Genomic DNA, 277000 nt, shown 5'->3' with positions numbered 1-277000 from the left:
ATTCGACCTACATGCTCACATACGGTTATATACAGAAGCCATCAGGGAACTCCATATATGTGCATACAATGGACACAGACAGACAGACAGTAGGACAGACAGACAATCGCATACCTCCATATATGGGCATAAAAGAGTCAACCGACAGACAAAAAAGAAATATTGATAAAACCACAAATCCCTGTATATGGAGCACCCTGATAGTACTCGCATCATTGGCATGCCTGATGCAGATACTCCATATATGGGCATAAAGGGATACAGACATTTTCAGATAAAGAAAAACCCATATATTTGCATAAAAGGGACACATACAGGCAAAGAAATATCCATAAATGGGTATACAAGGAACAAAGACGAGTACAACGGGTTTGCATATCGGGGTGGGGAGTGCATTTCCAACTTCGATTGTTCCTGAGTAGGCCGGTGTGGGCACTGGTCTATAATTTATATATAATAATATAAATGGCCAGTGATGTATATTGGACCAGTTACCCATATATGAAGAATCCATGTACTGTATAGGGTACATACATTTTATGCCCACACATGGAGATCCCTGTCTGAACCAGCCACACTGTCCTGTTAGATATGGGTTTAATATTGATGACATCAGGGATATCCATATTTGGGCATAAAAGGGATTCTGTTAGAGTGGTTCCCATGACATCACAACATACAATTCCTTTTTTGCCCATTCATAGAGATCCCTATCTGAACCAGCCACACAGATATGGGCTATGGCCATCTGGATGATCTGGCCAGTGATGTATATCGATGACATCAGGAATCTTCATATATGGGCAAAACAGGTATTCTGGGGAATACCCATATATGGAAGTGATGTCACCTGTGATGTCACAGTGATGTGTCAGGGGAACCACAGTGTCAGGCGTGACCTTCAGAGATACACAGGTACATGGACAAGATGTGCCGGTTTTCTAGTAAACTTGCGACCTATGGTCGCAAATCGCAAAAAGAGTCCCTGATTGGGCTACGCTACGGGCTTAAACAAAGAAGGACGCCGACATACATACCCAGCCGATCGCAATACTTGCGTGCTCTGCTGGCGCAAGTAATTAGCCTCTCCCTAACATACAACTTTAAAGACTGCAGATTCAAGAGGAGAATATGTGGAAAACTCCAAGCTCCAAAAGGGAAACACAGACCATCTGAAAGAATATTTAAATATTTGCGATTCCTTCTAGAATTAGACATAAGGCTGTCAGAGGTAATTAACACACTGATTAATAAGTCAAACAACTTCTACTCGGTCTAATTACTACAGTAGATTTCCCAGAAGAGAACAAAACCAGGCTGCTTTATGACCACTGCAGGCTATGCAGTTCTGTGTTTGTGCTGCCACCTGGTGTTACTACCTAAGTTGTGAACAGCATAAACATCTGTTCACATCTAGATGAATAATAGATTGCTCATCAAAATCTGTAAAAATCAGCTTTGTGCACACCTAAAACCCTTTTTAATAGTAACAAATAATCATAAAATATCCGCAAAGACTTATTGGCAGTGATGTTATAATCTGTTACATTTACTGGTGTTCTTTTAAGGAAGGAAGGTATGAATGATGAAGTGACAGAGATGAGAGCACAGCACAGTGGCCGCTTGAGGAAGCAGAAGGCTCCCGGTTCAATCCCTGTCACAATCATTTTAACCACCTTATACATATTTCATACGTAGGCTATTAATAAAATAGTAATAAATGTACATTTCACATAATGACGAGCTGCAAGCTTGTAGGCTACACCTGCTATTTTTGAACATTTTGTAAGTATTGGGAAATTTGAACACTAATCTCCTCTGGGGTCCCTACAAAACATCTTCAGATGGGTGTCCACGACCACGATGAATTTGGGGGTCCTTGACATGAAAAGGTTGGAAAACCTCTGCTGTATTCAAAAGGGTACAATCTAAACTCTAGATTCTAGAGTCTAGATTGTACCCTTTTGAATACTGCAGCAAAATGGTGCTCTTGATTTCTAGGATCTAGATTCAATCTAGATCCTAGAAATAGATAAATACCCATAGAGACATTTGGGAGTTGTGCTAGCGCGAGTATTGGCCAAGCTTCACATGACAGTTAGCTTGCTGCAGAATATAGTCACGTCGGCAACCCCACTTCCAATTGTATCTTACTAGTTTATATTTTGTCTCATTAAATGGTGTTGTGAAAGAATTGCAGAAATAGCAGATGTACAAGTTCAAAGCATCAGCTTGTTTTTGGTATTAAAAAAAATGATTATAATAGGCCTTAGACCAACCCTGGCTCTTAACACTACTCATTGCCTTTAAGCATTTACACCTTATTATGTCTGGAGACCACCAGGGCTCTATGCTAGGCCTTCTCCTGTTTTTGCTCCATATTAATATCTTCAGAGAAAAAAGCAGTTCTACAAGCAGCCATTTGGATCTTCAGAGAAAAAAGCAGTTCTACAAGCAGCCATTTGGAAAAGTCTCAACGTGCCATGTACTCTATCTAGATTAAGGATAGGTGGAGATAATCATACTATACATCAATCACCCAGTTGAATGGGGGGGGGGGGGGGGGGGATGAGGACACTTAAATAATTTGGTTTTGCCTTTTAAGTGCATTTAAAAGGCCAGTTTATCCACAGGGCATGCAAAAAGCAAGTGCAAAACAGCATTGGAATCTTTCAAATCCTGTTAGGGTTAGTCAGTGTACCTGCCTAGGGGGAGGGGGTCTCATTATCCACCTACAGTATGATATCATACTTCAGCTACATCTAATAATAACTATTAATGCACGAAACCTGTGTATGTGTGTCCCGGGCATATCCTTCAGGTGGGGACTCAAATATGGTACAACAGCAGTGGGGAAAAACACAGACATTTGTGGGGAGGCATAATTACTACATGGGGGGAAAGGGAGGAACTAAAAAAAAACATAACATAAAGCAGAATGCAACAACAAAAAAGGAAAAAGAAAATGCTGAAAGTATAATGACTCCGCCGGCCAAAAATTGATATGCTAGCTCAAAGCAGGCATTGATTTGAGTCAGGCTTGCCACCTCAGCGGAGATGAGGGGGCATACAGGTGTTAGCCAGAGTGTCTATCAGGTACAGTATACACGATGCCTGGTGTCTGATCTATCAGGTAGCTATGGCTACGGCAGCCAAACATGAAGACAACACGTTTGGGCAAGGCCTCTGTCCAAAGATGCACCGATAAAACACACACACACACACACACACACACACCACACACACACACACACACACACACACACACACACACACACACACACACGCGCGCGCGCGCGCACACACACACACACACACACACACACACACACACACACACACACACACACACACAAAAGCTAGTGTTTTCAATTAGACTTATAAGACCTAATTGTATACACACGTACTGTACATGCAAGCAAAAAAGAGATAAATGGGAAGAAGGCTAAAGTTGGCAAAACTACTAAACATGATAGTACTCGTACAGGCACAGAGAAATATATGTTTTGATTGCTGTATAAAAGCTCTCACTCCTCTTCCTGCTCATTGTGCTTCTTTGGCAATTTTGGGATTCCTCAGTTTGTTGCACTTTACAGACAAATGCATGTACATTATGCATATATTTGTATATGCATATCAGTCAAGAGGATAAAACACAAGGCCAGAGGGCTTATTTCCATTGTGGTCATCTCTGTGATGCATGAATGCATTTTTCCTTTGTAGGGGTGGTCCCTTAGATCTTGTAGTGCTGGACTTGGAGGAGTCACTAGAAGATGGCTGAGCCCCTGCTACCTCCCTAGCAGGCTGGGATCTGTTTATCAATCCTATTTCATGATTTGATGCCTCCCCTTGAGTCTGCCGTTGCAGAATTTGCACCAGTGGTTTATCCGTTACCTGCTCCTTGTTTTGCTTCTTAGGTAACTTTACTCCTGGATCACACAAGTTTTGTTGCGCTTCCTTACCTTCTTGTCTATGTAGTTCCTTATATCTTGCAGTGTTGGACTTTGATGATGAGTCACTAAATGGTGGTTGAGCTTCTACTGTCTTCTTACTAGGCTGGGGTCTGTTGTTTTGGGCAATATCACGGTTTAATATCTTCCCTTGAGTTGAAAATCCATTGAAGTCCCTGTGCTCTTTTATATTTCGTGCTAGTGGTTCCTCCCTGTTCAATGGAAAGAGCTCATCAAATGAGACTCTAAAGGGTGTCTGAGCCCTTACTATCTCCCTATCGGGGTGGGGTCTGTTTTTCAGTCCAACATTACGGTTTGATGTGTTCACATGAGTTGACAGTCCGCTGTCTCCCAGCCATTTCTTTTTATTGTGTGCCAGGGGTTTCTCCTTGTCCGATCCAAAGATGTTGGCAAATGAGCTTGAATAATGCATCGGTCGCTTCTGTAAATCCTGAGGCTGGCAAAATGTTTCTTTTACTGGGGTCAAAGGTTTTTGAATGGTTGCTTTTAGACTTTTGTTATCTTCTGGGCTATCATCATCAGCGCGAGGTCGGAGGTCGCATATATCCTGATGGTCGAGGATGACAGACTCCTCTAAAGAAAGACCACAGAACTCACAGGGAAGGACGACTTCTCCTTCCAGTGGACTGGCTGAAGGACTGTTGGAAGCTGGAGTGGCTGACCAAGTGTACGTAGGGACGGTGGAGGTAAGGTTGTCAGGTAAGCTGTGCATCAGCTCCTCTGCACCACTTATCGTCCTGTCCTTGCTGAATCCTGTTGTCCTCTGTAAATCTGGAGAAGCCTGCCAAAATGTCTCTTTTGCCAAAGTCAAAGGTTTGTTGAATCTTTCTTTTATTCTATTAACTACTGGGTAATCAGTGCGGGGTCGGAGGGCACACATATCCTGATGGTGTTGGATGTCCGACTCATTAAAAGTCAAATCACAGAACTCACAGGGAATGACCACATCTCCTTCCAGTAGACTGGCTGGAGCACTACCAGGTTGGATTCTGTTTTTCAATACACCATCACAATGTGATATCTTCTCTTGAGATGACAGTCTGCTGTCTTGAAGTGTGTCTGTCTTATGTCGCTTTATCCTCCCATGAAAATCCGGAGATGTCTGGCGAAGAGTTTCTTTTCCTGGAGTCAAAGGTTCTTCAAAGACTTCTTTTATTATATTATCAGCTGGGTTGTAAGTGCGTGGTCGGAGGTCACACATATACTGATGGTGGATGATGACAGACTTCGCTAAAGACAAACCACAGAACTCACAGGGAATGACCACATCTTCCAGCAGTCTGGCCGGAGGACTGTAGGACGTCGGAGAGACGGACCAAGGGTACGTGGGGAAGTTGGAGGAAAGGCTATCAGATAAGCTGTGCGTCAGCTCCCCCACATTTCTTGTCATGCTGTCCTCACTGGCTCCCATTTTCCTCTGTAACTTTGGAGAAGTCTGGAAAATGGTTTCTTTTGGAAACAAAGGTTTTTGAAAGGTTCTATTATCTACTGGGTGAGGAGTGCCGGGTTGGAGGTCACACGTATCCTGATGGTGGACGATGACAGACTTGTCAAAAGCCGAACCACAGAACTCGCAGGGAATGATCACATCTTCCATTGGACTGGCCGGGGTACCACAGTATGGTGGGGAGACTGGCCGAGAGAACGTATGGAAGTTGGAGGTAAGATTGTCAGGTAAGTTGTGCATCAGTCCCTGTGCACCCCTTGTCAATCTATCTTCACTGAAGGGAGCTGGAGTCTGCTTGCTAAAAGAGGAAAAGGCTGAGGCTGGACTACAACGGTTCTGATGTAAAATGAGGTCCTCTTCGAGAAATAGCTCTTCACACAACTCACAAGGCAGCATGACATCTCCCTGATCATGGTCCTGGACTTCACTGATACTTGTGCCAGCTGCAGGAGGTTGGTAGACATTGTTAAGGGAAGAGAGTGGCGAGGAGTAGGTGTTGGAGATCTTTCCTAATATATGGTCGTCCTGACTGATGGGGGCTGTTTCAAATGGCGACTGTGGTTCAGTTGGGTTCCAGATTGTGTAATTGTTGTTCCTTTCTTCAGGTGGAAAGGCCCCTGCGCGCCATGGTTCGCCATACCGAACTGTGAAGCTGTTGTTCTTTTCTTGAAGTGGAGCAAGGCTGCCACATGAGGCTGAGTGGACAGCTTGTTCCCTCAACATAACATAACATTTGCATTGCTGGCAGGGCTCTGTACGTGAGCCACAATAATCCTCATGTTTTCTGGACTGACTGAATGCCAGCTCCAGGTCACAGTACTGACACTTGACCAACCGGTAAGTGCATTGAGAGCTCTGGTGCATATCAACATAATTCTTCTCAAGCATCAAGCCACACTTACATTTAATCTGCTTATGCTCTTGCTCCTTGTGTTTCTGCAGATTGGCTCGGGGCACCGTTTCCTCGCAAATGTCACACAGGGCAATGTGCCTTCGACAATGACTCTCGTGAGTGGTAAAATTTGCTTCTGGGACATCGTGTTTGCAATTAGCACAGAACTGAGTGCCTTCGACTGCCATGGTGCTCCAAAAGCCTTCGTTTTCCAGGTGATTTGCCAGCAGCGGTGGGTAGCAGATTGGCTATGAAGGATTATCCAAGCAGTTGGATGTGGACAGTCATTACACCACAAACCCTAACCATGTGGATTTCCGGTACTGGATGTAAACAGTGGTTGTTACAAGTTGTCAATGTTGAACACTCATTAAGTTAAAGTTCGTACTACTCTATATCTCTCATATCTGTCAAAAAAGGCATTTCCACCTTACAGCACCATATAAAGGTTAAATGAGCTCTGGGCTGACGTCATATAGAACACAAACCATATCCTGCATTTGGCATTGGATAACCATGGCTTCCTAGCCGGCACTGTGAAAGGAAAGAGTATTATGTAATCTTCTCTCCTGTGAGTCTGTGATTTAAGCTGCCATTTGAAAAAGTGCTATATGAATAAAGTTTATTGCGACCGTAGGTCACAGTTACTTGCACTCCTATACTATCCAAACCTCCACCGGCTGTCAGTCCGTGCGTCCTTCCGTCCCTCAGTCTGTCACACGTGTCACACGTCACACTTTTGCCCTGCTCATATCTCCGCAACCGTTGCCCCAATCCATGCCAAATTTTGCACACACACTCCTTACCTGCCAAACTACAACCTCCAAGCAAGGACCCCCGGAGCTCCAGGGACCCCCAGGTCCCTGGGGGACCCCCAGTGTAAAAAATGACCAAATGTGCAAAAATGACCAAATGACCACCCCAACGGGGCTGCTCACGGGGAATTCCCGGGGACCACCGACTCCTGGTGCTCCAGAACGGATGCAAAAGTGGTGACGCCCCCAGTGGAGGACCCCCTCCACTGCAGCTCACATAAATGCCGTAACTCGGGCTAGGAGCGTCCGGGAGAGCCGGGGCCGGTACCTATTCGTCCGCCAAGGCGGCGCGGAGACCCCATTTCTCACATGGCCCTCTTCTAGCGCCACCATGAGGCCGATTCTTGCAAAACACATTTTTGGACACTGCTCCTACAATTTTTGCCCTAAAATCACGCAAATCGGTACACAGTATGTCTACACTCATTTCATCAACTTGGATCTGTCCCATATTGCGCCACCTTCAGGCCGATTTTTAAAACACATTTTTGGCCACTGCTCCTACAATTCTTGCCCTAAAATCAAGCAAATCGCTACACAGTATGTCTACACTCATCTCATCAACATGAATCTGTCCCATATAGCGCCACCTTCAGGCCGATTTTTAAAAACACATTTTTGGACACTGCTCCTACAGATTTTGCCCTAAAATCACGAAAATCACTACACAGTATGTCTATACTCATGTCATCAACATGGATCTGTCCCATATAGAGCCACCATCAGGCCGATTTTTTCAAACACATTTTTGGACACTGCTCCTACAATTTTTGCCCTAAAATCACACAAATCGGTACACAGTATGTCTACACTCATTTCATCAACTTGGATCTGTCCCATATTGTGCCACCTTCAGGCCGATTTTTCAAACACATTTTTGGCCACTGCTCCTACAGATTTTGCCCTAAAATCACGCAAATCGGTACACAGTATGTCTACACTCATCTCATCAACATGGATCTGTCCCATTTAACGCCACCTGCAGGCCTATTTTTTTAAACACATTTTTGGACACTGCTCCAACAGATTTTGCCCTAAAATCACGCAAATCGCACAGTATCTCTACAGTCATGTAATCAAAACGCATCTGTCCCATCTAACGCCACCATCAGGAAGATTTTGGAAAAACACATTTTTGCCCTATTTGTGGAGATAAGCGACCAACGGTCGCTTATCTCCCGATTAGGGAGTCTTACTGGTTACTTAAAACTTGTATGTTCTTATCTGCTTGAAACGTTGCTTTCTGTGCGATTGTGATACTTTCTCTGGTGAGTCGAACCCGGATAGTGCCCCAGAAGTATTACCACAGTTGTGGGTAATGTAATCCCAAAAAGGACAATAAAAGTGTACTGCAACAACAGATCTAACATCACAAAGAAAGTGAAGGACTGTACCGTTGTGTGACGCTGCTGGACAGAACAGTGTTGTGTGTATCTGTAGGTTACACTCCAGAAGTACTCCAGTAAAGTAAAAGTAAAAGAAATACCTAAATTTGACTTACCATAAGTACAGTACTTAACTACCTCAAAATTTGACTTAAGTACAGTACTTGAGTAAATGTACTTACACCACTGGTTGTGTGTCTCCACAGGTGGGGGTCTGCCCATAATTCCGTCATCCGACATCCCATTCTTTTGGGGTCCAGATTCTCCAGAATAAACCTCTGCAAGGCCAAAGAAAGTGTCATCACAAGGAAAGATGAAATAGAGGACAACATCTCAACAAAAATGGCAACAAACGTAATCGGAAAAGTCAACCAAAGAACAGGTTTTCTATTCAGGATCGTCGGTAGGAACACACTGAGGACACTAGCTGGAGCACTATAATCTAATGTAAATTCAACTATGCATGCACCATGTGGTACTTTAGCACCTAAAATGCATTAGAACCAACACTGCAGAACCTCTCAAAACAAACTGGTCAGGTTATTACTAGGCCTTACACCCAGAACTCACCTAACCCCTGCTCTTTATGCTATACTAGTATACAGTATCCCTATAGCAGATCAGGCCTTCATTACACCTCTTGTCCTCTAGAGAGCAGCAGCTCCTCATCATAACCTTGACACAGAACTCAGCCCTAACTCTGGGCTTATGGTATAAGAAAAAGGAATCTACACTACAGTACCAATCTTTTTATTGATTTGCAGTTGTCTTGACTATGCAAGCTTCAGTAATGAACACACATACTCAGTTTCACATTAATCAGACTTACAGTGATTGGCATTTTGACTAATCAATTTAAATGTAGTTAAATATATGTTAATATTATCTTAACAACCCAACCCATTATAGTAAACAAGGAATAAGGGCTTGTTCCCGTTTTAAAGGGACCATGGTCCATTTGCTTCTTTGGTCCGGTTCAGGTGTGAAGGGCATTTAAGTAACAGTCCCCAAAAAATAGGCCATCTACAAGTTGCAATGCGACAAGTTGTGATACAGTAGATCACCTATTTTTACTATTTAGTAAATAAAGATGTCCTGTGTGATGTGGTTGACAAAAGCTTAGGGTTAACAATCAGTTTCTTTGACATTTTCATAAAGTGCAGGCAGATATAAATGCCAAAATATAATGAAAGATGATACATAACAATTTTTCAGGCTATTAGACATCTAATATATGTCTAAACGCTAGTCTAAAATCGGTCTAATCAACGTCTTGCAATTAAAGTTTTTTTAGACGTCTAAGCTTAGACTAGACGTCTATAGCCGTTGAAATAATCAACATCTAGTCTAAGCTTAGACGTCTATAAAACGTTAATTTCATGATTAGACCAATTTTAGACGACTATTTCTCACTGGGTTATTATGTCTAGTTTGGAGCAGAGTGGAGATATAACACAACTGACCTGTGTTTCTCTGTCTCAGGGCAATTTCAGACTGGATCCGATTGATTGGAACGTTCCCGAATACGATTGCCCGGTCCCCGCTGGCCAGCGTTCACATTGGTTGGGATTATCTTTCTCGTTGTGCTGCTGTGTTGAGGCACATAAAGTCAGAAACATTTGATTTATCTAACTGCATCCTTTCACTTTCAATATGTCAAAGTAGTAAACAATTATAGTTTCTTTATAGTGATTGATTGTGTACTAGCCTGTAATAAAAGAAGAGTGTATGCCAGGGGTCTTCAACAGGGGGTCCAGGACCCCTAGGGGGTCCTCAGAGTTACTACAAGGGGTCCTCCAAATCTTTGTGTGATAGAAAATTGTTTTTTTCCCCCTTTTTTATATTAACCACTTGAACCCTAGCGTCCATATTCTAAGAACTTTAGCCAAAAATACCAGATCTACAAGCTCACAACGCCTCTGCGATTCTTTTGGCAAAGAGCTTTGGAGGGGGATTGGGGAAAAGAGCAGACAGTGAAAGGTCAAGTTTATTAAGTATTGACGGTTCAAGTGGTTAAATATCTGAAAACACAAATTGACATGAATCCAAAATACACTGATGATTGTGCTGTCAAACAATGAAACTATATGGAATCTATGAAAAGGTTGTGGGGGTCCCACATCTTTATCTCTCTCTCAACTAAGGGGTCCTTGGCCTGGGAACGTTGAAGACCCCTGCATGGTATAGGCTATATGTGAACAAATCATCACATGGAGGATGGTAGTTTTCCAGTCTGCCTTTTCCTACATGATTGAAAATGTAATGAGATCACAATCACATGACCATGAGATAGTTCAATGGCCAGCTCTTCGTAGTTTTTAGACTGAGCTGGGCGAAGTGAAGAATCATTTATTTGTATTGTTCAGTTTGTCTTTCTAAACTCTAAAGGGTAAACCAAGTAAAACATTTTACCACTCTATAAAGTGATAGTTATGAAGAGAAAACTCTGCTTTAATAGGCCTGCTTTCCATTCCAAGACCAAGCTTTTAGGCCCAGAGGACAGACAGAATTGTTAGAGTTCATAACATACTGCAACTCCTACTAATCTTTAGGATCATTTTACACTGGTTGACTATACCCTTTCTTCTCTGCAACACAGTCAGTTAAATCTGCAGTGCTAAAAAAAAGCCATAGGTGACTGCCCACTGAAGAGTCGCCGGAAAGAAACTCGCCCGGGCTGATGGTTTATGCCTTTTGATTGATTGATTGAGGTATGTATTAGAAGTTTTGGCTAGGAAAAGGCCAGTACAGTACAGTGGACAGTACAGTTCACTGGTACAATGTCAACTAAAAGTAAACTCGGGTATGGCAAGGCTTATTTGTTATTTTCCATTGAGATCTTTAATATCCTTATATACCTCTGTAAACAGTTAAATCTAACCATAATTATTACCAACCTTAACCTCAGTAAAACAGTGCCAAAACCTAACCCTATTTCTAATCTTAAACTCAGAAAGATATGCGTAATCTTAAAAGTTATTTCTAACCTTATTCTCAGTAAAACAAATAAAAAAAGTTTCTTTCCGGCAACTTTACCGGTTACCCCCACTCCTCACCTGGTCATTAGTACTGTAGGCTATAGCTTCTGCTGGTGGGTGAAGGTCAGCTAAGTGCAATGTTTCTTTAGGTCTCCTCCAGTTGGTCTCCTCTAGCCTATGGTGTGAACTGACAAACAGGAAATGTATTAATTTTAGTTTATAATGAAAGCCCATCCCACCACACCTCTGGTTTAATTGTTTTAACCGTTTTATCTACTTCTTTTTGGACTGTAAGGTGGTGCAGAAACTGAAGTGGTTCTCGAAGTGTGATTCCGGGGACTCCGCAGGGATCCTTGAAAGGGTTCTGGCTACATTAGTTAATATTACCATCACAAACAGTTGAGATCACTTAACCCTAAAAACATTGGCTATTTAAAATAAACAATCTACAAACTCACACAGCGTGTATTGCAACACGTTGTGAGCTTATAGATCTGCTGTTTTTTAAGAAAAGGTGAACATTTTTTAGACATAAAACCCCTTGGAACGACATCATTTCAGATGGGGCTTTGCAGTCAAATTTGGGGGTCTTTGAAATAATAATAAAAATCAAACCTCGGTTCAAAGTGAAGCGGTGAACTTTTATTCTATGTGTTCTAGAGTTATGAACTCTGTGATCTATACATTCTTTATATTCTGAATGAATTAATGATTTTATCTGGAGGGCCGAATTGTCATGTAAAGCTTGACCAATCCTCAAAGTATCCAATCATCAGACCGGGACGGACACTACACACATACGTACGGACGGACGTACGTACGGACGGACGGACGTACGGACGGACGGACGGACGGACGGACGGACGGGACAGGACAGGACAGGACAGGACAGGACAGGACAGGACAGATAAAACCTATTCATTCTGAACTGAAATGGCCATATATGGACATGGGACACACCTTTTGCTTTTTGAAAAAGCCTATTCATTCTGGACTGATATTCTGGACGTACGAGACAGAAAAAACCTGTTCATTCTGGACTGGAGTGACCATATATGGACATGAGGTGACATACATTTTGTTTTTGAAAAAGCCTGTTCATTCTGGACTGAGATGACCATATATGGACATGAAACACACATTTTGTTTTTGAAAAAAACTGTTCATTCTGGACTGAAATGACCATATATGGGCGTGGGACACACAAAGCCACTCAACCGCTTCAAAAAACATAAAAGTAAAAATATGTGTTGTTATGCTAAGCTTATGATGAATTATACAAGCACTTATAATCCTTCATAAACCTTGTTATAAGTTGCTATGCATAATAGTAAACATTTATGAAGCGGTTATGAAGCCTTTTAAGTGAATGCATTTTAGACCTTTAAGTAGGCTATAAAGTGTTACCTCAGTTTCCTTCACAGCAGAGCTCTGACCTGCACACCATCAACAATACTAAGGAATATTGGCATGAGTCATAACAGTTTATATAATAGTCCTTACATACACTCCATCTCAGTAATTATGGTTTCTTTTGGGTCCAGGAGAATCCATTTCATGCCCAATCCGTCCTAGGAGGAGATACTACCTTGCACAGTAGTTGTGGCTGCCAATGGAGCAAAACACCATCTTGAGGTAAAGAAACAAGTGATGTAGGCCTACCACCTTGCACGAGTTGCGCTGGCATGTTGTGATGCATTGTGATCTTGTAGATCAGCTATGTTCGCCCTCTCAAACAAGCACACACACACACACACACACACACACGCACGCACGCACGCACGCACGCACACACACACACACACACACACACACACACACACACACACACACACACACACACAGGGGCGGGGTTGGATCGGCTCCTTAAAAGCAGATCTACAAGCAGATTGCATCACAAGGCGACGCGTTGTTAGCTTGTAAATCAGTTATTTTTGTGAGTCTCGAAGTGTTGCGTTTGTGTTTGCAGCAGCATGAGATTTACGACCATGATAGGGGGTCCATGAGGGGACCATGAGGGGGGAGCCAGGGCACCCCGGGGAGAGGCCAGGCCAGGGACAGTCCATTATTAAACTTAGGGGGTTTCTTTTGTGTGTGTGCATGATAATTAATTATTTCTGTGCTTTATTATTAGAGAAGTTGATAAATGTAATGTATATAGAGTACACATACAACACAGCTATATAAAAAGTAAGCATAAGCAGTTTGTGTTACGTACGTAAAGCGACGCTTTACGTAGTATGGTCTGTATGGTCGACTCATTTGGCCAAAGTTGACCCGTCCCCAAGTTCCCAACATGCGCTGATCATCATTCCACAATTTCCACCAAAGAAATAGCAAGTGAAGTGGAGGAGCAGCCAAATTCCACATTATTTGGAAACATATTGGGCTTTTAAGCTAGCTCCATAGAGTAGGCTAGCTCTGGTCCATAGCGTTATGGATGGGCCTGGATCTAAAAGTAAGAGCGAGGATTTATGTAACCTTTGACAACTGGATGAAGCCCTGAAGGAAGTCTTAATTGATGAACCACTCGATGGCTCGGACAGAGACCTCCATTTGTGGTTCCATTGGTTTTCTCGCGTCGCTTTCGGAGCCCGGAGGAAGGACCCGTGCAGTGTAATTGTAGTCTCTGGTAAGTCTAGTTGGGGTTGGCTTTCTGTAGAAATGTAGCGTCCTGGTTGTTGCGACCGTAGATCGCAGTTTACTGTCAGAACCGGCACAGTTTGTCCGTGCTGTATGGTATGGGTAACGCCTGACACTATGGTTCCCTGCACATCACTGTGATAGGTGACATCACAGTGATGTGAGTATACTCAGAGCATGGATAACGCCTGATACTGTGGTTCCCCTGACACATCACTGTGACATCACAGGTGACAAAGAAATAGCAAGTGATGTCAGATACTCAAGAGCAGGGATCTCCATGTATGGGTAGCTCCTTTCGGAACCCCTCACTCCACTGCTACGCAGCTCCGAGATGGGGTTCCTACTGGTCGGCTGCCGAAATCCTGTTGTTGGATCCACGATCCGCCGTTAGCGATCACTTCTTACCTTTGTTGAACACTCTATCCAAAAAGTAACCGGCCTATGTCAAAGTATAATCGTTTTACTTTTTAAGCGTGGAACAACCTCGAAGCACTGGGGTGAAATGAAGACTTTATATCGCTCGAAAGACCAGCCGGCTCTGTGTTTACCCGTGTTTTCCCCCGTTGTAGTCTCGCGTGGCCAGACTGTTGCCTCCGCGATTTGGTCAAATGCTCACAGCCACGCGAGACTACAACGGGGGAAAACACGGGTAAAATTGTTTACTACAGTAGCCAGTAGGTTGTATTTATCAGGTTGCTCAACAGCAGTGTTAAGATCACGACTCCCCCAGCTAGTGCACTGCAGTTGCAGTTGTGTGTATTTGGAGCTGGTCGTTTATAGGTTTATTATATGAGGTGCTTTAACAGTGAGCAATCAGCCTCTCACTCTAGTCTACATTGACCCAGACAGGGCTGAGGGCTCTGCGCGGCGGGCGCTCTGTGGCGTCCGTCCGGCGCTAGTGTAGTTTTACTCTTTTAAAGGAACAATTGGGGGCCCTTAAAAGGGCCGTTTAGTGGATCACTGCAGTGACAGACTGAGCAGAAGCTTGGTTATGTCATGCATCTGAGTTCTCTGACGGTTGGATCTCTCCCGGCTGCCTCTCCCTCTACGCCTCCTCTTCTTCCTCTGGCTCTGGGAGCTGCAGGAGTCAGGGGAGTTGGAGATGGTGATGGACAGAGAGTTGCAGGTAGGAACGACCTCCCTGCAACCTCCCAATTTCTTCCTCCTCCTCCACCTCCTCTTCCTCCTGTTGGAGGAGCTAGAAGGAGCCTCCTTGCCGTCAGCAGAGCGTTCAGGAATCTTAGCCATCTTTGAAAGGATAACTCGGTCTATATTCAGTTAAGAATGAAGTTGTAGTACGGTCAACGGCGATTATTAGTACCTCCCAGTATGTAAATTTAGTGTGCTGCCCCCAGCAGATGATTGGTCGAGAGACCGGGCGCGTTGTAACGTCACGGCTCCGCTGATTGGCTTGAGCGTTGTGTCGTAGGGCGGAGCCGTAGGACGAGGAAAAAAACAAAAACAATAAAAGCTCACAGCCTCACGCGTGTATGTGTCTCCCGTAGGAAGTGAGGCCGATCGCCCCCCGCTACCCCCGCCTCCCCGTTCTTTGCTCCCAGACCACGCCCCCGACCGTCGCGATTGGCCGGCTGTACTCTGCTGTACTTCCTGGCCATGTCCTGTTACTGTTGTTGTCGCGTCGCACTAGTGCTGTCACGCGTAGAAGGATGTTTGAGAGAGATGAGATTCAATTTATTGTCAGTGTACAGTACAAGTACAGTACAGTACAGCGAAAAGTATTTTCACATCTCATACGTGGAGACGTTTGAATACGCGGAGACGTTTGGACTTTTGGAAAAATGAAAATGCGCGTGATTTACAACGCTGCCGACCGACCGATGACAATATTGTTGTTGGACCGTCGCTAAATACCATCTAATGATGTAAAGTTCGATTACTGTACCACATGAATAGCGTGGCATTACTGCCCACAGAAAAGCAGTGTGACTGCAGGTTTGGGAAGAGAGGGAGAGGGGGAAAAACGTCTGGAGACTGATGCTTTAGTCTAAAGTAGCCAGCGTGGAATCAGACTATTTTGAGTTCATTTTATTATTGTTATTGTTATTATTATTATGTTTGGGAAGAGAGGGGGGGGGGGGGGAGTAGCCAGCGTGGAATCAGGCTATTTTGAGTTATTTTGTTATTAAAATAATAATAATTGCACACCATAGCCTACCACAAGACAAAGCATTTACATTTTTTATTTGACAAGCTTGGGAGAGAAGACTTGTAATTGAACGTATCGCGACGGTCGGGGGCGTGGTCTGGGAGCAAAGAACGGGGAGGCGGGGGTAGCGGGGGGCGATCGGCCTCACTTCCTACGGGAGACACATACACGCCAGCCTCACACTACAGCCTGTAGATTGGCTATTTTCAAAATGGCCGAAATGCATATAGGCTGAAGTGCTTGTATGTTTTGTAACTAATTGAAAAGTATTGGAAGTTGGAAATACTCAAGTAAAGTACAAAAAAAAGCACAGAACTTAAGCAAATGCAGTTAGTTACACCATTGAGGTAGAGTTGGTTTAAACAATGCTATTACTGTATTCTATGTTTGTTTGTTTGATTGATTGATTGAAGACTTTATTAGAAGTTTGCATAGGAAAAGGTACAGTTTCATGACGGTACAGTTCACTGGTACAAGGTCTACTAAAAGGAGATCCATGAAAAGACTAAGCTTATTTCCACTGGAAACCATTGAAGTATCTCATATAACATTGAATGACAGACAAATAGAACACAGTACTATGCAGTAGATATGTAAAGAAAAACAAAAAAGAAAACAGTAAGTCTAAACAAACAGTATATACAAAGAAGGGGCAGGGGAGGGTAGGGTTGGGCCTAGGTTAGTTTTTTACCAGTTGCGAACGGCTGCTGCCTGTAAGTGATTTTTCAGGGCAATTTTAAAGGATGCTAGTGATCCACACTCCTTTATGACCTTCGGTAAGGCTTTCCACATTTTGGTGGTATAGCAGAAAAAAAGAGTTTGACCCTTTGTTGGTTTTGACTCTGGGTTGAAAGTGATCTGTGGCGCTGCCTCTGGTGTTGTAATTATGGACATCCTTAATGTTTATAAAGTATTTTGACAGGTACTTGGGTATCATAGTGGTGTAGTGTATCTTGTACACCAGGCCCATTGCCCATACCAGGAGTCTGAAGTTACTAGAGGGACTACTTGTCTTTGTTGATTTCTTAACAATACTGCAAGCAATAAGCATATATACACATATTTTGTTTGGCAAATTTGAATATAAGATAACTGCCCTACAAAGGCAGAGTTTAGTAACTACGTTTTGGGACACACCGACTTATTTGTGTCGCCCAAATTAGCCTTCATGATATTGGGGGATGAACAATTACCTCAAGAACAGATGTACAATCAGTGTAATATCACTTTTATATCTTTATCTCATTTGGCTGATAAGCTGTAACACTTTTAAACCCATTTTTTGGTGAAATTCGAAAATGTAGTTACTGCACTCTGCCTTTGTTGATTGTGTCTTGGAAACTTTGGACTGTACCCTCAAAATGAAGCAAATTGCTGCTACAGTAGCAATAACTCATGATGTACCTCTCCAGGCAAGATGTGCATATCATTGGCCCAGTGATATGCACATCTGGAGGATTCTACTCAAGAACATCTGTACGATGACAGTGCCATCTTGCAGGTATTCTCAGTCTCACTGGCTAAATGTTGTAATGACTAGAAGAGACATTAAATATTGGAGCTACTGCTATCTTAACCACATGAAACCAATCATCCCTATTCTGGGCATGATATACTGTGTACATCATGGACATTCAGCTGATTGAAAAGAAAACAGAAATTCGACCTTTTTTAAGGGAATTTGAGGCTCATATTTAAACATAAAAATACCCACAATAAGGTAAGGTGCCTCTGCAGTGTGTCACACATATCATGTTTTCCATATTTCAAATTCAGATGACTAAGCTGGGTATCCGTGTGGTAGCTGACATCAGTAAGACCTTCCTGGCCCAGCGGGAGCGTGTGAAGACGTTCCCCTAGTCCAAGATGAAGAGCTTTCAGCAGAATATGGGGGGACAGGTGCATGATTATTGTTTTCATTTAATCATTGTATAAAATATGGCTTAATAGTGATTAATTAGCTTTTGAGTTGGAGATGTCATGGTGTCAGAGGTAATCTTTTATTAAAACAAACATAAAGATAATCAATGCAAGAACACACAGCAATGTAGTCAAAAGAATAGCTTGCAGTCTATGGTAGACCCCAATATTATTTAGTGCAAGTAAGTATAATTAACCAGTAAGACTCCCTAATGGAGATAAGCGACCGTCAGGTCGGCAACCTCATGGTGGCGCTAGATGAGGGGCATGTGAGAAATGAGGGGTGGAGGTTGTGGTTTGCCAGCCAAGGAGTGGGTGTGCAAAGTTTGGCATGGATAGGGGCAACGCTGCCGGAGATAAGAGTAGGGCAAAAGTGTGACGTGATGGACAGACTGACGGACGGATGGACGGAGGGAGGGACAGCCGGTGGAGGTTTTGATAGTAACTGCGGCCTGACGGTCGCACTGAATAATGAATGATGTCATGATTTTGAGTATGTTTTTAAACCTTTTCATTTTATTCACATATTTTAGTTTTGTATACTGCTATGTCAGTATGAATAAACAAACCATAACTTTAATGTAAGCTACTAACCCAGTGAATGAATTTCAGTTAATTTCTTAGAATCCTGTTTTCCAATTTTTGCTCTCACCTCTCATAATTTCTTTTGGGTTCTTTACTCTTCTCACCATCTACAGTTGCACTCCCTTAGTTTATACTCTGGGTTAGGGCTGGGTGATATGACTTCAAATCAATATCACGACGAATGAATGATTGTATGAAAAAGTCAAAATAGTAGATGTATAAGTTGCAATGAGTTGCGATGCTATGTTATGAGCTTGTTGTATGATCAGCTATTTTCACTTCACTTCATTTGTGTACGTGATGCCACCATTGTACAATGAAGCATAATATAGGGTTAAGTGGTTAATCGGTTTAGTTTATAAAAAATGTATGTGTTGATTTGTTCGTACATCATGAGAATGGGACAATGCTTCTCCGTTATTCTATTAACCTACATGAGCTAGATGATTATTGGTTCTAAATATTTGTTTTGATATTTTTTGCTTAATTGCCCAGTCCTACTCTGGGTCTGGGCCTGGGGTGTGAAAACGCCAGTCCTGGAAAACTGACTTGTTTTTGTTTTGTGCTGACTTCCCTCTCTGTAGGAGGTGTGTGGATCCTTGAAGGCCCTGAAGGTCACGCTGGCTGATGTACAGCGGCAGAATGCCTAGGCTCAGAGTACCCTGGACCTGAAGACAAAGTCCCTCAAGGATGAGACTAAGAAAAAGAATGAGCTTGTCAAGAGTATGGAGGAGGTGAGGGAAGCAAACTGTCTATTAAAAAAATAAAAATACTGGTAGATGTGTTCCCTTTGTGACTTGTTGTCTAAAAAGATACAGTATAAGGCCGTCCGATCACTTTGTAAGATGAAAACTTTAAATGCCACAAGGACCGTATTTACATGGTACTTTGTCCATTTTCAGAACACGAAGATGCAAGTGGTAAAGGAGAAGGGGGTTTCTAAGCACACAGTGAAGCTCCAGACTGGAGGAGGAGGGCTAGCAGGACAGTGAAGACTTGGAAGCAGCAGAGCATCACTACAGGGCTGTGTCAGCAGGTCTCAGTCTCCACCAATGAGGACGGAGAAGAGGCCACACTGGCAGGACAAATGATGACCTGCAAGAACAACATGAGCAAGGCTACTAAAGGCAAGCATGTCCATGAGGAATAGACCTACATGACCACTCATGGATAATTATTCTTTATTTATGTATCTTTTCCCCTCAGATCTGGGTTCTAGGCAGAATGTATCACTCTAGCAATGCTGATTTTTAGAAGGGTGAATATGCAGTTCAACATGACAGCTCTTTTGTACAAGAAGTCATTGGATCATAGTTGGACTGTACTATTTTTCTTCCATATTAGTCATGTTTTAGTACAGTGCAGCAACCGACTGGCACAATTTGCTGTACTTATCATTTGCAATGTCATTATTGCACATGTACTGTACATGATGCAGTGGACCTATTGCTTCTAAAATGCTTCTTGTTGCAAAACACTGTAGTGTTCTTTATCCCTCTCTCTCTCTGCTTCTCCTCTCTTCCTGTTTTCTTTCTCTCTTCTCTGTGCAGGCCCAGATGACACTACAGCATGCTGAACTCAAGACCAAACAGGCAGAGGTTAAGAAGATGGACAGGCTGTGAAGAGCAGCAGAGAGAAACTACAAGCCGAACTAGCTAAACTCAACTAGGGATGTGTGAGTGTCTGTTTGTATACAGTGCAATACAGTTGTAATCCTAAAAGTAATAGAAAAAAGAATGGTTTGTGCTCCATATACATCTGACATATCATGTCTATGTCTATGCACACAGATGGCAAGGAAAATAATTTGCTATAGAAGAGGAGACAGCTATCCAGAACGGTGTCTAAACTTAGAAAGACATATGAGACAGACCTGTATTAAGCGCCCCTGTGTTTTTGAAAGGTGCTATATAAATTCAAGTTATTATTGTTGAGAGCCTTGCTTGTTTCCCTAACGTGCACTTTGAGTTCAAGTAAGGAATATGTTTAATACAAATGATTTTATTTTAATAACTACATTACTTGCATTTGTGCACTCCAGATTCTACAGATTGGATAATTAAAAAGAACAATTGACCCTTCAAAAAGGTTGAATGAACTTGATTACCACAACTGTAAATATCGCTGCCCATACGATACCAATTCAATGCTCTCTTTTTAGCCCTGTTTGTGGCAAAGGATTTGATTGTCAGCAGATTTATATTTGATTCCAACCTTTTCTCCCCCCCAACTATCCAATCCACAAGTTATTTTTGGGCCCAGTATTGGACCGATATTGAGTATTGTGTCGGCACATCCCTTAAACGATCTCAACTAATCACTCGAACCAAATCATATTCTCACCTAATACATATTTTTAAGAGTTATTCCAGTACAGCAGCAGTCTCACAACTTTGTTTTGATGGATAAGGTACTTATAATTATAACCCTAACCCTATGTTCAATGTTGTGAACCTGATCATCTCTTCCACACATGCTTCACATTGACTCCCAACTTGCAGTGGTGCAGATTGATTCTATTATACCAGTAATAGAATCACCTACTAGGTTATAACACTTAGTCTGTACTGCTTCCAATACTGTTGGAATGGATTCCCACTGTTTGAAAGAGACTGCTCAAATAGGATTGAGATCCACAATCCACACAAATTCAATCATACATACAGTGCCATCATTGTTGTGGTCGAGGGACCCTCAGGTTTATTTACAGACTCATACGGGTCTGTAACACATAGAATCAAATGGACACTTACTGGTCCATTTGGTTCCATTTGTACACTCTCAGAGAACCAGCAATGGAACCGATTCCGGTGCATCTGGCTCTGGATCCCAACCCAAGGCTGAAACAACACACACACTTTTCAATGTTTGACCTTAACTTCCTTTCATCCTTTGTTTTTTGTCCTTACTTTACTTCTCCTCCCACGGTTCCTTCTCTGCCTCCTCCCTTCCTCTGTCCCTCTGCTCTCCCCTTCCTGCAGGTACCATCAACTGAAGCAGTGACCTGAAGGTGGAGGAGGAACAGATCCGACAGGCTAAACTGCAGCAGAGCTCCTTCCACCAACAGCAGGAGGAGAGGCCGTTGGAGAGGACTCACATACACACGCGCACATTACATGCATGGACGTACACATGTAAAGTTAACTGTTTGCACATTAAAAGCTGACCTCAGATTTCAGTACTACTTACCTCCAGTACCAATGCAGTCACATCTAACTACGGTACTTGTTGTCTTAAACGCTCTATTATAACCAAAACGGGCCGGGATGTCTTATGGGTACTGTATTTGATATGAGTTCTGTTTAAAAGCTTAATTACTGACCACATATTGTCCATCTTTATCTGTTGCTTGTGTTCCATGTGTAGCAATAGGAAGGTAACAAAGTAGATTTAAGTACTGTACTGTGTATTGGCATGAAAATAACCACAAACATCACCATGTTGGTGGGAGGGATATTAACCAATTAAACCCTATAGTTGAGTGGGTCAACCACATCTACAAGTTGTAATCTTGTAGATCGGCCATTTTCTGCAAATAGATCAACGAAGTATATAGGAATAAATTGTTTAATAATGGTTCTATAGGTAATATGGAAATTACTCTAAAGCTTATCTTGGACATTGTCACAATTCTTTCAGATTTGACAACAGATGGTATATGCCTACACTCTTATTTTACTGTATTTATTTCCTGCAAAGGTTTACAGGACATAAGGTATATTATATTCCTTCATAAGATGCAGTCAGTCATAGGCTTCCTCACTGGCCATATTTAAAACGCTTCTAAAGACTCGATTATATAGAATGATTTTTAACACTATTGTATGGCCTATATTTAGCTGTTTTTACCTTTTCACTCTTGGTATTGAAATTCAAGTGTGTTTTGTTTCCCCCACACTGTTTCTTGTGGTTTGTGTTGTGAAGTACTTTGTAAACTTGTTTTTTGAAAGGTGCTATACAAGTAAATGTAACTGTTATTGTTGTTTAGAACAGCAGGTTTCATTTATGAAGTAGGCTTCTAGTAGGTTCTAGTTTCCACACAACGTTTAGAGAGTTGATCTAAATATGAAGTGTTCAAAACATGGCCACTAAGCCCCTTTTCCACAGGCCCGACACCACACCACTCAACACCACACCGCCCACTTGTGACAGGTTTTCCACTACAAGGAACTGGGTAGAGTGGTGTGAAGGTGGTACTAAACGTGGTACTAAAAAGTATCCACTCTAGAGTAGGTCTGAGCTAGGCCAAACGGGGCCAAACACTTCATAATGACTGATCACTCACTGACTTTTCATATAGACCACCAGGATATAGTTGTAATACATGATAATAGGTTCTATTGAGTTGTGATCACTATTATAATCTATTATAGTGAATTATAATTATCATAGTAATACATTAATACTTTAAAGTGTATTATAATCACAGTTATAATCCATTAAAGTGTATTATAATTTAGGATAGCTGTAATACACATTTATATTGTATTATAATCACAGTTAAAAGGGTCAATTTGTTTCTTACCGATAGGGGTACTTTTGTGTAATGGAAAATGTAGATATTTTTATGTGGTGCAGTGTGGTGTGGTGTAGTGTGGTGTGGTGTGGTGCTAAAGCTGCAGTCGAAAAGGGGAACCCTGGTCTATGTGGTTAAACTGAGATGATGATGGATTCCAAATATCATCAAATTATTCTGCTGCACCCCTGGACTTGCATCACAGCACCCACTTTGGGAAACTCATGGTCATGCTCCAACAACACTGCCTGTATTTTAGTTGCTTTGGTTTGTATTTCTTTTGCACCTATATTTGTGATTTCAAGAAGAGCAGTGTGTCTGTAGGCCATAGGCCGTAGTGGCACTGGCATTACTGGAATATTGATTAAAGATTGATGGAATTCTTGCATTTAATCAGAGCTACATACACTCAAAGACCAAATGGTTTACATTTTTAAAATATTGACTTGGGTAATTGCATAACGTTTTACAACTCAAATTGGAGGAGTTCTTTGTGTTGTCTAGAACTGGAGGATAGATTTTTGGGGTTTGTGTTGCAAAGTACACCGGTGTGATGTCATACATTTTAACCACTTTAAGCCCTAAATTACTACGAACGGAGAAACATATATATCATTTACAAGATCATAACAAATTGCATCGCAAGCTTGTAGAGCAGTTATTTCACTAGGCCTATTTGTGAAAATCCTCATACAAAACATTCCTCTACTCCACTGTAGATTAAAAAAACCTGTATTTCTATTTTTTGATTGATTTGTGTAAAAATGTGAATGTGAATGAATTATGATCATAAATAGTGCTGTAAGGATTGCCCATTCATTTCATAAAACTGTGTTTTCTTTGTTTTGTTTTTTTATATAGTTTTGTGTTTTTTGTAATTCTTAACTGAATCATCATGTATTCATTACCAGTAGAAATGAATAATTGAACCTTTAACACCATTCTTGATATGAGGCATTCTTTGATCCCTTTATAGGGATATAGCCATTTAAACCCTAGCTCAAATCTCTTCGCTGAAAATAATGAATCTACAAGCTCAAAACGTGTGGCAATGCTTTGTGCACTTGTAGATCTGTTATTTTCTCTGAACACTCACCTGTCACATGCCCAGAATAGTGACACTAGCTAGGTTTGAGATACTGCCGACCTGTGGTTGAAAAGTGAAAATGCAGATAATTTGTTCTCTTTAGGGTTATTTTATTGACCAGAACCAAAGAACATAGGTAATAATAAACAACATTACAAAATAATATAAATGTATTTACAATATATATATTTACAATATGCATCTGAAGTCTATAAATCATTGCATTGAATTAAATTGAATCGTAAATCATTGCTGAGGAGAAATGCCATATATGTGGCAGATAACCTCCAAGTATTTCACCCTCTCGCGCAGCGGCTTGTTTTCCGCCTCCAGCGCCTTGACACGGCTCTCCAGAGAGGCCAAATGCTCCTTGTGCTTCTCTCGGTTTCTCTTGGCACAATCCTTGTTTTTCTGCAAACGCAGCTCTCTCGGCTCTCGACGGCTCTGCACGGCGGCCTTCTTCCGAAGACCTGCGCTGCTGCTGCGGGGAAGGCTTTGCACGGCGTCCGTTGCCATCGTCACTGTCCCCTGAGGAAGACGTGTGCTGCTGTCGTACACGGTGACCTTCTGAGGAAGCCTGGCGCTAGTGTAGGTCACTACCTGAGGAAGCTGGGCGCTAGTGTACGTCGCCATCGTCGCCTGCTGAAGAAGTCCTGAGCTGCTAGGGCTGCAGCTGGGCATGGTGACCATCACCGTTCCCTGTGGGAGAGTGAAGTTGGTCGGGCTGGTGGTGGCGGTGGTGGCCATTATGGTCCCCTGAGGAAAGCCTGAGGAGCCAGGGCTTTGCGTGGTGGTGGTGATGGTGGCCATCTGACGGTGTGCAGTAGTGGTGGTGTCCAGGTCCATCATCGTCGTGTCCTGAGAAGGACAAAGCAATGCATTCAGTGCAGCCATTCCTTCATCGTCTCCTCCTGTGGCAGCTGATGGCAGCGTTGTGGTGTCACAGCTACTGGCAGTGGTGGTCACCTGGGGACCGGCTGGGCCAGGGCTGTGAGGAGTCCATGTGAAGAGTTCATCGTCCATCGTCCATGAGTCCATCGTTGTTCCCTGAGTTGAGTCAGGCTGAAGCAGCATGTTGTAAATGGCAGATAAAGACAGGTCTAAATCCTCTCCAGTGCCAGCCTGCAGGGCCATGTCACTGCTGGATTGCAGGTCTTTATACTGGCAGGGTGCAACCTCCCGCAGCTGCATCTCATCCAGGGTGGAATAAGTAGGAGAAGCAGGTGCAAAGATGGATGGTCCTGTAAGTACATTATATGTCTGATGTGGTTGAGAAACAAGCATCTTCACTGATGTTTCAAAGCTCCTCTGACTAAAGATGTCGCTGTTCCTTTCTCTGTGTGTCTCCCTTTGAACTGTCCTGGGCGAAGTCAAAGCGCAACTGACTGTTGAACTTGACGCCCGCCGCTTTATATCTGCTGCGCCGGCCAATCACAGCACAGGGTTCCACGTCAACAAACCGTTTAAAGTTTTTGTTGAAAATGTCTCGCGCAGCCAACGCGCTGACTGCTGGTTGGCGTTGCCATAGTAACGAACTGCGGGGGGGCGGGAGCGACGCACGGAGCGACGACGCGTTGCAAGTATGAGTAACTGACATTCTAAACAAAAACAAATAAGTCGTCGTGTGATTGGCCGAAAGAAAAAGAACTCGGTTCGTCTGATTGGTTGAGACGGTGCAATGGAGCGCTCACGACTCACGCATGCGCAGTGCCGCTTGCCGGCAAGAGCAATGCGACGGATCTGAAACCCATATAAAATGTAAACAAACTGTGCTAAAATGATCAACTAGCTAGCTATAGTAGCTTAGCTTTGTGTTGATCGGCAAGTTAAGGTGTCAACAACTGTAGAGCAGCAATGGTGGAAAAAGTACTCGCATGTTTACTGTAAAAATATCAACAGTTGATAAAGTTGAAATACTCTGTTACGTAAGTAAACAATCAGGAATTCCAATTGTATTTGAGTAAAAGTACTCAAAAGTAACACGTGGTAGCGTTATGGCGCTTAAGGGTTATGATGGGTCAGGGTGTGATTTGGCCGGGACCCCCTGGAACCCTCTCAAGGACCGCTGGCGGTCCCCGCGCCCCACTTTGGTGACAGTTTGTTTATGATAGACGTCATCCGACATCCGTAAGCGCCAGTAGTAGTAAATCTTTACGTCATCCGAAGGTGACTGTCTGGTAGTAAACATTGGAGATCAATGCTTATTAGCAGCTGAAAAGTATGAATCGTTTGGAGCATTTGAGCAAAAGAATAGTGCTACTACAATGGCGTTCACGATTGCCGAGGAGATAACGTTCTCTTTTCAAATTGAAGAGTTTTGAAAATCGCCAGACATGTTTACCAACTGTTGAATGCTGTAGCAATGTTGTACGTTTGTTATGGTGATGATGAGGTAAACTGTGAACAAAAAGATTCAAAAGGATGAAAAAGAGATTCATGCAGACATCATAATTCCTGGCACACCACATAACCCCTGGAAAAACTGGACAGATGTAAGTGATTTCAACATGTAGGCCAGATGATTAGCTTCATGTGCAACATTGTTTTTCTCATTCAATATAATCAATCAGTAAACAAACCAACATACAGTATAAGTGTATACAGTGTATTTGCTAATTTCTAAAGTTACAATTCAATGACATTTTTCATACCAAATTGGCCATATTGTCAAATATTACGTAAGAAGAGGCAAACATTGAGAAAATAGCCAATCTACAAGCTCACAACGTCTGGCAATGTGAGGTGTTGTGAATTTGTACAGTAGTTCGTCTATTTTCAATATATGTATCTGTGTGACACTGGAACAGAGTCAAACTAACTACAATTCCAAGTGCTTGTCAGGGTGGGAGGTCCCAAATTATTTTGGTGGGTCACAGCCTGAAATGTTTGGGAAATGGGAACCCTTGATTCTTATATATTGCAGTATATTTTATTCATGTGGTCATAATTGTTTATTGGTACAGTAAAGTTACAACCTTACAGAATGACGTTGGATCTACTGTGGATGACTGCCTAATGTCCACCCCACCTCTGAGAGGCATGGATGGAGAGACCAAGTCCTCATTTTCACAACTTGGATGACAATCAGGTGAAAGCTGTTTATGGTGCTCTCAGAATATTAGTCTAATAGAATTGTGTTCTATCCCACATTGGTGTGAGCTATATAACAATGTTATATTGTAATTAATTAGACTACATAGCTACAATGTGTTATGGTTGTATTATGGGGGTATGTGCGTCATCATCGTTCATGCGCGAACGCCTACTGACTGAGTGGCAAAAACGAATTTCAGACAGCCCATACATCCAAACATAAAAGTCTGACTTGCGTTAAACTCATTTTGCCCCTCACTTTGCCACTCAATATGCCATTCATTGTATGCATGTGCATACCCTCTATACGTATGGAGGCTTGCTTATAACTATTACAGTGTTATAAGCAGAATATAATGTTTAATAACAAGTATGTTTATAATACATTATAATCATGGGATGCATGGCACGTTTAACCATATAGGTATATGTACTGTAAATAGCCAGAGCACAATGAATGTTAACGCTGAGGAAGATCTTTTGGGTCGAAACGCCTCCGTTGGTTCTGTCTGTGAGCAATCTGGCTAGCCATCGTCAAAGAAAAGGGAACGCCCACTCGGGTTGTCCCTCTTCCTTTGAGCTGTAGCTCCAGCTACAGACTAGAGAATGGTCCCTGAGAGGTAAATAAACCATGTGAAAAGGACATTCATTGTCTGCTGCTGGCTATTTCTTAATTTTCATATCATTATCGAGTCATGCACCTTAAAGACTTATATTTAATCTGGAATGTTGCAAGCTTTCTGCCTTATTGCAGTCATTTCCCTCGCATATAGGTATGTGACAGTCTTATTGGATGTGTTTGGCATGCGTTCGTTTAGAGTCTGCTGTGCGATATGGAGTGTGCCACCATCCAAAAGCAACGCAGGGAGCTGCAGCTCCTCATGGCCACCAAGGAGCTACACTGGTGTGTTGTCTCCCCCTGCTGGTTCATTTATGTGTGGAGGTGAGCGTTAATAACATTGGTCTCAAAATGGGGTCCGGGGACCCCCAGGGGTCCTTGAGGGAGTTCCTGGGGGTCCCCAGCTAAATGATAGTTAGGAACCAAATTGACCCTTATGGATATGTAACTCAGAGGGTGTACATTTACCCTGTCTGAGTTAAATTAACATTGAGTTTACAATATAAATTGGGGTCTCAGGGTCTGTAACCTAAAGCAGTGGTTCCCAAACTTTTTACAAGACCCAAAAGATAAATTATACGTTTGCCCCAAACTATAGTGAAAACAGCAGATCTACAAGCTTGTGAGCTTTTAGATCGGCTATTTTCACTACTTATGTAAAATGTTGTCAATTTATGGAATTTCGTAGATTTTAAAATGTGGCTGCGACCTACAAATGGGTCCCGACCCAGTGCTTGGTAACCAGTAGTAAAGCATGTCAAACTGGGTGTCCTTAATTAAAATGGTTGAGAATCACAGAAATATCTTATGTGGGTCCCTGGCATATATTTTTGAATGTGGGTCCACGGGCTAATAAGTGTCAATTTGGGTCTACTTGACTTGAAAAAGTTTGAAAACCACTGGGTGTTTTAACGTTTCTCCCAGCCTGGGACTGCTTGGGTTCACTCCAGAGCGGCGGCCGCTTCCCAGTGCCCACCGCCGGCCACCGGCGCCGGTGACGCGCCGGTCTCTCCAGCGGCAACGACGGTTGGTGGTTCCCCGGCTGCGGTGGGCACTAACGCAGCGGCTGACCTGACCGCCGACGGTCACTCCCCGGCCCCGCAGATACCGGCGGCCAACCACCGCCCAGTGCGGTAGTGCCCACCACCGCAGCCGGAGAACCGTTAACGGTTCCCCGGCTGGGAACCATGGGCACTACCGCACTGGGCGGTGACCGCCGACGGTCACTCTACCCTGTGGGTCTCTGCAGATTCATACAGCACTGTAGGATACAAACTCTTTAAAGGAATAAGGAGTTGGCCCTTAAAAGGGCCGTTTTGGTGGGAGTATAAACTCCATGAGGTTGAAGATGGATGGATGGGACGGGACTTCAAGTTTACAGTGACAGACTAACCCCTCTTCCTCCTCTCCTCCTTCACCTGCGTTTCCGCCTGTAAAGTGGAGAGGGCTTGTTGGATTTGGAGTAACTGTCGCTGTATGCTTTCAGCCCGTTTCAAAAAAGCCTGACGGCGCTCCATCTTCTCCATCCTCTCCATCCTCTCCCCTCATCTTTCTCCTCCTCCGGCAACGAAGCCAAAGTTGGAGAAGTTGGTAGTGCTCTTCATCCATGTCAGAGACAGACATGACGGCAGCTGATTCCATCACTGATGCAAAGAAAGTCTTCTTTCAACACCAGGGGAGTGAAATCAGAATGACGCTCTCCGCGTCTGCTGAGCGTTTTTATACCGATAATATGCAAATTAGGTGTCAAACTCCCCATAACGATAATATGCAAATTAGGTGTCAAACTCCCCTAATATGATTGGCTGTCAGGCAATGCGCAAATCCAACGGGAAAAATACATCTTCATTAGAGTAAAGCCCTTTGCACACAGGCGCGTTTAACCGCACGGATAAAACGGACAATATAATTTTTTGAAAAGAAAACAATGATTCTCTATGACCTCATGCACACCGGCTCCGAATTAGCTGTGCGACGAGTGGCTGCCGCCGTGCGTTTTTTTCTCGATCGAAACCAGTTCGATTCGTGCGTCTTGTCGCATGCGGTGAAAAACTCATCACTCCTTTTATGACTCCTTTTGGGATCCGCAGCGACGATTCCGCACAGCATTGCACACCAAATCCAATGCGTTTTATTCATACAGCAAACGGAAGAAACGCAACTGTCCTGTGTGCAAAGGGCTTTAGAGCTAACCAAGTTTTTTTGTTTTGTTTTAATATTAAAACGTTTGAGTTTTTTTTTATACAAATGAATTCCCAGATTGTAGCATTCATCTGCTAATGCTAATAACATTCAAATGGATTCCGTTTTTTAAATGAAGCTAACCTAGGCCTTTTATTTTATTTATTTATTTCATTGGTACTTGCATCCCTGTGTTAAAGGTTCATAATTATCCTCCTGCGGCGTTACGTGAAATGCGTGACCTGTCGAAATATGTGACATGGACTCCATATAACAAGTCGCCCATTAGCTTGTCACATAATCTTGGTTGGTCACACATTTCACCATAACACTACCACGCTGGTCACTGGAAGGCGGAAGAGTTGTGGTGTTGCTCAGAACAGGATGTTTACATTATGTTGCTACTGTCAATTTAGTGGCCGTGTGAATCTCGTGGAAAAGTCTTTAGATATTTGACTAAATACAGTTTTAATGCCACAACTTTCAAATGGATATGAAACTATAGATGGCAATCTGACTCCAAGTCTCAGCAATTCATTATTGGGTGAGTTTGATAACTTCACCATGGCATTATTGATATTGGGGTATGGAAAGCTTAAAGGAGTAGTTCACCCCCAAAATGACTTTTTTTCTATTGATTACTCAGGCCATGGAGAGTAGAGTTCAATAATATTTTTTGTTTTTTGTCACATTCCTAAGACAAAATTGTGATAACAATACATTTACCCCCATTGATTCCGGATGGTGACCCGTTTCGAAACGGGTCACCATCCGGAATCAATGGGGGTAAATTTACTCGAATCAAAATTTTGTCTTAGGAATGTGACAAAAACCCAAAAATATTATTGAACTCTACTCTCCATGGCCTGAGTAGTCAATAGGAAAAAAAGTCATTTTGGGGGTGAACTACTCCTTTAACCTCTTTGTAGCACTACTGTAACACATGAAGCTAGATAGCATTTTAGGATTTTTAGAAACTTTTTTACTGATTAGTTTCGTGGTGTAGGCCTACCTATGTTATTGTTCTTCTAGATTGATATGCCTATGCATTTGTTATATTGTTGTTGATGTACTGACATATTATCTTGCTTATTATATTGATGTATTACCTGCTTATTAATAAGCAGGTAATACATCAATATAATAAGCAAGATAATCCAAAGCTACATACATGTCGTTTTGGATTAAAAGCGTTTTCTGTGTCAAGTCTTTATTTTATCATTTTTTATCAGTGTTATGAGTTATAAAAGCTCATAAGTCACAATACATTGTGACATGACGAGTTTTGAGCTTGGACGTCTAGCTGTGGTCCAGAAATCGGCTATTTCCGTAATTTTTTAACGTTTCTGAAAATGTCTGTTTGTTTTTTGGGATAGTCCATGAACATTTAGCCTCCAGTGAAGGAAACTATAAGTGAGTGTGTGTGTGTGTGTGTGTGTGTGTGTGTGTGTGTGTGTGTGTGTGTGTGTGTGTGTGTGTGTGTGTGTGTGTGTGTGTGTGTGTGTGTGTGTGTGTGTGTGTGTGTGTGTGTGTGTGTCTGTGAGTGCTTTAAGGCTGCAATCACACTGGAACGCACTAAGTTGTGTGAGAGTTGTGTGGGGGAGGCGGGGGGGCAGAGACAGCACAATGCATTCCGGATGTAAGTCTAGTGGTTTGAAGTTTAGTGCGTGTTGTGTGCTTGTTGGATGGTGCTCTGTGCAACCACAGGACTCTCACTAGACTTCAAACCACTAGACTTCCATCCGGAATGCATTGCGCTGTCTCTGCCCCCCGCCTCCCCCACACAACTCTCACACAACTTAGTGCCTGACTGTCTGTGGGAAGCCTTATATGATGCTCTTCAGCTCTAGTCTGTCTGTGTTTTGTGTTGTGTTGTTTGCGTTGGAGACTAGTGTACTAGTGTAGTTTTGTTTTATGATGTGTATTGTGTAGATACGTTATGCTGTGTTCTATTTATACTTAATATTAATCCTAATCAAATGTAATGTTTAAGCATGGAGGACGCTCAATAAGCCAAAAGTAAAGACTTATCATCCAAGGAGAAGGGCTTGGATGAGAGATTATTATGAGTAGTAGCTATCTTACTATCAGTTTATGCTTTTAACTTTAAGACTTCTATATTAAGAATTCTATATAAATGTTGCTGTTGCCTTCTCGTGTATGTTTTAGCTGACTGCTTTATTTGTATGCCTGTATAACTTATACAGACAGACATAATTATATACCTACTTTACACAGTATAATATATATATATATAATATTATTATTATAAGATGGCTGGCTGGCTGGCTGCTTTTGCATGACAAGAAAATGAGTTGACAATATCATATTCTATGAACTATCATCCTTTGTCTACTACTGATCCTAAGTTAGGCTATTTGAGAAGAAGAAGAAAAAAACACAGATCAAAAATAAAGATAATCATAAGCAGTATCATTATGCAGACAATTGCTGATGGGCTACTTTTAAAAGTTTGATACATTCTACAGAGAGGGATGTTGTAAAGATTATAATCATCACATGTTGAATGACCGTCTACTTTGTTAATGTGGCAGCGGCACGCTACATGCTGTAGCTGACATGGCCTTCCTGGCCAAGTGGAAGCGTATGGAGACGATCCCCTTGTCCACGATGAAGAGCAGTCACTCAGCAGAGATGTAGCAGCGATGGACGACACAGCAGAGTTACAGGTACATAAATATTGTTTCCCTGAGCTTGAGTGATTGGTGAATTGCAAGATTGTGCTTGCAAGACCAGTTACCAGACTGTACTGTTTTTCTACCAGATGAGTCATGTTTTATTACAGTGCAGCAACTGACTGGCCCAATTTGGCTTACTTATCGTTTGCAATGTCATTATTGCATACTATGTACTGTACATTACATGATTGTGCAGGGCCTAACAGACCTATTGCTTCTTCTAAAATGTGTTTTTTCTGCCTTTCTCTCTGCTTCTCCCCTCTTCCTGTTTTCTTTCTCTCTTCTCTGTGCAGGCCCAGATGACATTACAGCATGCTGAACTCAAGACCAAACAGGCAGAGGTTAAGAAGATGGACAGTGGCTATAAGAGAAGGACCAGGACAACTTCCAGAAACCACAGGCTGAACTGTTACCTATGCACTTTGTGCCTTGTGGCACATAAGTCCTAGCCTGGCGGGGCCCGACGTCATCTGCGTTCACTCACTCATTCCTTCCACAGTATAACGTCTGGACTTCCGTTGATTGGCAGCGAGTATACCGATTATTCTCTGATCGGGGCCAATCAGTGACTGCTTCCGCACTATGCTTCCGCACAACAAACGTAGTCTTCCTGACAACAAGTGAAAAGATTTCCCTGATTGGTCCATGTGTAGACGGTGACGTAGATGCATGCTGCAGGCTGCAGCATTTTCAAAACAACAATGGCTGCCCTCGCGATGCAAAAAGTGTAACAGTTAACGCTCTAACCATAAAACAACCAATAAGTGCAGTTATTTCAGAGTTGGAATCAATTACAACAATTAAAAAGCAACACGGAGGATGCGCTAGTGGAGTTTATCGGCCGAAAAGACGTGTTTGTTTGCCGTTCTTCCGACTGGCTGAGAGATGGTGATTGGTTAGAGGAGTCTGTCTGTCAAGGCAAGTACTCCCGCCCACTTTTCAAGCTGCCAATAGGCCAAAGGCCAGACGTTATACTGTGGAAGGAATGAACACAGATAACGTCGGGCCCCGCCAGGCTACATAAGTCCTTCATAGAGCGCTTCCACTTTTCATGGTCAGCTGCTGCAGTCCTCACCTCCATGATTCCTGCTTATTTTCTTCTTATTTTTCTGCATATTTTCTTTCTTAACGCTATACCAAGGTGGTCTTTGGTCTTCCTTATATTCTTTTCCTTTCTGGTGCCTGTGTCATTGCTGTGTTGTAGTCGTTGTTGTGGTCCTACCATAGTGTTTGTCCAAATCATCTTCCATCGTAGCAGCTTCACTTGCTCATTCAACGGCTTTATCTCAGCTCTTTCTAGCAGGTCTTCAGTACTGACGTGATCTTGCCAATGTACAGGTAAACAGACTGATGGGGAGCACACACTGAACGCGGCGGCTGCGCAGCGTTGTGTTGCGGTATTTGTCTTAGGAATGCGACAAAAAACTAAAAATATTATTGAACTCTAGTCTCCATGGCGTGACTAATCAATAGAAAAAAAGTTTTTTTGGGGGTGAACTACTCCTTTAAGGCTTTTGAGCATGAATCTTTTAATGGAGAGATGAGCTTGGAGGAGGTGGATTTTGAGGCTTTATCGATAAAACTAAATGCGCAAAAGGGAAATGGAAACACTAAGCGAATAGGTTTTTAATTAAAATGCATTAAACTCGATTTGAGAGCTCCTAACTTGTTGGTGCCGTGTTCCCAACTACTGTACCTTGCATCGGATGTTTATTTTAATGCACTGTTCTGTGCAAGCCTCGTCCGTCACATCACCCAAGTAAATCCTGGCTAACACTTCGTCGTCACACTGTGTTGCGTGCCAGAAGTGGACGATCTACAAGCTCCCAGCCCCTCGCTTCTGCGACGCGTTGTGAGCTTGCAGATCAGCCACCTTCCAGACGCAGAAACTTGCAGGATGAGACGTCGATTCAGGGTGGACAAAAAGCTGGGTTCAGTCCAAAAAAATCAGCCCGATCCCAGCTCTGTGCACTGTGTGCAGGCCCGCAGGAAGCCATTTACAGCAGGTCTCCCAAGAATCGCATTTCATTAGTGGATGGAAACAGGCTAAATTCGCTTTTTCTTTTTTCGAATTTCTGCAATTCGCTTCCTATTTTCGAATAAGCTTTATGGAAACGCAACTAGTGTCTACTACAAAGAATTGTATCTTTATATTGTTTTGTTGGAGTTTTTGGTCATAGAACTAACTAACTATAATTTGTAAATGATTTGTGTTCTTGATTGCACTCCAGATTCTACTGCTTTCTACAGATTAAAAAATAATGATCAATTGACCCTTCAAAAAAGTTTAAAGGACAACTATGCCCTAAATAACATATAGGCTCATTTTCTACTTATATTGATCCCAAATGACTGTCCATTGGGTCTATTGGGTCAGGCAGAAATGCCTCTGTTGTTGAGTTTCCCCAGCAGAACCCAGCAGCTCTCATAGCTTAGAGTGGAGCTTTTACACTAGTTGTACACATGCATCCATGTCATCATTGTCCCACACGAGCCTCCACACTCTGCTAATCAGATGTTATGCTGTTATAGTTTTGCCATGTCCCAGTGATTCATTGGCCAGTAGAGTCACTTTGATTGGCAGTTGTGCCGAATGCTCACCCCAAAACATGATTTATGAGACTGTGGTGGCTTGTGTGGGACAACCAAGGCATGGATGTGTTTGTGAGGAAAACTAGTAACACATTCATGAAGAAAGATAATCACTTTTGACCGCAACAAATAGTGTAAAAGCGATAAGCTTATGTGCTCCACTCTATGCTATGAGGGCTGCTGGGGAAACTAGACAATGGGCACCACTTAATATACTTAATTACTACTTAATTTTTTTTTTTCTTAAGCTATTCCAAAAAGCTGATCTGCAAGTTCACAATATGTCATGCCATGCCACAGTTAGTATATTTTATGGAACACCACATATTAGACAGTTTGTAAATTGCAAAGTAGTCATTGAGATACTATAGCATTCACATCCCTCCATGTTTTTCACCTCTGTTCTTGCCTCTGTTTTTCTTATTCCATTCTCTCTCCCTCTTCACCTACTGTAGGTTGGAGAGCAAAATGTCTACAAAGCTCTGTCCATGGTGGGCTATGAAGATGGAATAAGGCCATGGAATAAGTGTTTGGCTCCACACGAACAACAAACCAAAAGGCCATTGGTGAGAACACACGTACACACACACACACACACACACACACACACACACATACACACACACACACACACACTTGTGTGCGCGCACGCACGCATGCACGCACGCACGCACACACACACACACACACACACACACACACACACACACACACACACACACACACACACACACAATACTGAACACGGACAAACCATGAACTCAAATGAATATTCAATAAAGACACAGCACTTACTATTCTCTTTTACATACAGTACAGTACAGTAAACCAGACACGCTCTGCACGTCTAATTATCCACTGCTCAATGTGGGGAAACTTTAGCTCTGGTTCATAGTGTTAGTGGAGTTCTACCTAACTCTATGTTCCTCTACCTCCGTATTCCTTGGCAAAACCGGAAAACCCTGCCGTCTTGTCCGAAAATAACAAAAACTGTTTCGCCCCTCACCAAACCAAAGGTATCAGTGGACAGTTGAGAGCTTACTCTACTTTAGTGGACGCAGTTTGGACCCCCCACCACACGCTAGCTCAAATAATACATACCGGTAGACCTACTGTTGGATCATGACACGGTAGGATGGTAATTACCTAATTGTGGGTTTGCAGCAAGTGTGTACTAAATTCCCATTTCTTAATTTTTTCTGCACTGCTGAGTTCAATTCATTTAATAATTTGCACAGATTATTTATTTTGTAGGTAGGGCTTAGCAGCAGTATTTTATTTAAGGTTGAGACTAGACTATTCTTTTACTTCAGCAGAAGTGTGCGACTGTGTGCCTGTTTAAGTAGTTCTGTTTGCGTTTTTCCTATTTATGTAATCAGTATGTATTTTATTGTTGTTTTTCTCTTCCTTTTAGGGAAACCACATCTTAGGTCTGCCAGACCATTCCCACCTCCCTCTTGTGATCACACTTTGATGAACTTAAAATGTACAAAGCCCTTATTACATATTCATGTTTGAGTACAATCCTGGAACAGCTCTATGGAAAGGAGTTGCTGCTATGAAGAGGACTCCGCCGCGTACTGATTCAGCTTGCTTGGACGGCCAATGGAAAGATCTACGTTATAGGTATCATAACTGTGATCAGAACACCTTCATGAACACAGCTGAGTCCTACGACCCTAAGAGCAGTGGAGCGTGTGTTACAACATGAATTGAATACGCCACCTAGCTCGCCTGCCATGGCTGTGGTTCATGGATGGATCTACCTACGTACTAGGAGGGGAGTTAGTCAGGTACATGTAAGAGTCTGATGCATAGACATAGAAAGGTAGACGCCTCCTCAGCTCTGGGGCGTTGGTAAAAGAGGACTGGCAAGAAGTGGGATACTGTGGAACTGTGGAAGGCAGTGCAAGGCACTCTTCCCATAGAGCAGGGGTTCCCAAACTTTTTTGTCTCAGGGCACCCCATGAATATTTTTTTTGATCCGAGGCACCTCTACATTATAATTTTCACTCACAGCACCTTATATTTATAGCATATCGTCGTTGTCTGTGAAAACAGCAGATCTACAAGCACATTGCGAGGCGTTGTGTGCTTGTAGATCGGCTGTTTTCACTAGTTTTGTGTGACAGTCTTGTATGATGAAGCAGGGCTTTAATTTACCAAAAGACGTACACATCTGAAACTTGGAGATACAAGGTTTCTGCCCGACAGTGACGATATTTTAGTGATTATGTTGCGAGGAAAACGATGAGATAATTGCCATTTTGGTTAGAACTGACTGAAAATAACTTTGTACTTCAAGTTTAAAATGACACTAAATTTTTTTTCAAGTGTCCAAATGAATTCCAAATCAAATTATCTCGCGGCACCCCTGGACTGCCGTCGCGGCACCCCAGGGTGCCCCGTCACCCACTTTGAAAACCCCTGCCATAGAGTATATGACTCTCCCCCCTGCCTACCGACCATCCGTCCTTCAGAATTCCTCGGTCATCTCCGTCCTGCTGTACGGCTCTGAAACCTGGCCACTGAACAACACCCTGGCGGCCAGGCTGGACGGATTCGACACCAGGCCCTTAGGAGAATCGAAGGCATCAGCTGGAGCCAGCATGTCACAAACCAGACTTTAAGGGACCAAACCAAACAGCCCCCAGCATCTCGTCTCGCAGCAATGCGGCGAGTGCGCTGGTACGGCCACATCATCCGCTCGCCCCTGATGCCGCTAGATGGAAAAGACCCAGAGGTGCCCCCCGCACCCGCTGGCTGGATGTAGTCGCCCAGGACCTTAGGGCCTGTAATGTGACCCTGGCACAAGCCCAACACCTTGCCCACGATAGATCCAAATGGAGAAACCTGGTTGCCAAAGTTGGCTCTACGCGCCTTGAAGTGCAAGAGAACTAAGTGACTAACTACAGTAAATACCTTTGTGCATCTGAAAACCTCAGTGTGGACATTCCCTTTTTTTTGTACTATCAGTGTGAAGGGACATTCATTCTCTTCTACACATTCATTTTAAACACACCTGATTGGAATACCAAATTGTTGGGACTGTTTATCAAACACAAACAAGTTTCCTGTTGTTTCTTTACCTGTAATGTGCCAACATGACTTAAAAACCAGATTCAGTATAGTAGGAAAGAAATCAGCACCCCAGATGCACCATGTTTGGGTTTTATATGCACTAAATATTTGCAGTCGTTAATAATAATGTTAACATGTTTGCTTAAACTGCCACAAAAAGCCTAGCTGCTTCATGAAATTAAAGTAATTCAGTATTCAGAAACACAAAGTACTTCTTTCACCTTTTCAATGCTTTGCTGTATGTTAAAATGTTGTACAACACATTGTAAGGTTCTTATTTTTCAAAAATAATGAAAATAGCTGATCTACAATTCACTTAAATCTGAAAATTGTCCCTATATTTGAGGGCTTAAGTGGTTATATAATTCATAATGTACTTTTTACCTTCCTAAGTGTTGAAGTACAATATTTGTCTTTGAAATGTAGTGAAGTTAAGAAGTTAACAGTAGAATTATGTAAGCATCAAAACTAATAGTGAACTTAACTAAGCGTCCACTTCTATGCCCAGGATGAGTGCTCATGATGGTAGTTGGACTAGCGAGGAGGACTACTGCTGAAGACAAAAAAGCACACACGCAAATGAACAAAGGAGAGATCATTAGTTTATTTATGGTTAGAATTCTACATATCTTTGAGCAATCAATGTGTAATAGCCTGGAAATTGTTAGTTGTTGCTGCATGTGTTGCTTCCTTCCTTCCTTGACCAGAAATATTAAATATTTGGCTTGCTGTTCTGATTGTGATCATGGTTGTAATTGTCTTTGTGTGGTGTTTCCCCAACGACAGTAGATGGCGATAGAGACCAGTTGATTGTAGTTGTCGGCGTTTGGGCAGGAATTTTACACACAACTACATCTACACTCAACCTGGAGCTGGTAGAAGAATAGAAGGCTATTCATATTCTTCGCGTAATAGTGATAGAAGAATATTGGTTCTCAAGATTAAGCAGATTTTCAAATTCTGAATTGGCACTGTTAACATTTGGACTATTTATAAATGGTTACTTCTCACAGTAAAAGTAGGTTACAAAGAAAGACTACCCAGTAAAAATCTGTGTTAATCTGTCCACTTGTTATAACTCAAATGTAGGTTACAAGATCCGTAAGGGTCTTCTTCTTTTTTTGCCACAATAAATTGACTATAATAAACAGAGGCTCGAACAGAGTACCTGAAATGACACTGGTCACTGGATTTGGATCTGTGAATCAAAGTATCAGTCCACAGTTGTCCTGCCGCGCGCGCGTGCGTGCGTGCGTGCGTGTGCGTGTGCGTGTGTGTGTGTGTGTGTGTGTGTGTGTGTGCGCGCGCGCGCTGTGAAGGGAGGGAGGAGTAGTGAGGAACACATCGAGGAGAGAGGAGGACTAGTCAGGAGGAGAAGGTCCCAAACTAGAACACGGAGATCAAACACACACGACACACACACAAGTAGATCAACGCGCCCCGACCAGGGTGCTTGTTGGTGCTACTTTCCCACCGTGCATGGATCTGGAAAGATATTAAGGAAGACGCTACCAACTCGCTGTGGATTTATATTCTCCTGCTGGTATATTAATGCTCTGATTGCAGCCAACAACAGTTCAGTGGATCCGGGCGGGATCCGGAGGATCCGTTCCGTATCGGCCCTGTTGTATCCAGAGACCCAATCCCCGGTCCTGTGGTGGAAGGAGAAGGAGAACAATGAAGGACTAAAACCCCCTTTTCTGATCCAACAGCACCGTATTTAGCTGCATCCCATTCCCACACCACGGCTTGCTTTTCCTGAAAGTTAATTCATAGCGTTTTAGTTTGTCGCCGTCCAAAAGAAGAGTCCCGTTGCCCTGCTTGTGTGATGCGTCGCATATTGTTATTAGCGTTATTATTATAGGCGTGAGTATTCGGGACATAATTCCGTTTGTTGACAAATAGTTTGAGGAGAAGTTCTGCAGCGAATCGGCTTGGAGAGGGGGAGACATGATGTCGTCGCCACGGTTCAAAAAGGATAAGGAGATCGTTGCGGACTACGAGAGTCAAGTGAAAGGTAATGGTGGACTACATGTTTATAAAGTAACGCGTGGAAACGTTGTCACCGTCCAGTCGCCCCCCTAGCAACAGTCTGTCTGTCTGTCTGTCTGTCTGTCTGTCTGTCTGTCTGTCTGTCTGGGATCAGGCTAATTCATGATGCACTATAAAGCTGCTTGCACAGACACCACCAATCACACGCATAACGGAGCAACATGAGGCTTGATTGGTAATATTAGCCTGTTTGGAAAACATCCAGTGACGAAAGAAATACTCACATGCTTTACTCAAGTAAAAGTAGCAATACTGCAATGTAGATACTAGGCCTAATAGGCTACTCTGTTCGAAGTAGAAGTCCTGTAGGCCTATTCAAAATGTACTCGAGTAAAAGTAAAAAAAGAAAAAGTATTGGTATCAAAATGTACTTAAAGTACAAAAGTAAAAGTACTGATTTTGCAGAATGTCGCATTTCACAAGTTTTCAATGTATAATTTGTATACAAATCTGACTCATTGTGAGCTTCTTGTAGACCTGCTATTTTCAAATGGCCAAAATACTGTATATATAGGGCGAAATCTGCAAAGTAACTAAAGCTGTCAAATAATTGTAGTGAGTAAAGTAGAATAGTTGTCACTGTAGTAGAAGTAAAAGTAGCCCATTGAAACTTGGAAATACTCCAGTGAAGTAAAATTCCTCAAACTTGTACTTGAACACACTACTTTTACTTTAGTAAATCTTAGTTACTTTATACCACTGGAAACAGCAGTGTCTCGTGTGTTGTTAATACTTGCCTACCTACATAACTACACCCAGTAAAATCCAAAGTTAATGCAACTTTGACTACATTGTGTACTAGGCTACACGTGTATGGAATGCTCAGGTAAGGATAAGGGTCCATCATGTGTACATCTTAATAGGGCTACCATATCTTCCATTGTGTTTAAGTTCGTCCCTGTTGCTCCTCCTGCTTTGCTGTTATTTATATTGGTAGTACTAGTAGCCTAGTATGTATAGGCCTATTGGTAGTAGTATTTACAGGTGTACATTTGTACATTTATATGTGTACATTTACAAATTGAGTGTAAACAGTGTAATGTGTATTGTAGTTACCACTGTTAGCAGTTAACATTATCCTGCTATTAATTCACAAATATGGGGTGTTAGGAAGTTTTATAATGATTGACCAGGTCAGGTTTTTGTGTTACAAACTTGCACTGTAAAATCCTCACTCCACGCTCCATGTACATTTTACCTCTCAGAGTCACAGATTGATAAATTAACAATGGGTATTTTTTTTTACGTGATCTTGATCCCTCTCCCTGGATACAGACAAACTTAGTCTAGCACAGGAAAGAAGCAGTGACTGGCTAGTGGCTACCCTGCTGTAACCATGGGGATTTGGATCCCAGCCAAAGAGCTGCTGCGTTCTCCCATGTGCCATTAGTGGGCTGAAATACCACCTATTCACTTCCCCATAGCATAGCACCTAGTCTTAAATCCAGAGAGAGAGAGAGAGGGGGGGGGGGAACGAGGAGGGGTCTGGGGAGGGGAGGGATGGGGGGGCTGTGAGAATGCATAATGTGGAGAGCAGAAGCTCTCATTTGCTTGGAATGTTCTTCCCTGGATGGGGATGACTCAGGGGTTCAGCCTATAATAGAAGGTGATGCACAGTCACAGGGGGAGGCTTGCTGGATGAGAGACCAAGCCTCCCATTTGTCAAGCCAAGCCAAATAGGACAACAATAACAACCTGATGTAACTGATAATAGCTGTTGCTAGAATTCCTTCATGGACTGTTGAGGTAAAACGCAGTTGAGTTTGGTCGGAGAGGCTTATTGTCAGTATTGGCTGAGAACGAGGGTCTCTCCCCTTTTCAATGTGTTGCCTACAACCCTGGTAGGTGGATTGCTGAGGTGGAGCGCAACACCTACCACCAGCACCCACTCCCAGTCCCAGTACTTATTGCAGACTTGTATTTGTTGAGTTGACAGTGCCCGGGATCTAACCCAGAACCTTGTGATCCAAAGACGTGCGCTACTGACTAAGCGTCACAAAATAATAAATGCAGGAACTGCCATTCTAGCTGACATATTACATTTGTGTTATTTTGTATAAGATTCACTGCAGATTATAATTTGATGTCAGCCCATATCAAATTAGCTTCAGAGAGAACTAACATTGTACATACAGGTATTTACATGAGGTTTTATGGAGGCTTGCTGTGACATGTAATGACTATTTGCAATTTTGTTCTTTTATTGAAAATAATATTTGGGCATTGAGTTGTTTTATTGCTCAAATGTTTGGTGTTGGTATGTTGCAGACAGTCACTGACATGCAATGCCAGCCATTACATTTGAAATGGGTTGTTAAGGAACAACAGTTGTGAGTAAACTTCTTTTTTTATTCCCTTTGATCCTGACTCTTGAAAGAAATATTGATGGATGTTCAACTTCTCAGACTTAAATATCCCTTGAGAAGTTCTTGTGTCTGTATTTGTATTCCTAGCCTTTAATCTCAGTCATAAGTGTTGTTGTCACTATTTTGGAATCAGCCTGCAGCCTATTTATGTCTTTATTAGATGTTGCTGGAAGAAAGTCCTTTGTGAAACAACATTTTGGCTCAAATCTTTTTTTTTTGTCTTCTCTTTTTTTTCTTTCCATAAATGAATGCCCTATTTTGTGACTGTCATGCAAACATAGCAGAACTAACTGCTCACAAGGTTTCCTCCTGACAATGTGAAGTCAATATAAAGTTTGGAAAACATAAAGTATTACATTTGATTCAGGAGCATACAATAATTACATTACAGTCTTTGCTATCTCTACTAGCAGAACAGAAGGCTTATCTTTCTGAAAGCTAGTGAGAGACATTGGAGTGGTGGAGAGAAATTGATTACTCAACAAGTAGAACAATAAGCAATCCAGAGGACGGCCAGGGGAGATGTTTGATCTTCTGGTTCACAAACTTCTCTGTCTCACAGTTGGAGACGTGGGAGTGTGGCTTTCACTTTATTTGGACAGATATCTGAAGGCCAGTTACAGTTCAGCGTATGTAGCCTACATTTGCATGTTGGTCTTTTAAGCTTGATTGTGATGAAGAACAGGTGTACCATTGTCTGTGTTCCGCATGCTGACTCTATAATGGAATGACTACCTGGCAGTTTTTTTTTAGCAACTCCTATTTTACCCAGAAATTAGGTATTTTTGTTAGTCTTTACAGTATTCGTACAACTTAGATGAGAGCAATGCTGATTGTTATTCAAGTCAGTTATTTAAATGATTCTGTGGTTCTATTCTATATGACTCCTATAGTGTCTGGCAGCCTCCTAGCATGACTGACATCACCGTTTGCTGTCAAAGTTGTATCTGTCATCCAGCTCACATTCTTTTCTTAAAGGGAAACGTCATGATTTAAAAAATTCGACTGTTTGTTTTAGGGCTAATTGTCAATTTGCAGCCAAAACGCAGAGCAGTCTTCAGATCAATAGTGTTTAAGCATCCTCCAACTGTATTGTTCTTCTTTTGGAGTAAAGTCTGTTCTAGTATGCTTAGATTGTTAACTCCTAATTATTGTTATCAACGTTCCACTGCTACGGGAATAAGCTGAAGATTGAGCAACCAGGCGGAGGAACTCCTCTGAGGATACTGTAGTAAAGTATTAGAAGTGGCTTAAATTAGATGAGGTGAAGATATGTTTTAATTGGAGTAGTAGACTGATGGTGCAATAGATCTATTAAATACGTAGATCTGTTAATAACAGATCAGATCTATTATTACCCTAGCATCTCTCCTATGGGGCGTACATTGTCCTCAATCTACAAGCTCTCGATTCATTGTGAGCGCGTAGCTTGTTTTGGTGACCTTGTATAGACCCCTGGGGGACTCTGTCAAGGTTTAAATGGCTAAATCAGGTGAGGTGAAGGTTGTGTGTCTGTGTGTTTCTTTGGACTGGTGGTGCAACAGAGGACAGCAACTTCATGGCCTTGTCTCTTTTTGGCAGAAGGTTGATTTGTCTGGCTGAGGGTTGTGGCTTGCTGTTTGTGTCCTGACTGTCCTGGGGGTGTTGACTCACAGATAGCAGGCCTGAATGAGCTTCTGACAGTGACAAGAGGTCCTCTGCCCAAGACATCATAAAGTGTGCGCTCCCCCCGCCCTGGCCCCTGACCTGCCCTCAATGCCATTCCTGCCCCTGAGCGTTTTCGCTTGGGCTGGGCGATGCATCTTCAAATCGATTTCAAACTTTTGTCTGGATTATGATTAAGAACGATTATAATAAAAATAAGTAGTGCGAATAGTGAATCTACAAGCTCACAAAGCATTGCATCACAACATTTATGTTTACACATGTTTTATTTCAATAAAGATGTCAAAGTTAGAGTCAAATCTTTTTACATTGTAGATATATAATAACAAAGTGGAATGCAATTGGGTTACTTTGGTTATATTCTCGTGTCGATTAGCCGATATGTTAGGGGATAAAACCAGCTTCAGAATTATTTGATTAACCTACATGAGCAAAACCTTTCAGTGAAAATGTTCAGGGCCATGTTTGTTTGCAGGGAGATGAGGACACAAACAGTGAGTGAGTCATGTCATGGGTGTGATTATCTTTCTAATTGTTTTAGTTTCTGTTGTGGTTAACTGTTGAGGATTGTTTACTTTAGTAACTATGTGAAAATGAGCTGTCTGACTATCTGGCAGAAGATGAGTATATTTGGTAATGACTAGTTTATGACAACAGGAAAATAATAAATATAGCCTATATGACGCCTGGATCAATCTGTATTTTTGTTGATCTGTCTTTTATGTGCAGAGATCGTTCCTGATTCTCTCAAAAGTATCTGCAAGTTACAATATGTGGTGCAATATGTGGTACAGTCAGTACGTGTATGGATGGAGTACTAAAGTTGTTTGTTTTTTGTTGAGACAGCAGTCTCCAGGTGTTATCCGTGGTCCATCTTGGTGTTCAACAGGGACAGGAACTGGGGAAGGATAGGATCAGAGGAGATATGTGGTTGGTAGGGCTGTCATGATTATGACATTTTACATGACGATTCATTGTCACTCAGATAATTGCGATTAACAATTGAATCGTGTTTTTGTCGTTGACAATTACATTTCTTTTTGGCTTTTAGGCTTTGATTTGCACATGGCAGATATGACACATAACCTAAATATACAAAGAAATGACTAACATTTGACAACTTTACCTAAATACAAAGAAATGACTGACATTTGAAAACTTTATACTTAAAAAAGGACATTGATAGTGGAAATAGACGATCTACAAGACTATTTCCAGTATTTTTGAAAATGTTTGAAAGTATATGAACAGTTTTCAACATGGAAACAATTATGACGATTATGACCAAATAGTTGTGATTAGACGACTATGTAATAATTGTGACGGGCCTAGTGGTTGGTTTTTCTACGCCTCCCTGGGCTAACGGTGGATGTTGGCAGCCACAGGGACTGCAGCACTCAGGGGGAATTGGCAAGAATGATATAATAAAAAAAGAAAAACGTTTGAAAAAGAAAAACGATTCAACACAAGTAGGCTTGTGTGTCCCCGTGGTTGTGCACTAGTTTATATAGAAATGACCTTGAGCATGTAATACTAGCTACTTTTATAGGTAATGTAGTTGGCCTGCGCCTCATGAGTCATGGTGACGCCAGGGAGAGTTTTATGTGGAGACATCTGTTCCAAAGGGACTTATCAGGGAACAAAAAAAGAAAAAAGGTGTCATAATGTGCAGGGTGATATCTATGCATTGGAATGCAGTCTTGTGTGAGATTGTGTTCGGGGTTCAGATGCCACTACGGTAAGGTGAGCTGAGGTGACGATACAGTTACTGTGGTAGATTTTCCATCTGGGTGATGCTAGAGTTTCGTCACTTTGGATGGACCGTGCATGCGTGCTTGCGTTTGTGCATGTTGCAATGGTGGGTGTTTATTGACAGCACCATCTGTGGGCCACTCGCCCATTTTGGTGTTTTAATAAACTCGGCTGAGCACAACCAAAGCTTCACCCCACCCCCCACGGTTCATTCTACTCCGTCCATGAGTCCACAAAGGCCATCGGGCCTTTTATGCAACCCCTGACCCCCCCCCCCCCCCCACACACACACACACACACACACACACACACGCTATCCTAATCTCCTCTTTATCTCCAAACAATAAAGACTGTAATTCAAGTGCCATTGTTGCACTGGAGGGGAGGAGGGGGCAGTGGGGTTATAAAGGGACCCCTCCCCCTCAGTCTGTTATCTTAAGTTGTAACTGACACCGGCTAATTCCATTTCACTGCAGACACAGACAGAGACTCAAATCAGTTCCTGCACCACACTGACGCTGTTCTACCTGTGAGTGCAGTCATCATAAATCCTCAGTAGTCAACGTAACCATATGGCCGTCCTCTTTAGGGGTGTAACAATTAATCAAACGTAATTGATTTAATCAATTTAAATAAAGAATCTATAATAATGGAGAGAAAAAGAGAAAATGCTCATAATATATAAAAACAGCTATTTTCACTCTTTCAACTCTCTGTTGTAAATGTTGCTCATGAAGTAAAAAACACAAGTGGTTAATAGATTAGTTGATACATCAAAAAGTTAATGTCAAGTCCTGTATTGTATTTAGATATAGATGGATGTATATTTAAAAAAGAATAATGGACAGTCACAGCCCTAGTTCTCTTGGCTTAGCTTGGTGAGCTGTTCTGGAACCGGGTTCTCTCTCTCTCTCTGTGTCAGTGCTCTTGGACATGCAGGTCCTCGGGTCCGACCGGAGAGGCCGGTAATGAACTGGATGAGTTTCAGTACTTTAACAGTGTGCATTGACAAGGTGTTAATGAAATGGGACCCCACACAGAGAGAGCAAAAAAGCACAAAGTAATGGAAAGCAAAAAAAAAAGAAAAAAACAAGAGAGGGAGAAAAAGAACCATGATTGTGTTTGGGTGGGGTGGGGTGGGGGGGTTGGTTGGAAGGCTTTCATTCCTTTGAATCACTATTGAGGCCCAACAGATGGACAGACAGAAAAGCCCCCTTTACACAGCCTGCTCAAGTCGGGAATGCTGCGTGTGCCATCATTCCACCTCACTGTCCTATAAAGGTACAGGACATGGAATAGGGTGGCATTACTGTTCCGCCGTTGAGCGTGAAGCAGAGGTCGTCGCAGAATATAGTCTACGTGACTACGTCTGAACGGTATAGCCAGCTCAAAGGTCTATGGCAGTGATTCCCAAACCTTTCAGGTGGAGATCCAAAAGAGAGATTTAGACGGGTCCATATTGACATGGACCTTGCAAGGGTGCCTTGCATGGTTTCCTCTGCCATCCGTGTATGAATGTGTGTGTGAATGGGTGACTGTAACGCGCAATGTAAAGCACCTTGTAAAGCACCTTGGATAAATATATAAATGCACCATTTACCATTTAGGGGTCTGTGGCCCAATATATATCAAAGTCCCTGTAATTCAACAGGTTAAGAACACTGGTCTATGGAAAGAAACCTTTTTGCCTCGACCCGCACCCTCACTGCTTTTCTTCTACTTCTTCTCCAACATATTTTTGATCACACAAACACATTGCTTGCACAACTCCGCCATTGTAACCCCTCATGCATCAACATGTTGTCCCTGTCTCTCTCACACATACACACACATGCACTAGTGATGCGTCCCTTTTTTGTGTGTGAGAAAATGCTTATGTGGGGGGATGTAGACATCCTATTTTAACTGAATGTTTGACCTGCCGAATAGTAGGGATGTCACCGAATAATCGATTTTCGAATATTCGTTAGATTAATCAATATTCGATTTTAATATTTCATAATCGAATTTTTTTTTTTTTTTTTCCGTTTTTTTTTTTTTTTTTTTTTTATACTATTTTTTGGCTTAGTTAGTTAGTTTCAACCAAAATATAGAATATAGGCTAACAATAGTATTAATGATAATAGTAAATGGCCATTGATTTATTATTCACACCAGCACCAACTGTAAACTGTGTAGAGTGAAGGAGCACAGCAGAGTGGCTGCCTGCTACACACTCCCCTCCCCCCCCTGTCTCAGACACAGGTGTGATTGATTCAGGCTTGATTGTTTGGTACTTGGTGGCCATCATCAAAGAAAAGGGAAAACAGCGTCCTCTGTATTGTAAAGCATCACAGAATCTGTTCTTGAGAGATTAGGTGAACAGTACACTGGCACACTAAAAAGAAAGATGAAGAGTAGTAGTTAGGCTACCAATTACCTGAAGAGCCATGTTGTACATATGTAAATGTGCATTGAAATCCAGTAAAAAATAAAAAAAAACGAAAAACAGAAGATTTTTTTTTTTTTTTAATAAAAAAATAATAATAATTAATTATCGATTTTCGAATAATATTCGAATATTGCTATAGAATAATCGATTTTGATAAAGGTCCATTTTTGACATCCCTACCGAATAGGGACACTAGGATTCTTGTGCTTAAACAAAACGATATCTGAAATCTGCATTATTTGTATCTCTAATCTATCTATTTTTAAAGCCAGACTGACCGTGTCTTGTCTCCAAGCTACATTGCTAGTCAGTTCAGGTACGCCAGGCCCAGGCCTGTCTTTTATTAACCCTGTGGGAACAAAGGTTTGGACCACGTGTAATCCTCCATCCCCGGCATGTCTACTTCCTCTGGCAAAGCCTTTCCAGTGTGCAGGATGTTGGCCCAAATCTGCATCTCCTCCCGGTGTCATATATTTAATTTACTGCACATTCTTAGTTGGGTGAAGGATAGTTATTTCCTGAGGCGACTTCTCTCAACATTAAACTCAAACAGATCAATTATTGATGCTCTCAGATAGGAGATTCTTTAAGCGGGTGCGGGTGTCACTGTGACGTCGGCATAGGATGTTGTTTCTTGACCACTGGTTTCCTTAAAGGCCAGACCACACCAATGCAACTCCCTGCAACTGCCATTGGTGATAATGGTTGCAAGTATATGGAAATAGTTGCATGTTGTAAGGAGATGCAACTAGTTGCCAACTCTGTTGCCAACTTACTACTACTATATAATCATTCTAGAGACATCATGGACCATTATTGTTATATTTTGTCAAATATGTGCATTTTTAATTTTTGAGGGCAAAGTAAGGGGAAAAAATATATATATCGCACCCATCGTGAGTTTTATTTTCAGATATTACTGCTTGTTTTCAAAGCACTGAATGGTCAGGCCTATATCTGTAATCTTTCAACTCCATACAGGGTTTCCTGCAGGAAAAAGTCTTGACCAGGGGGGGATCTCATGGGGAAGAAAACAAACACAAAACCGAAATTTTTTGATAATTAATTAATTAATTTGAGTAATTAATTCACTTAATTTTTTATATTAATTCTTATTTTTGCCCTATAAAAAACACATGAATGTGCCCATGATGACGGAAAACACAACTACATGCTATCATCCACATTTATTCAACATTGAATAACTTATATTGCCGGTTCGCCACCAAAGGGTTAAAAAAATAGTGTGCACGCTGGTGTACGAATTCGTGCACAGATGATGCACTATGCATGTACACACTTTTCACAGCTTTCAAACAAAAAAATTCGCTTGGAAATCCGTTCAGGCATTCAGGAGATACCAGCCCTTATGTTTTCTTCAAATGTAAACAAACATGGCTGCCATGTTTGAAAGATAGGGTTGGTATGGGGATTAAACATGCAATTTCGCGATCGCGATCATGCCTAGTACATTGTTGGAGGTCTTTTTTTTTTTTTTTATACCCTTGGGGGGGCGGGGGGGTTTTCTGGCCAGGCGGGGCGCCTGGCCTGTAAAGTGCTGCAGGAAACCCTGCCATATGAGCCTGGCCGCTGCCTGAGATCCTCCAGCACAGTGCTCCCAAACTCTGGGCTTGTCTCTAAGGTTACAGGGCTTTTGCGGTGTGGAAACAGCTGTGTGGAGCTCCCTGTCTGAGGATCTAAGGCAGGCAAGCTCGGTGCCCTCTTCTTAAAACTCACCTTTATCATACAGCTTTATCTTAATTGGTGGTATTGTAAACTATGATCCGAGACCGTTACTTTCCTCGACCTAGTCCACCCGGAAAAAGTGCTTTTACCTAATGTGAGAGTCAGTGTCGTCGTACTCTACTGGTTCTCAACGTGGGGTTGGGATTCCAGGGGGTCCCAAGCTAAATGATTGATATTTAGGAGCCAAATGGACCCCTACAGGTCTGTAACTCTGAGGGTGTATAAATGATTTTTCACTCGAAAGAGTTAAATAAACAGTGATTATTTTATAATGTAGATTGGTGTGCCAGAGTTGCACATTTTATCAAATTGGGTTCCGTGGGCTTAATGCATTTCAAACTGTCTATCTATCACTGTCTTTTTTCTAAAGACAGTCAAAGTGCAGCACTGACTGAGTTCAACCAACGTATCAAACGGTGTCTTCACCTACAGTGATGGTTTTGTATCCTAACAGTCTTTACTGTCCAGCTCTTTCCTGTACAGCCTTCACCTGGCAGCCATCCCAGCTTCCTTTGCTCTGAGGCCCAGACGCAAATGAATGCAATTGAAAACAATCAAATGTTTGGCAGCAATGACTGCCGAGCGACTTTTATTGAGCTGACAAGTCGAGCCTTGTCTTCATTCATCAAACGACTGGTGAGACTTCCTGTAAGCGGTCAAAGACGCGCCAATCTTCTACAACAACAGACATCGAGTTGTCAACTAGTGGCATACCTGGTACCTCTGCACATTTCATTCTATTTCCATTCTATTTGTATTTACTTATTAGTGTGGTTGCTATAGGCAACACACAATTTGTTATCTGGTTTGAAAATAATTTCTATTTTCAAGCATGACCAATCAGACAGTTTCATGCTTCACTTGAGTTGACGTCACAATATTAAATGGTAAGACGGAACTGTTTGGCTTTGTTCCCATTGGATTCCTCGCGACTCGCGTCAGTGCAATCACACAAGCAATTTCTCAAAATTGCACCTTTTTAGTTCTATTTATTCTAATCTGTTTTCCATTCTATTTCCATTAACAGGAAACTTGTATTTTTAACCTAAACATACTCATTTATTTTTTCTCTATCATTTCCCCGATGGTGTCCTGAACCATCCTGCTGATGGAATAGAAGTTTAATTTACTGTTCCTCTGTCACCGCCCCTCCTCTCCTTTCTCATGCCTTGACCCCTTGACCCAAGGGGAGCAGGCTTTGAGCTGGCTGTCATCCTAATCAATAGCCAAAGGCCACCCCGCAAGGCGTCATAGCTGCCGTCTGACGCCCGCCTTGGACTGGTGGGGAGACGAGGTGAGGGGAGGAGGGGCCCTGCTCTTTAAAAAGCAGCGGTCAATGAGAACGTCAGCCAAAGGCTTCATCCCCAGTGTGCCACTAAATCCTGATTGATTATAGCTTGAAGCCAAGGAGCCGACTCACTTTTATGTATATGTAAAAATATAATGCAGCCTCACTGCTGCGGCCGCCTTCTGATGTCTGCCTCGTTTAGTGTGGTCACTTCTTCCCCATCGCTGTCTCCCTGCTTGTATCCAGTCTGTTTTTACTGTATGTCTCCCTGCTTGTATCCAGTCTGTTTTTACTGTATGTCTCCCTGGTTGTATGCAGTCTGATTTTACAGTATGTCTCCCTGCTTGTATCCCGTCTGTTTTTACTGTATGTCTCCCTGTTTGTATCCAGTCTGTTTTTACAGTATGTCTCCCTGGTTGTATGCAGTCTGTTTTTACTGTTAGCTGGCTAGGTATTGCCATGAACATTCTCAGCAGGTCTTGGTTTATTTGTGTCACTAAGATGTTCCAGTTGCAGGGGCCTTGGCCTAGTGTACATGCCATTATTCTAAGAAACTAAAATGACCACTCACCTGTACGATATCCTATTTTCACACGACACGTCGTATGATAAAGCTTATCGGGCTTAAAGTGGCTAAGTCATGTACTACACGGTACAACAAACTTGAACTTGTAGAATAGTGTGTGTGCGTGTGCGTGTGTGCGTGCGTGTGAAGGTTTTACTGTACCCTGTGGAGTGTGGAAATGCTCCCAGTTGTTTTAGCAGCTTCCGTAAATATCACGATTTAGTTCATTGTCATGAGCGGCGCTTACATCATCGGCTTATTATGCAGTGCCTGAATAATAACCCTGGTCTATATTCGGATGAAAGAGATCTATAAGATCTGACACACATAGACATATTATGAAACACAGTAGGCCTATATGCCGCAGCTCCTCACTGACTCTCACTGATCACCACCCAGGGACAGCCATAGCAGAGTGGGCAGAGAGGCCATCGGAAATTCACCGGTTCGCTCCCCACCCAATATGCGAGTCGGAGTGTCCCCGAACCGCTTTCCCCTGAGCGCTCATTAGGGATGGGACGATAAGCGATGTTATCGTTTATTGTGATAAAAAACACTCACGATAATCGTGTCGTGGAGATTTAATTTATCGTCCTCCATCATACACTGGGATCAATTCACCTTTTATTTGCCGGTACTTATAATATAGCCGATCTACAAGCTCACAACGCATCGCGTTGTAGATCTACTATTTTTTGGCAAATGTTACGCCCCAGGATAATGGATTTTGATTATCGCGATAATATATCGTAAATAGCTAGTTATTTTGTCATAATAATCGTGATATGAAATGTTCATATCGTCCCATCCCTAGTGCTCATCATGACCAACTGAGCAGCCATCAGCTGGGTGAAGCTGCTGCTTCCCCTGTGGGCTTAACAAAGGTCTGCCTTCTTCTCAAGAGGCCTCCTCTGGACTCTGACCTCTCCCTTCTATGCCATGCCATGCCACCCTCTGCACTCCTCTGTACCGTGTCACTTCCTGTTCCGTGGGTGGTGTTTGCAATGCGCAAAAGTGCATAATTTAACATTTTTGCAGTGCTGTTATTTTCTTGGACACCAGATTACATCCTACTATGACTCAGTCCAATAACTTGTTTCCTTTGCCATAGTCCTTTTTAAAGCCGAGTGCAGGCTGCTCTTTGGGGTAGGGCATTCACCAAATATTAGAATATTCGAATATAAAGGTCACTATTCGACGTTGTTCACCGAAGTCGAATATTCGCTTATTTAAATCTTTTATGGTTTTCTATTAAAAAATATATATAGTTTATAAAGCTTGGCTAGATAGGAAGTCATAAAAATGAGTTGTCAATGCCCCTGGTGGATGAATTTGTTGATGCTCTATACCAGGGGTTCTCAAACCTTTTTAGGCTGTGACCCCCAAAATAAACATATTTGAACTGGGGACCCCCACCCTGACAAGCACTTGGAAAAGCATGTAGATCGGCTATTTTCACAATGTTCGCCTCTTGCTTGCCTGTCGAATATTCGACTATTCGAATACTTTGAGGTCGAATAATTCGAATACTAAAAATCACTATTCGTGAATGCCCTACTTTGGGGTTAGTAAAATCAGTAGTATGTCCTGCTATCACACTTTCCCAAGACTCAAGACGTATTACCTCTGCATTGATTTAGTAACCACTTAAACCCTCTGTACTTAGTAAATGGGACATGAGTTATTGTAGCAGTATTTAGTCCCCTCTTTTTTACTTCTACACCTAATTTCGTGTTATTAAGTGTTCATAAGTGTGTGATTATACAATAATGCATAAAAGATCCTAAGGGCTTGTTTCCATTGTGGTCCTGTGTGTTCTGTTCATGGAGATTTATCAAATGGTCCCTTCTGCTGTGCACCACAGAAGAGAGAGACAAGTGTCATTTGTATAATGATGGCGATCTACAGTGGGTCAGGGTTCCCCCAACTATTCCATGCCAAGTCTTACTCTTGCTGCGGCCCCCAGCCCCTATTGTGAAATTGCAACAAAACAATGCTAAAATGTTGAATGAAAATGTTAGAAAAACATAATAAAGTTACTGCTTTATATCAATCTTGTCATGATACAAGTTGTTGATTCCTAGTTTTTATTTAATTTTTTAGGTTAGTATGAAATGGAGCATGTTGCTCTACACAGCAACACCCCGTAGGGGCTTGTCAGCCCATTTTTATGATGGGTTTTTAATAGGAATGGCATGCGCTCCGGTGCAAAGTTAGTTTTTCTTAGCTCGGACTGGTCTGAAAATAGAATGTTGTGCGTGACACTATCCCAGTCTGTTCCTTTACTTGAACCCAAAGTAGAACAAAGCTGGCCTGGCAGACACCCTGAAAAGACACACACGCACGCACGCACGCACACACACACACACACACACACACACACACACACACACACACACACACACACAAAACGTGTCCCATCGCAACGAGTTGTGAACTTGTAGATGGGTGGTTAAACCGAGCATTCCAAAGGGCTTTACAGATCCGCTTCACACACATAAAAAGGAACCAGACGCTGTAAGAAATTATTTGTAATGTATTTGTCATAAAGAATCTCATCACTACCAGGGAATAATGTTGTTTATGTCAACGAATCACAATCCCATTATAAGTGTGTTTGTGTTTTCAGAAAAGCACGTTTTGGGAATCTGCTCACGTGTGCGCGTGTTGTGGGTGTGGCTGTGTGTGCGCAGGGAGATATACTATGTGGACAGCTGAACACACAAGCATGCTGGATGTAGGCTATGCTGGATGGGTGCTTCATATATCTGTCAGTGGTTCCTAAACTGTTTGGGGCTCAGGGCACCCCTGTACATACGTTTTTCATTCATGGCACCCCTGAATTTCATTGTTACTTTACCGTACCTTACATTTATGTCAAATATGTAAATATTTCCCCTTAAGATACAGTATGACATGAAGAAAACTCGAGAGAATATATTCTTCCATTAGGACAGATCGAAAACTACTTTTATACTTGCCGTTTAACCACTTAAACACCAGCATCCCTAGGGGGAACATTCACCAAAAATCTACAAGAAACTTGGTGGACTGTAGGCTGAAAAGGATCGCACCAAGTACAGTACAACTTGTGTCCGTTTTACTAAGTATATGTGGTTAAACTGAAGTGATATTGATAAATTCCAAGTATTATCAAAAGTATTCTGAGGCACCCCTAGACTTGCGTCACGCCAGCCTTTGATAAACCTGACGCTTGTGATTTGTCCTGGTTGTCCTGGTTAAATGGTGTGTGTTCAGGGGGTTGATACATGGCAACCTGGCTGGCTCTGTGGAACATGGATTAGTGGATATCTGTGATCACACTCTCTCACACACACATACATGCACGCACGCGCGCGCCGTCACAGAGACAAAAGGCTGAGCTCTGTCACTGACTAATGGCTCTGCGGGGAGGCGGGCGGATGGAGAAAGCGGGGACTTGCTAGCGTGTGACGAGAAAACAAAAGAAGAGTGAAATGTGATCTTCCTTTCTCCTCCCTCTCCTTTATGTCAACTCACTCTGGCCAGCTGCTGCTCCCAGGTCTGCGTGGCAGCCTCTCAGCCGGCCCAGCTTGGCACCGCACGACACGGCTCAGATCTGTCATGTTGTGGTTGAATCTGTGGTTTGCTAACTTTTGTGTGGTGTGCACAAGATACTACACCCAATGGGCAAGTCAAAATATCAAGACAGACCAGTGTTCTCTTTGGAGAAGAATACATGACTTGAAGCTTGCAACCCGGCGCAAGGTTGTTGATTTGCTATTTTCACTATTTTGGGAAATGTGTGGGGGAAAAGTATATAAAATTAAAAATGTTGACCTATATTGTCAAGCCCAAAATAGGTGTGCCGGATGAAAGGTAGCCCAGTGTGAATCAGCATGCCGTTTAAATCCATAAGTATCGTGTTGGATCTGGGTTATGTCACTGTGCAAATTTTGCTCCACCGCCTCCTGTCCCATCTTGATACGAGTTTTCAGTGCCTGTGAACGAAGGTGTTTTGGAAGACATTGAGGGTCGTCTTCTCACCTCAGAGCCTGATTGAGACAAGCTGAGTCCCAATGAGTTAGCACAGACTCGTGGGAAATGCGGAGAGAGAGAGAGGATTGGCAGCTTAAGTCTCCCTGAGGGCCAATCATGGGAGATAACAGGACGGAGTGCCATGACTTCCTCCATATTGACTTCCACTGTAATTATCTGACAGTGAGGACCTTATGAAGACACTTCATCTCTTCATAGATTTTCTTCGTTAGAGCCCGAACACCATATCGCTCTGGACGATATATCAGGAATTATATTTGACTTATTTTGACGACACCGGTTTTGGCAGCTGTGCCTAATTTGTTTGTATTTGTATTGATTTGGTTGCTCATGAGTTATTAAAATGTTCTCAAATACAAAACCTTAATCAGAGCAAATTGACGTCAAGATTTTGCAGTTGACAAAATATCGGTCCGGCTCTATTCTTCGTACAGTGAGAGTGACAAGAGAAAAAGATAAGTTTACCTGTGTTGTGCGGTTATATACGTGCATGCCATCAGCGTGTTTTATGACTTTCAGCGTCTGTTGGTGGGGCAGGGGGGCGGGGTCCGATAGCGTTAGCCTCTCGCGGCCTCCCGTAGCCTGTGGGGGGGGGGGGGGGGGGGGGGCTCGTCTTTACACACTTCCTCATTCCCCCCCCTGCTGCTCAGATTTCACCACACAGATGCGTTGTAGTGAGAAATCCCTTCGTCACAGCAGGCCGTATAACTGGGACTCTCCTTTGACAGCGGTGCTTGGGGCTGTGGTGTGGGGTGTGGTTGACCTGATGAAACCGGAGTGAATGGAGGAGAGCAGGGTGTCATATGGTCTACTACGGCCACAGCTCCAACAAAAGAAGAGTATTAGTATCCCGTGAAAGACTTTAACTTCTATTTTCACATTCTTAGGAGTTACTTAGCTCCTAAACAATACCCCAAAAATACTTATTTTCAATCAATTACTCACCCCATGAAGCCTTGAATACATGGAGATTAGTTTTTGTCACATTCCTGAGCCAATTATTATTTGAAGTTAATAGGAGACCAATCTTAACAAGAGCATACTGTATTTTAAACATTCTCGTTGAACCTGGATCACCAGTAGGCCTCTCAGGCTTACATTGTGAAAGTTGTTTTGGCTTTATTCTTTATTTCATAATCATTTATATTATTCTTTTATCTACTATTGGCCCAGGAATTTGACTAAAACATCGCTGGATAAACGTTTGTGCTAGCCATCCGTCATCCATAGCACTTTGAATCATATATATGCAGTATTAAAAATATATATTTTTATTTCCTTCCATGTTATGATCTATTGAACTGTTGAACTGGTTTCTGCATTGACATTTCGCAAATTGTTAATTGAGTTCCCCATATGTCCCCACTCCCCCCCCCCCCCCTTTCATCATTCTTTCTGCTTTTTAATGTGTGCAGACTGTGCACTGCCACTGACACAGCTGATTTGATTGCCCTTGAGATAAACACAACAAATGTTCACATCGTCGTCCATCAATCTGATGGCTTTTGTTGGAAATAGTGTTAAATCGATTAGACCTGCAGGCGTTGTTGGGAGATTGATCCTGAACTGTTTCTCCATGTTGTCATCATGATGATACATCAACTGAGGCAGCTCCCAGTTCCTTTGTCCTTTAGCAACCAGCACTAGGACCACTGCTCCTGTTCAGACTACCAGCTGTCATGCTCCACACACAATCTCTTCTAGAGCCCACCGATGTTTGGGTCTGACCATCCTGCTTTTGGAGACCTAGACCACCGATTAGTGGTGTTTTGAATTTGTAAAGTACAAAAAAAATCTGATTAAAGATTTGATTAAAATGTATTTTTAAGAAAATGCTAATTAAGTAGGCCTATATTACACTTCAATATATGAAAATAAATGTTAACTTTAATTATTCAATGAACTAGCAATACACACATGTAAAGCATCTTTTCAAAAAATTCTTAAAAATCAGGACACATCAGATGCATAATTGCAGATGATTCCAATGTCATGAAGTCAAATAATGGCCGATATATATCGGTGGGTCTCTACAGCCAACCTTAGCCCCTGTCTAGACTAGACCAGCTGTTGGCTCCACACTCACTGAACTCACAATCCCATCTTTGCCTCACTGGATCATGCCCCTCATTTTTCCAACCCCCAACTCACCCCTTGCAGCTCCAATCTCTCTGCCCTCAATCCTTAGCTCTTGACCAGCCAGCCACACTGCGACAGAGGAGACTTAACCCTCACTTAACCGGTCTGTGCCCCTCATTTGTCCAATCCCCTCTTCCCCACCCCAGTCCCAGTCTGTCATCCCACATCCCTGCACCCCCATACATAGTTCAGCTGTTATTAAAGCGATGTGGGTTTGTTAAAGAGAGTGTTAAATAGCTCTATATTACGATAGTAATCATTGATATATAGAGTGCTTGATCAATAACAGGGGACGCCCTGTCACTCCAGCTCTTTAAGTAAACAGAAAATATGTTTTCAGGTTGAAACGAGATTAAGAATCAAGAAGGGTTTTATTTATCACTTATTATACAAGTACAATCAGTGAAATCCTAGCGGAGCAAGTCCCCACAGCGACTGGCAACCACTGTGTTCTGAGGTTGGCCTACCAATTTAATCCAACCACTGATGCAAGTGACTTCACTACACTTCCTCGGGTCCTCTGCGATACAGCACACGTGCGGAATCTGAAGACAATTGGTCAGGCACACATACAGATTCCGTACGTCATTATATACAGTAGATAGCCTATACTAGGTCAATGCCCGTTGGGAATGCATGTCTCTCCTGTTATGCAATGCCTGTTGTATCCCTTTGTCAGACTACCCGTTGCACCCATTGTCAAAGTACTGCATTCCACATTATCATAATGTCACTCATAATACATCTATGACTAAACTATGTAACTCTGAGTAATGGTCCATGGAACACATGTTGAGAACCGGTGCTCAGCTCTATCCCTTCCTGTCGGAGGTTTGACGCCACAGTCTCCTCAGCAAGTATGTTTACACCAGGCTCAAGCTGACTCCACGAGTGGATTGTTTCAGCTGTCACCTCTCTTGAGCGCCAGACGGGAAAAAGATGAGCTGTTTTTCCTCTGAATAGGTTTGGGGGGACCGGGGGAGGTGACTGTTTTCTTTTTTTTCTTCTTGTCTGCTTGTAGCTCAAGACGAGAGGGGTGGAAAAGAGGAGCTGAAATCAAATGTTGATGTTTATATCAGAGCACTCAGCACTGATAGCTTGATGTTGCACTGCCTTATAGTTGTGTTTTAGTTGTGTTTGATCAGTTGGTAAGCTAGCTACAATTTTTATTATTAGGAATGTCAGGGCTCTGAGTCTTCAGTGTCTCTGTGAAAATCTTTCAACGTGTGTCCATAGAGGCCATTATGGCAGAATTTCTTGTTCGTGTTTCCTTGATCTTGCAAACCTGAAGAAAAACTGGAGTAAAGTTATCCTGTATAGTCTATTATTGAAGCCCTACCTCATGCAGTACAATCAATTGCTCCATTTCTTGACGTAGCCTATATTTCTACTAGATATGTTACCGATCAATCGGCAATGGATCGGATCGGGCCGATCAAAGCGTGATCGGCGATAATCGGTGGTTTAGATCAAAAGGTAAATTCACCGATCCGATCCGATCGGTGCATCCGATCAACCAGCCGTTCAGTATGCCCACTTGAGGCCATTTTGGGGTATTGATTTCCACAGTGCTGAAGGAATAATTAGTTACTGCTATGATAATAAATACATAGTAATGCTGGTAAATAACTATAAGGCAAATATATAAATGAATTCATGAGTGAATTAATTAATTAAAGTTAAAACATTAACATTTAGAAAATATAAATAATATATAAATAATAACTTGATTGGATCTGTGATTGATCGGTATCGGGTGATCAAACTTTTGTGATCGGTGCTCGGTGATCGGTTCCAAAAAACCTGATCAGACCATCCCTAATTTCTACATATTTAGGCTTCCTAACATTTTATGTTGTTAAACAGATGGTGGTCTTCATTTAGTGAATGCATGCTAAGCATAGCGTGCTCGTGTGCATTCCAACCACCCTCACAACAGTAGAACGTCTCATGGGTTAAAAATAATTGAAATCATGTTTATGACCACCCCCCCCCACACACACACACACACACACACACACACACACACACACACGACAGACAAAATGCAGAGAACACGCCCCTAAACAAACACTAATACATCCTACTTACAGTCAGTTGAGCAGCACACAGGCAGTGTTCAGCTTAGTGTGTCTAATTTAAAAGCATTACTCCAGTCATCAATACTGCTTGTTTCCACATACACACACAGATGTTTGTAAAAGTATTGTAGAGAGCGTTATATTGTGTGTGCGCGCAATATAATGCGCTGTAATGTGTTACTATATAGTGTAGTATAATAGAATTTAAGAAATGGACAATGTGAGGATATCACGAGATAATGTTTGTTTTATGTTTTGAAATCTATATTTTTTTTTCTTAGAGAAAAGATATAGGTTAGGGTTAGGGACTTAACGCCTGATTTATATGTACATACACATTAGTATAAGTCACGCTTTAGAGCTAACGTAAAAAAAAGGTATAACTTGCATTTAGTATAAATCTGACCTGCAAAAATGTGTGTGTGCGCGTGTGTGTGCGTGTGCGTGCGTGCACGTGCGTGCACGTGAGTTGAAACTTCCAGCTGTGTCTTGCATCACAGTGCACCAGCCATCTGCTCCTTTGCAGATAAGACCTTAGTTTTTCTCCATCTTCTTGACTTGCTCAATGGAAGCAGCCTTGTCCTTTTAAAACTCCTATCAAGGACACCTGAATGGGACACCGGTACACGCACGGGCGCCAGCATTCTCCGTTGTCACAGTCTGCGGTTGTTTTCTTTAGTTTTTTATCTATGGATAGAGGAGAGACTAGCCATTCGTTCGCGGGCTGAGAACGCTTTGGTTTGAAGATGGAGATAAGCAAGATGGAGAAACGGGAAAGGGTGAATTTTGTTTTTAGAACTTAGGCAGCCAATCTACAAGCTCAGAATGCGCCACATTGTGACCTGTTGCGAGCATGTACATTTGGCTATTTTATTTTTGGTCTCCTGTCCATTCATTGACCATATTTCCTCTTGGTGTGACTGACAGGCACAAACTAATTTAATGAGTTATATTATCCTGGGTGTAGTATAATGTTTTCTGGCTATGAGACCACTTTTCTTGAGGTGTGTAAACCACGACATTATCAAATTATGGATATCCGTTATAGCCCCAGGTTTAGAGGAGAGTCTGCAATGACAAGTCTGCTCCCCGAGTTCTCCATGCCACATTGTTCCTGACTAGAAAAATGAATAATTTAACGTCATCCATAATATTCATTTTAGTAGTGGTTTTATTTTTTGACACCTCTAGCAGCTTCGTTGTCATTACAGCGTTTGTCTAAACGGGAGGTTGCATGAAGGAATGCTGCATGGTTCTAGCGCCCTCATTTTGGAATGCAGCAAGAGGTTGTTGGAAACTGTGAGAGGGCCACTGTATTTCCACACTCACTCCAGGGGGGCCACATTGCACACTGTTGCTGTGGACATTAACCTCTTGTCTCCATATTTCAAGTCATTTCTTAAATTAATGTCCCACTCCATCATTCTACTGTCACGCATAAGTAGCAAAAAATAACCAGTCTACAAGCGCAAAACGTGTCGAAATGCATGTGCAACAACGCGTAGGATTTATTATTCAGATTGGTTTATCTTAGAGCAGGGGTTTTCAAAGTGGGTGACGGGGCACACTGGGGTGCCGTGACGGCAGCCCTGGGGTGCTGGGAGATAATTTGATAATATTTTGAATTTATTTGGACACTTGAAAAAATATTTAGTATCATTTTAAACTTGAAGTACAAAGTTATTTTCAGTCAGTTCTAACCAAAATGGCTATTATCTCAACATTTTCCTCGCAACATAATCACTAAAATATCGTCACTGTCGGGCAGAAACCTCGTATCTCCAAGTTTCAAATGTTTAAGTCTTTTGGTAAAGCAAAGCCCTGCTTCATCATACAAGGCTAAAAACAGCCGATCTACAAGCACATCGCGAGGCGTTGTGTGCTTGTAGATCAGCTGTTTTCACTAGTTTAGTTCATTTTTTAAATGATATATATAAAACGAACGGTTTTGGACATACAAGGTTTCCACCCGACAACGACGATATGCTATAAATATAAGGTGCTGGGAGTGAAAATTATAATGTAGGGGTACCTCACATTAAAACAATATTTATGGGCTGCCCTGAGACAAAAACATTTGGGAACCCCTGTTTTAGAGTATATACAGTATATATAGAGTTCCAGCTCCATACCAACCGTCTCACGTCTCCTTTGATGGGACTCCAGCCACCATGCTTGGTTGTCCTTGCTTGGTTGTCTTGAATAGCAGGGTTGTTCCTCGCCGCTCAGTCAGCCCAGTTGGCTTAACCCTACCAAAGGCCCAGAAACCGCACTTCCTGTAAAGTTGTTTTTTTTTCTTTGCGGTGGGGCAAAAAGGGGGAGGGGCCCAGATAGAGCGTGTTGGGGGACGGGGGAGCGGTGGCACTAGAAGGAAAACACATGAGTCAAATGCCTTTTTAGCGGATACGGTACAAATCATGAAGGAATGGTTAATTTCTCCCATGTGGCTTTTCCCCCTTTAGAATTCCGGGTATGCGTGTGTGTTCGTCTGAAGTTCTCCCTTAATGTACTCCACCATGCAGCTTGAGGTCGACTGTCCGTCTTGCTCTGGCGCACATGTGCCGTCCGGCTGTGGGGTGGGCTCTTCTAGACATGTCGCCCATGAACCAGCCAATATTCATCTTTTATTTGACATGAATTAACTTTTACCCCACTTTACACTAAGCGATTTCTCTGGTTTTATTTCTCTGCTACCAAAGGGCTTCTATGACACCTGCATTACATTATCTGTCTATCTCTGTCTGTCTGTCTTTCCGTCCGTCTCTCTCTCTCTGTCTGTACTGGTACTGTATCTCAGTCGTTATCTCGTTAACCACTTGAACCCTAGCGTCCCTATACTGTGGTGAACAACATCCAGTGAAAATGGCAGATCTACAAGCTCACAAGACGTCACAGTGCGATACATTCTGAGCTTGTAGATTGGCTATTTTCGGCTATCTGGGGGGGTGGGGGGAGCCTAGTATAGACCCTGGGTGACCCTGGGGTCTATACATTTGGTACACAAACATAAGTGGTTAATTTGAGTACCACCTCACTTCATGCCACTGGCCTGTATGGTCCTCCTAGGTTCCATTCTGCCATCAGGGACTGTGGTATTCAGTACCATGCATGAGCTGGTCATCTGACTCGTGAAACCGGAAGACTTGTGGAATTTTAGACGCAGCCTTGGGGTCGTTTGGAAATAATATTTCTATTCAGAAGGCGACCTGGAGTTGACGTCAGTCCCTCAAAGTGAGAATGCAGGCCGTTGTCTGGTGGACAAGTTGTGATTAAAAGATCGAATCGAACCGCCCTGGACAGCTACGGGGGTAGCTGTTTTTTGTTTAGTGCTGCGAGGTTCTCAAAGCTACCATTTTGAACCTCCTTCCTACAACATTTTTGAAGATCACAGGCTCCTTTCATCTGCCAATCATTTGTTGGAGTCATAAAGAAACGGATTAAGGTGATTGCAGGGCCAGCTTTGTTACTGATGGTCTGTCCTTCATGTGAAATGAAAGACCAGACAACCAAACGAAAAGGAAATGAAATGAAAATAGCCGTCAGGTGCGTCCCTCCCACTCCCACTCCACCCTCCTTTGCCCCCTTTAATCTTTAAACATCATTAGGAGAGTCATCTGCTGAAATTACATCAAGTATCTCAAACGCACCGAGTCAGACTGATTTTTGGGGTCTGCACAGGCATTGCAGACTGGTTCTTGGGGTGGGGTCCAGGGGACCCCATGGTGTCCTTGAGGGGGGTTCCAGCGAGTCCCCAGCAAAATGATGAAACAATTTAAGCACTTTAACACAAAAAGATATACTTTGGCTATTCAGAAATGGCTGATCTACAAGTTCACAATGCATGAACTGCGTTAATGTGAACTTTAGGACTGTTAGTTATGTTTGAAAACATTTTGGACTATTTTGAAAAAATGGAACTCAGGGTTGTCTCCTCTTTTTTTTTTTTTTGTCCACTTCCTCTCAGGTGCTTCTGTCTTTATTCCTACTAACAACTAGGGCTGTCACGATTATGAAATTTTACATGACGATAGATTTTCTCTCAATTAATTGCGATTAACGATTTAATTGTGTTTTTGGCGTTGACAATTACATTTCTGTTGGCTTTTAGGCTTAGAAGTTGCACATGGCAGATAAGACACATGACCTAAATATACATAGACATTACTGACATATTTGACAACTATAGACTTAAAAAAGAACATTGATATTGGAAATAGCCGATCTACAAGCTCACAATTGCGACGCGTTGTGAGCTTGTAGATCTGCTATTTCCACTATTTTTTTACTTTAAAAAATATATATGAACATTTTTCAACATGGAAACGATTATGACGATTATGAAAAATAATCGTGATTATGTTAAATAATCGCAATTAGACGATTATGTAATAATTGTGACTAGGGATGCGGTATCGGTACTCGTGGTATCGGTACTCGACCCGATACAACCCTATTTTGCTGTACTCGTACTCGCCAGATACTTCTCACGGCAGCGCCCGATACTCTGCTGGGGCGTCACAAGGGGGAGAAAAGTGGGACTGAGTTACTAGGGCTCAAGGTGAAAGCCAGGGCCTTAATTATTTTATACTTTTGCTATTGAAAAATAGCAGATATGCAAGCTCACAGTGCCGCACTGCGAACGAGGCACCAGTGCTCCAACGATACAGCTGCGACCACTTAAAGGCATCAGCATCACGGCATGCCTTGTTGCGCTAAACTTACCTCTAAAGTTGAATCTCTTTCATATATCCTTCACCACCTCACGCAAATTGCAAAGTATAGGCTACTGTAGGTAAGTTAAACTTCCCACTAGAAAGCTGTGTGTGTGTGTGTTTGTTTGTTTGTCTCTGTCGCTCTTGTCTTGCAAGCTCGCTCTCTCGGTGAAGTGTGTGTCTGTCTGCAGGGACGTGCAGAGAAATCTTAGAGAGGCAGGGGCTGATATTTCTAGAAGGCCTTTTGGTGGACAATTCTCTTGAATGCAGCCTTCAGTTATGGTATGGAAAGGGCCCGGGGACATTTGCATTTTTTACCATAGTAAACAAATGCATTCATGGACACTTTTTACAGACTGATCTGGCAGGGGCTCAAGCCCCCGTTGATGTCAAATTGTCAATGTGTGTACGTGCCTGCCTGCCAGTGTAGCACAGCTGAAAAAAGATGATTGATTGAAGAGAATAGAGATTCTGTGGGCTTCGCCACCTAGTGGTGGAAGAAATTACCTCTGGGAACTCAGATTGCTGTGGGCTAAATCAATGAATGCATTTCTGAGAATACCAGAAAAAAATAATAATTTGACATTATGTTATAGTTGCGGAAATTGGATAATATATTTTTTTAGAGGAAAAAAAAAAAGCGTAATTTAAATACATTTTGTATTATTAATTGTACTCGTATCGGTACTCGGTATCGGCGAGTACTCAACATGAAGTACTTGTACTCGTACTCGGTCAGCAAAAAAGTGGTATCGGGACATCCCTAATTGTGACAGCCCTACTAACAACAACTTTACATGTTTAAGGCAGAGTAGTGTTGGCAAACTGTGCTGTTAGCAGAATCTGTCTTGAGACCGTAGAGAACCACTGGTTTATGAGATGGAGAGACTTTGACACTGACCTCTACCTGTCCTGTACGTCTCTTGTGCTCCTGAGCCAGAGCATTTTAACCTGTTAATCTCAGCAGTAAAAAGCACTCTGCACCGTCACTGACTGAACCCCTTCAGGAAAAGGCTTTACCTTTCTGTAATATTATCTGTCCACTGCACCGGCCTGGGATTATTCGAGTGGCTGGCTCAACTGTGATGAGTAGGACGTGGGTTTTGGTGGGGGAAAGGGTCAAAACAAAACAACTTTCTTGACCACTTAAGCTCTATTTCATTCTTGGTTGTACGATGGTGTCGCACAGAGCAAATAGACGATCTACAAGCTATCAATGAGTTGCAATGCTATTGCGTAAATAACTATATTCCTTTTTCTGATTTATACAGCATTTTTTAATTTTGAAAATAATAGATTTTTTTACCTATAATGACATGCCAATAATTGGAATACCAAGTTCAAAGTTGTTAATACGCAGGCATACACATGTATGCACGCACGCACGCACGCACGCACGCACACACACACACACACACACACACACACACACACAAGCAGCAATAAGGGTCACTTTTGGCACTAGTGGTAGTTTGGATTTACAAGGATTAAGGCCGGTCTGTATTGACACAGTGTGATGTCATGATGGATAGTTTAATTAGATCAAGCTAAGAGCTTGAACATGTTTTAACCTTTTGGTCATGTAATACAGACCTCTGTACAACCCTACTGATGGAGCACTGTTCCCTGCCCTTCAAACTCAAGACTCACCCCACCAGTAGTGGTGTGGACAAAGTACTCAAACTCAGTACTTGAATCAAAGTAGTACAATATTTATCTTAGAAATGTAGTGTATTGAAGTAGCCTACAGATAAAAACTTCAATACAGTATTCAAGTAAATATACCTAGTTACTGACTGTCCACCACCGCCCCTGCCCTTCGATAACAGAAGATTGGCCCCGGCAGACTTCATTGTGTGCTGCTCCTAACATTGACTGTGGAGAGCCAGCATGTAGGTGACACCTCATCTCTAAATATGTACAGGCATCTGCCCGCTTCCTCCCTGCTCTCTCTCCCTGACCCCGTGGTGCCACCGTGTCCCGACGGTGTGGGAACGACTTGTCAGCCCCAGGCTGGCAGTGACGTTCAGGTTGGCCCTACGCCAGCCACTGGGCTGGCCACTCCCTGCCCCTGGCTGCTGCCCAGTGCTGGTGCTACTCCCAAGTCGGTGGGTGGGCAGGCAGGCAAGGACAGAAGGGACGCAGCGTGCTAGCAGAGAGAGAACACAGAGAGACAGGCGTACGCGCAGTGTAAACGGAGATGGGGTTGGAGAGAGAGAGGAGGCGAGGGCAGACTGCACGGCTGCAGAATGCATTGGCAGATAGACAAACTGATAGTGGTTCTCATAGTGCGGTCTGGGGCGGGGACACCGGCGGTGCGTGAGGGGGTTCCAGGTGGTGCCCTGATAATTTATAGATGGAATCAAATGGACACTCTTAGAGTGTAAAAATTAAACCATTTCTACCCTCAGTTTGATACGACGAACTTGAGCACTGGCACACCAAAATAGATAGATAGATACCTTTATTATCCGAAGGGGGAAATTCAGTTGTCCAGTTGTAGCACAGCAGTATACAGTTATTTACAAAGTTACAGAGAAGTAGGAAAGGATAGATAAGAGTAAAAAACAAGAACAGTACAGTACCAAAAAAGAGAAGGTGCATCAATAGAGGGGGCGAATTAAATATAAGTATATATACATAAAGTGTCTTACAAAAAAGAGACCAAAGCAGTCAATGCTAGTTAGTGCAACAAGTATCTCACTGTCATTGTTAAACAAGACAAATACTCAGAAACTACCAACACAACCTAATAGTGCAATGTCGAAAAACAGTGCGAAAAAAACAACAGAAACAGCTCAGAGCAGAAGAAACTAGGCAGCGTGTCACCGCAAGACGCACATGAGCACTCTCCCTGGAAGGTCCTTAGAGGTCAAAGTCAATACAGCAATATGTGCAGTGAGTCCCACACAGAGTGGACCAGCACTGTTTTAGGGCAGACAGATGAGGAAGAGGGCACACGGCTCCCGCATCTCTGCCAAGAGGCTGCTGACGACACCCGACCTGAGACCAAGCTGTCCACTGTTCAGTGGAGGAAGACGGCTGGGACACAGAAGGGAGGGGGGTTAGAAGATGCATGGCCGAGGCGTCTGGGACGAGAGCGAGACAGAGCTGTCCATTTGATTCATGTAACCTCAGCGGTATCATGTCAGCAGTCTGGTCCACATATCTGCAATGTAGCGCGCAGTGTAGTGCCTCCATCTTTGTGTTGTGTGCATACAGATGCACAACGGTTGGTCTGAAGCCTCAATGTGTGGCTTTTTCTGAAGTGCGTTTCTCTCTCTCTGTCTCTGTGTCTCTGTCTCTGGGCCGTACAAGGAGCTTATAGGTTCACTTCATACATATATCCCTCTGCTCAGAAATAATCACTTCTTCAAACAATTATCGCCCCAGGCCAGCTCAACTGCTGTGGTATTCGTTGGGTTCATCTTTCAGAGTTTGTATTATGAAACTCCCATGACAACATGCCGGTTTAAGTCTCTCAAATGTTTACCATGCAGACAATGTAAACATTCCTATAGATGAAAGCTCATGGGCTGTTAGTCGCAGATGTTCCTTTGGTGGAGAACCATTTTAATGGCTCTTGAGTTGCGCAGCCACAGGATTTTCATAGCATGTTGTTGCCCCCAAACAAACGGTCCCAACTGTAAGAGCTATAGGCTTGCCCAGACAGGCCTATGGCCTGAGGTTAGCTTTCTAGAGAAGGTCTGACTTGACATACGAGCTATACGAGCCTACAAGCTTTATCCCATCGTTGAGATCCCCAAACAAAAGCACAAAGCCCGTCCAGATGCTAGGCAGTGTCATTTTTCACTAAAGGGGGAAAGAAAAGTTACTGTTTGAGGTGCAGAGATGTACTGTACAGTAATTTTCCAAACTGGAGTGAGCCGGCCAGCCGTTCAAAATGAACTGCCTGGGAAAATGCTGATCTCTGGGAATATGTGGGTCACCATCTATCTGTCAGGCATGACTCATGAACCAATTTTTGATTATATTGAATATCATGATTTTTCTGCTATATTGCAATATTATATCATATTATTATATCACCCTCCCATCTTTTTGTTTCCCACTCACCATTGACATTCTCTCTCTCCGTCTCTGTCTCTCTCTCTCTCTCTCTCTCTCGACCCACCCCTTCTTTTCAGGAAGGTAGACAGAGCAGCTGCCCGGGGTCTAGAGATGAATGAGATAAGGGGGTCAAGTTGGTTAGGCTGGCTAAAAGGAGCGATGCATGTCTAATGGTTTCTCTGTTCTTCACCTCTGCACCCTGGTCTGAGGAGGCTCATGAATATTAGTTACCCATCTTTGGTTTCAACATGTCTGCATGTTGAAACCAGAGATCTTTGGTCATCCAGCCTCGCGAAACTGATTTGTAGGGCTTTTGTAGTGCGGACCCACACACACATACTACATGCACGACACGTCTGCAAACGAGAGACACACAAAAACACATGCACGAACACACCGACATCGACCCGTGCATGCACATTAACACCAACATAGACGTGGAACCGTGCATGCACATAGACAACGATGCGATCCCTCAGACGGCCCGAGGGGCCACAACACTAGATGGGTGGGTGTCCAGAGCAAACAGAATGACTGCAGATATTAACACAGCAGCTGAGTAAACAGCTTTGCCTCTAAAGTCTGCTTGTTTCTCCCACCATTCAGGTCAGCTCTCTTATTTGTCTTGGATCAAAACTGTGATCCTTCAAGGCCACCGTAGCGAGAGCGTTGATTGATGCTCGACCGCCCCGCTGTAGAGCGCTCGGATGTCGGGCCGCCCGTCGCCAAGCAACTACGGCTTTTTTGGCCGATGAGCCACTAGGCCAGGGGTTCCCAAACTTTTGTCTCAGGGCACCCCATAAATATTGTTTTAATCCCAGGCACCCCTACATTATAATTTTCACTTCCAGCACCTTATATTTATAGCATATCGTCGTTGTCGGGTGGAAACCTTGTATGACAAAAAACGTTCGTTTTGTATTTATCATCTATAAAATGTACTATCTACAAGCTCACATCTACAGTGCTATCTACAATGTGTGCTTGTAGATCGGCTGTTTTCACTAGTTTTGTGCGACAGTCTTGTATGATGAATTATGATGAATTATGATGATTATGTTGCGAGGAAAATGTTGAGAGATAATAGCCATTTTGGTTAGAACTGACTGAAAATAACGTTGTACTTTTATATTTTTTCAAGTGTCCAAATAAATTCCAAATATTATCAAATGATCTCGCGGCACCCCTGGACTGCCATCATGGCACCCCAGGGTGTATTACAAATCTTTAGCGAACACTCCTCGGAAACCATCACGTCTCACTTACAGGGATTACACATTTAAAATATGACCTGGTTTGAATTGAAATGAGTGGTTTATTATTTGTATCAGATCGTACTGTAAATCCTCCCTTATTTGCTCCATTTGAATCAGTGGCTTACGGCATGGCCCTTTTTTTAGAATGTCTCTGGTGTTTGACAACAGATGTATGAGTGTGTTTGTACATTGAGGTCAGTTAGTCATCATGGCTGAGCTGTCTCTGAATCAGAGCAGGAAGGAAGCAGAGATCTATGGGTCAGCCGCCACAATACTTTCTGGGCTCAAGAGAACACATAAGAACTCAAAACCCAGCCACTGGACTAGTTGTGTGCGTGCGCAGTCTGCGCACACTTGAGTGACTGTTTTCATTGTTCTTCTCAAAGTGTGATTTAGTCAGGTTGTCAGACTTTGTGTGTGTGTGTGTGTGTGTGTGTGTGTGTGTGTGTGTGTGTGTGTGTGTGTGTGTGTGCGTGTGCGTGTGCGTGCGCGTGCACAGGCTTCAGTATGACTTTGTGACAAGGAACAGTAAGGGTAATAGCAGTTCAGCTCAGGGAGTTGTAACAAAAACAAACAATGCTGCCGCTTCAGCTGATAACAGACCAGACATAAAAACAACATACTTTAAAGATTAATTTTTATTCGTGCATGCATTTTCAGCTGGAAGTTAATTACGGTAGATACAATGCCGTGACTATGCCAGGCTTTAGTCAATGACTGAAACGTTTGTCGCTAGCGCTTGGTTGTTATTTACTCAACTTTCATTCGTTGTCCATGCTGTTTATTGTAAGAATGATCAGTTTGACTGAGGAGCATTGTAAGAATGATCATTTTGACTGAGGAGCATTGTAAGAATGATCAGTTTGACTGAGGAGCATTGTAAGAATGATCATTTTGACTGAGGAGCATTGTAAGAATGATCATTTTGACTGAGGAGCATTGTAAGAATGATCATTTTGACTGAGGATCACTTCACTAAAAACCACATTAGTTCCTAGTGTGTCAAGGAGACAGAGTACGGTAGTGTGGGCCGGGTGTTGTGTTTGAATGAGACAGAGTCGTGTGGGCCGGGGGCCGTTCTCACTCTGTTTTTCACATCACACGCGCCCTTCTTCCACTGGAATTCTGTCTGTGGTTTCCTAAGCTTCTATCATGACAGTCACATGTTATAATTGGACCCACATTGCCAAAGGTTTCCATTTTTCTGTTAATAAAACACAGCGTTGGCTCTCTGGCGGTAGCATCTGATGCAGTGGGTCACAACAGTTTCCCCTTGTAGCCGCCCTCTCCTTCGTACATTGTCTGCAAGCTCACATCTCCACGCGTTGATCTTGTAGATCTTCACTTATTTTTTCTTACAATAGTAATTATGCCTAGGCTGTAACAAGGATGCCAGGTTGAAAGTGGATGAAAGCAAGTTATGTTTTTAGTTTTTGCAACGAGTTAAAAGATTTTGGACTACCTACCAGTACCTCCAAAACAGACATGGCCTCTGAACACTCACTCCTTTTTGGTGCGAGTATGCTATTCCTACCGGAGCTTAGGAGAGGAGGGGGAGGAGCTTGTGCAAGGACGCACTGTGATTGGTCAGTCGCCTTAAACAATATTTATTATTCTGGCCCCCTGGTTTACAACTTCTAAAAGTGCCGAGTCGGCTCATGCGACCCTCGCAGCGCTCGACACGTCAACTCACTCGCTTGGCGGTGTCTCACGCGGCTCAAGGTCGCCTGAGACCGCGTGCCTCCGTCATGGTTTTGTCAATAACAATACTTGGCCAAAACGGCGAGAGAAGCACTTCCTCGTTGGGCGTGGCCTCTGCTCAGCTCTGGTAGGAAAAACATCCATGTTGGGAAACATTGCCTTGAGCCATCTGGGTCCCTCACGGTGGTACCCTTACAAGTCTGTATTTCTGAGAGTCCCTGAAATTAAAAACGTTTGAGAACCACTGACCTAGCGGGATCACACAGAAAGTGTGCAGCCATTGGTCATTTTAACGCCAGTCCAGAGTCCACCAGGTCACAGATGTGGCGTGCCGGCTTTTACAAACAACCACTAAATCAACCGCATGCATGTCTTTTCATCATGGCAGGTACATTATTACAGACACACATCATTATGAACCAGCAGGACGTTTGGAGGGCAGCTTGGCTCTGCCATGTTTAATATCATTTCAGATGGTGACCACATTGCAATCAGTGACACATTCCTTGCGTGTGTGTGTGTGTGTGTCTACACGTGATTGCGTGTGTGTGTGTGTGTGTGTGTGTGTGTGTGTGTGTGTGTGTGTGTGTGTGTGTGTGTGTGTGTGTGTGTGTGTGTGTGTGTGTGTGTGTGTGTGTGTGTGTGTGTGTGTGTGTGTGTGTGTGTGTGTGTGTGTGTGTGTGTGTGTGTGTCAGTGAGTGAGAGAGAAAATGAAACGGATCAATGGTGTCTGACATTCCACAAGTGATGTGCCACTGCCAATGTACCAAATGTGTCTTGAATGTCACAACACATCATTCAGTATATGTCACTTTGCAGTGTTTGTGTTATTGTTTGATGATGCACTGACATTCAAGACCCTAGGGGTGGTGTTGATAGTTTTTGCTGGAACATTTAACCAAAACAATATCCAACGAATGTGCCCATGCAAGCCTAGTCCAACATTTTCCAAGCTTGTGCTGGAAACCTAATCTATGTGGGCACCGCTGTAACTTGGTTAGCTGAGTGCTATGCTACAGTATTTGTGACTTTAAATCCTTCCACCACACAGCAGTGCAGAAACGTCTCCTAACCTTTTTTTGCATGTGGTTTAGGTTTGACTGCTATTTTGTAGCGGTTCTCCAAGTTAAGCGTCCATTATAACTACAATGGTAATAGAGACTTGCTCACTTATTCTAATGACCTTTTGAAATGGCAGAACAGAAGAAGCCCAGCTCTGTGTGACACGTGAGCCCCACCGTCATTGTAATCTAGAACTTGTGATCTTCTGAAAGAAAGTACAGGCTGTTCTGTAATTACGTCCCGATGCTATTATTCATCCCATCTTGTGTCCATGCCGCTGTATAGAAGCGCGCTAAAACTGTCCCAGGCCTGAGAGCGCCCAGATCTGGAACAGATGGCGGGGCAGCGGTGGGCACCCTCTTGTGTCCTGCCTCCTCCGGCCCTCGGCTGCTATTTCGGGCACAGATGATGAGGCTCATCCCTGCGTGGGGGATATCCAGGCCTGGGTCATTTCAGACGCTGTACACCGTGTCCCAGATAGCGCTTTACAGAGACACTGATCCAAGAGGAAAACGTCTAGAACATGGGTCTTCAACAGGGGTTCCAGGACCCCTAGGGGGTCCTCAGAGTTACTACAGGGGGTACTCCAAATCTCTGAGTGATAGAAAGTTTTTTTCTCCTTTTTTATATGAACCACTTGAATCCTATTGGCCTTATTCTGAGAACTTTAGCAGATTTTTTTAAAGATTTATTTTGGGCTTTTATGCCTTTATTGATAGGACAGTAGACTGACAGGAAATGAGTGAGATGGGGAGTGACACACTGCAAAGGTCGTACGGATCGGGAATCGAACCGGCGACGCCGCCAGGCATCCATGCCTATGTGGCAATGCCTAAGTGGTATGCGCCTGGACCAGTAGGCCAGCGGGCGCCCCTGACCCTCTTATTTTCTGTCATTATGGGCCAAAATCGTTGCGATGTGACATGTTGTGAGCTCCTAGATTGGCTATTTTCTTTCGCCTATATCGACATGCCCAAAATAAGGCCACCAGGGTTTAAGTGGTTAATTGGAAGGGGGATAAAACTGTGTGCCACGGTGCTCTGTCAGGTCCTCTGACAGTGTTTTTTTTTTTACTGTAGCTGGGCTTCTCTCGGGAGTTCAACCCCTCGCCCCCGTCTGCTTACCAGGCACTTTTTTTTCCTCTCTCACAACAGAATGGGGGCCCCGCCCGGCCGCTAGCCAATCACAATGATTGTGAGTTGCAACTCTGGACATATTTGTTGGGGAATGGACGGGTGGGGGGTAATGGGAAGTATGCGTTGTGTGGCCTTCAAAGACTGAGTTGGATGTCATCCAGTCCAGAACAAAAGGTCTTTGGTTCCAACTTATCGCCAACAAAGACCCGACTGCATTCTGTTATTGTCCCCACATCCACACCAGGGGCTGTGTGCAATGCCTTCTGGGATACGGCTTTCATTCCTCAAGCCAGTGTCCACTGAACAGGTGCAATGTATTGGTTGGTTTTGTTTAATACATGATACTGATTGGTTAATCAACACACACACACACACACACACACACACACACACACACACACACACACACACACACACACACACACACACACACACACACACACACACAATATACAAATATTGTCACAAACTCACAATATAGCTCTTGAGGTATTTGGTCAATAATATTCTATTTAGTCCATACAACCCTTCAAGTGTCTCTCTCTCCCCTTGAAAACCTCCATCTCTCTCTCTCTCTCTCTCTCTCTCTCTCTCTCTCTCTCTCACAATTAAGATCTAGATTTCTCTTGTCAGAGTTGAATTCAGTTCAAATAGAAAGGGCATTTACAGAACAAGTTACGGTTTTTGGAAGTGATTCGATTGATAATTTTCTCTGACATGACTCCCCTGTGCTACAGCGTAGGTACGATGGCGTCAATGGACAATGTTTGACTTGGAATATGAATATTTAACGAGTTCCAATGTGCAGTCGGGAATGTAATTGTGTTAAATGATCCGGTTAGTTCCTTTGTGTAAACGCCATGCCAGCTTTGTTTTAATCCCCACATCCTCATTGACTAGTTGGAGATGGAAGTAATTGCAGTGCAGGGTTTTATTCAGCCACCTGAACGGGTTAGTGGAGTTTCCTACAATAGGTTTTATTTTTTTCTTCTTTTAAATATTTTCCCTCAAAGAGCTTATAATATATTTTGATTATTATGCTCATTGACAGTAATTCCTTTGCATATTTAGGTAATTTTTCAATAATTTACAGTGGACCTTTTGTTTACAAAGCCTCAAAGCCAAACATAAATACTGTAATTCTTTATGTTCCAATGTTCAATGGAAAAACACTATTAAATTCTCAGAGAAGCGCCATTACCTAGCGCAGTCCAGCCAGTGACATTTGGACACTATATTGTAGAATGTTTATAGTTTCCTTCCACAAGTAAATTACATTGACTAGCGGCAGTTGTGTTTTAATAACACGTCCTCTTAGAGTGCACTGGTGTTCCGCCAGTTGTGTCAATGAGGTTGAGCAGCTTGAGCTACATGTATATTGTTCTTGGTGACATTCACTGCTTTATCTAACTTCAGATTAACAGACCGCAGACAGAATTATGTTAGTACTGGGTTCAATGTAGTGTGTACAGTTCTAACTGCTGTGATAAAATCAACCAATCAGATGTAGTGAAACATCCTCTCCCCTCTTTGTGGGTCTCCCCAGAGTGGTATAAGGCGGAGTGGCGAGGGAAGTCCAAATGATTTGATCATTACTTCACTCATGTAGACATCAGTTCCCAGGAAGTCCTTTGGTGGGCCATTTGAATGCATTATACAAAGACATGACTGCCTTTTGGGGTTTTGGTCATTAGCTGTTAATGCATAAATTTTTATATCTACAGCGCTGTGGTAGTATTGGTTCTACACAATCAGGGAAAAAAACCTCAAAACAACTGGTCCATTGGGAGTGAATGGAGTTGTCGCCACTCTCTCTTTACACCACTCTGGGTCTCGCTCTCCCTGCCTGTCTTGTCTTGAGTGGTTTATTTCCATTGGGCCCTCAGGAATGTAAGGGCATACGGTAATCAACTATTTCTATAGATCCCGCCTAAATCAATTCATCAATGTTGGTAGAGTGCTTAATGCTGATGAATGGAGTATAACCCCTTGGTAATTCTACTTGCATAAACGACTTACGGTAAAAAGAAAGAAAGTTTCAGATGCAGTCCCTCAGCTCTCTTTGGCTGGAAACACTGGTAATTGAGTCAGCAGTTGAATGGCCATGAAGAGGCTTGCTGTGCCAAGCTATTATAGACCGCCTCCCAACAACCTGATCTCTGTCTGGGACAGTGGTTCTCAAGCGTTTTTGATTTCAATGACACACAGTTTTGTGTGCATTAGGCCACGGAGTGCACGGACCCCAATAACTCTGGGAGTGTGCAAATGGAGTTACAGAACTGTAAAGGTCTTGGTTCTTAACTCTCAATAATTTAGCTGGGGACCCCCTTGAACCCCCTCAAGGACCCCCGTTGGTCCCTGGACCCCACTTTGAGAACCACTGGTCTGGGACCTTTTGGCAGAAAGGCAGCTGTTGCAGCCAGTCTCATCCTCTCAACGAACGAGGATCTCCTGCGTTGTGGAATGTGCTTGCTTAATTTAGAAAAGTGGTCATTAGACAGCAATTCTGCCTGATTGAAATTCAAAGAGCTGACCAAGTGCAGTTTTAAGGTAGCTGCATAGTCCATCAGAACAGTCCACTCCCCCAACTAAATGTTTTGGACTTTCAAGTGCTGCATGGCCTCTGTCAGAGACCACTTGGAAGCCCATTGTACACTGCATGTACTCTTCTGTACATGTTTTCTACCAGTGAGTTTCCAGGGACCGAAAATTACATTTGAAAATACAGAGGGGTACTTAAAATCAGGCGATGAGATCAAGGATATACAGTAGATTACATGGCATGTTATTTAGATCACTGTTTCCCAAGCAGATGCTAGATCGATGCTAGTTTCATTGTTTACCTGGCATCCTATAATTTTGTTGTGCATGCATATATATATATATATTTTTTAATAGTATCTTGTTTAGAGTAGACTGATGCTGTTCTTGATTTACCTGTGCTCTTATGCTCCTAGTTTACTGAGGTAATACGAGCGTCTGCTAAATGCCTAAATTGTAATTGTACACTGTAAAATCTTGTGCGTTCATTTGAGTGTTCAAAATTCAAAAATGTAACTGAGACACAAGTTGGGTTTGTTAGATTTGAACATGCAGTTACAAATGAATAAATTAACACATATTATTTGCAACACATTATGCAATGTGCATTACATTCACTCATTCACGCACACATTCTCTCACCGATGGCGGAGTAAACCATGCAAGGCACCAACCTGCTCATCAGGAGCAATTAGGGGTTCAGTGTCTTGCTCAAGGGCACTTTGACACTAACCTAGGAGGGAAACCGGCAGGAAACTTGGAACTTTCCATTTCCACTTCCTGAGACGATTGCTTCCTGAGCATGTTGCTTACTGAAATATTCACTTATCTTTTTCAGTCAGAACAAGTTTTTCTCTTTGTAGGTGATGAATGAATTTAGTCCCATGATTCTTAAACCAGATGACATTCGGTCATTTAGAGTTAGCAGGATTGTTCATCCATTCAATTTAACCTATCATATCGTTGCTGTCGGGCAGAAACCTTGTATTTATTTGCAGATTACATTTTTTTGTTTTTTCGTAAATTAAAGTCCTACTTCGTCATACTATAGACGGGTTTCTGGTCCACGTTACACTGATAAGAACTAGATGCGTGCGCAGGGTCGGTACCAAAATTAGCCAATGAAACCAGCGCTCCCCAAAACAACAGGTTTGGGGATTGGACGGAATTGATTACATGATACAGTCAGCTGTGCATTTATTCTCAATGTTTGTAAACAAGAAACCCGTCTATAGTGTCACACAAAAGTATATATTATTGAACTAATGAAAAGTATTAACAGCTTGTGAGTAAATTATTTTGCCATATCCTGAAAAGTAACGTTTTGGACACCCGGTTAATTTGCACCTGACAGCTACAATGTGTGTTGGTGAAAGTATGAATTTATGCTGCCTTTTTCTAGGTAGCTGATAATCTGTCATTATAACTTGGCTAATATTTTAATCTGTTTGTAAACCAAGTAGACCTCCCAGGGATGGGGACTGATAAAAGGAATATGGCTGAATCAATTTCAAAGTTATTGAGAATCAAGGTTTTGGCTTATCAATTCTCTTCGATATTCTAGTGGAACGTGACGTTTCATAAGACGAGAGTCATTATATAGAATCACTGGCATAAAGACAGTATATGTTTGTTGTTCTAGTAACGCTTTTGACTCACCAGTCCTGTGATTGTACAAGGGAATTGAGAAGGTATACTGTGGACTTTGTGTTTTTTTTTGAGAGGCTCTAAATCACCTCATTAATCTGTGTGTGTGTGTGTGTGTGTGTGTGTGTGTGTGTGTGTGTGCGTGTGCGTGTGCGTGCGTGCGCGACTGCGCGTGCATGTGGAAGAAACGTGAATTGTCCGACCGGTATGAAATGTAAATTTGAATTAGAGTAACTTTGACAGGCCTGATTCATCAGAGAGTAATTCCTATGTCTGTGCGGGTGGGTGTGTGCATGCAGGCGTGCGTACCTCTGTTCCTTGTGCTTTCCCTCAGTGTGTGATTAGATTGAGAGGCCATTCATTCTGATTTTGTAGCCAGTCTTTAATGAAACACCTGAGACCAGTGTTGCCAACTTCTATTACCGAAGCAGCAGTTGAAAACACCATTACACCATGACGGACTACTAGTCATATAGTTGTAGCTATGGTCTAATGAGCTAATTTTGCTCAGTATATAATATATTGTATTGCATTGTACACTTAACTGATGTTGTCACTATTTGTCTTGGTTGTTCTTATTTGCTTTTATCCGTAGATGCATATTAGCTGTCTGATATATTGGCTCCTTTGAGCTGGTTTTGAAGTCTGAAAAACAAACAAAGCAAGGGGAAGGATATCACAATATTCCATAGATATTGTGATATTGCATGTAAATCAGTGGTTCTCAAAGTGGGGTCCCTCAGGGTTCCTTGAGGGGGTCCAAAATGTACCCTGACAGGTCTGTAACTGTTGAGAGGGTTCACAATTCACATCAGTTTCCACTCTCAAGAGTTATGAGGGTCCTTGGAATGGAATTAAAAAGTTTGTAAACTTTGTAAATGACTGACTATTGATACAAGCATACATGTTTTTTTTATCATTTTTACAATTCATTTAGGTTTGAAAACGAGTTTAGCTCTGAAGATTTCATTTTAACCACCTAAATCCAACCCAGCTCAGTGGCCTTGCAGTTAGAGTGCCCGCCCTGAGACTGGGAGGTCGGGGTTCAAACCCCGGCCGGGTCATACCATAGACGCAGAAAAATGGGACCCAGTGCCTCCTGCTTGGCACTCAGCATCAAGGGTTGGATTGGGGGTAAGTTCCTGTGACATACTAGCGTCATGTCCAGGGGGTGTACTTGAAGTAATAATAATATTAATAATTATAGCTTGCATTTATATAGCGCCTTTCATGAACCCAATGACGATTTACAAAACCATAGACAAACAACCAAACAAAAAAAAACGATATGCCATAAGCCTGAGCGAATAGGTGTCTTTTCAAGGCAGCCTTAAAAGAGTCAAGAGTTGGAGCATACGTAAAGCTGCCTCACGCTACAGGAATTGACATGCTGGGGTTCAAGTGGTTAATGTGTGTATTGTTTATTCTGTCTCTTTTCAGAGATCCGGGCGCAGCTGGTGGAGCAGCAAAAATGTCTGGACCAGCAGACGGAGATGAGAGTCCAGCTGCTGCAGGATCTTCAAGACTTCTTCAGGAAGAAGTCCGAGATCGAGATGGAGTATTCCCGGAACCTGGAGAAACTGGCCGAGCGCTTCATGGCAAAAACGCGCAGCACCAAGGATCACCAGCAGTATAAGTAAGGCTCTTGTGTTGGTGTCCGTTTTATGTGTGTGTTTTTGTGCACTGAGCGGCCTGTAGGAAGCTCAACCTTACCGTAAACAAGAACAGAAATGGCGTGAGATTAACAAATAGGGGGCCTTACAGCGTTCCTTTGTTACAGTTTCATCTTCCTGTCTGTTCCATTCTCCTGGGCTTACTAAACTAAAATATATCAAAACCAATAACCAGTAACCGACTGCTTGACTCCAAGACTTCTTTGTGGATGTTGACACACAAATACACACAGTCGTGTGTGGTGCTCCTCAGGGTCTTGTTCCGCTGTAGGACTCTGCTCATATTGACAAGCGTACACATTAGCATATTGTTTGAACCTGTGGTTGCAACACAAATAATACAAATATAAAATAAGTATGTTTGTCCTCGCTGTCTGCAAATAGATCACGCTCTCCACCTGACACACAAGTGGCAGCAGAGCTGTGTGTGTGTGTGTGTGTGTGTGTGTGTGTGTGTGTGTGTGTGTGTGTGTGTGTGTGTGTGTGTGTGTGTGTGTGTGTGTGTGTGTGTGTGTGTGTGTGTGTGTGTGTGTGTGTGTGTGTGTGTGTGTGTGTGTGTGTGTGTGTGTGTGTGTGTTTGTGGTTTTCATGGTGTTTTGCACATTCTCCTCATTTTGTTCACATAGGTAAACATTTGGCGAGCATCTGGGAGCACATTTCTTCAATAAATGCAGTTTGAATAACGGCTCTCTGCAGTAGTTTCTATTTAAATTTTACATAAATAACACAAACACAGTACGGCATCTGTGTTCGCCACGTTCTCTCTCGGTTGTTTTAATTGGGCCGACTTGACTTGAGGTATGAAAAAAATATGTTTTTTTTTTTCATTCTGTCGTTAGCGTTTTAGATTTGTGTGTGTGTGTGTGTGTGTGTGTGTGTGTGTGTGTGTGTGTGTGTGTGTGTGTGTGTGTGTGTGTGTGTGTGTGTGTGTGTGTGTGTGTGTGTGTGTGTGTGTGATGGGGTTGGCATGGCTGAGCAGCAATAAGCTGAATTAGCATTAAGCAGCTAAATCGCTGGGTAATTAACTGGCATTTCTGCCCAGATAAACAGTGTGGTAAACGTACTGCATTCGCTGAATGCCTCTGCCGTTGATAGTCGCACTCCAAATCTGAGTACTGTTTACAGATTTCACAGACAATTTGGTTATCTTTCGCACATTATTCTGAGAATCATCAGGTTACACAAACTAGCGCATGTGTGTGGGAGAATGTTAGGGATAGTAAACATCTTTTAAAAGATGATTTTAAGAAGCCCACAATGCTGCCAATGACCTTTCTTCGCATATAGCAGCCATTCTGTTCTTCTCTATCAGGTTCTCCTTCAGGATTGAGATAAAGTGAGTGTTTGTCAGGAAGCTAGCTCCTCAGGGAGGATCGCTCCTGCCCCGCCTTGGGGAGGAATCAATCTTGCTTCAGTGGAAGAAACACCTTGCGTGGTGGTCATCTTGTAGTCTTGGAGATGGATGGAAGACTGAGAGCGGGTGGATCACAACCCACAGAGATATTTTATCTTAATCTAATCTAAATCCAGCGATTCCTATCCTGTGGGCTGGCTGGGTCCCCTCAGATTGACCTCATGCCCCTCAAAAATGTCCTGAGGCCACAAGTGGCCTTGGGCCATTTGTTATCTGAAATAAATTACAACACCAAGTTGCCTTCACTTTAAAATTCCAGGCCTGGTGAGGATAGAACATTAATTGTAAAACCTTGAAAATGGAGTCAAATCGATTGAATGATCATTGACATAAACATGCTCTGAAAATGCTGTCGGCTGCCGTGTTAAGTGGTCAGATGGATGGGTGTTAAGAGTGTTAAGAGTTATTCATTTTGGATTGAGTTTCCTTGTACTGTATAGTATATCCGCATTGTATTCTGTCTTGCTGTGCAATGCACAAGGCACGTTGCTTATATTTCTATTTCTATGTTAGATCTTCTCATTTTATTTGTGTGCAGAGAGTGGCCTGTGGCCCAATATAGTACATATCAAACAGGATCCTTAGAATTAAAACTTTTGAGAAGATCAGCTCACAAAACCGTAGCTCAGTGGAAATGTTTAAAAAAAGAAATCTGACTGGCAAATGCGTCACCGCCAAAGCATGATCTCAATTGTAATTTATTGATGGAAGAGAGATTGATTGATGACATCTATCTATTGTGGTGTGCACTATCAAAAGTATCAATATAATGGATGGAATATGTGAGCAGGACGGAGCAGCTATGCTGTAGTTACACAAAGATCTCGTTCTTAAAAAGTACTTATCCAAAATATTATATTATTAATATTTAGAAAAATATAATATATATGTTTCAAATGATTGGATAGTGCCACTGCCACACTATTTAAGCTAATTTAGGTCTAATAGCATATGCTTACGATGGAGATCAGTCCCCTGGGACGCTGGATCAGGACGGTGCACACCACCGGCTTTCTCTTCCTCCCTCCCAGAATGCACCGGGAGAAAACAACAGGCCCACAGCACACAGTTCCTGGGAGTGCCATTCAATTCAGTCTGCATGGTCCACTTGTGTACTGTGTGACTGTTTACACAGCACACATAAAGACACAAATGGACAAATATCGACCCACACGTACACTCACTCTTTCTCTCGCTACTCTCTCTCACTCACACACACACAGCCAGAAATTCTAGAATGTTTGCTCAGGGAGGGATAAGAGGATGGCAAGCAAAGGAATAATTGAATTATTTATATTATACCAAAGCCACCCCTGGGAACATCTTGAATAGACCACATTTCATCCAGAATGAGGCTTCTGGTTAAAGAACTTCCTTTGCTTTTGCTGCAGGCTTCGGGTGACATGTCTCCACATATTGAGGCTCTTTTGCTCGAAGCGACAGTAATATTTCCGACTGTAATCATTTGTCATGCACTGATTAGAAGAGGGATTGATAAGAGTCTGAATCCAGGTGCGGTTGACTGAGAATCTTTCTTTTTTACTGTCTGTCACAGTAATTAATCATCTTGCAAAAACTGTTATTGTTCATTTGGAACAAATGATCCCAATGTTAAATCTGTTGTTGTTACAGTCGTAGTTTAGTGAGATTACCACTTAAGATTAATACCGGCAGTTGTCAAATTCCTTTAGTAGCTACTGTAACGCTACACCACACAGAGCTGCCACTCGTTGTGATGTGGCTATAAAGGCTGGTACAGTAGCTAAATGAAAGATGTTATCACCAAGGCACTAAAGGGACTTTGCAGTATCACCCTTTGTCACCGATAGGAGCTCCTGTTTCAATACGCAGCGTGATTATGCTCTGCTGGCAGTGGACTGCCGCCCGTGTGAAGGTGATTAGATTGACTTTGACCTGCCGATTCCTGGATTTAGAGAGAGCACGCACGCACGCACACACACACGCACAGTCGCACACGCACACACAAACAGAGCATATTATTGCTCTTGGGCAAAAACCTTGTCTCCATATTTCAACTTTTCTTTTATTTTCTCGTAAATTAATGCCCTGCTTAGTCATACTACAGTGACACACAAAACTAGCGACTCGTTTTGACCTTGTAGAGGATTTCACCACTTTTCAACCTGTCTTCATATAATAGGTCCACAGACTCCTCACTAATGTTCATGATAAAATAGCACACATTTTTCCTACTCAGTCTGGGTCTAATAGGAGAGCTGTGGGCGGGTCAAATCCATCCACCAGTGACATCAACAATGGGGAATCCAAGCTAATATAAACTGCAGGCTTTTTATTCCTGAAAAGTTGCAATGTTAAAGTGGAAGCCATTGTTTAAAAAAAACAATCTGTCAAACGATGATGTCATTGGTGGATGGATTTGACCCGCCCACAACTCTCCTATGAGACGCAGACTGAGTAGAAAAAAATTGTGCTATTTTATCATGAAGGACGTACCTATTATGAAGACACAAGACAGGTTAAAGTCCTCCTTTAAGTGAAAGTGAAAAGTAAACAGTTTTGGACATACAAGGTTTCCACCTGACGGCGACGACATCACAAGTTGATAATGAGTTCTCTCTCTCTGTCTAATCAAGTTGCCTTGACTGTACCTGCGTTTCGGCCCCTCGGTGGTCTGTCTGTCTGACCCAATTCCTGCCCCCGGCGGAAGGGGAAATGATGACATTGTAGCCGTAGTTTCCTGCCATTATGTGGGGGTAGGCAGAGTCCCAGAGGTCGTTCAACTGCCATGGTCTGCGTCACAAGCCCCTGTTAACCCCCCACACACACCCTCCCCCCCCCGCTCCCCTGCCCTAGCCCTCTAGTTAGATGCAGCAGGTCATTCCATTAACCATGCCATTGCCCACTAAATCAACCTATTGATTAATTGGAGGGCACACTTGTGTGTGTTCAATGACTCTGTAGTCTCACATGGTCAGCCCCGCTTATCCAGTGGTTCTCAAAATGGAGTCCGGGGACCCCCAGGGGGCCTTGAGGGGGTTCTGGGGGGGGGGGTCCTCAAAAGAATGAATTAATATATAGCCTCAAAATCTGTTTACCACTTATTTTACGCTCACCATATGACTCGTTGTGAGCTTTTAGATTGTCTATTTTAGAAAAATGTTGACTAATATTGAAACAACTGTTAATGGAAAAAACTGTTAAATGTGAATTAATTTCAGAATATACTTATTTATAGGGATTAAGTGGTTAACTCTATTGACACTGGTGTCATTCTCTGGGACATTCTGGTGTTTGGTGTAGTGGGGTGTGAAAGAAGTGCCTCCGTCAAGTGAACTTGTCCGCAGTGGATCGTACGTGTTCTAGGGCGACGTCATTCACTGTCCCAAGCCAAGTTGGCTAGTGACTTTATGTGTGGTGGTCCAATTTAAAACCCAAGAGTTAAAAAGGATGGGTCCAAAAAAATAAAAGGCCCACTGCAGTGCAGCGGGGCATGACGACATGGCCTGAAAGAAAGCAAAGGCGTTTGTTGTGGAAATCTAGGAAGCTGAGAAGAGAATACGTTTAAAGCGGCCACCTGGACATTATGCGGGTGCTTGTGCATAAGCGAGCATGAATGCATAAATGACACGGGCAGACCCACACTCTTCTTGGCGCATGCCGACGTTGCGGTGACACAGAATGAAAGAGCTACACAGTCTCCAATGATGCATAATGCAGAAAGGGTTTTCACAGTAATCGTGGTTTGACGGAGCGTGAGACCGATTCTGTCCAGTGATCCCGCAGCTAAAACACTTCTTCTAACCCCATTATACTCCGACATGAACGTGTCCTGTCAACTGATCACGTGAAGTCTGCTCTTGGCTCTTTGCTTTTATATATCGTCACTGTCGGGCAGAAACCTCATATCTCCAAGTTTCAAATGTGTACATTTAAAGCACTGCTTCATCATACAAGGCCATCGCACAAAAGTAGTGAAAACAGCCGATCCGCGAGGCGTTGTGTGCTTGTAGATCGGCTGTTTTCACTAGTTTAAATCATTTAAAAAATTATAAATACAAAACAAACGGTTTTGGACATACAAGGTTTCCACCTGACAACGACGATATGTGTATATTATATATATAATATATATATATATATATATATATATATATATATATATATATATATATATATATATATATTTATGACATTGTGAGAGTGCCAGTTCCTTTTTCCATTTTCGTGCTAGATCTTTTCTTTTCTTTTTCTTTTTTTTCATAGTTTATCTGACTTCGTCTTTTGTCATGTGCAGATTATTTCTTCCTGTTTTTGAAACGTCCCCCAGCTTGGTTGAGGGAGGGGAGGTTTGGGGGGGAGAGTATTTTTCAGATGGGTGGGATGTCAGTGGGGTCCATTATGACTCAATAGAAAAGAGTGTATTATTGAATTTTCACTCCCACCACAGCAGTGTATCAGTGACCGTGAGCTGGTGGTTCATGGCTGGCTCGCTGGCCCCCGGGTGCAGAGTTTCACCTGTTGCGTTGACAAGTGTGCTGCCTGCCTTTGTGTGCTAACCTTGGGGCGAGGGGAGATGGGGTCTGATGAGGGGAGATGGGGTCTGGGGGCCGAGCAGAGGCCAGTCTCCATATGGTTCCTGCAAGACTTGACCCTAGACCCCCATAAAGAGAGAGAGAGACAGACACGCACGCGCGCGCGCACACATGCACACAATTCTTGAACACAAACAATGGTAGATGCACAAACTTGGGAAAGTATATATATATTTCATGATAGAGATGATCGGTACAGGACACATCGCCTCCTCCATATATGCCAATTAACACAGACACTGAACAGAGTTTTGCCAATGCCTTAGCCTTTGACTGGGGCATTCATCCAATCTGCAGTCCTCTCACAACTGATTTATGGAGATTACCAAGGCTTCCAAATATGAACACTAGCAGTTTACATTTGTAACGTACCAAGCTGTTTAATAGCATCCTTAAGACGTTGTAACTTAAACATCTTTGCCCCTTCCAGACTGTGGTGGAATGTACACGATGCCACTCAAAATGACCCGCGAACAGAACGAAGGTGAAGTGAATCTGAACAGAACTTAAGGGTTAAGCAGTGCTTAACAAAAAAAATAAGGCATAAAGGCAGAATAAATATACATATATATATATATATATATATATATATTAAAAAAAATCACACCCGTGTGTGTGTGTGTGTGTGTGTGTGTGTGTGTGTGTGTGTGTGTGTGTGTGTGTGTGTGTGTGTGTGTGTGTGTGTGTGTGTGTGTGTGTGTGTGTGTGTGTGTGTGTGTGTGTGTGTGTGTGTGGATCATGTGTACCGATTTTTGTGACATTTGAAGAAAATATGTAGGAAAAGGAGCAAAAAGTGTGTTTTGGAGAAAATTCAAGATGGCGGAAAATGTATCCTGGCGCAAATGGGCGTGGCCTATATGGGGAGATGCGTCTTGACCCAAGGAATCCAGGGAAAAAAGAATTTTAATTTTCCGATCCACGGTTCAAGAGTTACGGGGCAAAACGTAAAGTGGGCCGTTATAGCGCCACCATGAGGCCGAGTGATGTAATTATTTTTCGATTCATTCTTAAAATCATTATGAATCTCCTCTCCGAGGTTTGAAACTGTAGCTCCTATGGTTTACGAGAGAAAAATACTTGAAAGTGATTTCTTGCATTGTCCCATTATAAGTCAATGGGGACAATTAAGCGTTGTTTTTTGCCGATTACGTCGGCATGGTAAGGCGGATCGGAACGAAAGGTAATAGAACACCATTCCCGGCCGAGCCGCACATTTTGATGTATATATTGCGCGAGTGGCGTAAATGGTGCGGCACTAGTTACGCGCCGAAGTCAGGCTACATACACACACACACACACACAGACACACACACAGACACACACACAGACCCACACAGCCACGTATAGGGAGCCTGTGTTCCACACAGCTCCAATAAGGCATAAAGGCAGAATAAAGACCCACAAATAAATATATGTATATATATATATATATATATATATATATATATATATATATATATATATATATATATATATATATATATATATATATATATATGTGTGTGGGTCTTTATTCTGCCTTTATGCCTTATTTTTGGAGCTGTGTGAAGCACAGGCTCCCTATACGTGGCTGTGTGGGTCTGTGTGTCTGTGTGTGTGTCTGTGTGTGTGTATGTAGCCTGAACTTCCTAAACTTCGGCACGCCACTAGTCCCACAGTTTTGCCACCACACACTCGCGCCATATGTCAAATCGACCGGCTTACTCGGGAATCGTGGGCTATTACTTTTCTAAGAGAAAGGTTCTATAGTTTAATTGATATTAATTTATTAGTGAATTAATTTTCCCCATTGACTTATAATGGGAATCGCAAAAACTCACATTCAATTATTTGTCTCTCGCAAACCATAGGGGCTAGAGTTTCAAGACTTGGAGAGGAGGTTCATAATGATTTCAAGGATTAAATAAAAAATAATTGTGTCATTTGGCCGCATGGTGGCGCCATAACACCCCACTTTACGTTTTGGCCTGTAACTCTTGAACCGTAGGTCGGAAAATTAAAAATATTTTTTCCCTGGATTCCTTGGGCCATGACGCATCTCCCCATATAGGCCACGCCCATTTGCGCCATGATAGATTTTCCGCCATCTTGAATTTTCTCCAAAACACACTTTTTGCTCCTTTTCCTACATATTTTCTTCAAATGTCACAAAAATCGGTACACATGATCCACACACACACACACACACACACACACACACACACACACACACACACACACACACACACACACACAGCTCCACTTCACACGGGTGTGATTTTTTTTTGGTTAAGCACTACTGCTTAACCCTGTTCTGTTCAGATTCACTTCACCTTCGTTCTGTTCGCGGGTCATTTTGACCCGGGGGATATTTGGTTTAAAAAACAACACTAATATAAATTGTAACTTAACAAATCATCATCATACATTGACTTTGTCTTAATTCCAAACAATTCATATGATATATATGGTAAATGTTTGCATTTATGCTTTGCTATATCACATTAAACACTGAAAGAGCAATGCGTTTTTACTGATAACTTCTTGCACCTCCTGCAAGCAGTCTGTCTTCCTGTCTGCTGTTGTAGGACACACTGAACAGCGCTTTCTCTTGCCAGATGCTTCAACTCTAAGTTCATGGTTTATTTTACCATTTCTATCATTTGGATTGTTTGGAATTGAGACAACGTCAGTGTATGATGATGATTTGTTAAGTTAACATTTATATTAGTATTGTTTTTTTTAAACCAAATATCCCCCGGGTCAAAATGACCCGCGAACAGCATTAGAGGGTAAAACATTTTTTAGGGGGGTGTAGCATGGGTGAAGTGCAAACATGTTAATCACTGAAGAATCTTTAAGGCCAGTGAGTTTCAGGTGGAAAAAATACAAACTTCTACCTTAAGGGTTAAGTGCCTACTAGGGGCCTGAACCGCTGGACTGCTAGCCCCGGCTTCGAATTCTACATTTGATGGACATTTGGCCCTCACAAGTATAGTAAAACATGTACGCACAGCGCACACACACACGCGCGCGTACACACGTGCATGAACACGGTCACATTATGTGCTGCTCTTTAGCTGCAGGCAGGAGGAATGTTTCAGATTAAGCCAGAGGAAGTGAGCCTGCAGGTTGGTGCTTACCCAGGGACCAGGCTCTCTCTGGCCTGGACAATGTCCCACAGTTAGCCTGAACCTGACAGCAGACACAAGGCACACAGCTCTCAGCCTCACGCCACTACGTCTCTTTTGCATTCTTGAGCTCTTTAACATGCACAAGGAAATGGCAGATCTACACGAGCTCCCGTTGTGAGCTTGTAGATCTGCAATTTACGGCAGGCTAGTGTAAAATCTTGAGCATCAGTCCCTCTCTCCTTCTGACTCTTTTTCTTTTCTTTTTTCTTTTTTTACTAATACTTTATTTATACCGATAGAATCCAGTTGGGACTAGTTAGGGAAGCAGATGCATTATCAGTCTCTAAACGTTTAAAAGACCTAAACGAGGCAGATCTGCAGGTGATTCCAAGCTGGGGGGAATCATTCGGAAAGGGCGAACCTTAGGTCTCTCTCACGCTCTCGCTCTCTCGCTCTCTCTCATCCACTCTCTATTTTCAACTAAATGCATGTCCTTAACTTTAAAGTGTACTGAAAGCTTGCGGCGATACTCTCACCCCGTTGCCGGGCTTGGGAAAACACCTCAAGCTGTGCCCCAGAAACGTCATAGCTGCCTAACTTAAGCCCCTGTTTTGACGTGAGCCGCAATCCCGACAGTACTGTATATAGGGCATCGCAGTGGTGTGCCATTCATTTTTGCCATAGAGATTTACACAAATATTGATATCAATGTTTTTAAGCCTAGAATCAAGATGATAAAGGCAGAGACAGAGAGATGAGACAGAGACGGCCACACTCACTCACACAAACATTTTAGTGACATTGTGAAGAGTGACAACTCCTCTGTTTCTCACAAGCTTGCATTTGTTTCATTTTGCACGTCTACGTTACAGTTATCTGATATGTGTCTGGATTTTTTATATATCGTCGTTGTCGGGTGGAAACCTTGTATGTCCAAGACCGTTCGTTTTGTATTTATCATTTTAAAAATGAACTAAACTAGTGAAAATAGCAGATCTACAAGCACATAACGCCTCGCACCGCGAGGCGTTGTGTGCTTGTAGATCGGCTGTTTTCACTACTTTTGTGCGACAGCCTTGTATGATGAAGCACTGCTTTACTTGGCGAAAAAACATACAAACTTGAAACTTGGAGATACGAGGTGTCTGCCCGACAGTGACGATATATATATATAAAACATCTGTTGTGTGTGATGTCAGACCCAGACCAGTGCTCGATTAGTGAGGGGTGGGAGGAAGATGGGGAGAACAGAGGGGGAGAGGGGTCAGGGTGGCAGTGAGGCAGGGAGCCTATTTCACCCGACCAAAACCAGAACATGCTGATCGATGAGTGCAATAACCGTGGAAACGCCGGGCGGCGCTTGGCTCTGCTTATAATATGAAAACGTCCGGTGAGATTCACCAGCTTCCCTCTGCTCATTGGTTAAGTCTTATTTTTGTCTCTTCCCCTTCAGGAAAGACCAGAACCTGCTGTCTCCAGTCAACTGCTGGTACCTGCTGCTGAACCAGGTGAGGAGGGAGAGCAAGGACCACGCCACGCTGAGCGACATCTACCTCAACAACGTCATCATGAGGTTCATGCAGATCAGCGAGGACTCCACCCGGCTTCTCAAGAAGGTAACTCTCTTCTGACCCCTCCCACATCTCATAAGCTCACAGCGTGTCGCGTGTTCGATGTGTCGCAAGCTTTTCTGGCGCTTGACGCCGCAGCACGAGAGAGCATAGTTCGGGACGGATCTGTCCATGCTGCTTTCTGTATCAGATTACACACACACACACACACACACACACACACACACACACACACACACACACACACACACACAGTACTTCTCACGTTGACCCCTCCTTCCTGATTGTCCATTTCATTCCGTCATCCAAACTGTTCCTCGATTTGACCACAAATACAGTCCAGATTTTTACTGGCGGTTCAAATTGGGCACCCGTGCCACCAGGCATTTAGTGTTTGTAGAAAAACAATCTTTCACTTTCAGCTTAAGTAAAACAAAGTATATATTTAGTAACGATATATGATATGCATTCAAGCCCTTCGCTTGATCTGTACGACGCTCTGTTGCAGAGCTTGTGGTTGAACTCTGGTGAGCTGCAGTTACAGTGCAGAGGAACCTCGGCCACCACAGCCTGGCTACAGTATGTCCTTAAAGGCTTAATTTATGCTCCTCCGCGCGATGGTGCCGCGCCACAGAAAATAGCCGACCTATAAGCTCACGACGCGCGGTGTCTGCGGCGCGTCGTGAGCTTGTATGTCGGCTATTTTCGACGGGCGACTGAACACTGTGAACAGTCGTGCGTATGAATCGGGCTTTTACCCTACAAAACATCAAGTCTGTGGACTCGTGACCAAAACCCCGGGCCTGTGCTCCCCTCCCACCACAAAGACGACAACTCCCAGGCAGATTAGGAGGTCCTGTGCAGCAGGAGTCACATGAACCCACCGCAGCAGCAAATTACAAAGCGGCCTCGCTGCTTTGGAGCCCAGCTCTGTGTCAAGTTGAACTACTGAGACTTTTCTTTCTTTTTCCCCCCTCCCTCTCTTTCTCTCTTTCTCTCTCTCTCTCTCTATCTCTCTCTATTCCCCCCTTCCTTCCTTTAAATTCCCTTCCCTCCTTTGCCACATAGTCTGAATTCCACACTAAGGGCAGTAAAAGCCAGCGGATTTCATTCATGTTCATATTGATTAGCATCTCTGATGGTTTCCGGTTTCATACGGTCGTATGGAGGAGTGATCTTCAGCACTCACTCGCCTCCCCTCGCACGCACGCTCACACACACACACACACACACACACACACACACACACACACACACACACACACACACACACACACACACACACACAAACAGGAAGTTGCAGCAGTCATTTCCTTTTGGTTGTGGTTAGAGGGGTCCTGGTTGTACTAATGAGGCCAGATGTGGAACAGGGAGGGCCACCCCTCACAACATGCTGCTTGAGTTTGATCTGATTTGTAGTTGGCTGTGCGCCGGTGTCGCACACTGAAAATGGCCGATCTACAAGCTCACAGCGCATCACGATGCGATGCGCTGTGAGCGTGTAGATCGGCTTTTTTCTCAGGCTTTACTCTCTCCTGACCCCTCCCACATTGCTGGATATAATGACAGACTTCGTTACCCTCTCTCAAACTTATAATTCAAAGTTCAGAGGCCTTTGTAGGTTAACTTATGGCTCACAATCTCATCTCCCACATTCCAGAAAACCCCACTGAAAAAAATCTATGCATATATTGTTTTTCCAAATCAGTGTTTGATGGCATATGGAAATAATGTAGCACAGTTTTATTGCTGCAGTTTTTTTTTTAACATGTTGGCTGTCCAATGTAATGTTGTGACAGTCTACTACTGTATATACCGTATCGGGAAGTTCTTCTAGCACACTCATGAGCCAAGGAACGCGAGGAATAGTTAAAAAGCCTTTATTATGCTTTTAATTACAACCAATAAAAAGCCATTAACGCCAAATATATATACTATATATATCTATCTATCTATCTCCTCTCCAGATAGGATTGACTGTTTTTGAAAGACAAATGACAACTCGGTGGGAGGGCCAGGTTCATAGGGGACTTGAGACTCTGTGTGCCCTGTAATTACAGCGTCCCCCCTTGGCTTTGATCTCCGCACAACTTGGGTAATGAGTCACAAACAACACAGAAGTCCCCTCTGTTCCGTGGGGTGCCCTCACAACTCGGAGGAGACAGCTGCGCTGTTGTCACCCGTCCAGCAACATCAAAGACCTGTGTTTTTATTTCCTTGTATGTTCTGGCCTGAGGATGTGACCTGAAAACAGTACCGGGCAGACAGACTGGGCCAGGATCCACTCCTGTACCTGGATGGAACCCAGTCCAGTGGTCCAGGGCACATTTGTTTTGGGGTTTTTGAGGAAAAAGTTTGAAAATCGGGTGCATAATTGCATGCATAATTGCAGTTTGCAATCAAAAAAGTCAAATCATGGCTGATAATTTAGTTGGGCTCCATTTATTTAATTGCTTTCTCGATTGTTTGACTGTAAATATTATCTGCAAGACGTATGCATATTTTGCATAAAAGTATTGTTGAACCCATTCAGAACTGGTACACTATATTGTGTTTCTATGTCAGCAATCTGGCCAGCTATCGTCAAAGAAAAGGTCCTTTTCACTTAAATGGAGCTCAGTTAGTCAGTTCTTGAGAGACTACTGTGTCAGTGGTTCTCAAACGTTTTCATGTGAAGGACCCCCAAAATGATATTTATTTGGCCACGGACCCCCATCTCAAAATATTTAGTTCCAGGGACCACCCAGAAGCAAAACTTGAGTTACAAACATTCGCTTTGAAAATGCATATATTCAAAGATTTGCACACATTTTCACGACTTTTTCAAAAATAGCAGATCTACAAGCTCGCAGCGCGGCACTCGGTGCCGCACTGTGAGCTTGTATATCTGCTATTTTTCACTGTTTAAAGCATTCAATAATTCTAGGCCTAAATGGGGAAAGGAAGAACTTGGTAATCTTTTCGTACTGAGGGGCAACGGGGTGTGGCCAAACCTGCCCTTTGTCACACAGACACAACGTCCAACATTCACTGTGCACATTCCTGCACCCATGAGGAGAACACCTGTTGATTTGGGTGACCCCGTGACCTTTTCTCAGGCGCCATCATTAGGCCATACCTTTGATTATGCAAAGTGGGATGATATAGGCCACACCCAAGGCAGAGGTCTGCACTCTACTGAGGTGAAGACCTTTTTAGTTTGTATTTTTTTGTTTTGTTTTTAGAACCAATTGACTTTCCTGTTTAGAATATTAATGTTATATATAGTGGAAGTAATAGTGGAATGCTGTCTTTCTTGCTTGCACAGATCTTTTAATTCATTACTTTTTATTTATACATGCATACTGGCTTCTTCTACACAATCCTATTGGATTCAAGTGTGTGTTTGCTAGGGATCCTTTCACTTTGCTGTTGCACTGAATTTACGATGAGTCGTACATCAGGAACATAGGAAACCAGCTTTATTGCTTGGATTGATGGAGTTCTTTACAGCCTCTGCGTAAGACCCTCTATACCACCTCTGACTGTGTGTGTGTGTGTGTGTGTGTGTGTGTGTGTGTGTGTGTGTGTGTGTGTGTGTGTGTGTGTGTGTGTGTGTGTGTGTGTGTGTGTGTGTGTGTGTGTGTGTGTGTGTGTGTGTGTGTGTGTGTGTGTGTGTGTGTGTGTGTGTGTAGCTCTATATTTCTGCAGCTGTGTGTATAATCAAATGAAGATGCACGTGGTAACATGTGTTGTGTCACTCACTCTCACACACACACACACACACACACACACAGTGGCCCTGGGGCATCCTTCTTTAAAGAATGATTAATGTCACTGGCAATATGAAACCCATCACCCCCCCAAAGCCTGAGATGGTTCCTCCCTCTGCTCTGGGTGCATTCATCTCTTTAATGTGGTTAGCATACAGATGGTACGAGCCTAAAAGGGGAAACCCATTTGTAGGACCCTTTTTAATGAATTGGGACATGATTGGAAACCCCCAATTGGCATCGGCGTAAAATGAAAGGAGGCACGTCCTGATAATTATATTGCGACATTGGTTCTACCTCACCGCATGCCCGCAAAATCTGCAGCAGTTATTCCCTGCAAAATGAAAAGACCTACCCCTGTGTGTGTGTGTGTGTGTGTGTGTGTGTGTGTGTGTGTGTGTGTGTGTGTGTGTGTGTGTGTGTGTGTGTGTGTGTGTGTGTGTGTGTGTGTGTGTGTGTGTGTGTGTGTGTGTGTGTGTGTGTGTGTGTGTGTGTGTGTGTGTGTGTGTGTGTGTGTGTGTGTGTGTGTGTGTGTGTGTGTGTGTGTGTGTGTGTGTGTGTGCGCGCGTGTGTGACAGGTCAAAATACAGCTCACAGAAGACATTTTAGTTGTGGGTTTTTCCACTCCTATATTCGTTTTTTTGTCTGAAAATAGAGATGCCAGGTTGAAAGTTATTTCCACATTGTTGTCCATGCTCTTTTAACCACATTCAACATAGAGTCCCTGTTTTGGGAGTTTAGGACAAAACATTTCAAAAGTATCGAAAAAATGATTATACATTAAAAAAGTCAATCTGCAAGCTCACAACACGTCGCCATGTGTTGCGATGTCGTCGGTCATCGGTGAAAGCCCTTGTCCATTCTCAGCGTATGTGTGTGTGTGTGAGAGATAGAGAGAGAGAGGCGAGTGCACCTTGCCCGGCTCAGGTGACTCTAAAGCTCTGGTTATCCAGGCTTACAGCATGAGCTGTTTGACCCGTGTGGACAGGTAAATACTGCCATGCAGACCAGAGGGGGGGGGGGGGGGGGGGGTCAGGACTCAGGAGGGGTTGGCGTGAAGCAGCCCGGGCTGCCCGGCATGGCGCTCTAATTTCAGACATCAGTCTGACTGCCGACACACACTATAATCCTCTTTGCTCTCTCTCTCTCTCTCTCTCTCTCTCTCTCTCTCTCTCTCTCTCTCTCTCTCTCTCTCTCTCTCTCTCTCTCTCTCTCCCTCCCCACAAGCCTCAACACTGCACTGAGAAACACAGAGGACCAGATTGACTTACAGGGAAAGATACAGGGCAAATTGAGATTGCAGTCAGCGAGAAATTAAAGGAGTAGTTCACCCCAAAATGATGTTTTTTTCCCTATCGATTACTCACCCCATGAGTTCAATAATATATTTTTTAGTTTTTGTTGCTTTCCTAGGCCAATAATTTGATTATAATAAATGTACCCCCATTGATTCCGGATGGAGCGACAAATGCATTTGTGTCTGGACCTAGCCTGGTTCAGACCCTGAATCGCTAGCCACACCCCTTTACATTTTTGTTTTGGCGATTCAGGGAGTCTGGTGTTGCTCTCACTGAAGAGGTTTTCCTCGTTTGGAAATCCGTACGGCGAATCAGCGTTGTGAATCAGCGACTTGTGGACAGCGATTCCCAAACATAAACATTCCCAAACATAAACATTGTGTCGCCCGTCGCGGTAATTTGTGATCGTATCGATCTCGCTATGAAACATCAGTAGCAGACATGTTATGTTGTGTTTGATTACTAATTCGTAGCGCTCCTATTCTGCCTGTTTCTTTGGTTAGCAAGTAGCACTAGCAAGCAACAGACTAGCCACTAGCCAGCCACATAACAACACGACGTCATCTGCTTTGCTACTGTTGTGTTGGTCTGACGGTGAACCAATCGCAGAAGACTGCCTCTTTGGCAACGCCCATCCCATAAACTGCTGCAGAGGGAAGTGATTTCAGACTGAATAATGGAGTGAAACGAAATGCAATTCAGGCTGAGTGTCAGGCTAGTCTGGACCGCCTTCTAGCTGCATTTTTCGCTTTAAGCGCGTTTGTTAACTATGTTGTAGGCAGTGGTGCAATGGTGATTCAATGTTTGGGGGGTCGCGAACGTCGCTCAACACCTACTATACAGGTCCATTGATATGAATATATGCTCGTTTCTTTGTTAAAACAGTTGTCGAGGTGTGAACTTGGGGGGGTGCGAGACCCCGGCCCAGAAAAGATATGGGTCGTCGGGGGCGCGCAACCCAAGTTAAGGGTCCACTCTGATTTAAATGTACACTTTTTGGCGGTGTGATTTTGCAGTGTGTGTGAGCCAGGCAGTAGCAGTGCTTCATTCAGGAGAGAAACATCCACCTGGTGTTTCCAGCAGGGTAGAGATTCCTTCCACCCTGGTACCGCTGTTCCAGTGGAGTGTTTACACTTTAGACGAAGGCTTGTCAGCGTGGTAACGGAGTGTAGGGCGGTTTGTGTACCTCTACGGACATAAATTGGATCCACCTGGCTCTGTGAGGTCCTTGACCTCAGTAGATACTCTCGCTCACAGCGCGCACCCACACACACACACACACACACACACACACACACACACACACACACACACACACACACACAGAAGTGTAAAGCAGTGGTTCTCAAACGTTTTCATGTCAAGGACCCCCAACTTGATTTTGTCCGTCTGCAAATAGGTTGTGCCAGGGATCCCCGTAAGAGAAGTTTTGTGTTCAAAAGTTATTCCAAAAATATCACAATCTTACAGGACTTTTTGAAAATGAAAGATTTACAAGGTCTAGATTTACTCTACATCAGGGGTCTTCAACGTTTTCTGGCCAGGGACCCCTTAGCTGAGAGAGAGATGAAGCAGGGACCTCCACTACATATTGTATAGAATTGTGTTGCAATTTTCATAGATTTCTTACAGTTTAGACTTGTTTGACAGCACTGTCATTATGTTCGATTAATGTGTATTTTCAAATTTTTCAGACGTTTAACCACTTGAACCGTCAAATACTTTTGTCTGCTCTTCTTTTACCCTCTACAAACCTCTTTTTGTTATGTTGTGTACCGTATATTATATTGCTGTTGTTAGTCTTGCAGGCCATGTCATGCCAAACATGTCGCTGCTTGTACCTGGATGAGTGAGTGACAAATAAACCCTTTTGATTCTTGATTCTTCGAATCTTCAACAAGGCAATTGTTGTCTAGTTTGAAAAATCCATCCAAGTAATTTGCTATCATGGACGGGAACTGTGACTTGGTCAATCCCTGCACACCTTCCCAAAGGCCAAACACAGGTGTTTATCAATTTGTGACAAAGCAGATCTAACTTTCTGAGAGTATACATTTGTACGCTCTCAGAGTCAAATTAAAGAGTGATTGGTGGTGAGTTAAAGCACTGCAGTGGCCTAGCCAGGGTTCTAGGGCTACTTTCTCAGAACCTCGTTGCAGCTTATTGCTGGGAAAGAGCTTCCAGAATGAGATTAGGGGATGAATAATTGGGTTTAGAGAGAGACAGACTTGGGGGGCTCGGGCCAGGGCTTGAAACATCATACCAGGTAACAGCCTCAGTATCAACCGCTGACTTAAGAGGAGATCAAACATTCACATGTCATGTCTTATAACCTCATGAACGCGTGAGCTGTGAATCTGTAAAGGAGAAATGTGAGACGCGTAGTCAAATGAATAATAGAAGCGCCTATAGAGATCCATCATGACGTAACTGCTAGAGCGTGTCCCATGTGAGCAGATGCATTGTGGGTACGTGTCTGACGGTCTTGTTGCAGCATCATGGTTGATTGGTTGAACATGTTTAGAGAGGTATTCACGCATCACACAATGTAGTTTGCACTGGTGGGAAGTAGCTCAAGTACTGGACTGTTTTGATGTACTTTTACTTTATTTATTTATTAAAACAAATGGCCAATATTGTACTTTAAAAAAAAATCACTACAGCTTTGACAGCACGATTGTGAGTACTTTTATGTTTTGCCACTGTTTAGTTTAGTTTAGTTTAGTTTAGTTTATTTGATCACTCACATTTTTACAAGTCATACATCCACTTAGTCATTGTTACATGTGGTCAAAAGGAATAGGCTGAAGCTGAAAGCTTGTAGAAGCCTATCCTACTTATTCAATGAGTAAAATACAGTGATTAGTTATAGGAATGTTTGAAATTCAAGGATACATCGGCCTCATAGCAGATATGAGAATGGAAAATAAAAAATTAAAAAATAAATGGAAAATTAAGAAAAGGGAAAAAACATGTTGGAAGAATTTCCATATACATCAACACTAGCAATTCAGGAATCAGAATATGTTATAAGAGTATACGATTTTACCTTCTGGTGATAATTAAATAAATGAATAGATGAATAATCTACTTTTTTTCTCAAAAAAATGTAATTACATAAATGGAGATAAAGGAAACATGATAAAAGGATAAGGGTAATAATAATAATAATAATAATAACTGAAAAGGAAACATGATAGAATGAATGTACTTTTTTTTTTTTTTTTTTTTACTTACATAATAATTTAAAGTGTTTAGGATTTAAGCATACATCAGCCTAATAGCAGGTAAGAGTAAATTAAGAAAAGAAAAGAGAAACAAACAGACTAATAATATGGGTAATAATAGTAATCATAATAATAATAATAAGTGTAATAATAAATGGAGGTAGAGAAACATGATAGAGTGAATGTAGTTTTTTTTTTCTAGGTTTGTGTCCATGATTACGCATTGTCCATGATATTTTCCAGGTTAATTCAGTTGTGGCCTCCCTTTTGTTACGCTTCAGTTCAAATATGGTTACAGTACGTGCACATCCACTTTGGCTAGGCAAAGCCTGTGTTTTGCATTCTTTATCTGAGTCAGTTTGACATTTTTCTGTAGTAGAGTCCTGTAAATCTATTTTGATGCCTATAGGGTATTTTTGCAGAATGTTTGCCACAGAATCGGGACTGTGGGTTCATGTGTTTAATGGTTTGGGCTTCTGGGCACTTAAACTAGCTCCATGCTATCATAATTATTTGTTATTTTTTGCGACCGTCAGTCTGTCCGTCACGTCACATCACACTTTTGCCCTACTCTTATCTCCGGCACCGTTGCCCCTATCCATGCCAAACTTTGCACACACACCCCTTGGCTGCCACTGGACACCTACAAATTTTGCCCTAAAATCACGCAAAGCGGTACACAGTATCAACATGGATCTGTCCCATTTCCCATGTTCCCTCCTGATTGGCTATGATTGCCTTCTAAAGTTTGTTTATGCGACATGGCGGTCGCTTATCTCCCGATTAGGGAGTCTTACTGGTCAATCATTATGTATTTTTGCTATGCAATATTAAATGTTTTGGTATGTGTTTTAATTTAGTTTCTCTTCCCTTTCCGTTTCATTTTCAGAGCAAGGAAATAACCTTTCAACTCCAAGAAGACTTGATGAAGGTCCTTAATGAACTGTACACAGTAAGTACTGCTTTTTTGAGTGTTTTTGGTGACACCTCTGGTAGCTATGTGTCATTACAGCATCTGTTCATAGCTTGTTTTGCTTATTCTGACATCATGCTCTGATGTCACTGTGATGTCAAGGGGAACCACTCTACCAGAATGGGTTTGCCGCTCTGACATCACGCTCTCACTTCACTGTGATGTCACACTAACAGAATCCCTTTTATGCCCATATATGGAGTTCCCTGATGTCATCAATATTAATGATGCCCTGTTAGAGAGATCCCTGTGATGCCAGGGGAACAAATCCCTTTTATGCCCATATATGGAGATATGGAGATCCCTGTGATGCCAGGGGAACAAATCCCTTTTATGCCCGTATATGGAGATCCCTGATGTCCACAGCCCTGATGTCCACATCATATTTGCTTGTCGCCCTGAGGTGTCTTACTAGTTTATTTATTCCGCTGAATGTTCACCAGCAGAATAGCAATAGGGGAACTAGATTTAATGTGATTAATATAGTTTAAATAGTTTTAACTATAGAATATTAATACAAAACCAAATAAACAGTTAAACTTACATTACATTTTACATCTGCGGAAGCCCAGCATGTTGGAGCCTGTAGTTGTGTGACCTTAGAGGAGCAGGGCATTTAAATCACTAATCAATAATTAATTTCACTGGGTTGAGTTGTGCAGCCGGTTCTATTCGGCCACCAGCTGAGATTCATGCTCAATCTGGATGAGCTGGATGAGATCAATGCATGTATAGATTACCTTAATGATTTTTCAGCATGTCGTATAGACCCCTGCGTGGCTTGTACAGCAGCGCTTCCTGTGGCGTTCGTTGTCGTCAGTCTTTGGTGATCAAACAGTTTGATTGGGTATTCTATAAAGCTGCATAGGGACGGACAGTAGTTAAGAAAACAATCGATGTGTTTGTGACATGGCCTATTGAATCCTCCTCCCGTCCAATGTCCACACCAGGACACTTCAGACCCTTAAACCATGTTGGTTGTGTGTGTGCGCGTGTGTGCGCGTGTGTGTGCGTGTGTGTGCGTGTGTGTGCGCGTGTGTGCGTGCGTGCGTGCGTGCGTGCGTGCGTGCGTGTGTGTGTGTGCGTGCGCTGCGCACACGTGCTCATGAATTTCATTTGAATTGCCTTTAAAATTGGCCAATTTTCTACTATATTTATTCTATTATGGTTATTATCACATTAACTGCTGCAGTATTCATTAATTAATTCAATATAGAGTTCTCAAATTCTGCCCGAACCCGATCATACCCGAACCCGACCGACATTTAGGGTAGGGTAGGGCCAAAAATGTATGCTAATGAGTCGGAACGGGTAGGGCTCATTGAAAAAATTATTAATAATTAATTATTTTATTACTAAATTCTTTCCAAACCCGACCATACCCGACCCGTACGTTTTCGGGCTGGGTAGGGCTTAAAATGTATGCTAACTAGTCGAGCCGGGTAGGGCCTCTGGCCGGCCCAGTTAGGGCCCAGTTAGTGCCGGGCCTTAATTTTCAGGCCCGTTGAGAATTCTAATTCAGTAGCTTCTGCCACAGATTTTTGTGTGTGTGTGTGTGGACGACGAGCCATTGTGGCCCTCACAAGACTCCATGTCTCTTTCTCATTGGCCGGTGTGGAGTGGTTGGCTGGCGTGTTAAACACTAAATTCACACACATTTAATCAATTTAGATGTTGAGGTGAACCCGCGACCCACCAGTCATGATGTGTGATCATAGCTTCAGTTGTTATGGTAACGGCTTGGGACTATATTTGGAAAAGAAAAAGGAGCCGGGGGGTCACAAGGAGTTCAACACCTCGGGTCAATGAATGTGATTGTGACATAGGGCCAGCAGATGTGCACAAAATCAAATAGCATGATACTATGTCTTTCACCAAATACCTCTATAGATATTGTGACGAATAGGTTAATATAATGTTTTGTGTTTTTCACCAAATGCATAATAGATATTGTGACGATAATATAATTTTTTGCTTTCTTTCATTCCTTCTACAAGCTTGCAGCGCTTGTAGAGCTTGCAGATCATTTTTAGAAAAGTTTGGACAATTCTTTTATTTTAATTTTTTTTATCAATTTGTTTATTATATTTAATAAATAATTATAATCGATTGAATCGATTAATTGTTGCACCCCTACTACAATTCGTGACACTCCAGAGTTGAGCTGGTGGGACGCACACACACACGTTGCGTGCTGTAGGCTATGTACTGTATGTATGTACGTCTCCTCCTCCAGGCAGCTCCCTTGCTGAACCACACACACACACACACACACACACACACACACACACACACACACACACACACACACACACACACACACACACACACACACACACAGACAGCACAAACACAGCACAAACACTTGTAACTGCACAAAAGGTTGCATTTGTAGATATTGTACACTCTCACAGGGCTAAACCAGCACTGAGGAGTTTGCAGCGTGGGTGACTGTTGCATCAGAAAAAGCCACAGGGCCTGTGCGGGCCACCGCCAGTGAAATAACAGGTCTCGCCTGTCTTCTAAATCCATCCAACTAAAAGGAGCTGCAGCGTAAACACAGCAGCCCCAGTAAGAGGAGTGTTCTGCCCACGCTCACTCACCCTGCTCTCCGCTGGGGCCCGTTAAACACCACTGGTTCTCCACCTTTTTGAGCTTTGGACTCACTAGCACAGGGGTCTTCAACATTTTCAGGCCAAGGACCCCTTAGTTGAGACAGAGATGAAGCAGGGACCCCCACAACCTGTTCATGGATTCCATATAGTTTAGTCGTTTGACAGCACAATCATTGTGTATTTTGGATTCATGTCAATTTGTGTTTTCAGATATTTAACCACTTGAACCGTCAGTACTTAATAAACCTTTCACTCTGTACTCAGTCTGCTCTTTTTCCCCTCTACACCAAACCTTTTTGCCGAAAATAGCCGATCTACAAGCTCACAACTGCGAGGCGTTGTGAGCCCCCGTTTCGCCCCCGTTTTTATTTTATATTGATCGATGTTTGCCTATTATTTCTCCTATCCCACATCAATACAGCATGGAATTGTGGACAAAATCTTTATCCAACGATAACAAAACATTCTAAAGTTTTGGGTCTGAGAGACTAAATCTCATCAAATGGTAATCCGCGACTCTAATGGTGAATAAATAATGGGCCTTCATATGAAAACGGTTGAAAACCACTGCTGTATATTATTCTGCATACAGTGAAGCGTGTGTCTGCATTTAACCCATCTTAAGTATTGGAACTGGAAGCAGTGGGAAAGCTGCGGGAACAGTTTGGGGTTGAGTGTCTTGCTCAGGGACACATACAGTGGCTAGGGCGTGAACTGGGGACCTTCTGTTTCCCAGGCAGTCTCTCTACCATTAAGCTATGGCCGTCCCCACATTTCGATCAGTCCTCAAGGGCCACCACACCTCCCTACCCCACCTTTATTCATATATTACATCACTGCATTCATACTTAGTTGCGGTGTCGTGTGCCAAAAATAGCTATTTCCGGCTAAGATATTTAGTGTAGAGAGAGACACGAAGGCAGCCGAGTATAGAGCCCTTTTGAACTCCGATCAACTTAACTACGCACAAAAAAGTAAGGAAACGCAACTTCGGTCCATTATATCTCCCCTTTAATACCAGGGTTGCTATTGTGTTTTATATCATTGTTATCGTTGATTAGTCACCTTTACAACGAGTTACAGCTTGTAAGCATCGGGCATTTGTGGAATGAGCAGCACAGCTAAACATGTGGGTAGCGCCCTCCCAAAAAATTGCCAAAATGGACTGCAATATGTTCTGCTGGCATTCACTCTCATTTTGGGCTTCCCTGACACCGAAACAGGTGTCAGGAAACAAAGTGTAAAAAATGGCCAGTATGTGTTGTTTTCCTTATTTCTGTGGGAGATTGCAATCTTTCAATGCACCAAGCAACAAAGGTGAATACCAACAGTACAGTAGAGTATTGCAGGCAATTTTGACACATTCTTGGGGGGCGCCAAGTTTCCTAACTTTTTGTGCATAGTTTATATTTTGAGCTTTATTTCTTAAATTAGATGGATTTATGATATATTATTTGAACATATTTTAGATTTGAACAAAGGTAGAATATATATTTTTCAAACATAAAGAAATGTTCCCATGGACCACCTACAATTATACCTAGGACCGCTAGTGGTCCGTGGACCACCGGTTGAGAAACGGTGAGCTACACAATCCGTCCCCCAGTCCCCACCAAAGGGCAATAATCTCAAAACAAATAGGATTTATTTTGCTCCGTTGGTTCCACTGGCACAGAAATAACCCGTTTCTGGGGGAACCATGTTTAGATTGTAGAGCAGGGTGAGTCTGTATTTTGACTGAATGTGAGGTTTTAATGTGGACAAGCGTAATGCATCCACAGGCAAGCCAGCTGTAATTTACTGGAGCCGTTTGGTTCTGGCTTAAACCACAGGGTAGCCATATTGCTGCCGTCCTCGGGGAAAATGGCTGCACTGCATGGCCTTGTTCTAGGTTCACTATGTGGAAAGGTTTGTTGACTCCACTCCTCTCTCCTCTCCCTAGCTTTACAGAATCACACTACTATCCCACCTGTCAATAGTGCCCTCACTAATGACAATGTTCGTGTTATTGTCTGTGTATCATAGTCAGTAAGTTCTCTAAACTATGACTTGTGTGTGTGCGTGCATCATGGCCATGCCTCAGTGGTTCTTCTCCCAACTCCCACGGTGGGTGATTCATCAGCACAGTTCTTAGAGCGCTCATAATCCCAGTCCGTTGTGTCTCATAACACACTCTGTCCCGGCGTTTTATTTAGTAAGAGTTCTACGATCTCCCGTGTCGCGACCTCTAAAGAATTCAGTGCAGGCAGTTCGGTGCCACCTGCCATAGAGAGCATGAGTCACTTTCTAATGGATCGGCGGACTCGTTGGAGTGTGTGTAATTCCTTTCCTCCGATAACAGTGAGTCAAACCTCAGGAAGTATGCTTTAATCAGCAAGTCCCTGATGAAGTTGATGCGTTTCCCTGCATGGGGACATTATTTTGGTCTAATGGCCTCAGCGTGATGACAGGACAGCCAGCAGGCTTCAGTGCTCGTTAAGTCCACACACAATGTAAATGATATCTAGTACTAATAGTGGTATGTCATTGTAGGGTAAACTGTCTGCGTGCCATCATGTAGAATTTAATAAGACCTAAAATAAATTAGGCCAACTCCCTCAGATCATGGTTAATGATGCCGTACGTTATGATAATTGTGCCCTGATCACCACTATAAACTATGAACCATGCAGTACCTGATGCCATGCTTATACTGGATTAATGGATTAATGGAGGGTATTTTCTGGTCCCCTTGTGCGTGTGTGTGTGTTCTTTCACAGCTTCTCCCTACAGAGGGCTGCTCAAATAGCTGTACTTGCCCAGGGGGGTGATAGGGTTAGTGGTTGAGAATCTTGCTCTCACATGGGCCCATAGACGTGGGGGAGTCAAGTGTTAAGACTGGCGACCGTCCGTGTCCCATGCGATGAAAAAAGTAATCAATAGGATATTCTCTATAATAAAATAATTCACGGTTGTAGCCCGCTCAGCTACGGCTGCCCATAATGTTGGCTGGGAACATGGTGTCACATGGTCACATTGGTCAAATCCAGTAGAGCCCAGAGGTTTAAAAACCTGTTAATTAGTCTGTTCTAGTGGCGTCCGAGAGGTACTAAAATATTCTGCAGTATAAACGCCTAACAATTTCCAGATAGCCTTCACATCACCTACATTCAAAATCACCTTTCTGCAAAGCGTTTATGCTTTGCAGACAGTCAATGTGTTAGATCTGTTTTCATTCTGTGCCACTACTGTGACAACGTTGTCACTTCATTCCTGGCTAGCTGAACAACTAGCTCCCTGTTATATATCATAACGTCTCTCTGGACAAACTGTACATGAGACGATGCCTAGTCTACTTGGAAATGCTTGAACATTACACCAACAAACAGGCATGAAGCGCGCGCGCACACACACACACACACACACACACACACACACACACACACACACACACACACACACACACACACACACACACACACAGCTCAATGTGACGCTTTGTTACACATGGATGCATGGATGCATCCCCCAGGGAAATTATTATTATTAATTTAATTATGCTGTGTGTTGACTGTTGAGTAGTTCCAAAAGTAGACGGTTTTGATGAACTCATCAAACGGCATATTTTCTGCGTGAATTATTTGTACTGTTGTTTAGACAAAAATCAAGCAGCAAATAAACTGCAAATAACATAAAGTCACTGCTTATATATATATATATATATATATATATATATATATATATATATATATATATATATATATATATATATACACACATACTTACTGCCTACTCGTATACCACGTAAGTCGGACTTGCTAACGTTGCAAGTTGGGAATAACCCACTTGGTTATGCAATAACCCTTGTACCCGTATTTTTTACTCACATTTGTCCATAGTTACTGGGTTCCAGTGTGACAGTTGTGTTGGAAATACAATTTTGAATGGGCTCCAGTGAGTGCAGAAAAGATGTCACATTAATACAGTTGGCTACCTGACCGTTATACTAATTTATTAATTACACGCACGCACACACCCTCATAGACGGCTGGCCTCTTGCACGCTGAGCCTCACCGTAAAAAAAGAATACACGACAGACTGACAGACCCATGCCTTTATGATACAAAGTCATCTGGTTTACCATATCTTTATCTTCTGTCATAGCTGCCTTTACAGCACAAAGCCATAGGAGCGTCACATAATTGTGAAAAGAAATCACCTCGTCCGACGGTCAAGTAACTTTTTAATCCACTTTAATTCTCTTTACTCTAGAATGACTTGCCCCGACAAGCCTTAATGTCAAGCCCTGCTGTATAGAGTACTGTTTGAAACTATAGGCCTATAACTATAGTGTTTGGGTGACTGACCCAATGGCAAGCTTTACGTACTTAAGCATTCTTCTTGTTCTTGATGTCATCTCTGAGAAAACTGAAAAGAATTCCAAATTAACTGTAAATTGGTTTTGGCAATAAATTATTGCATATGAAATTTATATGGATATTCTTTGTTCACAATGTAAGTATATGGGAGAGTCATAAGAGTCAATAGCTCTGGTATATAGGCACTAATATGTGTCATGACCTGATGTCATCACTGCCCATACAGCTATTAGAAGGGATTGTTCAGTATTTGGGGACCTCCTTGATTCCATTTCCCAGAATCCTCAGCTGGAGTGCTTGTCCTCGCTCTAACCCTCATTTCAAACCAGACTGTGTCTAAATTCACTCAGAGCGATGAAAGCAGCTTGTCACTTTTTATTTTTATTTTTTTTAACTGCAATGATTTGTGGATCCTGTGGTCCGACAGTATAAAAACAGAATCTGTCTTTGGTTTGTGTGTTTGTTTTTTGGATTTTCTTTTTTTTTTCTTTTAGCAAGGGGGGCTGCCCATTGTGAAACTAATTGGTGATGACTGATTTTAGTTGGCAGTTTCAAAGTGTTAAAATTCAGACTCCAAAAATAGTTACCAAAATGACAAAAATGTATGTTAAACATTAAGTGACTTCATTTTTGCCCCCCGTTTTGTCCAGGTGATGAAGACCTACCACATGTACCATGCAGAGAGCATCAGTGCTGAGAGCAAGCTGAAAGAGGCTGAGAAGCAGGAGGAGAAGCAGATGGGAGGAGGCCCCGTGTTCAGCATCCGCCTGGAGGACAGACACCAGAGACGGAGCTCCGTCAAGAAGATCGAGAAGATGAAGGAGAAGGTAGACTGCGTCCCACGAGTAGTGTTGATTTTCACAGCAAATGTTGATTTAGTTTTAGTCATAGTCTTTTGGATAAGATTTCATTTAGTTTCAGTCATATTTTAGTCATCTGAAATGTTTCAGTTTTAGTCTAGTTTTAGTCTACTAAATATCTTAAGATTTTAGTCGGCTACATCTACAGTTGATTTTGTCGACAAAAAATTATTTTGGTGAACTTTTACTCTTGGTTGCATGCTGAAAATAGCCAATCTACAAGCTCACAACGCGTCGTGCTGCGTCACCTTGTTAGCTTGTAGATCTTCTATTCTTAGAGCACAACACCCGAGCGCAAACAAACATAAAATGACTTGTCTCCTAGTTCTACTGGAACTCTTCTCCACTAATCCCTCCCTAACATTGTAGTGTCGTTTTTTTTCTCATCAGTGACGAACATTTTAGGCCATAGCTTTAGTCGACGCCATGTCCTGAGACACTCTGACCAATCCATGATCTGTTTATCCCAAGTTGATGATGAGATTCTGGCAGACTCTTTGAGTGCTTATGATGGTATGATTGTGACTCGTTGGATTTCTACGCTGTGTTTCTGTAGGAGGTGTACTGTCTGCAAATGGCTCTGTCTGTCGTTCCGTCTGTGTATCTTTCTGTGTGCCCTACTGAGGATGTACGTCGTCTAGGCATTTTCTTTTTACAGCGTGGCTCAGCGTGCAAAAGGCCAGCAGTCTCTGAGAGTATGTGCGTGTAAGCGTGCGTGTATGCGTGCATGTTACATTGGAACCACACCGTTTCTACTGTGGATCCCGAGATCCACTTTTAGTGATTGGTGATTTTATAATCATTGGGTCTGAAACCTTGACAAATCGATATGTCATAGAAAAGAAACGTTGGGCCTAATTACTTGCGCCAGCAGAGCGTGCAAGTACTGCGATCGGCTGGGTATGTGTCGGTGTCCTTTTTGGAGCGGTGAAAGCGCTCCCAATGAACAGGTATATCCGTGGGTATGTGGCTGGCTGGCTGGCTGGCTGGCTGGCTGGCCCTGTCCGTAGCCTGGGCAATACCTTGAGTGGCCACACACAACACACTAGTTAAAGGAGGGGCGCTGTTTTGTGCAGGCCAGGCACACTCACCACTCACTCACAGGCACAGTTTACACTCACTCACTCACTCACTCACATAGGGTACAGCTGCTCAAATTCACCGCTCCACTTCGAACCGAGGTTTGATTTTTTGTTTAAGCCTGTAGCCCAATCAAGGACCAGCATTTCTGGCAACGTCATCATTAACAGCCAATGAGGGTAGTGGTGATGTCATTGGCATCGCCAATGGTGATGGTAAAGTAGGCCATACATGTCCTACTTGTGCACAAGGAGCAAGTTGGCACCTCAACAGAGTGCAGATCTAGTATATGCTGCGCCGCCCGACGGCGTTGCATGCCGAAAGCAGACCTACAATCTCACACGTTGTAATCTTGGTAGGTCTGCTGTTTGCCATTGCGTCAAAGTAAGAATCGGCTCTACAGGTCTGTTACGGGTCCATTTGTTTTCATTTTGTACACAATGCAGGAACTCAAAATAAAAAAAAAGGTTTGAGAACCGCTGTCATCGATGACTGATGTCACAGTCACAGACTGGCCGCAATGAAGTCAGAGACCCACATGAAGCCCGGCCGGCGGCCGCTATTGGAAGCTGTCTTCTTCAATATGGTTCTACGTCTCTGTCGTGATTGTGACATGACAGACGGGGACTGAACGTCCACAGGCTGCATGGGACTGACTGCAGCGTGGCCTCGCTCCAAGAGCCTCACGGGCCTCAAGAGGTCCTTGAAAAGCACACGATGGCACGCTGTCACAGTCATATTAGCACGGCCTTGTGTTCTCAGAAGCCGTCTGTTTTCTGTTAAAGCTCCGTGACAAATGATTTAATGACCGCAGGGAATAACTTCTTTCTTTCTTTTCTTTTTTTTTTACACAGCTCTGCCGAGAATGCGTTTGCAAAGCGTTGTGTGTGTGTGTGTGTGTGTGTGTGTGTGTGTGTGTGTGTGTGTGTGTGTGTGTGTGTGTGTGTGTGTGTGTGTGTGTGTGTGTGTGTGTGTGTGTGTGTGTGTGTGTGTGTGTGTGTGTGTGTGTGTGTGTGTGTGTGTGTGTGTGTGTGTGTGTGAGTCAGTGTCCATTGGTCAGAGGACAGTGACTAAGAGAGGAAGTAATAGAGTAAGGATCGAGGGCTCAGCCAGAGATATTTAGCTTTTCATCTCTCATTCGTCTTCCCTGTTTGTTTTATTTGTATTTTTTCTTACAAACATGTTTCCACTCACTGTGTCACTGAACTGTGTCATCTCTGCTGTGCTCTGCGATGATGCCACGTTGCACACAGGAGACTTGAGCCATCGCTTGTCGATGAAAGGAATCCTCTGCTCATTAAAGCTGCACTCTGTAATGTTCATGTCAGGGGATTCGAACCCGGCTTTTTACCACTGAGCTAATGGAGCATGCCTGTTCAGTGAGGGGAGACATGTTATTTTGACCACAGATATAAAGAGCTAGATGCCTCGTTCGCCTCTGCAGTTAATTGGAGCGATGTGCAAAAGTTCTAATCCGGACTTCCTGGAAAAACTAAGGGAACGCTGTCAGTCAAAGTGACTACTGGCCAATCACAGCGTGTCTTTTCTGAGACTTATCCAAGGACTACAATTCAATTCAACAGAGCTAGTTCCGATGTTGCGCTGCTCAGCTGTTCTTACAGGCTGCATACGTAAAGACCAGCCCCCACCTACCTCTGATTGGCTTACCGACTTCCGTATTCGTGACGCACGCGGAAGCAATGGACACGGAAGCGATGAGGATTCCCTTAGTTGCTCAATGCATACGCCCCCTAGCCGAAGGAGGCGTCTACCTTTCTATGTCTATGATTTTGACCTTCAGACAGACAGACAGTACCTCTGGTCAACCATTAGTAGTCCTACCAGGCTACAGTACAGGATCAAACTTTCTAAATAGAAGAGCAGGGAGACCAAATGCAACGACTAGAGTTGTTAATTATGTACATATTATACATATGTACATATACATATACTGTACGTTGGTCATTTTTTTTTTTATTCATAAACAAAAGTAAAATTCCTATCCACTGTCTTGTTTTTAATTCTTTCCCCCTCCTCTCTTTCTCTTCCTCTCTTTGTCTCTCTCTCTAGCGCCAGGCCAAGTACTCGGAGAACAAACTTAAGTCCATCAAAGCGCGGAATGAGTATCTCCTGACGCTCGAAGCAACAAACTCCTCCGTTTTCAAATACTACATCCACGACTTATCCGACTTAATTGATGTAAGTATGAAACCGTACATCCTGCATCTCATTGATTCTTTCTGAGAAACGTTTAACCTAAATGTATATTATTTGTTAGAACGTGCACTAGTAGGGAATGATTTCTGCTGTCAAAGATATGATATAATAATCTGTTATCGACATACTGGAACAGCCCCGTATGAGATGAGAAGGGCCTTTCTGTGTAGAGTTTGCATGTTCTCCCTGTTTCACCTAGGGTAGATACCCTCACAAAAAAACATGCATATATATGTTACAGTTAGATTGGGTAACTCAGTTAGACCATGGTAAGAGCACTCGTTTTGTCTTTCACCACACACCAATCACCACCAGATGGCGACAACAGCCATTCACTAGTGTAGGCGCTGACGTCACTCGTTTGCGACTCTCTTTCCTTGTTTACTAGCCTAGCTCGGCTGTGTTTAGCCATTAGCTTACTATGCCTAACTCTAACCCTAACCTTAACCTCAGTAAAACTATGCCTAACCCTAACCCTAACCCTAACCTCCGTGGGGTGAGGCGCTAATATTCCTGCCGACGCTACGTTGTTGTGGCTCAAAGCGACCGCTTTTTCCGCCCCGCGCCGCACGACGAGCGCTCCGTTTCTTGATCTAACCGTTTCTCTATCTAACCGTGACATATATATATAGCCAAATAATCAAAGATCAGACAGAGCCTTATGACATCTAAATTGAGTGATTGAGTTAAAACTGTGTGGAAACTATTTGGAGAGACACAGAACCAACGCAAAGACTTGATTGTGGTCCTTTTGAGACGGTATAATAATATTGTTTTTTTTAGGATAGGTTTGTTACCGCTGGTTTTATCCCTTCTCAATTCAGTGAACTTAGATTTTCCCAGACGTATCAGATCTCCGATCGTCTGGCTATGCAAGACTATACGTCCTCAACATAAACATGACCAGGCACACGCGGTGATCAGACAATGTGGAGACTGAATCACATCACAGCGGCGTTCCTTTTCCCTTGCAAAATCACCCTCTCGTAAAAACTGTGTCATGTTTCTTCACACTCCCTCGTATCATGGAGCTGCTGCTATTCACACACAGGACGTTCACACAGGCCTTTGGAGGTTTAATAGTGGTAGGAAGAGAGTGATGAGTTTAGCAGCGCAGCCTTCATATAGGGGAGATGTCAGGACACATCTCCCTCTATCGGGGTTAAAATGCCTGCCCACACAGCTACAGCCACCAGTGGGGGGGAAATTACTTTACTCAAGTACTGTACAATTGTGAGGGACATTACACTTGAGTATTTCCATTTGTTTCCCACTTTATACTTCTACTACTCCACTGTATTGCAAATGCACTTTTTATTCTATGGCAGTAATTTGACAGCTTTAGTTACTTTGCAGATTTAGAATATTAATACAAAACATAAAATATTAACCACTCAAGCACAATTTTATACATTCGCTATTTGAAAATGCCTTCAATCTCACAAGTGAGCACATTGGATCAGCTATTTTCGAAAAAGTAGAAAATTCACACTCACACGCTGCTGCTGCTGCCTTCAGTGCCTTATGTTAGCAATGGCAGTCGGCAGATAGTCTACTAGATGTGCTAGGCTACTGTGTCTGTGTCCCCACTCACCCGCTGATCGGGGAGAAATACACGCTCTGTATGCGAGTTGTCTACGTCGATCCCTCCACCTGGCTGTGTAACCATTTTCTCAGAGGGCTTTGTTACAGGGAAAGGGGAAAAGACGGTTGAAATTATTAGCAAAACCAAAAACAGTGACGATGTCATGCTACACTTGTGTGTGTGTGTGTGTGTGTGTGTGTGTGTGTGTGTGTGTGTGTGTGTGTGTGTGTGTGTGTGTGTGTGTGTGTGTGTGTGTGTGTGTGTGTTTCAGCAAGGGAGCTGCCTGGAGTAGGAGACGTACATACATACAGTACATACTGTAGCCTACAGCACGCAACGTCGTGCACCGCTTCAAACTGTTTTCAGAGAGACCACGTGACTTACTGTATCATACATGATCATTTTGGGCCGTGTCATAGGAGCTTTAAGTACATTCGATGCCAATACTTTTGTACTTTTAACCAAGCAGAGTATTTCTAGGCCTATATTGTGGTACTGCTACTTTTACATGAGTAAAAAAAGAAGAAAAAAAAGAATCTCCATACCTCTTCCACTGGACATCATAGCATTTCATTAGCACAAATAGGTGGAAAAACAACATTTTGGTCATTGTTTTTCAGTATGTCTCTTCAGACTGAATGGAGCGAGAGCGGGCACGCATCCCTGTAACCCACTTTATTTTTGTGTGAATTCCAGCTGGTTGTAGGTCAGCAGCTCCCATTGCTCAGCAGCGCTCGCAGCTCTTTACCTTGCCTCGCCAGCAGAATGCTTCGTGTGACCTCCCACAATCGATGAACATGACTTATTTATAATTTGGCCTACTTATTATTTTTTGGGGGGGATATGCGCCATCTTTTTAGCTTGTCGTTGACCGAGGAGGAGAGAAGGGCTTTTTTTTTTCTTTCCAGACAGGCCGGAAGGACAGGGGAAATGCGAACTCCCCTCTGTGTCATCATCACGCTGTGTGGAGAAATTAGACCTCTTTCTCCGCTTGGCTCTCATACTTTCACTATGCTGTGTGCGTGCGTGCGTGCGTGCGTGCGTGCGTGCGTGCGTGCGTGCATCTGTTCTGAGAAGAAACCTTGGCCTCTATGCTCACTTTTTTGAGCATGTCAATGTGTAACAATTCCAAATTTGTTCTTTGTTTTTTCACTTCCAATTTCACTATCCTACATCATGTACTGTAAGAGTTCTCTCTCCTCATTGGATCAAATTGCTATCCCAGTCTGAACTATTTCCCCTTTACTAAATTGCCGGAGAGACAGGAAGACCCCTGTGACTGAACAAGAACTCTGAAGCAATGGTTACAGAATCATTACAATGAATCAGAATATCAGTGTATAACAATATCACTTATTTTAACAAGCAATATCACTTACACTGCTTTAATGGCCAGTAATGTTTCAATAGTGGGTCAATTATTGAGCCCAATTTGACATCTTTATAATGGTGACATAAAATCACTGGAAAATAGTTCAGCATACCCTACTCATGTCAGTGGAATGTACTGAGCGCTGTAGACTCACTATCCAATTAACTCCCTAAACTTCTCCAATTCTACTTTTAATGGAGGTTGTATAAAATGTGGACATGCCCCATTCCTCCTCAGAGCCTAGGAGCCTAACCCTCCTTCCCCCCCAAAAAGACTCTGTACGATAGTGTATCTTGCCGGCATGCGGTCCGTTGCGTGATGGAATTAGTCAGAATATATAATAAAATTATTCAACAGTCATTTTAATATTAATGATTCAAAAATCATGTCCTATCGTCTATGTCCAAATGTCCAGGATCCAAATTCAAAAGTAGCAGATCTACAAGATCAAAACGTGTCGCTTCGTCACACTTTCGATCTGCTACTTTTGATGCTTTTGTGTGACTGTTGTATGATCAAGTAGGCCCTACTTAGTAGGGTATTCATTTGCAAAAGAAAAGGGTTTAGAAGTTTAAATATGGAGATACAGTAGGTGGTTTCAGCCTGACCGCAACACTGTGCTCTCCTTCCTGTGACAGTGCTGTGACTTGGGTTACCACGCTAGCCTGAATCGAGCCTTGCGGACCTACCTCTCGGCGGAGTACAACCTGGAGACGTCGCGCCACGAGGGCCTGGACATCATCGAGAACGCCGTGGACAGCCTGGACCCCCGCAGTGACCGGCAGAGGTTCATGGAGATGTACCCCACCGCCTTCTGCCCGCCCACCAAGTTTGACTTCCAGTCGCACTTGGGAGATGAGGTACGGTACAGTCATCCTCGAGACCCCCAGTTTGATATGCACTATCAAGGAGGTCCCCATATGATAGTAAAGTGACAATTTAGGGACTTTAAAGACCTTTTTAATACCTAAAAGAAAGAACCGAGTAAATATGATGCCTCAACTCCTACAATTCCAAGTGTTTGTCAGGGTGGGGGGTCCCCAGCTCAAATATGATTATTTTTTTGGGGGTAACGGTTTGAAAAGGTTGAGAACCACTGCACTAGGCCAGTGGTTCTCAACCTGTGGGCCGTGAGGATATTGCAAGTGGCCCCCCACATGATTGGCAAAACATAGCAAACATAACAATATAAAATGTAATTGAATGGTATGGTATGGTTCTTCTTTAAAACCTTGACAATTTGGTTTTCATTGTGATTCCAATAAAAGTATACCATGTTCGTTCCATTGGTCCAAGCCAGAACAGGATCTATTGATTGATCGTTTAAACATACATGCTCTGGGCGCCCGCTGACCTAGTCGTCAAGGCGCATACCACATACTAGGCTATGATGCCTGCTGGTGTCGCCGGTTCGATTCCCGATCTGGACGACCTTTTCCACATGTCATTCCCCATCTCTCTCCCCATTTCCTATTTCTACTATCCTATCAAATAAAGGCATAAAAAGCCAAAAAAAAAATATATAAAAAAAAAAAAAACCCTGATCCAGAAACGATTGAGATCCACTGCACTAGGCCATGCCACGGACCACCCATTTGATATACATTTATTTATTGTCCTAGTGTCCTTATTCTGGGGACATTCACAATGCGTTGCAATGTGACACGTCCTGAGCTTGTAGTTGTGGATGAACTAACGTGTCTTAGAATAATACAGTGAGTCATCATTACGATAGGAATATAACGGTTCCATGAATATCTTTCACTACAGCTCCACTAAATTTAACCCCACATGTTAGTTTTCTGCTAAGTTCTGCAAGGTTTCTTTTTTCAAAAGAAGAGTGCACACGGCCAACCCATTACATTGCATGGAAGCAGTGCTGTGAATTTGACGTTCTATGAAAAAGTCTTAAACTTAATGAGGTCTGATTTTTAGTTGTTGCTTAATTGCAGCATTTTACTGCTGTCTGTGCTGCCAGATTAGGTTTTTATAGGGGGCTGCGAATAACAAATGATGTCTCACAACCTCCTACCCTGCAGCCTAGCAGCTGCATGTGTGTGCAGAGGTTTTTACTGCTTGGCTGCCACTGGCTACCTTGTATTATTGTAACTACTTGGCTATTGATTTTAAAGGGGTCCATATTGGGATTATACCAGCAAAGAAATAACGTTTTATTTGATTTATCCTTCAACAGTGGTTCAGATTAGCCAGTAGCCTAATCACTTAGATTTTCACTCTAAAACGATTTTAACTTTAAAACACTCATTATCTACCAAGTTTATTGAGAGAGAAAAAGGCAATGCTCGTGGACTGTACAGTGCATTGGAGGTCTTCATGATGCTGCCTTCTCCTGTTCAATGACTTCTTTGATGGGCAAGACGCTTTTCTCTTGCGTCTCCGTCTTCTTCAACTGGGCCTTGTCAAATCCAGAGATCTCAGTCATATCTGGTTTGTCAGACATATTTGCATTATCTATCAAGTAAAGGTAGCTATGCTGTAGCACAAAGTAGAAATGGTGTCATATTGTCCTTGATGCATTGGTGCACTTCTGCGTTTGTTGCAGGTGAGTCAGATCTCGGTGCAGCCGCCGGTGAACGGGGAGCTCATACTGCGCTTCCAGCAGCTTCAGTCTCGCCTGGCCACTCTGAAGATCGAGAACGAAGAGGTAACGCTACAGTTTTAAAATCTGTTTGCATCTGTTTGCATCGCACACTATCTCTTTGTCATCGTCACATACATCGCTCATCGCTGTCCGTCTTTTATTTGTTAGCTCAAGCTACCAGGAAGTACACAACGTTTGGGCTCTATGCTGTGTGTTATTTGGTGTGTTATATTGAGTCTGACCGGACCCAGCTGGTATCCTCACTGTTAGTGTTCACACGATCTGTACTGTTGGGAAAAATGATTTAAACATGCATCTGTGTGAGTGCGTGCATGAGTGCGTGCATGCGCAAAGTCATGCCGCGGGGGCTTCGTGCCCCTGTCTGCCAGCCTCTCTGAAAGGATCATCCTGGTGGGTCAGCTGTGGTGGGTGCCGTTGCCTTGTGTTAGGATCACCAGATGGCCTTTCTTCCTTGGCGCACGGTGCCAGCTACATCCTGCCCGCTCCAAGGGTGGCGAGGGCACCGGGACAGCGCTACAGGAGAGCGAAAAACAAGCCAACTTTAAGTCAGTCCAGGAAAGGCTTCAGGGCAGCGCTTCGTAGAAGCACAGCTGTTTCCTTAAACCACTGTGACACCATGAAATAGAGGAGGAAATGGGAGGTGAATTATTTATTTTGTGTGGCGACTGGTGAGTGGGAGCGTCACAATCTCACAGTTTGTGGGAGGACCCATGGATTAAAGTTCTCAGTTGCCATGACTGATTTCAGTCATTTGGATTCCATAGAGTCCATAAACAGAGAGCGATGCCAGCAGCACTCACACTCCTCAAGTCCTGCAGGTACTTCTTTTTTGGTTTAGTTTTGCGACGGCAACAGGCTTCATCAACGATGAAGGCATACAGTAGATGCACTTAGGGTAACTACTTAAATCCTAAACTTGGTTGACCGGAGTCCCTCACGGCTCTATACTAGTGAATTTCTGTTTTAGCTATACATTAATTATATTGGTTGAAAAGGGCAGATCTGCTATTTATTTTCCTGCAAACATTTCCCCCAATACGGTGCTGGATTGTAAGTGGTTACACACACACACACACACACACACACACACACACTTGTTTTGTCATCTCCGCATCGTGTCACAAGATAAACTCAACGTAATGGATCCCTCTCGAGGCCTTACATGCTAAAACCCTGACAATCTACTACCTTCCGCTTTGCGGGGAGTGTATTTGTTTTTCCCTCAGATAAATCACAGGGTAGCAACATCAAAGCGTGTGTGTGTGTGTGTGTGTGTGTGTGTGTGTGTGTGTTGTACAGTATGTGTGTGTTGTGGGCCAATGAGCAGATTACAGATCTCACCACATGAGTCTGTTGAAAGCTATAGACGTCACAGCACTTTTAGACTTTTTGTTTTTTTAGATGAGATATGTGTTGGTCTCATGCTGACATGAGCCTCACTGATGTCTGCCATGCAGAAGTACTGGACTGTGTCCCAAATCATTCACTCACTCACTACTCCCTGTTCCCTGTCTGGGCCTTTCTGTTTACATCAGTGCTTCTCTGTGGTGGAAAGTAACTAGTTACATTTACTCGAGTTCTGTACTTCTGTACAATTTTGAGGTATTTCTTTTTACTTTACTTCTATTCCACTACATCTCAGAGGCAAATATTTTACTTTTACTCCACTACATTAATTTGAAAACTTTAGTTACTAGTTACTTTGTAGATTTTGATTATAATTATGAAACATACATTAATCACTTCAGCCCTATATATAGTTTGGCTATTTGAAAATGTTATGCATTTGAAAACGTACATTTCGTACTTTAAATATATTTTGATGCCAATACTTTTATACCTTTACTTCAAATTATTGTTCTTCTTTTAAAATACTTTCGCTTGTATTATAGTATTTATTTTCTATATTGCAGTATTGATACTTTTACTTAAGTAAAACATTTGTGTACTTCCTCCGCCACTGGTCCTTGTTGGGATACTGACTGAGCTGGACCCTCTCGGTGTTCTCAAAGCCATGTTGTAATTGAGCAAATCTGTGGTCCTCTGGTAACTTGGTGATGTGCTGAATAATGGATGGATCTCAGCAGCTTTCTAGCTGGGGGCTCTTCTCTCTCGCATGCCTGGCTCCTCTCCTCTCCTCTCCTCTCCTCTCCTCTCCTCTCCGACCGCGCAGCAACAGCTGGACATGCTGACCTCCAAACTAGGGATGGGACGATATGAAAATTTCATATCACGACAATGTGACAAAAGATATCGCGATTTACGATATTATCGCGATAATCAAAATCCATTATCCTGGGTCCGGAACATTTGCCAAAAAATAGCAGATCTACAAGCTCACAACGTGTCGCAAAAAAGACGTACGTATATAAGTACCTTTTACCAATAATTATAGAGGGTTTAAGTGGTACCGGATATGCAGCTGGGCAAATAAAAGGTGAATTGATCCCAGTGCATGACGGAGCGGAGGACAATTTCACGATAAATTAAATCTCCACGATACGCTTATCGTGAGAGTTTTTTATCACGATAAACGATAATATTGCTTATCGTCCCATCCCTACTCCAAACGCCCCGCCCCCAGAAGCTGCCAGGGAGGGACCAGCTTCATATTAGTGGTCTCCAAATAACATGCTGGGCTTTCTTCTTCCCCTGTCACCAAGGGCAAGCTGCCAGTCATGGAAAAAGTACTCACTTTTATTTTATTTTATTTTTTATTTTTTCTTTTTTTTTTTGTAAAACTATCAATACCTCACTATACGCTGTTACAAGTAAGTGTGGAATTCAGAATGTACTTGTGTAAAAGTATGAAAGTGTGGCATCAAAATGTACCGGTACTTAAAGTACCAAAAGTAAAAGTACAAAATGTTTGAAAATAGACGATCTACAAGCTCACAGCCAAGGTATAAAACAGGGCTAAAGTGGTTAATGTATATTTTATAATATTATAGTTTATATTATATCTGCAAAGTAACTAGTAACTCAAGTTGTCATATACATGTAGTGGAGTAAAAGTACAATATTTGGCGTTAGGCTTATTATAATTACATTTATAATGCACTTACAAGGCTTCCTAACACTTGTTAAAAATGTTTACAATCATGTATAACGGCTTATAAAAAGCCAGGTTTATGCAGCAATATGAGTGCTGGTCATAATGCATTATAAGCCCAGCGGAACGGCACAATATGACTACCATAATTTAGTAACTTATATAGTGTCTTTGTTAGATGTTTTATGCATGCATTATAAACATTTATACAAGTGTTACGAAGCCTTATTAAAGTGCATTAAAATGCATTATAAATGCGACTATAATGAATTAATAGACCCGACCTTTAAATACAGTGTTACCATTTTTAGGTAACGTCAAGCAAAAATAATCTTCTTTTCTGTTGAACCATTCGAAAACACCAGTCAGCTCAGACTACCATGTTTAGAAAGGTGGAAGTTTATTCATGTGAGAGTTCCCTGCTCCGCTTCCTTCCTGTGCCGTCCCAGGCTGTCATTAGCTCTGTCCCAACCTGCCGCGTGTTTTGGCTTTTCCCAGCGAGACGGATGACACTGTTACTGCATCCACATTGTGTGTGGAGGCAGGCACGTCAGCCATGTAATCCATCACTGTAAACACATGAAAGAGAGCCCCCTCCTCCCCTCCTCCCCCCTTCGCTTGAATTCCACCTTGTTATTCAGGTGGTTTCAAACGCCAAATGAGTCATGGGTCAAACAGTTGGGACACACGCACACACACACACACACACACACACACACACACACACACACACACACACACACACACACACACACACACACACACACATAAAAATCCCAAGCTATAATCCATTCTCATCGTTCTCTGTGTATTACAGGTCCATGAGGAATCAACGGTGTTCTTTCTTTAGCGAGAAGTGTCAGACTGTATTCGCACGTTAAGCCTGGCCTAAGTTATTATCTAAATTCTTTAAAATAGCATAGAATGCTATAATTACAGTATGCTTAAGCATTACTGTTTATTTGACCTGGGTCCCTCACGGCTCTGTCTGCCAGTATTTCCCTCTACACCAAATCTTTCCAGTGTCACAACATGCCGTGTTGCGAGGGTTCAAGTGGTTAATTTATCCATGTCATACAGCGGCGTTGCCCTGTGAAAATAACAGCTCTACAAGCTCATGAATGAGACGTGAGGCCGACCACTGCTCTTGGATTTGGTGGCTTTTGACATGTTGGACGCTCTACTGGAATGCAGAGAGCTTGGTAGAACCACTTAAACCCCAGCATCCGTATTCTGGGGAAAACACAAAAGTCACCAGTACAGTATAGAGCCCTGAGGGACTCCGCTCCACAACGTACAGCAGGGTTCCCCAATTAGTTTTCCCCAAGGTCCGAATTATGTCTAGGGTACCAAGCCGAGGGCCACAACATTGCAGGGGGCGACGGTGGCGTTTCCGCTACTCCAGCAACAGTTCAGATATCGTCAATGTCGGGCAGAAACCTTGTATCTCCAAGTTTCAAATGTGTACGTTTTTTGGTAAAGCAAAGCCCTGCTTCATCTTACAAGATCGTCGCACAAAACTAGTGAAAACAGCAGATCGTGCTTCTAGATGGCTGTTTTCACTAGTTTAGTACATTGTTTAGATGATAAATACAAAACGAACTGTTTTGGACATACAAGGTTTCCACCCAACAATGACGATATACTAGTGTTGTTGCTGTTCTTATACTACCATTATTACTGGGGTTGGTGGGGGCCGCCTATTGGGGAACCCTGACGTATGGTGTTTTCAAGAGCGTTTCTGCACCATGAGGCCTCGCTGCGGCTTTTCTACATCACTGACTCACAGTCAACAGTCCCACCCACCCTGCTCGCCCTGTTTGCCCCCTTGTCATTTATCTCTCTCTCTCTCTCTCTCTCTCTCTCTCTCTCTCTCTCTCTCTCTCTCTCTCTCTCTCTCTCTCTCAGCAGGTGAACACATGCTCTATGTATTTGTGTGTCTGAGCATGCTATCATTGCCCTCTCTTCTGTCTCTCTCCCTCCCTCCCTCTCCACTTTCTTTCTCCATCCTTTTCCCTCCCCCCCTCTCTCTCTCCCCCGACTGATCAACACAATTTAGGCATTTAAAGTGGTTATGACACGCAAAAAAGGTAAATCAGGCTATCTGATTAGCTAATATTATTGATGAAGTCAAGTTTGACATATTCCCAACTTAACATCATCAATAATGTTGTCCAGTCAAATTAATTTATTGCAGTTACTGTACAGAAAACCTGACGCTTTCTGTACAGTAACTGCAATACATTAATTTGATTGGCTAATATGGGGAGGCGAGTTGAGCGTGCATCATTATTCTGAATCTACTGAACAGACAGCTGGCCGCAGTGAAACTAGCAGTTGTAGGCGTAAAAATTATAAAGATTCCGCAACTTCATGGCATGTTTACTGCTATATAACAAGTATAATAACAAGTCTTCTACAAACAAGCTGTCAGAGATTAGTATCGAGGGTCCAAAGTTCTCCTCCCGTGCTCTGGAACACTTTTAGCAGCCATGTCCTGCCGTCTCTTCCACTGGAAGCATGGAGTGATCCTGCAGTAGATGTTGACTGTTCAGCCCCGGCGTGTGTGTGTGTGTGTGTGTGTGTGTGTGTGTGTGTGTGTGTGTGTGTGTGTGTGTGTGTGTGTGTGTGTGTGTGTGTGTGTGTGTGTGTGTGTGTGTGTGTGTGTGTGTGTGTGTGTGTGTGTGTGTGTGTGTGTGTGTGTGTGTGTGTGTGTGTGTGTGTGTGTGTGTGTGTGTGTCAACGTGTCGGCTAAATAATAATAGGGAAACTTGGATACCAGGTAAACAATGAATCTAGTTTCTTTCTAAACACGCTACACATCTAAATCACAAACCTGTGGAATAGAAACATCTAATCTAAGAATTAAGAAACCAAACAGTAACCAATATCTGAAGAGGAGAGTGATGTGCCAGGGGGTATTCTTCCTTCCTTCTTCCAAATCAACATGAAGTTGATATTTGTTTTCTGTTTTATTAAAAACACTCTTCATACTGGGGTTTATGATGATATATCTGGTCAGCTTTGTTTGCATTCCTGTGTACAAAAAGAGTGATTTTGAGAGCTGTTTCATCATACAATGGAAGTCAAAGAGAGGCTATTTTTGAATTATTTATTTCTAATCATCTGTGCAATGGAGCGATATATCTCGCCACATGAACTAGTTACATCATGACAAGATAAGTACACACAACCCAAACCCATACCAAAGTGTGCTATTGCTTTCAGTAAGCATGAGCGGGTGCGACTGAGGCCTGGATAAGGAATCTAGGCAGACTCCTGGGTGAGGATGTCAAAGTGTAAAGCGCTGTGTGTGCCTTGAAGGATAGTCCTACTGTCCAGGGCAACATCCGGGCTCTTTGCAGTTGGAAAGCAGCAAGGGAGTTGTCAATGGAGGTGAGATCCTGCATTGGGCAGGACTTACCTGGGATGAAGTCTAGATCTGCAATTCTGCATTGAGCATGAGGTATAAACTCAAGCTCGACACCACACTGCTCTGCCAATAGACCCTATTCACGCCCTGCCCACTCAGCAACTCCCTGGTGCTGACGTCACGCTTTGAAGGGGAAACCCTGCTAAAAGCCCATAGAGTTAACACAGAAATCGCAAATTTAATGCAATTTCCGAATAGTAAAGTATAAAATACGGCTAGCATGATCAAGAACACAAGATGGTAAAAGGCAAAAAGCTTTATAATTTACTTTACCGTTCGAAATAATGATTTGTTGGCTTTAAGTCCAGCGATTTCTGTGTTAACTCTATGGGCTTTTAGCAGGGTTTCCCCTTCGAAGCGTAACTTCAGCACGAGGAAGTTGCTGAGAAATTGCTGAGTGGGCAGTGCGTGAATAGGGCTTATAGAACGTTACTGCTTCTATTGTCTATTATTGGTTAGAAAGATTACATAGGACGAGAACTAGCCTTTACCACCCGCCTTTCTTTTGTGCACCGGTTTGTGTTGCTTGGAAAACTCCATCTCATTTTGTTCATCGTGAAACTTTTGCCATCTTTGTCATCATAAGTAGGGGAACAGACACGGTCTTTACGGACCTCGCTTGCCAGCCAAAAATCCTCTTCTCCCGTAAGTGATGGGGCGGCGGGCCTGGCCAAGTCCTGACATTTATAATCTCCCGGAGAAGCACTCTGTTTGACAGGGAGCTAAGGGGCGGTTATGGAAATGAAGCTTAAAAGCACACGACTCCACCTCCTCTACCCGGTTTGAGTGCATGTAGATTGATCGCTGTGGCTGCGAGTCATGATTGAGATGTGCTGCATTATTTTCAGAACGTGATGAAGTATCGTGAAGCACTGCTTCTCAATGTGGGGTCCGGGGACCCACAGGGGTTCTTGAGGTGGTTACAGTGGCTCCCCACTTCCCAGCAAACACTTATGCCCTATTACATATTTTTCTGCTATTGGAAAACAGCCAATCTATGAGCTCACAACATGCCGCCATGCGACACGTTTTGAATCTGCTTTGGACAAATCTTGACAATGGACAAATCTTGACAAATCTTTTCTTATGCGGATCCGTCCTCTAAAATATTGTCTGTAACCAAATAAATATGAATATGGGGGTCGTTGACATACACTGCTCTATACCAGTGTTTCCTTCTTTTTTACCAAAACTGAAGAAAATGTCAAATGTCATTTTTCAAAAGTACATTAACACTTATGTTGCAATGATTTTTTCTCTTCAATGTCTCGCGTTGCCATGGTTACCATAGACTTCCATGTAATTGTGCAAGTGTGTAAAAAGTGCACGCCCATGCCTAGATGATGCACCACGTGTGTAGATGCTGTTCACAGCTTTCAAACAAAAAAATCCGCTTGGAAATCCGTTCAGGCATTCATGATTTATCAGCCATTATGTTTTCTTCAGATGTAAACAAACATGGCTGCCATGTTTGAAAGAATGGGTTGGTATGGGGGTTAAACATGCAATTTCGCGATCGCGATCATGCCTGCCTAATACATTTCTGGAGGTCCAAAAAAAAAATTGAAAAAAAAGAATTTGAATTATTATTATTATTATTTTTTTTTCAAAAACGGCCCAAACTCGGGAAACTCGGGGTTGGCACAGCACTAGTACCAATACAAACTCGGGAAACTCGGGGTTGGCACCATATGTGTTAACAAATCAAAGAAATTCCCTAACATAAAATAAAACTTTCACCAAGTAATGAAAATAGCAGATCTGTATAAGCTCACAAAGTGTTGCATCGCGCCATGTTGTGTGCATCCCTGGACATGACGCTAGTATGTTGCAGGGACATACTGGACCCCCCATCCAACCCTTGTTGCTGAGTGCCAAGCAAGAAGACATGGCGTCACATATTTACAGTCTTTTGTATGACCCGGCCTGAGGGAAGTTAGGGAACCACTGCTCTAAACCAGTGGTTCTTAAACTTTTTCATGTCAAGGACCTCCAAATTGTCACTCATTGTCACTCATGCCCGCAGACCCCCATTTGAAAAGAAATGCCAGTGACCCTCATATAAGAGAAGATTTATACAGTGATTTTCAACCATTTTAATTTCAGGGAACCCCAGTTTGACATGCATTAGGCTACAGATCTCCATTTATGGTATCTGTCTATCTCTGAGACCCCAATTTATATTGTAAAATCAAATGGGTCCATTTGGTTCCATTTGTACACTCTCTGAGTTACATACCCAATAACTGTCCATTTGTTTGCTAACTATCATTTAGTTGGGGACCCCCTGGAACTCCCTCAAGGACCCCTGGGGGTCCCCGGACCCAACTTTGAGAACCACTGCTCTAAACCACCTGGTCTCTTCTTGCCCCCCCGCAGATCAAGAAGACATCAGAAGCCACTCTGACCACCATCCAGGACATGGTGACCATCGAGGACTACGACGTGTCCGAGTGCTTCCACCACAGCCGCTCCACCGAGTCGGTGAAGTCCACGGTGTCAGAGACCTACCTCAGTAAACCCAGCATCGCCAAGAGGAGGGCCAACCAGCAGGAGACCGAGCAGTTCTACTTCATGGTACTAAATATTTTCGATATATTTTCAGTTAACTGCCCAGCCCTACTTCTTGGTAACCATGATTTCAACATTTCCAATATTTCAGTGTCCAAGTTTCCATATTTCTAATTCAATTTTATGTACAGTATATTGTCACTGTCGGATGGAAACCTTGTACCGGTATGCCCATAAGCCGTTACTTTTCAGGAAATGGGGGGAAAAAGAACTTGTGTTCCAATGTAGTTTTTATTTAGTCAGCAGCTCTTAATAATACTTTTCATTCGTTAAACTTTATTTTGAACCCTAGCGTCCCTATTCTGGGGGGCAACCATTCTGCGAAAATAGCCGATCTGCATGCTCACATTCCCATTGGAACGTAACGTGTTGTGAGATTGTAGATCAGCTATTTTCAGCGAAGAGATTAGTTGTAGAAGGAGAAAAGGAGGGGACTAAGTTTAGAACCCTGGGGTCAAGGAATATATAGGGTTTACATAGAAGACTATTTTGTCAATGGAATGGCTTCTCTGCATTATTGTTGTAATGTACTTCTGTTTTTGTGGGGGGGGGGTGGGGGGGAATATTTAAAACATTTTGTTTGACTTTAAATTACTTGTTTTACGCATGAAGCAGCTCCTTTGAAAGTAGCTCACAGCCGCAAAGCACAGTCAAGATGTCTCTCCTCTCTAGTTCGTTACAGCCTCCTCACTGTTTTATCCCAGACTAGAGATGGACATGGTCTGATAAAGACTTAAAAAAGAAAAAGAAAAAAACAGATTGGTGTCTTACGGGGTGAGCGCTCTGCCTGGGCACATGGGGGCAGCTGGGGGGTTGTGGGCTCAATGTAATTACTGTGAATTCTCCACAGAAATTCCGGGAGTTTCTGGAGGGCAGTAATCTCATCTCCAAACTGCAGGCCAAACACGACTTGCTGAAGAGGACACTGGGCGAAGGTACAGTCATAGTTTTTACCTCCACCTTATGTTCTTTCTATACATTTTCTTTTTCTTTTAGAGAATTTACACTTTTGGAGGACGGGGGTTCAATTGGAAAGGACAGAAAAATGCAGATAAATAAATAAATTAAATAGATAAATACTATATACAAGTATACTTAAAGATGTCCGACGTGCAAACCTTTCTTCGGAGAGGGAGGTGATAGGCTATTTAACTACTACTACTTGACATCATTTCGAGCTTCAGAAAGACGGTCCCAGAACTTTTCCTCTGAACCGTGAACCAGAACCTCCATTCCTGTCTCTCCAAACTATATTTTGTAAACCCTTATTTTGGATTGGCCTTAAGCCAGCCATACTGGGGGAGAAATTAGCTTAGTTAGGTAGCTGCAATAACTGCCTTGGTTTGACTACCCTGTGGTTAATGCTCGCTCATATGGCCGATATTATCCGCCTTAATGTCTGACTAAACCTTGGAACACAAATTACATAAGAAGCACACTGCTCTGCTAAGATGATTTGGCTATATCTGTGATACGATTAGAATAATTGACATTCTACTCTCTCTCCACCAGACCAAAGTTCCTAGATGGTAATCTGGGCTTTTAAACCAGGAAAGTCACGAGCTGGGGTTGTGGAGTCGTATTAGGCCCTCTTAGTGATTGATTTGCGGCTCACTTAATGGCCTTGGGAGCATTAGCAGGCTGTGTGACATACTGTATTGTGGCGGCCTCTCCTTGTTCTACAGCGGTGGGATCTCCTCAAGGCAAACTAGCTAATCTACTGTAAACATGGAGAGTATCTATCAAAGTCATTGTTCTCCAGCCATAAGCTTACAGGCTTGGTGGTCTCTGCTTTAATAGGCAACTGACCTTTACGCTAAAGCAGTGGGGTCTCAACGTGTGTGTGTGCGCGTGTAGGTGTGCGTGTAGGTGTGTGCGTGTGTGCGTGCGTGCGTGCGTGCAAAACCGACCTACAAGCTCACAATGTGTCACCACAATGTGACACCACATGCAATAATGTAATTTATATCAAGCCCTTGACAGTCTGTAAAGTTCTTGTCTTAACTGACTGTCAAGCCAGATAAATTCTCTGAAAATCACAGATTGAATGAGACAGACAGACAGGCAGGCAGACAGACAGGCCAGGTCATGTCCAGTGCGATGACAGAGGGCCATAAAGCCTACTTCCGTCATTTAATGCTGTAATTACTTTGTAATTACCTTGTGTTCTTGTCCTAACTTGTAACTCTCTTGTATGTGTTCCTGCACTGAAGGGTTTATCTGTGTGAAAAGTATTACTGTGTACATTAGGTATTTGATACATCACATACATTAGGTATTGATACCCCTCACATCAAAGTGATGAACCACACTAACAGAATCTCTTTTATGCCTATATATGGAGATCCCTTATGTCATCAATATTAAGCCCATATGTAACAGGACTTCATAATGGGAATGCCCATATACTGTATGGAGGAAGACAGCCCGTATCTGTGTGGCTGGTTCTACAGAGAGGGATCTCCATATATGGGCATACAAGGGATTGTATGTATGATGTCAGATGTCATAGACGTCATAGGACTTTCACATAACGAATAACTGAGTAAGCATGTTTGTGGTCTCACAGCATATCTCCATATACAGTACATGGATGGATCTCCATATATGGGTACCAGGGGTCTCCATATATGGATAACCGGTCCGATATACAGTACATCACTGGCCAGATGGCCAAGACATGTCACCGTTAGGCATCTTACTAGTTATATACTGTATCTACCTATAATAATATCTTCTGTATATAGCTGGTATGTACAGTTTACCCTTCAGTATGTGTAAGCTGAACACTTTGTGTGTGTGTGTGTGTGTGTGTGTGTGTGTGTGTGTGTGTGTGTGTGTGTGTGTGTGTGCGTGTGCGTGTGCATTTCTCTCATCCAGGTCACAGAGCAGACTACATGACTACAAGGTAAAAAACTCCACACATACATGTTATTGTACATAATATGCATTCAGTACATGCAAACTATACATACACACACACAGAGAGAGAGAGAGACTCACATGTAACAATTCTCGGAAGGAATGTTAAATTGTCATCCAAAGTCGTTAGGATTTCAGATGAATTACGCATTGAAAATGAGAGGAATCCGTTGCCTGATTCTAGAGCAGACTTTACCACTTAAAGCCTGTATACTTCATTGGCCGGAGTCCCCCAGGGCACTAGCCTAACACTACATCCATTTTAACCACTTTAACTTTAAATTATTTTATACTTTTATTCATTTACTTTTATTTTATACAAGCTCAAGCTATCTTCCCAGTGCAGCGCAACGCGTTTTGAGATTTTAGATTGACTATTTTTTTAATCTAATTCTTAAAAGTAGCGGTTTTGGATGTGCTGTAATGTGAGGTTTCCACCGACAGCAGCGATACGCCCCCCTCACTGTCCCCCTCACTGTCCCCCTCACTGTCCCAGGAGTGGCTCAGTTCACTGTCCCCTCACTGTCCCAGGAGTGGCTCAGTTCACTGTCCCCTCACTGTCCCAGGAGTGGCCCAGTTCACTGTCCCCTCACTGTCCCAGGAGTGGCTCAGTTCACTGTCCCCCTCACTGTCCCAGGAGTGGCTCAGTTCACTGTCCCCTCACTGTCCCAGGAGTGGCTCAGTTCACTGTCCCCTCACTGTCCCAGGAGTGGTCCAGTTCACTGTCCCCTCACTGTCCCAGGAGTGGCTCAGTTCACTGTCCCCTCACTGTCCCAGGAGTGGCTCAGTTCACTGTCCCCTCACTGTCCCAGGAGTGGCTCAGTTCACTGTCCCCTCACTGTCCCAGGAGTGGCCCAGTTCACTGTCCCCTCACTGTCCCAGGAGTGGCTCAGTTCACTGTCCCCTCACTGTCCCAGGAGTGGCCCAGTTCACTGTCCCCTCACTGTCCCAGGAGTGGCTCAGTTCACTGTCCCCTCACTGTCCCAGGAGTGGCCCAGTTCACTGTCCCCTCACTGTCCCAGGAGTGGCTCAGTTCACTGTCCCCTCACTGTCCCAGGAGTGGCTCAGTTCACTGTCCCCTCACTGTCCCAGGAGTGGCTCAGTTCACTGTCCCCTCACTGTCCCAGGAGTGGTCCAGTTCACTGTCCCCTCACTGTCCCAGGAGTGGCTCAGTTCACTGTCCCCTCACTGTCCCAGGAGTGGCTCAGTTCACTGTCCCCTCACTGTCCCAGGAGTGTTCCAGTTCACTGTCCCCTCACTGTCCCAGGAGTGGCTCAGTTCACTGTCCCCTCACTGTCCCAGGAGTGGCCGGCCGTCAGGTCCTAGAACAGAGAGAGGACGAGGGAGAGAGCTAGAGTTTCACCTTAAAAACTTGGCAGAGGACTGGAGAGAAGCCGCGATGCTTTGCATGCAAATCACATCCTGTGTCATTTTCAGGTTTAGAGGGCGGCTTCAGCGAAAAAATGCTTATTGTAGCAAACAGGAGCAAATTAGAGCAGATGGCTTGTTGACTCCTATGCTTGCCCTATTTTAACTTTTTGTGGCGTTCTGCTTTTTAATCTAACAAGGAATGCTGTAGGTTGCAGGTGGAGTTGCGTAAAACAATTTTTAGTAGAGCCTGACCCATGCACTGTATCGGTTTGGCTGATAATTATATTTCTGCCATTATTTGAGGTTTTTGACAACATCAGTATCTGCAAGTGGTTAGATAAAATACAGCTCAGTGTATGAGTATTTATTCATGCTTAGTTGTTTTCCTGTTCATTGTATAGTTAAATAAATGCTCTTTTCATATAGTTATCAAATGTTTTAATGTTCTCAAATACTTGTCAAACTGATTTCAAGATTTTGCCTTTTTTGTCACAAAAAAAAAACACAAGTACATTGTTTGAAACTGAAGTGGTTGTCTAATCTATGTTCTAATCCAGACCACCTCCCTGGCAGCTCAAATCCCACTCCGGCACCCGGCGGGCTAGGCCCCGCTCTGTGTTTAACGTTAGGTTATTTAATGGCAACCTGGAGGCTTTCGTCCAGGTACTGATATGACAGCCAGGCTGGCCTCTACTGGTGTCGCCGGCCGTGCCATGGTTACATCCTTTGTCTTGTGCTGGCTTTCCAGGCATTTTGGTGGGTTCCCTCAAGGCATCTTAGCACGATACCGGTTACATTATATTACAGTATATACTGCACGGTACTAGGAGTGCAACGGTTAATCAAACTAATCGACTTAATCAATAACAAAGAATAATTGACATGGGTGCCTGCCGGCCTAGTGGTCCAGGCGCATATACCACATATAGGCTCTGCGCAGCTTGACAGCGTGTCACAGGTTCAAATCCCACTCCTGACGACCTTTTGCTGCGTGTCACTCCCCATCTCTCTCTCCCTGTTTCATGTTTATTGCCACCATCCCCTGTCAATAAAGGCATAAAAGCCAAAGAATAAATAAATAAAAATCTTCAAAAAAAGAATAATCTACACAAACAAATGCCCTTCTCAATTATTCAATTAATCCAAAAATTAGTGGATAGAATGGTTGCTTAGAAGCAAATCAGTTATCAGTTCTAATAAATCACTCTATTATATACACCACATTAAGGGGGCTGGGCGGACAGGGAGGGGAGGAGAGAACCTTTGTGCTAAGATGGTTTTGGGGAACTGGAGCCCATGAGACGGGGGGTTGCTGTGACAATACTCTGACCCTGCTGGCTTTTGGATCCCTCCAGGTTGAGGACACGTGTGGTGACAGAACTCCATGGTGGAGAGGTGTCTTTTAAGACGCTGCTTCTCAACCTTTTTTCCTTGATCAGGGCCCCATGAAAACCTCCAAAGCGTCTGCGGCCCACTCATCCATCTGACCACTGCCATGGCAAGATGACAGGCAGGCTGTGCAGCCCTCATCAGACACTGATGAAGGCTGGATAGCCAAAACGTCTGTCATCTCGTCATCCCCAGGCTTATGGAACAATGAAAGGAAATGAGGGCTTTTCTTTCTGAGTGCGAGCCTCCATGTTACGACATACTGTATTGATCAGTCTATTTGGATAAGAGTGGTAATGGAATTGGTTTAAATGTTATTAAAAGTGTTAAAGCTCTATTCATTGCTCTGGAGTGTTTGTTACTGTTACTGAACAAACAGTCTATAGCAATGATTATCAGAATATAGAGCTGTTTAACACTTATTTTAACAAAATAAAGAAATCACCTACAAGCTCTGTGACGTGTTGTGAGCAGGCGGGGGTGGGCCCTTTGAAGATCATTCCAAATATTGTTGCTGTCGTGCAGAAACCTCTTATCTCCATATTGTATGTATAACTTTTTATGATTTTTAAAGTAATTCCCTACCACGTCATGCTACTGTCACACACAGTAAGTTAGTTTTGAACACATGAGGTTTCCGTCCGACAGCGACGAAATGCTAGCGATAAAAGGTTGAGAAGCAAAGTCCTAAGTGACAGAACAGAGGACAGAGAGAGAGGTGGAGGGAGGGATGGATGGATGTTTGTCTCCTTCAGCTGACAAGACATCAATGAGCCGCTTGGCTCTGGCATGGTTAATCTCTGCCTCTCTCCTTGCCTCCGTCTCTCTCCCTCTCCGCTCTTTTCCTTTATCTCTCTCGTCTCTCTTCGCTGTCTTCCTCTCCTTTTCCTCTCCCCTCCATCCGTCTCTTCACCCGTTCTTCCGTCCGATGTGTTCAGTGTTACAGCAGCGGGGATCAATGACATTCAGCGATTGGCCGTCAGCCTACCTCCCTCTTCCAGGCAGCCTCCTTACTGCCTCCTACTGGTGATCCTGTCTTGTCCCCTTTGGTCCCCAACTGTCTCCGTTTTTAATGCCAGCTCAGAGCGGGTGAAGGGTGCATCTTTAGTAAGCTGTTGCCGTCCTAATCTGGTTCTTGCTTCTCTCTCTGTCTGTCTCTCTCTCCCTCTCTCTCTGTCTGTCTGTCTGTCTCTCTCTCTGTCTGTCTCTCTCTCTCGATCTCTCTCTGGCTCCTGCGACACTTTTCTGTAGCCGGGGACGACGGAACTCACATGCGCGACATCAGGTATAGACTCTGGGGTTTTCTTATAGGAGGGGTTGACACTCCCAAGCTGCTTGCCTCTGCTTATCCTTCTGAACCTGCTTCCTAAACAACCAGACAAACATCCTGTTTGTAATGACACACATGCAACCATATTTATCTCCGTTACTCAACCAACTCGACCCAGACAGACTGAACGGCTCTTAACGCCAAGCTGCTTTAAAGCCTATATACTGTACTTAGTCAGGCCCCCCAAATGTTTTTGCTTTACACCAAATAGCTTTGCCGAAAATAGTCAGAACTAGATCTACAAGCAGAAGTGTATAAAATTTGGGCTTGTAGATCTTCTATTTCTGACAAATCTTCACCCCCCAGAATAACCAAGCTAAGCTTCATGGCTTTAAAGAAAAACGTTAAATTCTGAAAGGTCAGTCGCTGAGATGTACGTGATTATTGAGACCTTTCAGTGTGTATCATGTTGGAAGAATTCCTCAAATTCCTACCGCTCAGGTTGAAACGCTTCCAGCATGCTCAATCGCTATTGAATTTGACTGATCGCTCACTGTCTCGTCCCGGTCTCGCTTATCCCCAACACGATGGTGTTACATAACACGACGGCCAGGCCTGCACACTAAGCCATCATGGCTACGGCCTATTGGAACACTGTCAGACTTGACATGGACTGCTGTCTTTAGCCATTAGTGTTCCCCCTGAGGGCTGTAAACGTATCCATCGTATCATTAAAAGCACCTTAAGCATCTAGAAGTAACAGCACAAGCTAAACATGATGGTTGGATTGCGTTTTTTTTTTGTGGGAGGGAGAGGAATCAATGTGTTTTCTGTTAAATCAACAACATGGTCTCATCTCCTCCACGTCCTCTTCTCCATATGGAGTGCGCGCATCTTTTACTCAAGATCTAGTCGCTTATCGAGGCTCAAAGGTTGGGCTTTCATGTTAACACAACGCGATGGCGACATCAACATTTTTAGTAGTGCCTCAGCACTGACATATTATCGGATATCAGGCTTGAGGTGAGATAGTTATTGCAGCTGGCGAGTATTGCTGTAGATTTGGTGACAAGCCACTGAAGCATTGTGGGAGATCAAGCAGCTGGTAAAGTCAATTCAGTCTGTCTGTGGAAAAGCTCAATATCGTTGCTGTCGATCAGAAACCTTGTATGAGAAAGTGGTGAAGTGTGTCTGTTGGTTTTATAAATACTGAACCAATGAAAAGTATTAACAACAGCTTGTTACTAAACAATAACTACATTGAATTAATTGGAACTTCTTTTTTCAATTGGAAGTAATATTTTTATATATTTTATTTGTATTATTCATGAAAAAAGAATAGCATACAAGGTTTCCACCCAACAGCGATGAACTGTGGTGCAATGGTTTCCAAATGGTGTGTCCAGTACACTACGGACACATTGTCGTGCCGTGAGACAAGTCCAGGTGTGTCTTGGTATTTTGTTACCACACATTATTATTGCAATATATTTAAATTAAAAAGGAATTAATACCTTTGTGTATAGTTCTATATATCAGTACTTTGTGCAAACCCATTTCCCAATACACAGGCAAATTAAATAACCAAAGAAATTCTAACTACCTTCAACCTGAGATCTCTATTTTGGGCATTCTAATGCATTCATGAATTCATTTATTAAAGAAAAAAAGAAAAAAAAATATTTAAAAATAGCGATTTACAAATTCACCTTATAGATTGGCTATTTTTGCTATGAATACAGGCATATAGAGATTTGGACTTGGCCATTGGTGTACCTCGGGCACAACGTTTGGAAGCCACTGCTGTACTAACCCCATCTTTTTACCCTCACTTTTCCCAGTGTACAGTACATGTAAATGTACTAGTCACATCACATAGAAATAGACTCAAAATGTATGTAATTAAAAAAGAGATAACAACCCATGATTTAACACTTTGATATCTTTATTTATCTATTTCCACCTAAATAAGGACTCTGGACAAGCAATCCCCCGTGTGGTTGAGAGTTGTATTCGTTTCATCAACTTGTATGGTGAGTGTTTTGATGTTCCACTGTTATTTCATCGTGCCTTATTATATTTCTGTACTTTCTGTTCCGCAGCTGCAGTTCTGTGGCTTGTCTTTCGGTTGTTCCTGCTGACAGATTGAGTTTTAACAGCACGTTTCGATGCTCTGAACTCTCAGAAGTTTTCGCGGAGCAATTACAAGCCGGCTCAATTTCCGGTCCCGTTCCTCGCCTGGGCCGAGTGTGACATTCCAAGCAATGATTTCTAAGTGTTAATTGTCTGGGCGTTTACATGTTTGTGTGTTGCTGCATTTCATGTTCATGGGAAAATGCTACGTGAGATTCCATGGTGTTGCGTTGGTAGTCTAGGGTTTTCATCCCAGTATCTTAGAATCACAAACAAACAAACAAGGCAGACAGCTTAGTCTGTCGCATAATAGTATGTCTTTTCGTACATAAAACTGCAGAGTCACTCCCAATCCTCTGCCTTACTCGGAAGACTCACCTCTTCAGGCTCTCAGCACTTTTTGATCTAGATATGATGACATACCTTTGTCATTTGTTCAAAAGTAGACGGGGAGGCTATAGGTTCTTGGTTTACCTGTGATCCTAGTTTACTGAGGTACTACACTGTCTCTCTGCACTTGATGTGTTTACCTTATTGTACTGCCAAATGCCTAAATTGTAGATTATAATGTAATGCAGCCCAAAGTACATAAAAATAGCCAATAAAATAATGTTAAAAGAAAACACAGTTACCAAATAGAAACATAACTACAACACCTTACAGTTTAAGTGTAATCTGAAAGAGCAAGACAAAGAAAGAGCACAGTAAAGAATAAAATAAATGAATGCAATAAAAATAGAATAAATGAGATGTGGTTTAATTAAATTCCATGTTGAAAATATAGGACGTAAAACACCAAGAGAACTTGGCCATTCTGACTTCAAGTGGTAGGGTATTCCACAACCAAGGGCCATAGACACATATGATCCCATGTAGAGTTAGAATATGAGCGTGAATTCCATTAATAACGACTTCCCACACACAACATGTCAACTCAAACGGTGGCAGACTAATTATGCTTGTCCCTAGCCTTTGACCTCTCCCCTTATTAAATGCTAATCCCAGTTGGAGAACATTTTTTTTTTACCTTTTTGTAAAACCTTGATGGCAGGGGCCCTCAGTCATTAATTATCCTTAATTAGAAAAGTGAAGGGTCTTAGCGGACAGCATGATGTGCTCTTTAGTTTTGAATGGAGTGAGCTTTATATGCGGAGTGGTCGCTCAAGTATAAGCCTGTCGGAGTGCACAAAATCAAATATCAAAATAGTTTTGAAATATATTATGATCATAATAATAACACATTTTCCTTGTTATGTTTCAAAAGAGTAAAAAATAACATAAATAGCTTATCTGCAAGCACGTTTGTGATGCATTGTGTGCTTGTAGATCAGCTATTTCTTTGCACCTTTTAGATATATAGATAGATAGATATTTTAAGTAGTAATAGATATGTAAGTGAGTGATTTAAACCAGGATAAAACGACACAATTACGATATGACCATATTATGATTAACGATAATCCAAAATTCCAGATCATATCTATCACATTATCCATTATAATGTTGATGTATTGGTTCTTCTTCTTCTCATCTCCATTTCTCTCTGTTTCTCTCTTCTGCTTCTCTCCATCTCTCCCGCCAGGTCTCCAACATCAAGGAATATTCAGAGTGTCGGGCTCGCATCTGGAAGTCAATGACATCAAAAACTCTTTTGAGAGAGGTAATTTATTGCTCTGTAAGAGGTTCACTCTGACACCCAAATCAACGCACCGATTTGTATTTATTCATTCATTGCCGATTGATTTTATCATCTAGTAATTTTACTTTGATAAAGTAAAAAAAAAAAAAAAGATTCATGTGGTAACGTCCTGTGTTTTTTAAACTGACAGAATGTTTTTGGAGACCTAACTGACAGCTTAACTCACCCGTATCCTAGGTAACGACCCTCTGACAGACGATGAGAACAACCATGACATCAACTCGGTGGCCGGCGTCCTCAAGCTCTACTTCCGGGGTCTGGAGAACCCCCTCTTCCCCAAAGAGCGCTTCAACGACCTGCTCTCCTGCATCAGTAAGACGAGAACAAGACCAAACATGCACATCCCACACCCACTATCCTGGGCGCTGGATCACAAGTTCAACATGTAGTGAAATCCACACACCAGTAGTTTTTTTTACATTTATTTAACCAGATAAAACCTTGTTCAGATATGATCCTCTTGGCCTGGCCGAGAGGGTCTGCACAATAACCAACAAAAGGTTCAAGACATAATTCATTTAACTTTGTGTCTTTCTGGAAAGTGTTCCACGCAATGGGGGCAGCATATTTGAATGCTTCTTTTGCCCAGCTCAGTTTAAAGTAATACTCCCATTTTCAGAATTTCTTTGTAAAGGTTTGAGCCACCAGGCTCTTCCTCACACCTTAAGTCGGTGTGTCATGATCCCCACACCATTCAGCCCAGTCCCAACAACCTGCTATCCGTCCCGAGTGCTATGTTAATACAGTTCCAATACATTTCACATGGACTGTATGTCGGGGAAATCTTGCTCTTTCGAACGACCATCATTTCGACAAAGGAGCGTCGGGAGGGTTAGCGACTCACCCCACGGAGGTTAGGGTAAGGGTTAGGTTTGGGTGTCGAAAAGATGACACATATAGAAACAGCGAAACGCTCCCCTGTATGTCCATAACAAATCTTATTGCCCAACTTTTACAGACGTTAAACATACACAAAGGTACTCAGGCTATACACCGTAGGTGTCATAATGCTACCTAAAGCAGTGCCTCTTGTCTACTCTAAGGAATGCAAAAAACAGGGACGGAAATAAGCATCAATAAGCACTTATACCATCCAATGCAGAAAATAAGCTCTAGAACAGTGGGTCTCAAACATTTTCATGTCAAGGACCCCCAAATTGATATGCATTTCGCCGTGGACCCTCATATGAAAAGATTTTGTGCCAGGAACCCCCATAAGAGAAGATTTTTTCTTTCTTTAAGATAACTATAATAAATACTGTATACTGAATTAGACTATTCTGTATGTTCTTCTTATTAGTTGAAATGAGTAAACAAAAGGATCAAGTTACTGATTCATGGAAAGCGTACAGTATTTCTGGATGTTGATGCATGTGATTGTAACTTGAGACATTGTCTCAGTCCAGGAAACGCTTCTCTGACTGAATCTAAACTGGGAGCATGTTCATCGTGACTCACATTTCAGAATGCGGTCACTCTATGAGCCGCGTGGCATTGATGTCCTACGGATGAAGTATAGTGTCCTTACCCGGCATTCACATACTCTCGACTTTCCAGGAACTGGAAAAAAAGAACTTCTGTTCCAATGGATCCAATATAGGTGTTATTAACATGTTTTTGTTAATACTTTTCATTGGTTTAGTATATGATTTATTTGTATTTATTTTTGGCCACTTGTGTGACACTGTGGTATGATGAAATAGGGCATTCATTTATGAAAATACATCAAACTTTGAAATATGGAGATACCAGGCTTCTGCCCAACAGTGACGATTATGTTCTTTCAACAACAAAAAACACAGACCTTCCAGTTATCCAGCTGTGTTGTTTAATGCACCAACACTGTGTGTCTTGTGTTTACGCCTGCCTCTCGCCGTCTGTGGGTGAATGTAACGTTGTGTAGTATTGGGTTCAGTGGCCGAGCCGGGTTATTATCCATTGTAAGCGACACAAAGCTGACCATGCATACGGCAGTGGCGTTCAGCGACAGAATGCTTTGGGTGACTCATCAACACTGCCGGGACTCTTACAGTCCCATCTCGCCATACATCTGCGTTTTTTTTTTTTTTTTTTTTTTTTAACGCCACTTGCATAGACGGAGACATTGTCCTCTCTTACTGTAAGGCGGCTCGGCCTCGGCACGCTTCAGTCCGTTCTTTGTTCCCTCTCTGTGGGAGCGCCTTTTGTCTGATCTTATGAGATGTCATGTTGGTGGGGGGGGCTTTGATGGGGGGTTGCAGGCTCTGGTAAGGATTAACAGGAGGGCAAGTGACTCACATGGGTTGAGTGTGGTGAAATGCCTCTGCTGACTTTGGCATGCGTGCGTGCATGTCTGAGTGTCAGGCCACCTTTTGTTTAAATGCTCAAACCAGCCGATTGGGGACACAACGACTTTTATGATTGACCCCCAAATGTATTGATGGAAGGATGTGTGTTTGACCATGGACCCACATTGGTAAATATATTGTGCGCAGTTGGAGGCACACAATCTTGGAGCTTAAGTTTAGTTGAGTCTAGTTGTTAAACTGTTTCTCGTTTTTGCTGGGGACCCCCTGGAACCTCCTTAAGGACCTCTGGGGGGATCCCCAGACCCCACTTTGAGAACTCTTATGTGATGGATATGGAATGAGTGTCAATGCAAGCTTGCGTGCATGCATGCTTGCATGCTTGCTTGCTTGCTTGCTTGCACTCTCTTGTAGGCTTACAAATGAAGTGTATCCTGCCCTGGCCCTGGCAGTGCACACCCATTTGCGTAGTGTGAGTGATGGGGATTCCCTGTTTACATTCCACCGGCCCAACATACCAGTGGTTGAAGCATGGGCTGAACGCCCAGCATATTAAAAGACTTCAACAACACTGTGCTTATTTCATATTGCACAAGTTGGGTCAAGTATCTGTTCCACCTTTAAACGAGCCCAGCAGAATTAGACTGGTATCAGTTGACTGTGTTTTTGCCAGAGCTGCTTTTTGGCTCACGGCCAACGTTACAGTTGCAGATTCCTGCTTTCCTGTTGGTGTGTGTGTGTGTGTGTGTGTGTGTGTGTGTGTGTGTGTGTGTGTGTGTGTGTGTGTGTGTGTGTGTGTGTGTGTGTGTGTGTGTGTGTGTGTGTGTGTGTGTGTGTGTGTGTGTGTGTGTGTGTGTGCGCGTGATGTATGTGCTTGCATTGGGGTTGGTCTTTAAATAGCAGCTCAGGAGCTGTGCAGAAACCTAGTTAGGTTCTTCACATAAGCTCAAATACATCACAAAGTATTCCCAAAAGCCCAAATGGCAGTCAGAACGAGCTGGTTTTAAGGGTGACAGTGCTATTTTTGGCCAGCTAGTGCAACCGGAGCTCATCTAAATGAAATGGCAGCAGAAAGGGGAGGAAAAAAAGAAGCCGAAAAACACACTGGGTGGAAAGCTGTAGCGTTTGCTGCTGTCAAGCATGTTGATGGCGCTCAGTTAGAAACTAAAACAAAAGCATAGATTGTATTATTTTTGTGTGATTAACTGCAAATGCAAGACAGACCGCCTCTCCAAAGCGAAGCATGAATCAGACTTGATATTCCGAGTTCCCTTCTTCTTACAGGGAAAGGAAATGAAAGTAGACGTTTTTAAAAGGACATTGTTCTGGTTTTGGAGCAGGATGGAGGGGTTAGTGTCCTTGCTGTCAGGTGGTCCGCCTCCTCTTCCTCTGTGGTAGAATAACCACCCACGCCAGGTCATTTTCTGTCCATCTCTTGGTTGTTATAGCGCCATCCTGTGGCTTGTCATCTACAGCAGGGGTCTACAACTTTTTTCTGGCCAAAGACCCCTCAGCTTAGAGAGAGATGAAGCAGGGACCCCCACTTTTTCAGACTAATAATTGTGACCATTTAAACCCTCAAATACTTTGTAAACTTGACCTTTGGCTCTGTTCTTGGTCTGCTCTTTTTTACCCTCTACACAAAACCTCTTTGCTGAAAATAGCTGATCTACTAGTTCACAAAGCGTTTGTAGATCTGCAATTTTCGCCTAATGTTGCCCCAGGAATATGTACTGTATGCAAGGGTTCAAATGGTTCATGCAAAAAAAAAAAAAATCGGTGGCCCCCCTGTAGTAACTCTGAGGACCCCCTAGCGGATACGGACCGCTGAAGACCCATGATCTACAGTACTTAATCCTAACGTGTATGTTAAAGGTGCCTGCCTGGGATTCAAACCTGGGACACCCGTGAAATGTACACCGCTGAACCCAGACGGAACGTCCACTTGGCCAGGGGAGATATTGGGCTTTGAGCTTCAGGCGTTACTACTTGTCAACCAGTAGGTGTCCGACTCCTACCTGAGTCTAAATGAAAGAGTACCACTTCTAACCACTGCAGATGTTCTCATTCTATTGTATTAACAAGTTCTATTTAGTTGTTCAGCTATTTTAGTAAAACTAGCCCTTACCCGTTCAAAGATATGAGCTCCGAAATGATGTGCAGTGTGTGGATTATGGGATGTGCACTGTGCACACAGTATATGAGGGATGGAAAGTAACTTTAACTGGTGCTTGCATGATAATATGTAGGAGCATCAATGTAAGAAATACCCGTTCCATTTAACGGCTACAGAGATACTGTGTACCGATCTGCATGATTTTGGACATCTGTAACAGGGCCAGAACCCCCCCCCCCCCAACCCCCCGCCCGCCCGCCCGCCTGCCGCCCGCCCGCCCGCCTGCACACACACACACTCCCCCTTTGTGTGTGATTGTGCATGGCCTGAACAACAGCGCCCCTCCCTTAACATGTGTGGTCACAAAAGGTACTGAATAGATATAGATAGACCATAAAAATGCTATTATACAGCATACGATTCGTGAAAGTGACAAACGGGCTTCACAGTTATGTCAGGTGTGTTCATATGCTGATGGTGATGCGATTTCAGATCAATTGCTCCAGCCACCGAGGAGAAACGCTGAGACAGACAGACACTCACTCAGACAGACACTCAGACATTCGCTTAATTATAGTATAGATGTTGACATATCTTTTCAGACAGGGTCCACTGGCAAATACATATCAATTCAGTGGTCCTTGACATGAGTTTTATTCACCACCGCAAATTCCTGATTTCCACTTTAACACACATACAGTACAAACACACACACGCACACACACACACACACACACACACACACACACACACACACACACACACACACACACGCATCTCCTTGACAAATAGCATAACCTCTGCTGTATGTTATTACTTGAGCTGTAAATCTTAGCTGGGCCCCGAGAGACTTGGGTTGCATTCATAATGGGCTCCACTTTAATATGCTCATCTATTTATATCCTGCATGAATGAATGCTCGCCATGGCTGTTATCAATGATGGGGGGGATATTAAAACCTGAATCACATCCTGTTCCTTAACAAGAGACTGGCAGCATTGTATGTACACACACACATACGGCATAAATTAATCTATTCCTAACTGGTGATATAAACAAAATCAGAAATCAAAATCAATCATGATACCTTTTTCTTAAAAAATGAAAAATAACAGATCTACAAGCTCTGAAGCGAGATTGAAAATGTTTGTCACTTTATGAAATTAAAAATATGGCTTAAGTGAAACCAGAAAAAAATGATGTATGTAAAAACCCAGAGGATCTAGTCTCATATCACAATATCAATATAATATTGATACATTTCCCAGGCGCACGCGCGCGCGCGCACACACAAAACCTACTGTACAACCAAAATATTTCCTGTTAACCCATATTGACCCCAGCATCATCATGTCTTGTGTGCAGGAATAGAGAACCTGTATGAGAGAGCTCTGTACATCCGCAAGATCCTCCTGACTGTACCCAGATCTGTCCTTATCGTCATGAGATACCTCTTTGCCTTCCTCAACCAGTAAGTACATCATATAGAATAATAAGGTTCAAGTTGTCTGTCAGTCTTTTAATCATGATCTTTGAAACATCATGGGCAACTTTTTCCAAATGTTTTATACGTGTCTTTAACCACTTGAACAATAGCAGCGTCCCCTTATTCTGGGGTATTTGGTGAAACTGGCAGATATAGGAAAGTCAAGGCAATTTTATTTGCCCATTTCAACAACAAGGTAATTCAACGTGCTTTTACACAGAACACTAAGCAAAGGAAACACAATTATACAATTTATGCATTAGGATGCAAAAAACTAAAGAAGTAAAAATAACAATAAAGGTAACTCAATCAAAGGCCACGTCAAACAGAAAGGTCTTTAGTTGTCTTTTAAAAGAAATAAGAGTGGAAGCAGACCTGTAGTTTTCTGGGAGTTTGTTCCAGATATGTGGTGCATAAAAACAAAATGCTGCTTCCCCACGTTTGTTTGGTTTTAGGGACAGAAAGCAGACCTTTGCCAGATGACCTGAGAGATCTGGATGGGAGGTCATGATGGTTCTCAAACATTCAAAGCTTTATAGACCATCAGTAGTATTTTGAAAGCAATTCTTCTACAAGCGTTGTGAGCTCGTAGATCGCTTGTAGTTTCGCAGGAGAGCGTTGGTGCCTAGCGGAAAAAGGGCCCCCAAGGCTTGTATAGAGCCTTGGGGGATCCTGGTCAACAATCTACATGCTTTACTCACAGGCCCTTGTACTTGTAACGGTGTATTTCTACATTGTGGTACTACTTTCGTTAAAGTGAATTTGGTGTAAGTTGACCTCCCAGCATGGTGTTCTTCTCCCTGTCCCAGCCTGTCCCAGTACAGCGATGAGAACATGATGGACCCGTACAACCTGGCCATCTGCTTTGGGCCCACCCTCATGCCCACGCCAGACAGCCTGGACCAGGTGTCCTGCCAGGCCCACGTCAACGAGATTGTCAAGACCATCATCATCCACCACGACACCATCTTCCCCGACTCCAAGGAGCTGGATGGACCCATCTACGAGAAGTGTATGGCTGGAGGAGATTACTGGTAAAATAGATTAACTGTACAATCCTATTATATGTTAACTCTGAGAGCGTATATTATGGGCAATAAACTTGCTTGTGTGTGACACCAAAAGCGGTGACCCATTGAATACGGTAGATTATACTGCAAGGCATCGGTCACCTATTTTCATGTAACACCCGGGACAGTGCGTGCACGTCTATGTTGACGGAGACGAGCGCATTAATTCAGGAAACGGAAATACGTCAGATGGATTTCTTTTCCCTTTGTAGCAACAGAAAGAACAGGTAAATATAGGTCTTAAATGTAACTAAGTAACGCCATTATTTTGGAAAAGTTAACTAAGTAACTAACTACTAAATTGCAAAACTAACTCGTTAGGTTACTCTGTTACCCCAAAAAGTAATCTGTTAGATTTACGCTGTTAATTTTTAATGCCATTACCCTCAACACTGATTGTGTGGTAATGGTGTTGTCATGGAAGTGCCGATGTGCTCTTTCCTACGGTGTACTATGTAGTCCGGTGTTAATTAAAAGTTCATCTTTGAAAGTGTACAAACATCAACGGTAAATGACATAAATATGTTGAATGTACGTACATTTTCGGATCTACTTTGACGCTCTTCTCCAGTGAATGAGCAGCGTCTTGCTCTAGGGCCGTATTGACAGGACACATGGCGGGTTAGGGAAACTAACCTTTGACCCCTTAAGCGATGAAGACGCTATCAGTAACCAGCCTCTGTAGGACTGAGAATAGCCCCGGTGTCTCGGGTCAAAGAGGAACTAGAGATGTTTAAAAACACCAATGGAGTCATCTCAAAGATGGCTAAATGTAAGATGTTACAAGTGCTTAGACTCCAAGCTTAAAGTCATTATATGTACCTTTTTCAGCACATTTTGGAACTTGCCTTTTTTTACCTGTATCTGAACAGTGCAATATCATCTGAGTAATAACTGTACATATTAATTAAGGATATTTTCACCTGAACTATATTTGTTATTTGTTGGAATGCTTACTTGAAGCAAGAAATTGGTGAAAATGGCTGATTTCAAAGCTAGCAACACGTTGTAAGCTTGTAAAGAAGGTATTTTCACTGTGTCACACTGTTGTACAATGGAGTATGAAATGCGGTTTAAGTGGTTAAGGTTTGGCCACAGCTGCATGTGTGTTTTCATCAGTGACTCCATAGGAACAGAACTTGAGCACCCCGCATGTGTCCACTGCAAAACTACCTGACTTTTGACCCGCTGCCCGAAGCTTGACCCTGACTGACCCTGACGGGGGTGTGTGTGTGTGTGTGTGTGTGTGTGTGTGTGTGTGTGTGTGTGTGTGTGTGTGTGTGTGTGTGTGTGTGTGTGTGTGTGTGTGTGTGTGTGTGTGTGTGTGTGTGTGTGTGTGTGTGTGTGTGTGTGTGTGTGTGTGTGTGTGTGTGTGTGTGTGTGTGTGTGTGTGTGTGTGTGTGTGTGTGGCCACAGTGAGAGCCCCTACAGTGAACATGGAGCACTGGAGGAGGTGGACAATGAAGGAGGGACAGAGACACACACCAGCGAGGACGGTGAGTGACAGCACGTACTCTCTCACACACACACACACACAGCATATACATACAGTACACACACACACACACGCAGAGTTTGCATTTGAATAGGAGAATGGACGTTGAGCGGCATTTTCTATACAGAGAACTAACCTGATTGTTGTTGTTGTTGCAAATGCTTGGTGCGTATAGGGTGGCCACCCATTGGTGCAGGCAGAGTAGTCTTCTATTTATTTTTGTTAAGGGGTCACTGCCGAGCCACTGTTGTCGGCTCATGGTGGTCCTGGGTCTGTTGGGGCCTTTTCAGATGCAGTGACCACCAGAGAGCTGGACTGACATTCACATTCACTCCTTGACACAGATGGCATGGTGGGCTCTGACTGGACCCCCATGTGACAGGCATGCACTTTAATTTGGGTCATAGCTTTGGGTCAAGCATGCAAAATGTTTACCCAACTACACAATGAAATGTAGTGTATTGTTAGTTTATTATTGAGACAGAGAGAGAGAGAGAGAGAGAGAGATACAAACACATTGTTACATTTCATAGATTAGTACACAAAAGTAAGCAGCCTTGATAACCCACCTACACACAGAGAGTTCGGTTGATTGGTTAACAGTACAGTCAAAGGTAGTGCTAAAAGAATAACACAAAAAGCCCCAGGGACTTCCATTGGGGTGTTGTTAATTCATCAGTAATACTTAATAATAATTAAATAAGGGGTACGGTTGCGCAGTGGTTAATCCCCGCTGGTGGACACTGTGTGCGGTGAAAATGAGGATTATATTTCTAGTACAAGATGTTCAAGGAGTTAAACTACTATTTATGTTCACAGTTCATTTGTGTTTTGAGGACAGGAGTTGTTAACCCGACACCCCGATTCCATGGTGATAAAAACAGCCAAGATCCCTTGCAATTCCTTCTCTCTCTCTTTTTTTTTTTACTTTTCTTCCTGTGTCCTCATCACTCATCATCAGTGGCTTCAGATAGAGTTTGTACAAGAGGGCCATGATGGAAACGGGGTCGATCTTTCCTCATTATTACCTCTGCTGTTGCTCCGAATCACACTCGTAACTGTACGTCCCTAACTAACAAAGATGTCTGACTCTACTGTATATGATATGGCACTGCTTCTTAAAGTGTCCATAAGGGGGAGTTCCAGGGGGTCCCCAGTTAAATAAGACATATTTTATATTATATTTTCAGAAATAGCTCAAACAGCGCATCACACCGCCATACACTGTGAGCTTGCAGATCGGCTATTCTCGGTGCACAACACCCACGTGCAGCTCTATATAACTCGGGCTTTAATGACCAAGCCCCTCCCTGTGGGATCTCTTAAATGTGGTCAGGCTATTGTCATTGGTTGTTATTAAAACATTCATGATCTCATTTGGACGCAGGATGCTGAAGCTTAAAGTCGATCTTCCACTGGCTTGGTTGCCAGTCCCTCTGTTTGCATCTGTAATGACTTAGCTAATGTTGTTGTTGTTTTTCCCTCTCATTATTCTCTGAAGGATTGGATGTCGTTAGTACTTCCTTGTTAGCTTCTGTTAAAGTGTGCCATCCATCTCCGACCGCAGCCCTGAAACCGACCTGTCTCTTTGGGAAGCCCATTAGATTAACACTTTTATCGCTATTTCTACCTACCTCTTTTTGTAAGAGAGAGAGAGAGCGAGAGAGAATGTATATTTGTTTATTTTTGTGTTGCTTATCTACCGGGTAATTTAGAAAACAGCTCACTGAATGCCAAACAACAGATTTCACATCAAACTGGACTGTTAGAATGTGATTATTAGCCGACTTCCCAGGGAAAGAGAAGGAGAACCAAAAATTAAGAATTGTATTGCCTTAACCCATTTAGGCCTAGGATTATTGACTGCTTTAACTACTGAAAAATAGCAGATATACAAGCTCACAGCGCGGCACCGAGTGCCGCGCTGCGAGCTTGTAGATCTGCTATTTTTGAAAAATCATGATTTTTTCTTTGCAAGTCTTTGAATATATCTATTTAAAAGCGAACATTTGTAAATCAAATATTTGCTTCTGGGGGGTCCCTGGAACAACATATTTTGAGATGGGGGTCCGTGGCCAAATACCTGTAATTTTGGGGGTCCTTGACATGAAAAAGTTTGAGAACCACTGATTTAGAGGAAGGATTTAGAAGTCGGCTCAATGATCGGGTCAAAGATATTCATAGACTTGCACACATTTTCACGATTTTTCAAAAATAGCAGATCTACAAGCTCGCAGCGCGGCACTCGGTGCCGCGCTGTGAGCTTGTATATCTGCTATTTTTGGAGCGGTGAAAACGCTCCCAATAGACAGGTATATCCGTGGGTATGTGGGTGGGTGGGTGGCTGGCTGGGTGGCTGGCTGGCTGGCCGTGTCCGTAGTCTGGCAATACCTTGAGTGGCCACACACAACACACTAGTTAAAGGAGGGGCGCTGTTTTGTGCAGGCCAGGCACACTCACCTCAGCACTCACTCACATGTGCAAGGAACACACACACACACACACACACACACACACACACACACACACACTACGCACGCACGCACACACAAACGCGCGCGCGCACGCGCACACACACACACACACACACACACACACACACACACACACACACACACACACACACACACACACACACACACACACACACACACACTACACAAACGCATGCACACACGGCCCGCCCCCCACACTCTCACACACACACTACACAAACGCACGCACCCCCCCCCCCCCCCCCCCCCACACACACACACACACACTACGCACGCACTCACACACACACACACACACACTACGCACGCACTCACACACACACACACACACACACACACTACACTACACAAACGCACGCACCCGCACCCCCCCCCCCCCCCCCCCCCCCCCCCCCACACACACACACACACACACACACACTACACAAACGCATGCACACACGGCCCACCCCCCACACTCACTCCAAAAACAAGCAACACACACACAGAGGGGAGAAGCCACGGTTGCCAGATTCTGTGAGTGAAACAAGCAAACAGGTCTATGAAAACGAGCCCAAAGGTTTCACCACTTGACCTATATTACATTCGCTATTTTCTAAAAGCATGTTGAAAGCAAGCCACATAAGCAACTATACTTCAGAAACAAGCCCAAATAAAAGCAATTCGCAACTAGAGACTTTACAGGAAAAGAAGACCAAAGTCACTTATAATGAGCAAACCTGGCAACATTGTTGACATTCCTCAGTAACGACACAGTGTTATCTTAAAGTCAACAAACACCACTGGGACCAAGCAAGCATCGACAACTCATCTTCATTATTCACTCATACACAACCACATGCAGGAGGACATTTGGACAAGGACCTTTCTCTGCAGCTACCAGAACAAAAAACTTTTTGTTTTTTACTTTTGTGCGTAAAAGCACAAAAGTATTGATATCAAAATGTACTTAAAGTACCAAAAGTAAAAGTACTCATTGTGAATGTCCCATTTCAAGTGTATACAAATATTTTTAATGGCAAATCTACAAGCTCACAATGTGAGCTATTTAAATGGCCAAATATATATAGGCTACAGCTGAAGTGGTTAATGTATGATTTGTATAAATCAAAATCTACAAACTAACTAATAACTATCAAGTTTTGTAATGAATGTAGTGGAGTAAAGTTCGGATCCGAGATTTAGTGGAGTAAAAGTATCAGTTGGGAATTACTGGTCTTTATTTTATCTTATTTTATTAATGTAGGTCCTATTTCATTTTGCATACACTTTGCACTGTTCTATGTCTGCATATACTGCACATATTAAAGGGTTAGGGTTAACACAAGTTAAATGCTACACTTTATGAAAAATTACATTGACTCGTTGATTTTTTGTGTGACTCATAAAATGTCCCTGGGACCCATCTGAAAGACCCCTCTTGAGTCCCGGGACTCATTACATTAAAAAGCTAGCAACATCACTGTGTTATAGATCTAGGACAGAATTCATAGATTTAGAACACATAGAATCAAAAACATAGACCTGGAACTGCTCAAATTCACCGCTCCACTTCGAACCGAGGTTTGATTTTTCTAAAGTTAAAGCATAAAATAATGGTTAAAGTGGTTCAAATCTAACGCGACTCAGGCGCGTTCCAGGTATTTGAGAGTTAAAATATGCCATGTATGCCATTGCATTGCAGACCTCAGTCATATCAAACGTGACTAGTGACTGCTGTAACTCCCTCCTTACTGGCCTCCCAGCATGTCCACTCACTCAGATCAGCTAACACAGGGAAGCTGTCTGAACCTTCCCTAAAACATCGCTTCCAGCGCCCCCTGATGTTCTCTGAACACCCGCTGGGGGTCTGCGCCGCCCCGTTGACAAACACTGCTTCATCAGGTGTTTGTGGAATAGCAGTGTGTGTGTTTGAGCGTGCGTCCGCGGCATGCGTGTGTCTATGTCCAAAGAACAGCAAGGATGTTTTGAGTGACTGTGAATGAAACGACATTTGGGATGTGGGACATCCGTGGCTGTGCTCATTTAATTGAGCTACTTTACGGTAAGTCAGCTCCATGTTGGCATGCGAGGCAGTCTGTCGCGACGGGAGATGAAGCTAATCTGATATGTCGACGCTTGTCCAGATGCTGCCAGGTCAGGGGTGAACTGACTGGGACATTGATTTTCATCTCGCTTAGCTCTGCGGCGGTATGGTAGTAAATGGTAGTAAATCTTTGATTCTTTGCCAGAGTTTGCCAGAGAGGATGGATGGATGGATGGATGGATGGATGGATGGATGGATGGATGGATGGATAGATAGGTGGATGGATAGTGCAAGAGAGTCACAGAGAAGTGGGCAGGAGAAAGGCAGAGCAGCATGGAGAGACATCCTGTATTGATTGTGGCGCCGTGACCCACATTAACAGACTGTCTGCTGTCGCATGCCGTCCAATTAATTCAGACGGGAGGGCATAGATTCTTGCCTGTCATATCAGATTCACCCACATCTCATCCAACCTGCCAGTGGTGAGGTAGAGGCTGGTGTGGGAGCTGGACGGAGAAGCACAACGTCACTGTCGGGTGTAAACTTTACATGTCCAAAACCGTTATTTTTTCCAGGAAATGGGGAAAACCCCACAGACACACCGTCACGTAACCGCTTTTCGCTTTCAAAATAGTGAATATTAAGCTCACAAGACGCCACAACGTGTGAGCTTGTAGATCTACTTTTTTCACTACTTTTGGTCGACCCGCTTGTACGACGAAGTTGGACATTCATTTACGAAAAACCTTAAAAGTTTAAATATGGAGGTACAAGGTTTCTGCCCAATAATAAGTGACAAGGGTAGTAAGCTTATTGCACCGAGATGCAGACCGAATAGACACAGAGAGAGAGTGGGAGAGACCTGGAGATAGAGCTGGGAGGAGAGATTGAATATATGACTGGCACCATCATGACATTTTTAATGTTTTTATTATTTGTCATTAAAATTATTCTGATTAATGATTACTTTTTTTGTTTAGATAGTTTTGATTTCTTTTTAACATTTAACATTGACGTTTCTGTTTGCCATTTAGGCTTTATAAACATACTGTAAATAACTTTACACTGTAAAAGAATATCTTATTATAAAATTGGGTTGGTGGACATTGGACTGCGGACCTCACAGACGTAACCTCTGGACATGCGTAGACCCACTGTTGCTCGGATCCACACCAAACTTGGCACAAACACTGTAGGCCAACCATGAGAATAGCCACACCAGGAGGCTACGCAAACACTGTTCAGTGTCCCAAATGCCAGAATTCTAGACACCAGGTTGAAAGTGGTTAAAAGTACATAGACAACAACGTGGACATAACTATGTAAATGTGACATTTCTGTTCATTTTGTTTTTAATTTTCGAATACCTCAAAACAATATGTGATCAGGTGATTATGTTTTATGTAATACTGATGACAACGGGCCTCTAAGAGAGGAATGCATTCACTGGTTCTCTGGTCTGCATCACCCTGTTGTTTTTTTCCCCTTCACATGGCTGCCTTGGTCATCTGGGAAAGATACAGTATATCTTCTTGATGGCTTTTCACACTGTTCTGTACTGTGCCTGCACTGTGCATGTGTGTGTCCAGGGATCCCCCGTCTAACTTAATGGATCTTGTTGGGGGGGGAGTGGCGGGTGGGGGCAGGAGGAGACTGGGCGGAATAAAAGAGTCTATTTTTAGCGGCAGGCGAGTCTTCCTCGTGCTGCCTGCACATACTGTAACACATTTGGTTTGGAAATGTGGCTGGTTTTGTGTGTTGAGTAACAGAGGGTCTCGTTGCTGCAGCAGAGTTGCTGTTTGTCTTCTCTTTTATTCTTCTTATTATTTTTCAGTCATTTCCCACGAAGACGCTGACGTAAGAAGGCTATTGTTGTGTCGCTGTAGTGTGATCCAAGTATGGCATTAAATGACGGAGAAACGCAAACCGTTTAAAATATGGAGATAAAAGGTTTCTGCCGACACTATACTTTGACTACTAGGCTTGAGTGCAGTGTCCACCACTGTTCTGGTTGAAGTAGAATCAGTTCTGTCCAGTGATCCGTATGGGGGTCTGCCACGTATAGATCCACCTCGCCAGCGTCTATAAATATCTGTTCCAAAGCCCTGGGGGTCCTGCAGTGGCCCTGTGCCCGTCTGCTGCTGTGGGGGGGGCTGGATACCAAAATAACAAACTGATGCTCATGTGTATCACGTGCATACAGACACACACACACACACACACACACACACACACACACACACACACACACACACACACACACACACACACACACACACACACTACAAGAACTTAAGGTCACACTGGGTAACCTTTTCGATTAATCAAAGGTTATTTGTGATTCGATCTTTGACTGTTCTGTTATTTTTTGACAACTTCCCTGCCTTCTGTGCCTGCCCCCGACACAACAAACGCTACCACATGACACGGGCCTACATCATCATACATGTAATGATGTCCTTCTCTCTCCTACTTCCCATGCTGTGCCTTCTGTTCTCACCCACTTAGCTTAACATTTGATAACACACAGATTCTATCACATTCTTCCATAATATGTCTTTTGCCTAGTTTCTGTTCCATTGCATTCACTGTCACTTGATGGCTTTGGCTTTACGGCACAAACGTTACATGAAGCTTGACCAATCAGTTAGCTAACAGGTCTGGTTGGCCAATCATGGACTTAAACTGGCTAAAATGTGGATGTGAAGCACCGCAATTTGTGATGGCCATGGATTGGGATTGCCAATCAGGGAAGCCGACGAATACAATCTTCCAAATACACTGAGGATTTGTGTATTCTCGTCAGACCCATGGTCAGACAGATACAGATAGGCATGGCTTTTAGGTTCTCAGAAAACAGTTGGTCCTTACGTGCCATCCAGCACTGCAAACCTCAGAGCCCGAGGTGTGAGAAGGTGTATGAGACAAACACGCCACGTTTGAGACATCTGCTGCTGCTGATTTGGCGTGCACCACGTACCTGACCATGTTAATAATCCACATCTTTCCCTTGACAGAGGGTGAGCCCATCGAAGCCATCGCCAAGTTCGATTATGTGGGCCGGTCCGCCCGCGAGCTGTCCTTCAAAAAGGGCGCCTCCCTGCTGCTGTACCAGCGGGCGTCCGATGACTGGTGGGAGGGACGTCACAACGGCATCGACGGCCTGGTGCCTCATCAGTACATTGTGGTACAAGATATGTGAGTATTAACTCATCTGCTGCCATTTAACAATACCTTCGTACTCCAATCCTGCCATGAGTCTCCATAGACTTCCATGTAATCAGTAGTGCACGGATAATGCACACCCATGCCTAGATCATGCACCACGTGTGTCCACATTGCTCACAGCTTTCAAACAAAAAAATCAGAATGGAAATCCGTTCAGGCATTCATGAGTTAACAGCCACTATGTTTTCCTATAATGTAAACAAAAATGGCTGCCATGCTTGAAAGATGGGGTTGCTATGGGGGTTAAACATGCGATTTCGCGATCGCTATCATGCCTACTAACGTTTTTGGGGTCCAAAAAATTTTTTGAAAAAAAATTTTTTTGAAAAAAAAAAAATTTTTTTTTTTCAAAATGGCGGCCATTCTCGGGTTCCTCGGGCGTGGCAGGGTGGGACATCGGGAAATTCTCGGGTTCCTCGGGCTTGGCAGGGTATGAGTTAATGCCACATTTTCTATGTGTAGAGTTTCATTCATGATCGCGTAATACGTGTTTGAATACGGTATTGAAGTTGAATGCAAGAATAATCTGTTTTATCGGCCAATATTGGCCAATCGCAGATCTTTAACGTATTTACTGTATGTTGTCCAATACATTATGTGCCTACAATTGAAAACATTTTCTGCTTAAGCCCTATTCAAACATCTTTCGAAAAATAGCTGATCCACAAGCTCACAATGCGTCACAACTTGATGCATTGTGAGCTTGAGCGGTTAAATGAAATAAAGTTTAGTTTGTGTTTATTTCTTATTTATTGATTTGCTTGATTGTATAATTATTAGAGTTTGTCATTTTCGTAATTTAAGTTTAACTACCCTTTGTTTTTAAACATTGGTAATTGGTGGTCCAGGGCACTCCAAAATCAGGATAAAAAATCTGAGGGCCAATGCTGCCTTAGGCCGGGTTCTAATCAAAAGGCTCTAGGGTTGTGTGCAGAGGGGGCGGCGTTTGGGTTCTGTTGGCCCTGCTCTGCCCTGGAGCGTCCTCCATCTCTAGGGTCCTTAGCCAGCCATTCTGTCACTGTCACCATCGCCACTTGGGACCCTGACAGCCCCTGTGAGGGTGCCCTCTGCCCTGGCAACCACCACCGGCTAATGGAGCGGATCGGCTGTCTCGTTAGGAAGGGGAGCACACAATTGCTCCCAGGGGCGTCACAAGGGGTAGGAAAGTGGGACTGAGTTACTGGGGCCCAAGGTGGTGGAGGGGCCCTAATAACTTTATCTATTGAAAAATAGCAGATATACAGCACTGAGTGCCGCGCTGCGAGCTTGTAGATCTGCTATTTTTGAAAAGTTGTGAAAATGTGTGAAAATCTTTGAATATTATGTATTTTTTAAGCGAACATTTCTAACTCAAATTTTGCTTCTGGGGGTCCCTGGAACTAAATATTTTGAGATCGGGGTCCGTGGCCAAATACATATCATCTTGGGGGTCCTTGACATAGGTTTCTTGCACACATTTTCACGATTTTTCAAAAATAGCAGATATACAAGCTCGCAGCGCGGCACTCGGTGCCGCGCTGTGAGCTTGTATATCTGCTATTTTTCAATAGTTAACATTCATGGGGGGCCCGCAGTGAATCCTTGTTACCCAGGGCCCAGAATTTGGTGTGACACCCCTGATTGCTCCTGTCGTTTAGTAGCCGTCCGGCAAGTTGCACCATTTAGAATGTCTTCCCTCCCTCCCTCCCTCCCTCTCTTACTCCTGCTCTCCCTGCCGCATGTCGTATACAGCTGTCCTGTCAGGCCCTCCATCAATAATTCACTCGGCGGGGCACTGCTGATGGGGTGTTTTCGTAGCTAATGAAAGAGCAGGAGGATTTACAGTGGGACGGGTGTTCCCAAGCGCACGGGTTCTAAAACATTATCATGTCAAGGAACCACAAATTGATCGTATTAGGCAGTGGACCCCCGTTTGACAAGATGCGGTGCCAGGGACCCCCGTAGGAGAAGATCTTAGTTGTTAGATTAGTTTTAGTACAGAATTCTGAAACCAACTATAGTACTGTAGGAGGGGGAGAGAAACCTATGATCTGAATAGTAATTCTTATACAATAAGTTATCTCATTGGATTAACTTGGAGCCGGTGAAATTATCGTGAAAGTAAACCTGATGCCCTTATTTTGGGAAAGTCATAGGCAAACAGGTTAAAAGATTGCACCGAAAGTTTATTTTCTGCGTGCTAGAGAGACGAGGAGAACTCTATTCAATGATTACTATTATCAGAATATAGAGCTAAAACTTTTTAACAAAAAACATCTCATTTAAAATGCATGATTATAATATTCAGCAAAATAATTCGGATTATCATTTAATTTGAGTCATAATCGCGCAGCCAGCATTAACTCCGAAACTAAATGGACCTTTTTTACGGGGTGAATTAACACTGAGCATGTTACTGTGCTCTGTGCTGGTATGACTCATCGGTCTCTGTGGGGACCTTGGAGGAGAGCGGAATTGCTGACACCACAGGAAACTATGATATCAAACACTGTCATCTGAGACGTGCTGCTAGAATGAAATATGCTCTGATTCGCCTTTTTCTCCTGTTTTTCTTATTCTTGCTGTCTCTCTCTTTCTCTCCCCGTATCTCTGTGTGTCTCTCTCTCTGCCTGTATGTCTCTCTCTCTCTATCTGTCTGTCTGTCTCTCTCTCTCATATCCTAGAGATGACAGCTTCTCAGACACACTGAGTCAGAAGGCTGACAGTGAGGCCAGCAGTGGCCACGCGGGAGACGATAAATGTTCGGGCAAGGACATCGTCTCTCCCAGCGACACCAGGATCTCCGAGGCGTACATCAGCAGGTCGGTTTGGGCCACGCGGCTTCTCTTTCAGGGCAGACACAACGAGCCACACACAAGTCACGTTCATCATGGCATGATTACCTACTGCACTGGTTCTCAAGCTTTTTCATGTCAAGGACCCCCAAATTAATATCACATAAAAAGTTAAATACATGCAAAAAATGTAATTGTGAGCGTGTAAATGGGCTATATCCAAACAGCCAGAGTGTAAAATAGGGTGTACAGTAAGTGGTTAAAACTTTTAGCTAACAAAAAGATGATAGATCAAATTACCCTTGACTGCCGTCCCTGTTCAACTATTTGAACTTCAACTTAATGGTCTCATCACACAAGGTTGTGTGCAAGGTGTGTGGGCATTATCATTTTTTTGAGGAATATAGAGAAATGAACAAGGGAAACCAAGTCAGATAATAACAAGAAGACACACTGTCAGATACACAATGTAAAATATACATAAGATGCATGGTCAAAGTATGTGTAGGAATAAGATGAGCCAGAAATCCTTCTAGTTCAAGTACAGCAACATTGCAGCAGATATGACTAGCAGCAGATTCAGAATCAGTCTCTTGTGCACGTGAGAGACATCACTTACACTGTACGTATTGCAGCAGATATCCGTGACTCGTACTGTCAAGACATTTTTGCACAGATGTACAGTATCACTGCTCATTAACATTAACAAACACTCACACTAGCCATATCTTACTAGATATACAGTGCTGAGATACTCTTCATTTGCAAAGAATAACGCAGTGCGATCAGCATATCAGCGATGACTTGAATCACATGCAATTGTGATTGTCAAGTTTAAAATATGATGCGGTCACACTCGCACATTAGTGGCCTCGATGCAGTGTACATTAAACAGAAATCAACATTTCTTCATTTCAAGTTTTCTTCATTGTATGAAAACCATGAAGACCATCTTGTCAAAACGTATACATTTGGAATACATTGAGGCTACGAGTGTGCAACCGCTGCTGCATATTTTAAACTTGAGCTCTTCACCACACTTCCACAACTTTGGTGTGTGCTCCTCCCTTTGTCTTTTGTCATATTCAACACCTCTTTCAGCCTAGCAAACAAATAAGTACCTCCTTCCCATTATAGTCCTACATACATAGACCGTCTGGGTTCCTTTTAAAATCAGTGGCAGAATCATGCTCTAAATGTTATTAAAAGTTGATTTTACAGAGGTGGTTTATCATTCACACACACACACACACACACACACACACGCATGCACGCACGCACGCGCACACACACACACACACACACACACACACACACACACACACATAACAGAAAACACACAGAGAGGAGGCAGTCACACATATATCTCTTTTGGCAGTGAACCTGTAGTCTGCTGGTGGGGTGCCAGGATTTTCTTTTTTTCAAATTCATTGCTGCATTCTCATTCCTTGCGGTGGGCTGAGCGACCTTGAAATGTCTGGTACAGGCTCTCGCCAAAATGCACGATGAGATCCGTTTTTTATCGGGGAAGCACGCTCACTTGCTCATTCACTCGCTTGCTCGCCTGCTTCCCCTCTAATGTTGCAGCTGAAATGTTAATGAATCGCACTGCGAGGAGCAATACGTAGGTGTTTTTCTGTGCATGTCTTCCATCAGGCAGATGGAAAATTTCATCCATCTAAAATCTGCCTCCATCACCGCACCCAGGCCACTTTAAGTTTAAAGCTCCAATCCGGAACTTATTTTACCCAATAAATGTTATTTCAAGTAGTATATCCAGTATGTTAAAGATGCTGTAAGTACTATTTTGTTGTCAAAACAAAAAGTGATATTTTGGAACTCAACAACACATGGTCAGAAACGGTATTTATTAACATTAAAATAATGAGTAAATACATTTCCGGTACATTTCCATTCATTCTGTCCAGGGGACCGTTCAAGTTGCAAACCGATAGGGTTGGAATCATTTATTAAGTATTTTGAAATGAAATTGATATGAAACCTTTTTTTACAGTAGATTAGCTTAGTGTAGCTTGACAAGACGAGCTGATGCGAGCCGACGAGAACGCGCACCACACACACCCACAACACTGTATTTGACGCAGGGTGCAAGGGGCAGTCACCGGGTGAAACGGGAGTCCAGTATAATACACTATAATCCCTGCCTCCCTGTACATTCAGAGGCCATCTCTAGGGCTGTCACGATTGTGACATTTTACATGACGATTATTTGTCGCTCAAATGATTGCGATTAACTTTTTTCTGTTTGGCTTTTAGGCTTTGAAGTTGCACATGCCAGATGACACATAATCTAAATATACAAAGACATGACTGACATATTTGACAATTTTATACTTTAAAAATAACATTGATAGTGGAAATAGCCGATCTATGAGCTTGTAGATCTGCTATTTCCACTATTTTTGAAAATGTTTGAAAATATGTGAACATTTTTCAACATGGAAACGATTATGACAAAATAATTGCGATTATGTCAAATAATTGCGATTAGACAATTATGTAATAATTGTGACAGGCCTAGCCATCTCTCCCATTTGGGAGCATCTCTTCGGCTCTCCTCCTCACTGTGTCTACTGTTCTATTCAGACACGCCTCAGGACTGCTGAATCATTCATCATATCACAACCTTTATGTAGCCATCGTCTCCCTCTCTCGCTCCCCCCCAGTGTTCTTAATCAACAATGCACTTGTCAGACAATCCCTTGTCAGGTGGGTGCCTGTCGGTGTCATGGTAATAATGACAAGTTTGGTAAACAACGTAAAAGCTCCCCCAAGGGACGCCAGCCAGCATGATTATCTTGTTGAAATGTCTAATGTCTAATGTCATTAAAGCAGCTGCTTGTTGTCACAAGTGGAGCGGATGTGCGTTGATGCAATATGTGAGTGTTTCTCTTGTTTGGAGAGAGACAAACTTAATACATGAACACAGAGAGGCTCAAGGCTCATAGTTTGATGTGTGAGGGAGCCTGCCTGCCTGGTTGTTTTTCTTTCCTAAGCCTGGTCCCCCCAAGGGAACCAGGTCTTGTGAATGCAGACTGCTCCCCCTGTGGGTTATTAGCAGAAGCTGCAGTTGTTTATCTTTTCCAAGTTGCTCTCTGCAGCAAGGGTGTAGACTTCTCTCAGCAGACACTGCTGTTATCCTTCGCAGACACTCACATACTGTAGCCTTTAGAGCAGTGCATCTCAACCTTGTTTTGAGATCTGGACAACTAGAACAAGCCGAACCCCACCAATACAGATGTTTGTAGTATGAGAAGGCATAACACAGCCAATTCTTCCTTATTTGTTTTTGTAAATATTTAACATGAATGATCTTAAAGTTGTATATCGATACCAATATGGGCTCTTGTAGGGCTCTAGTTGCAATAAAAAGAGTACTCTCCAAGGTTGATTTAATGCAAATGTAACAAATGATTGAAAATTGTTATTGTGAGTAACTGAACTTTAACCACATTCAACCTAGCATCACTATTCTGGGGCAAACATTTGGCAAAAATAGCCGATCAGATATTTTCAGTAAAGACATTTGTTGTAGAGGAAAATACTAGAGTACTTTATAGAGCCCTGTGGCACCACATTCAACTAAGTGGGCTTGAGTGGTTTAAAATGTGTGTGTGTGTGAATCAATCTGATGTGTCCCCCCCCCCCCCCCCCTTGCAGCAGCAGCAGGCACAGGAAGCGGTCAGAGCCTCCGTCCCGGCGGCCCCCGGCCCGCCCCACTGACGTCCACTGCATGGTGCACCCCTCCTCCCAGCACGGGGGCCACACGCCTGAGATGGGCTCCCCGGTGCTGGGGGGCCACTTCAGCCCGCGCGACATGCTGCGCACGCGCAACAACCACCTGACCGTCATGGACAGCCCCGAGCAGCAGCGGCGGCAGCGGCCGCGGCCCCCCGGCCACGGGAGCCTGACCAACATCAGCCGCCACGAGTCCCTGAAGAAGATGGAGAGCCCCCCGATCCGCCGCTCCACCTCCTCGGGACAGTACGCCGGCTTCTCCGACGGCCACCACCACCACCACCTGCTCCACCACCACCGCGCCGGCGGCGGCGGGAAGCCCCTGGACCCGGAGACCATCGCACAGGTCAGCGAGGGACGGGCGGCGCCACGCCCGCAGCTCCGCCCACCATCCCAGCCCTGCCCCGCCCTGTAAAAACCACATAGTCAGTCCCTGTCTTCTGCTACCGTCTGGCTGCTACACCCTGAACCATCCAGAGCGTTCATTTAACCTCCAGGGCCTCTAGTTGGACAGTACAGTAACAGTACTTCACTAGTACACGGTACCTTGCTAGTACACAGTACTTCTATAGTACAGTGGTTCTCAACCTGTGGGTCCCCAAATTATTTTAACTTAATGTGCAACCCTAACCCTAACCCATTTAAAATATGATTATTTTGGGGGTCGCGGCCTGAAAAGGTTGAGAACCACTGCTATAGTACACAGTACTTCACTAGTACACAGTAATGCAAAGATACTGTGAGACCAAACTGACCAAAGTCTGACAAATTCATTAGTGCAGACAGTGACCCATATATTGTTGCTGTCAGGCAGAGATCTCGAATCTCCATATTTGCACTTATTATGTTGAAATGAGTCAATGAAAGCACACGCCGAAACCGAATGGGTTTGGACATACAAGGTTTCCACCCGACAGCGATAATGTGCAGTATTGTTAAAATCTGTATTTTAGTTAGTTCGTTTTCAAGCTTACGATGCATCATAATGTGACTTATTGCATTTGTAAAATGCTTCAAAAAGCGGCTTCTTGTAGGTAGGTCCTTCAAACTACAGGCCTGACCTGTAAAGGACCGTTAGTTAAATTAACGCTCCAGATTTGAAAACTAAAAACAACTTCACAGACAGACAGTGGGGTAGATGGATGGTAGAGAAGACATTTATCTGTCTGTCTGTGTTTGTCTACTAGGAAGATGCACAGATGAATAACAGGTTATCATCTCTGCTGTTAACCTTAAGTGATGTTGTTTTTGGTTAAAACCAGAAAGCTTTTTCTGTTAAAACTCTGTATTGTGATAGCAATCACTGCTATTGAGTCTCACCGCCTCACCTCAATGATTACTATCAGAATATGGAGCCATTTAACCCACAAAAATACCACTTACACCAACAATAAATGTTTCTAGTCATTAGCATGCCAGAGGAGGGTCTTCAGTACAAGACAGAACCCTCTCCACTCATCTCTCTGCATGTTTCTTGGAGTTCTGTCATTGCGTTCCTCTGTTAACATCTCTTTTAACTAGATCCAGAGCAATATATCGGTCTTGACAATGTATCAGTCGTTATTTGACTTTTTGTTGATGACATCGGTATCAGTAATTATGCAGCCGATGTGTCCCAATGTTTAACCCCTTTCAACCTTTTGGTTATGTCATTATAGATGAACATAAATAAATCTTCCCCAAAAAATTAAAGAAAAGATTCAGATATAGCAGGTTTATATAAATAAAAAGTATTTATTTGCTTGCTTATAAGTTAAATGTTTTCAAATTAAAACTCATCACGTTTAAGTTTTTCATATTGATTTCAAGAATTTTCACTTTTTACAAAATAATGGTCAAAACATTGGTAATCGGTGCTCTTTACTGGTCTAGGATTCTCTAAAATCGGGATCGACATCTGATCCTCAAATCTGGCATTGATCAGACTCTAGTTTTAATGCTCTTCCCATCATTCTCTGCTTCTCTCTCTGCGTAGTTCCCTGACTTCTCTCTGTTTCAACCTATCCTCCTTCCATCCATTTAAGTCTTGTTATTTTACATTCACATAATCTCTCATCCTCTCTCTTATCTCGTCTCTTGTTTTCTGTTGTCTTCTCTCCTCCTGAAGCCTCTATCGAATTTCCCCCTTGGGATAATAAAGGTATCTATCTATCTATTTATCTATCTATCTATAGTCCAAGGTGAAGAGCTATCACCTCACCGTGGTGTAGTTTTCTAGCTATCACTTAAAAATGTATTACAAAGCCTAGGTGATAGCTAGAAAACTACACCGCAGTGAGGTGATAGCTCTTCACCTTGGACTATGATGGAGACTTTACTCTCTTGTCTCGTCTCGTCTTCTCTTCTCTCCTACTCACCACTCCTCTCCTCTCCTCTGCAGGACATAGAGGAAACGATGAACACGGCTCTGAACGAGCTGCGTGAGCTGGAGCGGCAGAGTTCGGCCAAGCACGCCCCGGACGTGGTTCTGGACACCTTGGAGCAGCGGCAGACCTCCAGCGGTGGTGGGGGGGGCTGCGGGGGTCCCACGCCGGCCAGTTCCAGCGAGTCCCTCAGCCCCGTCCACAACGTCATGCTGAGGTCCGCCGCCAACACGGAGCCGCCCGTCCGCCGAAGCTCCAGCACCTCCAGCGACGCCATGAGCACCTTCAAGCCGGCGGTGGCCCCCCGTATGGGGGTGCAGCTCAAGCCGCCAGCCCTGAGGCCCAAGCCCATGGTCCTGCCCAAAACGAGCCACGCCCCGCCGCCTCGCTCGCCGTCCCCCCAGGACCCCCTGGATAAGTCGTGCACCATGTAAACACTGGGACAAATTGTTCATACTGAACTCTGGCAGGGACATGGGGAGAGAGAGAAAGGGTACCAGGGGATTGTACTGTAGCTACACGTTAGCAGTGTCTATAAAGTGGTATAATATTAATAATGATCTCTAAAGTGTAACATACATCCTCTGGGCAGACGAGACTCACTTTAGAGAGGGGAAGCCAAGTGACGGAAATGTTCTTGTAGTATCTTGGAAAATGTCAAGCCCGTCAGGGCATTTGGACAGGATTTCGACCTCTGGACATACAGTACATGTATGGTTACAGTGGACAAATATTACGTCGAATTAGCTGTCACTATGTATAATCAAAACTAAAATCTGTTGACATACCATCAATATAATGTTTTCTTTTTTTTTTTCTTTTTTTTTTTAAAGTAAATGTAAACAACAAATCACAAAGGCTTCCTTCTAGCTTTTAGAACCTTTACACTGGTAGTTTACAGTCGTCAGAGGACTATGGAAGACGTGGCGCAAGTAGCCGCAATGTTTACCACACAACCCGAGGAGGAGCTTCATGGGAAATGTAGTCTTCAGTAATCAAAGTACTTGCAGAAATGCAGCTGAACTGTATTTTATGTTGTCACCTAAAGTAACTATAGCGAGGCCATGGAAGGTTTGGCCTCGCAGACTTTACATTGTAAATAGTTAGAAATGTTTAGATAGCCATTACAAAGGTGCTCACTATGCTGGCGGACTAGAGCATAGGTTGTAGTTAGTCTAAAACAGGGGCTGAAGACCCTTTAAATGAATATAACTAGGGGTACGCTGTTGACAAACAGTATTGATTCTCATTATGTTCTACATACTCAAGATCTTGCCATGGCCAAGACATTTGCATTTCAAAAACGTACAAAGACTTACATCTGCTCTGGTTTCACATGAGTTTATTTTAACGCCTGACTCTGTCATTGCTCCCTGGAATGAGGTGAGACTACTGGATAGAACCACTATGTAAAAATACTAGCAAAACACTCCGTCATGAGCATTCTGTGAACATTTTGATACTTTGTTGAATTTCCTATAACCTTTTACAGGTTATGAACCACAGAGAGTGAAAAGCTATTATAACAAGTCATCTCCTACCTGTACGCAGTACATACGACATTAACCACTTAAACCCTATATACTTTGTTGTACGTCAGATAGCGAAAATAGCCGATCCACAAGCTCACAACGCATCGCGATGTAATGCACTGTGAGCGTGTGGATCTGCTATTTTTGCTGAATGTTTGCCTAATACGACATGCCCATAATAGTAGTGACGCTAGGGTTCATGTGGTTAAGGTATGGGGTACATACCTGTACACAGTACTGTACACATGCCCTTAGGTGTTTTAAGCCTTGCTTGGCGTTATTTGTCCAAAGATATGATTGTGTACATATTAGATGATGTTAACCTTTCCTGGTCGTATGCAGGCGTGATTTGACAGATGTGTATCTAGGCAGCGCTCTGTGTGTGGGGTTGTACTGCCAGTAGCCATGCACCTAATGACTGTTAATGTAAAAGCCTTGTTCTATGTTAATCCTACATGTTAATCTTTAAAAATGTCAGTTGATCTACAACACTGGTTCTCGGCAACGGGGTCCGGGAACCCCCAGGGGTCCTTGAGGGCTAATTTCACTCTGAGAGTGTCCAAATGGACCTGTAAAGGCTCCATTTGCTTCCTCATAACTTGTCACTCATTTAACTGGGGACCCTCAAGGACTCCTGGTATTACCCGGACCCCACGTTGAGAACCAGTGATCTATAAGTCCATAATTCAACTTACATGGGAAAGTAGTCACTTGCTGCAGTCGGATTAACCTATTTTTTTATTTTATTTTATGTTGGGGAGATAGTACTGATATTGAAAGGCTTTGGATGCGTCTGTATTTGTGGATGATAAAAACATCTCCTGGATGATGGATGAGTGACAGTTCTCAGCTTAAAAAAAAAAAAAAGAAAAACACTTCTTCGTTAAGTCACGTAACTCATGCTTCTACCATCTAGAGGGAAATGGCCCCACGATGGTGTGTACAACATGTCTCAGTGTGTGTTTGACTGTTTCATTTCAAAACACTTCTCATGTGTACTCTGGCTTTTATGTGCACCTTTAGACAGTTTTTAGTTGTTTGATTCATTATTTAGATACTCATTTGACCCAAGAAATCAAGCAACTGTCTGGTGTGCACACACAGAAGTGTGAGTAGATGTGAAAATGACCCCAGAAGTGTTTTAAAGTGAATTTTAGCTTTAGGTCTAACTTGGGCTTCAAGCTTTCAGGCTAACGAACACTGTACTGTAAAAACTAAAATGGCAAAACGGGGTACATGTCTTGGAAGAGTTTGCATATTGGCTGCAGAACAATAACTTTACAAAAGACTTGTTTTGACTGCAACAATTAAGCATCTCTCTCCTAACAGAAGGTTTACAGTGTCTTAACTTGAGAAATGTCTTTGTATGTATAATTATATATATATAGGCCTATATATAAAAAGAAAGTTTTGATTTCTGAATTACTAACTTTATTTTGTTTTGTTTTTCTTATTGAGTTTACTTTTTGTATGTTTTCTTATAATTTACTGATATGGTAGAACAAAGGTTGTAGAATAGACGTCCAAAGATACAGGCATCCAAGCTATGAGTATGAAGCCAGTTGTAAACCAGTTGCAATGCGTACTGTTGTCACTAGATGTCACTATATAACATGATGAACGGTAGCAGCCATGCCCCTATCAGCACGCTGTATGTAGTACATCTGTAGTATGTACTTGTGAAAGTGCCTTTGAAAGAAGAAAAGAGAAATGCTTTAAAGGAACTTAAAAATATATATATTCTGTGTTGTTGCATTCAAACCCTATTAAACCCTATGTTTTGAGCAGGTGCAGTGCAGCAGGAAGATTAATAAATAATGATGCCATTTTAGGAAAAAAGGTTATATGAATGAATATACAGCTTACCCATTGTGACATTGAATTTTTATGTATAGAACTGTATATTTGGCATGTAACATCATAACAGAGTTCTTTGTGGGCTTGTTCCTCTAAGGATTTCTTTCTAATAAAGGAAATAGTTTGAGTCTGAAGTAGTCGTTTCTCCTGGTTATCCAAAGTGACAAAGTGGTGACTGTACATTAGGGTTGGGTTTATAATGCGTTATATGCACATTTATAATGCACTTATAAGGCATTATAACACTCATAAATGTTTATAATCATGTATGACAACTTATAAGAACATTTAGGACGCCAAGTAACTGGTCATGATGCATTATAAGCTCAGTGAAACGGCATGTTATAACTACCACAAGTCAGTTATAAAGGCACATAGACAATTGATGTACCACCAACTCATAAAAGTTATGTTTATGGAATGTAATGTATAAACAATATGCTCTAGCATGACTTTGAGACCTTTAAGTTCAGTGACAACACTTTTTATTTATAGGTTATTATTAGCAATAAACCATACTTGTAGATTAAAAAAAGTCACAATAATTATCCACGCAATGTTAAGGGACGGGGCATTTTTTAAAGCAGGATACTACTGGAGAAAATGTATAAGCCCTGATATAAAATGCCATGACCCTCCCTCCGAATGGGGGGAAAAATCAGTTACCCTCCCCAAGCATAAAAATAAAAAGATTGACCCTCCCCTAACATAACATGACATTTACCACAGTAAGATTATTCCTAAAACCTAAGTTTATTCCTAACCTTAAAGTGAGAAAATAAAATGAAAAGTTAAATTGGAATTTGGCTACTGTAAGTGAGATTCGAACCAGCAAACTAGCGGGAACATCAGACTGAGAGTCAAAGGACAAACATAATAGCTATCTAGATGGGTGGCAAAGAGAGGCTGTATCCACATGCGTTGCAGATAGAGGCTGTGAAACTTATATTGATGTAATGCTTGTCATTTAGGATGGAAAGAAATGACACCTATCTGAGCTTTTATGTGACAATTAGTGAGGTCACTTCCTGAACTGCACTCCTCCCTTTGATGCTGACACTTGAAGTGAGAGATGGTATAGAGCTGATCAGACCCTCAGCAGTGAGTTTCCATGTTCAAATCTAAGGCCTCCTACAAAACATTGCTCTAGTGCTTTGTCATTTTCAAGGTTAAAATACCAAAGATTTACTTAGCACCAGCAGAAACCTGCAGTGAGAGATGGTGTAGTGGTCTGAAGATCAGACTCGGTGCAAAAGCACCAGAAAGTATTTGCAATGAGAGATAGTGTATTGGTCTAAACATTAGACTCTCATTGCAGAGGTTACATGTTCAAATCTCAGTCCTCCTACATTGCTATACTACCTTAAAATTGTCAGGGTTATACAAAACGAGTAGGCAAAAGGTCCAAAACAATATGCAGTCAGAGATAGTGTAGTGGTCTGAAGATCAGACCCTCAGTGCAGAGGTTCCATGTTCAAATCTCAGTCCTCCCTGAGTACAATGATGCACTACTTTGGAATTTTCTATGCAAACATATAGATGGGTGACTCAACATGTCTTTAAAAATGCATTGGGCGAGACTTGTTCTGAGTTGTTGTAGCTCTGTTAGAAAAGCTCTTGACACGTCATCAGAAGGTCATGGGATCAAATCCCAGCTCTGACACCTCTGCTCCTGAGCCAATGACTATGATGGCTTTATTTTTCTCTCCTTTAAAGCCATTGTCATTGACAATGCATTGGGCGCTTAAAGTTAAATATTTCAAAAACGACAAATTATTTCAAAGTAAAAATCTCAAGCATGCATGTCCACAGTAAGATGGAATTTTTGAATTGCAAATCAAGTTGCTTGGTTAAAGTATGTAGGAACAGCGAGGTGCCAAAGTTTTCAGATTTAAGATTTATAAGTTAAATATCTCCAAAACTACAAAACATTTCAAAGGAAATCGTTCCAAGCATGTGTGTCCACAGTTAGGTGAATTATAAAAAGTATGAATGGAGTTGATAGGTGAACGTGTTTTTTTTAGACGCACACATCTGCCATTGAGCCCCATGTTAATTTTCAGAATTTTGTAAAGACTATATCTCTAAAACCATGAAACATTTCAAATATTCATTTTCAGGCAAACATTTCCACAGTAAGCTGAACATGATAAAGTGTGAACGGTGTTTCTAGGAGAGACTAGGTGTAAGTTTGTAGCTCTAGTAGCCTGCCAAAGTTTGTGCTTTTTCCATTGACAATGCATTGGGCGCTTAAAGTTAAATATTTCAAAAACGGCACATTATTTCAAAGTAAAAATCTCAACCAAACATGTCCACAGTAAGGTTGAATTTTTGAATATTGAATCAAGTCAATAAGTTAAAGTATGAAGGAACAGTGAGGTGTCAAAGTTAGCAGATGTGGGTTTTAAAAGTTAATTATTTCCAAAACTACAAAACATTTCAAAGTAAAATCACACTATAAAATTGAACCTCACTGTGGACATGCATGCCGGGGACTTCTACTTTGAAATCATTTGTAGTTTTTGAAATATTTAACTTAAGTGCCCAATGCATTGTCAATGGAAAAAGTACAAACTTTGGCAGGCTACTAGAGCTTCAAACTTACACCCAGAAACACCGTTCACACTTTATCATGTTCATCTTACTGTGGAAATGTTTGCCTGAAAATTAATATTTGAAATGTTTCATGGTTTTAGAGATATAGTCTTTACAAAATTCTGAAAATTAACATGGGGCTCAATGGCAGATGTGTGCGCCTAAAAAAAACACGTTCACCTAGAAACTCCATTCATACTTTTTATAATTCACCTAACTGTGGACACACATGCTTGGAACGTTTTCCTTTGAAATGTTTTGTAGTTTTGGAGATATTTATCTTTTAAATCTGAAATCTGAAAACTTTGGCACCTAGCTGTTCCTACATACTTTAACCGAGCAACTTGATTCACAATTCAAAAATTCCACCTTTCTGTGGACATGCATGCTTGAGATTTTTACTTTGAAACAATTTACAGTTTTTTAAATATTTAACATTAAGCGCCCAATGCATTGTCAATCACAATGGACATTTAAAGGAGAGAAAAATCAAACCCTGCTCAGATGCTGAGGTGCGACAGTGTTAGGATTTGATCCCATGACCTTTTAGTGATGAGTCAAGAGCTTTTCCAACCAAGCCACCCATACACACATAGCCTACTCAGGGCGCCCAGTACATTTCAAAGACATTTTGAGTTACTCATGCATTGATGCATATCTTTACAAAGAACATTCCACTCCATCGTCAAACTACAGGAAGACCGGGTTTAAATATGGAACCTCTCTGCTGAAAGTCAGATCATTAGACCACTTTACTATACCTGTCAGAAACCGAGGGCACATCTCTCTTAGTGTTTTGAAGTTTTTTTCTCCTCCCATTTCTATTATTCTAGCCTTGAAAAAAAAAGTTAATGTTAAAAGGGGATTTCAGTGTCAGGTTCACATATAAAATTAAATTAGGACATATTAGTAGGCCTACATATTATTTTTTTAAATAGAAAAGAGAAAGAATTTGACTTCTTTCAAGCCTATTGCTATTGAACCAATTAGGTCACTGAATTTGGATATTTAGTGTGATGAGATTTTTTCTGGTGATTCCTGACGCCATCCTAATAATACAATTCAATTTAATTCAATTTAATCAGAGTGTCAAATCATAACAACTCTGTGTGTGTGTGTGTGTGTGTGTGTGTGTGTGTGTGTGTGTGTGTGTGTGTGTGTGTGTGTGTGTGTGTGTGTGTGTGTGTGTGTGTGTGTGCGTGCGTGCGTGCGTGTGTGCTGTATTTTGTGTTGCAATCTGCCGGAACCGGGATGTTTCGACGTGTGTTTCGACGTTTCAAGGGTCAGGAATCGGGACGGTGTTTCGCTGTTTCTGCGTCGCAAGAAGACGAAACACCGTCCCGGTTCCTGACGCATTTGAAACGTCGAAACAACAAGCAGATTGCAACGCAGCTGCTGTTCTTGGCGTCGCGTCGCCTGTTCGTCATTCATCGGCAATCATCGCCACCACCGCCGCGCCGCCCGGAGCGGCTGCGTTCAGATTCAAAGTTCCAACTGACTCAGTTTCACACTTTTTAAACATCGGGTTTACGACTCCCAACGGGGGTTTGGGGGTATACTCCTCCTAGAACATGTTAACACACTTACTTAGAGTACAATTACCTCAAATAAATCTACTTTGTTGCTTTAATTACAGAATTAGACCAAACTGTATCCCAAGCGTTGGCTCCGTTTGGCGCGACCCCATCTGTGGGTCGGTCACACAGACACATTATGGGTCTACAGTTTGTTTTTAATGATTATTAATATTAATATTAAACGCTCAAAAAAAAAAGATAACGGCGGTCAATAACACTTCTTCAATCCCCTGCTTGTTGTTGTATTATTATTTTGTGATTGACTTTGTAGCCTATTTTCTGGTCCGCTGGTTGAAAGGCAGCAACATGGTATGAACGTGGTGGTGAGAGAGCCTGACCAGCAGCGAAAAATGCGTTTTTTTGGGGACGAGGTCGTAGCGACGTCGTATGGAGGTCCTGGTTGGACGACGGGCCGGTTTTGTGAGTTGGTCGATCCGAATTCCCCGTCGTATGGACGTCCTAATCAGACGTCGTATGGACGGCGTCCGTACGCTGATTGTGTGCGCCCCCCAGTGGACAGAGAGGAATGCTGTAGAAAATACATCATATTGTCTTTGTGTAACATTTAATTATGGCGTTCGGATTGAAATAGAACTGTTTAGATGGCTGCCTGTAGCCTAAGTCTCATGAAAACCAGTGATGTTGCTTATCTAGTATGGGATGCCAAAAAACAGCAATTAATTACCATAATGCCTGGAATTTTATTGTGGAATCTCTGCTCTGAGAGTCTGAACATTAGACCTCTATACAATAACTCAGTTTATTTTTTGTAATGTTCTCTTAATCTTCAAGATTTTCTTTTGTCTGATTGTCTTCAGTTAGTAAAGGAAACTCCAGCATAGAATAATAGGAGGAATGGGAATTGAACTAGGAATTACTGCATTTAAAATCAGGCAAACAGACCATTACACCATCACTCAGACATAACAGAAAAGTTGTTTTAGTAGCCTACTCCTGGATAGCCAGATTAATAGGGGGGACCAAACTGTGGGTAGAAAATGAAAGAAGACAAAACTATTGCCTCAAAATCACCAAAATCTATGGCAAAGGCTGCTGAAGGAGTGCTAAAACTGTGAAACATGTCTGCAAAGCTTCTAATTTCCACACTGCTTTTGAGTACTTCTTTTATATTCTAACCTTGAAAATGTCTAAGTACAACACTGCACTCAAGAGTCTGATATTTAGACCACATGCTTTTGAGTATTTTAACCTTGAAAAGATCAAAGTGAAACAACAATGCTCTGTAGGATTACTGGGATTTGAACATGGGAACTCTGTTATGAGTCTGCTATTCAGCCCACCACCACACAATCTCTCTATGCAGATTTATTCTGGTCCTTTTGAGTCTTTTATACCTTGCTTGAAACGTACTAGAGCAATGTAGGACTGAGATTCAAACATGGAATCTCTTGACTGAGAGTCAGATATAGACCACTTCACCATCTCTCATTGCTGGTATTTGCTGGTGCTTTTGACTTGTTCTCTTGTGTTGTAGCCTTGAAAATACCAAAGTACTCAAGCATGAAGTGTAGGATGCAACATTAGACTCTCAGTGCACAGGTTACATGTTCAAATCTCAGTCCTCCAACGTTGTCCAATTAGTGCTTTGTCATTTTCAAGGTTAAAATACAAAATAATTACTCAAAAGCACCACAACAAATCTGCAGTCAGAGATGGTGTAGCGGTTCAAATAAAAGACTCGTTGCAGAAGTTCTGTGTTCAAATCTTGGTCCTCTTACATTGCTATACTACCTTGACATTTTCAAGGTTATAATACAAAAGGAGTACTCAAAAGTTCTAGGAAACACCTGCAGTGAGAGATGGGAGAGTGTCTTTTGCAGGTCTTTCAGTCCGAGTGTATCAAAAAGGCAACTGGGTTTAAGACAACGCCAACGGAAGCTTGTGATTGGAATGAAAGACCTGCAAACATCACTTTCCCAGTGAGAGATAGTGTAGTGGTCTGAAGTATTAGTGCAGAGGTTCCGTGTTCAAATCCCTGTCCTCCTACAGTTCAATGTGGGAGTCCTTTGACCTTTTCCAGGCTAAAATACAAGAGAATTTGGTTTCAGACAGGTTCAAGTCAAAAGTACAAAAGTATTGGTATCAAAATGTACTTAAAGTACCAGAAAGTAGCCTACTCGTTATTCAAAATGTAATTTTTTTTGTTGTTGATAATAGCAGATCTACTAGCCCTGAAACATGACGGTCATATGACACAACTGTTATGTCTCAGGGCTACAGATCTAGCTCACAATATGTATGGCGATGCGTTGTGAGATTAACATTTAGTGGTTAATGTAGGCTATGTTTTGTACATTTGTACTGACCTGTAATGGTCATTCAGGCCTAGCTCTGTATTATGTTTCTGTTAATATTATTGTCTGTTCATTTGCATGTCCATGGCACAAATAGCATTTTGACAAATGTCCACCACAAGCAATCATGGCATTGTATTCAGATACATAAGAGTAGGCCTAATACCGGTTAGACATTGTCTTGTGGTCTTGAAATGGTCTTGTCAGACGTTTTATTGCATTTTTCTTGACATTTTTATCGGGTTATTATCAAGAGGGACACATTAACCTTACCCAAATAAATATTCTGATGAAATTAAAAACTCACATAGAAACAAATTAACCAGCAGGGGGGACAACACACTGCAGCTGCTCAGTGGCGATGAGTTGTGCTTTAAGAGCAACTCTCAGGAAACTGAAACCTTATAAATATGTCCAATAAACCTTTGCTGGAAAAATAAGGTAAACTAATGACATCTATCTATACAATTGTTGTTTAACTTTGCCTACTTCTGTCCTTGTGAATGTAATTGTACCCGACTATGAATTCATTGGTCATAACAGCAGTTTTCTTGTTATAAAAATACTATGTGTATTCTTGTGACCATGTCTAAGTTAGGCTTTGAGTACAAGAGATGACCATTGACCACTTATTCCTATATACTTCATTGACCGGGGTCCCCTAGGGGTCTGTACTTGGGCAATATTTGGGCTTATGCTCAGGTAACTACATAACAAGGTTCTACCAAAGCTCAGAGTCAGTAATTCAGCATTTAACCAGACCTCATATAACGTGTATATGTTATGTATACATGTATATAACATACAACAGATGTATTCACAGTATGTCAGGAGCAGACAGGACATTAGATGAAAACATATTTGAAAAGCACATTTATTGATGACCTGCACAACAGAGATGAATGATATAGGCTCCATAAGTAGTACAGAGAAGAGCTCATATCAATGTTGATACAGTATTTGAGCAGATACAGTGTAAATCATACTGTCCCGGGGCAGCCCGCGCCCTATACAGTATACACACAATGAGTGAGGACAATGTATACACACTTAACTGCAATCCAATGCATTTTAATGTTTGCCACTTTATTGGATGATTGGGGGGGTGGTAATAATGGGTGTGGTCACTTCTCCTGCTTCTCTCCTGCACTGCTGTGGGCAGTTCCTTCGTTAATAGGAAGGTGCCAACTGCTGTGGAGGAGAGGGGTTTTCCTGGGTTTCAGAGTCTTGTGTTTATTTAGAGTGCCAATTAGATTCACCCAAGTTATACTTGTTTAATTGTAATGCGTCTTTAAGAACGTGTAGGTTACTTTTATGCAAGGGGTATTATGTCGTTATTTAGATGGAAGTATTTGGAAGTATATTTACTAATGGTGCTGTTTCCTGTGGTACGAATACGATCCACTCCTATGTAAAGGAGAAAGCAGGAACAGCTGAGTGTGATGTGGGCAAATGCACTGTGAACATACCTACAGGACCTGGCTGTGATCCAGTAGCCTGGCGGGGCCCGAGTCCGACGTCATACTGCGTTCACTCACTCATTCCTTCCACAGTATAACGTCTGGCCTTTGCCTTGACAGACAGACTCCTCTAACCAATCAGCGTAGCAAAGCATCTCTCAGCCAGTCGGAAGAACGGCAAACAAACACGTCTTTTCGGCCGATAAACTCCACTAGCGCATCCTCCGTGTTCCTTTTTAATTGTTGTAATTGATTCCAAGTCTGAAATAACTGCACTTATTGCTTGTTTTATGGTTAGAGCGTTAACTGTTACACTTGTTGCATCGCGAGGGCAGCCATTGTTGTTTTGAAAATGCTGCAGCATGCATCTACGTCACCGTCTACACATGGACCAATCAGGGAAATCTTTTCACTTGTCAGGAAAGACAGCTACGTTTGTTGTGCGGAAGCAGTCACTGATTGGCCCCGATCAGAAAATAATCATAATACTCGCTGCCAATACCTGGAAGTCCAGACGTTAGACGTTATACTGTGGAAGGAATGAGTGAGTGAACGCAGTATGACGTCGGGCCCCGCCAGGCTAGTGATCCAGGTGTTACCTGAAGAGAGCTCTAGCCCGTTGGGTTTGTTTTATTGGTGTTCGCCCATGTATTTATTTATTTATTATTTGTTCCTCATTGCTCTATTTTGTTATTTTGTCCAGTATTAGCTCGGCTACCTAAAATCCTTATAAACCTGCACAGTGAGTTTTGGAGAAATAAAGACCCTGAAAGACCATCTTGACTGTTTTTGGAGCCTGGGCCGCTAAGGCAAACCTTACACATACATTCTAGTTCATTTCCCTGCTTTCTTGAGCAGCAGGTTTGAAGCAGATGCAGGAGTCATATTGTGTGTCTCTGTTTTAAACCTGCTGCTGAGCCAATAAAATGAAGCTATGGGAAGATGAACTGCAACAGGAAATAGGTATGCCATCTTCAGAAAACTTGATTCTACATGCAGTGGGCCAAATAGGGATACGACAGTTCAATTGTTTGTTAATCCTTTAGAACGGGTACACATTATAGTGTATCATTATTTTATGCTTTAACTACTGAAAAATAGCAGATATACAAGCGAGCTTGTAGATCTGCTATTTTTGAAAAATCGTGAAAATTAGAATTTTGACCCGATTCTATAAGTGTCTTTTGAATCCTTCTAATGTTTTTTTGAAAACCCTATGTTTCTATGTCAGCAATCTGGCCAGCCATCGTCAAAGAAAAGGTCCTTTTCACTTAACTGGAGCTCAGTTGGTCTGTTCTTGAGAGACTACAGAGGTTCTCAAACCTTTTCATGTGAAGGACCTCCTAAATTATATTTATTTGGCCACGGAACTCCATCTCAAAATATTTAGTAACAGGGTCCCCCGGGAAGCAACATTTGAGTTACCAACGTTCGCTTTGAAAATACATATATTCAAAGATTTAAACACATTTTCACAACTTTTTCAAAAATAGCAGATCTACAAGCTCGCGGTGCCGCGCTGTGAGCTTGTATATCTGCTATTTTTCACTGGTTAAAGCATTCAATAATTCTAGGCCTAAATGGGTTAAAGCTCTTCTTATCTCTCTGTTATGCTCTGGGTCCATGAAGATACAAGTTGGACGATTCATTCCCATGGTTTGGTCCCCTCGTGGTCACTGCTGCTCTGAGATCTCTGCTTCTTGAGGTAGCTTGAAGTGCAGGCCAATCACGCAGCTGGTAGTGAGTCTGTCTGGAAGCACGGCCGTGGTCACCCAGCCCTATAGACGAACATAAAGCCACATTTATACACTGTAGTACGACAGTGTCGATTGCCAAAAAGATTGTAAATCTGCTCTTTATGGAAAGCAACACCCTTGTGCGATATCAGTTTCTATAAGGGAGAGCATGTGTGTGAGATGAATGTGACAATTTAGCTGTGTAAATCAATGCCATAATATTAAATATACATACATAATAAACCCCCATAATAGGAAAAATAGATAACGTTCACACTTTTTTGAAAACTACATTTGAAACTAAAGTTTGATGGAATACATTGCCGTGAAGTCTTTTCTATTCTTTCCGTTCTTTTGAATCCACCTGCGTGCACATACTGGCTATGGCTATTATCAGTACAACGTTGTCTTATAAGTTATTAGGGATCTATATCCGTCTTTGGACTCATCCATATTGTTCAGGAAGGCTTCAATCCACAGCGTCTGCAACTTGCAAGTTCTTAATTAATAAATCAGCTATTTGAATGATCAAAAGTCCTATCCTTATGATGCAACATGCTGTTTATTTTTTATATGGAGGCTGTTTCAATTCATATTTCACATTCAAAGAAAACATGAAATGGTCACAGTTGGGCTGACTTCTTTGAATAGTTTTTACTGTATCTAGGAGGACGTTTTTGAAAACAATTAGATTCAAGAGGATTTAAATACAAGTACAACCTTCTAATTATTAGGAGAGATTGTATATTCATCGACTAACGGGGGGGGGTGTGTGTGTGTGTGAGTGTGTGCGCGTGCATGTGTGTGAACTTGAGCATATACTGTACGTGAATCACAATTGGTTGTTGTAGAGATGATGGTTTGTTTGATTTGAATCTTTTCCCAGTGTGTGGATGGATGAATAATTGACATAAAACTAACACACGTAAAACATTGAGAAGAATGAGCAAATGATGAAAAAACATTATTTATTGTGGACAGGACCAGAATGAATATGTAATGTAAGCGCTTTGGACATTTTTAGTCCATAATTAAAAAAGGTTCCATACCAATACCGTACATGAGTCCACAAGAGGGCGGTGGGAATGGTTTGGCAGCACTAAGATGTGAACACATGTGATTTCCCTATAAGGAAGAGAAAAACAACAATAAAATACATATACTGATTACATAAATAGGAAAAACGCAAACAGAAATACTTAAACAGACACACAATCGCACACTTCTGCTGAATTTAAAAAATACTGCTGCTAAACCCCTCCCATAAAATAAATAATCTGTGCAAATTATTAAATCGATTGAATCAGCAGTGCAGCTTGCTGCGAACCCACAATTAAGTTATTACCATCCTAGTGTCATTATCCAACAGTATGAATTATTTGAGCTAGTTTTCCTTTAATGTTATCTTGAAGCTGAAGTTTCCACACATTGAGCAGTGTATAATTAGACTTGCAGAGTGTGTCTGGTTTATTATTGGATGTACTGTATGTAAAAGAGAATAGTAAGTGCTGTGTCTTTATTGAATATTCATTTGAGTTCATGGTTTGTCTGTGTTATGTTACTAAACTGATGAAGGTTGCTATTGTGTAGTCATTGTGGGGTGAAATAACATGGACAAACTCTCTTTAAGTGCTTGTTAATGTCTACCATATTAATCCTTATCTAAAGTCAGTCAATTCCATTGTATTAATGTTATGTCTAATAGTTCTTGTGCATGAGATACTTTGGCCATTTCTGTATTTGGCCACTAGAGGGCAATGTAAACACATGAAACAGCTTCCTCTGTTACTTTATATCCAGTGTTTTTATATCCAGTGTTGGGGAAAGACACTTATGAAACTTTTCTTTCTTTACTTTGTTACTTGCCCTAACTGCTAAGCTAGCTAGTTACTTTACTAAGTTAGTCTTCATTAAATTATATTTGTTATATGTGTCCATCACTATTAATGTACATAAATCATCACTGGTTTAGGATTTGGCATTTAGTAACAAACTTTTGTTTAGTTGATTAATTGCCCCCTATACTTTCAACTAAGCTGAGCTTGTGGCAGGTATATAGAAACACACATTCAGCTGATTTTGTCTGTTGTTTTCAACTTTTTACAGAATTGGGAGTGCATCTCTGTAGGGGTGGTTACAGTTATTGTAACACACTGACAAATCAGACACAAATAGAGTGCCGAAGTACAACCACTAAAACACAACATAATACATAATGTAGTAAATGTGTAGTAGTCAACAAACTGTCAATATATATCTACATACACACTGGTAGTCCCCCCTCTAGAGCAGTGTTTCTCAAACCTTTTAATGTCAAGCGCCCCCAAATAAATATGCAATTTGGCCATCTGAAAATATTTTGTGCCAAGAAACCCCTAACAAGATTTGTGTTGTTAAAGCTTATTAACAAAAATATTCAAAATATAAAGGCTGAAAATCCTAGAGTAAAGAGTATCTACCAAAAAAAAGATGGGGAGACCCCTGTAACTAGGAAAACTGTCCAAATAATGTCAATTTCTCAAATTCGACAATAATTGTGGGGACATTTGATACACACACACACACACACACACACACACACACACGCGCGCGCGTTTCGCTCAGCCTCTTGTTGACCTTCCCCTCCAGTGCTTTTGAACTCCAGTGCGATCAGGTTCACAACGTATTATTTTAAATCTCTTTCAACCATTTAAGCCTAACCTGTGTTTCGTCGTGTGGAGCAAAACAAGTATTCCATGTCCTTATTCCATCTTCATAGCCCACCAGAGACAGAGCTTTGTGGACATTTTGCTCTCCAACCTAGGTGAAGAGAGCGAAAAAGAAAACTGGAAGAGGGGAGAAGCAGAGAGAAAGGCAGAAAGAACACATTTTAGAATAGGTTCGTAGACCATGCACAATATATAATTATTTGCAATAATGACATTGCAAACAATAAGTAAGCCAAATTGGGCCAGTCAGTTGCTGCACTGTACTAAAACATGACTCATCTGGAAGATAAACTGTACAGTCCAACTATGATTTAATGACTAGTTGTTAACTGGTCTTGCAAGCACAATCTGTGCTAACAGAGGTGTCATGCTGAACTGCATATTCACCTAATAATAATCCTCATTGCTAGAGTGATACATTCTTTCAGAATAAGAGGTAACTCAGACCCACAAGATATTTTATAATCAATCTTATAGTGTTCCAGGTCCAATTGTGTCTGCTCGTTCTTCGTTTTCATGTCAAATACTCTATAGCAATTACTATTAGCACACCAAGTACAGTGCCAACTCTGTCAAGTACAGAGGATCTAAGTTGTTAACAGATAGCTATATATGTTATTGTATTGTAACGTGTAGGTTCCTATGTTGTCTCACCACCCAGATGTCTGGCTTCAAGACTGTGTGATGATTCAACAGCAGTTCAGTCCAGTACAGAAAGTCCACCACACTGATTCTAACACTTTGATATGCAATGCAACACTAGACCACTGATCCCCTTATACACATGTAGCTGGTACCCCAATCTACAATGTTAATCTGTAACAACACAAATGGAACCAAAAGGACCCTTACGGATCCAGTAGTTTACCACACACCTGTGAAAAGAACTTTGTTGGTCTTGTCTGGCAGTAATGTATTCGCTAACACCATAGCTACCCAATAGAAGTGTGTTAGCTATGAAAACCCTCCATTCCACTTATCACTATGGTCTGTGGATCCCTTGAGGTTCTTCAGACCTGGGGTAAATTGTTTGGCAGTTTGTTCTGTTGTTGTTTTGTCGGTCAGACATGGATTAAAGAAGGGAGGCTGGCATATTGTTTTGGTGTGCCGCTACAAGTACAGAAAGTGCATATGGACAAAGAAAGCAACAACTATTTGTTTGCGGAAATGCCAAACTGAATGTAAAAAAGAAATCCATCCAAATGTGGCATATAAATAATCATAACTAGTGTCACATCTAACATGGCATTTGTATAAATTCACCTTTTGTCTCCAAACTGACATTTGTTTGCATGCATTGTGATTTGAGACCTTAAACTAGTTTTCAAAACAAACATTTCAAACAAAACATATGTTGAGCAATTTTCATAATTTGCATAATTCGATTTATTTAGCATAATCCCCCATAATAATGGATAATATTTCAAAAACTGATTGGCTGATTTGAACAATATTGGAGTGGTTTTGGGGGTTATTGAGAATGCTGAATCCATTTCTGACATTTTCTAAATTAAAAATGGCCGTTTTAAACCGGAAATGGCCATATACAACATAAAAAAGTATCAAAATAACCCCACTTTAAGTTGGTATAAGGCCATTTCCGGTTTAAAACGGCCATTTTGAATTTAGAAAATGGATTCAGCATCCTCAATAACCCCCAAAACCACTCCAATATTGTTCAAATCGGCCAATCAGTTTTTGACATATTATCCATTATTATAGGGGATTATGCTAATTAAAGCTAATTATGCAAATTATGAAAATTGCTCAACATATGCAAGTTAGCATCCGGCAGTTTCTACATGCTGGGGACCCTTACTCAACATTTATAACATAAAACCTTGGTGTACTCAATATGTCCGGGTTCACAATGGGGCTCTATGGGCTGGCAAGTAGACTATGAGTATTTCCAACTTCCAATACTTTTTCAATTATAGTTACAAAACATACAAGCACTTCAAACTATAATATGCATTTCGGCCATTTTGAAAATAGCCGATCTACAGCTTCTTCTTCTTATAACTCTTGAGAAGCGGCTCATGATCTATCTACAGGCTGTAGTGTAGTGTGAGCTTTTTGGTTTTTGTTTGTTTTCCCTTCGTCCTACGGCTCCGCCCTACGACACAACGTTCAAGCCAATCAGCGGAGCCGTGACGTTGCAACGCACCCGGTCTCTCGGCCAATCATCTGCTGGAGGCGGCACACCAAATTTACATACTGGGAGGTACTAATAATCGCCGTTGAACTTGACCGTGCATCAGCTTCATTCTGAACCGAATCGAAGTGTTTATCCTTTCTACGATGGCTAAGATTCCTGAACGCCCTGCTGACGGCAAGGAGGCTCCTTCTAGCTCCAACAGGAGGAAGAGGAGGTGGAGGAGGAAGAAGACATTGGGAGGTCGCAGGGAGGTCGTTCCTACCTGCAACTCTCTGTCCATCACCATCTCCAACTCCCCTGACTCCTGCAGCTCCCAGAGCCAGAGGAAGAAGAGGAGGCGTAGAGGGAGAGGCAGCCGGGAGAGATCCAACCGTCAGAGAACTCAGATGCATGACATAACCAAGCTTCTGCTCAGTCTGTCACTGCAGTGAGCCACAAAACGGCCCTTTTAAGGGCCACCAATTGTTCCTTTAAAAGAGTAGAACTGCACCAGCAGTCAGCCGGCCGGGTAGGCGGCGACTCAGGAGGGACTGACGGCGTGGACGCCACAGAGCGCCCGCCGCGCAGAGCCCTCAGCCCTGGCCCCTGTTTGGGTCATTATAGACTAGAGTGAGAAGCTGATTGCGCACTGTTAAAGCCCCTCGTACAATAAACCTATAAACGACCAGGCCAGCTCCAAATACACACGACTGCAGTGCACTAGCAGGGGGAGTCGTGATCTTAACACTGCTGTTGAGCAACCTGATAAATACATACAACTTGAACCTACTGGCTACTGTAGTAAACAATAACAAATATGTCCAGTAAACCTTTGCTGGAACATAAGGTGAAATATACCGGTGTTGTCTAATTTACTCGTGTACCCGTTTAAATTATTGGTTGTATCAGCAGTTTTCTTGTAATGAAAATAAAAATAACTGATAGTCTGAAAGAATATAGTAACAACAAATCAACAATACGTCCAAGATAGCCGGCTTGACAGTGGTCCCCCAGCCAGGGGAACAAGTAGGTCACTTGTTCCCCTCCTTACCACTATACATCAAATCTCTACATCTACAACATATGAAGATGGACAATGTCAGCTTATAGGTAACTTAATAACACGGTTCTACCGTGTTTAAGTTCAGGGTCAATAATTAAGAATTTTACCAGACCATACAACAGATGTATTGATTTGCAATATCAGGAACAATCAAAAACATGACATAATCTGTGTCTAGTATGACCTATACAGTCAAAAGGTTCTTTCACACCAGGCAGGCATCACATTAGACAAGACAGACATCAAAAACGTGGGGGTGAACAGATTCATACATCATTCTGCATTCTGCATCTCTCTGCACACCAAGTCAAGACGTATTTTTAACATTACCTCTGAGGCGATGATTGTTTCTTTCTCCCAATAATGTCCCTCCGGTTTGCGAGCCTCCGGTTTTAAAGCTCCACTCCGCGCGCGTCGCGACCACTCCGAGCCGGGCCCGGAGGAGGCTAAGCTAACAAGGCTATAAGCTAGCAGAAGAACTGCTCGACTAAATGGCTACTCCTGCTACAAACCCGAGGCCATTTATGATCCAATCGTGGTTCCAGAGTTGTTATGAATACGAGGCAATGCAGTAACCTAGTAAAAGACCACATAATCACATATAAATCACACCATGTAGCCTACTGGGATGGTGTTTTTTACTGGTGTTTCAGTCCGAGTGTGGGGAAAGGGTGCGTTCGGAAATGTGCACCGGACTGCGCGGGCGTTTATCGTGGGCTTGCCCAGGCCTTACGGCCTGGGCATAAATATAACGATTGCATTCACCACGGCTTCGTAACTCGCGCGGCGCTCCGCCGGCCGCGCGGCCCTGGCCCGCTCTTCGCGGCCACTCGCGCCTGCGGCGCTCGGGGGCGAAGAGCAGGACCAAGGTCCGCTGGCCTTCGCGCCGCTTGCAATGTCGTGGACAATAAAACGAGCGCACCCTTTCATACACTCTGACTGAATCACCAGTAAAAAACAATCTCTCGTAGCCTACTACGCTCTACTCTGACTGGAAAAGAAAGGACAACACAACGCCTAATGAACTTCCAGTATCACGTTCCTCCTCTTCCGGGTCAGCAAGCCGAAAATAGCAGATCTACAAGCTCACCGCGCATCCTGCTACTGCTAGTTTCGTCGCTACACTGCCATAAATGAAGCTTCAGTCACAGAACACCGTTTTCCAACCTTTTAATTTAAATTATTCACGGTCTTTAATAGTGGTAGAACATTACAAAATGCAAGTTAAAAACATGACCCACCCATCCCTGCATATCTCAGTCGCACACAGTTGTGCAGTGGTGTAAAGTAATTATTCTATTACATTTAATTAAGTACTGTACTGTACCGTACGTAAGTACAATTTTGAGGTATTTGTACTTTACCTGAGTATTTCCAATTTACTTCTACATCTCAGAGGCAAATATTGTGGCCTATACTTTTACTCCACTACAATTATTTGAAAACTTTTGTATAGTTACTTTGTAGATTTTATTGTTAAAAAAAACTACAGCTGCTATTTTCAAAATATTTTTTATACATTTTGAACTTGTGAAATGGGAAACAATTTTGAGGTATTTGTACTTTACCTGAGTATTTCCAATTTACTTCTACTCTTCTACATCTCAGAGGCAAATATTGTGGCCTATACTTTTACTCCACTACAATTATTTGAAAAGTTTTGTATAGTTACTTTGTAGATTTTATTGTAAAAAAAAAAATACAGCTGCTATTTTCAAAATATTTTTTATACATTTTGAACTTGTGAAATGGGAAATTCTGCACAATGACAACTAAGAAGTTAAGACATTTTGCCCTATAAAATAAAGAAAATATGCCCCCACTATAATGGATTAGGCTACTGGTACTATTGACAATTTTACATGACTGATAATCAGAGTTCTAATTACATATTGAGCACTTCTGATTGCTTGTTATGCAGACAGCCCACATACTGTAGTCTACTACTGTACACACCATGCCCAGGTATGAAATACATATTGGCCAGTAAGCCCAGTAATTCATTTTTAACCAGTGTGGAGAACCAAAAGGATCGAGATTATTTAGGATTAGGTGTGTGTGCGCGCGCACGCGCGCAACCCATTTTACACCCAGTGCCTAATGTAATCCTTGGCGCTACACTCCATCTGCCACTTGGGGAGAGCAATGCTTTTTTGTGAGGGTACCTACCCTAGGAGACACAGGGACAAACTCCACACAGAAAGGCCCTTTTGCCAACCCCTAGGGTATGGGCACTGATGACATGGAGGAGAGGACACGGCCCCAGTGCCCACAACCCCCCCCCCCCCCCCCCCCCAAAAAAAAATCATTATTATTTATTATATAATTTATAATTTATTATATAATTATTGTATTTCTGCTGTAAGTGTGACTCTATATTCCTTTAGTTTTCCACATTATTAAGTCATATCCTATACAGAAATACCAGTCTATAATCTTCATATCCTGTACATACCAGACAGACCTGTCAATCATCTTCACATCCTGACCTGTACATACCTGTAGCATACAGGCCTGTCAATGATCTTCAGTTTAAGGTCCTTACACATCTGAAAATACTGAATTTCCCCCTCGGGAGAAAGTAGGTGACTATTATTATTACATTGGGGGCTATTTTGCTACTTATTTATAGATATTTTTTGTTGTTGATAATAGCAGATCTACTAGCCCTGAATCATGACGGTCATATGACACAACTGTTATGTCTCAGGGCTACAGATCTAGCTCACAATATGTATGGCGATGCGTTGTGAGATTACATTTAGTGGTTAATGTAGGCTATGTTTTGTACATTTGTACTGACCTGTAATGGTCATTCAGGCCTAGCTCTGTATTATGTTTCTGTTAATATTATTGTCCGTTCATTTGCATGTCCATGGCACAAATAGCATTTTGACAAATGTCCACCACAAGCAATCATGGCATTGTATTCAGATACATAGAGTAGGCCTAATATCGGTTAGACATTGTCTTGTGGTCTTGAAATGGTCTTGTCAGACGTTTTATTGCACTTTTCTTGACATTGTCGGGTTATTATCAAGAGGGACACATTAACCCAAATAAATATTGTAATGAAATTAAAAACTCACATAGAAACAAATTAACCAGCAGGGGGGACAACACACTGCAGCTGCTCAGTGGCAATGAGTTGTGCTTTAAGAGCAACTCTCAGGAAACTGGAACCTTATAAATATGTATATGTCCAATAAACCTTTGCTGGGAAAATACGGTAAACTAATGACATCTATCTATACCATTGTTGTTTAATTAACTTTGCCTACTTGTGTCCTTGAATGTAATTGTACCTGAATATGAATTCATTGGTCCCAATAGCAGTTTTCTTGTTATCAAAATACTCTTGTGTATTCTTGCGACCATGTCTAAGTTAGGCTTTGAGTACATTTCCACATTGTCCATGTGACCATTGACCACTTATTCCTACTTCATTTACCGGGGTCCCCTAGGGGTCTGTACTTGGGAAATATTTGGGCTTATGCTCAGGTAACTACATAACAAGGTTCTACCAAAGCTCAGAGTCAGTAATTCAGCATCTAACCAGACCTCATATAACATATGTGTATATGTTATGTATACATGTACTGTATATAACATACAACTGATGTATGGGTTCACAGAGCAGACAGGACATTAGATGAAAACATATTTGAAAAGCATATTTATTGATGACCTGCACAACAGAGATGAATGATATAGGCTCCATAAGTAGTACAAAGAAGAGCTCATATCAATGTTGATACAGTATTTGAGCAAATATAGTGTAAATCATACCGTCACGGGGGAGCTCGTGCCCTATACAGTATACACACAATGAGTGAGGACAATGTACACTTAACGGCAATCCAATGCATTTTAATGTTTGCCACTTTATTGGGTGATTGGGGTGGTGGTAATAATGGGTGTGGTCACTTCTCCTGTGTCTCTCCTGCACTGCTGTGGGCAGTTCCTTCAATAATAGGAAGGTGCCAACTGCTGTGGAGGAGAGGGGTTTTCCTGGGTTTCAGAGTCTTGTGTTTATTTAGAGTGTCAATTAGATTAACCCAAGGTTTACTTGTTTAATTGTAACGTGTCTTTAATAACGTGTAGGTTACTTTTATGCAAGGGGTAATTATGTCGTTATTTAGATGGAAGTATTTGGAAGTATATTTACTAATGGTGCTGTGTCCTGTGGTACGATCCACTCCTATGTAAAGGAGACTGCAGGAACATCTGACTGTGATGTGGGTAAATGCACTGTGAACATACTTGAGGGAGCACAACAGGACCTGGCTGTGATCCAGGTGTTACCTGAAGAGAGCTCTAGCCCGTTGGGTTTGTTTTATTGGTGTTCGCCCAAGTATTTATTTATTATTTGTTCCTCATTGCTCTATTTTGTTATTTTGTCCAGTATTAGCTCGGCTACCTAAAATCCTTGTAAACCTGCACAGTGAGTTTTGGAGAAATAAAAACCCTGAAAGACCATCTTGACTGTTTTTGGAGCCTGTGTCGCTAAGGCAAACCTTACACAAACATTCTGATTCATTTCCCATTTCCATTTTTCTTAGAGCAGCAGGTTTGAAGCAGATGCAGGTGTCATATTGTGTGTCTCCGTTTTAAACCTGCTGCTGAGCCAATCAAATGAAGCTATGGGAAAATGAACTGCAATAGGAAATAGGTATGCCTTCTACAGTTATACAGGGAGCCAAATAGGGATACAACAGTTCAACTGCTCTGGGATCTCTGCTTCTTGAGGTAGTGCAGGCCCATCACGAAGCTGGTGGTGAGTCTGTCTGGAAGCACAACCGTGGTCACCCAGCCCTATAGACGAACATAAAGCCACATTTATACTCTGTAGTACCACAGCGTCGATTGCCAAAAAGATTGTAAATCTGCTCTTTATGGAAAGCAACACTCTTGTGCGATATCAGTTTCTATATGGGCATGTGTGTGAGATGAATGTGACAATTTAGCTGTGTAAATCAATGCCCTAATATTAAATATACATACATAATAAACCCCCATAATAGGAAAAATAGATAACGTTCACACTTTTTTGAAAACTACATTTGAAAAAGTTTGATGGAATACATTTAACTTGTGAGTGCCGTGAACACTTTTCTATTCTTTCCGTTCTTTTGAATCCACCTGCGTGCACATACTGGCTATGGCTATTATCAGTGCAATGTTGTCTTATAAGTTATTAGGGATCTATATCCGTCTTTGGACTAATCCATATTGTTCAGGAAGGCTGCCTTCAATCCACAGCGTCTGCAACTTGCAAGTTCTTAATAAATAAATCAGCTATTTGAATGATCAAAAGTCCTATCCTTATGATGCAACATCCTGTTTATCTTTGATATGGAGGCTGTTTCAATTAATATTTCACATTCAAAGAAAACATGAAATGGTCACAGTTGGGCTGACTTCTTTGAATAGTTTTTACTGTATCTAGGAGGACGTTTTTGAAAACAATTAGATTCAAGAGGATTTAAATGTTTGCCACTCACTCATACAAGTACAACCTTCTAATTATTAGGAGAGGTTGTATATTCATCAACTAAGGCTGTGTGTGTGTGTGTGTGTGTGTGTGTGTGTGTGTGTGTGTGTGTGTGTGTGTGTGTGTGTGTGTGTGTGTGTGCGTGTGTGTGCGTGCACGCGTGTGTGTGTGTGTGAACTTGAGCATATACGTGAATCACAATTGGTTGTTGTAGAGGTGATGGTTTGTTTGATTTTAATCTTTTTCCCAGTGTGTGGATGGATGAATAATTGACATAAAACTAACACACGTAAAACATTGAGCAGAATGAGCAAATGATGAAAAAACATTATTTATTGTCGACAGGACCAGAATGAATATGTAATGTAAGCACTTTGGACATTTTTAGTCCATAATTAAAAAAGGTTCCATACCAATACCGTACATGAGTCCACAAGAGGGCGGTGGGATTGGTCTGGCAGCACTAAGATGTGAACACATGTGGTTTCCCTATAAGGAAGAGAAAAACAACAATAAAATACATATACTGATTACATAAATAGGAAAAACGCGAACAGAAATACTTAAACAGACACACAATCGCACACTTCTGCTGAATTTAAAGAATAGTCTAGTCTCAACCTTAAATAAAATACTGCTGCTAAACCCCTCCAATAAAATAAATAATCTGTGCAAATTATTAAATCGATTAAACTCAGCAGTGCAGCTTGCTGCGAACCCACAATTAAGTTATTACCATCCTAGTGTCATTATCCAACAGTATGAATTATTTGAGCTAGTTTTCCTTTAATGTTATATTGAAGCTGAAGTTTCCACACATTGAGCAGTGTATAATTAGACTTACAGAGTGTGTCTGGTTTATTATTGGATGTACTGTATGTAAAAGAGAATAGCTGTGTCTTTATTGAATATTCATTTGAGTTCATGGTTTGTCTGTGTTCTGTTACTAAACTGGTAAAGGTTGCTATTGTGTAGTCATTGTGGGGTGAAATAACATGGACAAACTCTCTTTAAGTGCTTGTTAATGTCTGCCATATTAATCCTTGTCTAAAGTCAGTCAATTCCATGTCAAGCCTTTCTTGTTAATTATATGTTGCTCTGACTGTATTAATGTTATGTCTAATAGTTCTTGTGCATGAGATACTTTGGCCATTTCTGTATTTGGCCACTAGAGGGCAATGTAAACACATGAAACAGCTTCCTCTGCATTACTTTATATCCAGTGTTGGGGAAAGATACTTTTGAAACTTTTCTTTCTTTACTTTGTTACTTGCCCTAACTGCTAAGCTAGCTAGTTACTTTACTAAGTTAGTCTTCATTAAAATATATTTGTAATATGTGTTCATCACTATTAATGTACATAAATCATCACTGGTTTAGGATATGGCATTTAGTAACAAACTTTTGTTTATCTGATTAATTGCCCCCTATACTTTCAACTAAGCTGAGCTTGTGGCAGGTATATAGAAATGCACATTCAGCTGATTTTGTCTGTTGTTTTCAACTTTTTACAGAATTGGGAGTGCATCTCTGTAGGGGTGGTTACAGTTATTGTAACACACTGACAAATCAGACACAAATAGAGTGCCGAAGTACAACCACTAAAACACAACATAATACATAATGTAGTAAATGTGTAGTAGTCAACAAACTGTCAATATATATCTACATACACACTGGTAGTCCCCCTCTAGAGCAGTGTTTCTCAAACCTTTTAATGTCAAGCGCCCCCAAATAAATATGCAATTTGGCCATCTGAAATTATTTTGTGGCAAGAAACCCCAAGAAAGATTTGTGTTGTTAAAGCTTATTAACAAAAATATTCAAAATATAAAGTATCAACAACAAAAAAGATGGGGAGAGACCCGTTACTAGGAAAACTGTACTCATAATGTAAATTTCTCAAATTCGACCATAATTGTGGGGACATTTGATCCAAGCACACACACACACGCGCGCGTACACACACACACACACACACACACACACACACACACACACACACACACACACACACACACACACACACACACGTTTCGCTCAGCCTCTTGTTGACCTTCCTCTCCAGCGCTTTTGAACTCCAGTGCGATCAGGTTCACAACGTATTATTTTAAATCTCTTTCAACCATTTAAGCCTAACCTGTGTTTCGTCGTGTGGAGCCAAACAAGTATTCCATGGCCTTATTCCATCTTCATAGCCCACCAGAGACAGAGCTTTGTGGACATTTTGCTCTCCAACCTAGGTGAAGAGAGCGAAAAAGAAAACTGGAAGAGGGGAGAAGCAGAGAGAAAGGCAGAAAGAACACATTTTAGAATAGGTTCGTACTTCGTAGACCCTGCACAATATCATCATGTACAATACATTTGCAATAATGACATTGCAAACTATAAGTAAGCCAAATTGGGCCAGTCAGTTGCTGCACTGTACTAAAACATGACTCATCTGGAAGATAAACTGTACAGTCCAACTATGATTTAATGACTAGTTGTTAACTGGTCTTGCAAGCACAATCTGTGCTAACAGAGGTGTCATGCTGAACTGCATATTCACCTAATAATAATCCTCATTGCTAGAGTGATACATTCTTTCAGAATAAGAGGTAACTCAGACCCACAAGATATTTTATAATCAATCTTATAGTGTTCCAGGTCCAATTGTGTCTGCTCGTTCTTCGTTTTCATGTCAAATACTCTATAGCAATTACTATTAGCACACCAAGTACAGTGCCAACTCTGTCAAGTACAGAGGATCCAAGTTGTTAACAGATAGCTATATATGTTATTGTATTGTAACGTGTAGGTTCCTATGTTGTCTCACCACCCAGATGTCTGGCTTCAAGACTGTGTGATGATTCAACAGCAGTTCAGTCCAGTACAGAAAGTCCACCACACTGATTCTAACACTTTGATATGCATATGCAATGCAACACTAGACCACTGATCCCCTTATACACATGTAGCTGGTACCCCAATCTACAATGTTAATCTGTAACAACACAAATGGAACCAAAAGGACCCTTACGGATCCAGTAGTTTACCACACACCTGTGCAAAGAACTTTGTTGGTCTTGTCTGGCAGTAATGTATTCGCTAACACCATAGCTACCCAATAGAAGTGTGTTAGCTATGAAAACCCTCCATTCCACTTATCACTATGGTCTGTGGATCCCTTGAGGTTCTTCAGACCTGGGGTAAATTGTTTGGCAGTTTGTTCTGTTGTTGTTTTGTCGGTCAGACATGGATTAAAGAAGGGAGGCTGGCATATTGTTTTGGTGTGCCGCTACAAGTACAGAAAGTGCATATGGACAAAGAAAGCAACAACTATTTGTTTGCGGAAATGCCAAACTGAATGTAAAAAAGAAATCCATCCAAATGTGGCATATAAATAATCATAACTAGTGTCACATCTAACATGGCATTTGTATAAATTCACCTTTTGTCTCCAAACTGACATTTGTTTGCATGCATTGTGATTTGAGACCTTAAAATACAGTTTTCAAAACAAACATTTCAAACAAAACATATGTTGAGCAATTTTCATAATTTGCATAATTCGATTTATTTAGCATAATCCCCCATAATAATGGATAATATGTCAAAAACCGATTGGCTGATTTGAACAATATTGGAGTGGTTTTGGGGGTTATTGAGAATGCTGAATCCATTTCTGACATTTTCTAAATTCAAAATGGCCGTTTTAAACTGGAAATGGCCATATACAACATAAAAAAGTATCAAAATAACCCCACTTTAAGTAGTCTCGCGTAGCCAGACAACTATGCCACAATCTCTGAATGCTATATAGAGTCTGGAACAGCAGCTCCCTAACGGCGAGTATCGGAAACGGGCATTACCGTTCAATAAAATATATTTTAAAATGTCATTTCTGCTAAGCAGCAAGCTAAACATGCTTATATGATTTTTATTTATATAATGATAAATATGTGTGATGTGAGACGGAAACGGAAGTGACGTGGGGGCTTCACTTCCGCTTCATCTTCGCACTCATCATTTCTTCCCCGGTCTGCCAGACTGTATGCCGGGAGCATTTGACCAAATCGCGGAGGCAACCGTCTGGCCACACGAGACTACACTTTTTAAGTTGGTATAAGGCCATTTCCGGTTTAAAACGGCCATTTTGAATTTAGAAAATGGATTCAGCATCCTCAATAACCCCCAAAACCACTCCAATATTGTTCAAATCGGCCAATCAGTTTTTGACATATTATCCATTATTATAGGGGATTATGTTAATTAAAGCTAATTATGCAAATTATGAAAATTGCTCAACTGCAAGTTAGCATCCGGCAGTTTCTACATGCTGGGGACCCTCTCAACATTTATAACATAAAACCTTGGTGTACTCAATATGTCCGGGTTCACAATGGGGCTCTATGGGCTGGCAAGTAGACTGAGTATTTCCAACTTCCAATACTTTTTCAATTATAGTTACAAAACATACAAGCACTTCAGACTATATGCATTTCGGCCATTTTGAAAATAGCCGATCTATAGCTTCTTCTTCTTATAACTCTTGAGAAGCGGCTCATGATCTATCTACAGGCTGTAGTGTGAGCTTTTTTTGTTTTATTGCCATAAAATCTCCATAGACTCCCATGTAATTTATAGTGCACAGATCATGCACGCCCATGCACAGATCATGCACCATGTTTGTGCAGGCTGTTCACAGCTTTCAAACAAACAAAAAAAGATTGGAAATCCGTTCAGGCATTCTTGAGATAATAGCCATTATGTTTTACATTATGTAAGCAAAGATGGCTGCCCTGTATGAAAGATGGGGTTGTATGGGGGGTGGAACATGCAAAATTGCGATTGAAATCATGTTTACTAGATTTAATGGGGTAAAAAAAAAAACTAATCCTTAAAAATCTTTTTTTTTTTTTCCCTAAGTAAAAGTCGCCAAAAGTCGTCTGGCAGGGAAGTCCATAGTGAGATAGTTGATCTGAAAGTCGTTTGGCACTGTATGAGTTAATTGGTTAATATCCTGATTCAGAATAAAATATTACTTCCACCCTCACATCCCTCCCTCTATGGTGATGTCTCTGGTTATTTCCATACCAATACACAGTACAGTACTTAAATCTACTTTGTTACCTTCCTATTACTCCAAATGGAACACAAGCAACAGAAAAGATGGACAATATGTGGTCAGTAATTAAGCTTTTAAACAGGCCTCATATCAAATACAGTATCCATAAGACATCCCAGCCCATTTTAGTTAGAATATAGGGTTTAAAACTTTAAGACAACAAGTAGTTAGATGTGACTGCATTTGTACTGGAGGTAAGTAATACTGAAATCTGAGGTCAGCTATTAATGTAAAACAGTTAACTTTAGGCTACACATGTACGTCCATGCATGTAATGTGCGTGTGTGTATGTGTGTCCTCTAAAACGGCCTCTCCTCCTTCTGTTGGTGGAAGGAGCTCTGCTGCAGTGTAGCCTGTCGGATCTGTTCCTCCTCCACCTTCAGGTCACTGCTTCAGTTGATGGTACCTGCAGGAAGGGGAGCCAGAGCGGAGGGACAGAGGAGGGGAGGAGGCAGAGAAGGAACAAACATTGAAAAGTGTGTGTGTTGTTTCAGCCTTGGGTTGGGATCCAGAGCCAGATGCACCGGAATCGGTTCCATTGCTGGTTCTCTGAGAGTGTACAAATGGAATCAAATGGACCGGCAAGTGTCAAATGGACCGGTAAGTGTCCATTTGATTCTATTTGTACACTCTGTATTACAGACCCGTAAGAGTCTGTAAGTAAACCAGAGGCTCCCTAGACCTCTATGTGAGAACCACAACAATATAAGACTGCAAAACTGACACTGTATGTATGATTTGAGCAGTCTCTTTCAAACAGTGGGAATCCATTCCAACAGTATTGGAAACAGTACAGATTAAGTGTTATAACCTAGTAGGTGATTCTATTACTGGTGTAATAGAATCAATCTGCACCACTGCAAGTTGGGAATCAATGTGAAGTATGTGTGGAAGAGATGATCAGGTTCACAACATTTTAAGCCTAACCTGTATTTCATCGTACAATGGTGGTGAAAATAGTAAAAGCGCCCTTTAAATAAATGACCATAAATTAGGCGCTGTGTCCACTGAGAACAGCTTTTGAGCTGCACTCCTCTTCCCAGTGCCCGGTCCGGGCCATTTTGAAACATTTCTTAGGAGAGTCAGTGCTTTGAAAACCAGGACTCACCTCCACTGAGAGTTCCCTGCAGGTCAAAGATGTCCCCTTCCAAGGTCCCAGTCTTGGTCGAAGGCCACTTTCTTTGCATTGTCCAGTGCGGAACCAAACACGTATTCCATTGCCTTACCTCTTCTTCATAGCCCACCAGCGGCAGAGCTTTGTGGCATTTTTCTCTCCAACCTAGGTGAAGAGGGAGAGAAAATGATGGGCTACCTGGTTGATCCTGCCAGTAGTATATGCTTGTCTCAAAGATTAAGCCATGCATGTCTAGGTACAAACAGCTTGCACAGTGAAACTGCAAGTACAATAGACTAAAATAATAATGAATTTGACAATCCCATTTCTGAAGCCCCTGTGTTCATTAGATGGGAAACTATTAAAAACAGTCTCTCACCAGACTCTTGGCAGTGTTGACCACATTGGCATAAGTGTCCTGGCGGAGATCTTGTTGCGTACCTTTCTCCAGCAGCTTCTTTCCTGCCCCCAGGTAGACAAACAAGAACAGGCTTTTTCTTAAAGACACATCGTCACCATTTGTGTGCTAGTTAAATCTGAAAACAATGCGCATGAAAATAAATTGTTAGATAATAAGGTCGACACCCTCATACCTCTACCTTATAAAGTTTTCCTCCGGCGACCACCTCTATTCCAGTAGCCTTAGTTTAGTGTGATCGGGTTAGCCATCAGGTGCGATCCCAGCTGCTGGAGGAGAGGAGTGAGACTTGGTTAAAACACTTTCACCCGGTTGTTCCTATTCAAATTGTCATTATAGGCAAACAGTTTTAATCAGCCTTAAACTCCCTTAAAAGGTCTAATTTCTGTTAATTTGTTGCAGACATACACGAGCGTAGCCACACACACACACACACACACACACACATTCTGCCAAACAACATTCCTTTAGTTTAGAGTATCATGATTCTGATTAAATCTACCAAACTGACCCTTGCATTAATGAAGATTTTACACAAACATGTTCTATGCTAATTATAAGTACCTTATCCACCCAAACAAACTGCAAAGTTGTGAGACTGCTGCTGCACTGGAATAACAGCGATCCAAAAATATTTTGCCACAAACAGGGCTAAAAAGAGAGCATTGAATTGGTATCATATTGGGCAGCAATATTTACGGTTGTGGTACTGGCAGTAGTGCTTTGGGGGCCGGACGGGACCGGACGCCGTGTGGCCGGAAATATTTCCCCACATGCACGCGCACGGACGGCACCGAACGGTGCACGACCGTGTAAACGCATGCATACCCCCCCGCGAGAGCCGCGACAACCCCCCACCCCGCAAATCCGCGATAACTACAAGCAATACTTTAATCAGTGGCTACTTGCATAACAGGTTTCTAGTGGTGAATGTGTGAGCGTCCTCAAGCCTCTATTCATATGGATATAGCCTAACGCCTAGGTTTCCAGCTGTGACTGCATGTGCATGTGTCGATGTGTGTGTCCTCATACATGGCTCCATATAGAACAGAGAAGTGTGACGTCATTTCCACTAGATGGCGCTATTTCGCCTGAAAAAAATGGTTCGTTCCGTTTTCATTGCATTGACATCGCCAGTGTGGAATCTTAGATCGCCTAATATAAGACCTGTGTTCAAAATATAAACACAAAACTCTTGCTTTTTGACTCAAATGGATATAAAGCATTGACTGAGGTGGAAATGTACATATCTACCCACAGATTAACACAATAAACCGCTAGAAACGATTTTAACAAAACACAACAACTACATTTCCCATGAACGCCGCTGCTGCCTGGCGCACACAACATACGTCACGCGCAGTGTGTTTTTCAGCTGTTTTCAGCAACGTGGAGCGGCTGGAGCCAAAACAACACAGCTCTAGACTAGTACCATAGAGAAGACTTAGTATTGTTTCTGATCAGGACCGCGATACAGTTGTTGGAGGTTGAACGTTTCAACAAACTCAAAAGAAAACCTTTACAAAATTGCAGAAATGGTATTGTGTTTTGTGCCAGATTGCAATCATTATAGCGGACCAAGTGGCCATGGCTGTTCTTTTCACCGTTTTCCAACCCATGAGAGGACAAGACGCACTTGGATTGAAAGGATACGGTAAGTTCTATTCATGGAAACTTTGAGATAAAATGTTAAAAGTACTGTACCTTTGTACAAATCTGTACTTTACTTGAGTATGTCCTATTTCCAATACTTTTACTTCTACTCCACTACATCTCAAGCCCTAATATTGTACCTTTACTCCACTAAATGTATTTGAAAACATAAGTTACTAGTTACTTTGTGGATTTATTATTATTACAAAACATACATTAAATGCCTCAACATTTACACTCGACATTTTGGCCATTTGAAAATAGTCTATCTACACGCTTGAGACATGTGGTACACTAGAGCATGTTATCGTAATGGGTACATTTTATACCCCCATTTAGCCCCATTTGTTTATTTCATTTGTGACATCTGCTAGGGCAGCCTGGTTGTGTTGTTACTGCATGCTGGGGTCTTGACTAGTTCATACAGTACCAAGCTACTGAACTCTAAACAAGCCCTGATTCTATGTCTGGTGTTTTATTCCCAATTCCTAGGTAGGATGAACACACATAGAACACTGGTTAATGAGTGCTGAACAATGCTGTCCGTTTTGTTACTGAGGAAACTTATTTTGGTTGCTTGTGCATTTCATTTAATGAATCATTTGTTAAACTCAAACAAAGAATGCTAACGTTAGCATGATGCTAGCGAAATTGCTGACATCCAGTTATTGCCATTATTGGTTAGCTCAGCAAGCATCTGGTGTTATAGGCTACTGTTTAAAGTAGAGGTTTGGTAGATCTGTGCACTTACATCTGTACACTTGAAATATACAGTAGGCCGATTTATTTTATTACAGCAGAAGTGCATTTGGGATTTGAAATCTGTGTGTTGTTATAAATGCTGAGTTATTTAATTACAGCAAACATTGTTAATACAATGGTGTGTATTTTATACACTGTATTCATGACAACAGAAGTTATGTTACCTTTGTTTTTACTGTACATTTGTGTCAATATGCTCATGTGTTGACAATGTATATACAGTACCAAGCTACTGAACTATAAACAAGGCAAGCCCTATGATTCTATGGTGTTTTATTCCTAATTCCTAGAATAAATCCCATAAGGGTAACAGACATTGTGAGCTTGTAGATCTATTTTCAAAATGTCAAAATTTTGAGAACTTGAAATGGGACATTCTGCATAATGAGTACTTTTACTTTTGTACTTTTATTTAAGTACATTGGAATTCTGGACATTTACATGTAACAGAGTGTTATATTGCTGTTTTGGTGATTTTACTTCAGTAAACTATTTGAGTACTTTTTCCATCAATGACTGGATGCTGTCCTGTGGTAGGGTGTGCTTTAGGGTGAAGCAGGTCTACGTATGTGTCTGTTCTAGCTGGGTTATCAGGGCACCTGTTGGCAAGCTGGCTCCTATCCTACGGCCTCCCCCTGTTACAGTTGGAGGTTATAAACGTGTATCTAATTGGCTCACCCAGTGAAAGCAAGGGGAGAGATTTCTTCATAGCCAGCATGATAAAATGGCTGAGTGAGTGAGTGAAAGTGCCAGCCCTGCCTGCAAGTAGGGCTGTCACGATATGACATTTTACATGACGATTAATTGTCATTCAAATAATTGGCGATTAGCGATTTAATTGTGTTTTTGTCGTTGATAATTACATTTCTGTTTGGCTTTTAGGCTTTGAAGTTGCATATGGTAGATATGACACATAACCTAAATATACAAAGAAATTACTGACATATTTGACAACTTTATACTTAAAAAAGAACATTGATACATAGTGGAAATAGCCGATCTACAAGCTCACAACGCGTCGCGACGCGTTGTTAGCTTGTAGATCGGCTATTTTTGACATGGAAACGATTATGACGATTATGAAAAATAATCACGATTATGTCAAATAATCACGATTAGACGATTATGTAATAATTGTGACAGCCCTACCTGCAAGAAATGTTCTTGGTTGGTCCCTACTGATTTGTCTGAACATCTCAATTATTGCACATTCTTGGGTATTATTTTATTTAATTGTAATGTGACACTTAATTGTAAATTAAAATGTCATGCTTGTGACTGCCCTACTCTCTAAATAACAATGTCTAACCTCTTCTGTTATCATTTTCTTTTTTAGACGGAAAGACCGGAGGCCCAGTAAAGATTCGAGAGTCTGCAGCTGTCATTTTACTGCCGGCTTCTCCAAAGGGCCTATATGGTTCGAGGGTAGAAAAGGCCCTAGGGTTAGGGTTATGCCCACTTCTGCAGGTATGCAACCTCAAGCAAGTCACCTCCACTTCCATACTGTACATCTTATGTGTTTAATTTTCACCGTCATCCACTTCTACATCATCTGCTCATAAATGTGCTTCTACCTCAATCTTTTCATGACTAAGCTGTGTCTGTCTGTCTGTCTGTCTGTCTGTCTGTCTGTCTGTCTGTCTGTCTGTCTGTCTGTCTGTCTGTCTCTCTCTCTCTCTCTCTCCCTCCTATCTCTCTCATTCAACTACAGCATATCCATGCAGCTCTGCAACAGCTCCAGATGAAGGCATACTGGAAACTCCACTGGAAATACCAGCTCCATCCATTTCATGTATGTTGTTTAATGTTGACCTTCATGCACATCTACATCTGCCTGTAAATAAACATACTTTAACATACATTTTTCATGACTAACACTGTCTGTCTGTCGCTCTCTCTTCTCTCTCTCCTCTCTCTCATTCAACTCCAGCAAATCCATGCAGCTCTGAAACAGACCCAGACCCAGGCCTACTGGTAGCTCCACTGGAAATACCAGCTCCAGTTCCATGCTTTTGTTGTTGTATGTTGTTTAATGTTGACCTTCATCCACTTCTACATCTGCCTGTAAATAAATATACTTTCACCTACATTTTTTCATGACTAACACTGTCCCTCTCTCTCTTCTCTCTGTCTTTTCTGTCTCTCCTCTCTCATTCAACTACAGCATATCCATGCAGCTCTGAAACAGCTCCAGATGAAGGCATAGTGGGACCTCCACTGGAAATACCAGCTCCATCCATTTCATGTATGTTGTTTAATGTTGACCTTCATGCACTTCTACATCTGCCTGTAAATAAATATACTTTCACATACATTTTTTTCATGACTAACACTCTTGCTCTCTCTTTTCTCTCTCTCTCTCTCTCTCTCTCTCTCTCTCTCTCTCCTCTCTCTCATTCAACTCCAGCAAATCCATGCAGCTCTGCAACAGACCTAGGCCTACTGGAAACTCCACTGGAAATACCAGCTCCAGTTCCATCATGTATGTTGTTTCTAATGTTGACCTTTAGCCACATATACATCATCTGCCTGTAAATATACTCCCACTGTAATCATTTCATGACTAACACTGTTCTTCTCTCTGTCTTTTTCTGTCCCTGTCCTTCTCATGCAACCACCAGCAAGTCCATGCACCTCTGCCTCTGCCACACTACCACCTGTTGCATCCACCTCTGCGGATTGGCCAAGAATCCAGAAAATGATTGACGATGCTCATCTTGAAGAGTGCATGAGGGAGCTGCAAACTTTAAGGAATAAGAAAGAGTACTGTAGGGTGAGGTACTCTGCCTCTGAACTTCCAGATGATGTTCTGCGCATGGAAACGGGTCTGCCAGACAGAGCAATATTCCAAGATGTAGTTTTTTATGTGGGACTGTTCAAGGACTCAATAATCTATTTCAGTGGATGGAAAGTGGAGGTTCTCTCTCTGGAGGATCAAGTTCTCATGACCCTCATGAAATTGAGAAAGAACTACCCGAATAAGCATCTTGGCCAGTTGTTCCACTGCAGCACTGCCACAGTCAGCAATATAGTAACCACTTTCATCCATGTGCTACATGAAATTTTCTTTAAAGACCTCATGAGTGTTGTGCCAAGTAAAGAAAAGAATCAATTAAGCCTCCCTGCCTCTTTCCAGAATGAGAAGTACAAAAACTGCAGGATGATAATTGACTGCACTGACATAAAAATAGCCGCTCCTCATCCAATGGATGAACAGAAGCAGACCTATTCTGCATATAGAGGGATGCACTCCTTCAAGTTCTTGTTGGGAGTTGCACCAAATGGTGTCCTTACCTACTGTAGCAATCTGTTTCCTGGTTCAGTTTCTGATAAAGCCATAGTGCAGGAGTCTGGCATCCTTAATCATTTTAAACCTGGAGATTTAATTTTAGCTGACAAAGGCTTTTTAATTTCTGACATCCTGCCAGAGGGAGTATCGGTCAACATCCCACCATTCCTCAACAATGGAAAGTTCACAGAAAGCGAGGTCCTGCTAACAAAGAGCATTGCTAGTAATAGGATCCACGTTGAGCGAGCTAACGCACGTATAAAAGACTTTAAGATCCTCAGCTTCATTCCACCCTGTATGCGATGCTATGCTGATGTGCTAGTTCAGGTTTGCGTTGCCTTGGTGAACCTGCAGGACCCTCTTATAGGCAAAATGAAGGATTCTCTGGTGTGTCATTGACTTGTTTGATTTATTAAAGATGCCTGGGAATAAGTGTCTGTGCCATTATGAATGGATATAATTATGATATGAACTGTATAATTATGACTTTCCCTTAATGTTGTGCAGACATATTTGTCACAGACAAGTTATTGGTCCCACTAACCTACAATGTCAGTGGAAAAAGCCAGCTTGTGCGAAAGAAGACAACTCTGCCCATAGAATGTAGTACAAATCACTCTGGGTGACTTAGAGAAGACACAGGTCAGCAGTTGAGTGACCAATGGAGGGTTAGATGTGTACCTTAGGATTTCCCTTTTCTCCAGAGCCAGAAAAGGATTATTCTCCAATCACCGGCTTAACCATTCCAGTAATAGTGGCTCAGAGTGGACATCAAGGACCGGTTTTTGCTTTTTCTTTTTTTAAATAATTTTAGCACAATGCCTGTTTCACATTTAAAATATTCTATGGTAGTGCCTTGCCCAAGGCACATCAGTGGGTAGGTAAAAATGTCAAGACAAACCTGTATTCATACTCATAGCTAAAATCCCCTCACATATACATATATATAAATCATGGAAGCCTTCATTCAGTTTTCCTGAATTGTTATAATAACTTTATTCTCCATTAAATGAACTTTTCAGAAATTTCAAAAAACTAAACATGCAAAATGTCAACAGCTGTTAGCACAAATGAATTATTTTTTAGCTAATGAATAATGACATTTTAAAACTGATTGGTCAGTGTCAGAATCATGGGTTAAACAGGGGGGTCCTCACTGTAACCACAGGGGGCCAGCCAAATCTTTGTGTGTTGGGGAACATTACCTGAAAAAAGAAAAAAAAAAACAGATCCACAAGTCTCTTTCTTCTCAAGACACTAGTGTCTCTTTCTTGTCATGTAGACAACGGTGTCTTTTTTTGAGATTCTCAGCTATATTTTTATCCATGCCTTACCCCTTATGGACCGGTGGATGATGTCAATGTGATAATTGTCTTTAGTGCTTTGAAAAGTTCAAAGCTATCATCTACCGGTAGGAAAAAGTAGAAAGTGAAGAAGGTAAGAAAGCAATTTTTGAAAATGTGTTAAATTGCTCCATCTACACCTTCTCTCTCAGCTTTCCTACTTACTTTGAGGAAAATATCCATCAAAAGACCAGGGGTTGATGACCCCTGACCACTGCAGTAAGTTTGATTTGTGTAGGGCTGAGATTTTTTTCACTGCAGATAGTCTAAAATTCTAAATCATCCATAACCCTTACAGGCGTTGACAGTAAGGCTTGCCCACCTGCCCCCGGCAGGTAAATTAAACCTTCGGGCAGGTGAAGTTTGCTTTCTGGTTGCCCGACCAGGCAAGTGCTCATTTGAGAGGGGACACATGAACTGTCTATAAACACAACACCAGATATCTGCCTAAACACCTGAACGTGGCCAGCGCTTTCTGTCTTCTGGTCTGTGGAATGTAAAATAAGAGCACTGTTTAACTATAATTTACTGCTGCTACACTTAAAAATCTAAAATAAGTGTGAAACCATAGACATATTCAATAATAGCTAATTAGCTATGTAGGTACAGTATGAGATTTTTATCGCACAGCCCCAGAAAGTAAAGAAATGAATTGAGCGGTAATTAAAAGCTTACAGTACTTATTTTTATAATGGACAATTTACTGTTTGGGCAAGTGGGCATGACCTTTGGGCAAGTAGAAAATGAACTGTACTTGCCCGACGGGCAAGTGCCTCTGAGGCCTTAGTGTCAAGCCCTGCCTTATATTATTCAATTAATTCTTTCAATGGACTAAACATTGTTTTACTTGATGGCATTCCTGTCCTAGCATTTGGTCTTTGTGCCCTCAAAAGATTTACAACACCAAAGGCCTGCTCACAACGCCTGCTGCAAGATGATGTGAGTTTGTAGATTTGTTATTTTCAGACAGTTGGTGTAAAACGGCAGACAGAGTACAGAGCCAAAGGTAAAATTGATAACTGTCAGAAAATACACATTAATATGAATCCAACGCATTTTGTGCCCAATTGTAACAATGGCAAAACAAAAGTCTATGAACCTATCTATGAAAAGGTTCTACAACACAATTTCATTCAAAATATAGTGAGGGGTCCCTGCTTCATCTCTCTTGGCCTGAAAACATTGACTACCACTGGTCTAAATGTTATGAGGGGGATGAAGGGCGATATGACATGGCCTGTCAAATCACTTGCTGACAAGATTTGGGAGCATGTGGGCTAGGTAGAAGGCCTCCAAAGCTTGGATGTTATCCTTCCAAAAGTCATCGTAGGGGATGGGAATGATGACCACATCTTTGGTTGTCCACACAACAAAATAGCAAGTGGTTCGTCCAGTTATGTGGAGCTGGCCCTGGACCTGGTGCCAGTAGACATGGTCCTGTTTGAGGCTGTAGGTCCCACCTTCCCTCTGGAGACAGAAGTCCTTGTTGAGAACTGCCTCTTCAAGTGTCATGTTCCTCTCCCGATAGGGGCATTTCACTTCCAGGAGGCCGTTTGTGCCTACAAGGCCATCAGGAGAGGCACCAAGGATTCCACTGCTTGTGAGGAAGAGCCCACACTGCTCAACCGTTTTACCTGTTTCCTTTTCAAAGGCATTGACCCCCTCCCGCTCGTTGCAGACACCGTGCTGCACTGCCTTCACTCTGCCAAGGTCGTATTCCCCTCGTAGCCTTTTCAGGAGGCTTGGGGTGATGCGTTTGGCTCTGAGTACACATCCGAAATTGCTGGCTGTGAGACGTCCTTGTCTGTGAGCATGCCACTCCTGCTTGTCCCGCTGGCCAACAGTCATGGACTGGATGATCTGCTGCTGTTCCTCTGTCAGTTTCATCCTGGAGAGGATGTCAGCCGGTCCCAGATGTCCACACTGAGCCACAATTTCTGCAACAGTCAAGCAGGTGATTGGGGAAAAATCATTTTCTGTCTCTGGGGAAACCTTTTCTGGCTCTGGGGAAGAGTTGAATCCCAAAGGTACACATCTTCCCCTGAATCGGTCACGCAACATCTGGCGCTTGTCTTCTGTAAGTGCCCCAGGCTGCAGTGATGTGTACGCTGTATCTCTGTGGTACAGGTTATGGGCAGTGTTGACTTCTTGAGTAGAAGCTGGCTTTTTCCACCGACACTGAATGTCAGTGGCACCAACGTTGTGGGTGGCAAAGATTGCCAGTGCTGCTGCATGGCTGCACTTAAACGACCCCCGTGGGCATTCACAACTTGTGGATGCAATCCCTGCATTCCCCATAGAGACCTGCCAAGTGACAAGATGTTCAGCGCATCATATCAAAGCTGTTGTGTGCAGTTGTACCAGCAACAACAGTTTAAGTGTGTGAAACAGGTCAGTATATAGGTAGGCCTACCAGTAAAGGAATTAAATATTGCTGAGATTAAAGAAATAAGTAAAATAAATTAAAAGACAAATAAATCAGCCTTGAAATGTGACAGTCACCTCCACTTGGACTTAGTAACATGCAGTATTGATTGCTAATACATAAAGTAGTGTATTAGTATATCACATATCAATAAATGAGGCTGATGTATGTAATGTTAAATCATATGGTATATGCATTGATAGACTGTTATGTCATCCCAGATACTTTATTTTTATTTTTATCGCTTCAACTAATGACATGATTGATTAAAGAATTGAATTAGAAGTTTGCAATGGGAAAAGGTACAGTTTCATGACAGCACAAATCACTGGTACACAGTCAAATAAGTAAGCTTTACAGCTTATTTACACTTTACCACTTTATGTGTCTCATATAACATTGAAAGACAGACAGATAGAGAACAGAGTAGGCCTACTTTGCATAGGATAACATCAATTAAATTGTGCTTTGAGGAAAGATGCAGGTGAATTTACCACTTGGGATCAATTAATGTTTATTTTATTTTATCTTTTTTTAGTTAAATACTCACAGAAACACGATATAATCGATCACGCATGCTGGCTCTGACCAGCCCAGTTAAATGACCATCTGCATACATGCATTGTTCAACATGTCCAGATTTGAAATGATTCTCCCCTCTCTTCACGCTTTTCTCTTCATCTTTAAAAAATGACATGATGTCAAAAACTGAAACTGCCATTTTTTAATACTTTTGTAATATTCTAATAACGTTTGAAATATAATGATGATACACTATGTCTATGTGTCACTGACGCTGACAGCTGATGTAGTGAAAGAATCCCTGGAATGTTTTGAAGGAGCCGGGGCTGCGTGACGTATATTAGCAGCGACAGTCTGACAGTGTCTCTGTGTAGTTTCCAACTGTTCAGACAGTGTAGATTCGATTTTCTCTAACAACAGACTATATCAAATATGAATGAATATCATAAACTATGCAGAACCACCCCCTTGACAGAAAAGCAAGAGTTTTGTGTTTATATTTTGAACACAGATCTTATATTAGGCGATCTAAGATTCCACAATGGCGATGTCAATGCAATGAAAACGGAACGAACCATTTTTTTCAGGCGAAATGGCGCCATCTAGTGGAAATGACGACATGACTTCTCTGTTCTATTACTGTGGTATTTAGTGTTTGAGATTCGTTCAAGCCAAACTTTGTTTCTCTATCCTACTGCAGCGCTGTAGCCTATTTTCTAAATGAATTAAAAGAAAGAGGAACATAAAATCTTAAGTAACAATGCAAATGTAATTAAGACTAGAAAACTATTGTTTTCCCACCATTAGATCTGCTGACATCCTTTCTATCGATATAGCCTCTAGAGGCGCGTGCACGTGACGTCAATAAATGACCGTCCGCCCGGAAAAAAAAATCCCAAAGCACCACTGGGTACTGGTATCAAGCAATCAAGTTCATTTAACCTTTTTGAAGGGTCAACTGATCCTTTTAAGAAAGCTGTAGAATCTGGAGTGCACAACTGGACACAAATGTAAGTAATTAAGAAATTACTGTTAGTACTTAGTTCTATGACCAAAAGCTCCACCAAAATAATATAAAGATAAAATCATTTGTATTAAACATAGTCCTTACTTGAACTCAAAGTGCAGGTTAGGGAAACAAGCAAGGCTCTCATAACAATAATAACTTGAATTTATATAGCACCTTTCAAAAACCCAGTGGCGCTTAACAATACAGGTCTGTCTCATAGGTCTTTCAAAGTTTAGACACCGCTCTGGATAGCTGTCTCCTCTTCTATAGCAAACTATCTGTGTGCATAGACAGAGACATGATATGTCAGGACTTAAAATGTATATGGCGCACAAACCATTATTTTTACAACACAACTATTACTTTTAGGATTACAACTGTATTGCACTGTATACAAACACACTCACACATCCCTAGTTGAGTTTACTGTAGCTAGTTCAGCCTGTAGTTTCTCTCTGCTGCTCTTCACAGCCTGGAAGGTGTCCTGGTTCTAGCCACTGTCCATCTTTTTCACCTCTGCCTGTTTGGTCTTGAGTTAAGCATGCTCTAGTGTCATCTGGGCCTGCACAGAGGAGAAAGAAAGAAAACAGGAAGAGAGGAGAAGCAGAGAGGCAGATAGAAAATTACAGTGTTTTGAAACGAGAGAAAATTACAGTGTTTTGAAACGAGAAACATTTTCGAAGCAATAGTACTCTGTAGCCACTGCACAGTAAAGTAAAGTAAAGCAAATTGGGCCAGTCAGTTGCTGTACTGTACTAAAACATGTCTAATCTGGAAGAAAAACAGTACAGCCCAACTATGATTTAATGACTTCTTGGTAACTATTCTTGCAAGTACATTGTACAGAGGTGTCATGCTGAACCGTTATTCACCCTCTAAAAATCTTCATTGCTAGAGTGATACATTCTGCCTAGAACCCAGACCCCAGGAGAAAACAAATAAATAAAGAATAATTACCCATGAGTGGTCATGTAGGTCTATTCCTCATGGACATGCTTGCCTTTAGTAGCCTTGTTCATGTTGTTCTTACAGGTCATCATTTGTCCTGCCAGCGTGGCCTCTTCTCCGTCCTCATTGGTGGAGACTGAGACCTGCTGACACAGCCCTGTAGTGATGCTCTGCTGCTTCCCAGTCGGCACTGTCCTCCTCCAGTCTGGAGCTTCACTGTGTGCTTAGAAACCTCCTTCTCCTTTACCACCAACATCTTTTTGTCCTGAAAATGAACAATAGTACCATGTAAATACTGTCCTCATGGCATTTAAAGTTTTCATCAAAAAGATCGGACTGCCCTATACTGTATCTTCATCTTAGACAACATGTCACAAGGGGAATACATCTACCAAAGTATTTTTGATTCTTTAATAGACAGAGCTTCCCTCACCTCCTCCACTCCCTTGACAAGCCCATTCTTTTTCCTTGGTCTCATCCTTACTTTGTCTTCAGGTCCAGGGTACTCTGAGCCTAGGCACCCTGCTGCCGTACATCAGCCAGCGTGACCTTCAGGGCCTTCATGGATCCACACACCTCCTACAGAGGGAAGTCGGCACAAAAAAAGAAACAAACAAACAAAAACAAGTCAGTTTTCAAGGACTGGCGTTTTCACACCCCAAACCCATAGTAGCAATTAACCAACACACATATCAAAACGAACATTTAGGTGCCGGCTACACAGAGCTGGATATTTCTGAAGCTAGACATTTTTTTTGTGCGATTGGGGATTACAGCCACACAAATCTGGATATTTCGGCAGTTGGATATTTTTAAAACCAGATAAATAAGTGAAGACATTGAAAAACGATTCACTGGATCCGTGTAGGCATGGAACCCGGATATCTCTGAAGACTTTACTGTGTGTGCTTGTCCCCCTAGTGGAGGTCTGGGAACTCTTCTGGGGATTATTTTAGACCTAGATATTTGTCTATGTGGATATCTGAAAAACAGGGATATATGAAATATCCACAGTGTTCACACACACATCCTTACCAATTAATTTCCAAAACTTTTCCAGAATATTTAACCCGATTTCCAAGACTATATAACAATAATTCAGCTCAATAACGAGTCGCTTACTCCTATGCTCAATGCCCAAAGACAGGTAGTGTATGCCAGGTGGTTCTCAACCTTTTCAGACCGTGACCCCCGAAATAATCATATTTGTGGCTCATAGCTCACACACCCGTTTCCTTCACAGCAGAGCTCTGTTCTGATTAGATCAGCAACAGTACTAAGGGAGCATTGGCACTAGGATGTGTCACCCATAGGTTTACATTGTACGTAACCACTGCTGCTAGGCTTTGGCGAGTCGAGGATAGCAGATTTATTCAGGATGGCTGGGAGTCTATAATGCAAAAAATTGTATAATACAAAGAACTCAAATAAATTTGAGTTGAGTAATCATTAGAACCCATTATTAATTGGTATCCAGTCAGTGGTCGGTTCTACAAGCTCACAATGCGTCATGATGCGAGACATTGCGAGCTTGTAGATCTGCCATTTTCGAAATGGGACATTCTGCACAATGACTACTTTTACTTTTGGTACTTTAAGTACAATTTATACCAATAAATACTTTTGTACTATTTACTCAAGTACATTTTGAATTCCGCACTTTTACTTGTAACAGAGCACTTTTACATTGCAGTATCGATACTTTTACCTAAATAAGAAATGTGATTACTTTTTGCAGCCATGGAGAAGGACAAGGAAATCCGAAAGTTCCAGCTCCTGGACTTTGCAAGAAGATTTGCTTTAGTGGAGACACTGATGCCAACCTTCCTGCAGGAAGACCTGTCCCCTCCCAGCTAGTTCTCAACCCAAAGGTCCTTTTAAGGACCACCCAATCTCTCTTTAAAAGGGAAAATTCCTCTCTTGCTGTTAACTTTAAGCAGGTTCATCACTGTCCACTCACTATGACGGCGGCATGACGCCGTCGATAAGCTGTGGAGACTTTAAACGCACTTGGTACTTTTAGTACAATTTATACCAATAAATACTTTACTATTTACTCAAGTACATTTTGAATTCCGCACTTTTACTTGAACAGAGCACTTTTACATTGCAGTATCGATATTTTTACCTAAATAAGAAATGTGATTACTTTTTCCACCGGTTATTGCATCATTTGCGACTTTTGAAAAGTGACCACCAAGACATGACAGTCAATCAGGAGCCGTGACGTTGCAACGCACCCGGTCTATCGCTGACAATCTATCGCTGATAGACCGGGGCCAATCATATGCTCGGAGCGCCACACCAAGTTTGCATAGCGGGAGTTATTAATTCGCCGTTAACGGCGCACTCACCTCATTCTGAGTTCGTCACCGAGTTCCAGAGTAGATCCAACGGAGAGATACCCTTCCTACTACGATCACCAACCGACCACCATGGGTCAGTCTTCTGGCAAACAACGCAAAGCGGCTGATGAGGGATATGGGACCTTGCGCAGCACCATTGCACTTGACACTACTGGAGAATATGTGGGGCCCTATTTACCCTACCTATTTACCCTGTATGTGCCAAGGCGTATGCCTCGGGTAGCTCGCAGCACAGAGAGCAGTAAGTGCACTGACTGTATTAAAGCCTCGGCTGAACTGCAGGCCAGTGTGCTCTGCCTCTGTGTCAAAGCTGCCTGAGCCCACTCCCAAGTCAGCCTGCAGCACCCACCAACGGCCTTTTTAAAGGCCACCAATTGTTCTTTAAAAGAGTTCAATCCTACACTGAACGGTGCCGCCCGGGCGGCAGCCAGCAGGCCGGGTTGGCGGTGGCCGCCGTAGGCGGCGACTCTGGACTGACGGCGTGGACGCCAGTGAGCGGCCGCCGCACAGAGCCACTCAGCCCAGTCTGGGTCATTGTTAAAGCACCTCATAATAAACGCCCAGCTCCAAATACACACATGCATGCACTAGCAGGGGGAGCCAAGTTAGCCAACACAGGCTTTTTTTACCACTATAAACCAAATCTCTACCAGAAATAATCTACATACAATCTTACTTTTCACAGTTGTTTACCCAGCTCAACTTTAGTAAGCAATAATACCCTGAATATATTAGTAACCCCACCCTCCAACAGTAATGTCTCTGGTTATTTCCATACCAATACAGTGATGCATCCTGCTCATGGGACACAAGCAACATATAAAGATAGATGGACAACATGTCAGCTTATAATAGGTAACTTCATAACGCGGTTCAAACAAAGTTCAGTGTCGGTAATAATTAAGAATTCTACCAGATCTCATATCAAGTGCAGTGCACATACGACAGATGACAACCAAAAACATGAGAATCAGTGTCCTATATATGGGCTACAGTCAACCGGTTTTGTACCGTCACACCAGGCAGGTATCAAATTAGACAGCCTGGTCATCAAAAACGTGGTGAACAGATTCATACACGGCAAGCATTTCAGTCATTACCTTTGATCCTACCCAATGGGGGACATGTCTCCATTTCGAAGCCCTCCCAATGTCCCTATCTGTCTGGTTTACATGCAGCAAACAACGCACGGCACGATCACTCTCCAACCAAGGAGGCTAAGCTAGCAATGCACGACTGAATAGCTGCTAGTACACCGTCACCTACTCCTGAGTCCTGATACAAACGCGAGGCCATAGTTTTTATGAACAGGAGGCAATGCAGAAGTTAGAAGACCACATATAAATCACACCATGGCATGTACGCTGTTCTCGTCTGACTGGGAAATGTGTCTGTGGAAAGACAACGCCAAACAAAACATTCACTTCCAGGATGACATTACTTCTCTTCCGGGGTCAGACGAAAATAGCAGATCTACAAGCTCACAGCGCCGCATTCTGCCATTTTCGTCGCCACAGCGCCGCATTCTGCCATTTTCGTCGCCACAGCGCCATAAATGAAGCTTCACACAGCTCACTATTATCCTAGATAAAGTAGGCTCTACTAGTATGTTCTATCGGTCTGTCTTTCAATGTTATATGAGATACTTAAAGTGTGGTTCCTGTGGAAATAAGCCTCGGCTTTCTAGGATATACCTTTAGTTGACCTTGTACCAGTGATTTGTACTGTCATGAAACTGTACTTTTTTCTATTGCAAACTTATAATACATTCTTCAATCAATCAAAAAACATCATTATTAAATTATAAAACGGCAACATTTTGAGGTATTTGTACTTTACTTGAGTAATTTCCAATATGTTTTACTTATACTCTACATCTCAGAGGCAAACATTTAGCCTACTACCTTTTACTCCACTACTTTAGTTACTTTGTAGATTTTAATTATTGTTACAAAACATACCACCATTTCAGCCCAATACATTTCGGCAATTTGAAAATAGACGATCTAAAAGCTCAGTTGTGATGTGACACATTGTGAGCTTGTAGATCTGCTATTTTTCAAAATATTTTGTATACATTCTGAACTTGTGAAATGGGACATTATGCACAATGACAGCTTTTACTTTTGGTACTTTAAGTACATATACCAATAGGGTGACTACTTTAGGTTATGGACCCTGAGACCTCAATTTATATTGTAAAATCAATGTTAATTTAACTGTAATGTGTGTAAATATACACCCTCTGAGTTACATATCCATAAGGGTCCATTTGGTTCCTAACTATCATTTAGCTGGGGAGCCCCTGGAACTCCCTCAAGGACCCCTGGGGGTCCCCGGACCCCATTTTGAGACCAATGTCATAAACGATCACCTCCACACATAAATAAATGAACCAGCAGGGGGAGACAACACACCAGTGTAGATCCTTAGTTGCCATGATTTGAACACTTCTATTTACAGAAACTCTAAGGTTGTGTGGAAACTAGAACCTATTAGAAGCCTAATTCATAAATGAAACCTGCTGTTCTAAACAACAATAACAAATATAATACAATGATAAACTGTACTTGTATAGCACCTTTCAAAAGTTGTTTACAAAGTGCTCCAACACAAACCACAAGAAACAGCGTGGGGAAAACAAAATACACTTGAATTTCAATACCATGAGTGAAAAGGCAAAAACAGCTAAATTGAGGCCATACAATAGTGTTAAAATCATTCTATATAAGTGAGTCTTTAGAAGAGTTTTAAAAGTGGCCAGTGAGGTAGCCTGTGACTGAATGTATCCTCTGTAGGAAGATTGTTCCACAAATGTCCTGTAAACCTTATGTCCTGTAAACCTTTGCTGGAAATAAATTCAGTGAAATATGAGTGTAGGCATATACCATTGTTGTTTTAAAATGGTTGGTGGTTTTTAAACAAAATAGATTATGAAAGAATTGTGACAATGTCCAAGATACACTTTAGAGTAATTTCCATGTTGTCCATAGAACCATTATTAAACACTTTATTTCTATATACTCCGTATACTCCTAGCATGGTCCGCTTTTCCCTACTCTACGCTAAATCTATTTGCAGAAAATGGCCAATCTACAAGATTACAATTTGTAGATCTTGTAGGCCCAACAGCGCCTGTATGGTCTCAGGTGCCTGAAAAAATTCAGCCTGAGACCCACCACCATCAGGGACTTCTACAGAGGCACAATAAAGCCTACTAACAAGCAGTTGTACATCGTTGTACGGCAGCTGCACAGACAGACCACAGAGCTCTGAGGAGGGTCGTCCGCACTGCAGAGAAAATCACCGGATGTGAGCTGCCCAGTATGGAGGATCTCTACACCCAGCGCTGCCTCAATAAATCCCTGAGGATTATCGAAGACCCCACCCACCCCCACAAATGACTTTTTTCCCCTCTAAAGTCAAAAAGGGTGAAGGGATACAAGATCCTGAAAGCAAGCATGAGCAGGCTGAGGAACAGCTTCTTTCCTCAAGCAATCAGACTTTTAAATGCTAAGTGAATGTGTAATAACTCTTTGCACTCTGCACTTTCTTGGACTGATTATATTGCCATGTGTTTGCTTATTATGTACTTTTATTCTAGGTGTTTTTATTATTGTATTGGAGCTTCGGAGAGTATGTTTTTCACATGTACCTTGGTGCATCTATGTGACAAATAAAGTGAATCTGAATCTAGATGCGGTTGACCCAGTCAACTATAGGTTTTAATTGGTTAATATCCTGATTCAGAATAAAATATAACTTCCACCCTCACATCCCTCCCTCTATGGTGATGTTTCTGGTTATTTCCATAGCAATACACAGTACAGTACTTAAATCTACTTTTTTACCTTCCTATTACTGCACATGGAACACAAGCAACAGATAAAGATGGACAAAATGTGGTCAGTAATTAAGCTTTTAAACAGACCTCATATCAAATACGGTACCCATAAGACATCTCGGCCCGTTTTAGTTAGAATAGAGGGTTTAAGACAACAAGTAGTTAGATGTGACTGCATTGGTGAGGTCAGCTATTAATGTGCAAATAGTCAACTTAACATGTGTACATCCATGCGTTTAATGGGCGCGTGTGTAATGTGTATGTGTGTCTTCTCAAATGGCCTCTCCTCCTGCTGTTGTTGGAAGGAGCTCTGCTGCAGTTTAGGCTGTCGGATCTGTTCCTCCTCCACCTTCAGGTCATACTGCTTCAGTTGATGGTACCTGCAGAAGGGAAGCCAGAGGGGAGGGACAGAGGATGGGAGGAGGCAGAGAAGGAACCGTGTGAGGAGAGGTAAAGTAAGGACAAAAAAACAAAGGATCAAAGGAAGTTAAGGTCAAACATTGAAAAGTGTGTGTTGTTCCAGCCTTGGGTTGGGATCCAGAGCCAGATGCACCAGAATTGGTTCCATTGCTGGTTCTCTGAGAGTGTACAAATGGAATCAAAGGGACCGGTAAGTGTCCATTTGATTCTATTTGTACACTCTGTGTTACAGACCTTAAGAGTCTGTAAGTAAACCAGAGGGTCCCTAGACCTGTGAGAACCACAACAATATGAAGACTGCACAACTGACACTGTATGTATGATTGAATTTCAAAAGTCTCTTCAAACAGTGGGAATCCATTCCAACAGTATTGGAAACAGTACAAATTAAGCGTTATAACCTAGTACTAGTCTAGTAGGTGATTCTATTACTGGTATAATAGAATCAATCTGCACCACTGCAAGTTGGGAGTCAACGTGAAGCATGTGTGGAAGAGATGATCAGGTTCACAACAGTTTAAGCCTAACCTCTAACCTGTATTTCATCGTACAATGGTGCCTAAACTGTGGTGAAAATAGTAAAAGTGCCCTTTAAATAAATGACCATAAATTAGGCGCTGTGTCCACTGAGAACACCTTTTGAGCTGCGCTCCTCTTCCCAGTGCCCGGTCTGGGCCATTTTGAAATATTTCTTAGGAGAGTCAGTGCTTTGAAAACCAGGACTCACCTCCACTGAGAGTTCCCTGCAGGTCAAAGATGTCCCCTTCCAAGGTCCCAGTCTTGGTCGAAGGCCACTTTCTTTGCATTGTCCAGTGCGGAAACCAAACACATAATACCAATGCCTTACCTCAGAGGTAAGAACAGAGGTGAAAAAGATGGAGGGATGTGAATACTGCCTGTCATCAATGCGAATTAGAAACGGTCTAATATTTAGTGCAAATATATATACTATATCTGTCACCCTTGCATTAACTATGATTTTACACAAACAAGTTCTATGCTTATAAGTACCTTATTCACCCAAACAAACTGCAAAGTTGAGTGAGACTGCTGCTGTACTGGAGTAACTCTTAATATGTATTAGGTGAGAATATGGTCATGAATTGGCCAAAAGGTGTTACCAGAGGGAAGGTCATGGGTTCAGACCTAATTAGTAAATTTCATCTTCCAATGGACATTTCATGGAAAATCAGCCAGTAATTTTTTTCAATTATGTTGTTACAGCCTATTCTCACCCCTTCTGCTTCAGAACATGTTGGCTGTTTCGGACTTAAGTGCTAAATGGACGTTTAGACAAACTTTGCCATCCATAATCCTAAAAAGAGAGCATTGAATTGGTATTGTATGGGCAGTGCTATTTATGATTGTGGTACTCTGTCTGCGCACTTCAGCCAGCAGTTATTGGTAGAAGGACTCGTTGGTGCTCAACAAGGACAAACTATATCAAAAAGACATATTACCTGGGCAGTGGGCACTTCAAAAATGACTACCCAAATAAAAATGATGGAGCACTCAGCTGGTCTGCACGTTCTTCGGAAGACTAAACATCGAAACGTCAGTCACCCTGTCGCTCTACAATAAATGAACGTGCAGACCAGCTGAGTGCTCCATCATTTTTATTTGGGTAGTCATTTTTGAAGTGCCCAGGTAATATGACTTTTTGGTGAATTGTGACCATCAGGTCGCAGTTACTATCAAAACCTCCACCGGCTGTCAGTCCGTCCCTCCGTCCGTCACGTCACACTTTTCCCCTACTCATATCTCTGCCACCGTTGCCCCGATCCATGCCAAACATTTCTCACATGGCCCTCTTCTAGCGCCACCATGAGGCTGATTCTTGCAAGACACATTTTTGGACACTGCTACAGATTTTGCCCTAAAATCACGTATGTCATCAAAATGCATCTGTCCCATCTAGCGCCACCATCAGACGATTTTTGAAAAACACATTTTTGGACACTGCTCCTACAGATTTTGGCCTAAAATCACGCAAAGCATACACAGTATCTATACAGTCATGTCATCAACATGGATCTGTCCCATTTCCCATATTCCCTCCTGATTGGCTACCATTGCCTTCCAAAGTTTGTGTAGGCGACCTGACGGTCGCTTATCTCCCGATTTAGGGAGTCTTACTGGTGAATAGATTGTACTGTACACTATTAGTACTGTACATGCATTTATTATTAAGTTATTAGCATCTATATTACAATATGCATTCTATATGCACTGCATTGCTTCTCCTGCACTGGATTGATGCCAATGAAATAATTGTGTTATATATTCTTGAACAAGTTCTTCACAAAACTAAAATCCATCAATCCAATCAACTAGATTCTGTACATCCTGTGTGTGCTTCTTGCCTGGAGAGGTAAATCATGAGTTATTGCTACTGTAGCAGCAATTTGCTTCATCTACCCCATAAACATATTACATTTTGAGAGTAGAGGCCAAACAACCATACTACCCTCCTCATCCAAGCTGTTCACAATGCCTTCTACTACTGTATCACCTGAGCTCTAGTCAAGAGTATTCCCCTGGAGAAGTAAACTGTTACCAAAGGGAAACAGAAAGTGTCATTAAATGAGACATCCTTCTTTGAATCATCACCTTCACTGCATTTGTTGCTGCAGCATTATATAAGTCATGGACAGCAACGCTCTCCCTCACAGAGGCGCAGAGTTTTGTCCACGCTGAACCCATTTCGAGCGCGTCCCGTGTCCCTTTTGCTATTACTCGTAGGACAAAGTATGGCTAAAAGAAAAACGGTTGCCTGAGTTCATGCTAACTTCTTGCAGTAGCAGCTAACGTTAGCTTAGCTAACGTTGCTAGCAGGTTGCTAGCAGTAGCTAGGCTTCACATAATTCTAGAGAGGACATGTTACACACACAGAATACAGTAATAGCATTGTTTAAACCAACTCTACCTCAATGGTGTAAGTTTGTAACTAACTGCATTTGCTTAAGTTCTGTGCTTTTTTTTTGTACTTTACTTGAGTATTTCCAACTTCCAATACTTTTCAATTAGTTACAAAACATACAGGCACTTCAGCCATTTTCATGATGTGCATTTCGGCCATTTTGAAAATAGCCAATCTACAGGCTGTAGGAGTGTGAAGGCTGTGAACTTTTTTTGTTTTTGTTTTTTTCCTCGTCCTACGGCTCCGCCCTACGACACAACGCTCAAGCCAATCAGCGGAGCCGTGACGTTGCAACGCGCCCGGTCTCTCGGCCAATCATCTGCTGGGGGCAGCACACTAAATTTACATACTGGGAGGTACTAATAATCGCCGTTGACCGTGCTACAACTTCATTCTTAACTGAATATAGACCGAGTTATTCTTTCAAAGATGGCTAAGATTCCTGAACGCTCTGCTGACGGCAAGGAGGCTCCTTCTTGCTCCAACATGAGGAAGAGGAGGTGGAGGAGGAAGAAGGGATTGGGAGGTCGCAGGGAGGTCGTTCCTACCTGCAACTCTCTGTCCATCACCATCTCCAACTCCGCTGACTCCTGCAGCTCCCAGAGCCAGAGGAAGAAGAGGAGGCGTAGAGGGAGAGGCAGCCGGGAGAGATCCAACCGTCAGAGAACTCAGATGCATGACATAACCAAGCTTCTGCTCAGTCTGTCACTGCAGTGATCCACTAAACGGCCCTTTTAAGGGCCCCCAATTGTTCCTTTAAAAGAGTAAAACTACACTAGCGCATTCAGCCGGCCGGGTAGGCGGCAGTCAGGACTGACGGCGTGGACGCCACAGAGCGCCCGCCGCGCAGAGCCCTCAGCCCTGTCTGGGTCATTGTAGACTAGGAGTGAGAGGCTGATTGCGCACTGTTTAAGCAACTCATACAATAAACCTATAAACGACCAGGCCAGCTCCAAATACACACGACTGCAGTGCACTAGCAGGGGGAGTCGTGATCTTAACACTGCTGTTGAGCAACCTGATAAATACATACAACCTACTGGCTACTGTAGTAAACAATAACAAATATGTCCAGTAAACCTTTGCTGGAACATAAGGTGAAATATACCGTTGTTGTCTAATTTACTCGTGTACCCGTTTAAATTATTGGTTGTATCAGCAGTTTTCTTGCAATGAAAATAAAAATAACTGATAGTCTGAAAGAATATAGTAACAACAAATCAACATTACGTCCAAGATAGCCGGCTTGACAGTGGTCCCCCAGCCAGGGGAACAAGTAGGGTCACTTGTTCCCCTCCTTACCACTATACATCAAATCTCTACATCTACAACATATGAGGATGGACAATGTCAGCTTATAGGTAACTTAATAACACGGTTCTACCGTGTTTAAGTTCAGGGTCAATAATTAAGAATTTTACCAGACCATACAACAGATGTATTGCATGGTTTGCAATATCAGGAACAATCAAAAACATGACATAATCTGTGTCTAGTATGACCTATACAGTCAAAAGGTTCTTTCACACCAGGCAGGCGTCACATTAGACAAGACAGACATCAAAAACGTGGTGGTGAACAGATTCATACATCATTCTGCACCCCACCATCTCTCTGCACACCAAGACGTATTTAAAACATTACCTCTGAGGCGATGATTGTTTCTTTCTCCCAATAAAATGTCCCTCCGGTTTGCGAGCCTCCGGTTTTAAAGCTCCACTCCGCGCGCGTCGCGACCATTCCGAGCCGGAGGAGGCTAAGCTAACAAGGCTATAAGCTAGCAGAAGAACTGCTCGACTAAATGGCTACTCCTGCTACAAACCCGAGGCCATTTATGATCCAATCGTGGTTCCAGAGTTGTTATGAATACGAGGCAATGCAGTAGCCTAGTAAAAGACCACATAATCACATATAAATCACACCATGTAGCCTACTACGCTCTACTCTGACTGGAAAAGAAAGGATAACACAACGCCTAATGAACTTCCAGTATCACGTTCCTCCTCTTCCGGGTCAGCAAGCCGAAAATAGCAGATCTACAAGCTCACCGCGCATCCTGCTACTGCTAGTTTCGTCGCTACACTGCCATAAATGAAGCTTCAGTCACAGAACACCGTTTTCCAACCTTTTAATTTAAATTATTCACGGTCTTTAATAGTGGTAGAACATTACAAAATGCAAGTTAAAAACATGACCCACCCATCCCTGCATATCTCAGTCGCACACAGTTGTGCAGTGTACTTTACCTGAGTATTTCCAATTTACTTCTACTCTTCTACATCTCAGAGGCAAATATTGTGGCCTATACTTTTACTCCACTACAATTATTTGAAAACTTTTGTATAGTTACTTTGTAGATTTTATTGTTAAAAAAAACTACAGTTGCTATTTTCAAAATATTTTTTATACATTTTGAACTTGTGAAATGGGAAACTATTTTGAGGTATTTGTACTTTACCTGAGTATTTCCAATTTACTTCTACTCTTCTACATCTCAGAGGCAAATATTGTGGCCTATACTTTTACTCCACTACAATTATTTGAAAACTTTTGTATAGTTACTTTGTAGATTTTATTGTTAAAAAAAACTACAGCTGCTATTTTCAAAATATTTTTTATACATTTTGAACTTGTGAAATGGGAAATTCTGCACAATGACAACTAAGAAGTTAAGACATTTTGCCCTATAAAATAAAGAAAATATGTCCCCACTATAATGGATTAGGCTACTGGTACTATTGACAATTTTACATGACTGATAATCAGAGTTCTAATTACATATTGAGCACTTCTGATTGCTTGTTATGCAGACAGCCCACATACTGTAGTCTACTGTACACACCATGCCCAGGTATGAAATACATATTGGCCAGTAAGCCCAGTAATTCATTTTTAACCAGTGTGGAGAACCAAAAGGATCGAGATTATTTAGGATTAGGTGTGTGTGCGCGTGCACGCGCAACCCATTTTACACCCAGTGCCTAATGTAATCCTTGGCGCTACACCATCTGCCACTTGGGGAGAGCAATGCTTTTTTGTGAGGGTACCTACCGGGGTACCTACCCTAGGAGACACAGGGACAAACTCCACACAGAAAGGCCCTTTTGCCAACCCCACCTAGGGTATGGGCACTGATGACATGGAGGAGAGGACACGGCCCCAGTGCCCACAACCCCCCCCCCCCCCCCCCCCCCCCAAAAAAAAAAACCTTCTTTTACTTATTGTATTTCTGCTGTAAGTGTGACTCTATATTCCGGTCTATAATCTTCATATCCTGTACATACCAGACAGACCTGTCAATCATCTTCACATCCTGACCTGTACATACCTGTAGCATACAGGCCTGTCAATGATCTTCAGTTTAAGGTCCTTACACAGCTGAAAATACTGAATTTCCCCCTCGGGAGAAAGTAGGTGACTATTATTATTACATTGGGGGCTATTTTGCTACGCGACGTCAATGCAAGCTTCCACTTTGGCAACAAATTTCATGAAGTGAAAATGCGGCTGTTATTTTGTCGCCCTGGTGTCGAATTTTGTGGACATTCGCTGGCGAACTGCTACAACTTTGAGCAAGGTGAGGGAGTTTTGAAGCAGAAGTAACCTATCCTCCAACCTTGTGTCACATTTTGTATTTTTAAATAGAAGGGGTTGCAACTTGCAATGTGTCTGATTTGCAGACAGTGGTCTACCGTAGGTTTTTTGCTTCTGATGCGTCATCTTCAAATGTGTGTGAAAGCTTTCTTAAGGGCAATATTGGGTGCACCCAAACACTTCTATTCTTTTTAGTTTTAATATTCAATACAACCATGATGAGATCATCAATTGAGGATGTAGACTTTCATATTAAAATCGCAAAAACAATAGAAAGCAGCAAACGAAACATTTTAATACTCTTTTACTTTTCTTTTCTCTAATTACAATCTAAACCCTTTAAGAGAATAAGTAATCCTCCCCAGACAAACATATTAAAGACAGATATTTTTAACCACATAACAATATTTAGTCTGTTTACATCTTTCCATGACAAACCTTTCTAAATGTTCCAAAGAAGTTTCAAAAGTTTTCCAAAAAAGAGAAAGTATTCGATCTACAAGCTGACAACGTGTTGCAATGCGCAACATTGTGAGAGTGTGTATCTGCTATTTCTTTGTTTTCTTTCCACATTAATGTACATGCTAGGTTGATATGGTTGTGGTTGTGACTATGTTTGGAAGGTTTACTGAGGGTAGGAAAGTGTCAGCCTTGGTTCCAGCACCAGCAGCAGAGATCCTCTGAAGATTCCAGGACTTGCTAGATGTCTTCATTGTCATCTGCAGAACAACACAATCAATCATTATAATGTGCCTCAGAAACCCTTTAAACTGTATTATACTCAATTGCTCCACAAAGGTCCCCCATGAGTCTATATTTAGAAGTGTTATATTTAAAAGTTAAAGTTTTAAAGGAAGGTATGGATTTACACTCCTTTAAGGCCTTCGATAGGGCGTTCCACATTTTAGCGGAATAACGAATTTGACCGCTTTTTTTGCCAAATCTGTGTTGGACGTGATCTGTGGAGCTGCCTCTGGTGTTTTAATTGTGAACATCCATGACGTTTTTGGAAGTATTAGCGGTAAGGTGAGCCCGAGATGGAAGGTTAATCAGAAGCCTAATTAGTTTGTTTTGGGCTGTTTGGAGCATTGTTTTTAGGGCCTTTGAGGCGTTGTGATACCATACGTGGACTCCATAGTTAATCTACAAGCTCACAATGCGCAGCATCGTGACACATTGGGAGCTCGTAGGTCGTGTATTTTCACTTTTTGTCGTATGCCCAAGTATAAGGCCTTAGTGGTTTACGGAAATGTTCCAGACCTTACTTTCTCTTTTTACAAATGTGTGTACAACCGTGTAGTGTGACAGGCTGTGTCTGTTCTGATCATATAAAGCTTTACTTCAGCCAGCTCCATCTTCCTCTCCCAGGTACGGAAGCTGCACTGCAGCTTGGTGTGTTTGTCCTTGACCTGGATGTACTGCAGGACCCCAGGAACGCTGTACTCTGCCAGCTGACTGCACAACCTCTGGTTCAGCCTCTCTGCTGTTGAAAGCTCCTGACCATGAGGGACAGCAGACATGAGGTTTCAATGTTCAAGGTTAAAGGTTTGAGGTGGTCTTTATGACTGGTGCAACTAAGTAGTTTATTTACTGTAATTAAGTACAATTTCTGGGTACTTTTACTTTACATTAGTATTTCATTTGATACATTTTCTAAAACTCTATACTTGTACTCCACTACATCTCAGAGGAGGATGTACTTTTATTTGACCGCTTTACTAGGTACTTACTTTGCGGGTTTAGATTATCAGTACTCGATCAAATTATTTAAACTTAAACTGCCATAGTTTTGCCATAACCAATATAGATTCACTCCCAGCCGCGGCAGCACAGGGGCTAACGGTTACCATGGTAACCAGTTAACATGTCTGTGAATGTGTTAATGGGGCCGCGGCACGGGGAGGAATCGTTAACACGTGTGGAAACGTGTATTTCTAAAGCGGCTTCTTTTTTCTAGTCGCTTCAATTGCTTCACTTTAGAAAAAAAACATGTCACGTCAGAATCAAGGTAAAACACCTGGAGAAAAGGGAGTCCCAAAACCAAACACCCAAAACATTTCCATGTCTCCGGACAACATCAATGCTGATTGGCTGTCAGGACGCGATGGGTGGAATTGGGGGGAAGCGAAGGTCGCTTCACTTGGATTATTCCAACTGGGGCAAAGATACCGAAGCGACCGTTCGTGCAGCCCCGTTCGGATGGTTCGCACCGCGAACAGGCGATTGTCTTGTCTTTGCATTCACTTTGTATGTAATCGCACTGCTCGAACTATCCAGGTTTATAAGCATAAAATAGCAGATGTACAAGCTTGCAACGCACACAATGTGACGCGCTGTGAACTTCTGTTATTATTTTAATATAAAGTAGGGCTTAGTAAATGATCAATAATTATGCAAGGGATAATCAATGGGAAGCAGGTCATTATTGAGAAATTAACAGTGACAGGGTGATTATAGGCACTGACATTGAGGTGATCTTCATCACCCTCACGCTTTGTAGTAGAAATCAACTATAACATAGTTAGAAAAATAACTTAAAAATAAACTTCATTGTGATGCATTGTGAGCTTGTAGATCTGCTATTTTTGGCCCAGCATAGAGGTCAACAAGTAAGGTATGTAGGGGTTTCAGTGTGTGTGTGTGTGTGTGTGTGTGTGTGTGTGTGTGTGTGTGTGTGTGTGTGTGTGTCAGACCTCTTGGACCTGGGCGGTCTCCGCCTCAATCTTCAACAGCAGATCATTCCTGTTGGCGATGTCATTACTCAGCTGCTGTGATTCACACGTTACGCTGTGCAGCTTCTTTTGCTTTCACACACACACGCCCGCCCACACACACACACACACACACACACACACACACACACACACACACACACACACACACACACACACACACACACACACACACACACACAGTTGAACAGAAACCTTGCATTTAGATATTTCATATATATTTACATAAATGAATGACAGTGTACACCTTTTCAGTGTACTACAGAGGGTAGGTGAGAAGAATTGGAAATGGGAAAAATATATTGTTGTTGGGCAGAGACCTTTTATCTCTGAAAAGCAACAGTTTTGAACATATGAGGTTTCCACCCGACAGAGACGACATGTTATGCTTAATAACAAAACATTGACAGACTGTGAACCTGCTGATGTGTAAAATGTTAAACCAAACTCTATAAAAAACCTGACCAGCACAACTGTTCATGAATAGAAACAATACCTTGTCTGTCCATATTTCATCTTTTCAATGTTTTTTCACAAATTATTACCCTAATTTAATACTAAAGCTGCTTGCACACTGCTGTGTTTTTTCATTGCATTTTAGAAATCCGAAATCTGCAAAAAACGTTTTTCAGGCCAAGGAGAGAGAGCAAGGCACCCAGTGGTGACAGTTACGAAAATCTGAAAAAAAATCAATCCTTGTCTGAAAATGAATACGAAACGGTGTGTGTAAACTTGATTGACATAACGTGAGGTTGATTTTTTTATTTACGTGATCCGAAATTCGCTCCGATATTCGGACTAAAAAATGCAGCAGTGTGCAAAGACCTTTAGTCCTATGACAAATATCCAGGTCTGCAAACCTGCAAAACTTGTGAGTTTGTAGATTGGCATTTTTTTTGCAAGTATAAGGTGGAGTTACCTTGTTGGAAGTGAGTTGTTGAGTGCTTCCAGACAGCAGTTTGAGTCGTAACAGTTCCTTGTTACTCTCATCAATCCTCCCCACGTGTTCACTGTTCCTGATCTTTTGGTGCTGGAATTCAGCCTGGATAGAAGTACAACACAAATTATACAGCTGCATTTATACTTTGCCTCACTTTAGCCTTAAACTCTATCAATCATTTAGCTCGGGACTCTTTGGGAACCCCCCTAAAGTATGTCCCTCTCTGTCGCGTGATTATAGATCCAACTGGGAAAGATGGATAACCACGCCCCGGACTCATTTTTGAAGCTTGTGATTGGCTGAACCGGACGTAGGGAGCGCTCCGTTGTAGTCACTTGGACCGCGCGAGGTGCACGGTACCCAATTATCGCTCTTCGCAGCCACTCGCGCCTACGGCGCTCGGGGGCGAAGAGCAGGACCAAGGTCCGCTGGCCTTCGCGCCGCTTGCAGTGTCGTGGACAATAACTGTGAAACCGAGCGCTCTATGCCGTTTCCATCCATCTTTCCCAGTTGGATCCATAATCACGCCTCTCTGTCCCCTTCATGTTGTGAGCCTTTGGACCTCGCTGTGATGTCACTTCCTGTCCGTACCTCGTTCAGGTCCTCTTCTGTCTCTCTCCTCTGGCGGAGCTGCACCTGCAGTTTTCTGCTCTGGGCTCTCAGTGCTTGGTTCTTCAGCTGAAGCTTCTCCACCTGGTTGTCCTGCGTTGTGTGTTTTGATCCATTAAAGATGTGTATTTACAAAATTGCATGTACATGAACATGAACACTATTTGTACAGTACATAACCGTCAAAAGAATAAAACACAAAATCATTGTAGTCCTTTGTGTGTGTCCTTTGTGTCTGCAAGTTGTTGCTTGTTTAATTACCTTGGATTATTGTTATTCACATTGCTATAACATGGCTTATTCGCACTGAAGTATAAATGTAGAACTATTTTCTGTTGCAATGTGACAGCCACATGGTAAAAAAAAGGTTTGGTATTCATGTATGAAACAAGAGCTTTTTGGCATGTCTCAACAAATCTAGCTAACAACTAACCTTGGCCTTCATCTTGTCTAAGAGGTAGCGGAGGACCTTCTCAGCTGCCATCATCGCCTCTTTGTTCTCCTTCAGAGGTTTGGCTGCATCGCGTTCAAACTCATACTTGTCCTTTCTGGTCTCTGTCAGACGGACCTGTGCCTCCTCTAGAATGGCCTGCAGGGGATGGAAGCAGTGTTGGACAAAGTACTATCAGTACTTGAGTCAAAGTATAGATACTCCTTGTCAAATATTACTCCTGGTCAAATATTACTCCACTACAAGTGAACGTTGCTCTGTTCAAATGTGTGCTCGAGTAAAGTACTGTAATACTTGCTTTAAAAAATAAAAATAAATGAAGTTAATTTCATTATGCATCCCGAGAAGCTTAGCCAATGAGTCAAGTGTGGGACATGGGTACAACATACTAACAAAGTCAGATGTTGTAGAAAATGAAATGTTGTAGAAGATGAAATGTAATGGTAATATACAGTATATAGCACTTTAAGACAATAGGACAGTGAATATTGCCATTCCCAGTGTCATCATTAATTTGACAAAAATAGTTAAGTATTCAAAAGTTCAAACAATGCATGTGAGCGTGTAGACCGTCTAGTTTCACTACATATGAAATAAGTAGTAAGTCAAGTATCCAAGTGGGCCTAGAATAGAGCCCTGGGGGACCCCAGTCACTTGGATTTAAGAGGTTAAAGGTATAGGGCAGGGGTATTCAACAACATTTAGAATTTCTAACATTTAAATACATCTGTTGTCTTTAAGTAATGCTGCGTTGTGTCACATGCCGAAAACAGCAGATATACAATACGATAGTTGATCGGCTGTTTTTGGCACACCACACTGTTGTACGATGAAGCATAGATGAGACTTAATGTGTGTGTGTGTGTGTGTGTGTGTGTGTGTGTGTGTGTGTGTGTGTGTGTGTGTGTGTGTGTGTGTGTGTGTGAGATCATGTATATATCTGTGCATTTGTGTGCATGCGTGCGTGTCATCACCCTATAATCCTCCAGGGTCCTCTCAGATCTGTGTTTGAGTGTCTCCAGGTCGGACCGTGTGTCCGCCAGCTCTCTTCGAACCACGCTGCATTTCTGTTCTATCGTCAACTGCTGCAGGCGATCTGGTGTGCTGGACCGAGTCCTCTGCTTTCTTCCACGATTCTGACACACACACACACACACACACACACACACACACACACACACACACACACACACACACACACACACACACACACACACACACACACACAGACAAGCTTTAATTAATTTACACCATACATTGGGATCCCAGAGTTAAACAGTGGCGGTCTGTGGCCTAATGGGGCGGCATAGCTCAGGGGTAGAGAAACCGTTATTAGAGCACGAAGGGTTCCCGAAAGGGTTCCCAGTTCGAATCCGGGCTCCCCCTGAGTTAATGTCGAAGGGTCCTTGGGCAAGACTCTGAACCCCACATTGCTCCCGGTGAGCAGGTTGGTGCCTTGCATGGTTTCCTCCGCCACCGGTGTATGAATGTGTGCGTGAATGGCTGAATGTAATGCACAATCTCTGTAAAGCGCTTTGGATAAAAGCACTATATAAATGCACCATTTACCATTTACCATTTAATGCATATCAGAATGGAAGTCCCCAAGGTATTTTGGGGGGTCCCCAGATGATTAGCTTAATGAGCAGCTTAATTGTTTTTCTTACTCAACAGTAAACAAACCAACATACAGACAGTATAAATGTATACAGGATATCTGCACATTACAAAAAGTTACAATTTAATGACTTTTACGAAATGTATAATAACAAATTGGCCAGATTGTCAAATGTTACATATAAACATTGTGGAAAATAGCCGATCTACAAGCTCACAACGCTTCGCAGTGCAAGTCATTGTGAGCTTGTAGTTCGGCTATTATTTTCACAATATCTATCTGTGGAACCGAGTCAAATCAAATGTAATGCCTCAACTCCTACAATTCCAAGTGCTTGTCAGGAGTCCCCACTTCAGATTATTTTGGGGGTCGCTGCCTGAAAGGTTTGGGAATCCTTGGTCTAGAGACTCTAGAGTCTAGAGGGTGGACATGCTACACAGCATGTGTTTGACAACATGAGATTGAGCCATTGTTGGCAAATATCTACGTATATATACATTACTCAAGTACAGTACTTCAGCACAATTTTTACTACCTTTTACGTACTTTACTTGAGTACCGGTATGTCCATCTTTCAATACTTTCTACTCCACTACATATCAGATTCAAATATTGTACTTTTTACTCCACTGAATTTATTTCGATCATTATCAATTACATTAACTAAATAAGCCCTGTGTATTAATCTATTAAAAAATAGCATATAGATCTGCGATTTATGCAAGATTTTGAAGAAGAAAAAAAGAATAGTAATCTTCTGCATAATGAGTAAGTTTACTTTTGACATTTTAAGTAGCCTACAGGTATATCTTGAAGCCAACACATTTCTCATGTAACTCAATGTGAATACAGAGCTTTTAAATGGAACTGAGAATTTTTACCTTGTGGGATTGCTACTTTCACTTAAAGGGGAAGACCACCCATTTTCAATATTGAACTATGTCATTAATATACCTTAGAGGAGTTGTGTGGAAATAGAAAAAAAAGTTCCCCTCTTCTGTGTTGCCTATAGAACTGGACGGGGTTTGTATTGTAAAGTACAACTTGATGACATCACACATTGTACTTTATATACAAACCCCAAAATCAATCCTCCAGTTCTAGGCAACACAGAAGGGGGGGAACTTTTTTTCTATTTCCACACAACTCCTCTAAGGTATATTAATGGCATAATTCAATATTGAAAATGGGTGGTCTTCCCCTTTAAGTAAGAAGTTTGAGGTAGACAACCAGTGGTGTGATATGGATTTTTGAAGTGGTGAACCTATAAATTCATGACGTCACGTCATGTGCATGCACACATGTGTGCACATGCCTGCCACTCTGTGCTATTGAAATACTGTATTCAACAACACACAACATTTTTAATGTGATTATATTTCTTATTATTTAGTTACATTGTTAATTTGTTGTTTTTATTTTAGTTTCAATTAATGTATTAATCTTCCAGTTACACTCTGCATGTACGTACCAGCTCCAGCTGAGAAACCCTCAGTCCTCCCAGGGTCTCAGCACCATCCTGGAGAAGCAGGTCTTTGGGATCCAGGCGACTGATGAAGCGCTCAAAAATGTCGTTCTCTGCCAAGATGAATGCATTGGAGCGCCTTGCAAGGGAGGGAAGGGAATACAACATGAGTGGGAAAGTGTCTATTATTTTAAACATTTTACTGTTTCAGCCCACTTTCAACTTGGTGATATTTGGAGGATGTCATTATAGGCGAATTGCAAATCCTCAAGATAAGCTAATCTTTTGTGTACCAATGACTACTACAATTGGAGGACAGCCCCAACCAGACTATATGAGTACCAACTCATAGCAGACCAGATATCCAGACCACTTGCCTTTAAACTGGTATTTGAACCTTTTACTTTCCCACTTTAAAACAGGTCTCCACTCATAGTAGTCCCAAAATGTTCACGTTTCCGCTCCCTCTTTCTCTCTAATATAACTGACTGAACCATATAGATGTATAACATTTCTGACAGAAAATGCACAACTTTTAAAGTTTAAGATAGTCTTCCATTGCAATGTAAAGCAGCTCTGTTTACACTTTTATTTATTCCCATGTTTGAGAGAGTGAGAGAGACACCACCATCCAGAGAGCAAGCCCTTAGTAGAGTATGGGGGTGGGGGAAATAGGTTAGTGTTATTTCTAAGTGCTTTTCTAAGTACCCAAAGTTGCTTTACATAAAGGAAAGGAAGGAACAATTCTAATAAGAATAAGAACAAATGAAAACAATAAAGACATATTGTGCTAGATTAAAATGTTAAGCATGGGTTGGGTTGGTTGGGGAGACATCCTAACTAGACCTCAACAGGGAAACGCTATGCTGTAGAGGTGGTGTTTGAAGGAAGTGAGAGTGTCTTTGAGGTTGGGTAGTGCATTCCAGAGGGAGGGGGAAGCAACAGAGAAAGCCCTCTCCCCCCAGGTACAGTACATGGCCTGGGGAACTCCAGGAGGTTGGCTTCACTGATCAGTGTTAAATATCTCTATAAGAATCATTACAGAGCATGGGCTTTTCAACCCTTTTCATGTCAAGGTCCATTATTTATTCTGCATTTCAGCCACGGACCATTTGACGAGATTTAAAGATATATATAAGGTAAAGGGTCCATTTGGTTACCAACTCTCCATCATTTAGCTGGGGAGTGGGGGCCTAGAGGAACTCCCCCAAGGACTACTGGTGGTCCCTCCCGGACCACGTCTGGTTGAAAACCAATGTTATAGAGTGCTTGTTCAGTAACAGCTGGTTGTAGGCCTATAACAAGTATCCAATCAGGGGAGAGAACTCATACACACACAGGATACAGATAAACAAGTGAAATTAAAAGCTCTGTCACCATTATTAGGCTATGATTACAATTTTGAGCCTGTAGATCTGCATTTTCAAAACATTTTTAGATGAAATTGGGACATTCTGCATAATGACTACTTGGTTAGGCTACTTTATTTTACATTACATTTTACGCCAATACCTTTGTACTTTACTCAAGTAGCCAAGCCTACTCAAGTAATAGAGTAATATTTTCTAAGAAAATCGAGTAGCCTAAATTTTTCCACCACTGTTCTCTCGGCTCTGTCCCGTCTACAGAGCCGAGGTTAGCCTTTCGAAAAGCCAACTTGGTGATCGGCTTTTGTTGTCCATTTAACTATTGTAGCCTATGGAGAGCTAATGATCTTACTTTAACTCTTCGACGCGTTCATAAAGACGTTTTTTCTCTTCTTGTGTGGCGTTTTGGACTCCTTCTCCCATCTCAGCAATGTCGTCCTCCATCATGGTTGGTTGCTAAGGTATACACTGATGGTTGCTACTGTAATGCTAAGGTACACCCCCTGGCCCCTGTCCTCTTGGTGAACTGCAGAGTGTGCAGTAGAGGCGTCATGAAGAGCGCACCATGGTGTCGTGCGGCTATCAGTGTTGGAAAAAGCACTAATTTTCTTAATACTAAGTAAAAGCAATGAATGTAAATACCGGTACTCTGTTACAACTATAGGCTAAGTCCGGAATTCAACATTTACTTGAGTAAAAGTAAAAACAAATAAAATAAAATAAAATAAAGATTGGTATAAAAAAAATACTTTAAGTACACAAACAAAATTAGGCTACGCTCATTGTGCAGAATTTCAACATTTCACAAGTTTTCAAAGTATCTATCAAACTCATTTTCAAATGTCCGAAAATATAGACTGAAGTGTGGGTAATGTATCATTTGTAGACATGGTTTAACCTTTTTTTCTTTTTCTTTTTACAGATTGCATGGTTGACGCCATTTGCGTGAATCAAAACAGAAAACACCATCCCACTTCCAGCAGTGGACCGATTTCGACCAGGCCAGGGGCGTAACGTGACGTGACAGAATTATTAAGTGCGCAGCTCCAGAAATGGAACACAGCGAGATGCGCTATTTGGAGGAAACGCAGGGTTCATGGTTTTCTCATTCGTTTTCTTTTCACCATCGGCAGGTTCACAGAGATAGATTGCTGCTAGACTTTAAACTTTTCATTACTTAATTGTCGATGGATAATATACATCATAGATAACTATTTGTTTTTAAAGCCTAGTTGCTCATTTTATTTGATACATTTTCTTGTTTGATACATGTTCTTGTTTGTTTAGCTCAGCTTAGTTTCGTTTCTGTGGAAGTGGAACCGTCGCAACAACAGACCAATTCGCTTCTGCATGTTGCAGATCCGGTCCAGAGCGGATACGGAAGCAGCGCCGTGTGCGTGCATGTATCATGGCATGTATGTGTGTTGAAATCATCGGGTGTTAGAGGCGGACTCTAGCCCGGATAGAGCACTGGTCAGTAAATAGAGGACAGTGAGGAAACCAGGCTTTCTACAGGTGCTGCGGCTGCCTGCGAGAACACTCGTGACCATTATTTATTCTATGCTTGTGTGTTGGGAGGAGTGGGACACGAGCCGAACCTGTGGGGTGTTTTGATCAGAGACATCATGACATCTGCGGTGTCCAGGTCAGTGGTGGAAAAAGTACATTTTCTTGTGCCTTGCTTTGTTTGAATGTACAGTGTTTTCTTACTTTTTTGTAACTTGTAACCTTACTCTGGGCAACTGATTTCCCCCATGGGATAATAAAGGTGTATCTATCTATTTACTACTTATTATGTAAATCAATTATGTATCAATAGGCTGCAAGTCCGGAATTGAAAATAGCTGATCTACAAGCTCACAAAGCGTCGCGAAACGACACATTGTGAGCTTGTAGATCTGCTATTTTCAAATGCCCGAAATGGGTTGAAGTGGGTAATGTAGAGTATGTTTTGTTATAATAATCCTAGTAACTATTAGTAACCTTTCAAATAATTGTACTGGAGTAGAAGTATAACATTTGGATCCGAGATGTAGTGGAGTAAATGTAATTGGAAATACTCAAGTAAAGAACAAATACTGAACGAATGGTTTTATTTTGGTCCTTGTTCACAACAAATAAAAAATAAAAAACATACACAATTCAAATCATGACCAAAAAAGGAATAGGTAGAAGCACAATGCTTATAGTTTGCCTATCCCTCGATCCTTAAAACAGAGGGTTTTTAGCCTAGCCTAGTTCCAGACCCTGAATCGCTAGCCACACCCCTTTAATTTTCAATTCAGGCTAAATGTCAGGCTATTTTTAGCCAATTATTTTTACCCCTTTTTCGCCCGAATTTAATTGATTCCTCCCCACACACATTTCTGTGTTGTCAATGCTGTTGTATCCTACTGACTCACCTGCCAGTGAGGACTTTTTTTTTAATCTCCCCAGAGATGTACACTGAAACACATCTAGCTTTTACATTAGTTCTTGCTTTCTTTTACTCTATTAAATGTACATGGTTACTTTCCACCACTGGTCCAGGTTCATTGTGAAGGCCCTGTGCGAGAACGAGGGATGCTTGGACTTCAAACATCTGGAGCAGCTGATCAGACAGGAGTTCACAGTGGCTGAGTCTGTGCTGTTGAGACTACTGTGTGACGAGGAGAAGTTCTCCATCCAGGAGGGCCATGAGAAGTCCTCAGGTAACCAGTGGTGGAAAAAGTATTGGAATAAATATTTGGATTAGAGATGTAGTGGAGTAAAAAGTTAAAGTATTTATTTTTTCTTCTATTGATTAGTCACACCATGGAGACTTGAGTTCAATAATATTTTTTTGTATTCCTCGCATTCCTAAGACAAAAAACATAATTATAGTAAATGTACCCCCATTGATTCTGGATGGGGACCCAAATCCATGGGCCTGGATGGGGACCCAAATAAGGCCCTGGATGGGGACCCAAATGCATTTGGGTCAGAATCAATGGGGGTAAAATTAGGGTCAAGGGTCAAGTAAATGTACCCCCATTGATTCTCACTCAAATGCATTTGGGTCCCCATCCAAAATCAATGGGGGTAAATTTACTCTAATATATTTTTTGTCTTAGGAATGTGACAAATACAAAAAAATATTATTGAACTCAAGTCTCCATGGTGTGACTAATCAATAGAAAAAAGTCATTTTGGGGTGAACACAAGTAAACATACTTTGTTACTTTACACCACTACTTCAGGTTATGTCATGAGCCCGGACAGTGTGATAGTGGCCAGGACATCTCTGAGGGTCTGCCAGAAACTCCCTGCTGAGTGCTCCTCATCACACTGTGACCAGCTGCACCTGTGCAGGTACTTCATATGCGGACATTGCAGAAACGGGTGAGTTCATATTCATAGCATAATTATTCTATTTAACCTACTTTCAGGAGGCCCAATTAGATATTTTAACTCTATGATATCATTTGAATCACGCGTGAATTAATGCAAAATGTAGGCCCTATATTCCAGAAGCATTTCCGGAGCTACTCATCATTTGTATAATAGGAAGGAATTATGCTCCCTGTTCAGTCAGGAAGAGGAAGAGCTGCTCATCGAGGCCTTCAGTAGCCTAGGCTATAGCTCTATAAACCAGTTTATCAAAGTAGACAGGTGTGGACTGGAAGAAGAACTCAAATGGTTTACTTCCACAAAGTAGCAATAGCCTATAATGTAGCAATACTGTTATAAGTAAAATCATGCGTTCAAAGTATTGACATCAAAATATAGCCAAATATATACCAAATATAAAAGTGATGAATCTCATCATGCAGAATGTTTCATTTCAAAATTGATAAACAGTTAAGAACATCCATTTAAGGGTTCTTGAATCTTATTCCCATGAGGCAAAATAATTAATTCCCAAACAAATAAGAAAAGAGAATGCCCAGAGTATATTTGTAGCTTACTGTATTAGAGAGAGAGAGCAGACAAGGTAACAGTGCAATAATCAAAAAGGTTCTCAAGTTTCTCTCTCTGACAAATAGTACAATAGACAGAGTTTATATGCACAATGGAAGTTGTTGTCACTGACGATGACCAGTGGAGCCTCCTCATGGGAGAGTATTTTTTGGAGGTCTTTCAGTCCGAGTGTATCAAAAAAGCAACTGGGTTAAGCACCGTTGGTCCGACCAGTTTAACATTCATCAGGTTAGCATTCACTAGCGTCGGCAGGTTAGCATTTCACCAGGTTAGCATTCACCAGCGTCGGCAGGTTAGCTACTCACCAGGTTAGCATTCGCCAGCATCGGCAGGTTAGCATTTCACCAGGTTAGCATTCACCAGCGTCGGCAGGTTAGCTACTCACCAGGTTAGCATTCACCAGCGTCGGCAGGTTAGCATTTCACCAGGTTAGCATTCACCAGCGTCGGCAGGTTAGCTACTCGCCAGGTTAGCATTCACCAGCATTAGTTTTACTGAGGTTAGGGTTAGGTTTAAGGTTACGTTTAGGTATATCTCCGTCACCCCGACTGTCGTCACCTCCGCGTAGCCAAACACAAGCTTCCGCTGCCTTAACCCAGTTGCCTTTTTGATAAACTCGGACTGAAAGACCTGCAAAAACACTCTCCCGCCTCCTCATAGGTGGATAGAGAACATGGCAGGATGATGTCAATCTTGTGCCATTACCATGGTAACCAGAGTTCACTATGACATGAGTTCTCAAAACAATTCAATCATATCAGTTTTGTTGTGGCCCGAATTGCAACAACAATGAGTCTCCAGGCAGCTACTAATAAAATGCAGACAGAGGTGTGTACTTTGCACACAGTTCCACAGGAAGGATAGTTTGTGACATTTAACTTATTGTTCGACATACAACTTTATTAAACAGACATATTAGTTTGGTGTCATGGCAGAACATAATTGATAAGACATTTTTACACACACACACACACACACACAGTGGGTAGAGGAACGGAACACAAAGACATTCACATTCACATCACATTTTGTTGTGACTTGACCTGTCTCCGTCAGGTCAAATGGCATGCAACAGTGTTTATTGATGGAAGATATGAATATTATGATCCATAAACAGATCGTCCTTAGACGGTAGACCTACAGTAACAGTTGTACTATGTATGCATGTTGTATGTTGGTTACTTGTTTGTTAACATTGTATTACTGTATGTTGTTTGGATAGACTTATAGTGTTTGCCTGACGACAAATGCTGAGAATGTTTTTAAGATTGTAAATTGTGCATTTATATAGCACCTTTTTCCAAAGCACTACAAGGTGCTTATACATTTCATTTACCCATTCACACACATTCACACACAGATGGTGGGAGGAAACCATGTAGTAAGTCACCAAGCTGCTCAATGGGATCAGTTAGGGGTTCAGTGTCTTGCTCAAGGACACTAAGCCCGGGGATGGAACCAGAAACCTTCTACTACCTGAGCCACTGTCGCCCCAGATAATGTAGTTTTTTTAGACAGATGCTACTGTAGGTCTGCTGTTTACCTGTTATCATGTTCATTCGAACCAGAAGCAATGCATTGTTTTTATTTGCACTCTGTTTATGTGACCAATGACCATTTACTTTGTTGTTTGTAACTTTGTTATGTCCTTCAATAAAATATTGTTCTTCAATAATTATGTTTAGGAACAAATGCAAATATACCCACAACCTGGACTCTCCTGACAGTGAAGCCCTTTTGAAGAAACATGATCTTCAACACCTGGACACAAACAAACAGCTGTTCCAGCTGTTATTACAGAACGATCCATACCTGCTGCCTGAGGTTGGTCGCACAACAGTGAGAGAGACACCTGTTTGAATGGCATTACAGTTTGACTGTTTCAAGATAAAGATTATTTAAATTTTCCTAAAAAAAGACCAGAAATAGTTATAGATTCATATAGGAAAGGTTAGTTTGGTATATACTTTTGAAAGTTGACAGCAGTATTTCAATGTTTTGCATACTCTTGGTATAAAACATTGGTAACAATTAGCAGCAATTTATTCAAATGTACTTAAAGATATTGCTCTGTTCATATGTACAGACTACAGTATTTCTATTTACCGACTACCGAGGTCATTTGGTGTAACTGCACATATTTATTATTCTGCTGGGTTGAATAGTTACCCCTGTAAAATAATAAATACAGTAAAGTGCAGACCAGTCGAGTGGTCCAGTATTTTATTTGGGTATTCTCTCCTGAAGTGCCCAGGTATTATTCTCTCTGATGTATGTTGACCAAGGTTCATATAATTTAATCTGATCTAAAGCTGAGTTTTTCATAAATGCCAACATTTTAATTGAAAATGTATTGTCTCCAGATATGTCCTCATTACAACAAGGGCAACGGTGTGCACGGCTCCTGTAGGTTTGGACCCTCATGCACCAACCTGCACCTTTGCCTGCACAATGCCCGTGGTGACTGTAAGTTTGGGCTTAAGTGTAAGAGGGAGCACGCTGTTGGTGATCACATCCTGAAGATGTTGAACGGTCGAGGACTCAGCCAGGAGAACATTGAAAACCTGGAGAAGATATACAGGAATAAGTTCATCATCTCGGGGCACCAGGAGCGGAGAACACCTGCTCCTATTGCCGGTACTGAATAATGCCATAATGAAATAATGGCAGATTTATTTGAAATAGACCATCTACAAGCTCATAACGTGTCGCACCATGGCACGTTGTGAGCTTGTAGATTGTCTATTTCCGGTACATGGCACACAGCACACAACTAAGAATAAGCCAGGCTAAATCCACAATCCACATGCTGTAAAATGAACACTTGTGTCTGTGTGTCCTGCAGTGTGTCCTGCACCTCCCCCGGTGTTGGTGGCACGTACTCGCCAGCGGTCCAGCAGTTCCACTAGTTCCTCTGGTGCTACCAGTCCAATCAGTGAGACTGAAAGAAACGAGATCTGCTTGTACTTCATTCGTAGACACTGCAGCTTCAAAGGTAATGTGTCTGCTCTGCTGCCATTAGCACAAACTTCAAGTCAACAAGAGTTTGCACGCAATTGTGAACTTGCTGGATTCATATTTCTTACGTGTATGTTTGTTTTCCCAGACAAGTGTGCCCGTGTGCATTACCACCTGCCATACAAGTGGCAGGTTCTAGACAGTGATGGGAGCTGGAAGGACTTAGCCAACATGGAGGATATCGAGGAGGCCTACTGTGACCCAGCGAAAGACACAAGTTGCCCTGATGAACCGCCTCTACCCTCACTGTTCATGAGACTGCTGTCTGTCCAACCCAGGTACACCACTCTATTTCAGAATTGTATTGTTAGTGATTTTGTCGTTGTTTTTGTTGTTAAAACTTTTAAGGTTATACTCTGTTGTAATCAATCATTGCTGTAGAATTCATAGAGTTAGTAACAGGGGTTGCCCTTCTCTTCACATTTTCAGGTCGGGATACTAATTTTATCCAGTCAGGGGAAAGACCCCCCCAAAGATAATTTATCAGCTTCAATTTTAGTGTTCCACTTCCAATTTTGTCATTGTGTTTGTTGCATCACTTCTGATTTCACTTATCCTGTTAGTAGTTCCTATAGCCCATTTTCCTTTTGTGTCTAAAACACACAAATCAGCTTCATATCCACTTTATATTTTCGGTACATAAATTTATATCCATTCATAATGGATTGACAGCTTTAATGTCTTACATAATGGGTTTAATGGGTATACATGTATAGAAACTCTCCCTGTGACTCAAGTTTCTGCTGCTTTTGTTCAGCCCTGCATCCAGCAATAACCGGTGGGTGAACTTTGTGACTATGACGTGCGGGGGGTCGCCTGTACGTCGTCTGTCCACCGCCTCCTCCGTCTCCAAGCCCCCCCACTACATCCTGACAACACAGTGGCTGTGGTACTGGAAAGATGAGACTGAGATGTGGATGGAATACGGAGTACGGATCACTTCATCTGACTTGTGTTAACCACATGAACCCCACCATCCCTAGGGCAAACATTCAGGGAAAATAGCTGATTGCCACATGTTGTGAGCTTGCAGATTGCCCATTGTGTTTCAGCTCAAGCTTGTTTTTGTGATTTTATCGCCCTCCTGTGGCTGCATTTACAACCTCCTTCATTGCTCAACTGATTTACATGGGGCTGCAACAATCAATTCCATTTTTAGCAATTATTCTATTGATAACTTTTTCAATGAATGGAATCGATTAGTCTGATTAACAACGTAAGCCCTTTTTTATACTTTGTTGTATAACCGTGTTACCAAAAAATAGCAAGAATAGCCGATCCACAAGCTCACAATAATGATCACAGATTTTTGAAAAACAATTATTTTATTAAAATCTATACATTTTGTAATCGATAAAATTGTTTAGTTTGAATAACTGTTGCACCCGTAAACTAATGATCATATGAACACTGTTTTGTGCTTCCACTCTAGGCTGGAGGTGATAAGCTTGCCTCTGTCACGTCTCAAACTCTGGAAAATGTTTACTTGGCCGATGCAGACATTGAGATAAATTTTGGCGCCGGGAAACACAAGTATATTCTCTACTGCAAAGGTAAACAAGAACCAATTGAACAACTTTTCAGGAGAGCCATCAAGGTCTTAGACAAGAAACCAAACTCAAACCATCATTGTAGCATTTAGCAGAAAAGTATCACCTTTTTAGCTTTGATTATTGTAAGGCTTTTAAAGTGTCTACATGGACTGGCTCCAGATGTGGCACTAGGTCACACACCAGAGGACAGAATGCCCTCTCCATCAAGGGAAGCCTACGAGAGCCACTCCAAGGGAAAGCCCCATCCTGTGTACCTTTAAAACACTACTAAAACATTGGTAAAAAAATTCTCAAACATGTGACCATCGATACATTTCAAATCTTAGATGATGTCAAAATAGGCTTTAGATGTTCTATTGGTTAGGTATGTGTTTATTTGAAGGCAGTTGTATATTGTATGTGGTATTTTCTGTTTTTGTCATGTTGTTATATTGCGTTTTATTTTATGTGGGACTGCAGATATTAGCTTCTAGCTAAAAGTTTACATGAGATCATGTTCAATTGATGGAATTCTTGTACGGTACATGTATTGAATATTCATGAACATGCACTGTCCCGTAAATAAAGAAACAACACACTGATTGTACACAGTACAGTTAGAGGTCCATTTGGTTACATTTATAGACCCTCATAGTCAAATTTACATTTAGGACGTGTGTGGAAACACCACTATAGTAGGCCTAATGTCATGACGGAGCTAATTGTGTTGTCTTTCTTTCAGACATGCAACAGCAGAATGTACACTACAAGACCAAGAGAGAGGTCAGAAGGAGACCTCACTTTGTCTCGTCTCACGAGGTGGAGGCCAAGCTGAAAAGGTATTTCCACCTCCATGTGTTATTACATGCATAATCAACGTAACAGTAAAAGTGGTTATGAAACTAGTATGTTGTAGTTAACTAAAACTAATAAAACAATAAAGAAAACTATAATTGGAAAAGTCTAAACAAGGCTTTACAAAAAACAACTTACTGAAACTGTAGTGCCAGTGAGTCAGTTGTGAGTGAGACGTTGACGCAGAGAGACGCTCTGTCGAGTCGCTCGCATCTGTACAGACCATGGCAGCGCCTATGCTGGCAGCTGGCCATCTAAGCTGGATTTTCGTTTGGTTTGTCTTGTTTGTATGTTCCATGTTATGTGTGAACAGTGTGAACTCAGTGGCTGTGTATGACCGACATACCTTGCTGAACATCCGTGACACGGTGACCTGCTGCCTGTCCCACCGACCTGAGCAATGGAGCTCTCACCGGGCCCTGCGCCTCGAAATCCCCGGGAACATCTGGGCGTCTTCCTGCTGCTGTCCTAGGACCAGGCGGGCTAGGAGACGTGGGAAACGAGCCGGAGTCGCAGTGAAGCGTCGGACACAGATCCGAGAACAGATCCACGCTCTCTCCGGGACCTGTTCCACGGCCCCCGACCCCGGCGTGGGTCTGTCTTGCCCCAGGCCGATCCTCCTGGTTTCCCCCTCGCTGCGATCGGCCCCTGTTCCTGTGTTCCATCGACGGTGTACTGGGAGTCGACCCGCGTACCTGCGGTCTCTACCCCGGGCCTCATCGCTTGGTAAACATGGATCCGACTCAGCTTTGGATTACTAAACGCTAGATCCATAGGCAACAAAACATTCTTTTTGAATGATTTCTTCGTTTCCAAGGACTTGGATTACATGCTGATCTCTGAGACTTGGCAAAAAGTAGGTGTTTTTGCCTCCCTCAACGAACTCTGCCCGCAAAACTGCACCTACACCAGTACTCCTGCCCCAAGGTCTTCGGGTCGTGGGGGTGGGCTGGCGGTAGTCCATAGGAACTGTTTCACATCACGGACGGTGAGTTCTGGAGCTTATTCGTCCTTCGAGGTACTCATGAACAAAATCGGGCGCTCTAATCCCTTCTATTGTGTTTTGGTTTATCGACCGCCTGGGAAAAACAGCTCGTTCCTCGCTGAATTTGGTGACTTTCTAGCGTCCATTATCCGCCTGGAAAGGATCCTTTTGATCGGGGACTTTAATATCCATGTAAATAAGAGCACAGACTCTTTTGCCACTGACTTTTTAAATGTTATGGATTCATTCCATTTTACCCAGCATATCTCTGGTCCGACCCACGTAAAGGGAAACACGCTGGACCTTGTGTTCACGATCGGGTTAAAAGTCAGTAACGTTTGCATGGAGGAGCTATCGGTGTCTGACCACAAATGCATTTTGTTCAATGTGTCTTTCGATAATGATTTTGTGCCAGAGAGGCGCGTTAAAAGCTCTCGTATCATAAACAGCACAGTTGTCGCTAATTTCATTGCTAGGTTTGATAACAACAGTGTTGTGGTGTCCCCCGGTGATGACGTCAACTGTTTGGTAGACTGCTTCAACGTGCGCTGTGCGTCAATCTTAGATGACGTAGCACCCTTAGTCACCCGAAGTGTCCGTCCTGTGAACCTTTCCCCCTGGCTTGACAATGACATCTGCGAGCTTAGACGCAAGTGCCGCAGAACAGAGAGGAGATGGAAAGCTACACAGCTGGAGGTTCATCGCCTCTATCTCAAAGATTTGAGGGTTGATTTTAATGCTGCAGTTGAGCGTGCTAGGGCTACTTATTTTAGCAACATTCTCTCCTCTAGTAGGCATAACCCAAGAGTGCTATTTAAAACCATAGATACTCTTGTGAGCCCTCCTCCCCCCTCTGTGCCTGTGCTGTCAAACGAGGACTGTAATCAATTCCTGCAGTTCTTTGTCACTAAGGTAAATAGTATTCTGATAAACATCACTCCCTCCCCTTCTCCCCTCCCACTTCATCACACCACTCCAGCATCCATGAGCAGTTTTTCACCTGTCTCTTTAGATGATATCACCACTATAGTGTCCTCCATGAACTCCTCCTCTAGCCCCCTTGATCTCCTGCCCACCTCCATGCTGAAGGAGGTCTTTAGTTCTGTTGGCCCCAGTCTTGTCAACATCATTAACACATCCTTAGTCTCTGGTTCTGTTCCATTACATTTCAAGCAAGCAGTTGTACAGCCTCTCCTCAAAAAGCCCAACCTTGACCCCTCCATCCACAATAATTACAGACCCATTTCAAAGCTGCCTTTTTTTCTCGAAGGTGTTGGAGAAGGTTGTAGCCAACCAGCTTACCTCCCATATGACACACCACAACATCTCAGACAAATTTCAATCCGGTTTTCGCAAACATCATTCCACTGAATCTGCCCTCCTCAGAGTTTCAAGCGACCTCATGATGTCCGCTGACACTGGGAAGTGCTCCGTTCTGGTCTTGCTGGATTTGAGTGCGGCTTTTGACACGGTCAGTCATGGCATCCTTCTAGATAGGCTCAGGGAGTGGGTGGGCATCACTGGGAGTGCCCTTGACTGGTTTGCCTCCTATCTACGGGAAAGAACATTCTCAGTGGCTATGGGCCCCTTTAAATCAGTCCAGGAACCCCTCCTCTGTGGTGTACCTCAGGGGTCTGTACTTGGGACCCTCCTATTTGCCATTTATATGCTCCCCCTAGGCCTCCTCATCAATAAGTTTCCCGGCATTCGCTATCACTGCTATGCAGATGATATACAATTATACTGCTCCTTCAAGCCGGATAAACTGGAACAACTAAATGTCCTCCAAGAATGTCTGCTAGCTATTGAAGCCTGGCTGGGAAACAGCCTCCTTCAGTTGAACCCCAATAAGACCGAGGTGCTGATTGTTGCAGCTGAGAATAACACAGCCAGAATAGCTGCACACCTGGGGGCCCTCAAGGGTAACGTACGCCCTTATTTGAGAAATCTGGGCGTGGTCTTTGACCAATCCATGCACTTGGACAATCATGTCAAATCACTCACACGCACCTGTTTCTTTCACCTCCGAAATATTGCAAAACTCCGGACCATCGTATCCCACTCTGAACTTGAAATGGCTGTACATGCTTTCATCTCATCCAGGCTAGATTACTGTAACTCCATTTTTACCTGTCTCAACAAAACATCCGTTGACAAATTGCAGCTGGTTCACAACGCTGCTGCCAGGTTACTCACTAGATCCAAAAAGTCATGTCACATCACCCCCATTCTAGCCTCTCTGCACTGGCTCCCGGTACACTACAGGATCCACTTCAAAGTCCTCACGTTTACCTACAGAGCAATTCATGGCCCAGCCCCTACGTACATCTCAGAAATTATCCGTCCCACCCCTACCACTCGCTCACTCAGATCCGCTGATAAACACCTCCTTGATGTCCCTTGGACAAAGCTAGTAACCAAGGGCGACCGAGCTTTTGAGGCCATAGCCCCAAAGCTCTGGAACGCCCTCCCCCTGGACCTAAAAATGGCCCCCTCAGAAGCCTCCTTTAAGAGGCATCTGAAAACACACATGTTCAGACAGGCCTTTGGTCACTTATAGGCATCTTTGTTTTGTTTTTTACTGTTCTTTTGTATTCCGTGTTACTGTGGGTGTTTTAATTTATTGATGTCTTCTCTGCAACTGTAGAGCTTATTTTTATTTTATTTTGTATCTCTGCAACTTTAGAGCTTACTTTTATTGAGTATTGTGTATCGTGCTGTGAAGATGTGCTATATAAATAAAGTTCATTCATTCATTCATTCATAGTGTTTACAAAACTAACTAAAACTAAAATCATCAAGAAAATGATATTAGTTTTAGTCTGTCAAAAATAACAGATCTACAAGCTCACAACAACATGTTGTGAGCTATAAATACCAAAACTAAACTAGCAAACCCACCTTGGAAACTAACAAAAACTAAACTGAAATTGAAAAGTAAAAATGAAGAATTCAATACTTCTTTGTCTCCATTGTAGCGTGTCATCAGAAAGTGCCAGCTCGTCCTCATCCGTGGTTGTCCCGCAGCACTGGGACAAGACGGCCCTGCCAGAGATTTCCTTCTCGGTAATGTGCATCATTAATGTTGTGATCTATATTCATGTTCACAGTCAGTTTGTTTTATTTTACCTGGCATGTTTTTTCACACTAACCACCTATTCATCTGTGCTGTGCTGTTTCGTTCAGTTGATTGCTGTCACAAACTCCATGAAGGAGCATAAGATGATTGAGCAATTGTTTAAGCGCACCATGGCCAGGACAATCCACAGCATCAAAAGGATCCAGAACCCCTCCCTCTGGAGAGTTTTTCAATGGTAAATCGTGAAGCTGTTTTTGTTTGATCAATTGATTGGATATTTCATTAGTCAAAAATGTAATCAGCACATGGTAAAGTCGGACATTATGGCTAAAATGATAACACAAAATAGTTCTGGGGACTTGTTTCCATTGTGGTCCTATACCATCCTCACCACTTGGTCGGTAAGTCAATTTTAGATTGATCTCTCTACCTGGCAGTCCACAGTCAGCCAAAGGGCTGACTGTGGACTTGGTCTTGTTGGTCTTGTTGACATTGAGGGCTAGGTTCTCTTCCTCTCTTCTCTCTTGTAGTCTCATCATTGTCAGTGACCACACCTATCAATGTTGTGTTGTCTGCGAACTTTACTACTAAATCGTGAAGTGGCTGAATATGTCTTTTTAGACACAATAAGAACCCATTTTTAATATTTACAGTAGCACTACTAGCCCCCATAATTCACATCTGCCCATGAAAGACTGTGGTGCATCTTGGGAATGGGCTTATTGTGTCTAAAAAGACATATTTAGCCACTTGTACTCATGGCCCCAACCGCTGAAATCAAAATCATTTTAACGCTCATCTTTTCTATTCTAGTCTAAAATATGAACCCTATAGTTGTAAAAAAAAAACTAAGTTGCCCCCCTGTAGTAACTCTGAGGATCCCCTAGGTTGAAGACCCATGGCCTGCCATACAGTATAGGATTATAATTAGATGATTTTCAAATACAGCAGAAATAGCTGATCTACAATCTACAAGCCCAACACGTAGAACTGTGTCGGGTTGTGGTTAGATCTGCTATTTATGTTGGTTAAGAGACAAATACAATACAAACACATTATAGTATATTGTCAAAATATGGATAGGTGTTTGGTCAAAAACATTGTGATGTTGATTTTACAGTTATGTACAACACAGTTCTGTACAACACGTTTACTTTATTTACTCCAATGCTTAGGCAGAAGGAGCAGATGCAGAAGAGAACCAAGGGGAAGCCTGTGAATGAACAGTATTTGTTCCACGGTACGGACGAGTCTCTGATCGATGCCATCTGTGAACAGAACTTTGACTGGAGGATGTGTGGAGTCCACGGCACAGCTTACGGCAAAGGTACAGTATACACACATCTGCCTCTGTAGCCTTTATCATGCTCGCTGTTGACAACATCTATTATTGACAAAGACGACGCTATGGACATATTTGTGCTGTACCCCCATGTAGCTCCCTCACCTCCCTCATGAAGTGAAACGAAACGTGGAGATATTTTTCCCTTTTTTTTTCTTTTTTTTTTACTATAATTCGTCCTGGGTCCGGTCGGCGGTGCCTCGCGGTCCGGACATGGACCGCGGTCCGCCTATTGAGGACCCCTGCCCTACAGTATATACCGGTTGACCGCAGTCCTCTAGGGGTCTATTGGTCCTCTCTTTTTTCACTCTACACCAAATATCTTAACCGAAAATAGCCAACCTCCAATCTCGCAGCACAATGTGTTGTGAGCTTGTAGATTGTCTATTTTTGTGGAATGTTCGCCCCACATTAGGGACACTAGGGCGTTCGTGTGTTTCAAAGTGCTTGTGTTATGTTATCACTGTCTAGGTAGCTACTTCGCCAGAGACGCGTCCTACTCTGATAGATACGCCAAGGCTAAGCCGGGAAGCCAAAGGAAGTTCATGTTTGCGGTTCTGGTCCTTGTGGGGGACTTCACCAAGGCAAGAAGCTCCTACGTCCGCCCCCCTGCAAAAGACGGCGACAAAGGCTTCTATGATAGCTGTGTTGACTCTGAGAGCAACCCCAGCATCTTTGTTATCTTTGACAAAATGCAGATCTATCCAGAGTACATCATTGAGTATGTGTGAATTCTGATTGGTGCAGTTCCATTTTTCCATCGAGCAAATCTGTTCTTGACCTGGTGGTTGAATTGCTTACTTGAAAATGTTCATTGGGACGTTGGGACATTTTTTGCTTAATAATTTATGATAAACACTGGATTGAAAATAGCCTTTTCTACTTTTGACATGCTCAAAATAGGGACACCAGGTTGCAAGGGGTTAATTTACTCCCAGATGTCACTAGGAGGTAATCCAATGAGAGAATCAATGTAGCATTAAGAATTACTATTAGGATCATAGGGTTTTTCTCTTGTACAGTATGCTGTAGAATTCAGTACTTAATCTAATGTAACAACTAAGATCTTCTCCTATGGGGTGCCTGGCATCAAATCATTTCAGATAGTGGACCAAGTTTACTATAAATCAATTTGGGAGCTCTTGACATGAAAATGTTTGAGAACCACTGATCTAGAATGCTAATATGCATGTATATGATCTGTCACTTTTGCTGTATTATTATGAAAGAAGCAGGCTTGTGTGTTGAGTTGGCATTACTACATGTCTACATTCAGTACAGTATGTACAAATGCATACTATATGTTTTTTTTCATTAATTTTACAATATAATTTGGCATACTATTATTAAGGTTGTTACTGCTCTAATGTTGTGAAATAAACAGAATCATGCAAGATAACCACCATTAAAGTCTGCTTTGTGTTTGTTCTAGCTTGTGTTACAGCGACACCTTATGGCGGTGCATACATGTTGCGTTTACTCCATTGGTTACTAAAAGTGACTATAAGAAACTTAATAAAGGTTGCTTTAGTCATTGGTGTGACAAATATACATATAACATGGGGACACCTTCACCAGGCAGGCCTAAAACATGTAGATATTATCTGTGACGTTACACAGACAGGTTTTGGCACACTTGTCCAACAGTAGTGACAAGATAATCATTGAAGACATTTCTTAATACAACACACAAGGACATGGCATCGATTCCAGTCCACACGGATTTTGAGCTTGTAGACTGATTGAAGGTTCTATTTTCAAAAGATTTGTACTTTCTACTTGTACATAGTAGGCTTTACTTTTACTCAAGTAAAGTTTGTATTCGGACTTTACAAGTTGTGAGTATTTCTACTTTTCCTTAAAAAAAAAGGAGTACTTTTTCCACCACTGGTCGTTCTGGCGTCATCACAGCGCGACAGAATCATTCGTGGGATTGTTTATTTATTTTGTTCTGAATCTGAATGTTCACTGGATCATATCACTGGATGCGTATTGCGTAGAGAGCAGAGACGAGGAGAATTTAATTGAGAAGTGAAGCTGCATGAGAACCTTAAAGAAAGACCAGAAATACGGAGGAGGTATTTGATAACTGATGAAGTGTTTAAAAAATTGAGCGCCCTACCTCAACACAAGGCCACTGGCCTTGATAAAATCCCAGCTAGATTTCTCAGAGATTCAGCCGCCACCATTGCTCCAATCATTACCCACATAATTAACCTTTCCATCGAACAGGGTCATGTCCCCCAGGACTTCAAACTAGCAAAAGTAACCCCCCTGCATAAAAAAGGTAGCAAACTAGACCCTGGAAACTACCGCCCCGTTTCCATTCTTAGCTCCATATCCAAAGTCATGGAGAAAATAGTCTACGAACAGATTGCAAGATATCTCGATGAGAATAATCTGATTTACGAGTTCCAATCTGGATTCAGAAAATCCCATTCCACTGACACATGCCTTCTCTATTTGACTGACCAAATCAAACGCGAAGCGGATCAGGGCAAGTATAGTGGCATGGTCATGATGGACCTCCAGAAGGCATTTGACACCGTGGATCATGCTATTCTGATTGAGAAACTAAAAGCCATCGGTCTTGACAGCGCAGCAGTGAGCTGGATGCAATCTTACCTGGTGGGGAGGGAACAGGTGGTGGAGATTAACGGTACCCTGTCCCCCCCCCTCCCAGTAAGCTGTGGAGTTCCCCAAGGTAGCATACTGGGACCTCTGTTGTTCCTAATATACGTGAACGACATGGCATCTGCTTGCGACTGCAACCTGTTCCTGTTCGCGGATGACTCGGCTCTCCTAGTCTCGGGCAAGGACCACTTGCAGGTTGAAAAGACACTTAACTCTGAACTGAGTAAGATCTGCACATGGCTTAACGACAACAAATTATCAATTCACCTGGGCAAAACCGAGTCCATCCTCTTTGGATCAAATCATAACCTCAAAAAGGTAGAGAACTTCACAATCAAAGTGGGTGACAAGGTCATAACACGAAAAAACGAAATCTCCTACTTAGGATGTATCCTTGAAGCTAATCTTTCCAGCGAAAAGATGACTTCAAAAGTAATACAAAAAATCAACCAACGAACTCGTTTCCTACAGAGGATCGCCCCAATGGTCAACTTCAACACACTGAAGACCATAGCTGGTGCAATAATCCAGCCCCTCTTTGACTATGGAGTCCACGTATGGTATCGTGACGCCCCACAAGCCCTAAAAACTAAACTCCAAACAGCCCAAAATAAACTAATTAGGGTCCTGCTTAACCTTCCCAATCAGACTCACCTCACCGCTACTCACCAGTTAAGAGTGGGGTGGCTCAGAGTAGATGACAGAGTACAGCAACTTGCAATGGGCCTGGTGTACAAGATACACTACACCACTATGATACCCAAGTACCTGTCAAAATACTTTAAAAACGTTAAGGATGTCCATAATTACAACACCAGAGGCAGTGCCACAGATCACGTTCAACCCAGAGTCAACTCAAAGAAAGGGTCGAACTCGTTCTTCTGCTACACCACAAAAATGTGGAATGCCTTACCGAAGGCCATAAAGGAGTGTGGATCACTAGCATCCTTTAAAATTGCCCTAAAAAACCACTTACAGGCAGCAGCCGTTCACAACTGGTAATAACCTAGCCCAACCCTACCCTCCCTGCCCCTTCCTTGTATATACTGTACATACTGATTGGTTTAGACTTACTGTTACCTGCCCCTTCCTTGTATATACTGTACTTACTGATTGTATAGACCTACTGTTTTCTTTTTTTCTTTACATATCTACTGCATAGTACTGTGTTCTATTTGTCTGTCATTCAATGTTATATGAGATACTTTAATGGTTTCCTGTTGAAATAAGCTTAGTCTTTTCATGGATCTCCTTTTAGTAGACCTTGTACCAGTGAACTGTACCGTCATGAATCTGTACATTTTCCTATGCAAACTTCTAATAAAGCCTTCAATCAATCAATCAATCAATCAAAGATAGAAGGCGATTCTCTGGTGGGTTGCAAACTAGCTAATAATATTTAGCTAGCCCTAGAATGGCAGTGTTTAATAGGCCATAGCGCAGCCTCTCGACTGTAGTACAATACGGGTTTATATGTTTAATATATTAATATAGACATCGACATGTGATTAATTTCCCTGCATCATCAATGGTTTTTGTTGCGTTCATTGAAGAACGTTTACTATCTTCAGCGCTGCCCTCAATGTGGTCCCGTGGTGTAATGTGATGATAAGTGTGAATCTCATGGAAACTGGAAATCCATGTCAAATAATAATACATAAACATAACTATGTCCCCTCAGGTAAGGACCACATGTATTCTTAAGACTGCCCTGAGCTTTGCTGCCCCCTGGAGGACTGCTACCTGCATGCCTCCCATCTTCACCATGGAGGACGACAACCACTGCACTGACACCAAGGCAGGCTGTGAGTAACACACACACACACACACACACACACACACACACACACACACACACACACACACACACACACTTTACATTTGTACACTCTGAGTGTTAAAATAACACTCAGAGTGTTTGTTTGTGAATTGCCCTTGCTTTCTAACTGTAATGTGAAAACCTTATTTTTGAGCGGTGGTCACACCGTCTCCATAGCGTGGCCGTGTGTGTAGGTATGTATGTTTGTGTGTTAGTTTGTTTGTATGTGGGTGGGTCTGTATGTAGCCTCAAGCCTGTGTAGTACCTTTTCTGACCACACATGTTAAGGGAGGGGCGCTGTTGTCCAGGCCACACACACACACACACACACACACACACACACACACACACAGGGGGGGGGGGGGGGGGAGAACCACCGCTCAGTTCACACGGGTGTGATTTTGTTTACTATACCGGTGCCTGTTGGGTACTCAGGAACGATGCAAATAGGGAATGCATGTCCCACCCTACTCTGCATTTACTCCTACGGAGGACGGAGGCTCTATGGCAGTGGTTTTAAAAAAAAAGAATCCCAGTTTTTCATACATACATTTTAAACCAAACAAACAAATCTAAGATATTCCATAAATAAAAAAATATAATACTTAAAGGAGGACTTTGCCACTTTTCAACCTTCATATAATAGGTCCTCACTCCTCACTAATGTTAGTAATAAAATTGCAAAAAAAACTGTCCAAGTCTCTAAGGCGCGCTACACACAGTTGCGACATTGGGAACCACTGCTCTACGGTTTGGTCCTCTCTCCTGTTAGATGTTCCACTGCTTCCTGTTGGTCAAGAGGAGTTTCCTGAACTGCAGGAGGGGAGCTGCAGTCTGGTCCAGGTGAAACCAGAACCTCCTCGCATTAAAGAGGAACAGGAGGAGGAGCGACTTCAGAGACCAGAGGATGCTGACGGGTCATCATTGACATTACATGGAGTTATCTATGGATCCGGATATGTTCTCCATGTGGAAAACGCTGGTAGATCACTTTCTCACGCTTCTCTATCTCACTCTTATGAGGTCTTAATTCATTGTTGCTGTGGCTTAAAGGATTATTGAATGCTTTAACTATTGAAAAATAGCAGATATACAAGCTTGCAGCGCGGCACTCTGCAAGCTTGTAGATCTGCTATTTTTGAAAATGTGTGAAAATCTTTGAATATATGTCTTTTTTAAGCGAACGTGTGTAACTCAAATTTTGCTTCTGGGTAGTCCCTGGAACTAGATATTTATTTTGAGATGCAGGTCCGTGGCCAAATAAATATGAAAAATCACACTCGTGTGAACTGAGCGGTGGTGTGTGTGTGTGTGTGTGTGTGTGTGTGTGTGTGTGTGTGTGTGTGTGTGTGTGTGTGTGTGTGTGTGTGTGTGTGTGTGTGTGTGTGTGTGTGTGTGTGTGTGCGCCCCTCCCTTAACATGTGTGGTCAGAAAAGGTTACTGCAGGCTACAGACAGACAGACAGACACGGAGACAGACAGACCCACACACACGGCCACGTATAGGAGCGTTGTGACCACCGCTCAAAAGGTTTGAGAACCACTGAGTAGTCTCTCAAGAACAGACTAACTGAGCTCCAGTTAAGTGAAAAGGACCTTTTCTTTGACGATGGCTAGCCAGATTGCTGACATAGAAACATAGGGTTTTTCAAAAAATCTTAGAAGGATTCAAAAGACACTTATAGAATCGGGTCAAAATTCTAATTTTCACGATTTTTCAAAAATAGCAGATCTACAAGCTCGCAGCATGACACTCGGTGCCGCGCGGTGAGCTTGTATATCTGCTATTTTGCAGTAGTTAAAGCATAAAATAATGATACACCATAATGTGTACCCGTTCTGAATGGGTTAATGATTAACTATTTTATTTATTTTGCCTAGAGTTCCTGCACCTCCCTGTGTGTAAAGAGGAGTCTTGCCCTGAAAATGAGAGGAATTCCAGTCTGGTCCAGGAGGAACCAGAGCTGCCACAGATAAAAGAGGAACAGGAGGAGCTACTTCAAAGACCTGAGGAGGCTGGCGGGTCAACCTTGACATTACTAGCAGTGAAAAGTGAAGTTCTTGATGAAAACATTAAGACAGAGCCTCTAGCCTGCACCTCAACTCGACACATGAAAATACAAGCTGATGTACACTGTGGAGCATCTCAACCAGCTAGTGATGACCGCTCTTCAAACTCTTCTGAATCTGACACTGAAGACAGCGATGAGAATTGGGAGGCGACCACGTCAGTTGTAAACACACGGAAATCACACAGGAAACAGGTGGAGAACGCTCAAACAGCCCAAGTAGCTTGTGACGACCAGCTCTGCTCTTCTTCACACTCTTCTGAATCGGATACTGAAGACAGTGATGAGGATTGGGAGGAGACCGGGGAGGATCTGTCGGTTTTAAACACACAGAAACCAAACAAGAAACCTGTGGAAGGACAAACGTCTATAAGCGAAAAGCTGTACAAGGACCTGACATCATCAAAACTAACTCCATCCCTGAGGAGTTACACAGGGAAGAAGACATGGTTTAATTGTACATTTTGTCGCAAATGCTTTGGTAACTTGTCTACTCTAAAGCAACACGTGAAGACTCATGCAGGGCAAAAATCCTTTAATTGTACAGATTGCGATAGAACCTTCAGATCAAAGGCTGCTGTGAGGAGGCACATGCACTCTCATACAAAGGAAAACCCTTATTCTTATAGCTACAAATATCTTTCAATTGACTAAAACATCTGAGACAAGTATTGGTGCAGTATACTCGCTTATGAAGTTAACCATGAAATATGGCGTATTTGTGGAAATCACTACCTATAAGTTCCAATGAAATGATAGATCTGTAAAATAAATTGTACTTGAAGGAAAGATGTTTAATTAAAATAAAGGTGAAACGAGTTCAGTTGCATCAAATAATACTTATCTGTTACTAATATTATGATATACAGTACTAGTAAGACGCCTCAGGGCGACATGCGAAGGGTGATCTCTGTAGCCATTAAACGAAACGGGTTTCTTACATTGATGCTCCTACATCATGCAAGCACCAGTTAAAGTTACTTTCCATCCCTCATATACTGTGTGCACAGTGCACATCCCATAACCCACACACTGCACATCATTTTGGAGCTCATATCTTTGAACGGGTAAGGGCTAGTTTTAATAAATCGCTAGACTTGAGGTAAACCACACCATGTAATTCACAAGGAATCTGCGTGCTTTATCATAGCCCTTCCTCCCCATTGACCCATGCATTTTCTTCTGAACAAACACACACTCACTCATACATGTGTGTGTATTTGTAATCTCTCAAAAAAGATTAAATAATAACTGAAGGGGTTCCTAGATTAGGGTATTTGTAATGAAAGATCCTGGGTGCTGTGGTACATTCAGGAAATGGTTGTATGTATACACAGTACTGTTCCTTTAAGAGGAACTGAGGCTGTGTGTGTGTGTGTGTGTGTGTGTGTGTGTGTGTGTGTGTGTGTGTGTGTGTGTGTGTGTGTGTGTGTGTGTGTGTGTGTGTGTGTGTGTGTGTGTGTGTGTGTGTGTGTGTGTGTGTGTGTGTGTGTATAGTGGGGGGGGGGAGAGAGGGTTTAACTTGTGTGTGTACTTTACTATACTTATAGTAGATTTTGAGGAAAGGACAATGTGAGGACCATTTTCCTTGTCCTCAAGAGAAATTTATAGTTTTATTGTTTTAAATAAAATATGTTTTAGTTTGTTTTACAATTCAGGAAAATGTTGTTCAGATTGGGGTTAGGTTTAGGGTTAAGGGTTGGAGTTGGATACCTGTTTTGTAATTAGCTGTGTGCTGGTGAAAATAGCCAAGCTGTGTGATAACAACAAGCGTGTTGTGAGCTTGTAGAAATTCTGGGGGGTAAAAGGTGATTGACTATTTTCGGCTTTAGGGCTATTGTGGCCATCCTAAAATGTTCAAGTCCTCACAAGTAATGCTAGTTGTGTGTGTGTGTGTGTGTGTGTGTGTGTGTGTGTGTGTGTGTGTGTGTGTGTGTGTGTGTGTGTGTGTGTGTGTGTGTGTGTGTGTGTGTGTGTGTGTGTGTGTGTGTGTGTGTGTGTGTGTGTGTGTGTGTGTGTGTGTGTGTGTGTGAGAGAGAGAGAGAGAGAGAGAGAGAGAGAGAACAGGTCTGGTATGCCAAAGTTCCACCCCCAGCCAACCAGTTCCAGACTCATCCACAACGATAAGAGTTACCATCAGACAACAAACAACCCACTGAGGGACAATATTATATTGCTCAATGGGGATGATCATAGCTCAACAGGGTGGACAGACTTGTTTTTCCACAGCTACAGGAGGGAATAAGGACACCGACCACTTGAACCGGCTGCTGCTGACTGTCAGCAGAATGGAATTTAACAACATAACAAGATTCAAAGTGAAAGTAAACTTCAGGAAGTATTCTAGAGGAGGGCGTGTTACCACGGCTAACTGACTGACTGGTTTCCTGCAATGAGCAGAGTGTTTGTAGCTTCACTCGAGGACAAAATGACTTCTACGTCGTCTCCTTCAGAAGAGGATTTTTGCTGTCCTGTGTGTCATGATATCTTTAAAGATCCTGTTGAACTGTCATGTAGCCACAGCTTCTGTAAAACCTGCCTGCAGGAATGGTGGAGAGAGAAGAAAATGAGGGAATGTCCAGTTTGTAAGAAAATTCATCCAAAGGGCCGTCCACCCTGTAAGGAGAGACATCAGAGAGCTTCAAAACATCAGAGAACTTCAAGAGGGTCTGAGGCTCTCTGCAGTCGGCACGCTGAGAAGCTCAAACTCTTCTGTCAGGAAGATCAACAGCCAGTGTGTGTTGTGTGTCGAGAGTCTAAGAAACACAGCAGTCACACATTCAGACCCATCGAGGAAGCTGCTCTGGACCACAAGCAGGAAGTCCAGAAATCGCATAAGGATTTACAGGACAAGCTGAAGGTCTTTAATAAAGTTAAAGCATATTGTGATCAAACAGCAGCACACATTAAGGTCCAGGCCTGGCGCGCAGAGATGCACATGAAGGAACAGTTTAGGAAGCTTCATCAGTTTCTACTAAAGGAAGAGGAGGCCAGCGTTGCTGCGCTGAGGGAGGAAGAGCAGCAGAAGAGTCAGATGATGAAGGAAAAGATTGAGAGTCTGAACAGAGACATATCAACCCTTTCCAACACAATCGCAGCCATAGAGGAGGAGCTGAGAGCTGAACACATCCCATTCCTGCAGAACTACAAGACCACAGTGGAAAGAGTCCAGCTCACAGTGCAGGACCCACAGCCGGTCTCAGGAGCAATGATAGACGTGACCAAACACCTGGGCAACCTGGCCTTCATAGTCTGGGTCAAGATGAAGGACATTGTCTCCTACACTCCTGTCATTCTGGACCCCAACACTGCCCATCCAGAATATGTCATGTCTCCTGATCTGACCAGTGTGAGACGTGGAGAAAGACAGCAGCTTCCTGACAACCCAGAGAGGTTTGACTGCTGTCCCTGTGTCCTGGGTTCCGAGGGCTTTAACTCAGGGACTCACCTCTGGGACGTTGAGGTGGGAGACAACACGTACTGGATACTAGGCGTGTTGTCAGAGGCTTTTCAGAGAAAGGGAAACAGACTGGGTCAATTCTGGAGAATATCTTTACGTCAAGGTAAATACACGGCATACTCCACAACAGGGTCAGACGCCGACCTCTCAGTGGAGCAGAAACCCCAGAGGATCAGAGTCCAGCTGGACTGGAATGAAGGAAAGCTGACATTCTCTGATCCTGACACCAACACACACATACACACTTTCACACACACTTTCATTGACACTCTCTTTCCCTACATTATCACTTATCATACTCTCCCTCTGAAGATGTTACCAAGGAAGGTCTCTGTAACTCTGGTATAGTTAGACATGATGACGATGATGATGATGATTGACTTCATTGTCAATCAATCATAAAGAAACTGAACAAGCAGGCCAGACAATGAATGGACAGGGGGATGATAAAATGTTGGCCCCTCATCCACAAACACTCCAGCACCACCACCAGCCATCCTTATTTCTAATACCACCAGCACGGATGACTTTAAATAAGCTCTTATTAGTTAAGTACACATATGACTTGTTTGAATGATATGATAACACAATCTACTACTTTTTTATTCTCTCTCTCAATCTCTATCTCTCTCCATCAGTCTCTCTTGAATCGTTGTGTGCGGACCTTAATCGTGTATTCTAAAAGTGAGAAAAGTAAAAATCTACTGTGAAAAATACACTCTATTGTAAAATATCTTATGGGTATTAAAAATATATGATGTTATTACCCAGTAATATATTAGCATTATTTAGGTTACAGAATAATTACAATTAAATGTATTTAAACAATTGTTGGTGAAGTAGGCTATATGTCTGCTTCATCTTTGAAAGAAGCTGTGAAAAACCCATTTTCAATATTGAACTATGTCATTAATATACCTTAGAGGAGTTGTGTGGAAATACCGAGATGACATCACACCGGTGTGATTTACAATACAAACCCTTTAATGTCTGACTGTGTATGCTACCATGTGCTGTTTACATTTCAATAAAGTATTCTCATTGCTTTTTTTTCCCCTTTTTCCTAGAAATCTCCTGTGTCTCTTTATTCTGCTATTGCTATTTTATATGCTGCTGCATTGTCTGAAGGAAGCCAAAACAAAATACGTTTTACTCTTATGTGCCTGTACACAAGATTTAACAATAAAGTAAAACATTGAACCTTGAATTCAATCAATCCATCTGCAGTTGTTTGTCAACATTTGCAGTTGATATTTTTTGTTCATTTTCAAGTGTTGAAATATTAAAATATTGGGCATGTCCTTTTTCCCTTTTAACTTTTCAATCATTATTGTTAATATTGTGTTATAGCTATTGTCGTTGTTATTATGTAATCCATATCAATACCGGTGGCGGTATGCACCTCAAAGCAATGTAATGGTACCAAGAAGAAAAGAGGAAGAAAAAGGAGGAGCTGTGAGTGACGCACACGGAAATCCGTCTCTGTGGGTTGTAGTTTATTTACACCTCCATGTTTGTAGTTGGTCCGTAGGGTTCGCACTTCGCAGTCAGGATGGTTGCTCGCTAGCCTGCCTGCCTCTAATTTCAATACAAGAAGAATAGTCAAACATCATCGTTTGCAGAATGTTTGTTACTTTAGAGCAGAGGAAGATGCTGGCGTTGCTGTTGTTGATGAGGAGGAGACGGAGACGGAGGCTGTGGAGCTCACGTGTTGTTGTTTCCCACTACAACAACAACCATCCTCCTCCTCCTGCTTATTCTCCTTCAGCTTCTCCTCCTCCTAGAAGACCTCGTCCCCAAAAACCACAACAAAAAGAAGAACAAGAAGAAGGCCAGAAGGTTGAGAGTGTCGCTGACCAGGACCAGAAGCAAAGGAAGAGGGTGTGGGTGACACCGTTCCTCAAAACCAGGTATCCATGGTTCGCATAGCCAGTGGTGGATAAAGTACTCTCACATGACGTTTTTAGTAAAATTATCAATACTGCAAAATAGAAATGCTCTGTTACAAGTAAAAGTCCAGAATTCAAAATGTAAATTACTACATATGTATTGATATCAAAATGTACTTAGTACCAAAAGTAAAAGTACTCATTAGACTGAATGTTCCATTTCAAGTTTTCAAATGTACGAAAATCTTTTGAAAATAGATTTTCAATAAGGCCGAAGTGGTTCTAAAGTTTTCAATTAAATGTAGTGGATTCAAAGTACAATATTTGGATCCGAAATGTGTGGAGTAGAAGTAAAAGTATTGGAAAGTGGAAATACTCAAGTAAAGTACAAATACCTCAAAATTGTACAGTACTTAAGTAAATGTACTTAAATACTTTACACCACTGGCTCTCAGAGCAATCATTCTATTGATTTAAATAAATGAGGAGCTAATTGTTGATCTATTATTTTATGAACATGTCTGTTATTTTCCCTACATTTTATTGCAGGGCTCTGTTTTCTTACTCATGATTTTAATTGATAGAAGAAATAATGACAGGTGTTTAGATCAATGTATTACACAGGCCGACACTGGCTGCGCAGTCCGCAGCAAGACAAAAGAAAGAGACAAGAGAAAAACATAGGACAAGACAAAGGACTTAAGGAGACTAGACTTGGACAAAAAGAACTCAGTCACACTGTCAGTTACAACCGGGGGGACTGGAAACTAACCAAACACATACAACACACAAAACAACAAGTTTAGATAATACTGCTGTCTCATTTTGCCTTGTTTCAAGGAAGACTTAAGTAAACGGGGCATGATATCATAGCTTTAAGTGTTCATCTTAAGGTCATCTTACCCCACTCTCCCTACTCTGCTTATTATTTTTATCTCGCACTTGACTGTAAAAATCGCTAGTCTGGATAAGAGCGTCTGCTACATGCCTAGATTGTAAATTGTTGTTGATTATTATTACTATATCTTTTACAATAAATGACTACATGGATATAGTTTAATTAAGTGTTGTTGCGTTCTCCCCCTACCAGGAAGCAGCTGGGAGAGTACCTTCTGGAGCTGCGTCAGGACGAGGAGCGCTTCATGGCCGACTTCACGCTCAGCGTGCGGCAGTTTGACCTGCTGCTGGACAAGATCTCAGCAGACATCTACCGACGAGACACGTGCTGGCGCGAAGCCATCGAACCGGCCGAGAGGCTCGCCATCTGTTTACGGTAACTCACATAGTTCTCAAAGTGGGGATCCTCGATGGGGGTTGTTCCAGGGGGATCTCCACCCGCAGCTATATGATTGATAGGTAGTTACTAGACACCAAATGGACCCTTATGGGTCTGTAATTCTGGGTCTGTGACACTAATGCATACCAAAGTGGGGGTCCTTCAATGGTTGTCCAGCAGTGGTGGAAGAAGTACTGTACATGAGGTTAGACATACTGTATGGTGCAAAAAGTAGCAGCACAACGGCAGGTAGAATTGTCAAATAAGGCAAAAACATTCACAGGTAAGAATACACATGGTGGATTCACAAAAGAAATTGATCACTTAAAACTTCTAGAACTTCTTGGAATGTTTTCAAAATTTCAAGTGATTTCTTGTGAAACTTATTGTTTATCAGTACATTATGATATGTTTCATATTTTTATAGTGTTTTGTTTTTAATCTCTGGCCCTGCTGACATTTAAAAAGGTAATGAGGGCAGAATGTTCACCTCCAGAATAGGGGTGCTAGGTTTCAATAACTATATACCGGTACTGTACCAACTACTTTTTACATGTCAGTTCAGCTCATGTCTTAACATGACAACTGTTTTTTATTTGACCCGTCTTACAGAAAACTCGCCACCGGTGATTCCTATTCGTCCATCTCTAAAAACTTCCGGGTGGGCAAATCCACCATGGTTGGCATTTTGACAGATGTGGCGGATGCCATCTGGAACAGCTTGGTTGAGGAGTTCATGCCCGCGCCGAAGAAGCACGAGTGGAAAGCAATAGCTGACGAGTTTGGCCAACGTTGGGACTTTCCTCACTGCGTGGGTGCATTAGAGGCCAAGCACGTGGTCATAAGGGCGCCCCCGCATTCCAAATCAAAGAAGGAACAATTTTCAACCGTCCTCCTGGCCGTGGTGGACGCTCATGGCCTGTTCCGTAGGGTGGACGTGGGGGCGTTTGGGGGCAACAGTGACGGTGACATTCTCTCTGCCTCTGAGTTTGGAAAGGCTCTGCACGAAGGAACGCTGGACCTTCCTGACGATTCGCCGATCCAAACCGCCGAGCACCTGGGACCCGTTCCCTACGCTTTTGCGGCCAACGAAGCACTTCCTCTGCAACGGAACGTGCTTTGTCCGTTCCCCGGACAACCCCTTCACGTGGACTCTCAGCGGGTCTTCAACTACCACCTGTCCCGCGCGCGGGGGGTCGCGGAGAGCGCCTTCAGCACACTGGCCTCGCAGTTCAGAGTGTACCACAGGGTGATGGAGGTGAGCCCTGCCACCGCGGAGAAGATAGTGAGAGCCACCACCGTGCTCCACAACTTCCTGAGGCGGGACCAGCAGGACACAGCAGCCCATGTGACTCCGGTGGAGACTGCAGAGGCTCTCCGCCCGGTTGGAATGGTTGGGAGCCATTGTGCCAGTCAAGAGGCTCTCTCTGTGAGAGAGAAGTTCACGGAGTACTTCAACTCACCAGCCACTGCTGTAGCTTGGCTGAATGACTATGTTTAAGGTAGTCGACCCTCACTCACCCATGAATGTAATCACGCTCTCACTCATCTATTTGCGTTATTTCATCTGGCATCACAAAGTTTCTTTTAAGCACTTAAACCCCTAAATACTTTGTCTGTTCCTTTTTTTCCCTCTACACCACTGGTTCTCAACATGGCGTCTGGGGTGGGGGTCTTTAAGGAGGTTCCAAGGGTCCCCAGCTACATGATTGTTTGTTAAGAACCACATGCACCCTTACAGGTCTGTAACTCTGGTTCCCATTTGTACAAATCTTAAAGTTAAATTATCACTGAGGATTTTACTAATGCACATCAAACTTGGGGTCACTGAAAACAAAGTTGAGAAATGAAGTTATTTATTGGCTATAAATATCGGTTTAAATATGTTTTCTGTTTATTGCCTAGCCCTGTACACAGTTATCCAGAGACTCAATACTGGACACTGTAATAGTTGTACTGTACATACTGGATCAATCTTGTGTATATAATTTTTTTCCACTGACTATTGTGCTGTAAAAAACATATTAAAAGAAAATGTGCCCACTATCCGTTAATTGCATTTTTCAAATGATACCAAAGTAGACATAATCACTTAAACCCTACTGTAATTCATTGATAGAGGGTTCCCCAAGGATCTGTACTTGGCCCCCTGCTTCCCTCCTTCCTTCCTTGGCTGGCCATTTCCTGAATGTTTTTCTATTATAACCTGCCCAGAAGTGGGGCGTTATGGTTTAAGACATATTTTACAAGTTAGTTACAAGCACAAACCACTTAAATGTTAAACCACTTGTGAAGAATATCCCAACAGACAATTTGTGCTTGTAACACGGGTTGTGTGTGTGTGCACAAAATGATTTTGTACCTTTGGCAGTGACTGGGTCTTGTTTTGTTTGACATTATTGCATTAACTTTGGCACTTATTTACAGAGCTGATTGCATAACTTTGCAATCATTCTCTGAGAAGCACTGAAAACCTATTAAACTATATTATAAGTATTAGAAAATGAAATTACATGGTATTGTATCCTGTTCAAGTGTTCAATTCTAAGAGCATTCATTCTCATGTTATGTGCTATTTGACTAATGTGAGAATTGTAGTTTAAATGCCATTCCCACTGGACACGATAACTATAACTATATATTTTTATAGTTGGTGTGAACACTGCCATCCACTCTTCTAGTGACTCTAATTCAGCTAAGGTCTCACCCTACAGTTCTTTCATTAAATATTTAGATGCTATAGTAGGCTATATTTAGAGTTTCTCTTAGTAGGCCTATACAGTATCAGTTGATAGTGATACTGTAATATTGTATCTGCTGGTATTATTATAAAACTGAGTGAAACTCACTGTCCAACAGCGCCACTCAGTGGTTATAAAGGCATAGTTTTTTTTCTTCAAAAGTGACCAAAGGTATATTGTAGGCCAGGTGTGCCCAAAAGGTAGATCAAGAGTCAAGAGAGCATCACAAAGAACCCAAAAACCTTTTGGAGGCTCTTTGAAATTAAAAGCTACACACAAGAAATGCTACTGTACTAGTAATGGTTCATATTTATGGTAGTGTGTGAGTAAAACATAAAAAGTATTTGTTTATTACTGATATTTTCCTAAAGTATTTGCAGAAAATGACAACTGGTCATTTTCTCCAAATAGGCTATGTGGTACACCATTTGAACATTTTATGGCACATTCTGTAATCGTCATCTTACAATAAATGCAAGAAATCTCTGTGAGTATGTATGTATGTATGTGCCCCACGTATCTCGAGAACCATTCGTCCCACCGGCTTCAGATTCGGCACGTGCGTTCCCCGTCGCGGCGCGGAGTGCAGTGCCTCGACCCGACCGATGTGCGTTTTTTCCGAACCCGCGCGAAACGTTCAGAATCTCCGTATGCGGAGATGATTGTTGACATCAGGCTGTTTCTGAGGAAACCGGCGCAAGCGCTGACTCATTGTGACATCACTTCATAAAAGGCTCTGACATCACGTACGTCACATGAGTCAACAAAAAATGTCATGGTTACGTACGGCTCTTATGACAACAGGTATAATGGGGCTTGCATTAAAGGGTAGGGCATTCACAGAGATCTCCATATATGGGCATAAAATGGATGCCCGATATCCGGAGCTGATGTCTGACATCAGAGTTTTCCGGAACCGGTACTGTATCTGCAGAGATCTCCATATATGGGCATAAGTGGACAAAGGTAAACAGATGTTCAAAACGGGTCCTATGACAACGGGTATAATATGGTTTTCATTAAAGGGTGGGGCATTCATTCCCTATTTCAAATTTGGCACGCGCGTTTCCCGCCGCAGCAGGTAGTGCAGTGCCCGGCCTCGACCCGACCCGATACGCGATTTTCTGGAAGCAGCACGAAAGGTTCGGATTCTGATGTCTGACATCAGGGTATTCCGGTACCGGCACTGTGTCTGCATAGATCTCCATGTATGGGCATAAATGGACACAGGCAAACAGATAGTCAAAATGGGTCCTATGACAACAGGTATAATGGGGTTTGCATTAAAGGGGGAACCGGCACTGCGTCTGCAACACAGTCGGAGGCACAGACAGATACAGAGATCTCCATAATGGGCATAAAGGGACACAGACAAACAGATACAGAGATCTCCATATATGGGCATAAAATGGATGCAGACAGACAGATACAGATATCTCCATATATGAGCATAAATGGACACAGGCAAACAGATGGTCAATACGGGTCCTACAGAGATCTCCATATATGGGCATAAAATGGACGCAGACAGACAGATAACTCCATATATGGGCATAAATGGACACAGGCAAACAGATGGTCAAAACAGGTCTTACAGAGATCTCCATATATGGGCATAAAATGGACGTAGACAGACAGATATCTCATAAATGGACACACGCAAACAGATGGTCAAAACGGATCCTATGACAACAGGTATAATGGGGTTTGCATTAAGGGCGGGGCATTCATTCCCTATTTACATTGTTCACGAGTTGGCCAGCTCGCCGACTAGCTCCAGGCCGCCGACTAGCTCGGCTAGTCGACCTTCGGGCGGCCGAGCTTCTAGTTGTAGAAATGACACAAAACCAACAAGACAAAAAAATTATGGTGTATGACTTTTAAAATTTGTCATCTTGCCAACCACATTTTGTCACTGGATCCATAAACAGAAATATACACAGGCCAATGAAGCAGTGTGTTACTACTGTACAGTAGAGTTTTGTTAACAAAAATGTGAAGTAATAAACACGAGACTGCCATATAACCACCATGTGGTTATTTTTAATTCAAGTTTTTCAATGAAAGCATGAATTCTCCCTGAATGCATTGAAATAGCAATGAAATATCAACATGTATTTCAGAGAAACATGAATGAATCAACAAATCAAGTTTATATTTCTTTACAATCTAAAAAAGTAACTCCTCATATTGTCATTTGTGTTGTTGTGTTCAATACCACCACAACATGTGATCAATATGATTCTATAAAAACATGAAATACCACAGCAACAATGTGATCAATATGATAATACACACATCGTCGCTGTCGGGCAGAAACCTTGTAGTCCAAATTCTCCATATTTCAAGTTATATTTTTTGTAATTTAATGCCCTACTTCATCATACTAATTACATTGTCACACGACACAAGCTCACAACACGGCACGCGTGAATCTGCTATTTGTGCTATTTTAGAAAATGAAAATGATTACGTCTGTGTGAGAGTTTTATAAATATTTAGCCAATGAAATGTATTAATAAGAGCTTGTGGCTAAATAATAACTATTGGAACGCATGTTCTTTTTTCCAGTTCCTGAAAAGTAACGGTTTTGGACATACAAGGTTCCCAGTCGACAGCGACGAAAATCAATAGCAAAGCAATGTGATCAATATGATACTATAGGAGGTCAGTGGTGTTCTAATCATAGCAGCAATTCATCCCGTCCTTCCTATTGGTGATCAGTAACACCATCAGCAGTCAGCTGGGGGGGGTTCTTCTCCACTACAATTATTTGACAATATTTATAATACAAAATATTTATTAACCACTTAAGCATTGTTTTATTATACTTAGGCTATTCGAAAACGTTGCTGTCACATTTTGAATACAGGCCTTTGACTTGTATCATCGTTTTTTTTTTGTTTTTTGTATTGAGGTATTGCTAGATAAAAAGAAATGTTAATAATGTGAGTACTTCCTCCACCACTGTGGGCGTTGTAACCTCTCTCCAGCCTGATTAGAAAGATGACCTTGAGGCAACGCCAACAGCGATACTGCAGAGTTGGAATAATATTTAACTCTGTTGCACTTGGTTCACTGGCCAAGTGCAACAGACGAATCAGTGCAAATAAAATAAAGAAGAAAGAAAGAGAGCCCTCTGCTGGCACCACCCGGTTGTGATTGGGTTTCGTTGCCCCGAAGTTGTGGGGCACCCATCAGCCCAGTATGCAAATATGGGGTGGGTTTATAACCAGAGGCATTTTTTTGTATCTGTCCCTTGGAAATGCAGGTTCCACACACAGTGATATTAGTCTGGCTAGAATTGTCCTCCTACCATCTGAAGCACTTAAACCAAGTACCCCCAGTATGATATGCATTAGACCAAGGACCCCCATTTGAGATAATTTAATTTCCCCCCCCCTTTGTTTCCTCTGGGACGCCAATCCACACTGGAGCATCCTCAGTGTTAACATAACTCTGAGAGTGTACAAATGGAACCAAATAGACCCGCAAGGCTCCATTTGGTTCCATTTGTACACTCAATAGTTACAGACCCGCAACAGTCCATTTGGGACTCCTGGAGGCCCCCGGCCGAAACATTGAGTGATTTAGATCACTGTGTCTTAAGGAGGACAGTCTCTAGTCTTCTGGTGGAGGATTCACTTGGGTTTCTGCTGCAGCGTCTCTTTTGGTGATTTTCACAAATATGCCATTCTTAGGTCCCAGAGTGGTGAAAGACTTCAGTGGCAGAGGATCCTGTGCAAAGGAACACCATAGGAACAATTGTAATCTTAAGCATAGGAAAAGTACTGGAAATTGGAGTAGTAAAAAAATACCTATAAGTACAGTACAGTACTCAAGTAAATGTAGTACAGTAGTTGCGTTACAGCACTGGCTGCTGCTAACTGCGACTGCTTGGCTGCTGCTGGGGAACCCTGGCTTCTCTGCTGTGATGTGAGTTTTGTGTGATGCCAGCCCCAAACAATTCGCACCACAGATCACTTTATTCAATTTGGCGAATTTTATACGTATATTCGCATGAATCGCGTCGCGGTAGGTGTGTATAGAAAAAAGGCTGAATATTTTGCATTTCGGGTTGCTTATTCGCGTCGCATCGCTAATTCGCCGGTGTGTAATGACTTTAAGACTCACCGCTGTCTCAGAGCAGGTCGCGACGTTGAAGGTGTGGAACACGTGCACCAGAGCCATCTTCATCTCCAGCTGGGCCAGCCTCATCCCAACACAGCTACGGGGGCCAGCCCCGAACGGCAGGTACACAAACGGATGCCGGCTAGCCCTGGCCTCGGCCGTGAACCTGGGGAGCAAAAACACACACACGCCATTGTTTGTTTATCTGTTTATTTATGCAGATCCCCATTAGCTGTCTTCCTGGGGTCCTGAGGCTGATTCTACAAATGCCTTCTAAATCGGTAGTTCTCACACTTTTCAAAAATGTTCAAAAATAGCAGTTGTAAAAGGACACAGCATGGCACAAAGTGGCGCACTGTGAGACCTGCTATTTTTTAATAGCCAATGCAAAAATCTAAAATGACACAGATGCTTACCTGGTTTAAGAATAGAAAATATTACCATCACAAAGAAAAGAAGGGGGAAAAAAGACTAAAAACAACAAATAAGACATTTTACAAAGTCAAGTGTCACATAGAAAGAGATATCAATGGGGATGCAATAGATAGAACAAGTAACTATCAATCTGGTATGTAAGAAAGATGTTGCATGTTTTGAGTGTTGCATGTTTTGAGTGTAAATTATATGAAGTCCAAGTTTCCATTTAAAACAGGCCTTTTCTTTGGTGTGGTGAATATCACTTGGAATACTATTCCACAGTACAATTAAGTTTCCTTTTAAAACAGGCCTTTTCTTTGGTGTGGTGAATATCACTTGGAATACTATTCCACAGTACAATTGACATATAAAATGCAGCTCTCTTCATGGAATTTGACTGGCACCACAAATGGAATATGTGTGGATATTTGAATAGTTATATTATTATATAAAGAACGTTTGTATGTGGGATACATTCAAACACATCCGAGGACAAAGTAACAAACAAAGTATTTTCAGTGTATCTATGTCATGATGGCGTCCCACCTCTCAGGGATGAAGCGCTCAGGCTCTGGCCAGTGCTCTGGGTCGTGGTGGAGGAAGCCTGCTGGGATCTCCAGAGTGACTCCTTTAGGAAGGAACTGACCGTTGATCACACAGTCCTGGTCAATGTCCCGTGCATACCTGCAGGACAGGACAGCACACACCCCTCAATAAAACATGTCCCTGCATGCTGCATGTTCTCAACTTTAGCTGTGGGTCGGGACCCCCAGGGGGGTCCCCAAATGATTTTTGGGGGTCCCCAGATGATTAACTTAATGTGCAACATTGTTTTCTCACTCAACAGTAAAAAAAAACAACATAAGGTTTAAGTGTATAGAGGGTATATGCACATTTTTTAAAACCTCTAAAATGACAAATTGAACATTGGCCAAACTGTCAAATATTAGAGGCAGAAATTGTGAAAATAGACGATCTACATGCTCATAACGCCTCACAACGTGAGCATATAGATCTGCTACTTTCAAAATAAAACTGTGTTATCAGGATGAGGGGGTCCCCAGTTCAAATATGATTATTTTGGGGGTCACGGCCTGAAAAAGGTTGAGAACCACTGCCATAGACTTCACGATGCGTTTAAATTCAAAAAGAGTCCACCGGGTAAATAAGTTTTAAGATCCTTCTGCAGGCTGAGGGAGCAAAAAATATCGTCTCTGTCGGGTGGAAACCTCACATGTCCCAAACTGTTGCTTTTCATGTTTCAAAAGCATCAAAAGTATCAGATCTACAAGCTCAAATTGTGGCTCTTCTACTTTAGATGATTTTGTGTGACACTGTAGTATGATCAAGTAGGGAGTTAATTTACGAAAAAACACAGGTTAAAATATGGAGATACTGTAAGGGGTTTCGGCCTGACAGCAATGATATGCAGAAAATATAAAGGTTTTCTATATGAGTATGGCAAAGGGTGGAGGAAAGATAATATGAACAATCCACAATCCACACAAGCCCTCAGCACTTTTTGTGTTGTTATGCTCTTTTTTGCAAACTGTTGATAAAGTTTTCAATCAATCAATCAATCCTCTTACCTGAATCCAGGAGGGTAGAGACGTAGGGCTTCAGATATAACCATGTCTAAATACTTCAGCTCATGGATATTGGTGTAGTCTGGTGAATCCTGCAACACAATGGAAAACAACAAAACAAACCACATTATTTATGTTTAGTTGTTAATATAATAAAATATTAGGGTATTTGTCAGGGATGAGAAGTAAAAAGGGTAGTATATTCACCCCAAATATGTCATAAATACACACAATATGTCATCTTTTTTTTTATGTATTTCTTGTTTACCTAAAATGTTTTTCTTTTCACATCTAGTTTTTGTTATTTTGTTTTAGTTAACTATAAAAAACCCTGGTGGTAGAAATATGTGCATTATGGTCTGCCATTCAGGACACATGTTGCACTTCCACTCATTGCCCGTAGAGAGCAGCAACGCACCATAATATTCATCCATCATCAACATCTTAAGAATCCCTCTCCTGTTAAAATGGTACACATGCTCTCATGTGGAAGTAAAAATACAGCACCACAATAATACAAAACTTAAATTCAACATACAGAAAGATTTAAATAATTTTGTTGACTGTTACTGTCATATTTTCATCATACCACAGCACTTCAAATAATGTTTGATTAAATTCATTTGAAATGCAATAAAAAAAACACATGGTTACAGCAGTTTGCAGATTAACACAATAAAGTCCTAAAACTTATTTCCATTGAGGTTCTCCCCCAAGCAGTATAGTCTGGTTGCCCTGTTACGGCAACCACACTAACACATCTGCAGAGTCTTTTGTATGCTGTGTAGAACATAATCTCTCAAGACAGCCTCAGAGTCGCTAGACAGACCGATAGGTGTCGCTCTTTCTTTGACGATGGGTTCCCAGATTGAGTAGAACATGGTCTGATTTCAAAGCATTTTGATAAACCACATCACAATAATCAAACAGTGGAGGTATTAATTGCAAAGCCAGTTTCTTACGGACACTAAGTGAAAAGCAGTTTCTGGATGTATTCCAAAGTCTTTTTTAGAACATGATTGATAATTCCAGCCAAACACCCAGATATTTTGTGTGCCACCATGATTAGTTATTGTAAAGGAACCGGGTATGGATTTGAGTTTAGGTCAACAGGTGTAACTACTATGTTCACACTTAAATTCTTTATAACTTACACATTGATTTTTGGGGGTCTGCGGCCATACATATACTGTAACTCTATGGGTCATTGACATTAAAAACTTTGAGCACCACAGATAAAGAAACGTTTTTCAGAAAACCATTAGGATTTAGAAGACATATTTAGGTAATTTTCAGGTCTACAGTAAAAGGGTTTTAGTTTAACTCTGACCCTGACCTGACCCTTTCAGGGTTAAGTTAACACTCAGGACCATAATGCTGTGTGAGCAGCAAATGGATGGTGATATGCTTTGCATAGGAGACGGGAGCTCAGAGAGCTTGAAGGTCAGCAGCGGGGCCAAGCCACTCGCTGCCACACTGTGGCGCCTATCCTTGGGGTGTGTGTGTGTGTGTGTGTGTGTGTGCGTGCGTGCGTGCGTGCGTGCGTGATACACGAGGACGGTGGCAGCCCTACTGTCTGGCAGCTGGCCCCCTGCTGTCACTCCTCATCGGGGTGGCACGCCACGCAGTCCCAGAGGGGACTGACGTGTCCCTAATGAGCGCTAAGAGGCCCTGCCACTCTCTCTGCTTCAGCAGATCGTCTCTGTTGGGTGGAAACCTCATTATGTCCAAAAAACGTGTTACTTTTCAGGGTTCAAATTCAAAAAGAGCGAAAGTAGCAGATCTACAAGCTCATAACGCTGCTGTCAGGAGTGACGTCTTGCCCACGTCATCCTTTCATCATTCACTTCCTATTTAAGGGAGTTATCTTGAATTAGTTTCCAGTTCGGTTATTGTTTGTATTTGCTTATAATATAATTGTAATTACCTTCTAAGAAGTTATCTTGGACCAAGATACTAACCAACTGGGAAAGAGTTGAGCTATATCTAATTTAGCTCTAAACCTCAGCAACCAAGGTTGCACCTGTGGATTACTATACCAGAACTAAACCTTAACAGAATAACCGAACTCTGGATTATCCGCAGCGACCTATGATGGCTTTCTTAAAGAGTTTAGCTTCTGACTCAGTAACAGGACCAACTTCCGGTACTCAAATCAAGACAGAGGGGACGGAATCCAGGATTGACGCTCCTATCAAGACGGAGGGGCCGGATTCTGGATTGGTTCAGGACCGGAAATTCCTGTCGGAGTCCAAGGTTGAAGCTACCGTCACACCGATCAAGACGGAAGGAACAGGACCCAGGATTGATTCGGGGCCGGAAGCTTCGCCTTCCTGCTCTCCTTCCTTCCGCTATTCCTCTTCGCGTGTGAAGGCCCGGGATGCTCTTGGTGAGCACCAAGCTTTGATCAATGACCTTGAGACCAGACTCGCGGTCCTTAAACGCAGAGAAGCGCTCATGTTGCAACTAGATCGAGTCAGTCAGGAACTGGCTTCTTTGCCGGTGATTGACGGTGATCTTGATGGTGTTCATGACATATTGCCTTCCCTTTCCTTGGAAGAATTTTTTGAAATTCTCTGATGGCATGAATGTTGTCCTGACTGTCGTCGACCGGTTTTCAAAGGCTGCCCACCTTGTGGCCCTTCCGAAGCAAAAACAGTTGTTAGTTGTTATACTTTTGTGTGATGCTGTCGTATGATCGAGTAGGTTGTTAATTTACGAAAAAACAAAACAACGTTAAAATATGGAGATAAGAGGTTTCTGCCTGACAGCAACGAGATACAGCTCCTCTGCACCCTTCTCTTCAGACCCTTCTGGTCTGGCCTTTTAACAAAGAGACCCTCTGGCACACACTGAGCACTGACTGCCTCAGGGAAACAGACATGTTCCATTAATGCACTGGTTTTTACACAAGCAGAACACGACCTGTCGCCGATCAGCGGGTTCAGGTTTCGGTAGCCAGCATGGCCGGGTTATTGCTCTCTCTCTCCCTCCATCTCTCTCTTGCTGATCGAGATCTGGGTCTTACGTCACATACAACAGAAACCATTGCCTAACGCATATAGGCCATATTCGTCCAGACATATTTGTCCAGACAAACTGATAGAAAACATGACCTTCCTGTAGAATAGATACTGTACTTTGTTTTAAATATGGAACCTATCTATTTACTAATAACTAAGTCATTGGTGGTGGGTTTGAGATCAAGTGGTTAAGAAGAACCACTGTCACCACTGATGTCACAGACTGGCCACATGGAAGTCACAACACTATGGGATCCCATTGTTAATTAAAGGGGAGACGGCGGATCAGCCGTGCGGTCGGGTGCATTTGTATTCCGATGACACGGTGTCCTAATTATGCAGATTCAATGACAATCACTTATCCCGAGTCCTTTGGGGGCGCTAAACAAAGCTGACTCTACAAGTCGGCAGCATGGGAATGTGGCATATACGTGCATGCATGCGTGCGCACAGTCGCACACACAGGCGCGCATGTGTGTGTGTGTGTGTGTGGGGGGGGGGGGGGGTAGTTGGTCGGTATCGTTGTCGCCTCACAGCTAGAAGGTCCTGGGTTCGATTCCTGCTGGGGACGTTGTAAGCACTGGGGACGTGTTCTCTCCTCTGCGTCAACAGTGCCCATACCCTAGGTGGGGTTGGCAAAAGGGCCATTCTGTGTGGAGTTTGCGTGTTCTCCCTGTGTCTCCTTGGGTAGGTACCCTCACAAAAGACATGCAGTAATGCTTGTCTCTATACTGCCTGATGGAGGGGAATGGAACTGGTTGGAATAACGTGTTCCTTCCACGTACTACGTTCAACCGGGGAAACTCCCCCCTGTCATTTGAAAAGAAGCAGCTTGGACTCCTCATGCATAGGAAGCATTAGGTCAGTCTGTTGTTCTCCCCAGGTTGGCAGAGGGAATGTAGCGCCTAAGATTACATTAGACAACTAACACTGGGTGAAAAAAATGGGTTACAAAATCGTGGGATTAATAAAAAAAATAAAGAAAAATGGCTGATCGACAAGCAACTTGTCCATTAGCTAAGATATTTAACGTAGAGTGAAAACAGAGAAGACACTAGTATACTGTTAGAGAGCCCTGAGAGACTCTGGTCAACAACGTGTGGGGTTTAATCAAACTGAATCACTGGGCACTACAGGGCATGGGAACAGACCAACAGGAGGTGTGTGAAGGTCCATCAGATTACGTGTCTAGTGGTGTTGTGTGCATGTCAGCTCTTTAGCCAACAAATGAGCTCCCCATGGTCGCTGGAGCGAGAAACCAGAGGAAAAAAACACACTCCCTCTCACAAGTACAGGCTACGAAAACACCAACACATGCTTCACATGAAACACAAACACACTATGTGCTGAGAGGAGCAGATGGACTCTGGTCAAAGAGTCATGTTTACCTAGCCTTAACCTTGGCGTCCCCATTCTGGGGCAAACATCCAAGTAGATCAGCTATTTTCGCTGGAGATTTGGTGTAGAGGGAAATACTGGCATACCTAGTATAGAGCCTTGGGGGAGCCCGGTCAACTAAGCAGTGTGGTAAAATGTCCTTTATCTAAGTGTTCAGAGAGACAGAGACAGAAGTGAAAACAGAGAGAGAGATTTCCAGGGGGAAAAATAGAAAAGAAAGAAGGAATCGTGTGGATCTCAGTCATCTATTACGTTACAGGGAGAACTGTAACGGTGTCTTTACAAGTCTCCCCTAAAAATCATTCAGACGACTGCAGTTGATTCAGAATGCTGCTGCTCGAGTCCACACTAACCAAGAAAGTGGAGCATATCACTGCAGTTCTTAAATCCTTACACTGGCTGTCTGGCTCCCTGTGCGTCAAAGAATTGATTTAAAAATACTACTGTTGGTCTATAAAACCTTTAATGGTTTAGGCCCAAAATACATTTATGATCTGGTGCGATATCATCGTGAACCATCCAGAATCCAGATTTCTCAGGTCATCTGGGAAAGGTCTGCTTTTTGTCCTTAAAACCAAACATAAACTGTGGGGAAGCAGCATTTTGTTTTTTATTCACCACATATAGTACAAAACATACTGTATGTGGAAGGAAAAAAACTACTTCTGTGGCCTATTGGCAGTGTGCACAGGACATATGGCTTTTTACAAATAGATATAGACCGAAGAAGAAGTTGAAACTGCACTACTTAACTTCCCTGTTCTACGTCGGATTTGAACCAGGGTCTCCTGCCGCTGATATCTTTTTTCCACTGAGCTAATAGAGCCTGCCATGCAGCTTGCTCTGGGGAGAAAATTGAATTTTGATCTTCAGGGTTTTTGAAAATAAGTCGTTTTTATGCCATAGGGGCCCAATGTATTTTCGCCTTAAACAAGCATGTGGACGCAGGCCACGGATGCATTCATGGTTCAGTCTCCAGGGAGCAGAAATGCACAATATTTCAGGTCTGATAAGCGTTACATCCCCAGACAGCGCGCAGTCCAGACAAGGAATAACAAAGGCAGCTGGAGCGGCACTAAGCTACTAATGGAGAGACTATCTGGAGAGGCATGGAGGACGGGGGTCTGGGGTGGTCACCAGAGGGCACTGAGAGCCAGGAATGAAGCATGATAAAGGCCCCTCACCCTTCCCTCCCCTGCCCTCCCCTCACTCCCACCAATCTCCTATTCAGACAGCCTCAAGCCACTGGGTGTCAAAGTTTAGTATCATTTGTTGCAGTCGGGCAGAAACCTTGTATCTCTGACATTTAAGGCCCAATATTTGCTACAAATTGCTACAAAACCCCAGTGAATATCCAGTCATTATGGCATATACATAATATATAATGGTTATTTCAGACGATTTCATGTAACTTTTTCACTTTCAAAAATCCAAGCCAATTTCACATTGAGATTGCCCAGACTTCTCAGGTGCACACTCTTCCTGTATCCTTTGACAGGACAAACCCTCTGCATAATTACAGGTCCTAATAATGACAAGAGGCAAAAAAAAAACCTGTCCGAGGTTTGATGTCTGGTAATTGCGCCGGAGAGACACAGTGGAGGAAAAAACTAACGAAGTCTCTGACACCCCTGCCTTCAACTGCCATCACCTCAAAAACAAACACGCCGCGAACCACATGAGAGCGCGTCAAAATAGCCTCTAAAAAGCCACATCATCACACAATGATTTCAACACAAATGTATTTGAATATGCCTGGCGAACGTTCAAAGGAGCGCTCCACAGAACTCTGGGCCCCATTATGGAGCCGTCGTGCCGCTTAAAACCCATTTAGAACGGGTACACATTGTGTGTATCATTATTTTATGCTTTAACTATTGAAAAATAGCAGATATACAAGCTCACAGCGCGGCCACCGAGTGCCGCGCTGCGAGCTTGTAGATCTGCTATTTTTGAAAAGTCGTGAAAATTATAATTTTGACCCGATTCTATAAGTGTCTTTTGAATCCTTCTAAGATTTTTTGAAAAAAACCTACGTTTCTATGTCAGCAATCTGGCCAGCCGTCGTCTAACTGGAGCTCAGTTAGTCAGTTCTTGAGAGACTACTATGTCAGTGGTGCTCAAACCTTTTCATGTGAAGGACCCCCAAACTGATATTTATTTGGCCACGGACCCCCATCTCAAATTATTTAGTTCCAGGGACCCCCCAGAAGCAAAATCTGAGTTACAAACGTTCGCTTTGAAAATACATATTCAAAGATTTGCACACATTTTCACGACTTTTTCCAAAAATAGCAGATCTACAAGCTCGCAGCGCGGCACTCGGTGCCGCGCTGTGAGCTTGTATATCTGCTATTTTTCACAGGTTAAAGCATTCAATAATTACTAGGCCTAAATGGGTTAATATGAACCTCTCTCCTCTGTGAAATGACATTCATTAAAAGCGGTCTGTAAAAGAGAAAGGGGGGAAAAAGGAAAGACTTGCAGCTTGCAGCTCAATCTCTTGTCAGCCTCCTTAAGTGCCCGTGTGTCCTTATTTCTGATCCAATCCCATTCTATCCATTCATTACCCAGCAGCCCCAATTTGATTCAGGAAAATAAAGGCGAGCCAATTAAGCCTTGTTTATGCCCTGTCGCGCGCGCACGCCGCAAACATACAACCTACAAGCTCACTCTGTGAGCTTGTAGGTCAGCTGTTATGCCGCGAACGACACCAGCATGCATGCAGCAAAGGTCACTTCGAAGCATGAATTGGCCTTACAAGGTGAAAACAATCATGTCGGCTGAGTGGCGAGTGCTTTCTCTGGGTCTGAGAGCTCTTTTGTCCCGGCCGTCTCCCCTTCCCAGGTGATGCATGCCTGCCTTGCCTTTCTTTCCCCCCAACTGTAGCTACAGTATACCCTGCCTTATTTACATTCTATTATCTGTATTTGAATTGAGAGCGAGGCCTGTAGTGTGTAGACTAGAGGGACATGGGGTGCAGACAGACAGACAGACATCCTCAATCGCCCCATCACCTCTCAGCTACTGTAGGTTGCCATGGACACCCATAACTGATATATACGATCGATAGATAGATAGATTGATTGAAGACTTTATTAGAAGTTTGCATAGGAAAAGGTACAGTTTCATGACGGTACAGTTCACTGGTACAAGGTCAACTAAAAAGAGATCCTAGGAAAGCACTTGGCTTACTTACACAGGAAACCATTGAAGTATCTCATATAACATTGAATGACAGACGGATAGAACACAGTACTATGCAGTAGATATAGTCAAGGAAAAAGAAAGAAAGAAAAAAAAAAAAAAAGAAACAGTGCAAAAAATATATATACAGTAGGTAAAAAAGGCTGCGCTAGGTTTGTTATTGCCAGTTGCGAACGGCTGCCACCTGTAAGTGGTTTTTCAGGGCGATTTTAAAAGATGCAAGGGATCCACACTCCTTTTAGGCCTTCGGTAAGGCGTTCCACATTTTGGTGGTTATAGCAGAAGAACGAGTTTGACCCTTTCTTTGAGGTGACTCTGGGTTGAACGTGATCTGTGGCGCTGCCTCTGGTGTTGTTGTGTGATAGATGGGGGCAGTAGAATGTCACTGAATGAGATTATAGTAATAATGTCACTTGATACATGAATGGGAAAAGCATACAAATATTGTCTCTGTCGGGTGGAAACCTCATTATGTCCAAATTATCCAAGCTCGAAAACGCAACACTTAGTGCCGAGTTTCGAGCTTGTAAATCAGTACAAGTACAAGTACAGTACTAGTACATGTCATTTATTTAGTGTCTTTCCAGCGCTGTCAGTGTCGGTGACGCAGCGCGTCTCACAACGCCAGAAGAACTTGCAGGTATCTGAAGGCGGTGCGATAACAAAGACGCGCGGTTAAAAGTTACGTTCCGCCGCCGCTTGCGAAACCAAGTCCCACACAAGAGGAAAGAACTGCGGAACAAAAAAATACAACATTCAGCCTGCCTCTCTGTTCTACTTGAGGCAATTATTCTGACCGCCAAATTGTTAATTAGTTTGACTAATTGCTGAAGGTTTTGGAAGGGGGATTGATTGTGTTCTTATCATATGGCAAAAAGCCAGACTGGTGGGGGAGAGAGGGAGAGAGACAGACAGACAGACAGAGAGAGAGAGACAGACAGACAGACAGACAGACAGAGAGACAGAGAGAGACACAGAAGAGAGCATGTAATTGTAAACCTCTGGTCAGTGTGGTTGAGTGGTTCAGGTTCACTATCCGGGCCAACACACCTTAAGCCCTCATTCTGCAGCCCCCACAATGCAAAGCAATTAAGATAATGATTTGAATGGCAAAAAGAACACAAAGCTACCTGGCCGACATACAAGTACAGACCATTTGCCTATCAGCGTTTATGTGCCAAACAGGCGAGTGGGCGGCCCTGTGTGTGTCCCCGAGGAAGAACACACAAAGCATTGTCCCCAGAGGGACTGAAGAACAAGTAACTAAGTATATATCGTTGATATTCGGGCAGAAACCTTTTATCTCCATGTTTGAACGGCATTATTGTGTATCATTATTTTATGCTTTAACTATTGAAAAATCGTGAAAATTAGAATTTTGACCCGATTCTATAAGTGTCTTTTGAATTTTTCTAAGATTTTTTGAAAAACCTGTGTTTCTATGTCAGCAATCTGGCCAGCCATCGTCAAAGAAAAGGTCCTTTTCACTTAACTGGAGCTCAGTTAGTCTGTTCTTGAGAGACTACTATGTCAGTGGTGCTCAAACCTTTTCATGTGAAGGACCCCCAAAATTATATTTATTTGGCCACGGACCCGCATCTCAAAATATTTACTTCCAGCAGGGACCAACCTGAAGCAAAATTTGAGTTAGAAACGTTCGCTTTGAAAATACATATTCAAAGATTTGCACAAATTTTCACAACTTTTTCAAAAATAGCAGATCTACAAGCTCGCAGCGCGGCACTAAAGCATTCAATAATTCTAGGCCTAAATGGGTTAATGCCCTATCCTTGATCATACTACTGCGTCACAAAAAAAGTAGCAAAAGTAGCAAATCTACAAGCTGGAAACACGTTGTTGGAAGAAGTGCTACTTGTGATGTTTATGTGTGTATAGTGATCAAATAGGACATTCATTTACAAGCAAAGTAAAAACACAAAAAGTTAGAATTTGGATATGTGTAGTTTCTGCCAGACAATTAATTTACAATTTAGGCATTTAGCAGACGCTCTTAATCCAGAGCGACTTACAATAAGCAAGGTAATGCATCAATACATCAAATGCATAGAAATATCAATCTAGACAAAATAACGTAGGTAGAACGAGCACCTAATCAGTAAAAACTAAGGCTGGGACTTTAACTGATTAATTGCGATTAATTAATTACAGAAAATTAACGCGATTAAAAAAATTAACGCATTTTAATCGCACTTAGTTTTTGCACCACAGAACCTTCAGTTTCGGGCATACCAATCATAGCGATGCACCAACCAAAAAGAGACAACAAACGCAAAGGGAGAAGTAGCAGATCAGAGCGCTTTGCTTGGCCCAGTGGATGCGAAATTTTGATTTAAAATACTCACTCGTTGATTCACTCGTACAACAAAATGTGTTTTACTTGAAAAAAATGCTTCTCAGGTCAAATAGCGTTGTGCAATTAAAATGCGATTAATTGCGATTAATTAATCACAGAGCCTGTAATTAATTAGATTAAAAATTTTAATCGCATCCCAGCCCTAGTAAAAACCTTTATATAAAACCTAAAAAAATGCTATCTAGCTTTCATGTATGGTCATTGGGGGTAGGCGAGTGCTACGGTAAGTGCCATGTGCTTAGGTGGAGTCTGAAGAGGTGAGTCTTCAGGCCACGGCGGAAGGTAGGGAGTGAGTCTGTTGTTAAGTGCGACAGGGAGTTTATTCCACAGTTTGGGGGCCAGGAGGACACATTGTCTAGGACGAGTGGATCTTTGTCCTGGGGTTTTTAGAGCGGGTTCTGTCAGACAACAATGATATGCTCCTAAACCTGCAAACATGTGACACACACACATGTACGCGCACGCACGTACGCACGCACGCACGCACGCACGCACGCACGCGGGTTGATTCTCTAGCTGTTCGTTATCCATCGACAATGCCTAGGATCCCTAGCCGAACATGAGGCTTCTTCCCGCGGACACAGAATTACCATTTCAATTACTGTGTGAGTGGATACAGCTGACGTCTTCACAATGACCAGGCCTCACAGACGCGTCCAATCTGGGGACCCGCCAATGGGACGGACGCAGTAATAGACATGGATAATAAATAATGAATAATAAATGAATGGTCCTAGTTGCTTTTTCTGAAATATTCAGTGCTGGGTAAAGTGTTTGGGGGGTGAAAAAAAAACTGAAAACATTGACACATTTTGAGCTCCTATCCTCTTAAAAAATGAATTCAAAGGGTGCTCGGGAGGCGCAAAGTAATGGTAAAGTGCATGCACACCACCACAGAGTCTGGGGGTTCGCACAGACTTTGTCGAGTGTCCAGATACAAACACAACTGGCCCGTGTTCAGGGAGCGAAGCCGGGCGGAGAGTGCTGGGGCGGCACCTATCAGCAGGGAGTGTCGGGCGGGAGGAGTAGAAGGGAGGCTCTACGTCCTCCCCATGAGGGATCCTCACTGCCAGTAGGATTCAACAGCAGTGACACATAAGACCAGGGGCATAGTTCCGCCAATTTAAAATGATTCCAATACGGAACTAAAACTTCCTATGATTGGCCGCTAGTTGAGCTGTTTTCCCCTCCGGCCGATCGCAAAAAGAATTGTTCTCCATTGGACCCCTTTCGTTTTCTAACCTTATATTAATTAACATTTTCATTAATACTTTATGGTTCCTATCGCTAGTTAAAAATTGCCTTTCAATCACGATGATATGCGTTTTGTGAAAATAAGGTCCAATTTATGTTAAAATTGATGACAAAATTGATGATAACATTTGGCCAACTAAACTGATATCAGCCGGCTGTGTTCTTCTTCATGTGCTGTATTTCGGGAGGCTCCAACCACATTCTCCCATGTATCTCTGCGGTTGCACGTGACCGTTGGCAGCCAATAGCATCCTCTGGTGCTTTGTCCATATATTTTACAGTCTATGCATGAGACACATAAATAAGTGAGGGGGGAATCAATTGGCATAATAATGACTAATTTGGGGAGAAAAAGGAGTAAAAAGCTAATAAATCTGCCATTTTCGCCTGAATGTTTGCCCCAGAATAGGGCAAGGCCAATGACAGAAAATACCTGGCCCCTCCAGTCCCGGGTGCGCGTCCTCGAGCAAGACACCTAACTGAAGTCCTGGTGAGCAGACCTCTGCCTTGCATGGTTTCCTCTGCTTTCGGTGCATGTGCACGTGATGCACATTGTAAAGTGCCTCGGATAAATGCACCATTTTACCATTTAGAAAGAGATAATAGTTAGATGAATAGAGACAGTGTTGGCTTTGATGCAGGGCTGGTCTGTAGACTGAGGGAGCCGGAGAGAAGCCCTCTGCTGCCCTCGCTGACTGATCCGCTGTTAGCGCTGAACGTTGCTTCTGCTTTTCCAAACACATTATAATGACTCTGCCCCCAAAGGATCCCCTGTGATCTGGGATCACACAGGGAGAGCTTGATCTAAAATTAAACACTTGAACCCTACAGCGGCTGCATCGCTATTCTGGGGCGGATTTCGGTCAAATTAAAAGGTCTGAACAAACTCATGACACCTCACAACGTGAGGGTTGTTGTGAGCTTGTACGGCTCGGTTATTTTCGACAGAGACATCTTACTGTAAACGGGAGAGGGTCTAGTATGGAGCCCAGGGGGACTCCGGGCAAACAAATAGGGTTTAAGTGGTCTCGCGTAGCCAGAATTAATGTCAGGCGGAGATACCGTAGGTGGAGATATCCAATCGTGCAAGGTTTTAAAACAATTAAATCCTATATGGTTGACCAGAGTCCCTCAGGGCCTTATAGTAGTGTCTTTCTGTTTCCATATTTATACATTAAAAAATAAAAAATAAAGATCTGATGATTAAAATGAGACTAAAATGAAATGAAATGTTATTCAAGACTATAACTAAAACTAAATCAAACATTGATGGTTTAGCACAAAAAAGCGAGCATCTACAGGCAGCAGATCTACAAGCACACAACACAACGCATCACTACGCTTGAAAATGTTGTCCATGTGCCTATGGGAAGCCAGGTTGAGTGTTGAAAAAAGCATACTAGTGTTGCTTATGA

At 42.4% G+C, this 277000-nt stretch overlaps 8 protein-coding genes and 1 long non-coding RNA gene across 14 annotated transcripts in view; 5 read left to right on the top strand and 4 right to left on the bottom strand.

Moving 5' to 3' along the window:
- Window positions 1-4148: 4148 nt before the first annotated feature.
- Window positions 4149-6498, bottom strand: LOC308294363 (TRAF-type zinc finger domain-containing protein 1-like; the record flags this gene model as incomplete). Its single annotated transcript, XM_080737094.1, has 2 exons — window positions 4149-4162; window positions 5226-6498. The coding sequence occupies 2 exons, from the start codon at window positions 6496-6498 to the stop codon at window positions 4149-4151; spliced, it is 1287 nt and encodes a 428-aa protein (XP_080593220.1).
- A 33560-nt stretch (window positions 6499-40058) lies between these two features.
- Window positions 40059-165681, top strand: srgap1a (SLIT-ROBO Rho GTPase activating protein 1a). 5 transcript variants are annotated; one of them, XM_080736148.1, is made up of 22 exons: window positions 40059-40691; window positions 80364-80559; window positions 91151-91313; window positions 100435-100497; window positions 108142-108318; window positions 111502-111630; window positions 115244-115465; window positions 117169-117270; window positions 126093-126290; window positions 127135-127219; window positions 129165-129192; window positions 133218-133251; window positions 135209-135269; window positions 136952-137029; window positions 137246-137380; window positions 142835-142940; window positions 143765-143989; window positions 145442-145521; window positions 153059-153239; window positions 155933-156070; window positions 159725-160148; window positions 162183-165681. In XM_080736148.1, the coding sequence occupies exons 1-22, from the start codon at window positions 40625-40627 to the stop codon at window positions 162597-162599; spliced, it is 3309 nt and encodes a 1102-aa protein (XP_080592274.1). In that variant the 5' UTR covers window positions 40059-40624; the 3' UTR covers window positions 162600-165681. The 5 variants fall into 5 exon arrangements, 4 of the variants coding, with proteins under 4 accessions (XP_080592274.1, XP_080592273.1, XP_080592272.1 ...); XM_080736147.1 differs by lacking the exon at window positions 133218-133251 and adding an exon at window positions 131135-131240 and having other exon boundaries at window positions 159728-160148; XM_080736146.1 differs by lacking the exon at window positions 133218-133251 and adding an exon at window positions 131135-131240.
- Window positions 165682-192896: 27215 nt separating this feature from the next.
- LOC308293707 lies at window positions 192897-193535 on the bottom strand. The gene is made up of 3 exons (XR_013962489.1): window positions 193457-193535; window positions 193243-193325; window positions 192897-193028 (listed from the first exon to the last, which is right to left on the bottom strand). It is a non-coding gene; the product is annotated as an uncharacterized lncRNA (long non-coding RNA).
- A 1270-nt stretch (window positions 193536-194805) lies between these two features.
- Window positions 194806-199384, top strand: LOC308294362 (uncharacterized protein; the record flags this gene model as incomplete). The annotated part of the gene is made up of 7 exons (XM_080737093.1): window positions 194806-194935; window positions 197033-197163; window positions 197408-197488; window positions 197627-197716; window positions 197861-197941; window positions 198104-198178; window positions 198318-199384. The coding sequence occupies exons 1-7, from the start codon at window positions 194817-194819 to the stop codon at window positions 199382-199384; spliced, it is 1644 nt and encodes a 547-aa protein (XP_080593219.1). The 5' UTR covers window positions 194806-194816.
- A 16182-nt stretch (window positions 199385-215566) lies between these two features.
- cfap263 (cilia and flagella associated protein 263) lies at window positions 215567-228005 on the bottom strand (the record flags this gene model as incomplete). Its single annotated transcript, XM_080737092.1, has 9 exons — window positions 215567-215662; window positions 219006-219095; window positions 219717-219872; window positions 221070-221144; window positions 222028-222150; window positions 222640-222750; window positions 223091-223246; window positions 226198-226330; window positions 227911-228005. 9 exons carry the CDS (start codon window positions 228003-228005, stop codon window positions 215567-215569), a joined length of 1035 nt encoding a protein of 344 aa, XP_080593218.1.
- Window positions 228006-228645: 640 nt separating this feature from the next.
- On the top strand, window positions 228646-243707 carry parp12a (poly (ADP-ribose) polymerase family, member 12a). The gene is made up of 14 exons (XM_080736616.1): window positions 228646-229203; window positions 230088-230248; window positions 230777-230918; window positions 233183-233321; window positions 233861-234134; window positions 234343-234492; window positions 234604-234793; window positions 235273-235444; window positions 235948-236068; window positions 236790-236886; window positions 240866-240953; window positions 241074-241201; window positions 242142-242293; window positions 242780-243707. The coding sequence occupies exons 1-14, from the start codon at window positions 229184-229186 to the stop codon at window positions 243037-243039; spliced, it is 2094 nt and encodes a 697-aa protein (XP_080592742.1). The 5' UTR covers window positions 228646-229183; the 3' UTR covers window positions 243040-243707.
- A 7333-nt stretch (window positions 243708-251040) lies between these two features.
- Window positions 251041-253415, top strand: LOC308294842 (nuclear factor 7, ovary-like). Its single transcript, XM_080737727.1, has one exon. The coding sequence runs from the start codon at window positions 251222-251224 to the stop codon at window positions 252635-252637; it is 1416 nt and encodes a 471-aa protein (XP_080593853.1). The 5' UTR covers window positions 251041-251221; the 3' UTR covers window positions 252638-253415.
- A 431-nt stretch (window positions 253416-253846) lies between these two features.
- Window positions 253847-257483, top strand: LOC308293999 (uncharacterized protein). Its single transcript, XM_080736690.1, has 3 exons — window positions 253847-254199; window positions 255269-255451; window positions 256067-257483. The coding sequence occupies exons 1-3, from the start codon at window positions 253913-253915 to the stop codon at window positions 256953-256955; spliced, it is 1359 nt and encodes a 452-aa protein (XP_080592816.1). The 5' UTR covers window positions 253847-253912; the 3' UTR covers window positions 256956-257483.
- A 4239-nt stretch (window positions 257484-261722) lies between these two features.
- Window positions 261723-277000, bottom strand: part of tbxas1 (thromboxane A synthase 1 (platelet)) — a 133383-nt gene continuing 118105 nt past the window's right edge. For both annotated transcript variants that reach the window (XM_080737763.1, XM_080737764.1), the window contains 4 exons: window positions 264333-264421; window positions 263290-263427; window positions 262330-262492; window positions 261723-261933 (listed from right to left, as the gene is read on the bottom strand). In XM_080737763.1, coding sequence (XP_080593889.1) covers window positions 261817-261933; window positions 262330-262492; window positions 263290-263427; window positions 264333-264421 — 507 coding nt within the window. In that variant the 3' untranslated portion in view covers window positions 261723-261816. The remainder of the gene's footprint in view (window positions 261934-262329; window positions 262493-263289; window positions 263428-264332; window positions 264422-277000) is intronic.

Source organism: Nannobrachium achirus, assembly GCF_963921795.1.
Source record: "Nannobrachium achirus genome assembly, chromosome: 11".
In the NCBI taxonomy this organism is placed as follows: domain Eukaryota; kingdom Metazoa; phylum Chordata; class Actinopteri; order Myctophiformes; family Myctophidae; genus Nannobrachium; species Nannobrachium achirus.
The sequence above is the reverse complement of the archived record's forward strand: the minus strand, read 5'-3'. Positions and strand labels throughout refer to the sequence as shown.

Excerpts from the sequence above, each read along its gene's own strand:
- srgap1a (XM_080736146.1), top strand. The coding sequence starts at position 40,625 with ATGATGTCGTCGCCACGGTTCAAAAAGGATAAGGAGATCGTTGCGGAC. Across the intron at positions 126,291-127,134 it reads CCGAGCAGTTCTACTTCATG|AAATTCCGGGAGTTTCTGGA; the intron begins GTACTAAATATT and ends AATTCTCCACAG. Across the intron at positions 145,522-153,058 it reads GACACACACCAGCGAGGACG|AGGGTGAGCCCATCGAAGCC; the intron begins GTGAGTGACAGC and ends TTCCCTTGACAG.
- parp12a (XM_080736616.1), top strand. The coding sequence starts at position 229,184 with ATGACATCTGCGGTGTCCAG. Across the intron at positions 233,322-233,860 it reads ATCCATACCTGCTGCCTGAG|ATATGTCCTCATTACAACAA; the intron begins GTTGGTCGCACA and ends TATTGTCTCCAG. Across the intron at positions 236,887-240,865 it reads GTGGAGGCCAAGCTGAAAAG|CGTGTCATCAGAAAGTGCCA; the intron begins GTATTTCCACCT and ends TCTCCATTGTAG.
- LOC308294842 (XM_080737727.1), top strand. The coding sequence starts at position 251,222 with ATGAGCAGAGTGTTTGTAGCTTCACTCGAGGACAAAATGACTTCTACG.
- LOC308293999 (XM_080736690.1), top strand. The coding sequence starts at position 253,913 with ATGTTTGTTACTTTAGAGCAGAGGAAGATGCTGGCGTTGCTGTTGTTG. Across the intron at positions 254,200-255,268 it reads ACACCGTTCCTCAAAACCAG|GAAGCAGCTGGGAGAGTACC; the intron begins GTATCCATGGTT and ends TCCCCCTACCAG. Across the intron at positions 255,452-256,066 it reads AGGCTCGCCATCTGTTTACG|AAAACTCGCCACCGGTGATT; the intron begins GTAACTCACATA and ends CCCGTCTTACAG.